Source organism: Rissa tridactyla, chromosome 6, assembly GCF_028500815.1.
Source record: "Rissa tridactyla isolate bRisTri1 chromosome 6, bRisTri1.patW.cur.20221130, whole genome shotgun sequence".
Taxonomy (NCBI): Eukaryota; Metazoa; Chordata; class Aves; order Charadriiformes; family Laridae; genus Rissa; species Rissa tridactyla.
This window is the reverse complement of record NC_071471.1, coordinates 48995550-49197544: the sequence shown is the minus strand read 5'-3', so window position 1 is coordinate 49197544 and position 201995 is coordinate 48995550. Positions and strand designations below refer to the sequence as shown.

Sequence of the window (201995 nt, the reverse complement as noted above, 5' to 3'; positions counted from 1 at the left end):
ACTAAGCCTCAACAGTTCATAAAGCTGTGTTGAAAAAATGTAAGATGCTGCTGAAATCAACTGTTGTTTAAATCCACATGGATCATGTAATGTCCAAAAGCTTCTTTCCCCACAATATGGAGGAGATGAATTTAAAAAACAAACACACACACACCCCGGCAGCTCCCCCAAGATCAACATGCAGTCATTCAACTCAAGCAGTCAGACCTGCCTGCAAAGAACAACACGCTTAATATTGCTAGACTCATGATGGAGATCACAGTGGTGTCAGTTCTCAAATCAAAGAGAAATAAAGGTTCATGTTCCTGTCCCAAGAGAAGGCAATTGGTTTTGAAAGGTTGTCAATCTAGAAATTTCAAATACAAACATGTACATATGCCAGCAAAGTCAGTCTTCTGAATGTATGAATAACGTTTCTCCAGACTGGGTAGTGTAGCCTCTGAAGGGCAGTCTTTGACACAACTGGATGTGGTGATGTTTGTTTGAATCTTTCAGATAAAAAGTATTTCAAAACAGAAATAAATAAGTGGCTACAGGTTACTAAACTGATTACCGGTGAGGAATATGGCAATTGCTTACCCAAGATAACCATTTGCAGTAAATGCTAATAAAGGAGAATAACTGATTTAGGTCTATAATTAGGGTTGCAATGGCTTAAAACTCAGTGAAGAAAGATTTAGACTGAACACCAAGAAAAAACACCTGAAAGCAGCAAGGTGTTTAGTCTATGAAATGCTGAAGAGGTATTGAGGGAACCTCCACTCAGGTCAAGTCAACATAGCTCATTGAGAGAAGTGCACAACTGAGTTACACTTCTATTCTGGACTTTCATTTGCAGGTCATCATTAAGCTCTAATGAACACATTTTAGGGAGCAATCCTGCTGAAAGGAGTTAAATTTGCCAGCTTTTCCTCATCTGGATCTAGGTTTTCTGCTTCCTTTCTATGACCCTATACCTGGAGCATTTAAAGAACTGAATCATCAACCCAAAACAAGTAACTCCTTTCCTCTTACCTTCTCTCAAACAGAAGAAAAAACCCAGAGAAATTACAAAGAGAATTTTAACTAGATAAAATCAAGGAAATTCCCAATTGAAGTAGGCCCTTCTGTTTAAACTGTGGCTAACGCTGTCACTGATTAGAATCACAGTAGTGCCTAGATGCCTTAGCTGAGATTAGGGGGTGGGGGGTTGCTTTCCTTATACTCTAGATTAAAAAGACAGTCAAAGGAGGTATTACTGTCCCTATATGACAGAAGACAAGATGAACCTCTGGGAGGTTAAGTGACTTACTGGTAGGAAGTCTGTAAGAAAGACAGAAAATGAAGCCAGGGCTTCTGAGTTTCAGTTGGTGCTTTATTCCAAAGTCTCTCTCTGTCAGGGCGCTTAGCCAGAGTAGGGCTCCGAGAAGGTTTGGTGTTGCTTGACCAAGACATTGCTGCCTATTGCAAAGTGGGAGCTACAGTGCTCTCATCAGATGGGCTTTGTGGCAGGAATTGGAGCCAGTTAATGTGGCTGGCTGTGGGTTAATTCTTTATGAAATGAGATTGTTGTTCATGTGTGTCATGCAACTGCACTCAAGAGACCCGATTTTGATTGCTTGCATTACCAGCTGGGAAGTCAGAACTTCGTAATTTTAGAAGCAAAAGGAGAAATGTAATTTCCTGGACTATAGATGATTTTTTTTAAAAGCAATTATGCAATGTCTATAGAGTCAACATGTAAACTCAGTGCTAATTCTTTTCTAAGAGGTTAATTGTTATAATAGCAGAAAACCTCATATGCAGCAATTGAAATTGAGTGGGTTCATCACTATATTCAGAACCCCCTCCCAAGCTGAGCATTTTCTCTCTAATAATTCCCAGCATTTATACAGACAGGAGCATTTCTGAGCTCCAAGTCTGCTTCACCAAGAGACAGGTTAATATTTTTCCTATTTAACAAACAAGAAAACTGTAGCAAGGAGCTTTCAGCAAGACTAGAGACAGTACCATGTGTTTAAAACTCAAAAGATCCTGCTGCTCACTATTGTATTTAATCTCTTCAGCCATACTATTTTCCATTAGACTGTTTGTCTCTGATAGCTCTGGATAGCTGTGGATTTGAAGCCAGCGAAATATTCAAAAGGAAAAAGACAAGTGAAACCCTGAAAGAAAGAAAGGACATGTAGGCTGAGTCGGCAAAGGGATGTGAACAGGAATGCTCTACTGGAAGTTTCTGGGTTTTAGGAATATGTTGTTACTGTGTATAATTTCTTAATGAGGATGTCACTGTTATTTTACAGATATTAATGATTTATTTTTACAGATTGCCTCTGAAGAAGGTAAATAAAAATAGCTTATTTTCTGTCTTTCCTGAAATGGCTACATGTAGGCACAGAAATTCAGGGCCTGATTTTCAGAGATGACAAACAAACATACAAAATAAAGTCAAGCTACTTTTCCTGGATCTAATGAAGATGGAATAATTTTTCTTATACTCCTGAATGTTCTCCATTTACAGATAACTATTCAACTATGATTATATTTTAATTTTAACCAAATTATGGTGTTGGATTAAAAAGTCAACATTTGCTAATAAAAACATTGAGTTTATTGTGAATGCTCATTCTTTGAGATGCTGCCTGCATTCATAAACACAGTTTCTGCCTCCACAAGTTTACAATTTAAATGGCATTTCAGATTCTACCATATTCAGTTCTTAGTGTGAGGAAAACTTGTAGTATAAAAGAGAATTTGATAATCTCTAAAAGAAATTAATTAGAAATTAGAAAATGTATATTTCCAATGTAAATAATTTCTCATTTGCCTATTCTGTTTTACTGCTAACTGAATGGTCTCCTATGTGTCTCGGCATTTGCAATGACAGCATTTGTGAGAAAGTTTTTTATTTTTCATTACATTTTTTTTATTACATATTTTATTTTTTTATTACATATTTTATTTTTCATTACATTTTTATGATGTAATGTGGGAATTTATTACATATATTTTGTAGATTCCTTTCCTGTTAGATAATTTGGTGTTTCCTTTCTTTTTGATTCTTTTATGTATCCCTTGCTTCTCAGAAAGAGCACTGAGGCCACAGATGAGCTCTTTATTTAACTTCAAATTATTTTAATTTAGTCCAGAGTTTCCAAAGATTAATTATTTTGTGCACTCTACTTCAGATTTCTTCATTTGCAGGAAATTAATGTTCAGCATTACTTGGAAGTGAAGGAAAACGAACAGATCATTTTTAAAAGTCTGTCATTAATACCATATACTGTATTTTTCTATTCCTAATGACTGTGATTTTAAATCAGCCATACGAAATTAAGCCCAAACACTTAAGGTATGATAGCTCATCAGTCAGTGGAAACCTTCCACTGGTTTTAAAAGATTTTTGATTATTCCCTGAAGCATGTGTATAACTCCATAAATACACGTATGAGTATCTCCCCAAAAGAACTCCAAGACAATACAGGTGCAGTCACCCATCTTGTTCAGACCACAGACAGCAAAGGTCTGTGAGGATTGATTGAGGTTCTTGATACTGCCCACCTTTCCTCCCCAGACTGTCTGTTCAAACTACATCTGTAATCACTCCCTAACGTGATACAGTTTAGCTTATGCACTTTTAATGGCAGGTCATTTCTAGGATGTCTAAAATTTCTCTGCACCTTCTGTGGGACTGCTTGCATGTAAGCCAGGGACAATTCAGGGGATGACTCACTGGATGCAAGTTAAGCACCCAGCTCCTGTTGAAAGACAATAAGAGTTGATTAACTCCCAGCTGAGCTTTTGAAAATATCCAACTTTGCTCTCAGGGCACCTTTCAGCTGAAAATAATGCATAGAGAATGCTACTGGTTGCAGTGGAGCAGAATATTCATCTTAGCGCAGGCAGCATGATATCTCACTTAGCAGCAATAAGCTGTGTTTAAAAAAAAAAAACAAAAATCTGGCAGCCCAGAATTAACAGAGTGGGTGAAATACTGTGAGGAGCAAGAGAGACAGCCGTGGATGTTATGGAAAGACACAGGGTCTGATTATCCAGGCGTTGAGAGGCATGGGGAAAAAAAAAAAGAGGGGATGTTCTGCAGCTTAATTAATGGAAAGAGGCTTGTGCATCTGACAGCAGTCCCTCTGCAAGGTGAATTCTTTCATAAAGAGCCTCATTCATGAGTTGCCAAGACATCCACAACCTATTCTTGAATTCACACAAAAATTAAAAGAAAAACAACTGACTGGCTAATTTAGCGACTTGCAGGATGCAGCTGGTGCTACTGTTTTCACAAAAAAAGGCCTTTTCCCTTCCACCTCCTAACTATTCCAGTCTTCCTCCCCACCCCCAGCTATTTTGTATCCTGCTGCACCAGTGAGGAGTGTGACAACTCCTGACTTAGCTGGCACTGTGGGATATCAAATAACAAAGGGGAATAATATCAGGATAACAGGGGGATTCTGGCCAGTGCTAAGGAAAACAATTCTGACAATCTCACTGCTTGCCCAGGTCCTGCTATTAGCTGAGGGTAGAACTTCACTCTTTTTTTTTTGTCTCCTTTTTTTTTTAAATGAAACAAACAAAAAGCTTCATTATGCTGGATACTGCAACTCCTTCCCTGGCATCTTGATAAATCATCAGCTACCTATCCTATGTACCACTGAGGAGACAGTTTGTGTAGTTCAATGTGTATGAAGAAGATACTTCGTATTTCCAGCACCGATATATTACCTTAGCTCTTCCTAGCTACTACAGCAGTTCACATTCTCATATTACCTGGCACAGAAAAACAAGTCCCTCCTGTCCCCCAAATCCCTTTTCACTCAGATTTTCCTTCCCAAAGGATGTTTAATACAAAATCCTACTGTGCGTGACAATAATGTAACAACCAGAGTTAGTCAGGTTGGGAGCCCTAATGCAAGCAAGCCACTGGCTATTTTTAAAGCAGCATTGAACAAATCTAAAGGTTTCTGAAAGGTATTTGAAATGATGTGGTATATTGCCACCTGACTCTGACAGGCCTCCTAGTCTAGCTAACAGAGGTAGAGTTGCTCTAGTACCAGCAGCTATGGGAAGTGACTGAAATAAATTGTTTGTGCAGTCAGAGCTTTATTTAGCAAGGGAACCTCACAACTAATGCTGCCAACAAAGAAAGTAAAGAAAACATCATATAGACCTAGATAAAATTCCAGCTAGAGATAGCAGTTTAGTCCTTGAGACCAGCCAAACTCCGCTTGGTTCAAGCTGCAAAAGAAAAAGACTAGAGTGGAAGTTGCTCAATTCTCAAACGATACAGAGCAGACCTCAGGTGCTTCTAAGCCTGGGCTCAGCAAATTCAGAGCTGGTTTGTCACACGGGTTATTGCCCAAACTCCCATCCTTTATGAAAAAGTGGGTGTGCCAGGAGATGCTGAGCAGAAGTTGAAAGGGGAAGTGCTCCAACCAGCTCTGCAGTAGGTGAGGGTTTTCACCGTCCACTGAGTCTGAAATGTGGTGGGTGTGCCTTTCAGTCATAGTTCTTATTGCTGTGGCTGCTTGTCTGGTGCTGTTGTACACCAAGGGTTGGGCAGCATGAGAATAGTCTCCAAATTATGTGGTTGGTAACAGCCTCCCCGGTCATTTCAATTTCTTCAGCTTATTAATAGGACTGAAAAAAATATAGTGGAAACCGGATGAGAATAGGATTAACAAAAATATGGTCAAGATCTCTCCTCCCCTTTTTTCTCCATGTTTCTTGGCAATATTTGACCAATAAAAGACTGCCAACAACTCCAAGTCTGGAAATTTTCCCTTGGCTAAAACTGAACTAGAATGCAGTACACCCACATCACAGTTGGAAGTTGTGAGGATTCATTCAGTTACATTAAGGACCATCAGGATCCTTTAGAGGCTCAAAGTAACCTTATTCAGCAAAACTGCCTTTGCAGTCTCTTTCTTTGGCTTCTTACTACTGAGCATGGCCGTCCTTTCATCTGAAGGGCTCAGCAAGCATGATGCCAGGTTTTTTGGAGAGGCTTTTTTTTCCCCCCTCTCTCCTTGTCCAGTTGGATCTAGAGAAAGTTATAAAAGTAATGTTCATTAAAACAGAGAGCGAAGAGTATTCCAGCAGTTTGGAGATCACAAAAAGCTGTTGGGAAGCTGTGAAAAGGATTTTGTGTGAACTCTAAAAAGAATCCCCCCATCTCATAAAATGACAACCCAATATCCCCAAAGGGAACAGCGGGAGGGAAACCTAAACCTGTGGACAAAGTCAACTGATAATGATTGGAGAGTTAATTACTTTAAAGCTCACAAAGACAAGCTGAGGTGTTAAAATGGCTCCTGCAAACACCAGCATCCTCCCCTTTCACCTAGACTAACTAATCGCAGCAGGACGGTAGCAAGGAGGAACTGAGCAGCCCCTGATTATGGCAGCTTTCACTAGCTCTGAGCAAACTGATCTTTATTTATTTTCAATTCCATCCTTCATCTCATTAGCTGCCCTCACAAGGTATTACCGTAAACATGTATAAAAACACAAAGCTGCATCAAGTTCAGTGATGCTGGTTGATATAGAGTCCTGCAATATCCCTGGCCTTCCTCTTGGGATTAGCCCAGAAAACACTACTCTTGCACACAGCAGCAAAATGCTTCCTGTCATATCGGTGCATTTTACATGGCAAAAGGAGAAACTTAAATCCAGTATAGCTATAACTAACAATTTACTGTGGAGCCTAGGTGCTAATCCTTTTTTCTCCAGCAAATTTGTTTTGAGTCACACTTTATATTAAGATTCCATTTGTGAGGTTTAACACAAGATTAGCAGGTGTTTCTCTGTAAAGCGTATAGAGTTTAAATACATCGGTAGGGTGTTTCAGACGATGATGAGCTATTGTTATAAAAAACCCTATTGACCCATTGGACTCATAACAATTGATTACCACTTATTAAAACGTCTATTAATCACTTACTAATCCTTTATCATGTTTGTATAAATAGAACCTCCGTATGCAGCGTTGTGAGATACTATGCGTATGAAAGACACCATCTTATAGGACACTATCATGTAAAAGAGCCACCTGGTTTTTTTTCTGCCTTGCTTTTAGCCTTTTCCTTTGCAGTCCTAAATTCTATTCATCCTCTTGCCTCTTTAACACGTATAATAGTTAATGCAGCAAAAAGACATGCTCCTGCTAAGGTTTCAAATATGCGTTAACAGGCCACCAGTTTCTTCTCCCTGGCTAGCACAGCTTCTCCATAACTGGATCTCTGGTGGCTAGGGCTGGGCCCTTGGAACTCAGGTGGCCAGATTTTTCCTTAAGCTGGCATCCTCTTCTAACTATTTGGCTCTATGCTTTATATCTCTGGTTGGAGAACAGGAAAAATAATATACATTCACCTAACAGAGCTCTTATAGGGACTAATTAATTAAGGATTGTAAAGTACTTTGATATAGTAGTGTGGTATATTTGCCAAAGTAGAATGGAACATGTGGGATTTATTACAAAAAGTCACTGTCTCCATCCCTGTGGGACGACAGCTGATCTACCACAAACACTTATTTCCAAATTACAGTATTATGCCAATTACAGCTCCTGAGTTGAGGCTGTTATAGCATTTACTTTATAATCTGTTAGTTTCAGGAATTAAAAAGCCCCCAAATCAGTAAGATAGCAGTAGGAGACTATTTTATACTATTATTTAACTTTAGTAAATGTAATAGGTGTGACAGCAAATGATCAGAACATATGCCCGCAGGTTATTCACTTTGTGTGTGTCTGTGTGAGTACAAATATATGCACGTATATATTAATATAATCTATATTAGTATTTATTAATAGTGCTTAAATTGGGCAGTGATGCTCTGTTGTGTGCAGCAATGCATAGCCTCATGCATAAACCAAGAAACATTCTGTTTGTATTCAGGGGTGTAGACTTAGTTACACAGATCAATGTTTCAGATTAAATTACAGTATAAAAGGCTGTAAAAAAAGATCTCATAAGTGAAAAAAGAAAAGGCTGTTTTAATCCAGGAGGACTATGCGGTTGAAGGTTAGGGTTACAGGGAAGCTGCTGAACCCATGGCAGGAGAGCTAAGCAGAGGAGGTGGTAGAGGTAAAGAATACCTGCGTTCAGCTCATCAGCAGGAACACGCTCAGGAGGACTGTAGAGACTGGGAAGAAACTCACTGCGCTCTTAGGATGACTTTTCTCCCCAGGGACACTTCTTTTGACAGCGTATGCCACAAGAGGCAATTTCCAGGTGACTGTAGTCATATACGTGGTTATGTATGGTAATAATAGAAGGAGCATCCTGGCTTTGTTGAAGTCATAGGAAGTTTTGCCAGACTTTGATGGGGGTCAAGACTTCACCCTCTAGCAGCTCCGAAGATAAATAGGGATCTGTCACCATACCAACATGGACAACTGTATAATTGTTTCTAAATACGGAACAGCCCCACCAGTTCTAATGGAACTGCACCAGCGATTAAAGCCCTCATAGAGCAATTCTTATTGGCATGTTACATGGCAGTAATTTCATGCACAAGAATTTTCTCACTCATTTCAAATGAGTGTTCAAACTCTAATTTAGCATTCTTTTTTGTATACTGATGAATTTGGTCTGCATATGGCCGGGCTTCATTTAAGCGGTAGTCTCCAGCTTGTCTTACACCACTGCTATACATACAACAGTTTTAAGATTTTTGATTTTTGAGAACTGAATTTAACTCAGACCATGCTCAGCCCTTAACTTTGTGCTTTCACTTGTGATCCAAAAATAGCAACCATACATGCATTTTTAGAATAATCCTAAGGAGTTTTGGAGAGAAGGATGTGCTTACTACATACACTACAATATAGATGTGCAATCAAATACATTTTCCCATAGGGGGAGGGGGGGCGGAAAATGTCCTTTAAATAAGGATATTTAAATTATAATTAAAGTGGGGAAAATAATGGAACAGAGTGAACTGGGCTGTAGTACTTTCTAAAAGCAGATGAGAGAGAGTGGTTTTGATTTTAGATACTTTTTTTTAATATCAGGGACATCTTTTTCTCAGATGGAATGGGTGTATTCAATGTGTAGGTGTCTAGGCACCTGTTGCTGCTCAGGGGCATTAACTGTTGTACTTCACCGGTTTTGTAGTGGCTACGGGAGACTAAATCCCTCAAAGTCTGACAGCAGAAGACATTTTCTTGTTTACACTAACTTCCTTGATGGGCTTATAGCTTTTCCATGGAAATTTTTAATGTAGGTTGGTTTTGGGTTTTTTTCATAAAATAAAACAAAAACATTTCTTATCTAGATCACAAACCAAAATGCACATATCATATTAGACATTCTCAAGTAGATATAAATTGTTTCAGGTACTTATGGCTTATCTGTGTAACATGCACTGTCTCAAACTGAACTGCCCTAAATTCACATGATGCAATTCTTTTGAAGTTATTCTTTTTGGAAATAGTATAATCACAGTGATAGTGGATCTAAGTTTGCCGGAGGATGATTCATGTATAAAGAGGTTCATGTGCTTAACTTCACAATTTACGTAGTGTTAGCTACACCTGTAAATGTCAAGATCCATAGGAATTTCTCCTCAAACAAAAGATTCATGAATATGTTAAAAACTGGAACACAACACCCAATGACATGTTGTCCTATAAAATTTATTTTTAGGAAAATAATTAAATTAAGAAGAAAGAATGAAAGTATTCAAACCAGAGACTCTTATGATTTTAATCTGTGCTATTAATTACGTCTTCAGCACACTGGTAATTTCAAAATGGCCAAACAGATTGTCGAGTTTTCTCCAGTGTTTTGTTTCCTGAACTGGGATGTGCTATGCCAAGTTTCAGTTTCAAGAGATTATTTTTCTCTATTACCACTAACCAAGTTGTAAATTTCCTGGAAAAAAAAAAAACCCAAAACATTTATAATGGAAATGTTGACACAACATTCAGAATAGTATTGGAAATGTGATGCTCTGCTACAAATTGTGCTGTAATGATTTATATTGTTTCCAATAATTTAAAAACAATTTTCAATCACAGCCAAGTCCTGCATAATACATGAACCTTGAAGGATTCTCCAACAAATATTGGGTCACTACACATTTCAATTTCCTGCTCTATGTTTAAAAGGCTGCATCCGGCAGTTAAAAGACTAAAACCTCAGTCAACATGTATGGTATCACAGATACATGCTGGAATATTATTTTCACCCAGTAGCTTTCTGTAAGTAGGTCATTCGATTTTACAGTGCTCTAAAACGTCACCAAAGAGCTTCCTTATACAGTATCTCCAGCAATTGACTGTGAAGAAGTTGTACTAAACCTTAACGCTTAGTATTTTATTGCAGAAACTTTGTTCGCTTGCTGGTCTACTTGCAGTACACGATCTAGGAAAGACCTTCTTAATTCTTTGTAGAAGGTCATTTTCCATCCATTGTAAAAGAAGGGGATTTTTTAATCTTTTCTTCTTCGGGACCAGATATTAATTTCAGAAAACTTTGCAGACAGGCACCTAACGCAACATGTCACCCATAAGACATGGAAAAGAGAATGTCTAGGAGACCTCTGAGATGGGTCACATCTCAAGTGTGGGAAGATGGAGGTGCCTGGTTGGCACTTGCTTGAGTAGATGCTCCAGTAGGCAGATTACCTTTGCCACCCTATGGTCCTGCCATACTTCTGCGAAAAGTGGCGTTTGCCAGCCATAGCTGAGAAAACCATCCTGAGTATTAAAACTTCGACATGGTGAGTAGCCTTTGGCAGCATGGCTCAAGACAGCCTGGAGAAAGCGTTTAAACTAGTTTTAAGTCCACATGTGTTACCACCTTGTCCTTTAAAACACACTCCTCAGGACATCTTGTTACATTTACAAAAACGCTCAATGGGGGGACAACGTCTGTAATTTGTTCACCCTCCTTTCATCCCTCAGACTAATTATGGTTGCCTCAAACACAGCCCTCTTCCTTCGGCCCGAGGAACCGTTCAAGCCCTCGAGGAAGGATTTGACAAAGCCTGCCTGTGGCGCTGCTGCCACCCAGACGTTTGAAATCGCCCCACCTCGGGCGAGAACCCCAAGCCAAGCCAAGCCAAGCCAAGCCAAGCCCCCGGGGGCGGTGTGAGGGCCCCCCGGTGCGGCGGCGGCCGCTTCCCCTCAGGCCGCCTTCCCGCCCAACGCGCCCCGCAACGGCCACCCGCGCGCCTCGTCCCTCAGCCGCGCGCCGCCGTGGGGACGCGCCTCCCCCCAAACTTTATCGCCTTCCCCCCCCTTCCTCTCCCTCTTTTTTTTTTTTTTTTTTTCTTTGAGGGAAAAAAAAAGGTGGGGGGAGCTCAATTTCCCACTTGCCAACAGCAGATAAAAAAAGTGGGGAGGGACCTTTTCTGTCACAGCCTATGTAGATTAACCTTTCAATTAGCTGTTATCAGGTCCTGTGTCTTAGCACCCGTCCTCGCAATCTGCGTCCGCTCGGCACCGGGGAGGCCGGAGGTCTGGGGGTGGGTTTCTGCTTTAATTTCTAAAATTAATGATAATTGCTGGCGCGGCTCCCCTCCCCCGCCGCGGGCTGAAGGCTCGTCTCTGCTCTGCCCGTCTACCTTTTAGTATTTTGGAGTGAGAAGAGGAGCCCCGCGGAGGAGGAGGAGGGGAGACAAGGTATTCTCTCTGCTATTCATCTTCTTTTTCCACCCCCCCACCACCCCCCCCCCCCCCCCCGCGAAGGGGCTTAGCGGAGGTAACTGGTGCAATCAATCCGCTGGCTGGGGATTCCCTCCACCCCCTCCCCGGCTCGTCTGGCTCTCCTGGCTGGGTCTCTTCAGTGTGTATGTGTTTGGGGAAGGGGGTGGGGGGAGGCCGTGTTGTTGTTGTGTTCCTGGCTCTGGTTGCAGCCAGGAGAGAGAGGGAGCGAGCGAGCGAGAGACAGAGCAGGGGGAGAGCGAGCGAGAGAGAGAGAGGAGCCGCGATCGCGTTTCAGGGGCAGCACATTCCGCAGGAACCGCTGCTGCAGACACACACACGGGCAGAGAAAGGAGGTCATTGCAAGCAGAGGGGGGAAACCTGCACCGGAGGTTAGATTCCCAGGAGTTTATGCGGGGGATAATAGGGAGCATGCGATGGGTTTTTGTTTTGCGTTGGGTGACAGGCTGCAATTTGCCATAATAACCCCCTTTGCCTCCCCTCTTTCGGTGCAGGGGGCTTGTCACTAGGCTGGGTACTTCTTTTTTTTTTTTTTCCTTTTGCATTGGCGGCTGATGCACGTGTTTGCAGGCACTTGTGCTTGGTAAATGCATTGCAACGCGCTGCGTTTTGCAGGGCAGGCGGGGGAGCGGCAGGAGGCGATGGCCGGGCTGGATGGGGTGGGGAGCGGGGGGGATGGAGCGGCGGAGGGCGGCAGGGGCTGGCCGAGGGTTTTGTGTTGCATGCTCCCACCCTGCCGTTCTGGGGCGGCGATTGTTCCTTCGCCGGCAGGGTGACAAGAGGAGTCCCTGCGCCTTCGCATGGCGAAACTTGCAGGGACCTTGCATGTGGCTGTGGAGCTGGGAGTCATTGTCGCCGTTCCCCCTCCCGCGGCGGCGCGGGCGGTGCGTGTGCGCGGTCGGCGGCCGCCGGTGCCCGGGGAGGGCTGTGCCGGGAGCACGTCGCTCCATCTCGCCCGCCCGGGCGACCGGCAGGCTCCCAGGCGCGCGCGTGACGCTCAGTGTTTAAGGCCGTCGATTAGTGTGTGTAGCGCGCCCGCCCGCCCCGCCGGGCTGGCTCCGGCGGCCGCCGCCGGTGTCTCTCGCTGGCGATCGCCCTCCCGAACAAACTTCAGGAGCGGGTGGGGCGGTGGCGGGTGGGGGAGGGTGGCAGGGCGGGGCGGGCGGGCCAGACGGACGGCAGTGGTAGCCAACGGGAGGGCGGGCTTGCCAGAGTTCACGCCTCCGGTTGCGGCGGCTGGCCAATCGCTAGTGTGCGAGGCCCAGCAGTGAGGCGGGCCGTGCGGGTGTGTGACGGTGGTGGCGGCCAATGTCAGTCTCCGGCCCCGGCCGTTCCCGCCGGTAGGCGGGGTTGCGCCTTGAGGGAAGGGGCGTTCCCCGTGATTGACACGCCCCGTTTTCCAATGAGAGAGCCGGGCTGGTTGCTGGGCGGAACATGGTCCGTGTGGGCAGTTGATGGACACGGGCCCGCGGCCTGTGAGCGTGGAGCGGCGTGCGCAGGGCGGCCCAATGGCGGGCGCCGGTGGGTGGGGCGCGGGGGTAGGTAAGGTTTTAATGAGACTCCATTGGGCTGTAATCAGTGTCATGTCGGATTCACGTTAAGTACAACAGGGCGAAACAAAATGGCGGCGTAGGTGAGGCGAGCCCGGCCGAGCCCAGCCGCGCCGCGGCGGTAGGGGGAGTCGCGGCGGCCGCCGGCAGGGGGGCAGCGCGGCAGCGGGGGCAGCCGCCTGGGCGCAGCCTGGCAGTGGGAGCAGGGGAAGAGCCGGCAGCAGGGGGAGCCGCTGCGGCGCCTGGAGGAGGCTCCTCCCCCCGCGGCCCCGGTCCCGCCGAGGTGAGTGGTACCGGGGAGGGAGGGGGGGGCCCTCTCGGCCTGCCTCCCGCGGGCGCGGCGGGGGTGGATGGATGGGTGGGGGCGGCGCGGCCGCTGTCCCCCGTGGGGTGGGTGCAGGTGCACGCCCCCGCCCTCCTCCCCCAGTTGGCCTGTCCTGCGGGGTCGCCGTGCCCCGGGGAGCGGAGCCTGCGGGCTTGGGGGGGTTCCGCCTTTGAAATGAAAAATGCCGGAGTAAGGCTTGGAGGGTTCCAAAGCCAGCCCCGGCTCGGCTCCTGTCAAATACAACAATGCCTTCGCGCTAGGCACTAGGCATTGCAAATCTCCATGGTGTGGGTATACTGCAAAAATCTTAAGTAAGTTGGGGAGGGGAATATTCAAGCCTCTGAAGCCACGTTTCGAAAGTGATGTTCACACCGTATTTTCTTTGCCCAGACCTCACCTTTAGCATTCTGTCACTGAGCATTCAAAATAACCTGTTCTGTGAGAAGCAAGCAGATACCCCTTCTGTTGAAAATCACTATCCCAAGAAGAAATGTTTTCATTGAAATCCTTTTCCCAGGTTAACTGCTGGCAGTGAATATTACCTCACCATGCTCCCTGATGTTCTCTAGTACCATATTTTGAAGTGCTTAGAACTAGCATGGAAGAGGGTGGGAAGGGTGAATTTGGGTGATTTTGCTGGTGTCATGTTGTGCTGATGCTGTTTCCTCTGGTGGTGCTTGCTGCTGTCATGTCGTGAACTGCTTTTTAGCATATGATCTTAAACTAGCTTGTGGAGTATCGCACAGTGCAAGTGCTTCATCAGCTTGATTCACATGTACCACTCTTATTCCCCCAACCCCAAGTTTTTTGGTGTAGTTTTGAAGTTACTATAATGTCTCCTTATTTGTCTGTTTCAAGCATGTGTGAGTGTCATTGCTCTTCCTTGTTTAACTGAAAACTGTATGTTATGCATAAGGAAGAATACAATAGCTGACTTCATGATCTTAGTAATTTTAAAAGTGTCATGTGTGCTGGGAGTCCTTGCCAGGATCTGCTCTTGCTCTGCCTCGTCATAGGTGCATGTATTTTGCAATGGGGAAACAAGTATCTTGCCTCTTCTGCATCATTAATTGAGATGGGGGTGGAATATAGAGTTGATTAGCTGCAGAATTCTAAGTAATAGCTTGGAGGAAAGAAAAATGACAAAAAGCTTACTGAACGCAATGGCAGTCTTCTCTTCCTCCTCCTCCTCCTCTGCTGCAATCCTTACCTGACCCTGATGCTGCAGCAGAGAGCTGGCCTGCTGTTGCTTCTCCTGAGTATGTGCAGAGCAGGTAGGAGGGAGTAGAATGAAATTGTGTTTCACAGGTCACCGGCAGGTTGCACAAGTTGCTGTCATCTCTCCTCCCCGCTTCTTCACCCCCCCCTCCCCCCCCCCCTTTTTTTTTTGGGTAGCTGTGTTAATCTCAGTTTTAAAAAATTATCTCCATTTGCATTTAAGACAGCCAAAGTGAATTTTTCATTAATTTCTCCAAAAAAAGACTTCAGATTATATTTTGTGAAATGCTTTTGAGTACTTGTGTAATTACTTTTGTTTCTTGGGGGGGAGGGAAGCATAGCTAACTTTTTTTTTAAATTTTATTTTTTGTCTTTCTGACTAGACAGCTTGTTTTCACAATCTGGATCACTTGGAAATAATTTGAGGTACTAGTTCAGTCTAAAAAAGACCTTATTACAGGATTATAGGATTACTGATGGCACCTAAGATTGACATGTTCAGTCGGTGCATTCTTTAATTAGAATCAGCTGTACAATAGGTATATGCTTTATAAAGGACATATTTACATTCATTTTAAATCGCAGTCTGCAATTTTGCAATTTCTTTGTATTTATCTGATAATTTATGACTTAGGTAAAGGGACAAGCCTTGACTAGAGGTGGCTTTTCATGTTTAAAAGGTAATGCATTGTACTTAACTCTCTGGATACTTATGTTCTGCAGCTCTTCAGTAGCAGACTTGTGAACAGACTTTGCCAGGGATATAGTGCAATAAAACTTTCTCAAATGTTCTTATTTTCAAAATAAGATACCACAGAGTGTAGAAGCTGAAATATGGCATAGAAAAAGCTTTGCCATAAAACTTGGAAGTGGTCCTGTGCATTTAACAGTCTGGAAAATCTAATCTGTGATTGGATGGGTACTGTTGAGGTTTTGATTAAAAGTTATTTAATTACAAGGGGAGGAAAATTAATAAATAGACATGAGTGCCTGCTGCTAATTTATAATCACTCTTAAAAATTGGTATTTCCTTAAGATTTGTTTTGGGTAAGCATCACACTTTCTATATTAAATGATGTATACCTTTTTGTGGTTTTGGCATCATTAAGTTCTAAACTTAGAAACCTGTTGAACTTACGTGCATCCTCTTATGTTGAATTTGGAAAGTTTGTTTTGTCTTTATCCAGTCACTCAGCTTGTATATGTTTATATCTCTGTATTGCTAGTCTTGGATCAATCTGTCTGAACTTGATTTATGAAAGACCTGTTTAACTTACAGCTCCAGGATCACTAAGCTGAATTATATTGCTGGCAAAGATGTTTGTTATTAAGAGGTTATTCTGAATATTACGTATGGTAGAACTTGTCATATCGGTTGTGGAGCTCAGAGTGCTACTTTTCAAGTACCTATGCAGCCAAAGTGGCAGAATAACAGAAAGTCTTAAGTTGTAGTAAAACAATTACAAAATAGGATTGGATGATCTTTGCATGGTTTTCTAAAGTAGAATGAACTTAGATTCTGTCGGAGGTGTGAATTTAAGGTGTCTTAATTTTCCTGTTGATATGTCCTGCCCTGTGTGTTGGAAACTCAATGCTCCTGCTGATACACTCAACTAATGTTGATTTAGTAGGCGCTAGTATGCAGGAGGTTGTATTACACATAGGCAGTTTTAAGTAAATAAGTTAAAATGTAGTTCTGAATGTATGTTGCTGTGAAATTCCTGTACCAAGCAGCAGTTTTTACACGAAGATACAGCTCACCTTTTGCCACAGTCACTGGCCAATAAAAATTCCTGTAACCCACAAGTTACAGCATTTATACTGAAATGTTCATCGGTGTCCAGGTGCTTGGAACAGACCTTGCACTGTGTTCTGGAACGTAATGCAAGTGATGTGGTTGCTCGTATGAAATTTAATGCAACAGTAGTGCAGTAGGTTTAAAAATGAGGCAAGTACATCTGACTCAGCAAATGCAGTGTTCAGCATTTAATTAAGTACTGACTGTCTTCATGAAGGCTCATAGTAGGACAGCCTAACTAAATAACTTTTAAACTTTAAAGGAGCTTTCTAGGAATCTGGGGCTTTATATGAAGCTACAGAGAACTTTCAAATCTATAGGCAGAGTACATAAAATAGTCTCAGTGTGAGTGAGCGTCCACTATATATATATAGAGTTCTGCTTTGTTGTATTATTGTATTTTCAGTGTCAGGAGTTGTGAGAGAATTTGTAGGATTCATAATACCGTGGAAACATTTTTCTTCCCTGTATATGTCTGCATTTTGCAGCTACAGTGTTATTTTGGAATTATCTGAAAACAGTGTATATAAACAATGCTGTTAGGGAAAGAATGGCTTTTGCTAGCTGGATTAAATGAAAATGTCTGTTTACAGGCATTGTTTTCTGTGTATTTCAAGTATTTGTAATAACTGTCATCAAATATAACTTGCATGAGTACAGACTGGAAGCAAGAAACAGGATCCAATCTACGTAGATCAATAGGGTTCAGTATGGGAGCCAATTAAACATTCAGCAGCTGCATTTGAATCAGGAATGTCTTTTCATTCTGGCAGTCAATTGAACTTTGATATTTATAAATTTGAAAATGCTCAAGCTTCAATCAAACCTCAAAAAACTGACAAATTCATAAAATGAATTGATTAATATTTCTGCTATTTGGGTATAGAAGAATTTTATTCACCAATAACCAGATGCTCTTTTTTTACTAATCCTGTTGTGTAGGTGTACTAATGTGTGAAACATGATCTAGAGTTTATATTTAAAGAAATTTTTGAGGGGGTGGAGGGAGGGGGAGGTATGGGACCAAAAGTGGGTTTTGTATTCATTCGCTTTACAGTTGCAGAGGAATCTTTTTAACCAGTTGAAAATAATTTAAATTACCGCACAATTCAGGTTTTTTTCTTATTAATCATGTTTAAAACTTGAGTAAATTATAGAAATGCAAGACGACTTGAATAAATGAATAAAAATGAGGTCCGAGACATGTATAATCATAGATGTTATTGTTACAGGCTGCTTGCCATAGCTTCATAAATGTAGTTTCAGATTAACTCAGTTTTAGATTTTGCTGTGAAACTGGCGATTCTTCAACTCACAAGATGGCCCATTTATTGAGAATCAAGATTTTCCTCTTCTGGTTTTTACTTACTTTTCTCAGATTTGAAGTAATTATACAATTCTGTTAGTGTCTTCAAAAGTTCTCCCTTACATTTAACGGCAGAAAAAACTAATACCTCAAATATATTTATTTATTTATTAGGTGCCTACTGTCTTAGATTAATTTATGTGGCTTTTTAAATATATATATTTTTTCATATATTGTCCTGCAGAATGAATAAACTCCTGATCAAGATGTTCTTTTAGGTTTCTTATATAAGTTTTTGTAGCCACTGAATTTCCTACTGGAGTGATCTGTTCCATAATAAGTAAATAAAATTGTTTATTAAACTGTGAGTCACTGAAACATATTTTGTCAATGTGACCTGCCTATACGTTTTCATGCTGACAGTGTATTTATGTGAAAGTGCCTCCTGTTACTTCATTTTCATTTCTGTTCCTAAGAGTTTGTATCAAAAATGTGTGCCTCCTTACTGCACACCTTAGAACAAGAAGTGCCTTTGTGATTTCTTTCTGTATTGTAGGGTACCTAGGTATTAATGAAAGATGTAATCCTAGTAACTCAGTTCTGATACTTTGTTTTTGATTTTTTGAGTTGTATAATTAACATATGCATATGGCATGGCACTTACAGCATACTGTAATTAAGTAATAATAAATAAAAAATAAATTAATAATTTGACTTTCATCAATTGAGGATTGGTTTTTGTTGTGGGTTTTTTTTTTTTTGTTTGGTGGTGTTTTGTTGTTGGTTTTTTTTGGTTTTTTTTTTTTTTTTTTAAGTGTATGTATAATCCATCCAGGTAGTAATTTTCTTACACCAGTGGATGTAGAAATTATTTATAGGCAGTTTGTTTTGGAGAGTATTTTCAGATCGCTGGCTGAAGGAAAATTACCCAACGAGTCAGTAGCAGGTTAAGTGGTGACAGTATTTAGGAAAACTAAATCCACTAAATATTATGAGAAGTGGAAGGATTTTATGATGACTTATTTGGTTGGGGGTGGGAATTGGTGAACATTTCATATAATCTCACAGAGATTTTTGCATACTGCAGCATCTACAGTGTGAATACATGTCTGAATGCATTCTGTTTCTTTTTACTACTTCAGCATTAACTGTATTCTCTCCCTGCCTCTTCTTTTTTTCTTTTTAAAGGTTGCAGCAAACTTTCTTGTAAGGATGTACCAGTATCATCACGAATTAATCCTTTCTATCTTTCCGTAATGGTAAAGTAATTGGAAGCTTCTGTCAGCAGATATTTCCCTGCCTTTTCCGACTCCTCAGGATGGATATTTTTGAGGTGCATCCAAGCAGTGTGTGGAATCCTTTGATTTGTGTTTGAGGTGTGAACAACCTCTGAAAGATCTTCTGAAAGGATAAGGAGGAACCTCTATGGGTAATCCTTGGCTGGAAACAATTACTGGTCAACCATGGTAAAACTTGCCAACCCTCTTTATACGGAGTGGATTCTTGAAGCTATACAGAAAGTTAAAAAACAAAAGCAAAGGCCTTCTGAAGAGAGAATATGTCACGCTGTTTGTGCTTCCCATGGATTAGATAAGAAGACTGTTTCGGAGCAGTTGGAACTTAGTGTTCAAGATGGTTCTATTCTTAAAGTTACCAATAAAGGCCTTGCATCTTACAAGGACCCAGATAATCCTGGACGGTTTTCATCTGTTAAACCTGGCACTATTCCTAAATCAGTTAAGGGATCTAGAGGAGCTTGTAATGAGCTTCGTAATGTGGATTGGAATAAACTTTTGAGAAGAGCAATTGAAGGGCTTCAGGAACCAAATGGCTCCTCCCTGAAAAACATAGAGAAGTATTTGAGAAGTCAAAATGACCTAGCAAATATTTTCAACAATCCTGCCTTTCAGCAGAGGTTACGTCTGGGGGCCAAACGTGCTGTGAACAATGGGAGATTACTGAAGGATGGCCCTCAGTATAGAGTGAATTATGGCAGTTTGGAAAGCAAAGGAGCTCCAAAATACTCCAGCACTTTCCCCTCTTCTCTTCCACCTGTCAGCCTTCTACCCCATGAAAAAGATCAGGTAAGTCCGAAAAATTAGAGCAAATGTAGTAATGCAAAAATTATTCTTGTTCTTTGTTTATTTACCTCATGCAAAAATAATGATTGTTCTTCTTTATTTACCCGTTTAAATGTGTATAAGTGAGGATGCATGTCAAAGATCCATGCAGAATCAGTTCCGGTGAAGGAAGTTTACTTATCTCCCTATGTCCTGCCATTCTGCATTGGGCAGTTTGCTCTTCGGATTTTCAGTAGATAAACAGAGCAGCAGGGAAAAGTACAGCTGTATGCTCTCTCCTAGGTGTGAGATTGTTCTGCCTTTCCTGGCAGACTGGTGTTGCTGAAATCTGCAATGTGATTTGATTGTGGCCTTTTACATTCATTTTACGCCTGTAAATACTGATTTTTCTTGTAGTCTGAACACCATTTGAAATACTACCAGTAGAACTCTTGATATTTAAGACTGTTAGAATTATTATTTTAAAAGACATTTGTATGTAGATACTTAGCTTTAAAACTACAGTTAATAGGAACTGGAGTTAATGTACATATTCAAGGAATATAAGTGAAGATGTCAGAGTGACAAATTGAGCTGAACTGCAGAATCCTCCTCCTATTTCAGTTTTGTTGGACTTCCTACGTGGGTTTATTTTTGCTTTTACTTGGGCCTTGTTTTCAGGTTAATTATTCACAGGGTTTAAGCCTTGAGGGAGAAGGGGGTGTCAATTAGTGTTTTGTTTATGAAAGGGTAGTGTCAAAGACATGTCTGTAGGCATTCTTTGACCATTGCCCACTAAGTATGGTGAAGTGTGATTTGAATTTTCAGTGTACTTGGGGAAAAAAAAAAAGCTACCTGTTCTACTTGAATTGGGTTACTTAAAATATTTGTAAGTTGGTGGTTTGATGGTTTGTGTTTCTTTTTTTTTCCTTCTTTTTTTTTTCTTTTTTTTCACTTCTCAGTGATAAAGTTTGGTGGCAGTTCTTTTTGGCATGGAATAACCCCGACAACTTCGCCATTGTAGAGGTGCCATTAGTGTCACTTCTAGAAACTGCATGATGGGTTTCATTTGTCTTTTTCCTTCAGCAGATTGCAATGTGCTGGAGGATGCAGAGAAGCAGGTGATTGTGTTAGAAATACTTAGCGAAGTCTACAAGAATAGTTGTTTGTGGAACTGTCAGAGGTGACACTGCAAATGTTGATAGGTTGATTTTTGTGAGCTTCTCTAAATATATGTTAAATATGGTTGCCTTTACGTGTGGATATCTATCTATTTCTGTCAAATTGGACTTCTCAGGTATTTGAAAGATGCATGGAGCTTCACCCCCAATAATTGGAATGGAAATTCATAAGCGTTGCTTGCTGTGTGGTTACTGCTGATTTAATTACTGGTAGTGATAAAGCTGTCTAGATACTTTGAGAGATTCTTCTGGAAATCTGATACTCTAGTGGCATGAAAAATTTGAAGGCTGGAGTACTGAGCAACCAAAATAGTTTAATACTATGATGCTTCATGTGAATTCTGTGGAAACAAAAATCTCCCTTGTTAGGCTACCTACTGGGACTGGCATCCATTGCAAGGAATGTGAGTTGGGTCACAGTGCTGAAAAAGCCGTTACTGCCATACTAAAATACTGGTATAAGGATAAATCTGTCTTTTAGAAGTTAGCCAAACAAATCTGTTCTCTAGCAAGTGCTTTGGCAAGAAGTAAGCTTTCAGTTGGGTGCCTCAAAATTAGCAGTGTGACTTGCGTGTTTAAAAAATGTTCAGCATACACTTTTTCCTGACAAAAATAGTTTTGATGCAAGGTTGGCAAATCAGTAGTTGGATATCAGTGTAGTGCACTGCTTAGTTGTACTAGTTGTGGCACAGGTTACTGGGCAAATATACATAGACTTGGTTTAAATATGGGATATTTGCTGGTCTTCAAGCTGTGTGGCTTTAAGTACACCTAAAGAACAGTTCTGAAAGTAACTGTAAATACGTGTCTGTTATTGGGATGTGACTGCATGTTCATTTGAAATTGATGGTAATTCATGAATAAGCTGAACGACACCGCAGGAAAACTGTTAGGCTATTTTTATTGGAAGTATTTAAGTGGCAGTATGGGGCAATTATTGAATTTTACACAATAAAATGTAGCCAACTGGCGTCTCTCAGGAATGGGTAGTCTTTGAAGAGATTGGTGTATTTCAAAGTTTCTGTTGACTTCCCTTGAGGAGAAGAAAGAAATCTGTTTAGATGACTGTGGAAGTTTGAGTAATTTTGACTTTTTAAATGCATAAGTAACATCTCATCAGGGTGAGACAGTTAAAAGATTTAGTGCATTAGAAGTGCATCAGAACTCTCTTTGACAATCTGCACTTTCACACTCATAGTACCAAATGCAGACTCTGAACCTTTCTTCCTGAGTGAGTAAAAGGTGATCAGAAGAGATACAATACTGCCTGTGTGTGGGTGGTGTGTGTTGGGTTTTGGTTTTTTTGGTGTTTTTTGTTTTGGTGTGGGGTTGGTTTTTTTCGTTGTTGTTGTTTTATTTTTTCCTTCTCCACTCTCCCTTCATTCCCATGCCCCCTCCAAGGGCATCAGAGTATCTAGTGCACTGAGAAGACAGTCTTGAAATGCAGTGCCACTGAAGTTAGTTCTGCAGACCTGGAGCCTTGACTGTGTTACGAGGCTATTGAGTGTTTTGCATTTGATGAAATACTTTTGTGGAACAGGGAGCTGGAGGTGCTAAATTTTCCTGTTGGTGGTGATGATGTGGAGCTGCTTTTCTTGTCTTCGTATTGACTGGGTGATCCAGTCCAACTAGATGTAGTCCTCTTGTTTCATTAGATGTAGAAATAGCTGCAGTTAGAGTGATACAGCTTGTATTACCATGTTTCCTCCTATTATCCATAGGCCTGGAAGGAAGTGTTTGTGTAAAAACTGTATGTTTCCTTCAAGTGTTATCCCGACTCTTCTGGATTTGGGCAAAGGTATGTCAACTCCGAGTTACAGGAAGAGATAATACGCAGTGCAGTGGTTTAAATCTTCTCTTCCTCCACCCCTTTCCATTCCCTAGTGTGCGTGGGAGTTGCTTTTTCACTTGTGTCTGAAGAGATCCAAGTACAAGGCTCATAGGAAGAACAGATTCCACTGCAAGGTCAGTAGCTGTCATCAGCTATGTGGTGTCTAGGCTGCACATTGTATAAAGTGCAATGAGTAGTATAAATTACATTTCAAAAGGACATCCCAGTTATCTAAATGTTCTGGTGGTTACATTAAGGCAGATCCTTGCTTGATCCGGACAGGTAATTCAAATCAAAGCACTTCAAAAGATGGCTGTTTTAAAGTGTTAAGTTAGTGTGTTAAAGGACCAGCCAGCCGCCTTAACAATGAAGGGAAACTGAAAACAGTGGTGCCCTTTAGGATGAAGACTTGTCATATATTTTTTTTTTTTTTTCCTGCAAATAAAAAACAAAAATCACACAGAATGCAGCGGAAAAAGAAGGAAATTTGTTGCTCAGCAGTTTGATCTTGTGCACTTCACTGTATTGCTGTGCATAGTTAGTTTTAACGATTTAACTGCTTTTATGTGTTCTTCCTTATGTTCAGAGTATCTTGCATAGATACCTTTTCTCTTGCGCTTCACACCTTCTCTCACCCAGCATCTTCTGTAAAGGGCTGTATGAGTAAGTTAATCAGAAAATGCAGTGTAAAAACTGATAACTTAGTAGGAAAGGGTGTGAACAGAGAGGAAAATCAACCTGAACATGTTGAGTGATACTTTAGCTTTTCGATAAGCCTTTGATGCATTAAAATACACTTCTGGAAATGCATCGGTGAAGTGGTAATTAAAAATTATGGTTGGTCTTTAAATGGGTGTTTAATTTATCTTTAATGATGTCAGTTGTAGAATGGCAATATTGATGGTGTTTTCTGTGCACATGTGTGTGCTGTGTTGTTCCTTGTTTTCCCTGTGACTTGGACAAGCACTAGGAAGGTTCTGCAGTTTGAGAACTGCATGAAACCTACTAGGTCTTAGGAGCTAGCCATCTCCAGAGCACAAATGCCATGTGACTATATACCTGAAGAAGCAGATGTTTGTGGACTGCAGACAGCTCTCTATTTACTTATTTTTAAACATAATTTAAAATGATAAATCTAGCTTTAAAAGGTGTAGAGGCCAGTGTAACATTTTCAGAGGACTGTCGGAATGCATAGTATATCTCAGTGATTACATCTTTGCTATGTTCAGAATAATTGCTACTTAGAGTATATCTTGATAGATGCAGTGCAAATGGAGATGGCTTGATTCATACTGTGTTTTCTTCGTTCTCCTGAACACTGTCTTGAACAGCTCAGCAACTGTATTAATAGTTGTTTCTATCTGATTCTTGGCATGAAAATTTTTATTAATCCCCCTTTCGGTTTGTCTTTCTAAGCTGACTTTCATGCAAAACCAAACTTGTCTTATTAATTTTTTGTACTTTATGTTTTCACTGGCCTACATACATTTAGATTTTCAAAGTGTGACTTGGCATAGGTTGAATTTCAGTTTTCTGGTATGCAGTTTGTGCCAGTGCAGACACTGGGTGTTCCTCCTTCTGTCTTTTAGGCAAAGGGCCAATCTATAGAGAACTGATTTCTTGGCATCCAGGCTCCTCCCTGCTCAGTTTTTCAGCTTCCTGCGGGTAGGCAACAAGAGACTGTTGTCTGAGACATCTTTGCTTGCTCTACCTTGTTCCCTCTGGACTCTAGACTTTCCACTGAGCAGAAACAGAAGAGTTAGGAAGAAAGGAAGTGCTGCCCAATGTATCTGACCAATTTACACATAAGGAGATATTCATAATGCCTAGCTTTGGAGCTGGTGTTATGTGGAGTCTGTGCTCCTGAGAGTGAGTCTGAGCACCAAAATGCAGTGATAGGTAAGTTTCTGTGAGTCTCTGCAGTGCTACAGTTGGAGAGACTGTAGACAGGGGTATGAAAAAAAGAAAAATGAAATCTAGGCTTGAACTTTGTCAGTCCATGAAATACTATTGTCTTTAGAGACAACCTATGTTTATCCCCTCGTAACATCTTCATAGTTTGTGCTTATCGTTGTCTCAATTCACAGGATACTTTTATTTTTTGGAAGGGTAACCCACACCTGAGTGCATGTAGCTCTTGTCCTTAAAGTGCTGGGATGATTGCTAGGTGCTGCTCCCCTCTCTCATTTCTCTGCTGTCCCTGTAGCTTCTGAAATGCTAAGTACCAACTCATGCATAAGCCAAGTGAACACTTACAAGTGGATCCTATTTGCACGTGAGATACTGGAGCTTACCAGAAATTGAAGAACGACTTACACCATCTTTTGAGCGTTTGAAACTGAAGTGGAGAAGTCTTGTCGTCCCATACCATGGAGAAGCAGCTCATACCACTCATACCACCATCATATATCAAGCTTTTGGGGCTTTTTTGTATTTTGCATTTCAGCATATTTGGATCAAACCAAGAAGCATGCTTGTAGAAGTCTTCTTGAATTGTGTGGTGGGAGGGATATTAAAAACTGCTATTTCCTAAGTTAAATTGCTTTGCTTCTTCATAAGGTGAGTGGGGGTTCCAATTTCTGACGTCAATGACTTCAAACTGGTCATCTGTTTGGAGCTTCCTGTAGAACCATCAGGGAAGACCCTTCTCATCCTTTTTTCCCCCAAGCTGGATATTTTGGAACATAGTTCTGCATGATGTGCTCATGATTCCAAACCTTATACTGCAAGCTGTTTAATCCTAAGGCTTGCTAAAATTTGATTCTTCTGGTAGTTTCTCTTCAAAATTATTTGGTGTTGTGTATTGCGGTGAGTCCTGTATTGAAACTGATAGCAATGAGTTAAAGAAATCCTGTGTAGTTTCAGCAGTTCTTTTCCTGTTTGTTCATCTGTGCTATTTTCTGTGAACTCTTCTGTCTTAACTTGGAGTGACATTTGATTCCGAAACTACGGTTAGAGGTTTTACTTTCTGCATTTTTCCTTCCAAGATTAATTTTTCTTTTCCTACTTGGTAAATGGATATCTCCTTTGTGGAGATTCATTCTAGAATATAGAAATAGCATAAGTCTGCCTTCGATATAAGGACAACTACCTTGCATATTTTCTCAGTGCTGTATCCTTACCTTATCTTAAGTGTATTTCCTCTTCTATGTTCAGTAGAAGTCATAGTCTTTACTGTTTTTTCTGTGACAGCTGAAACCTGATAACAATTCCATGTTGTTTCTTCTTGTTGCAGGAACTTTGTTATAAAACAGGTGATGAAAAACTTTGATAGCTTGCAGTTGAGATTGTCTGCTGTTTTTTGACAGATGATTTTTTTTCTCAAGAAAGATCCCCAGATGTAGATCAACCATAGCTTTCCAATTTGGTGGTTGGAAATGGCAAATGACTGTAACTTTTGAAAGAATTTCAAGCTAGTATTGAGAAAAGAATTACTCAATTGGTATAAAAATCTTCTTTACAATTTTGAATCTGTTTATGGTCCCTATTAGCATCTTCTTTCAAAGGGCAGCTCTCTTATTTGCGTATACAGACAGACCCGTAGTTCCTAACATTGTGAGGGCCAGTTTCAAGTCGGGACACTAGGGCTTTCTGGAACCAAGTGGAGGGAGTTGCTGTTGCATACTGGAACGACACTATTAAGGCTCAGATGGTGTCTGTAGAATTTTGAGGATGACGCTTATCAAATCAGGCACCTCTTAGCTGACAGATCCACTGCTGTCCTTTGTGGTTACCTGCTTAGAGACAAACAAACTTTTAAACTAGTTTTATTTCCTTTGGTTGCAAAATCACTTGTGTGTGGTGGTTGATGTTTTTCCCTGTCTGCTTATATCCGTCCTCATTAAGGGAAATTATAACTGCCAGCACTTTTATTTCTCTGTGGATTTTTTCTTTCTTCTCCAGGTTCTTGCGGAAGAGCTTCAAGTTTCTCATTTGCAGGCACAGGCAGCCTTCTTACAATATGAGTGGTGTGAACTGTTAAAGAGATGTCTGTGTAGGTAACTCCAAGGCTGCAGCATTTAGTTTTAGGTTTGTGTGAATTATTGTGTCTTCAGGTTGCGCTGTAGAGAAGATGTCACATAAGGAAAAAGTCCTTGTGGGGATGGAAACTGCAGACTTACAAATTGTCAACTCTTGTGTCCTGTTTCTGCAGTAATTGATATGCACGTGCAGGAATTCCTGTATTATCAAATGTTTTGGCTCTAGAGGGGCAGTCTCATTTATCTCCCCTAGTGGCTGTGGTGGTACAGCCCATCAGTTACCAATTAATGCAATGCTAGGTGGAGTAGGCTTGGGACTTCTGTTTTTAATTACAAGCAAGATTCTGGCACAGGAGAAAAGCTGTGTATGATCTCAGCAAAGTTGCCTGGGAGGCGTGGCTGATGTTTCCTCATCTAGGAAGAATCCTTATAGAAGCGGGGGCTAGCATTAAGCTGTGGTAAGCTTGCCACACATTTTCCATGTGCTCTCCAGGACTTAATTTCATCACCAGTGGTGTTCTGAAGATCACTTCAATTTCACAGCTCTGTTTTTTCCAAAATGGTGAGAATGACTGACTGTAGTTTTAGGAATTAATTTTTATGTAATGTCCGTGTATCCGTGGCAACGTTAACTAACAGTGTTTGCATTTGGCTCAGTAAGAGGCAAATGTCAGTGGAACCCATGTTTCAGACACTGAGTACACATAGTTCTTAACTAATGAATAAGTAGTTACAAGTAACAGTTGAAAGGAGTATAGTCAAGATCAAATTATCATACATGTGTAGATTTTTTTTTTTTGTCTTTGTAGGACTGTTGTGTTAACGCAGCTCTTTAAGCACTATTGGGTGATTATAGTGAAGGTGGAGACTGCTGTTTCTCATATGGCAAAAGGATGAGAGGTAACTGACGCAAGTTGCAGCAAGGGAAATTCTAGTTAGATGAAGATGAAAAGTCCTTTATAGTGATGTATGGAGAGACATGGAACAGGTGCTCAGAGTGGCTGTGGAATCACCATCCCCAGAAGTGGTCAGAGCTTGACTAGGCAAGGTCCTGAGCAACCCTAGGGAACATTTGAGTCTCATGTTGTTTTGAGCAGTAGCTTGGAGTACATGCTGCAGAGGTCTGTCCTAGCCAAGAGTATTCTGTTTCAACTTCAATTGAAAGTTTGTCTGCTTCTTCTGACTGTTGGTTAAATAAAACAGAAAGTATAGTTTCTTTATGCAGGACTATGATGATGAAGATTTGCAGACAGCTGTATCAAATAGCCGAAGTGTAAGCTAAAGAAATTTCAAGAGGGATGGAAGCTTCACCTGGGAAAACCATTGCTGGAGAATTTGCAGTGTGTTTACTTCTGGTTTTTTGTTGTTAAAGTTTCTTTTATAAGTTCATTTTGTGTGTGTTGCTTTAAGAATAGCAAACATCTGATTTCTGCTTTCTTGAGATCCCTGAAATCTGGAAAAATAAGAACTTCAAGCCGCTGAACTTCTAGCTTTATATACCAGACCCAGGAGGCTGGCTCTGAAGCCTGCTAGGATTCATTTAAGTTCCACAATTACGTTGTGTGGATACCTTATCTGGTGCTGCATGGAGAACAGTTGTCCTTTATATTGAACTGTAAAAACGTGAGTTAGGCCTAACTTGCAAGTACTGTGGAATTCTCTAAAGTGCTTAGAATTAGTGGATAATCAGTAGTTAGCAAAGGGATTATTTAAAATATAGTTAAAGGGTGATGAAAAAAGGCAGTTTCAGCCTAAAATAATTCTCAAGACCAAAGTAATCTCAATTATAATCACAGAGCTTAGTAGTAGTTAGTTAACAAATTTTGTGCTTATAAAGGCTGCTCTGTCCCTCCTTTCTGTACCAAATTTAAAAGATACTCAGCTTTCATTTCCTACTGTTTTTTTCTTTTGTCATCTGATCACTAGTGTATCTGCTGTAGGAGTCAGGTTAATGCAAATATGTTAGTGGTAGAGGAAGAGGACAGCTATGGACTTCTGCAAGCATTTGGTTAGCACTCAGTTTGTAAATATACACATGGAGATTTATGTAGTAAACAGTTGGGTTATACATAAATATGGTATTTTCTGATCTGAATATTCTTGCTCTGCCTTGAGCTGTCCAGCTCTCTTCCCTTCCCTCTTTATCCCGTTGTGAAAACTGACTGTCACTGGAAACTTGTTAATGCTGTTTTACAAATATTAATTCTGCTTTAATATTGAAAAATTGTATAGTAAAACCAATTTCTGTTTATTTTGAGGTGTTTGGCACACATTATGCCGATTTAGCAAAGTAAGCTGTCATTCAGATGTTACAGATGTTTTCTGAAGGTCTAAAAACTACAGATAAATCATTCAAGAAGTGACTAGAGAAAACCACTCACAGGGTAGACTGTTAAGTTAGATAGCAGTATGTTCTATCTGCATGCAGAGTGGTCTGTTACTGTGCTTGTATGTGCATATATTTAACTACATGAAAAGGTATTGGAGCTCACATTGTCTTAGAAACGAGTGACTTGTTCTTCTGTGGTCATTTCAAAGAAATTCTCTTGTTGGGGGGGTCACTTGATGTGCTTGTCTGCCATACTCTTGAGGAAGGAAATTACTGGTACTTATGTCTTAATGGTTCTAAATGTTTTTACAACAAATTTTAAACTACTGCATTTATAAAGGTGACAGCATCCATTGTAGTCAAGCAGTTCCTCCTCTTTAGATCTATGCATTTAAGTCTCTCTCAGAAGAGACTATCAAAAAGTCAAAGATATTTTACCCTGGATAAAACATGAAATGCAGTAGCTGTTTAAAATAATAATAATAGTAATAATAATAATAAATCCTGGCTTTAGCTAGTCCCTCTGCTTTACATTCATTGAAAACTATTTAAGAACTAGGGGCCTGAAAACATGAGTTCAGTTCTGAGCTTTGCCACTTGGAATTTATGTAGTGATGGGCAGTTGTTTCCACTTTATGCATTTGTGCACTGTGTTTAAAAAAGAAAAAAAAAACAAACAAAAAAACCAAACAAAAAACAAACACAAAAAACCCCCAAAAAACCCCCCAAAAAACCCCAAACCCAACAGTGAGTAGCTGCTTATCTTGCAGGCATGTTTTCAGCTTTTCAGTAGAGAGTTTCATAAATCTTTTCAGATCTGAACATCAGATGGATGGTAGGAGTCTTTTATTTTGAATAATAAACCACTGGAGAAATCTTCCCCTGTATTCCCAACTTCCTATACCACTCTGAATTCTAGATAATACCTCAATTCTGCCTGTGAATTTAAGGAAGTAATTGCAGCTGCTGTTCAGCCCAGGATTGACAGATTGTGTTTTATGTCTCCTAGAAGATACTGGTGGTGGGATAGGGATGTACTGGAATTTTGTTTGGTTACCTCTCTTTCTCACTGATATCTCTGCCTTCTTAAGTAACGTTTTCAACGTGTTTATAAGTCACCTTCAGCCTGCTACTGAAAAGGTATTGATAATTTTCAGAGTTAGACTAGAAATAAAATTGATTTATCTGTTTTTATGTTAATAAACGTGCTGGAACTGACTTTATTTGAGAAAGTGACTTTGACAGCTGGCAGCTCCATTCTGCCCAAGCAAAAAAAACCTGGATGTTCAAGCTTCATTGTGTGAATGTGCCATATTTCAAGAGGATCATCTTGAGTGAGCTCTCATGGCAAGTGCAGGGCAGCCAAGGGATCAGGGCCAGCCAGCATGGGTTTAGGAAGGGGAGGACCTGCTTAACCAACCTGATCTCTTTCTATGACCATGTGACCCACCTTCTGGATGCGGGGAAGGCTGTGGACGTTGTCTGTCTGGACTTTGGTAAGGCGTCTGACACCGTCCCCCACAGCATTCCCCTGGAGAAGCTGGCGAATCATGGCATAGACAAGTGTACTCTTCGCTGGCTGGATGGCTGTGCCCAGAGAGTTGTGATTAATGGGGTGAGATCCTCTTGGCGTCCGGTCACCAGTGGTGTCCCTCAGGGCTCAGTTCTGGGGCCAGTTTTGTTTAATATCTTTATCAATGATCTGGATGAGGGGATTGAGTGCACCCTCAGTAAGTTTGCAGAGGACACCAAGCTGGGTGGGATCATTGATCTGCTTGAGGGTAGGAAGGCTCTACAGAGGGACCTGGACAGGCTGGATCGATGGGCCAAGGCCAGCTGTGTGAGGCTTGATAAGGCCAAGTGCTGGGTCCTGCATTTCGGTCACAGCAACCCCAAGCAATGCTACAGGCTTGGGGAAGAGTGGCTGGAAAGCTGTCCGGCAGAAAAGGACCTGGGGGTGCTGGTGGACGGCCAGCTTAACATGAGCCAGCAGTGTGCCCAGGTGGCCAAGAAGGCCAACAGCATCCTGGCTTGTATCAGGAATAGTGTGGCCAGCAGGAGTAGGGAAGTGATTGTGCCTCTGTACTCGGCACTGGTGAGGCCTCACCTCGAGTACTGTGTTCAGTTCTGGGCCCCTCTGTACAAGAGGGACATTGAGGCGCTGGAGCGTGTCCAGAGAAGAGCTACCAGGCTGGTGAGGGGTCTGGAGACCAAGTCATATGAGGAGAGGCTGAGGGAGCTGGGCTTGTTTAGCTTGGGGAAGAGGAGGCTGAGGGGAGACCTCATTGCCCTCTACAGCTACCTGAAAGGAGGCTGGAGAGAGGTGGGTGTTGGCCTCTTCTCCCAGGTGAATAATGACAGGAGCAGAGGAAATGGTCTGAAGTTGGGGCAGGGGAGGTTTAGATTAGATATTAGGAGGAATTACTTTACTGAAAGAGTGGTCAGGCACTGGAACGGCCTGTCCAGGGAGGTGGTTGAGTCACCATCCCTAGAGGTATTTAAGAAACGTGTAAATTTGGCACTTCAGGGCATGCTCTGGTGGCAGATATTGTGGGGAGTTTTTTTTGTGCGTGTATGGTTGGACTCAATGATCTCAAAGGTCCTTTCCAACCATGAAGATTCTATGATTCTATTTAATTTTCTGTATGTAGTTCCAAACAGAACTGCCCATAATCTGTAACACAAAACTGAATCTTAATGATTTAATTATTTCTTTCTTAATACTGTGTTTGGATGTATTTTGAAGAGACTTCTGCAAGACTGGATTTCTAGAGAAGAGCTACTGATGTGGCTGAGGACAAGCTTTTTCCCTTTCCTGATCTCTTTCTAATTTGCTTAATATTTTGCTATTACGAGAGAATCTCAGATTTTCATAGGAGTTTTATATGGAATTTACTTGTAAAGCTTGATGCCTTAAAATTTCATATTTTAACTTGGTTAAGATATTTATAACTTAGTGTTCTTATTTGGAGAAGAGAACAAAATTAACTTTCTCACCCCTGTGTAGCAGGGGAGGGAATCCTAAAATAGTTTTAGTAGCTAAAGTTGTTTTAACTTTAAATCTCTTATTTTGCTTTTCTTCTTAAAAATAGTTCTCTTAGGTTTTAGCAGATATGTGTCTTACCTTTCAGTTTCTGATAATAGCCTTAATAGCAATTTTTTTCCTCTCCCTACAACACATGCATTTTGTTTACTTCACTGTTACTGATACCATTGAGGGCAAGCAGCTTTAAATAAGGGTAGCTTTTTGTCTTTTATGTGCACAGCTATAATGACTCCCATTGTTATTGCTTTCTTAAGCCATGACAACTTGACTTTTTTCTTTCTTTTTTCTTTTTTTTTTTTTTTTTTGTTAAAGTATGAATTTAATAGATTTTACCAATTAGAGTAGACATCTGTTTGGAGATCAGTAGCAATCAAAATCACTTACGAATAAATTGTTGGCTCATGATGCGTCTAAAATATTTCTGGAAGTTCAGCTTCTTTTTAGCTGTTGCTAAGAGATAAATTTTCATTGACATGAGGGATGTGAGGACATGTCAGCATGCTACCAGTTGTTTTATAGGCAGTTAGCTCTGCCGCCTTGCAGATGGTTGGAAAACTCTTGGTAGTGGGTAAATGTGTGCTGATTATCTCATTGAATTAAGGTAACCTTTTGTCATTCATTGAGTTCCGCAGACCAGGCACTGAGCAGCTGCTCTACTGTTGAATTCTGGATTTAGTGAATACAAAGATTATGCTAAAGGATATTTAGTCCTGTTCCAGGTACTGAACATTGGACCACTGTAAGATTATTTTTTTTTTTTTTTATTTAGTACTACCTTCAGTGTGTTAGTAATCAGGGCAATCCAATAAGGCAGTATCTTTAACGTTTTCACTAAACTCTATTGTCCAACTTGGTTGTCATCCCATGCTCATTGGTACTTTAAAACTTTGGAGGTAGGTCAGAAAGAGAGATTGCAAAGAGATGTTCTTTTTTCCTCCCTACTACTTCTCTCCCTTTCTTAAAGTGGTGCAAAGGGAAGTAAGTCTTGTTTCTGCCTGCTTTTTGTATTGCTAGTTTTTGGTTGTGTTTTGTTTTAGTGTGGTTTATTTGGTTTGGTGGGTTTTTTGTTGTGTTTTGGGTTGTTCTTTTTTCTCCCACAACAAGTCTGATACTAGCTTATGTGGCAAATACACTTAAAACTAGTTCATAGTTTATTGACGAGATGTGCCTCAAAACCAGTTTAAGCAATCTGTTGATTATAAAGTTCATAAATACATCTGCTTATTATGGATTACACTTGTGACTGTGCACCTCATCTCTTGGGGGTACATTTAAAGGTGATAGTTCACTGTCACATTAAAGCTTCCTTGTAAACTTGTTTCCCCATCCCTTTGAAAACAAATCAGTAGTCAGAATTAGGTTCTTAATTGTGTTGCTTTTGTTAAAGACTGTTTTCAAGATTTAAATAAAATATTTAGTTTCTAGAACAATTTTGGAAAGGGATTGGGGAAGGAATTGAAGCATTCCCCAGGTAAAGCTTAAATTATTTGGATTGCAGAGAACGAAAACACTTCTGGATTCTTAGTGTTTACAGACTTTCAAAAAACAGTTAAGGTCTTCAGACCAATATAGTTTTGTCCAAGAAAATTCTATTTTGTAAGGATCTGAAAGGTGGGTTGTTTTTTTTGAGAATAATTCTATTGCTTTAGAAATACAATGGATAAAAAGTAACTAGAATAAGGTATTGTTATAGCAACTATATATAAAGGGGTATACTTGTATGCTGTGCTGTATAGAAGGGGGTAATATACTCTCTTCTGTAACATTGTAATTGATTGAGGATTTAAGGGATCTTCTAGAGAGCTGCTTTCTCAAGGCGTTATGGTCCTTTGAGTGAGATTTTAGAAATAGATTAGAAGTAACTGTGTTTGGTATTACAGTTTCTCTTTTCCAGGGTAAGAGGTGAAGAGGAGAGGGCTAAGCGTTTTAAGGGTCACTGTCTAATGCGCCTTATAGGTCGAGGTATTTCTGAGATCCAGTTTACGTTCATCTTCCTTGCCCTGCTTAAGTGTAACTTTGACTTCATTCTTGAAAGTGTGAGGAGCTTATTTTTATCTAGTATATAATATTTTAATGGGTTCTTACGTTTCCTCCCAACCCCCCAATTATATGCACTGACTAGACTTGTGTCAGTAAATAGTTGCCCATCTTCTGTGCAGTTTCAAGAAGTATTGTTGGGCTGTTTCTCTTAAAACTAACAAAATTAGAAGGTCTATTTTGATGTCAGGATTATACTGAAAAAGCTGATTAAAAAAAAAAAATCAGTATTTGAAGTATAGAATTTAGAAATGAACCTATTTTTAGATTGAATGAATTCTATTTGTTAAATAAAACTATAGTAAGATGGGCATATTATATTCTGAAGAAATCTTTGCAGAAAGCCTGGGAGCTGAAATGTTTTCCCTGCTGTAAAAAAACCCAAACAAACAACTACCAGTCAAATGATACATTTTTGAAATTATGCAAAAAGGAAGTAACTTCATATTTGTTTGATTACCCCAATATATTTTTGCCCTAATAATCAAATCGTTTTCCATTTCTGAATGCACTGTTAACACTTAGGTGGAATACATTCCATCATAAATGTTTGAATTAGCTTCTCAGACTGAAGAAATCACTCTTCTACCTAGTGGAATTTTTTATAGATTTCCCCCCCCACCCCCTTGTGGTTTACTGAAATGCTGATATCTAACTCCAGTACGTTTCCAAGAATTCCTTTTCACTTCTGTTAAGTATCTAACAGATTTCTTTTGTTACCTGTTTGAAAGTTTCATGTTTTGAAAGTAAATCATGTTCATAGAGTATAAAAATCTGTGATACCGTCATAGAGAAGTGGCTTTAAAAGATGGTCTGCTTAGCATCTGTACGATTGTCCTGATGTTAAAATTAACTATTGCATAATAGTATATATGAAAATAAAATCTTTCATCTCTTAGCAATCTTTCCTAGAATATATTGTGTGACTAAGGTAAACTGATGATTAATGCTTTCTTCAGGCAAACCAAAATGTAATAGCTCGTCCTGTGGTATCTTTCAGTTGTGAGGGACTGTGACCTCATTGGAGACAAGGATGAAGATATGCAGGCTGGATGATAACTTCAAAAGTACCAGCTTCTAGTATCGGAGTTCAAAATGACAGCTCATGACACAGCCTTAGTTACAGCTTTGTTGGTTCTTGCTAGTGCTATAATGTGGCCAAAAATAGCACAGATGGGCATTGCACATACTTGTTACAACTTGGGACGTTTTACTTGGTTGTGTGGTCTAGCAGTCCCGTTCACCTCAAGTCCTGTAGTAAAGGGTGCTTCTTTTTGTGTAGCTTTTTAATAAAATATTGCAAAATACTACAGTTGGAGAAAAAAACCCCTGACTTCTTAATATTAAATTTAAACAGTTTTCTTGGAAGGAGTTTCACCAGGAGGAGGTACTACAGGCAATATTGTATGTTACCTTCTTCTATCACTCTGTTGAAAACAGGCTGTTAGACTATAAGGCCTGTAAGAGAGGGTAATTAAATTCTTAATTAGGGCTGATATTAGCAGAGGTACAATGACAACTGTTTTGATACAAGCAAAACAGCAACAGGAAAGCATGGCTTTGAACTATTTTTCAAACTAAGATGGCAGCTGTTGCTTTTAAAGAGCTATATGAATGTGCTTTTCTTCTCCTGTAGTCTGTTGATATGTTGACTTATATATAAAAGTGAAAATACCAGTTTTGCCAGGAGTTTTCAAAGTACTTCTACAAGAAAGTAATGTTTATATTTTGTTTGCAGTTTTAACTCATTTGTATTCACAAAACAGTAAATACTTAGTCTACAAAAATATTTTTTTCTTAGTAGGTCTATTAAATTCCATCACAGGTCTATTTGACACAGCTTATACTTGCTGTCAGCACATATTCCCTCTGTGGTTATTACCATAGGAGACAGGTCTGGTATTTAGGCTATATGCCTGGCTTTCTGTTTCCTAGGTTTGGGGTTCCAAGCACTTCTCAGGCTTTGCTAAGAGCAGCATAATCTAGAGCAGATAACCCACTTAGTGAAAGCAATAGCAAAACATAGGGTTTTATTTTTGTTTGTTTGTTTTTTAAACAATACTTTTTATGCTGATTTAGTAGAAATGCGTTGAAGACGTTTTTTGAGATTGGTGTTTGTTGTTTAGCCTCATCAGTGTAAAGCTTGAGGGCAAAAGCTATAGTAAGTACTTAATTAGCGGCTTACGTGGAGGTACTAAGTGTCCTGTTATGGAAGTGGGAGGCAGTAACATATAATCTATGTGAAACCTGTTCACACTAGGTACAATTCAGCTAAATTCTCGGGGTTCTTTTGCCCACATTATCAGTTTGTATTCAGACTCTGTACTTCCAAGATGCGATCAGCATCAATGAAAACCGTATACTATGGGTGTTTTGTTACTTTTGTAGTCTCTTGGAATGCTTCTCCAGAGTGCTAATTAGGAAGTCACTAATACAAATACTACGACTGATAGATGAGGCGCAAATATTGTGTCCAGATGGACAGACTTCATTCTTTCTCTTGTAAATTTGTGGCTACTTCAGAAACTTCAAGCTAAGTAGTGTTCATTGTTTTGTACAGCCGTTCCTAAACTTTTCTCAGGAGGGGACCTTAACTGATAAGATCTTAACATGGGTTTTGTGGTTTCACTGCTTATAATTAGGGGAAGGAAAAAGCAAACTATGATGTGAGTTTACCATTGTGGTATAGGACACAGTAGAGTTCATGCTGTTTCCTCTCGTGTCATAATCTTTATTAGGTTCTTCTGTGGCGTTAAATATTTTAATATTAGCTTAAAATAAATAGGGGAAATGGGAACCATACATAGTAACTGTTGGACTGTTCATCTGCTGAAGGAGGCGCGGGGAAAAAAAATATCTTTCTTTCTCACCTTTCTACTTCACTGGCAGTAGCTTCTCCCACCCACCTACCTGCCTTCCACCATCACTTCACACAGTTTAAAAAATAGCTGGCTTGAGGCCCCGACTACAATATTTGTATTTCTTGACTAGAGTAGAACTGACTAGAAAATGCAGGCTTAAGGCTGTGCTTAAGTTTCCAAAGCCTTGGGAAGGGATTGATGAGTCCTGTATATGGTATGTTGTGCTGCAGGGTCTGCAGTGGTAGTAGCACAGGTGAAGTATTAGAGTTGGGCTATCTCATGTATTAGCTCAAGAGCTCAAGCTTTTATAGCTGGATTAAAATAATCTTTCTTTGATCGTGAGTTATAACACTGGATTAAATTGTGACTAAGTTAAATAGATAATCCATTAGAGTAGAATCAAAAGACCAAATGAGTGCAGTGAAGATAGCTTTTTTTTTTTTTAAGAGCCTAATGCTTAGTTATTCTGACTCAGGAGAAGATTGTGTCTTGAGAGGTCATGCAGATGTTTTATTTGAGGATGGAATGGCTTTTACCTAAATTACAGGAGAGAACTGTTCTGCAAACAAATGAAAAAAAAATAATGGAATTTTGTTAATAGAACATTACTCAGAATTGAGCAGCTTTGTTGCTCTCTGTTGTTTGTTTTTTTTTTTTTGTTGTTTGTTTGTTCCTAGTAATACAAAATAAGATACTTTAAATTATCTGAAATCCCAAGCCATCATGAATATGCCTGATGTGAAAACAGTATTATCATGAATATGCCTGATGTGAAAAGAGTATTATCATAACACTAAAGGTCCATAATAAAAAGCTGTATAAAAAAAGCTGCTATAAAATAAAGGGTAGAATTGGGGGGAGCGGGGAATATTACCTTCCTATGAAAGTTGTCTTCTATGCATATGCACGGCAGTATACAAACTGTTAGATTTTGAAAAGCATGCTCTCCTCATTAGTTTTTGCTTTGTAGGGATAAAGGGTACTGTACAGTACAGCTGTAAGCTGTTGAATACTGTCTTTTCTACTACTCTTTCTCCTTTGATTAACTGAAGACCATTCATGACATCTACTGAGGGCCAGTAAGAAAGGGCTTCTTGGCTTTCAGACTTGCAGACCCTTGATGCTAAACAAGATACAGGTATTTTCTCAGATCTTCTTATTCTTGGAGATAAAGATTTTGCAGAAGTAGATGAAAACATCTTAAGCTTTCTCATGGTTATTTGAAATTAAATACGTACTGAATCATCCATTGCCTTCCATGTCTACACTACAGGGAGTTGCCGTTTCAAGCTGTTTGGCCAGAAGAAATTCTGAGAACATGCATTCTAGGTTTTCCCAGAAGGATTTAGGAGGATTTAGCATGTTGATCACTAAGTGAGATTTCAGTCAGCTAGGACACTTCCTGCTCCTGCTTCCTGTTAGTCCAGGAGGATATCTGTCACCGCTGTACCTGCAGAACTTCTATCTGCATGTCTTATTCACTGCTGTAATCAGTATTGTGATTAATACATAAAATGTATTAATTTCTAGCATCAGAGGTAAATGAATCTAGAGCTGCTTTTCAGTCTCTAAGTAATGAGTCTAATCTATTGCAGTAAAAGCTCTACCAGTCAATGAGCGTGGTACTTTAAGTAATTCTGTGGTTTAAATCTAATTACTGTACAGTGCTTTTTAAATCAAACTTCTGCTGGCTGCAGGGTAAAGCATCTTAAGCCTTGTCAAACTTAAACTGTGCATTATGTGGAATTATTTTAAGAGTGATAACTGTGATCCTGTCTTGTGCAATGTGTCCTGTATTTACAAGAGAAGAATTGCAGCTGTTGAAGTTGGTCAATTATATAGGAAATAATGGAATTGACTGTACTGAGATGCCAGAAAATAATTGAGTGTGTAAATGAGAGCCAGACTCATTAGTCTGTGACATCATACAGTGAATGCAAGTTTTTAATGATAAACTAGGTACTAATTATGAAGCTTTTTCTATGCTACAAATGAGCTAATTTATAAACTGCCAGCACCTGAAGAAGGAAGTCTCTTAGGGCCAGAGGCTTGTGTATTATAACATATTTATTGGTTTGATAAAAGCTGTATTGCATGATCTGTCCAATTTAACCAGGAAGTATTTTTCTTATAATTTAACTGTAAATCTCAAGAGGAGAAAACTGTAGGAGTGTGATTTTTACATTCTAATGCCGCTTAGCAGTAGTGTTTCAGGAATTGATGCAAATAACTGTTTCAAACAGCTTCTAGGGAAGAGAATCTCTTTTCCTTCTGAGAAGTGATTTCTGTGTGCCTTGGGGTACTCTATTTTTACACATATGTTACATTCATACATAAATCTATATTTGTGTATATATATATAAATGTTTTACTTGCATCACCCTCATTTATACCGTGATTATTTACCAACCTTTTTATCTTGTGAAGACTGACAGATTTTGATTTTTAAAAGAGAAAAATAGGGTGCAAGATTAAGTGAGGATGGAGGGGAAAAAACTGCAGGGAATGAAACAAAGGTGAAAGAAGAAAATACTCTGTACTGTCAGCTTCATAATGGTGACACTTATTGTTGAGAGCAACTTCCTTTTTCTGCAGGTACTGGCAGTCATTCAGCAGCACTGATGTTTTTCATTTGTCTTTCCAAGTTAGTTGAGTAACTTGGTGATAGCTGCAGCCAACTGCAGATTCTTGGGCCAAAAGATGCAGGGTTGCTGTAACAAATGGCATGGCACCATGTTCCACTACAGTAAACCAGGCTTTTATTACTGACATGTTGTTTGATACCCTTCTGAAATCACTAGCAAAATTTTCCTGGAACCTGTAGTGTTGGTGTGTTCCTCACCTGTGAGATAATTTAATGAGAAAGTCATGTGAGGTGTGGGAGAAACTCAGTAGGACAGCCATGCAGCTGATTATTGATTCTTCTTTTTATCATAAGAGCTTAAGGAATGGTCTTTGCAGTATCACACTTCCTTAGTGCTCGTTTATGCAATGAGTGGTAGTCACCTGAACATCACTTAAATAGCTCTGTTATGATGGCTATTTTTTGGAGGTGGGCAAGGATTTCTAGGTACTTGAATCTCAATTCAGCACTCAGAGCTACAAAAGTATACCAGACTAAGTCTTATGGAGAGTTAAAGGTTAAGAGGAAGACAAACTAGTTTATGTCCTTTCCTCCTTCTTTTGGTCTAGTATTCATAATTTGTGAAGTTGCCTGTTTACCTGGAACACCTTAAGTATTCTGATGGTTAAAGTGATGGAGAATTAGCTGATGCTCTGTGTGTGCTCTCTGAGAACTTGCAGAGTTGCATAGTCTCGGTGCCTACCTGGGATGCTCAACTGAAATCTTTACTTTGGATAACATGTAATGATCCTAAGTGATGGGCTCTGATCATCATCAGCCTACCAACTGCTGCTTCTTTTTCACGTTCAAATTTATTTTTTGCAATGAAGCTTTGCATTTACTGAGCTTTTCCTATTGAAAAATTAAGCATTGAGAGATTTTTTTTTTTTTTATTTCTTTCAGAGCTGATCCTTGGTTTTCTGGTCCATCTTAAGGACCTTAAATTCCAAACTTAATCTGTACCCAAGAAGACTTTCTTTGGCCATCCTGGCTTGTTGACAGCCAGCTTTCATCACATGTCTTCTGTTTGCCATTTTCATAAGAATCAGAACTCTACATTCCCCATAGGTAGTGCTGTTGCTGCTGACATGCAAATGGCACGGAGGAGCTGATGACCTTCCTGTTCTAGTTAGTCCTGCAAGGGGGGTGGAGTAAGGCTGGAAAGTGGTGTCTGCCTTCAGGCTGTAGAGGAGCAGTTTGCTGTTGTGTAGGCTGCTTTTCAGGCTATTCCTGATGAAGTCTGTGCTATAAAGCTGCAAGGATCATGACGTACTTCAGAGACGATTCTGCCCACTGGCATGGTTTTTAGCACCTCTCACGTGCGGTGTCCTGTATTTTCTCATGCAGAGTAGTTTTATTGCCTGCCTGTAGTAGTAACTGGGATTGCTTTGAAAGTAACATGACTAAATAGCTTTGGATGGTAGTAGTTGTTTGTTTCAGACAGTGGGAAAACCTTTTCATAAGTGCTCAGGGTGAGTGGGGATTTTTGGTTTTTTTAATTGCTAAGAATATTGTTGTATTTCACCCTAGGTTATCCCCTTCTTCTTTCCCAACCCAGTCCAACATGTGACTGCTGTTTACAACTCAGTTGTGGTGTAGGTATTGTACTGTATCTCATAGTAAGGCCTGATAATACACAGGTGCATATTTTCTGTTTCCAAAAGAGAACATGGAGGCATAAACTGTGCGCAGTGAAAGCAGAGGGGATGGGACAGGACACAGCATTGTCTTGGGAAGATAAAAGCTTGACTTTAACTTCTCCACTCTTGAAATCCCATCGAAGATTTATTCTACCTGAACTGGATGATGTATGTGCACTTTGAGATAATATAGATCATCACTAGGTATATCAGTTAACTCATATGCTCATCTAGTATTTTGCTTGAGTGCCTACATGAGAGCAAGCAGTCCCTCTGCATAAAGTGTACTGCCTGTTAAGTCTCTTAAACTAGAACAGAGTAGAAAGGTAAATGTGTGTGGAAGTCATTAACATTATGCTCTCGAGTTACTGCACATGTCTTTAAGCACATTTTTAGTGTAACTGTCTCTGTTTTGCCAGAGGTTTTCATACTGCATTATGCTGGCATCAGGGCTCATGAGATAATACACAGTGACGATCACGCCCTGTCCTGGGACAGAATGGGGTGAAGACTTCAAGCTGGAGACATGCCCAGACTGCTGAACTGTTCTGTGTGACTTGGCAGCTATGTATGGAGCTGTGATTGCTGCCACCTTTTGCAAAGATGCTGCTGCTTTTGAATTTGTGTAGAGAGGAGTCTTGGTATAGTTGTTAGCTGGATCTATCACTTCTATGCGGTCAAGTGACTCTACCTCTACACAAGTTTTCCCAGTCCATGGGTGTGGTGTCTCCCAAACTGACTTTGTACAAGCCACCTCTTGCTGCTCTTCATTTCCAAGCCAACTGAGTCTGGGAGCCACAATGCTAAACCAGATCTGTGTTAGAAGAAATGAACACAGCTCTCAAAACAGGAAGCTGGGAGGTTGTCATAATAGCCTGGTCTTCTAGATGCTTTATTTTGGTGGTCTTCCTGCTATTTGTCAACGTGAGTGTCTGTGGTTAGTAAGAAAAGAGAATCTATGCACCTCAAGAAGGTGTATTGAAAGCAAGTAGATCATTAATGTTGGGTTTTGCTCAGATCAAATATAAATGCCTTTGTTGTATTGCGCATTAATGGCCTTGGTTTGTTTGGGTTACTTTATAATGCACAATTGTTTTAAAGGAAATGAATCTTCTTTGACTTTGTTAAAACACACCAAGCTTAATTGAAAAGCAGTTTGAACTGGATCTGGTTTAATGAGGCCCGCTTCTATCAAATTTACTGCTTTAAACCCAACTACAAATAAAGTGAATTAAAGACCAAATTATTTCAATATAGATGTGCATTGAGCCAGAGTGTTATAATGATTAATTTCCTCAAGTGTTTAATTCCCAGTAGGTTTTTGTGTCAACAGCCAAAGAGGAATTTATTGACTTTACATTAGGCGTAGTTTGGTCTAGTTGATTATATTATTCAAGTGTGAATTAGTGGGTGGTAGAAGACTGTGTTGTATTGGAATTTTATTTTGTCTTAAGCAAATTGTCTCATGCCTTATTAACTACCAGTGCTTAAAATGTTAGTCCTGACTCCTGGAGTAGATGTTAGGGCACTGAGAAGTGTTTTTAGTGGGTTTCTTCTATTCATTATGTAAGAACATCTGTATTCAAGCAGTGTTTTACCCCTACCCTGCCCTAAGAGAGTGCTGTTAAGACTGCATAGGAAGTTTGAATGTTTTCTGGCAATTTCACTAGTTGTTTGGCAATTTCACTAGTTATTTTTTTATTTATTTTAATTTACAAGTGGTAAGATCTTTAAGTTCACTTTCAGTGTATACAAATTTACAGACCATTTTCTCATCTGGGATAAGGATAGTTTAGACACAAAACACCTCCCATTGCTTCCCTTCCAAGTCCTGTCCTGCATCTGGGACGGGAAGATGAAGGGTGATTAAATATTAAAATGGAATCTTTCACAATGAAGGTCTCACAGGTAGGCACTGAGACTATGGCAACTCTGAAAGTTCTCAGAGAGCACGCACAGAGCATCAGCTAATTCTCCATCACTTTAACCATCAGAATACTTAAGGTGTTCCAGGTAAACAGGCAACTTCACGGGAAATGAAGATTACTTTCACTTGTCCCTGTGCATTTTATGGATTGCAGTCAGGAAATATGATTTGACTAATGTCTCCTGTCTCATGCAAAGATAGTGCTAGAGGAGTATCTATTTTTTTTGGTTGCGCTTTAAAGGACAGCAGATACCATGTGGAGTAGTTAATACAGTGTATGTTCCACTGTCAAAAAAGTTGTATCCTCAAATACATTCTCTTCTCCCTTGCCCTAATGTGGCATCAAAGTATCATTAGAAATCGTAGGTGTTGAAATAGATGATCCTGATAGACCTTTCAATGTTTCAATTAAAAATTGTGCTGTGCAAATTATTATTATTTTTTTTTTAAAAAAGGGAAAGGCAGACTTCTAGTTGGACATGACAGCCCTCCAGTTTGAAAAGTAATTACTGTTGGATCAAACTTTCTGTTCCATGTCTGTTATCAAGTTATCTATCAAAGAAAATGAGATGAGTGATTAAAAGGTTCTGATCAAAGGCAACTGATTTAGCTTCACTGGAGGCTCCCATCTTTTAATTTAAAATGTATCTATGTCTAACTGATTACCTCTCACATTTATAAAGAAATATTGACATCCTGCTAAAGCATGCAGTGACCTCACTTCTAGCTGAGTTGTGTAGGTTTCACTGCAGGCACTCTGAAAGCATTGATATTCCTGTAACCTTTTGAGGCAAGATATGTGTTTAGTGTATTAATGAGCTGGTTGAAGTGATGTACAGTAATTTCATCCTTGGGTAAAAACAGATGTGAAAGATTCAGTTTTAATATTTAATCAAGCTCAAAGCCTCTGTTGGCTTGTTTAAGTTGACCTGACAGCATTATACCTGGAAACACTATGAATTAAACCCTGAGTGCTTGACCTTGTTCAAACAGTTGTAATTTAATAAGGCTGCTGTCTTTGTGGAGATAGTGCGGCTAATGGGTAAATCCTTTCTTGGCCAGGATTGCTTTTTATTGCAGTGGAAAAACTTCCTATCTGCTTTTAAAAAGATTTTAATCAGATGAAGCAATAAAAATTAAATAGATGGCAAAAGAAGTTTTGTATGATGGTTGCTAGTCCTAGATTATAGTTAAAGAAGGGATTCCAGAAGATACTTAACTTTCTTCAAATGACAGGACCCTGGCAATCACTATACTGTAGTTCATGTCTTGCCAGAAATTTTCTTAAGGTTAGGAAGCTATTTCTCCAGTGGTATATGTTAGTTTGGCCTCAGTAAAGTCAGTAGAGCTTGCATCAATTTAAGGGAAATGGAATGCTTTATTTTTTTTCCCACTTGTGCCTGCAAAAAATGTTTCTAAACTCTGACATGTTTGCCAAAACAATGGGACCCAGGAAACAAGTGCTTGAATGTTTGTGAACAAGTGTCACTGTATTAGTTAAGCTTTTGTGAAAAGAGGTGGTGATGGGGTAGACGAAAGATAGCCAGTGAGCATCAGAGTAGGTTTTCAGCATGGTATTTGGGATCTAAATGAAGCAACCGATGTAATATTGAGAGACGGATCCTGAGACAGAGTTGTTCAATCTTTGTGCTGCTAAATGTGATTTGAATATACTGAAAACTTGGTAATTTTCTCTGGTCTCATTTTTCCAAAGGAATTGGACCTATATGGCAGTTCAAATTCAAAACATGGAGAAATACTCAGTAGTACGCATGTGCGTGGGTTTCCTCACCCCCTGTTTTTTGCTTTGCTTACACTTCCACAGACTTTTGCTTGTTTATTTTTAAGGTATACCTTATAATAGTATCAAAAAAAAAAACCCCAAAAATCTGTCTATGTGCAGTCTGAGTAAAACTGGAGATAGATTATAGGTATAGGTTGAGCATTACCTAGACACTTAAGGCTTGGATAGAGAAGAAAGAATAGGAGACAAATGACAAGGAACTAGCAGTTAACAAGAAAAACAGCAGAAGCTGAAGTACAGAAATTTAGGTGGTTACATCATCAGGATCCATATCTTTCTAATCGTGTGGGTATATATAAAGGCTTAATAAAACTATGTCAGACTCCTTAAAGATTGACTAGGCAGAACTGTGCTTCTGTTAAAATTTGCCATCAGATCTGCTGTTTGGCAGTGTATTTGACTGTCTTGCTTTCCTAGATTAAGAATGTGTTTTAGTAATTCTTGAGACTACGTAGTTTAAATAACAATAGTAAAGTAAGAATTAATTTGAAATAATTTTCATTGTGAAAAATGGTAGCACTTAATTATGCTACAGTGTTATTACGAAATATCATATGGTTGTTGCTAAAGAGTATTAATATAGTTTGAAAGTATGTACTGGCAAGGACTGCATATAGTCACAGAAAGCTACCATGTGTTGTAACAAATGTGCCTCACAATGCCAAACAAAATAATCATTCATTAAAACCCCTTTTTCTCACTCTAGCAAAACATGACTTTTATTCTCAAGTTCAGTAAGTTAATTCCAGTTTTAACATAATGGAATTTACATTGATATAGGACATACATTACAGCTTTCTTCATATTCCTAGGATGCAGTTGATAAACACGATATGTATGGATGCATGCATTTAACACTTCTGTTCTAGAATCAGGTGGTGGATCAGGGTAAGCTTGACCATGCATTGTAAAGAATTATGCCAATACTGACTGATGCCCCAGAGTGGATCCAGCACATTCTATTTCTTCAATCATCAGTCTCTTCAAAGGCATTAAAAGGAAATAGCTGTTCAGAGTTCTGCTAAACCTCACTGAAGCATAGCTAGTTGTGGGTGGTCTCTGACTTATGTGGGTAAAGAAAGGAAAACAAATGTAAAATAAGTATTCTTTCATCTTACAGTTACTTACTTTATTGACACCTTGTGTTTAGGGATTTTAACTGCTTCTGTGGTTTGAGAGCTTGATAGTGATTTGTCAGTCTTGAGTTTGCTTCTCTGATCTGTCATCGCTGCTGTTTTGTGCAGTAGCCTGCTTCTTCTAAAGCTTGTCTTTCTACTAAAGCTCCAGCATGATCGTAAGGACACCAGTGATAGGAAGTGGCTGTCAACTCTACATTAGTATTGGGATGCTCTGGCAAGACTTCGGCTTCAGTTTCAGTCTGTGTTTATGTGGATCTTCTTCAGATTCTGCTTTGCCTGTTGAAATGTTAGCTGGCAGCATTTTGACACTTGTTTGGGTTTACCCTAGAAGGCTGATGTTGCTTTTCACCTCCAGGTAACTATTTGAAATACAGTTCAGGCCCTTTACTGTGGGAGGTTATCTTGGCTACTTGCAGGCTTATGTAAAAGACAGGGAGTATCAGTCCCATTCTTCATGAACAGATGTCCATTTTAGACTTCATCGGGGTAATTTCATGGGCTTGCAAGTTCCATCAGAGTCTGGGCTATTGATTTCCTGTAGCACAGGAAATTCGTGAAAGTGTTGCCCTTTAATGCAGTCATCCCTGTTTTGATTTTTTTTTTTTAGAATGTGTCTGAAGCCATCTGATGAACACATTGGAGGAAACTTCATGGGCTGTATCTGCTTTGCAGGCTAAAAATATATAGTCCTTTACCCAGGGCTGTTACAGCGTGATACCACAGTAAGCTGGCAGGTTTCCTTAGTTATCTCATTTTCTTGGTAAGACCTTGCAGGTGGCTGCCTTTTAATTGTTGCTTCACTCATGGGGACAAGTGTGGCTGCTGTTTAGACCCAAGATGTAGAGGTAGGATGTGCTTTTGTCGGATGCATTCTGTAGCAATTAATTTTGCTAATAGAAGGAGAGGGGCTGGAGTTTAGGCTTACTTGATTTGGATGTGAGTAAACCACCACCCTGCTTTGCCCAGTCCCAAACCAACAGAAGAGATTAATCTCAAGATCTAATCTATCTTTTTAAAATGAATGTCTTATGAGTTTTCAGATTACTTGTTGTAGTTAGTTTTTGAAAATAATAGGAGGGGGTACACAAGCTTCGTTCTGTCAAAACAGGCTCATAATTCATGAAGGTGCAACACTTTTAAGGTATTAAAGGTTTGCTTGGAAGCTGAGTGTGTGAGCAGATTGGGTTCCTGTGAAACTCTGAGAAACTTCCAGGCCCCGTCTTTACATGCCTTTGTAGTATATGAATGCTGCTATTAGCAAGAATATTTGCTATGTACTTCCTTTATCCTGTGGTTATTAAAAGCTAGATTAACTACATTTAAAAATTGACAGCTTGCTAATTCTGGGCGTAGCTGGGCCTGAGGAGAAAGTGTCACAAGTTTTAACTTCTGTAAGGTTGTTTTAAAATGCAGCCCACTAAAACGAGTCAGGAAAAGAACCAAACCAATTCTAGTGTTGCTGCAGATTGACCGGTTTTGTTTGAATTGGAAGTCTCTAGTTTCTATGCATCTTTCAACAGTGCTAGTTTCTTCTGAAATATATCCATCTGGGATATATACTCCTGGAATCAGTAGAGATGCTTAAGGTGAGGCTGGCCCAATAAACAGGAGAAGAACAAATATTGGAGCTAAAATTTCCATGAGGGGAAAATGGTACATATGACAGGGTTATTACATGCTTCCTAGTTTACTTTCTGCTTTCCTACATTAAAAAAAAAAAAAGTTACAGTTACATCGCAGCTGCAGTCAATGTCAGTCAGATGTATTTTATCCATCTTCCCTCAGTAAAGTTTAACTTAATGGCCAGTTTCCAACAGTTAGCTAGTACTCAACCAAAAATGACAAGTATGTTTATGGAAATTCAGTGGCAAGGAGATGCCTTTGGAAGCATTATTTTTGAAGGAAGAGGAGGCACAGCTCTATCTACATCTTTGTTGGTGATATTTCAGATAATGGTAGAGGGAGTAGTCAGCTAAACAATTCATATATGATGTTGGATTATATGTGGTATATGTCCCCTTTTGGTAAGCTGGAGACCCAGTGAAAACAGAGAGGAGAAGGAGCAATATTGGAGATGTGGTTGTGAGCATGAGTGATATAGTTTGAGAATTTGGAGATGAGGAGGTAGTGAAAGAAATACAAGATGGGTAATTCAGTGAGAAACCAAATTTCGCTAGATGTGATGTTCTGGGAAATGAACTGTTCATAAAGGTCCGAGACTCTAGGTTAAGCTAACTTTGTTATTATGAAACTAAATACTTTCAAAATCTCATGGGTTTAAGGGATATTTCATAGCCTAAAATAAAAAGGGAAAGCTGCAAGTGTTGTTTTTCTTCTTTTATAGCAACAGATGCAGATTTCATCATCTTGTTTAAACAAAGGATCTGCGTATTCTGTCCCTTAGCACAGGCTGTGGAACTAGCCAGCTAGGATAGCCAGACATAGTAAGGAAAAATACTTTAATTTCTTTGGTGTGGTGTCTCTGCCCTTTCTATTCTCTTCTCTCCCATCCTGTTCCCATTACAAAAAATTGATTTCAAGAAGCACATTTTTCCCTTTGTGTACTTTAATGGAAGATGCAACAAAGCTAGGAACTGCTTAATTTTATTTAATAAAATGATCCAGAAGTCAAATGTAAGTCAAATGTGGGGGGGCTTTTTGTTGTTGGTTTTTTTTTTTTTTTTTTTGGTCTACTGACAGACTAAATACAAAATAGGCAGCCCAGTGAGTGGATTTTGCTTTGGTTACGCTGTTTGGCATGTATTCTTAAGAGATTACCCCTGGAATCCCTTGTATATACAACTCCACCATCCTCTTAGAACTTGTGTAATGTAAGTACAAAAAGTGATTCCTGTCTGGAAAGTATACAGTGATATTTGATGTGCAGAGCTCTCCAGAAGTTGGAGAGCTGTAAAAAGAGCAGTATGCTTTCCAGTGATTGGAATGAAAAATTTGAAAACTTACTTAGGTAGTACTGATTAGCGTAAAGCACGTGGTGGTAGGTTTTTTGTGTGTGTGGTTTTTTTTTTTGTTTTGTTTTTGTTGCAAGCTTCTCCATTTGCTTTGCCTTCCTGAAAAATAAATAAATGCGTATGTAATTAAACCAGGAATCATACTAGGTTAGTTTCCTCAGTAGGAGGTACAAATAATTTTACAACTTGTTTGTCATGACTACAGCTTTATTTTCTGAAGGTGCAAGCAATTAGCTGTGTTGATTTAGCTGTATACTTGGTATCAATACTCTTCACTGTGCCTACAGAGTGATCAGTGTCACATTGAGTGCTGCATGGTAGGATCTATCTAACATGGTTCTGTAACACCAGGCCCAGGGGGGACTAGCAGCATGAGCAGCAGTTTGCTTTTGACAGCAGAATGTCCTTGTTGCTATTGATTGGGTTGTTCAGTGAAGTGAAAAAACATTGATCCAGCTTTAAACTGGTAGTTATATGATAATCCTGGAGATGAATGAGTATCAAGTGAAGTATTGCTGGGGGGAGACGGCATGGGGGGGAATCCAGTACTTTTTTGTGTAGCTAATAATAGGCTAATGATACTTTGAAAATAGATGTTTTATTACATAGATCTGAACTAAATTAAATGCAACTAATAAATATGAAACAGATCTTTCTGCACAACAGATGTAAATAGTGGTTAAAGGACATGTGTCTCTGCTCTCTAATCTCCCAAATAGTTGTTCTGTGTGTGTCTTTAGTCTGGGGCACTGTAAGTAATGCTGCTATCTTCACTGGTGATGGAGGGTGAGGAGTTCCTCTTCCAGTATTTTGATGTCTGGTTGGTGGTTATGTTTGGCACTGAGCTGCTCTGAAACGACATATATATGTATATATATGTTTTGAAGCCACTGTCAGTTAATTCAAGTTTAAATCTCATCTCCCTGTCTCCATTTCATCCCCCTGTTACAGCTAAAGCTATCTTTTTCTTTGTAAAGCTTTTTTTTTCCTTCCCTTTCCCCTGTTCCCCTGCTTTCCTCCATTCCCCCCCGAAATGAAGAATCTTCATACATTGGGGAGTAGAATATCAACTTTGAGCTGATTCTTCCTATACTTGATCTCCTGACTCTCAGATATTAGCAGGCTAAGATGGGTGAGTGAGATGGCATTGCTGGTGTTAATGTTTTCTGGGCTTTGAGTCTGCTTTGACTTTTGCACTCTAATCTTTTTCTTTGGGGTGGATGCTTCTTACACAGCTCACTTAAAGAATGGGATAGGCATCTTGAATATGGGATGGGCGGGCCCTCTTCTACAGTCAGTATTTGATAAATGCCGGTTAAGGGGAGGATTAAATGCCACTGTTTCATTGCTTAACCTGTGTTTTGGTGAATGGCTGCACCTTTAAGTTCCTGGCTGCCTGAGCGCTGCTTGTGCTTATTCAGCCTGGGATCCAACGTGATTTAGTTTATGAAGGGTGACAGCATCTCAAAAGGTTGTGCTTGCAACACTATGCTCTTGATTCCTTGTTACCGCTGTAGCTCACCAGTTTATAGGGTTGTGGTACTAGGGGTAGGATTAAGGTGTGGTGTGGGTTTTTTTTTTTTGTTTTGTTTTGTTGCACTGTGTACTTATTTTCTACGTCCATAAAGCTACAGTTGCATGCACTTCTATAAAGACAGCGTGGAAAGATCCGTGTGGAAATCTTCATTTCGTTGTTCAGTGATGTTCTTTATAAGCCTAAGCATTGATGCTGTTACTTCTGCTGTTCTTTTTCTATTCTGCTTGTGAGTGAGTGGATCACATGTTATTTTAAGTTTCTTCACTTTTAAACTGTTACTTAAAGATGCCTCTAAGAGACACATTTTGCCACTTTATTACTGGCTTGTTTTGGGAGAATTGTGTTTGTGTTAATTTTTAGTAGCTTCATACAGAAACTAGTGGTACTGAGCTTTAAAGAGGTGAAAGCAATTTCAGTATTATTGCTGTTCTACAGTGCATTCTCTCACTGTTTTAGCTTGGTGTGTTTCTCTGCTCTTTTGTCTTAATTGTCAGCTCTAACAGTCTTCCAGGAAGGCTAATGTTGACAGGGAAACCACCCCTCCCCACTAGATCACTCCTGCAACATTCATTATCCTCGAATTTGCTACTAAAGCATGATCGTTTACTGATCTTGTCTTATATTTACCCTTCAGTCTTGTTTTATGCGCTTCTTGTGATCAGATGATTATGTACTTATTTGCCACTTCTAGCTTCTCAATTCAGTTCAAGTGCTTGGCTGTAGTTGTTGTCCTCAGCATCAAAATTGTGATGATATTGCAGCAGAACCTGGTTGCATCAGTTGCCTCCCTATATGTCTTACATGCAGAATTTAAGTGTATGAAGCTGTGTACGCATTTTCCCCTCTCCCCCCACCTCCCTCCTAATTTGGATGTAAATCAGTTCTGTTGCCCATGTTGTATATTTCCTGCTCCAACACAATTTGTATGTAGTCAGGGAATTTACAGAGACATTACATTAGATTAATTTGGTATAAATTAAGCCCACACATTCACAGTTCAGCTACTTTATTTCCAGCATCGTGAAGTATTGTAACTTCTGAGTTGTGATTAGATTACTGGGATTAGACAGCAGTTGTAAGAGTTTGCAACTCTGGCCTGCTATTCCTTTTGCAGAGCTACAAGTGAGGGACTGTTGGGAAAGATGTAGGCTTAAAAACGGTTCAGGAGGCAAAACAATGTACACAGGACTTCAGTTCTTTCCTTGAAACTCCTTTTTGTAGTTTTCCTTCTTAGAGGTGATGGGTAGACCATTTAGAAGGAAATCCTGGCGTGCCTAAGTTCTAAACCTATATTATGAATACTTCGTACTGTAAATGTATAGACAAAACCTTTTCTATAATCTGAATTTTGGAGAAGGGCTTTTCACACAGAGAGGGCTGTATGCTGTTTTAAAAAAAATAGTTTCAATGCCAAGTGTATTTTCAAAAACATGTCTAATGGGTTTAAGACTATTGTACATGTTTATTGTTACATGGAAGTGCTTTTTCCAGGATTAGTTACTTTACTTGCTGAAACTAAGCTAAACTTGAGTACTTCTGTCCACATAAATTGTGTATGCTGAGATGATGTGTCACTGTAAGTGACAAATGCTGGATGATTTTTGGGCCCAGGAACGTATTTCTGGGGACGCTTAAAAATTCCCTTTCCCCCTTGCCATGGTAAAAACGGAAATTTTGGATTTCTGGTGGCCCCTCAGCCCCCAAACATATGACCAAATATTTTTATTGATTTTCATTTATGGACTACACAGTCCATACAATTTTTATGTTTACCAAATAGGCATCTATTCTTACAAACAAATGAAAGGGTTTGGTAGTCAGATGATCACTTTTCAAACTGAAATAAAATGAAGGTGTCTCCTTTAATATTCTTCCTGATATATCTGAATAAGTGGAACAGTTAGGTTAAGAAAGGTGTTACATTTTTAGCTGTAACAGTATGAATAACTTACTAGTTCATGGGTATGTTGTCTTAAGAATAGAATTGCTTTAAAATTCTAAAGTGATGTCTAGGGCAAATAGTGAAGTTTCTTCAGAGAAATTATGCTTGCTTTGATTTCTGAGCAGATCAAGTACAGATGAATGCACGTTTCCTAACTCTGCTAAATGAGAGCATTGAAGGAAGACTGACAATTACTTCTAAACTACTTTATATTGCAGGTGGCCCAGAAACTGTTCACCTTGACAGTTATTGCAGAGTCTCCTTGCTTTTGTCTTTTGTGTGCTTGGGACTTTGGGATGGGGAGGAAGTTCCCTCTGTTTCTGTAAACTTACAATCTTGAAGCTAAAACATTCTTGTTATGCTGAGAATGAATTAATATTAATTTCTTATGTTACTTTCTCAGAGCTGACACCTTTTGACTAAAACTGTGCTGTAAGTTTCTCTTCTTCCCACTCCCCCGTCATGTATTGTTTAGGGGATACTGGTCTCTGCCGACCATGGTGCTCATTGACTCTCTGCGTGCAGAACTATAATACAACTGCATATTCAGCCCCAGCTCAAGGGATAAGATCAGAGCTCCTAGGTGCTGGATTCTTTCTGGTGGTATTTAAGTATCGGTAGAAGAGGAAAGAACAGTCCTTAAGTTCTATAAGCAGCACTCTCTTCTAGTCTTTTTTTTTTAAAAAAACAAAACAAAAAAACCCCACAGTGATACTATTATCAGCCTTCTGAAGACAGTGTGAAGGGAGTCAAGTCACAGGTTGAAACCAGAAGCTGATCTTTTCAATGAATTGGTATTCTAGCAGCTCTTTCTAGGATAACTCAGATGCTTTCAATTAAATGGGACTTTGAGAAAGCTGTAAAAATGCCCTAGTACATTGTTCGGTATTGTAGTGGAAATACAGTTAAGTGGGGGTAAATTGATGCGTCTGCATAAGCAGAAGTTGCAACTATAGCTCTGACATCTTATGCAACTCTGTCGGGTGGTACCATTCTAATCCGTTGGTTGGTAGATTATATATGATTCTTATTTCTGTTTGAATTCAGAGATTTCAAGCTTTTAGAAAATGTGTTTATGATAGTAGAAGCATTACGTTCCTGAAAAAGGAGGCTGCCTAGAGAGATTGTCTAACCTCTGTCCTTGGCAGTGTTCAGGACTCAATGATACTGGTTTGACATGTTTTCTTGTTGTCTCACTTGACATCAGTTTGTTTTTTACTGTGAATTTGTGTCTATCTTCTCACTCCATAGAAGTTCATTGTACTTCCTTACAGGAATGATTCAACAGGGGAAAAGACAGGGAATTTAGGAGGTAATGGTTTCAGGAGGCTGTATGGTTTTGTATGGGAAATGCCGTTTACCTAAGCTGTTCTTTCAGTATTCCATTCTACTTCCACTCCACCTCTCCCCTCCAAGCTGTGCAGGTGCTCTAGAGGATACTCTGTCAGCAGATTCTGCAAATTCTGATGAGGAGAGCACATGTCTTAGTGGAAGCCATGATTTTTTCCTAGAAAGCAGGGCTGGACTAGTGACTATACTGTGTGATTAGCTATGATTATGGGCAGGAGAAGAGCGTTTTCTCCCAGGAAACAGAAGTCTTAGAAAGTAGAAAGAGACTCTTGCAGTATCTTTTCTCCTGTAGTTGTAATGGAAGAGATGTCAAGATGCAAAAAAAGTGACAAATACGAATTTGCCAGATGTCCTAACTTTACTACTTCTTCTGTACCTGTGGGTATTATCTGTTGTTGTTGTGAAGGAGTACATGGTGTTTTCTTTATCTGTGGTGGTGGTTGGTTTTTTTTAATTTTATTTTGAAGAGATGCTAATCTCAAAGTAGAAAATTATGCATTTTTAGTTTAAATTTAATTTTTCCAGACCTTAAATGTTTTTGTGTTTAAAACTGAGTATTTAGGAAAACATACCTAGTTGTATCCATTGTTCTTTTTTTTTTCACCCCTTATCATCCATAAGATGACATTTCATATTGTGAATGCATGAAAGATCTCATCATTAGTGTTGATGTTTTGGGAATGTTACACTACAGTTTCTTTCCCTTGAGCTTCTGGGAGAGAGAAGGTGTTAGGAAGCACTTACAGAATCATGCTATTAACAGCAAATTCGGCTTACGGCTTCTGTTTTCTCTACTGGTGGCTTCTGCTATGGAGATGTTTTTTGCCTTATTTTTAATGTGGCAAGGGATATGCGATATATTATGTAACAAATTTTTAAGTTCTCATCAGCCTTCAGCATGCTTTGAACAGTAAACTTAAGTGAATAACTGTCAAGCTTATAATTGTGCTCATATGAACACAGACTCATGAAATTGCAATGGTATAAGATATATAAATCTGCAGGTTGTATGGGCTGTCACTGATACAGCATGTGGAGAGACCTTTTGAGAGCCGCTTTTTCTAACAGTAGGAATTCTTGAATCTTTCAGGCTGAGGTGAGTTTTGCTGGCCTGTGTGGGAGTAAGTTTTCTTGCTCTGCTGTCCCTGGGAAAAAAGGAACTTGTTGCCCCCACTACAAAAGCAGAAGCTAGAGAGACTGTAGTTCTGGTGTTCTTCTTGAATGCATTTTAACTGTTTTATTGATTGATTCACTGATGGACAGGAGGAGAAGGGAAGAGAGAAGAGGAGAGTTGTGTTTAGTAGTCAGTAGCAGCAGAACTACAACCCATGAATTTCCCCAGCAGAAGGAAGGGGGCTGCTGTTGTGAAGAGTTTTAGTATGTAGCAGAGAAATTGCTAAGAAACCTCAGTTACCACAGGCTCATTAATTTTCCCAAACAGCAGCAGTGATAACTATTATCTTAGCGATATGTTACAAGTGCAAATTTGTTTTCTCAAGTATAATGAAACTTTAAAAGCATTTAAAGGGAATAGACTGTATAAGCCAATGTCATAAACCACTCACAGCTTGAGTTGTCTTTCAAGGAAAATCCTCTTCAGAATGCATTACTTTGTTCCTTAGTATGCACTTTGTGGTCTTGCCAAACAAACTCAGTCTAAAACTGAAATCTGTACTGAGTGGCCGGTAACATTTTAAGTGTTCTGTTTGGGGGGAAAAAAAAAAATAGTATTTGTTGTGATGCAAAAATACTTGTCCTTTCTGCCTGCTCTCCACTCACTTGGCGTACAAATTGTGGAACTGCAGTGCATGGGAACCTGGCAGATGTTGTATGCAGCCTTCAAGTCTCACAGCCAGCCCCAAAGAATGGCGCTGTTCTCTCTGCGAAATCAAAGATACTGAATATAGGAGTAGTAGAAATTTAACACCTTCACAGATGTCCTAAATGACTGGAAACATGCCCTCTTCCACCACCCTTCTGTCCCCTTTTTGATGGAAGAAAGCAAACTGGTCACTGTATAAATGCATCTATTAATACCTTGCTGTTTTGTACATTTACATTGTGGGTTTGTTGTGTGTCATAAAGCAGAGTGCCATGTTTGTGTGTCTGTGTTGTCACTTAAGTACTACTAGATCTATCCCAAATGAGAAATAAACCCACTGTTATTAGAAGGAGATTCCTAATCTGAGATAGGTGTTACAGAATAAGTTACGTGATTTAGGTTTCAAACATAATTTCAAGAAATAGTCTGTCATTTTAAAAATAAGAAAGATTAGAATGGAAAGTTGTTTTCAGTTGCTCAGTTCACTTGATTCATGGATTTTGGCTTTTAAACTTCCAGCTTTGCTATGTTTTGAGTTATAAAATTTTACAGGGGTTTTTGTGCGATATTAATACTTTCCCCTTCCTTTCCCCCCTTCTCTTTCTTCCTCTCATCATGTTTTGTCACTGTCATCTCTCTTCAAGTGTAGATTTATTTCTCATACAAATTGTTGTTTTCTTTGGCAGGCGCTACAGCAAGTCTGTGTGAAATTATGTAATGTCTGAAAAGTTATGTTCATGATTAATTAGGCTATCGTGAAACTATTTTGGTGTGTGTGGAATAACTAGATCATACTTTTTATTTATTTGGCAGTGGTAGAAGGCACTCTGGTCAGATCAAGAAACTGTAGTGTGCTTTCTATTAACTATTATATACATTACCTGATTACAGTTGGAATGTGAAATGTAGGTCTTTTTTATCATTCAGTTGATGTGAACCGCGCATTAGGGTTCAAATAAACTTTGGAGGAAACTAGCTTGGCATGCAACTATGTCTTATTTCCCAAATAGTTAAATTTATAGTTGTTTGCTTAAAGCTGAGCACCCTTTAAATGGCATATTCAAATAAAATTTTGCAAGAAGGTAAAAATTGGGGAAATGATACATGATATCCAAACTGCATTGACGTCAGTGGCACAGCTTTCAGATGGCAGTGGAGTCAATATCTCAACCAGAATTCTAAGTCTAGAGAGGGCTTTCTGTGCAATTTATACTGCAAGGTTCTGTTTTGGTTTTGTTTGTTTGTTTGTTTTGGGTTTTTGTGTGTTTGTTTTCAAGAAATCTGTCCAGTACAGTTAAACTATATTGCAAAATCTTCAAGGTGTAGATGGTGCATCTTTGAGACGTTGACTTGGTTAACAAGGCTTCTTGTTAGTAATGAAGGTTTTTAGGTTATATTATAAGCATCAAAGTAGAGGGAGGGAAAGGGCCTTTTCTGAGGGTTGGGTTATATAGAATTATTTATAGGCTGTTATTCAAGTGATCTGTGTTTTAGACAAGTAGTTTTAAAAACCTTTTCTTCGCTCTTCAAAAATTCCAATTTGCATCACTTAATTGATATTTCACAAATGCTTGCTTTTTGCAAAACTGAGGGAGATACTGTGCTCATTCTAAATGTAATTACTCATTTAAATTAGCTTTGCTGTTAGAGAACACCACATGTAATTTTTTTGTTTTCACTAAATTGATGGCATTCTTTCTTATGCTATAAGCATAGATGCTTATTTGTAAGCATTTTAAATACTGGAGGGTTAAGCCACCAAAGGACAACAGCTGTAAATAATACTTCGATTTTGACTGTTAAGAAATAGCAGTATATAGCTAATCTCCTTGCTTGTGCCTTGGGATCCACTGACTACTTGCTACTAGTGACTGGTTAAGGGAGATATTTTTCTCACGCTAGCCTATAATGGAGCTAAAATACATAGAGACTGTAGGGATCAGAATTGCAGGCTTTCTTGCAAGAGATCAAGGTCAGAACTTTGTTATATTTGTCTGCTGGTGCTAAAACAGCTGAACAGTGAGTACATGAAGTGAAAAATTGACCTACTTGTTTACTTGTCCCTTGGCCTTACAGGTTAATGCAGTCCTAGAGACTGTTCAGTGAGTTATACAGGGTAGCTCTTGTCATGCTGCCTCTCTGTTTCCATTGGGATATCACATATTCTCATGGATTTGAAGGAAGAGGCAAGGAAAAAATCTCTGCATGGAAAATTTTCTCATGAAGTTGATTCCTGCAGTGTGTCTTACATGAGTTTATCTGTGTGTCTTGTCCCAACTGTGCTTTGCACTCATTTGGAATTAGATCAAAACCAGTGTTTTTGTGGTTGCACTGCATGGGAAAAATTGCATTGAAAGAGCTTGTGTTACGACAGATAAGATTCCTGTTTTAATGGGCAGGGGCCCTTAATATGGATGATGTTGTAGGTACTGGTTATTTCATTATTTAGTTCTGTTACTGAATGGAAGTGAACAGGAACAGTTTCCTGTTACATTAAATAATCCTCTCAGTGTTGGTGGGAGGTTGACTCTAGAAGACTTCTGTTTCAAACTTGAGCATGGTCCAATAGTATTGTTAGATTGATTTGCTAAGTGATGATTTTTTTTTAATATATTCTTTCCTTCAGTTATGCCTTTTTGTTGAAGTGGAAGTTATTTACCACCTTCTGTAGGCTATCAGCAATAGAGTTGCCGTTTTTTGAGGCAGAGCATAACTACTTTGAAGCACTGTTTAAAAATCCCTCACAATATTACAGTAAGCAAGCTGCTGGCTGAATTAACTTTGCTATGACTGTTCTGCTATCCTTATTTTACTGTTGTATGAATTCTGATGCTAGGACTTGTACACTTTCCCTGAGTAGTATGGCAATTCAATATTATTGGTAGGACAGAGAATGGCCTCTTGGACTTCATGGGGTTTGTTTGATACTACAGACTTCAAAATAATGTAGAAGATGGATTAAAACCAGGATTTGAGAGACCGACCAGGTTTGTTTCCAGAAGCCATACAATACAAATTGCTGCAATATTTTTTTCCAGCTTAAAGTAATCGTTGAAGGCAAATCTCAAGCCTGTTTCCTTCAAGAGACTTTCATTTAACTTTAAAAGGCCTACTTGGAAACCTTTCTAAGAAAAGCTGGTCTTCTGTGAAATATTTACTGTTTTTGTTCTGAGCTGTTTGAGCTCTGGTTTACATAGCGTGGCTAGTTAACAGTGCTTTATTATATTCTGATGGAGATAATTTTACTGTATTTGTAAAATGAACTACAGTGATCTGGGTTTTTAATGATAAAATTACATTTTGATTGGGGGTGTTATTCCTTCACAGTATGTCAATATTGAACATTACCTATACATATAAAGAAGCAGGGACTAACACAGCAAACTGTTTCATTTATTTAAAATGCCAGCCTCTTACGTAACTCCTTGGGGTATAAGGCTGCTTTGCCTATTCACCTTTATTATTCCTCAGCCGTGGGTTTCAGCACTTGATCAAGTGAAAAACTGCTATTCTCCTATGTCTTGTATAAAATACGCTGTATGTACTTTAAGAATCTGGCAGATTTTCAATGGCATTGTGTCTTGAGCGATGGCTTGTAAAAGCAAATGCCTGCAAGTTATTTCAGTGTCTTGGCTGTTGAATAAACTGCTTTTCTTCTCTCAAGAATAAAGTTCAGTTCCTGTTGGGGGGAGGAAATGAAGCTGATAGCATTTAATCGGCTATTTGTCCAGCTTTCTCCCTGTTGAGAAAGGAGACCAGGAATGACTATTTTAAAATGAATAAATAAATGAAAAATAGATTTTTATTACTTGCATTGGTCTGTAGCTCACCTTGTAGAGTATTATCTTAGGGCCAGTGGTTTTACCAAATAAAACCCAGTGACTCAGCAACGGAAAGGTCAGTGGCCTAGCTGCTGTCACTTGTTTAGCCATGTTAGTTCTCTACTACTTAGGCCTCAGTAAGAGAAACAGCTGTGTTATTTACAGTGACATTATTTGTATTACATTTGCTTTTAAAATAATTGTTCAAGCAGAAATGGTGTCATTATGTACATGTGTTAAAACTAAATCCTTTTTTTTTTTTTTAAAAAAAAGCAAACAAACACCAGAAAACCAAACCCCCAACACAACAAAATCAAAACATGGCTCTCTTTATTTAAAGCTTCTGTTTCATAATCACATCAGCGGAAGAAATATAAAGAAATAATTGTGTTGTAATCCTATATCCCAGGTTGTACAATTTGCAGCCTTAATCATTTTGCTTTGGTCCTAATATTTTCCCTTTAGGTATGTGAGGCAACTAGGCAGGATATTTCTTGACTTTGTGCAGAAATACAGCTGCTTCATCTTGAAGTAGAACAGGGCTCTGCTTGTTTTATTTAAAATTGCACTTCAAACACTAGCCCAATCTCGTGAAGCCCTACTTCTGTTCTTCGTATAGTGCTACTCAAATCTAGATAGTGCTGACAGTAAACTTGCCCCAAAGAGTAAACTAAATAAAATATGCATATGATCAATTTAATATGCAATTAAACATTTTCCCTGAGCAATTAGCATCAAGACAACTAATAATTATCCTGTGCCACGCTGCAAACATATTATACACATTTATGTAGGATGACTTTGGTAATAAGTTATGAATAAAAATATGCATATATACAAACATCTGAGTAAACATAATATTATGTCGATGAAGTGTGTGCTTTACATTCTGGAGGTTTTTAAATCTGCTTGAAAGCAATACTTTTCCTCAAAGCATGTAAAAATTGACATGTATGTGGGATAACAGTCTGGGAATTGCACCGCTGCTTACCTGCTTGTGGTTACGTGTGTCACCGGTTTCATCCTAGTTGCACTGCAGTAACAGGTGGAATTTGGAGTTAGGAAATGCAATCCCATTCAAACAACTGTATGTATATGTGACAAAAAACCAGTGGATTCCATGCCCAAAAGTTTGGAAATTTCCTAAACATATGAAGAAATTGAGATGTATGAAGAACAGGTGAAAATAAGAAGAAAGGGATGAGCAGGATGTAGGAAGCTAGATACTTAAGCAGTTAAGTTTACCTCTGCATGAATACCTTGAAGGTGTGATTCTTGGAAAGGTTACCTACTAATGATGTAGATGCTGTGTGTTTTTTAACTACATGTCGAGAAACACAATGGGTGGCATTGGGGTTGATGGTGTAGATGATGGGTAATGATGAGGGGTGATAATGATAGGTTGTTGGTTTAAGGCTTAAGTGAGTAGTTTTTGTGAGAGAGTTCATGGAGAGTAAGGGAAATGTATGATGTTCTCAAGACTTTCTAGATGGATTTAAAGGATTGAGTTTTAAGGGTGGTGTAAAGAGTGAAAACTCTTACTACTTTGGAATAAGAAGAATTTGAGCTATGTAAAAAGCAAAGGTGGAAGATTACCTCATGCTTCAACTGATGATTGCTATGTAAGGAGTAGTGCAACTCTTGGTATAATCTTCTTGGTTGGATCTGCATTAGTGATTTCACTTTGGTCTATGAAAGTCAGTGGACTACTTTGGAGAGGGAATGCAGAAAAGCAAGCCTGTTGGTACACTTGAAGTTGTTCTGTGTGCCAAATTGAAGAGTTTAATTAAAAATAAATAAATACATTAAAAAAAAAAAATCTTTCTTTTAGCCAGAAAGTGGAGTTCAAGGTATGTAGATTTTGAGCTAGTTGCTGGTCTTGTAGTAGACAAGTAAGGGAACAGAAGGGGTGAAGTTTGGAGTTGAAAAAAGAAAAAGTATTGGAGCCCTTCTAATTCTAACTGTTATTGAAATACCCCTTCGAGTGAGTCTGAAGACATCAGTTTTTTACATCTTAAATGTAAAGAGAATGGATCTTTATGTAAAATCTAACTTAAAAATATGTTTTGAAATAATTTCCCAAGGGTACCTTGCAGAAAGTGAAAGAAGGGAGCAAACCCATAGTAGCTGAATGTGGAATTGGGTAACGTCTACATGCAGTACTGATAGTGCGTGGCCCTTTTGGTCTCATCTGTTTCATAGAATCATAGAATCTTCATGGTTGGAAAGGACCTTTTCGATCGAGTCCAACCATACACACACACAAAAAAAACCAAACCCAAACCCCCAGCAACCTACCATCTCTGCCACCACAGCATGCCCTGAAGTGCCAAATTTACATGTTTCTTAAATATCTCTAGGGATGGTGACTCAACCACCTCCCTGGACAGGCCGTTCCAGTGCCTGACCACTCTTTCAGTAAAGTAATTCCTCCTAATATCTAATCTAAACCTCCCCTGCCCCAACTTCAGACCATTTCCTCTGCTCCTGTCATTATTCACCTGGGAGAAGAGGCCAACACCCACCTCTCTCCAGCCTCCTTTCAGGTAGCTGTAGAGGGCAATGAGGTCTCCCCTCAGCCTCCTCTTCTCCAAGCTAAACAAGCCCAGCTCCCTCAGCCTCTCCTCATATGACCTGGTCTCCAGACCCCTCACCAGCCTGGTAGCTCTCCTCTGGACACGCTCCAGCGCCTCAATGTCCCTCTTGTACAGAGGGGCCCAGAACTGAACACAGTACTCGAGGTGAGGCCTCACCAGTGCCGAGTACAGAGGCACCATCACTTCCCTACTCCTGCTGGCCATGCCATTCCTGATACATATATATATACTGTTTGATATATCCTGTTTGATAGAGACAACTTCAAATTTGGATTCCTGAAGAGAATATGTTGCCACAGGTATTGATAGCATAGCTGAAAAGTACTAAACTAACTCCCACTCCCTTGGTCTTTTCACTTCAAAGCCACTGAAGAGAGAGTTTCAAGAAGTCTGAAGATGATGGTCATCAGAATTACGGGAAGATGCAACTAGAAAACCACAGTGTTTATAGGACACATTTACAGCTTGAGCTATTTGTAACAGAAGGGGTACAATTTAAATAAACAAAGTATCTGAGTTCAGTAACTCTTTGAAATTATAGCAGGGCCTACACATATCAGAAGTGTTGATTTTAGGCTGTCTACAATAGTCTTGTATTAAACTTGGATTGTGGTTTGAAAGCCTCCCCTCTGTATGTGGAGGAGCTTTGGATTGATTCTGTTCAAAATGAAAGCTGAGCCCACAGAGGACTGGGAGATTTATCTGTACTTTTTTGCTATTGCTTTGCACCCTTGTCCAGATGTATCCTGTGCTTTGGGTGGTGTTTTTTCAATAAGTGGTGGATTTTTAAAATGTTCAGTGGATATAAACTGTAATGCAGTTTGATGTATGTGAACTTAATTAAGAAGACCGGGGCAAATGAATATAAGCCTTTCTAGAAAAGGTACGTGTGCGTATGTCTGTATTTCTGTGCGGTTTGTGTGGCTTTTTTGATCACAATTGTTTCTTCCTGGCCCATTTAGCAATGTTCACTGTGCAGAGCACTCATCTTAGTTGGTTTCTTGCGTACAGCTGAATCAAGTTCAATAAATTGAAATTAGTTTCATTTTTGTTTCTGATATCTTATACTGTTACATGAACTAACAGAAGTTGATTTGAAATAGAATTTGACTTTTATTGTCTTTTCCGTACTGCAGGGAAAAGAGACTTTGGTGCAGGTTACCTTTTTGTCTGTCCAGTTCCATCAGCTGTAGAGATGCTTGTTGACTGATGAGGTTAATAGTTAAGGCACACAAAGTGAAGTGGGGGAGCTGTATTCAAGTGGGACGGGTGCATTGTGTCCAGGGAGTAGATGATACATTTTCCTGTAAGAGCTAGTTAAAATACTCTGGGAGAGAAATTTCTAAACGTGCAAGTTTGCATTGTAGTCTTGACTGTATTTTTCAGGGTGGGAATGAAGAGGCAAGTTTGGGTTTTTTATTTTACTCTTCATGGTTTTGTTTTGTTGTTTGTTTGGTTTTTTTGTTTTTTTTTTTTTTTTTAAAGGTAGTTTTACGGATATTACAAGGAATTATTAGCTGAAGAACAATGAAAAAACTAGGAATAACTTTCTGTATGTTCTACACACATCATTTCAGGTCAGGTTTGCAAGGGAACTTATGTGCTCAAGTGAATAGAGTTCTTAAGCCTGTTTAAGGAACCATCGTTTTCTTATGGGCTGAGGTGGGAGAGTGCTCCCCCTCCTGCTGTTACCTGTAGAAATATGTCAGTTTGGATGCACTTTCAGAACTTACCCACCTCATCAGTAGTGCAGGATGGAAGTGAGATTTCTGATGTTCAAGACGAAAATTCAAGAACATTATATGAGAGATGATCTTTATATGTGTGCCCTCACAATCTTCTTCACCAGTCATCTGTGATCGCTGTGCATGCACACAAAGGGGAGGTCATGGACCTGCACAAATGCCTTTCGAACTCTGAAACCTAGTATCACTGTTGCAGTTAGATGCTTTTGGCGTCTTTAAATCCAGGAGGACACGAAAGGGTTTCAATTTATCAGTTTTGGATAATTTACGTACCTCTGACAGTTACATTGTATATCTGAATTCCCATATAGACATACCCTTTGAAAGCACAGGAGGGGGATGTGAGCAGAGGAAGCCACTGTGCAGTAAAGAAATCTGAATTTTATAGGGAAAAAGAGAACATGAACCTCTATTCTAGCAGTGAAGATACTCTTTTGGGGGAAGAGGACAAGCTTCAGACTGTAGTTCTTCCTCAACACACACTGTTTATGTAATTTATTGACTTGGAGGTGTCATAAAAAAAATTTGGCACCTTGGACTGTCCTCTTTTCTTGGAACTGCTGTTGTGCTAGCTTTTGTTTTGTGCTCTCTGAATGTGTAGGTGCTACGTTAAGGTTTGTAGTAGGTCTAATGTTTTCACACTTGTGCAGTAATAGTCTGTCAGCATGTTTTTGACATCGTGTGAGTTAGTGTGTACTTTTTACCGTGCGATACCTGTGTGGTACTGTAGAGCTAACATGGGATGTACTGGGCAGTTGTCATTAAGAAGTTGTTTTAAAAAATGAAAGTTTAACTTACCTTATAATAACTAGTTCCTGAAATATGATGGATTTTTTCAGGTGTAGAAAGTAAACTCTGTTTTGTTTTGTTTTGTTTTTTTTTACCCACGAAATGGGTGCAGTAAGGGGATTGCAGCTGAAAGTACTCATATCTGCCTTCCTTGTGACCAAGAGCAACTGCTTCAGTAGCTCACACTAGGAATTAGTACCTGTGGCTCACTCAGTTCTTGTTTTTCAATGTTAATTTTTTAAAAAACAGTATTTAGAGCTGCTACTGGTGGTATTTCATGTTCAAGGACAAGAAATTTTTCATAGTTTTTCATGGTTTTTTTTAAACTATGATGTGATGGTCAAAAAAAGAGAAAAGAAAGAAAGGGAAAAAAAAAAAAAAAAGATGATGCAGATAGCCCATGAGGGTGCTGTGTGAAAATGTAGGTGTTCTGGGAAAGCAAGCTGGATGCTTCTGTCCTTCCTAAGGCTGTAAATAATAAAGTAATTTAAGTAGGGTAAAGATTGGGACTAGAACAGTGGATCCCTAGTGAAGGCTGTGGTGGTTCCAATTTTCAAAAAAATTTGCCTCTTTATCCTGTTAACCCTGAAATTACTTGCATGTTCTTTCTATTCCTAGGACAATAGATACCTAATATTTGTGTATAATGCATAAGAATGTGTCTTCTAGCAGGTTGTCAGATGATGTTGAGGTGTTTCTGAAAAGGCATTGTTGCAAATGTGAACAATTGAGCTTTTTGGTTTACTGTTCAAACTCAAATTTCTTAGCAGTGTCTGTTAAACTTGTCATTTCTTTTAATGTGTGTATAACATTTAATGAGACTAGTACTTAAAACCATAATTGTGTGTACACAGCTAATGCTGAACAGTTTTCAGACAATCTGTTTAAAGCCTCAGAGTACTATAGCAATGCAAATAGTAATCTCATGGCTTTCTCTGTGATTTGTAGTTGTGGGTAACTTTGCATACTCAAAAATACAAATTTTCAGGACTTATATGACTTTTTTGGGGGTGGGATGTTAGAACATGCTAAATGCTTTAAGAATTTCATGGGAATTAAAAATGTAGTTAGATGAGCATGTAAATTCTCAAATTCTCACAAGCACAGAAAGCACAGGGGAAAAAAATTGGTATTTTGGGTCAGAGTTTTGAGACAGAAGGTAATAGAAGTCCAGCTGAATTTTTACCAAGGATTCGTTTTATGCGGTGGCAAAGCCTGTCAGTTTCTCAGAATAGACAGCTATGATTCATTAAAATAAATAAATAAAATTATTTATTGGTTGCAAGTATTTGCTTAAATATGCAAACTGCACTAGTTTAACTAAATACTAGCACTATGTTGTTATTTCTAAATCAGTATGATTTTTGTGTGGACCAATCTCAGAGTTTGCAGTATATATGAAGAATGTGAGAAAGCAGCAAGGATAGGGGGTCCTTAATGTTTCAAAACTTGTACACTATGCTAAATAGCTGAAACTCACATTTCCTTTTTTAAAAAAAAAAAAAAAAAAAGACAAAAGACTTCCTGAAGTCACCAAAACCATTAGTTTTCATTACTTTTAGTCTTTATCTGTAGCACAGACTTAATAAGCACGGGGTTTTCTGTTGTTTTCTGAAGTGAGTAAAATGATGAAGCTATAATCAAAATTTAGTGTACACATATTCACATAATTTTTAACGAAAATGGTCTTAAGTGATAGGGTAATCACAAACAATTATTGTCTAAAATAGGTTTAAAACTATAAATGTTATGAAACTACATTTTGGGGGTGTGCTTATTCTAATAAAGATTGGTGAGTGGGGGAGGAACCTGAACTTCTTAAGGTAAGGTTGCTGTATCATCCAATGCTCCACTGACATCTTTGGCACTATAATTGACTCCTTGCCAGTCTATGGACATGCGGCTAGAATCCTTTTTGAGCCTGAAAACCCCAGAGTATTCCTTGGGTAGCCCATGGGTTTTTTTTATAATTACTGCAGTAACCCAAATCATAGAATCATTTTAGCTGGAAGAGACCTTTAAGATCAATTCCAACCATTAACCTAGTGCTGCCAAGTCCACCACTAAACTATGTCCCTTGACACTACATCTATGCATCTTTTAAACATGTCCAGGGATGGTGACTCAACCACTTCCTGGGCAGCCTGTTACAATGCTTGATAACCCTTTTGGTGAAGAAATTTTTCCTAATATCCGATCTAAACCTCCCCTGGCACAACTTGAGGCCATTTCTTCTTGTCCTGGCACTTAGTGTTGGGAGAAGAGACTGACTCCCAGCTCGCTACAACCTCCTTTCAGGTGGTAGGTTGTCTGGAAATCTGGAAACAGTAATCTCTGCTGTTTAATTCCCTGTTCTTCCTGCTCTGCCACGTGTTAAAGTTGGGTGATATTTTAGATTCTTTATGGTGAATAATGTCACCCATGCATTCTCTGTTTTCCCTTATGTGAGTGGTTGCTTTTCCTTCCTTCTTCTGCCCTGTATCAAATGCATGCAAGAGAGGGGGAGCTGTGATCCTATCATTCTCTATCTTGCCTGCTGCACCAGCTTGCAGTCTCCTGTTGCCCCCCACTCCCTCCCAGTCCCCATGATTTGTTTTGCTGCTCATGCATTCCTGCTTTGCATGATAGGTTAACAGCTCAGAAATCCTCCTTCTCCCATCACTCGGGTTGAGGATATGTAGACACACTGAGGCAAAATCATTAGTGGTTTTGCATTGCCCTCCCAATGACAGGCAGTCGCTTTCAGATTTGACCATCTGATGGTCTTCAATCTTTCTCTCTAGATACTTAATGGCAGGCACTTGAATATGATACTTGTTATGATAGATTTAGTTTGTTCATGGGGCTTTTATGCAGCACAAAAAAAAATAAAATCTGTGTATATGATATACCAAATTTTTTGTTGGGAATAACTAAGCCGCAGACCTTACTTCTTCCTTTATCTTTTTAGAGCCGTTTTTAGGAAGGTGGCGCACTTATGCGATGAGAGCAAGGGTTTATACACTGCCGCAAGCCGAGACACTGACTGGGGCCTGCTAAATAGTCTGTGATACTCTTTTTTAGTAAGCCAGTCTCTTGAAAATGTACCTGCATAACTTTACTGGTTCATGCAGCTTTTATGACAGTGTCCTGATCAGCTGCAGTCAGTGGTTGTTTATAATTTTGCCTCTGCGTTTTTGCTGGAAGGGAATGGAGGATACATTTGAGACTTCATATTGTGAATGTTAAAAATAATACCTGGTTTAACATTTGTATAGGTGTCTCCTACCAAACTCTAATAATTCATTTGTCTGTGTAAAGTAATACAAACTTGCATATACTTGAGAAATTTGTATACTGTGTTTTACAACATAATCCTTTCTCTCCTACTTATTGCCGGAAACTAAGAATGTAATCTGTGGCAGATGATCACAGTGTGTGCATTATGAGCGTCTCTGAGCCAAAAAGTACTGATGACAGTAAAAATATCACGATATGGTACTTGGTTTTAGCACTATTCAGAGGATTAATGAAGTGTGGTGGTTGGATGGAAGATATTTTAAAGGATTGATTGACTATGACAGTTGGATGTATGATGCTTAAATAAGCATTGTTCAGTTTCTAATTGGAAAGTAAAATAAAAACCCCAACCTGTTTACCGGTGCTGAGTTGATGGTCTGTGTTTGCTCTATGGTATATAATATTTTTTTAAAAAGCAGAAAAAAATTCCTGTTGCCTGACTGCTTTTTGTGAAGCTTCAGTTTCTGAACGCAACTGCATGTTGGCATAATGTATGAATTTTCTGCGAATTTGCCCCTACTGCAATTGGAAATAAAGTTATTTAAACAGGGCAGCCTTTTACATTTGGATGTACAGTTTTTAGTGACCTTGAGAACTAAACCCTCTTGAAAGCTGTATTTCACCTTGTTCCTAAAATTAAAGGAATGAAATTTTTTTCTCAGTTTATTAGCTGTGTTGAAGAAATAATAGTAAGCTACTGGATAAACATTATTCAGACCCATCTTCAGGTACAGAGCAGACACCATACTCCTAAAGTTTTTGTAATACATTTATTAATACGATTCTTACATGTTAGTTGAAAAAGTTATTTTCCTTTTAAACTGAGATTGAAGAACAAGAAAAATATTACTGGTTCATCTGGCATAAAATATTGCAGTGTTGAATAACTAGCCATACTAGTTCCTGTAAGAGACAAAATTGAATTAAGCTCAGTGACTGATCATTGTCTTTCAGAAGATAATGATACTAGGTTACTGTATTTTTAGAAGAGAAACTAGTGATTAAGAAAAGAGATACAGGTAGGAGATGCATTTTTCTTTGGATTATATTCTGACCCAGTCAAAAAAACAAACTAAAAAAACCCCAAACAAAAACCCCAACCCAAACCTGGCTTAGTTTATCCTAATGGAGACAGTTGTGGGCCAGAAATAATACTACAGGTATGAATATAGTTTCGCTTTGACTGTGCGAGCTAAAGCAATATGAAATTACATTTTGTTTACTGTGCTGACAATGTGTGTGTTCTTCACTTTCAGTAGCTCAGACATCAGACCCAGTAACACAGTTATTAACGTAAATGTCTTCAAAATATATATTGGAGCCTGTAAGTTTCTTGAAAACTTGTGTGTGAAGTGATAGGATTTGCAAGCTCTCTGTTATTAGGTTTGGTATGGGAACATCAGTCTTCATAGCCCTGAACTGCCAACAACCTTTGTCCTTTATTTTACCTTCAGTTAAAAACAAACAAAAAAAAAATGGTGGTGGTGGGTTTGAAATAGGGAAGTAAATGAATGTTGGCTAATGGCCATGTCTTTTCATAGAGCAAGAAAAAAATCTTGGAAAGATAAATGAGATTGTGGACCTGGATTCTTTTCATTATGTGAATGATATGTGATGTTTTGTAAATTATTTATCAGAGCGAGCCTTTCTGAAATGGCTAAAGCACTGTTATATCAAAGGGAAGGAGAATTGTGTGGTTACCAAGAGGAGACTTTTACTCGATTCCACTAAAGGAATAATCTTTCCTTTAAAATTATCTGTATTAAGCTTTAAGTAGCAGTTAAGAAACATCCACAAGATGCTGCAAGTGAACAGTTGTGTTTGGATAGCTCTGGACCATTTTTCTGCTGCTGATTATTTGGTGTAGTTTATGTATTATTTTTTTTTTGTTAATATCATTTTGCTACAAATACAAGTCTGTTTAAAAATATAACGACAGGACAGATCTGTTGAATTATCTTACTTGCAAGAATAACAACTAGCTCATTTTCTTTTATTTGTATATATGCTGTTTTTAAATGCAAGTGTAAAATTCTGCAGGTAATTGGTATATCCTTTCCCACCTATAGAATTACTGATCTCATTCAATGCCATCCTGCCAAAACTGACAAAGAATATAAATATATTTTTTATTTTTTTTTTTTTGAAGAATGACTGAATTGGAAATCTGCCAGTTTTATAACTTAGGCACTTATTTTTGTTCAGGTAGCAATTTAATATTTCAGCTGTCCATATAATCCATAACGGAGGTGTTGGTAAGACAAAGAACCACAGAGGATGTTTGTTCCTGTTAGTTATAAGAAAGTCATATTGTCGTTCCCTTTTGTAGTTTATAGAAGAGAACACACCTCTCCATACTTAAGAAAAGTCTTTGGGTCCGGTCATCTTTTCTGTATACATTCTTTGGGGTATGTCAATATTCCTGTAATAAGATTGTGAAGAGATGAACAGTGAGGAGACCTTCTGAGGGACTAAGCTTTCAGGAAAAAGTGCTATGCCTCAGGGTATATTTATATGGAAGTGGTTGTAGGGTAAGGGTATGTGTATTCCTCTTGGCTGGGTAGGACAACTTTACCTTGCTGGTATCAGTATTCTTTGGAATTAGATGCTTGATTTAAGATGATCCTAAAGCTCAACAACATAAACCTAGTTTGAGTATTTCTGTATTGTGCTGCATTGAGGTATAAGGGCACATCAACACAGAACTGATGCCTTCTCAAGAATATCCTTAAAAAAACAAGCATTTCCTCCTTCCCAGAACTGTGACGGAATATAGATTTCTAGGTCAAGTGAAGGTAGTCTGTCAGCTAAGTATTGTGGCATAGAGTGGAAATACAAAAGTTGAACATGAAAACAACAAATAATTACTTTGATATAAAACTAACAGCATTGCTTAGATAAATCTGGAAACTAGGAATTTGTGAAAGACATTATTTTATTTTTTGAGTTGTTGTGATACTAGCTGCTAGAAACCGGTCTGGGAAGGCAGTCCTATTTGAGTATCCCACTTGAAGAAGTAGTTGCACATCATTTTATTTGTTACAGATCTGTTTACAGATACTACTATGTAGGCATTTATACATTAATATTTTGGATGATGCAGGTAAGTAGTTTCGTTAAAGCTCTAAAATTTACTGCAGAAACTGTTTTGGTGTATTTAATCACTGATAGTTTGTCACATAGCAAATTAGGAAGATCAAGAAGTAAATTTACATCAGTTCTTAAGTCTTTCTTTGTAAAGTTCTGTGTATTGCTTCCAGATATTGAAAGATTTGCATGTTTGGGTTTTTTTATTCTGATTGTGTACAATTGCTGGTGGAACTCATCAGACTGGAATGGACTGTTGGTCTGTTGAGTCCACGGTTTTTACCCTAAAATGGTGGTTCCAGAGGGAGGTGTGAGTTGTGTTGGATAGAAAAGTAATAAAGGATGTCTTAAATTTCGGAGTTTTTGTAAAAGTTACTGTTTTTTCTTGTGGAAAGGAATTATATTAATCTGTAAAAAAGGCCAGTTTGCATCTTAATCTTTGAGTGCTATTACATCTGAAGAACAAGTGAATGTGTTCTGGAGCTGAGTGTGTGTGTGTTCAAGAATAATTCTAATCTTTCCTCGTTTTTCTTAACGCTTGTAATGGAGAGTTTTACATGGATTAGTACACAAGGTTGCTTATTATGGGCCAACTTAACATTTATGAATTATGTTAAGATAATAAACTTTGTTATTCCAAAGTTAGTGAAATTGATGTTTGCCTTGATAATTAATATGTGTACAACAAAATGTCAGGTAAAAGTGAAAGAAAAGACCGAAAGACCACTGAGAATAGTTTGATTTTGGTTTTTTTGGTGGTTGTTGTTGTTGTTTTGTTGTTTTGTTTGTTTGTTTGTTCCCCCCCCCCCCCCCCAGCTAACTCTGTCTATTTTTAAATCTAGCCACGAGCTGATCCCATCCCGATATGTAGCTTTTGTTTGGGAACGAAAGAATCAAATCGTGAAAAAAAGCCAGAAGAGTTGTTGTCTTGTGCAGACTGTGGCAGCAGTGGTAAGTTGGCTGAATTTACAAATACGAGAAATGTTTGTTTAAGTCTGTTTTTAAGGTGTTAAAAATATTTTAAACTTGTGAATGTCATCCTCTCTTTAGACATAAATTGATAACTGAAACAAAGGGGGGCGAAAGAGACTCTTTTTACTAAAATTTTGTCATCTGGAAAATGACAAATGAGAGGTGTGAATTCATCTTTATGCCAAAAGTATAGATCTGTTGAGTGAATTAATAGGGAAACCCCACTTGTAAAATACAGGAATTCTGTTATTGTATGGGATCTGTGTTTAATCTGAAAACTCAGTTTTGCATTGTGATATCAAATGATGATCAAGAATTTTGCTTGCACAGAATTGCAATGTTTCAGAAGCTGAGGAATAATCATAATAATAAAGACTGCATAGCAGTCTTTGCTGTTCCGTACCTCGTGTTTCCAATTAGTTTTTTTATAAGATTCTTTTGTTACTCAAGTGGGATTTTGAATAATATGTCAAATAACATACTAAAGCTGTTAGGCACCTGTTACATGTCAGGCACAAGATAGTGACTCTCTACTGATTATATGTACCTTGCTGCTGCGTGTTGCAGCAGCTCTTGCACTCTGAATGCAGATGCTTCCCTTAAAGTGAGCAACTAGTTGATTTTGAAAATTAAATACTCTAGCGCAGTGCTTGTACATGGATGATACCAAATGTGTTCTTGGCCTAGGTTATTCCTGATCCACAGAGGAATTTGGCTGAGAAACTTGAGCAAATCTCTTTAGCAACTCTGTGCCATAAAGCTTTTTCTGGCATAACTGTAGTGTTTTGGATGTGAAAATCCTCTTATCAGTGTAGCTATTCTGGAAAAAAATCGCTGGTGGAAAACAGCTTTATGCTGGAAGAGGAGTTATTCGGCCAGTATAGTTTCAGTTGAATGGACTGCTTTTGTTTAGCTGTGCCAGTAAAAAAAGTTTTGTCCCCATAAGCTTACAGCTGCATTGGGAAGTACTTTTGGTAAAGCTTTGCAATGTAGACCATCCTATCCCACCTCAAAGACAAAACAACAGTGCTGCTTAAAGTCACAGGCTGCAACATCCAGTTGCTTGGTGCTACTGATTTGTGGTGGTACCTGGTTGCATATGAACTAGATTGAGGAACAAACGTAGTTGAAAGACAACAAGTTTGATCAGTTCTCCAGTTCCCTGCACAGCCATACCAGCTTCTATGTCAGAATGAAGAAGAGGGAAGTGCTCGGGAGGGAAATGAGTAGAGAAGAAATAGCATCTGCGTAAGTGAGCACTGTTTGTGAGAAGGCTGGAAGTAAAAGTATTGTTTTGGTGTCTTTAAATTCAGAGTCCATGTGTATCACCATTGGGTAGGTGTGCTGAAGACAGCCTGTCTTGGGTACTGTGGTAGCTACATAAGTACTTGAGTAAAAACAGTGTGGATCAAAAATGTATTTTCAGTTAATCAGGATATGCTTTTGATTTTATACTTCTGAATCTGTCACTCCAGACAGATTCTCTGTATTTTAGCCAGTGTATTTTTTATTATAGTGATTAAATTTTAGATTTAGATTTTTTAGCAAGTGATTAAACAGTGAAGTAAGGAAGTAGCTTTTTCACCGCAGTACCCAAAATCAAACACCATAGATTTTCAGTGGTCTTCCTTTAATAGTTTACGGGTGTCCTGTATTTTCAAATCTGTATTCTAATATTTGGAAATTTAATAGGATTTGTGCTTGGTTAGACTCTGGTACACAGAGTTTACATTAATAAGGTGAGCTTAGATACCAGCTACTCTTCTGTTGTGCAATAATCCCCTGGTAGGTCTAAGACACTTCAGAACTGGCAATCTTGACTTTCATGGATCAGCTTCCATTTGAATTAACATTGATACATTCTCTCTGCCTCATTAAGACTAAATTATCTTTAATTAGTTCCTCAGATGTATTGGATATAAAGAATGAAATGTTGAGACTGCCAATCAGATTGCTGGATGGTTAAACTTTAGCTACTGATGCCTAACTAAAATAAAAACCAATCTCAGTTCAATTTATAAATAACAAAACTTCACTCAAGTGGAGGTTTATTGTAATTGGATTTGTAATTTTGCACATTGCAGTGAATCTCAAAGCTGATCTTGCTGTCTAACAAACATAAAAGAAATTGCATATTGCGCACAGCAAGCAAATTGTTCAGTTGATCAGAGATTAAATTGCAGTGCCCACTACTGGCATGTCTACTTCCCTTTGTGTTTTTGTGTCTCTTCAGGTAACACTTCTGCATTCTGAAAGCAGAAACTATCAGGATATCTGCACATTTCATTGATATTATTTTGTGGTGTTTGGGAGGGTGATGTATTTGGGCAGTAGAAACAAAATGCACTGCTATGTCACTTTGCACAGGGCATTTTCTAAATGAGTAAGATGTGGGATGTCAGATGTGAGAAGACAAATACTCTTACGAAAGCAAGCGTTTTTTTCGTCATGCCTCCTGTTTTTTTTCCCTATCTTTTGATTTTGAAAATATCAATGAACTTGAGAACTGGAATGAAGCTCTACTTCAGTTTTCCCAATTGAGAGGTGCAGAAGCAAATAAAGAGCCACTGCTGACAGATTTTAAAAGGGAGGAAAGAGGAGGAAGAAAATGTTGAGTTGTTGGGGAACTCTAATAAATATTTTAAACAAGGGGAAAAAAAATAGATAAAAGTAGAATACCTGTGGGTACTGACTGTCCTTTCAAACAAATAGTATGTTAGGCTGAGAAGGAAAGAGAGTTACCAATCAAAGATGGGTAGGGGAGGTGCGAGAGCAGAACAATGGAAACACCCGAATTGGGTCAAGGGGAGTAAAGACAGAAAATGTTTCGAAAGGACTGTTGTCGCGGGCGGAGTGAATAACTTCAGTTGTAACAGAGAAGTAGTGAAATGTTTATTAACATAAAACAGTGATTTAACCAAGTTAGTCGTGAACGCGACAATGTTTTACGAGATTCGATGCCAGGGTACACTTGATTATTTACTGCATAGAGGCCAGGGTCAGACAGGCTCTCAGGGAGACCCTCCCGTTGAGTCACAAGGTTCAGAAAGGACCCCATTGCTTTCTAAACTCCTTCTCAGAGAGGAGGCTAGGTGTGGCTGGATCCAATCCTAGTCCCAGACTTGGTCAGTGGTTTATGTCTAAAGGATTATATATGCACAATCAATCCTTATATCACTTAGCTAAGATTTCAAAGTTTAGCATGCTATTAGTCACTTACCGAGAATCTGTTGCGACAAGGAATCTCTCAATCTTGAGGAGAAGAACCTTAAGCGAGCGTCCCCACTCAAGGGCAGATCCTGTCGTGCAGCCCGCTGCCGTGCAGGAGAGCTCAAAGGGCTCTTGGGCTGTCCGCTATTTATGGAGTAAGATAATTGACCTATAGTCATATTCTCATGGGAACAAGATACCTAGGTTCCCACTCCAGACAGTGTTTTGGTAATGTTGCCAGCCATCTCCCACAGTTCAAGTGCGACTCATAACAACTCCCGCTGATGGCCATGGCTTGAGCAGGAGCTAGAGGGGGGAAAAGGGGAGAGCACACTGCCACAACTGTGCAGAGATTGCTTTATAAAGGAGATTTAGGGTACGCTTTAAGAATAAGGGACTATGGAAATTGTCTTGATATTACTGTCTGTGAGAGGATGTTGTCTAGTTAGATAAAATAGGAAACCTGAGGGTTGAAAAACCTACTACGTGCCTGAAGATAGGTGCACTGATCTCTGTGCTCGTAGCTAAAAGTCATCCTAAATAATAATGCTTTCTACCTAAAAGGTTATCAAACACAAGGGGGTTTTTTTTTGTGAATTATCTCATACATTAGTTCCCAATATTTGTATCAAACTTAAAAATAACTGGAGATATTAGCATATCTAATATAGCACTGTACATAATTGTTGTCACTGATATAATGCTTGTTCTTTTTTAAAAGACTAGTTGTTTTGTGAAATCCTTTGGAGAATAAACAAGGCCTAAATTCGCAACAAGGAAACAAAATTGGGCACGTTAAAAGAATTGCCTTCGATCACAAAGGAGTGAGACATTCTGGTTTTACTTCTTGATCTCACCTTTTTCTGCCACATCAACGTATCACAAATCTTAACCTTTTCTAACTGGGGGGAGATACAAATGAATTTTAAAGCATCTAATTTTTAATAACTTTAAGCCTATATATGTATTCCTGGTGGAAATTGTCAGCTTTTAAACCACTAAATTTCCAGTAATCTGTTAAACTTGTGTGCTACGTTAAAATATTGATGCTGCTGAGGTTTAAAAGAAAGTCAGGTGATTGAACCGTGAGAAATTACCATCTGAAACACTTCAAACTAGAGATTGATCAAGTGTTGTAAACCTCTTGGCAATATATCTCCTTCTGGATATGGAGAAGATAGTATGTTCTTGATTTCAGTTTAGATCAGTCAGAGCTGAAATACTGTGAATTTTGAAGCCAGAAACACGCTTTCCCTCTTTAACTCTTTCAAATTTAAAGAAACCAGCTGTAAAATCAGTGAAGGTCACAGGGTTTCTGACTGACTATAGAAAATTGTTAAACTATGAAAGTAGTTAAACAGAGTCCCTTTTCAAAGTGAAACCTGTGTTGATAACCACTTCATGTCTGGTAGGCATTACCCTCCACTTGTAATGGTTACATTTGCACTGTGTCAATTTGAAGAGTGTAAATATTATCAACTTTTAACGAACAATACCACATGGTATTTTGAAATTTGAAAATTTCCGCGCTGTCTCTGCTATTCCATTCCTAGGAAAGGCAGTGAAAGAACATGGCAAATGCATAGTGATGATTCCCATTTGCACTCTTCCAGCCTCTAGTTACTTGTGGCTCAAGGATACGGAGTTGCAGGCAGAATCTTCATATATTATACCAATGGATTTTTTTTTCTTGAATTTTTGTCTGATAGTAAAATCTAAAACTTAAGGATAATAAATTTATTATGCGAGCTGTGTAATTGCTTGAATGAGAAATGTTATGTTGGTAGATAACACAGAAATAAAGTAACCCTGTTACACCTAATCTGTGCATAGTTATCAAGCAGTGAGAATGGAATTTTCTTCTGATTACGCTTCTCAGTTATTTACTTAAGGCAAAGTTAAAATCAACAATTTGAACCACAGCTTACTTGCTTGTTGAAGTAAATCACTTCTGTGCAGGGTAGATAACTGGAATTAAATGTACTTATGTGGAGGTAATTGGTTTATGATTACACTTTAATGTGCTAATATAGTTGTTAATTCATGGTTGATGAAATAAATCTTTCTGTGATATTGATTATTAATATTAGCCACTCTAGGGAGCTTTTTTCTTATTTCTTAGCGTATGTTTTTTAAATGAAGCACTTGTTAAGCTTTAGTGAAGGGAACAGTGTAGCATCGAACTCAACTATGCAGTAACAGAGTATATTTACCACTTTCAAGAAAAATAGTCACTTTCATGTGCATACTTGACTTTAACCACAAAATTTTTTTAATGTATCTTAAACTGTTTGCTAAGAATCAAATGGCAATGCTTTTTCAATATCTTTGGTTTTGAAACTACTCTTTGAATTTATTATTGATTGTTCTTTACCAATATATTATATTCCTGCATTTTATTTTGAGGATATTTACACAATTTAAGTTGTCTTTTAAAGTTTAACAAAAAGTGGATTAAGCCTTGGGTACATACAATGAAAGGAAATAAAATCTGAAATTTGCATTTATTAAAGTGGTTTTTGCATTCCATCAGTCATCTTTGCCGTTCATGCCTCAGTCTGTTAGAAGACAAAAATAGCAAATGCTTGTGGATTAGCCTGTATTCTTGTTTGTGGTGATTTAACTCAGTCTTGGACTGAGAAACAGTGGATGGAGAAAGCCTGGATCACAATGACCAGACCATTGCCTGGAAGAAAGCATGTGCCCTGACTCTGATAGTGAGAAGAAAGCATTCTTCATGTGCATCACATCACTGCAGCCATCTATAAGTGCAGCACAGCATCAAGGATTCTTATCTCTCCTCACAACTTGTGGGTTGATGTTCTTGATAATCTGTGAATATAACACTGTCAAAAAGTGTTTTCCTGGGGAGGCTTATCCCTTTCTATTTAGCAGTGCTTTTATCTTTTCTGGATTAAGGGTACACTCAATTGAGGTTATTGAAGACGTAAAATATCATTGCCAGTATTGCCTAAGGTGTTGTATGTGTTCAGTTATCTGATACTTTGTATTAATTGGAAAAGCCAAGTAGGCTATGAAAAGAGGATGGTCCTGCCAAGGAATAAAATACAGTTTCATGGGAGATGGTCGTTTAGCTACTCTTTCTCCCTGCCACTGTTTTAAATCTTCCTTTACAGTAAGCTTTTCTTGTGCCAGTTGCCTGCTTCACTTCTTTTTTTTTTTTTTTTTCTTGCTGCCTTGAAATTGTTCTTTGTATATAACTAAGTTGTAATAAAAAATGCATATAGTTTGACTATTAAGTTTCTCTGGTAGATACTTAGTTTGTTTGGAAAAATAACTAGTACGGTTTTACCTAAAGGTTTCCTCTGTTCATGTTGCACTGCTATGAAAAGGGAGTTGGGGTCAACACTTTTTTCAGAACCAATGGCAGTTTAATATGCTGTGGAAATAAGAGTGAAAATAAAAATTCAATTTTAAGTGCTTGTGTAGACCATTCAAAGGTGTAATTTACGGTAGAAGTCAACTTTCTACCTGTCCTCATAAATGAGTTTTATGGTAGTTATTCAGTATCTTTGTATGAAGTAGATGAGTTAAGTAATGTATTGCAAAGTTCACAGCTGGTGCTTGCAGGGTTCTGGTCGTGCTGACTACATCCTGTTAAATTTAAGAATCAATATTACCAATCTCAAATCTCAAGCTTTAAATATTTTGGTTTTTTTAGGACATCCATCATGTTTGAAATTCTGTCCTGAGTTAACAACAAATGTGAAGGCCTTAAGATGGCAGTGTATTGAATGCAAGACATGCAGTGCATGTAGGATCCAAGGCAAAAATGCAGTAAGTTGGACTGTTGAGTGTTATCTGACTCTTCTTTGTTTACCTTAGCTCTATACTTAGCACATGTGTAAATAGAAATCACTGATGTACAACTTCAAGCAATGCTGTATTAAGTCTTTTTTTCCTCTTCCTCTTCCTTCCCCATCCCCCTCCCCTCACCTCCCCTTCAGGATAACATGCTTTTTTGCGACTCTTGTGATAGAGGGTTCCACATGGAGTGCTGTGACCCACCACTTTCCCGAATGCCAAAAGGTGATAATAAAAATCCTTTCAATGAAAATACTTCCATTCACAGTCTTTTCTTATATTAAGTGACAAAAAGTTCTTGAGCATGCTAATTATGTTTGCCTTGGTAAACAGTATTATTTCAGTCATGTCAAAGCCAATACTTTATTTTTCTTTACTTGAGATTTTTTTCTCAGGAAAATAGTAAGGGTCTGTGGTCAGTTGACTAGAGGAGTTCACTGTGTATTGATTTGTTGGCCAATTTATTGAAGGTGAAGTTTTATGAAGGCTGTTAAAATGTTTGGAGTATGTACACTGACAAAGAAATCCTTAGAGCAAGTGAAAGAGCCCGCTTCTTTGTGCCATTTGTAAGAGTAATTTAGAAAAACAGATGAACAAACAAAACACCTGTATGTCTTCAGGTTCTATAATCTCTAGATTTCTGATATATAGCACCTCTCACTTCTGCTCTTGCATCTTCATGGCTTTCCCTATTTAATCTTTAAGTTACCCTCAAGACTTTTTCCAGCTTTTATTTCCGCTGCGGCCCCCCCCGCCCCGCCCCCACCAAGTCTCCAGCCTTATCTGTGATAAATAAATGTTCAGACATGGTCATCTAACATTAAAAGGATGCCAAATTCAAGTTGTTGCATATTAAAATAAATATAGCTAGGTGTGATATGGTATTTTCTTTAGCGTGCTATAGCTTAGATTGCTTTGTAATACACACGTAACTTTTTCCCCGTCTTTCTTGTGTCTGAAGAAAGATCTAAGTTGTATAAGGAGGGACAAGCTAGAACAGAAATTCTTCTAAGAACCCATTTGCTTATGATCTTTTCTGTGATCCTTGCTGCCTCTTTTTTTTTTTTTTAATCCTTTCCATGAGCACTTTGCTTCCAAAAATTTCCGCGTGTAGATAGAAGTAGATCACTTTTCTCTGTCCACTTCCCCTTCCCTATGTCCTGTTCATAAGACAATCTGTGGACCTTGTGTACTTGGCATGTATCACAGTAGACACCTGCAGTACAGATTAAATAAACTGTGTACAATTAAACTCTTTTTTTCCTTTATGTAGGGATGTGGATTTGCCAGGTCTGTAGACCAAAGAAGAAAGGGAGAAAGCTGCTTCATGAGAAAGCCGCACAAATAAGGCGACGATATGCAAAACCTATTGGACGACCGAAAAATAAATTAAAGCAACGAATGTTGTAGGTTTTGGTTTTTGTTTGTTTGTGGTTTTGGGGTTTTTTTTAATGTTTCTGAGAATGTAGTCAGTTAAGAGTTGATGCAGGTTCAACTACGTTTTTTAAACTCTATTTCAAGTTGGGAAAAGTAGGTGACGAGTATTTTAGTATATGCCTTTCAGCCCAATGGCAAAAACCTTCTTAATTATAATGGGTACTTTTACGTCGTGTGAGAAAGCGATGAAAAACTTGCTGTAACTTAACTTTTCTAGATACCATAATTTTTTAACAAAACTTGTACCCAGAGCAGATGCAAATGAAAGTATGTGTGATAACATTTGTCACAGCTGTCTTCTAAGTGTAACTTCAAATAATTGAAGTACATACAGAACCCATACTATGTGGGTATCTATAATAGTGAGTTATGTTTATCCAACTTCAGGAGACTGTTCTGCTCAAAGACCTGTTCAAAAGTTGTATAAAAATTACTTTACTAGTTAATATCTGCTCACAAAACCCATTCTAAAAAGCAAACTATGCAAGTACTACGGAAGTTCTGGTTTCAGTGGTACTCTGGAAAAAATTATTACTTGAATTCTGCTGTTAAGCTGCCACTGGTTACTAGGGAAAAAGGTTGCAATTCGTCTTGCTTCTCAGGAATGTGTTTATCTAAGACAAGAGAGTGCTGTAATTCTTCTGGCATCTGTCTTTCCAGGGAACACTGTAGTTGGACATCTTAAGGCTTGGTTGGAGGATTGTTTAAGTAGCATCCAAATGCTGAGTTGACATTACACCGAATGTTAAACAGGAACAGATTCTGTGTTAGCTCCAGTAGCGTGTTGCCCTCCATCACATGTTCCTGTGCACATACGTCTTTCTTCTCCTTCTGTTTTAACTATCTGTTTGGCCATGTCAACTTAGCAGCTGAAAAGCTTTCTGGCTCTATCTACTACTCATTCTGTCATGTGGCTGTTACCCAACCATTTTTCTCAATAAACACCTGTCTGGTATTCTTCAGTGTTACACAGTAGCTGCCATAAAACTTTGCATTTTGCTAAATATGGATTTCTGGAGCAAGTGGAGCCAACATGTAAAAACAGGAGGACAAAAAATATATACTTGCAGTACAGTACTAGAGTACGGCCCACTAGTCAAGTTGATGTATTTGGTGCTGTACAACTTGCGATATTCTCTGTCCCCTCTCTCTGCAAGGTTCTTTTGTCCTTGTCCTAAAGTTCAGTGTATGCTGCTCTAGGAAAGTAGTACAGGACAAAGATGAAGTGTGGAACTACATGAAAGTAAAAGATGTAGTTGTAGTGGCTCATGAGAGCATGCTGTTAAAGGAAGAGTGGGTGAAACATTTTTTTACTTCTTCTTTCTCCTCCTGACCACATAACTTAGGAATTTGAAGGTCATTCAAATAACCATACAACTTTCAGTGTTTTAACTGAGATTCCTATATATTATTTTGTGTGCATAATAAAAATATTCCCTATATCTCTAGCTACACCTCTGGCTTTATCCCTTTGAAAACTTGTAAGCCTTCAACTGGATTTCTACTACAGTACTGCCATCTTACTTCTCTAAAAACATGTCCCTGATTTGGATTCTCACAGTGAATTTAGGAGGAATATCTGTCTGATGTAGTAATTTTGCTTCTCTTCCTTCCTCATACATGTAAAAGAAAGGTGGGAAACGTTGTGAGGGTTTTACTGTTGCATCTTGTTAATGGGATTCTGAGCTGCAGCTTTTAAAATAAATGTCATATGAAAGGATGCAGAAGTTCTCTTAGCATTGGATGATGATTATGAATATTTTATGAGGATTTTATTTTCTTTGTAGCACGTGAGCCACATGAACATGTTAGCATAGTATTTGGGGGACGTTCTTTATATAATAAGTATTTGCAATACTGTGGGCACTTTTCTATTACTTGAATGTCTAATATAGATATAAAACAAAGTAATCGTGTTTTGGAAAAATAATGGTTAGGAGGTGAGATGAGAAGAGACTCTTCCTCATAGAATCCCATTTAAAAGTGATGATGGGGTACAGAAGACAACAGTGTGGTTGTCTTCTTCACAACATAAAAGCATGCGGTCACATGAAATAAAGGAATGTTAGCCTATGCCACTTAGTTCTTTTTGTGTAGTACAAAGAAAATCTGCCCAGTAGTACTGGAATAATTTTTTGCCTGTTGACCATCTGTAGGAAGCCCTTCACAGTCAAATTACTGTGTAGGATTAACTAAAACCACGTGTGCGTTGGCCTCTGGCACTGATGGTGATTACTACATCTGGTAGTAAGAATAGATCCTGTGATGGACTTCAGCTTATGGCACCAAAGGATTCAAAAGACTCAGAAGTTTTTGGGTTTGTTGCCTCTTAGGAGCTAACCAAATTTAAGGATGTGCGAATGGAAAGGGGGCTAGTTCTTAAACTGGTGGGCCCTTGGAGTTCAGTAAACCAGATGGTAGCCCCAGGCTGTTCAATCTGTAATTGGAAGTGACCTGTTGGAATTAATTACTTCAGCATCTCAATTAAGAAGGCAAAATCTGTGGAAGAAAAATCTCTGCTGCAAATAAGCTAACTTCAAAGAGCAGGATGGAAAAGGGAATGGAAGCATTTGATGCAACTATGTAGCTTTGTTTGGATTTGCAGTTTGATTGTGCCTTTTGATACCAGTTTCTTTTACTACAAATATTTTTAAATGTTCTGTTTCTATATACTTACAATGTACTACTCTTCAGCATATCTTTCCATGTTGTTCCTCTCTTCAGTCATTAGCGACCAGCTAAACCTGTACTTTTGCTGTCACAAATGTTGGCTTTCAGCATGCCATTTTTCTTTCTAGTATTTAAATAACATTCACCACTCTTCCTTCTTAACACCTTCCATGTTAGACCTGATTGATTTACAGCTTTTCTACAAACACAGCTTGGTCTTATAGTTTTGCTTTTTCGCTTCCTGTGCTATTTTTATATTTGTGATTGTTACAATTTCTAAAGAAAACAGAGTCTGTTTCTTCGGTTTTGTTGTAATGCTTTTCATAAACTACCTCATTTTGCTTTTAGGTCTTGGGCAGTAGTTTTCAGTGCTATTGCTGACATACGTAATCCAATGAGAGTGTGGAAAAAACAGCAGTTTCTTGAAAACTGACTGTATTGCTTTAAAGGACTAGTAAACTTTCTCTATAGTTTAAGCAAATGTAGTCTGAAGTTAAGTGATTTGGTATACAGTAATATATTAACACTGAACATGTGCATCTCCTTCGTGTGTAAAATGAACTCTATGGTGATATAGCAGTTACTGTACTCAGACACAATGCATTGATGTTTTTCTCCAAAGCAGCACACTTTTGCCATGCCTAAAAGTAGATGGGGAGGCTGTATACTGGGATATCTTGTTATCCCAGCTGCTTCTATTTGTATGTACTGTGGACCATCTTTTAAGGAAAAGGGGGTGGGGGACAGAAAGAAAAAAGGGGGGGGGAGGGGAAGTTGGATGTTATGTCATGGTGTGAAATATACTTCCAGAGTGCATATGTCTTTAATTTTCTTGAAAGATTTTTAAGTACAGTGGCATAAGTAACTTGTATACACTGTGATACTATTTGGCAGTAGTTACAGATTTTTAATGCTGATTTTTTCTTTTCCAAATTTTTGCATAGGTCTGTAACCAGTGATGAAGGATCCGTGAATGCATTCACAGGAAGGGGGTCACCTGGTAGGGGTCAAAAGACTAAAGTCTGTACCACACCTTCATCTGGTCATGCTGCATCTGTGAAGGATTCAAGCAGCAGATTGCCTGTTACAGACCCCACTCGGCCTGGTGCCACCACCAAAATCACCACCACCTCCACCTACATATCTGCCTCTACACTTAAAGTTAACAAGAAAACCAAAGGGCTTATTGATGGCCTTACTAAGTTCTTTACACCATCACCTGATGGTCGCAGATCACGAGGTGAAATAATAGACTTTTCAAAGCACTATCGTCCAAGGAAAAAGGTCTCTCAGAAACAGTCATGCACTTCTCTTGTGTTGGCTACAGGTACCACACGAAAGCTAAAACCTCCACCTTCTTCACTTCTACCCCCAACCCCCATCTCTGGTCAGAGCCCCAGTTCGCAAAAATCCAGCACTTCCACTTCTTCTAACTCTCCCCAAAGTTCTTCCAGTCAGTCAAGCGTACCCTCCTTTAGTAGTCTTCCTAGTAATAGTCAGCTAAAGGGACTCTTTGATGGACTCTCTCATATCTATACCACTCAGGGACAGTCCCGAAAAAAGGGACACCCAAGCTATGCGCCACCCAAGCGTTTGCGTTGTAAACCAGAATTATCTTCCACATCAAAATCTAATAGCCATTTCTATGGAAAGAAAGAGGTTAGGAGTAGGTTTATTTCTCATGCCTGTACCTCTGGATGGGGTGTGTCTAGAGGACATGCTTTTAAAGCAATTGCTTGCCTCAAGAGAACAACTTTCCTTAAAAAGCACAGGATTGTAGGCAGATTAAAGTATAAAGTGACCCCTCAGATGGGGACCCCCTCACCAGGGAAGGGGAGCTTGGCAGACGGAAGGATTAAACCTGATCAGGATGATGGTAAGCAAAGGTCAAAGCGCCAACCAAACCTGCGTCCCGTCCAAAACCAAAATTCTTATATTGTCACATAGGTCTTAGCTGTATCTCTTGTTCTTACTTCACTTTCATACAAAAGCAACGAAACTTTGACCTTTTATCTAATGCTGACTAAATCTCCAAAATGTTTTTTCTGACTAATACCACACCACCTTTTTATTATTTTTTGCATATGTAGTGACACTAGGAGCCCCAGATGCCTTCATGATGTTGCTTATGGCTGTGTAGTACCGCATGAGTAGCCACTGTTCATGCTACTTCCTTATTCTTCCCCTGCCCTTTCTTTGGCAGTAGTGCTGTCATCATGATTGTGTGCTGTCAGTGCTCATAATGGTGGGCATTTCAATTCATTTCCGTCTGCTCCATTGCTTTTTCATGAACAATTCCATCCTGCTGCAGTCTCCACAACACTTGATCTGTACTGCTGTGAGCTACCTTTTTTTATAATTACTTTATTTAAGAAAAAATATATAATGTTTGAATGTAGACTTAGTTTAGCATTGGTCTCCAACTTCTAAGGGCAACTTTTTTTTCTCTTATTTTTATTTTTACCTTGTAGAGTATACTGGAATTTATCAAGTGGCATAGTTCTAGTGATAGAATATATTCCATTTCACGAGGTTCAAAACTCATTTAGTAGAACTGGACTGTAAAGGCTTATACAGACAGGCAAGTGAATACCAAAAATAGCTCATGCAACAGCAAACTACAAAACAAGAAGGGGGGCAGGTTTCATTTCTGCTACTTAGTAATCTCAAATGTAGTTAAAATGGGGAGTTATAACAGCCATAGTTGCTACAATCCTATTTAGGAGTACCACTTTGGTAAGGCACATGTAACCTTCATGTCTGAATAAACTTTTTGCTGGTTTTAAATAACAGATACTGAAATCAAACTAAGCATCAAACAAGAAAATACGGATGTATTTCTGGTGGGAAGCAAGGACACTGTTACACAGGAGGATTTGGAAGTATTTAAGCAGGCTCGAGAACTTTCCCTGGAGGTAAGAATCATGTCGCATAAAATGTAGTTATTTCTGTAAATAAAAACTCGGTTCATTTTCATATGTCTGTTCATCTTCATTTTTAATATATTCCATTTGATCCAATGTGTCATGCTTGCTGTGAATTTAATTTGTGAGACACTGTATATGCAGTTAAATTCTCCCAGAGTGGAGACAAGGCATCACACTGGAATGGGTCAGATGATAAGTGACAATTGAGATAGATTTTGAAAGATATACTTGAGTATTTCGGACACAGGACTACCACTGATTAAGCGTAGAGATTAAGCATAGTTGGCATCCTGGTCAGGACTGAGAGGGTGTTCGTTGGTAAGAATGTGCGCGATGATTTTCCTATGTGGATAAAGCAGCCACTGTGAAAACTTAAGTCTGTCCCAGTAAGTACTGTTTTGTAAGAAACTAGGTTTAGTGAGTTTGTAACTTTATTTCACGATTTAACACACTTTGAGTTTAAGTACTGTAGACTTTTTCTAGCAGCGAAAATCTTTGAGTTGAATCTGTCTAGAATTGCTTACACCAGCAGGTGTTAATGCTGCTCTTTAAGGTATATAGTGGTAATCCTAAAGCTTGTGGAGACTGAGCTGCTTTGGTTTTTTGGTTTTGTTTTGTGGTTTTTTGTTTTGTTTTTGTTTTATTGTTTGTTTGGTTTTTTTGCCAAGTAAGCTGGACTTGGCAGCTAAAAATTCCTATAGCAAAACAGACTTTTACTTTTCTGTGTCTATGAAATGAGTAACCAGTGTCTTTGAGAACCTGGGTCAGAAGGGAGGTGCATGTTATGTTTCAACTGCTGCTTTTTATAAAATTACATCATAAATGAGTGTGTCTTGTACTTTTTTCGGTAGGGGAAGTCACTTAATTTTTTTCAGGTTTAGTGTACAAGAATTGCTATTACCTGCTATGGGTCAATGCAGTGACCTTTTTATAGTCTTAATTCAGAGCATGTTAACCAACAAACTCAAACCAAGTTTAAAGATTCAGCTTCATTATTAGTTTGTACTTCCATTTGCTTTGGAAATAGTTCCTACCTCCTCCTTTCTTTGTCTTTCGTATGCAGTCCAAAATGTTAGGTGCTAAGATTTCAAAAATTTATGGCATTGAAATTACCCCCCCGCCTCCTTTTCTTTGTTTGTATTTCACCAGCCCTTTAGAGTCCAGCAATCATTTTCTGATCAGCTCAATTTCAGTGTAATAGTTGAGATTAGTGTGTGTTAGTATATTGTTGACTGTTATGAGGTGAATTCCAAGGACTCTAGAAGGGTTCTGCTGATGCCTTCTCCCTTATTGTTTTGATAAAACGACAGCTTTGAGTTTGAACCAGAACTGTAGAGAAATTCTCGCACTAGATACTGTGGGAGAACTGGGGCAGTTGTCCCTTTTATTTGGCTAGGTTGTGCACCATCTATTTGTATGCACTTACTTGTAAACCCTGCTTGCTTACCTTCATGTTTAGTTGTTTGGCACCTTGAAAGAAATTTTCGCTGCTTATATTTGGGTGTTGGCAAATGCTGTTCTCGCTCCAGGTTGAAAGAACTTAAGCAACTGATTTGAATACTTCAGGTTTCTCACACCTTCATTGGGTGAAACTGATGATATAAAGCTAACTTTCCTTTTACTTTTTCTATAACTAATATATTGCTTTTATTGCACCTGACAGAAAATTGGGTGTAAAAACACTGGTGAAACAAGTGGGCGATACCCTTCAGTGATTGAGTTTGGAAAATACGAGATCCAGACCTGGTACTCTTCACCTTACCCACAGGAATATGCAAGGTAGTGAGTTGTCAAGATTGTGATACATTGTTGGAATTCTTACTAGCGTGATAATTGTAACTTTCTTACTCTTTTATAACTTATAATTTACAACTTTAAAAAGTAAATATACTTTTGTAATTATAAGTGAGAACAAGGATTTTTGTCTTGTCTTTTTTTTTTTTTTGTGAGTTCTAATCAAAGAAACATTAAAAAGACCAATTTTCCTAATCCTGCATAAACATAATCTTGCAGTGTGTATTGGCATGGTTTTGTTTGTTTTATTGGTTTTGGTTTTGTTTGGGTGTCGTTTTTTGTGTTTGGTTTGTGTTTGGTTTGTTTTGTTGGTGGTGGGTTTTTTTGTTTGTTTTGTTTTGATTTTTTTTTTTTTTAAACCATTGCAACCGGGTATGTCCAGCTTCTGGCCATTGAGAGCAATTAATCTTGTTTGTCATCCAGAATTTGTTAACCTCCTTTTTCTAGGGACCTGGGATAAATCTGAACATGCTAGATAAATAAAGTCAAAGTGAGCAAGTTGGGGCAACAGTGTCTCATTTCTGGCCTTCTTTGCCAGGGTGCACCTTGGAGTCAGGCAGAGAGCCCGAACTAGTATGTGTGCTCAGCAGATCTCTGCTGATTTTTTGCATGTGCTGAAAATAATTGTTTTATGAATTGATTTGATCTATGGCACACATGGAGATTTTCAGAACTGTATGTTTGTCAAGCTCTACTGCTATAGCAAGCAACCAAGTTATGTGGCCCGTTCCAAAATATCTTTGCATTGCATTACTGTAAACTGCCTTTTGTCTCCATCCTTCTCATTCCTTGATAACCTAATTTTTGCGTGATGGGAATGAGGGATATATTGTGAATTGGTAATTTGAAAATCATGGGCTAAAAAAAGTGTGGAGAGCGTTTCTGTTTCATCTTACTACCACTGCTTTTGTACTTTTAATATTTTATTGCTGTTACTTTTTTATGCCCTCAATTTATGTCATATTGTGAGAGAGTTACGTGTTCCATCAAGTAAATAAATCCCAGATAGAGGCATAATGATGGATAATTAGTATGAGGCAACATGGGATGGCATCTGTAGGAGGCAGTGTAGTTCTTGGCTCTGAGTGCAGTGGGATTACATCATGGAACAAACAGTTCAAACTGCTTTTTATGTTGTTGATAAACTATCTTAGAATACTGGAATAATGGCTATGATCCCAATGTGATCCTAGGATGTGCCAGTAGCTTCAGAGGAGATAAGGGTTTTCCTCTGCTTTAAAATTTTGTGGACTAATTAATTTCTGCAACAGTCTTCCATTGCTTCAGTAATTTAAAAATGAAAGTAAATAGTCTTCCATTGCTTCAGTAATTTAAAAATGAAAGTAAATAGCCATAAAATACACTGAAAGGAGCAGTTTCTGGTATGTAGAACACTTGTCAGCATTGTCTTACATGGGGCATGTGGGTACTTCATGTAGTCTGAACTGAATCCTTTCCAGATGACTACAGTAATCTACGTTGCCTGTGTCATGGAGATGTATGGAAGGGAGGCTTTTTGCCTAGATGCAAACTGTTTCAGTGGGCTTCTGTGTTCAAGTAAAGTGACAGTGTAGGTGGGGGTACAATCCTACTACAGTTTGCTGTCCCACCCAAGTATTTTGAAGACAGTGGAAAGAAACATTATCTCCTAGCCTTCCCCACATACAAAATAAGGAGAATTAAAGGCAAGGAGGCTCACTATATTCTGCTGCGTGCCTCCTTTTCTTTATTGGAAGAAGGAGGATGAAATTCTGAGGTGTGACTCCAGTGTAGCTACTTCAATTAGACACCACAGCAAAAGCTTAAGTGGAATGTGGGAACGGGGAAGTAACTGGGGTCTGCTGAGGGTGGACCACAAAACAGCTGACCACAGTTCAACTTTATTGAATTAGGTTCATTGTGATTGATTGAAAATGATCTTTTCTTACCTTTCTTTTTTAATGGGTGATATGTATGTTTAATCATTTACTCTAATGTGATGATTTTTTTATTATTTTTTTTTTTAAACTTAAGAAGCATTTACTCGTGGTACCTTATATTTAAATGGGGAGGGCTTTTCACTTTCTGGTAACCTTTTTTGTTTACAGAACTTAACATATTTTTTGTATAAAATATCTTTCTAATTTTCATACAGATTACCAAAGCTTTACCTGTGTGAGTTCTGTCTTAAATACATGAAAAGTAAAAACATTTTGTTAAGGCACTCAAAGAAATGTGGCTGGTTTCATCCTCCAGCCAATGAAATCTACAGAAGAAATGACCTTTCAGTATTTGAGGTGGGTATATCAAAATCTAAGTTTCTGAAAGTAACAGGTTTGTAAACATTACAGATGAGTTGTAGAACTAGTGAAAACTTTATATATTTAAATACTTCCTTGATTGTAATGCAAAACCACGTCCATCTTCCCTGTCCTGTTCTGTCACAATTCTTACTTCCATTACTTGTGCTTCATGCGTTACCCAACCTCTTAAGATATTTGTGTAGCATGCATCTTAGATGGGGACTGCAATAGAAGCTCTTTGACTGGATTGCGTTTCCCCTCTCAGCAAAAGTACCTCTTGCACCCATTCATTTCTGGCTATTTGAATATCTTGGGTGTAGGGAGAATACACTTCATACTGTAGATGCTTCCAATGTGTAAAAGCAAGAAAAGTAGTTTCTTGTGTGTTTTCCTAAAAATACAAATGTAGCTACTAAGTGTTTTTGCTTTCCTTTTTGTTGTCTGAGAAACTTGCCCTGAAACATTCTGGTTGGATGACAGAGGTTTGGTCCAACTTTGGCCAGAACACACTGCCTTTAATGTAGAAAGTCCAGAGTTGAGTTTGTGGATAGGTATTCCTTTATAATCTAAATTATTCTCTTGTGAGGTGACTTCCGTTAAAGTTTGGGGTTTGCAAGGATATCCTGGACGACAGATTTCTGTGTTTCAAATAGCATGCCTGCAGTTACTGAAGCTGTGCATTAACCTTGCCATTCCTGTGTCTCAAGAGTTGTTACAGATTGCATTAACAGAAAAGACTGCTGGGGCTACTAGGACTTTTTTTTGAGGCTGTTTATCAACAGCAGTGTTTAGATGTGTATATTGATACATGCAATTAAGCAGTTATCATAGATTCTACTTGAAACTTGTGTTTTCATGTTGTATCAATGTCTGTCGTGCTTGGTCATGGCCATTATCTCTTCAACCAATGGTAGATGCATTCTTGAAGTCCTTACTTAAATTAGAACAAGATCTTAATATTTGGTTCACTTGGCTGGTTTTGTGCAACGAAAAAAATCAGCGATCTGCATCAAGATTTCTTCCTTCCTGACTTGGGCAGTTTTTATAAAGATTGTAGATCTGCCAGCAAAAGTCTTAAGTTGTAAACAGACTTAACTCTTTTCGTGTCAAGAAACAAAATTGTCCTAGTCAGTCCAAAAGAACTTAGATTTTCTCTATTAGCAGGTATTAAGAGCTGTGCAGCATACAATAGGCGAATTCTGTTTTCCAGTTAATGTTCGTTAGCTACTGCCAATGTGTGAACAAAAACTTCCTAAAAAAAAAAAAAAAAAGTGTGTGTGTGTGGCAGTGAGGGGGGATCCACACAACACGTAGAAGACAAGGTGTATGTGAAAGCAGTGTCCTGACTCTTTCTTGACTGCTTTCATTCCCTTTCTCTTAGGTGCTTCAATAAGTGCTTATGTTAAGACTTACGGAATAAAGTGGTTTTTTTCTAATTCAAAGGTTAATGTCAGTTTTTACTCTGTTAACTGTAGAAACTTACTCATCAGTTGATGTCCTGGGTCACAGATGCTTTCAGGAATTCATTGTACCCATTTTCTGTTTGGCAGAATGAAGGGTTTGTAGTTTTCTTTGTGCTTTCCATTTTCGAGATAAATAGAAATGAGTTTGGCATTTAAGATTTATGTACCTCTGCCCAGAGCATGACTTTGAGAGATTTGAGGGAAGACTTTGACATAGTTTACTACTATGCTGTATGCAAGAAACTTTTCACAGATGCTTGCTTTTGAAGTTGCAGTCCTTCCACCCTCCCACCCCCACATTTAAAACTGATAAATAAGCTGTGTTTGCCTGGAATTCAAGGAGTTCTTTAAATTTCTGTACAAATGTTCTTACTAGAAAAGATAGCTTACATAATTTCGGTTTTCAGGCTTATGGGTTACCCAGTGATGATTTCTACTTGGTTAATGTTTGCATTTAATTTGCACACTTGCTAATAAGTTTGAAAGGAGTGAGTTGTATGACAGCTTAATGTATTTTATAGGTTCTTGAGTACTGTATGAAAGTTTGTTCTGATGTCTTTAGGAGCAGTAGCTGTCCATTAAGTGTTTTTTTTTTTCTTTAATCCAGATAATGCAACTGTACTACTGAAGTCACCTTGAAATCCTTAAATATATCCAAAAGGTTGGGTTTTACTTAGATTTGTAACTAGGATTCTTACTAAAACCAAATTGGAATAGAATATGGCTTCTTTTTTGGCATGGTGTGCATACCATTTGGCTGTCTGTGAATGAAATACAGCTAGTGACTTTATCAAAGTACAAGCAAACCTTTCCATTAAGAAGATTACTTCAAAAATGCTGTTGCCTTTGACAGGGCCTTCCCTTTCAGGGAGTAACTAATTGATCCAGGAAATCTGCATCTCTCTCTGGCTTTTCTGTAGCTGTCTGAGTCACAGCTTGACTCTTTACACTGGTAACATACCTAGACTAATTGTAGTACTTAACCTGAAAATTTACTTCTCTTGCTCAACAGTGTTTTAGTGTACCATAGAAATCTTGTCTTGTCCAATTTATCTGAAACATTGCTGTGATTGCTGTGTAATTGGCAATTCATTCATTGGCCTTACACCTTAAGGATTTAACATAATACACTTAATTGTTTTGGGATATTTTTTTATTGTTGACCACCACTGCCTTCTAGCAAACCACAGTTTAATGTAGTTTTAACTAGTACACTTTTGTCTGCCAGTCATTCATTTTCATTCCAGGTATGAAGTGGGAGAGGTAAGTCTCACTTGAACAATTAAAAGATGAAGTTACTTTGTTTAATAAATCCAGATCCTCGGAGAATACTTACAAATGCAAAGTAATTAGTACTAACTGGAGAATTCTTATTTAACAAGAAGCTGGGGCATTTCTCTTCTGAATCTTAATGTGTTCTTTTTCCTGTAACACCATCTTGTTCATGTTTCCGTCTAGGATATGATTGAATCAAGAAGTTGTTTTGTCCTAACATGTTGGTGGCATTGAAAATAACTGCATCTGTCTTGCTTTCTAGGTTGATGGAAACGTGAGCAAAATTTATTGTCAGAACCTTTGTTTGTTAGCTAAGCTTTTTCTGGACCACAAAACCTTGTATTATGATGTTGAACCATTCCTCTTCTATGTCCTTACAAAAAATGATGAGAAAGGCTGCCATTTAGTTGGATATTTCTCTAAGGTAAAAAAATAGTGGGTTTCTTTTTTTGAACATTTGTAATTTCCCACTTGCCTTGATATTTGTGCCAACAGAAAAGAAAAAACAAACAATGCAGAATCTTGAAATTTTCTCTATAAATCTCAAATATAGTGTGCATTGTCTCAAATACACTCGTACTTTCTTGTCTCAAAGACTGATGCAAATTGAGAAATTGTATGTGCATTCAGCCACATTTATTGGTGGGGTTTTGTTGGCTTGGTTTGGGGGGTTTGGGGGTGGGTTTTTTTGTGTTGTTTCCCCCCTCCGCCAATGTGTTATGGCTTCAGTTGAAAATTAAATCTTTTTCCTCCCCCTACCATTTTTTGCAATAGTATACCAAGTCTAACTTCTAAGAATGCTAGGTATTTGAAATGTTGGTGTGTTTTCGTGGTTTTACTGCTAGCAGTTCAAGCTGGCTATTTAGACATAAATGGCCAGCTGAGTTCATCTCTTATGTACAGTCTGATCTAATGTGGTAACTCATTGCACTTGAGTGTAAGAATGCAGTGCCTAACTTTATGGTGGATGCCTTCTTTAGAGTGGATGTCTTTATTGCTTGTGGTTTTTCTTTGAATTTTAAAGCAATAGACGGCAGCTATAGACAGAAATAATAACTTATGCGGACTGTCTTGAAAAAGATGACCAAAAATAATGGTGAAGTATAATTAGATATGTCTGCAACAGGAAAAGCTTCCATTAGTCAATTTGTCCGTAAGAAATGTGGAGAATTGCTTTTGGCTAGTCTGTTTGTCACATCTGATGATCTCGAATGTTTTAGCTACTGAAATGTAGGAAAAAAACGCTTAATCTCAAATTCCACGGAAGTACTGAAATTATTCACCGAATAATTTTGTCCTGTCCCCTCCCTTTCTTCTCTTTTTAAAAAAAAAAAAAAAAAAAATCCCCAACAACAAAAAACAACACCACAACTGTGTGTGTATGTGTGCTCTTGGTGGCAGAAATGCTCTGGCGTTTCTTCCTTGATTACAAATATATTGCCAAGATGTGAACTTCTTACTGGCAGTCTTGAGAGTTTGAGAAGCCTATATGGAGAAAATACTTCACATTAACATAGAAATGAAGAAACCTTGCGAAATATGGCATGGATGTCTGCTCTCACAGATGAAGAAATGTTGTGAAACCAACATACTGGCATGTGAACCTGTCAGTGTCATCACTGGTCTGGTGTCACATGTGGAGGCTGAAGTGATAGGTGGTGTCTTAAACTATCCCTGTGCTTGCTGCAACTTCTTGTCAGTTATTGCTGATCTGGATTTTTTTGGTTGATTTATTTGGCCTCCCTTAAAACTACTTAGTGCTGATTTTGTGATGTTTTTTTTTCTGTGTCTAATCTTTTAAAGGTAACAAGGCTTCAAGACTCTTCCTTTTGTATCAATAAATCTGAAAGAACCTGTAACCTTACATTGTTAGAACAGCTTCCTAGTTTAGATTGTTCCTTCTGATGTCATAAAACAATATGTAATATTTGCCTCCATTGCCTTTATGTTATATGATTTCATTCTGTCTGAAAGACCTCTGGTTTCTGAGCATTCTGCCTTAATTTGCATTCAGGTGAGAAGCATTCAGCTTTGAAAAAGTTAGTATGCTTCAAGTAAGACTTCTTAGGTCTACGGGTATGGGGTTCCTCCCCTCCACCCTGACCCCATATTCATTCAGAGAGAGAAGACAAAATAAAGATGGAAACCAGCAGGCACTTAGTGTAGCAATTGCAGAAAATACAACTTCACTATATGTATAGATATTATTTTCCACTTTTATATCCTTGACTGAATGCTCAGTGAAACACAAAAATATTTTCTTCTTCTTCTTGTTGTCCTCCTTCACAGCACTTAAACTTCATTATGCTGTTTAGACAATATATTTAATTTTTAAGATGTTGAGTAGTTAACTAATAAATATTTTGAAGGGTATGTTTGATACTTCCTTTTAATAATTAACTATTACTGTGGAATTATTTGACTTTGGTACTGACCCCATGCATCTGTTCACCTTACTGGGATATTTTACAAGGACAGTGGCAGGTGCAGGCAATTGCCCACTTCAGCAGTGCTTTGACATACTTGATCTGTTTCTCCTTCCCACAGGAAAAGCTTTGCCAGCAGAAGTACAATGTCTCCTGCATAATGATCATGCCCCAATACCAAAGGCAAGGATTTGGAAGGTTTCTTATTGATTTCAGTAAGTGAAGTGTTTTATTTACACTTGTCATCCAGTAAGCTGATGGCTTTTATAAGAAATTGTAACATATGAAACTTTATTTAACTTGCTTTGTTGTTTTTATCAATAGATAATGGGATTTCTGTTTATATTTACATAGGATAGAAAAGCTCCCTGAAGTGAAAAACTTACTGCTGCTCTGTTATTGTACTCGAGGAAATTGAGAATGAATCTCTCAGCAGTAATATTAGCTCACAAAGCTATTATTCTGAATGAATTGTCTAAATTACTTTTCATTTTGCCTTGCTAGTTAGTATAAGAAGAGGCAATTATTTGTGATTAAAGCTAAGAAGGTGTTAGTCCAAGGCATTCTCTACATTCTAATATTTCTAACTTAGGTCATCTTTTAGCTAAAGAACTGTTTTAGCTGAAGAATTGCTGCGTAGAAGGAATGTATTTTGGTTTTTGTCTTTAAGTTCATCACTTCGTTGGTGAAAGTGTTACCAAAAAAAGCGTAGGTGCTCATGGCAGTGTATGTACTTGCTGCTTTATTTTGCTGAGTTGTCTGACCTGTTAGAAAGCTTCAGGCACAACTTGTTTAAATATAGATCTGTTATCCCCCAAATCTTTAAGCTGCAATGAAACTCCAAACAAAATCATCTTAAGAAACTTCTCAGCTAAGTGTCCACAGTACTGCTGAATCCAACTTTCTCCTGTAATTTAGAGGGAGGATGATAAAGGAATTAGTGTATGTTGTATGTGGCTAGTTTTCACTATTACTCTTTTTTTTTTAAAGCACTGTAGAATTACACGACAATAGAGATAGTTAAGATAATAGGATTCCTTCCCTGAAGGTGTATACAAGAACATTAACACACACATAAAAATATATTGCAGTATAACAGCCGGACAAAGACAGTAATTTGCAACTGTAGAGTTTTCAAGTTCTGTGTCTTGTAGTGTTCTACCCAGCATGACTACACTAGAGTTTATAAAGATACTTAGTATGTCTCATCATTGCATGGCTTTATAAACAGTCTTCACTATACCCCTGTGATTTAAGTAAGGATGGTTCTGGACCACTTAATCCACCATTGAAATGTAGCCATCACTGGAGCGGAACACAACAGCTGTTCCGTTGTGTGCCTTCTGCAACCTTTTAGGAAAGGCAGTGAGAAGTACTGCATATTTCAGGAACTGCAGAGTGGACTTTAAGTTTACTTAGGTAGAACTTGCCCCTGGTTTAGGATTAGGATCTCTTCTTGCAGAAGGAGATCGGGAACTCTTAGTGGGCACAACTGGTAAGTACTTCTAGGCTTTTTCTTTGGTTTTTATTCTGTGGTGTCTTTCAAAAAAAGCACTCTCAACAAATGGTATTCTGGTTGAATTTGCAATAGTTATGGTTGCAAAACTGATGGCACAGTTATGAAATCTGTGGATTCCACAGAAGGTCTGGATACGGATACACTGTGTGTCTCTGGATCTGTGGTCTGTCTGTTACTGTGCCATGTGCTACTTGATCTGGAAGAATTGGTAGGGTATTCTGTCCCTCCACTTTCTGGAAAAATCTGTGAGTACATCATGTTGTTTGAATCATTAGGATTTTTGTGATAACTTGCATCATGACCTAATGGTATCCTTAACTTCAAGCTTATCTGGTGCTATTCTTGTGCCTTTCCTCTTTGCAGACATGTTCATATCACAGGTGTAGGCTGCAGCTGTATACATGCTGGGCATAGTCCAGAGACCAGCTTTAGCTTCTGCTGTAGCTAGAGCTAACAGACTGCCTGATTTGGGAGCACACAGTCCCTCAGTACATTTACACAGTGTTTTGCCTTTGCTTTCTGGACAGAGGTTCCCTTAACTAACTGGGAATCAGACTGTCTCAGTTTCCAACAGAATGAAGAACCAAGAGGTGACTGAGAAAGTCTGGCTCTGTAGTGAGAGTGAGGTGCAAACTAAATTAAAGGTAGTGAGAGAACTGCTTGTGGCTGTTTTTCCCTAGGGGTAGAAAGGAAGGTAAAACTCCAAGGCTTGTTTTCCTAGGTTGTATCTATGTCCTTTTGCAGGATGGAGGCTGAATGCCATTAAATGGGGCAGCCATAGCCTTATCCAGACGAGTGAGTCCAAAATCTGTCTTCATACAAAAAAAAATCCTTCAAATCAATTGTTTACTTTTTTCCTTGGAATTCTATGTGTTTCTACCTCCTATATTGTAATTGACTGACTACCATCTTCTTTGTACTTCACCCTTCCTGTTGACTTGTGGTCTCTGAGAATAAGTTGCTCTAACTGGCCTGAGAAGATGGCCTAACAAAACCCCAGTTATTACTCTAAACTTGAACAGAGAAAGTTTATCATAGTTTAAAACATTTTTTGCCATAACATTATCTAGATTGTTATGCTCTCATAAAGTTATTGGGAGATAAATTTTATGCTCTGAATGTTAAGTCTTGATTTGTCATGCAGGTAGTGCGTCTAAACCGCTCTATTTTGAATTCTGTGAAGTAGTCAGTTGTACTTATCTCTTTTGTAGCGGTAACCAGAACAGGTTTTAGACTAAAATAATAAAAATGTAACTGTGCAAGTAATTTTCAGAAAATGATAGTTACAAATCACAGAAGGGAAGGTCTCATGAACTGTTTGCAAGTAGCTGACTGCTCACATTACTTTGTGTATATCTAGACACTTGACAGTTAGAAAGGCTGGAAAGAACGCAGCCTTAAGCCGTTACAAACTTCTGCTTTGTCAGCAGACTGGTGAAAATGTAGTTTGTGGTACAGAATTTGCTTCTTTTTCCGTAAGTGAAATGCATTTGTTTGTTCAGATTGTGATGCATTCTTTTGTCTTGGACTAATTTGATGTTTACAGATGAGTCTATGTGGTCATCCTATAAGTTGCAAGGGAAAATAAATTATTTTATTCTGCTAAAAGAAAATTAAGTATTTGTTTTCTGACCATTGTTTTTGTTTTAATTTTTTTTCAACTTAATTTTTTACTAACTACATGTGACTTATCAGATTCTATATGAAATATAGGTAATGCTGTAATTTCTTACTCTGTAGACACCAACATAAAGCTTTGTTTAAGGTCTGTCTCTTCAGGAATCTGTAATATCACATGTGGAAAATAGATTCGTAGGAAGGGTACTTCAGTTTTCGTGAGAAGAAAGTGTGCTGTAAAATCCCTGAGTTCTGTAGCCTGATCATCTTCAGCAAAAATTTCCTGTGCAGTTTTCTGTAAGTCATTGGTCATTTAAGTAGAAATGTTTTTTTTTAAAAAAATACATTGTATGTGTCTGTATCTGTTCTGTCTTAAAGTCGGGTAAGTTTTTTTTTTTGGGGGTGGGGGATGGTGGTGGTGTTTGGTAGAGAAGTTATGGGTTTTGACTTCTATAGAGACTTGTGCTGTTAGAAATGGAAAAAAGTTTAGTTCTAAATATTTATCAAACAGTGAAACTGTTGATATGTAAAATTGCAGACTTGGTACTGCTTCATTTTGCAGTAAGATAAAATCAGTTTAACCTGTTTTATTTTTGAGAAGCGTGTCATACTGAAGACAAAATGGTTTACGTGAAGTCTTAATTTTGTTTACACTAAGTATGCTTTATTAAATATTATTTTATAACAGTCTTGATTTTTCTTAGAGGGAACCTAGTTTTTACTTGGAGTGTGTTTAAATGTACAAAAGCAGTTCCTGAAAATGAATAAAGGTATTAATTTGCTTGTTGTATTTATACCTTCCTGCCTTTTACAGGATAGTTCTTGCCAAACTTCTTGAGTTTGGGCCTTTTGTTTCCATTTCCTTGGTCTTCTTGTATTCTGTGAAGTTGACTGGATTGTGATTGCAGGGTTGTACCTGAGAGAGAATTAATTGACTTCTGCATGCATCTTCTGTGTTTGCTGTAAATTAAACTTTGGGCAAGTAAACTCCAGCTTAAGTTGATCCAGAAATGAAACAGAGAGCAGGCTTCTGTTGTGTAAGATCCCATTCTGGGTTTCTTTCACTTTGAATATGAGTCCAGTTGCAGTGATACACAGCTATCATTCCTGTCACAAGGATTATATATACTTGCATTTGGGTGAGTCTTTATATGTCCTCTGTTAGCCTGCATTGCTGCTGTGGTTTTGACAACGCAAGCACTAAACTACAGTGTTGTAGCTACTCCTGTATGTGCAATCCAATTTCTTTTATAAACTTGAGCAGCCTCTACATGCAAGAAGTTTTTTCTTTACTTTCTTGATTTGAGCTCTCACAAAGCCTAGAATCGTCATATGCTTTCTGTTTCTACTCGTTGGGCAGCAGTGACAAAAAATACTAGTATTTCTTTATTTGGCATATCTAACACAGAGTTCAGTATTACTAGAATGAAATACTGCAGTATTTCGTATTTGTTTTCTGTAAGTTTAAGCAATCTTTTGATTTGAACTTCCTCACAAAACTCATCACAGTCCCATATTTCTTCTTATTGGATTGCAAATTCCATGCTGGAGGCCTAGCAGCAGTTGGAGGGAAAAAAAAATGCATGTGACAATACTAGGATAAACCTTTCTAACTGTGCTGGCTAGTATGTTGATGGTTCATTTGCATCACAGTAATAACTGGGTTCAATGCTGAGGAGCAAAGACCTTGATAGCCTTTTGTTATTTATCTTGAGGGCGTTTCTGGTCCAATTAATTGTAGGGTTCTTCTTCCCCTTCAGAATTCCCTCTTCTCATTCTTTCCCATTTTATCTGTTCATTGTGAAACGATTATTCTTGATGAGAGTGGAAACCTGGTTTAATGATGCTGGGATTCAGTTTGGGTTATATATGTTCTTTGTTTTGTTTTGGGGGTATGGAGGGGGATTGTTTCACTTGTCTGTATGTTTGGGGAAAGCTGGTACTGACTTTTTGACCTCTTGTATCATTTCTTGAGTGCAACTTTTAATGGCTTTTTTTTTTTCCCATTAGCTTGAACTAACCCCTGATTCCCTTCTGGGATGTGTAGCTCAGGTTTTTTGTGAGCAGACTATGACAGGGAAAGACGACTCAAGTCTGGCAGTGGAAGAAAGAAACAGAATTTATAATACCTGGGGAGCTGTATTCTAGCATAGGAAGAGTGTCTCTGTTTAATGTTGTTTTTTGCTTGTTTCTCCAAATCTGGTATCTGTTTCTTAGTCAAGTGTTTTATTTTACCTGTTCCATTTAAACAGGTGAGTAAATCTTGAAGTCTTGATTTGCAGAAGCAGCAGAGTACCAGCAGTAGCAGCACTTGTGCAACAGCTAATGTATAACACCAGGGAACGCAAGTTTCCAAGGGATGAGAGGAACAAAAAATTGGCTCTACAAGTAAAGGGAAAATAAACTGTTAATGGAAAGTTACGTCTTTCCTCCTAAATGCTTTTCATGAATAAGCATGAGAGCAATTGATAGAGGAGGTCAGAACCATTACTGATTTTATAAATTGGTAATTGAGAGAGAGATCCACTTTTTTGCTCAATTAGGCTGGGGGCAACATGCATTAGCCCACATTGCTTCTCAATAGGAAATGGCTCAGCAAAGGCTTGTGAACAAGATTTGGCGTGGTGAAGTGTTCATTTGCCATTTACAGCTTTGAAGAACTGGTCTGAAGATCTGGAACTACTGCCTGTTTCTTTGATCTCAGTTTAGTCCTGTCTTCTCCGCTGCAAATTCCTAAAATCGCTTGTCCACATGCAATTGTTTAGGGGCTTTTGTGCCCAAAAGTTGAATCAGTGAAATATTCTGGGCTAAAAGTGGGTGGGGAGTAAGGACAGATGTCCTTGAAGGTGTGTGTTAAACCCAGATCACATAGTGATCCTGCATGCACTTTAATTCAAAAATAAGGGATGGTGGAGGGTGCAGTGAATAGGCACAAAAAGAATGGATACCTTTGTAAAGTGCATTCTTGAAATCTTTCTGGTTTGCGCTTGTTTTAGAAGATCTGCATCTGTCTGTAGAAATGTGGAAGATCTTCATTGCTTAGGGCTCAGCTTTGCAGAAGTGGAAGGATTGTGGATTGAGTCCAGATAATTACGTTAGGTACAAAAGCTGTTCCACAAGCATCGACAGGTAGCATAAACCTGCATTGATGAGAATGGAGGCAATGGGTTTATTTCTTACTGCCCACAGTTTTGAGACAGTTTTGAAACAAGCTAAAAAAAACTGCCCTGCGTGAAACTGGGTAGTCTTTGGGCACAGTTTAGGGAGGCTGTGAAGAATATGAGATTTTTCTTCTGGTCTCTAGTGTGATTTGGTTCTCCCTGTAAGTTTGGTAAAGAGCTGATCCAGCCTGTAAAATTAGTTTTTCTGTGAAAGGCAAGAAGTTTGGTTTCTGCTAAGCTTGAAGAAAAACATGAATATCGTTCAAAAATAAAACTGCTTATTTTTGAATATGCTCAATTCAAACAGCATTTTCTCTTCCAGGATAAACTAGTTATTTCAAACTTCTTCATGGCTCCAATACTTCAAAAGCTCTGTTGTCTGATACAGACAAAAGGTTATATTTGATTGAAAATAAAAGTTTCTTTTAGATAGTTTTGGGCCTAGTTTTCTCACTGATGTCCATTGCTATGTCTTAATTTTTTTTGCAGTGTCTTCAGAAGGAGTGAGCTTTCCATGGCTAGTTGCAGTTTGGACAGTGAGCTGTTCTTCTAGTTTCTTCTTCCACGCTGGCTTTGTGGTGCTTTGGTATATTGAGAAGGTTTGGAAGTTTTGCTGTGCCAAAAGGTTGATTTGGTAACTCTGTTGTCTCTGGTTCCTGCTGTAGTGTTTCTAGGCTTTCTGCTTTGACAGCAAATTAGGTTACTCCTCTGTGGAAACTTGAAAAGCAATGACTTTGTGAAGCACCATGTTTGTGCAGTCATCCAAAAAAACTGAGTTGAACAAAACTTGAAATAAGTAATGGACTAACATGTGGCCTGTCATTTAGGGCAACATATGGCTGATAAATTATATTAGCATTTGAGAAAATGTCATCCCTGTTTTGAAGATGAATAACTTTTTAAAAATGCAATAAATGCGTTGGAATTAAGTGGTGGAATAGAGTGAAAATGCTGCCTGAGGTTTTTACAGTGGCTCTGAGATAGTATTATATCAGTAAAGGAAGAGCAGATGATAGATGACAAATTTTCTGTACTGAAGGGCTTTTATTTTTTGGTAGGAAGCTGGAATGAGGCAAATGAACAAAGCCATTACAGTATGGAAATGGTGGTGTTCCTTCTTTTAAGAGTATTTGAACACAGAAACAAAGACAGACTATAAAAGAAGCACCAAAAGGGCAAAAGAGGGCAGAAGTAATGAAAAGACATACGGTTTTCTTCCTCATTAAAATGAATTCATAGAATTTCTTTGCTGTGTAGTCTTAGCTTGTGTTGTTTTAAGTAGCTGTGTAGACTTGCCATGTAGTAACAGGTTGCAGGGAGGTGGGGGTGTAACTGATTTAAAAGTCTGTGCTCAGCTGGAAGCAAGACACAGACCTTGAACTGAGAAAACCCATGTTCTTTATACTAATTCATAAATTAACTTCTGGAAAACAAAGCAGACTGGGGGAAAAAAAAGGTAAAGATGGATGCTGTAATAGAGCAAATCTATGTGGAGAGATCAAAGGAGGTGTGTTCACATGTATGGCATATAAGTTCTAGTATGCTTATGGAACTGCTGGGAACCACTTCTGGTATCTGCCTGCTGCTTAGAGCTAGACCCAAGTTGCAGTGGGCTGTAAGTGGTTGGATCTACTTCTTTGGTATGTGTTTATATAGAATTGATAGGCTAAATCCCTTAATCTGGTCATGGAAAATAACGTGTTGGCCAGAAGGTAATATTTTGGAAAAACTACTTTAAGTACTTTAAGAAAATCAGAAGGAATTTTTTAAAATGTACAAATACTTTAATCAAATATGGATATGAAGTAGAAATAACATTTGAAAAATGAGGGTGTCCGTGGAATGATGAACTCTTTCTGTAAACACCCGTTACACCATTCTTTTCCAAAGTCTAGTGTTCAGATGTTTTACAGTTTGCTGTAACAAATATTGAAATATACCAGAAATACAACGTAGGAATAAGCACACTTTAAAAAAAAAAAAAAGTTGCTTACAGTTATACTTTGCTATGCTCTATAAACAGAATTGAGATGGGGGTGAAGTGGGACCATATTTTTTTTTAAGATAAAGTTTATTTTAATCAAGAGCATTTCAGCATTCCCTTTCACAGAATCACAGAATCTTAGTGGTTGGAAGGGACCTCCAAGATCATCGAGTCCAACCACAAAAAAAAAAAAAAAAAAAAAGGCACCCACCTACTACACTCCACACCCACAACCCCACACACAACACCCCACCACAAACAATAATCTTGGGCACTAGAGCATGCCCTGAAGAGCCATGTCTACACGTTTCTTAAATACCTCCAGGGATGGTGACTCCACCACCTCCCTGGGCAGGCTGTTCCAGTGCCTGACCACTCTTTCAGTAAAGTAATTCTTCCTAATATCTAATCTAAATCTCCCTTGCCGCAGCTTCATACCATTTCCTCTGGTCCTGTCGTTATCCTTGGGAGAAGAGGCCAACCCCTGCCTCTCTCCAGCCTCCTTTCAGGTAGTTGTAGAGGGCAATGAGGTCTCCCCTCAGCCTCCTCTTCTCCAAACTAAACATGCCCAGCTCCCTCAGCCTCTCCTCATAGGACTTGTTCTCCAGACCCCTCACCAGCTTGGTGGCTCTCCTCTGGACATGCTCCAGCACTTCAATGTCTTTCCTGTAGTGAGGGGCCCAAAACTGAACACAGTACTCGAGGTGAGGCCTCACCAGTGCCGAGTACAGAGGTGTCTCACATTACAATCCTGAAAGAAATGTTTTGTTATTGCTGAGGGTGTGGTAAACAATGGAGGGTGAGAATGAGAAGCTGAGGGTGGAAAGGAATAGGATTTTTTTTAATAGTCTTTATTGGAAAAATATATTCTCAAACTACACTTATGAAGTCAACACCACAAATTTAAGGATCTGTATAAAACAGGCCTGTGTCATTTATTACCTGTGGTGGCCCATATTGAATCATTCTGTTTGGGTTTTTTACTGCTGACTGACTTACTTGTGTACCCCAATACAGAACACTCTGTCAATCTTCTGGTTATTTTTGTTGGTGTGTTTACAGAGGTATTGTGTCAAAATGAAAGGTTGAATTACCTGCCCTTTTCTTTTTTTTTCTTCTTTAAGAGGGAGTTGAAAGTGGCTGTTTGTGGGAGCTGTGAATTTGTGAGAGAGCCTGAATGCTGCTGCTTATTTTATGTTCTTTTCTTGATGATGGATTATGTTGCTGACCTGAAGGCATGAGTTTGGCCTCTCCTAAATAACTAATAAGGAACATTCTGTCAAGCTGAGATTTAGATGAGGGAGGAATAAAGATGGATTTTGAATCAAGCTTTGTTGACTTAAGATTATTCCAAGAAAATCAGCCTCTTGGGATTTCTTGGCATTGCTTATATATAGCTTCAAGACACCGTGCATTTATCAGAACTGCAAAAGAAATCGGGCATGTCACTTCAGATACAGAAGCTAAGACTGTTTTAACTGAAGAGCATCTTTATTTCAGATAGCATTGAAAACAGCTAAAAGGCAAGGCCAAACACGGTAACAATGAAAACAAATGTTTGCTGGACAAAGCTGACTTTATAGGGCATTAGTGAACAGGAGAAACCATCTGCTGAAGACTAATGGCTGAAAACAGATTTTAATTAAGTAGTGCATCTTTAATGATCAGGAATCTCTACTTTTGACTGCAGTGTAGTTCTGTTGCAGCAAGTCGGTGGACAAAATGGGTGTTTTGTGGCCTGTCATTGTTCAGGCACAGTGAGACATCTCACCTCAATGAGACAACCATCCTTAAAGGATGTCTTTCTTTTCCAGTGCCATCACTTTTATCAGGCAGTTCTACCTTGTAAAGAAACTTTTTTTTTTGCTTGTTTACTTCTGTTTAGAGTAACAGTAGATATTTATCAGATTGCCATGTCTTGGGCCTAGCTGTTTGAGGTGCACTGTAATAGATGGATTTTTGTGTTCAGTGTTTGGTAGATAATATGTGCTTTTTTTTCTTTCATCATGCAGTTTCTGTATCTGCTGGCTAACCAGGTATCACCATGAGCTTCCCCAATAACCTCTTTCATCTGTTCTTTCTTCTGAATCTTACTTGGTTGGTTACTTGTTCTACAGCATGCTTTAGTAGAGCAAATGAATAGCAATGATGTTTTGCTGCTCATGTAAAACAAGCGCAATTTGCATCTTCTGCTGTGTCTTATGGAGTTAGTGTGTCATGACCACTTACCTGAGCAAGCATAGTATTAGCAGATGTGCATTTTGACTTCTCCGTACTGATTCCCCATTTCGCTTTTGTTCATGTTCTTTAGTACTACTAGGCTGTCTTTTATATGTATGAATAAAACAATGATAAGAAAAGCTCTTGCGCTCTGGAACTTGGTTATATGCTCTAAAGCTGTTAAAACCATCCCTGATAAAGTTTTGGTCCAGGGCATCTGTCACTTTCCAAGTTTGATAATTTTCCTGAGCCACAAATCCGGGACAGTTATGTTAACAGCCTGGTTAACATTCTAGCTCAGAGTCCAAGCTTAACGGTACAGATGCCATCTGGTTGGCCACAGTGCCGTGTAAAGGTTCTGGGCCTTCAGTTACGTGTTATATTCGGCATAGCCTCCTAAGTTCATACTCCTGTCTTGTCAATTGAGTTTTGTAGGAGTACATAGAGCCTACAAGGCACAAACAGGTAGTATTTTCTAATGAGCATGCTTGATACATTTTTAACAATGGTATTCATGTGCTGTCAACATTTAACACCAGAAGGTAATGGCAGTTCTTAAAGGAAATTCATTCAACAGTTAACAGTTGTATAAACAATTTACTGTTCAGTGTCATCTATTTAATAATTCAAAAATGTAAATCTAAATAATAACTTAAAACACTGCCTGTAAAATCAAGTACAATCCATCCTTGTTAATGATCTTCTGAACTACTTAACCTACTGACGAATTTATTCATCCAATTGGTAGTCAGGGCTGATGACCTCTGTGCATGCCAAGTCTTGCTTTTAAGGGTACTTCAGTTCCTTTTCTTTGCTTGTGCTTTTCGCTCTGCTTGTAAGTAGTCCACTTTGTACACAGAACCTCCACTCAAGGGGTTTACTGGCAACTGGCACAGGTAAAATAAGTGTTAACCAATTAATTCACTCAAAGGGTGCCTTTTGTTGGTCTGGCTGTAATGCGGTCATCTTTACCTTTCCTTCCCTTCATGAAGGGCATTTGTTTAGCCCTAACCTCTTCTGTGAAGCTTTCTATAAAGGAACTAAAGGTTTTGGGCCCCCTGGGTTGAGTTTACTTGAGGATGTGGAGAGGAATAAGAGCTGGCATTATTTCTTGTAACAATAATGAGAGAATCTTTGGCTTACTGTGTTCATCACGAAGAAAGCTTTTCTTTAACCAGACAAAGAAGAGGAGAGAATGTAGCAGGTTGTTCACTGATCTAGGCATCTCAAGTTACAGCTAGTCTTTCTCTCTCTCTTTTTTTTTTTTTATAGTGTTTGTGTGGATCTTGGCATTGGGGTCCTTTGAAGCTGCCTCAAAAGTGCTTTCAAAGAGGGTACTAACACCTATTTAAGGTCGTCTATCTTTGACCTTCCTCCCGTTGACATAGATAAGAACAGTTCAGAGGCACACAGAATAGTTATGGAAAAAAACGGTAACATGAATCACAGTTTTAGAAATCTTAAGTCTTAATAAGCTCACACTTTCACCTTACCTATTTCTGCTTTCCACTCATGGTCATACCTCTGAACTTGAAATGCTGAGCTGACCTAAGTGCGTTGAGCTGTCCTGCCTGAATGCTCAGCTGTTTTGATTTTTCTGACTACTCTTTTGAACCTGTGTCTTCACAACTCGTTCATGTAATTTCTAAACAAGGTATTTGATGTTTTATAAGACAAAAGGAGGTCTCTTAGGATAAACTGAAATGCTGGTTTGAGGGAAATCTTCACTTTAGATACTAGTGTATTGTAAAAACAGTTACTAGCACTTACTGTTCTTTCAGATCTCTGGTTTGATACAGAACATTGCATGAAAACTTAGTTGTTCCTTTCCATATTAAGGGACTTATTTTACTTGGTTATGTTTCAAACAAAACAAAAGTTTAATGGAAAAATGCTTGATTCCATCTGTCTGAGTCTGGCAATTCATTTGTGGGGGCTGGTCTTTAAAGAGACTGAGAAGAACTCAGAACGTGCAAGGGCAAATAGTTCACTGGTTGCTTCTTTTATTCTGGATAGATTCTCATGAATATGTTTTCTTCTGACACAAATATTAACAAAATATAAATAGGAGTGGAACAGTGCTGATTACATAAGGGCAAGTTTTGAGCACAAACTATTGCTTACGATTTTCAGAAAGGCTCCATTTTATGACTAGGGGCCTCTGAGAAGTAGATCTCAAGCTGTTTCCAACTTCTGGCAGTAGTTTGATTTTGTTGCGGCTCTCTTGCCTGCTCAGGGTTTTCAGCAGTGCATTGGCATCTTTAAAGTGTGTATCTGGAAAGCTTTCATAAGTAACTTGATTCTGTCTTCTGCATCGGAGTTACTTCAGTGGTGGTGGGGTAGCTTTGCTGTGTGTGGAAGCATATGTAAATGTTTATATGTCTGATTGTGATGTGCATGCATAACTGTAAACCTGAGATTGACAGGTTTAAGTTATACAATGCATGAGGAAAAGCTATTATCCTTATAAATCAGATTGAAGTCTGAAATGCTAGCACAGCATTAATTTCTCATTTTGCTGATGTAGTGTGTATATGTCTAAATGGACTTCTGCTGTGAAGGCTGCATGCAGTCTAAAATTGGGGAAAGATCAGTAGACTAAAATCTGTTCTTATGATCCAAGCAGCCCGCTTGTATTTGACTCCCATTTTCATGACATCAGTACACAGTTCTTATCCCTCTGCTATCCTCCAGCAGCTCTGGGCAGTGGTGATGTTTTTGTTCTCACTTCACCGGCAGATAGACTAGATCAGTGGAATTCATTGCTGACTGCTTAAGTGCATAACATGAGGATGTGAATAACAAACAAGTGGATAGCACCAATGACCAAGACGTGCAAACCCGGCAGTTTAATGGAACAGTTGGTCTAGAATGGTGTGTCCTGAGGGTCCAGAGAGCTGTTTGGAGTTGACACAACCATGATGGTGATATGTCACAGTCAGCAGTTGGAATGACCACACTGGCACATCAGAAACTAACTTGGACAGAACTTCTAGGGGAATAAGCGGCCATCTAGATCTTGGGCTTCTTGGAGAGTTGGATTTGCAAGATACAATGTGATGAATAGGGTGGGTAGGGGAAGGGGGCCCTCTCTCACTGCGTTTGAGAACCCATTATTCTAATTTCTCAAGTCCTGAAAACAAAAAGGAGGAATTGGAGGACTGTGCTCTGTCATAGAGTCGTAACCTCAGTGGGATTACAGAGATGCAATGGGGTAGCTCAGAAGACTGGACTGCTGCGATAGATGGATAACAGTCTCTTCAGGAAGGGAAGCCAAGGAGGGGAGGTTGTGCTCTACACAAAGGAATGAGTTGGATGCATGGAGCTCTGCTATGGGATGGGTGATAGGCCTGTCAAGTCTGTATGCTTCAGAATCAGAGGATAGGGCAGCAATCATGAATACTGTGGTGGGTATTTGTTACAGACAGCCTGTGCAAAAAGGGAAGAGGATGAACCTTCCAAGCAACTGGATGGCATCTGCTAGTGGAAAGCCCTTGTTCTCAAGGACTACTTGAAACACTGTGCTGGAAGGGCAGCACAGCGGGATACAAGTAATCAAGCAGATTTCTTCAGGGTGTTTGGGAGAAAATTTTGACACAGGTTTTGGAAGGACTGGCTAGGGCAAATGCTTTGCTGGATGTGCTACTTGCAAATAAAGAGGAATTAATCAGGGAAGCAATAGTCAGTGGTAGTGGCCATGAGATAGTAGGGTTTCAGATCCTGATGGAAGTGAGGAGGGTGACTACCAGAGTAAGGCCCAGAATTTTACATTGTTTAGAGAATTGGTAAGTGGTTTCCTGTAAGAAGCTGCTGTGAAGGGCAAAGGAGTGCGAAACACATTGATCTCCAGGGACGATTTCCTCAAACGGCAAAAATGACTCATTTTAGTGTTCATGAAAATAGCAGGTGTGACAGTAAGCCTGCTAGGCTGCAGGGAGAGCTCCCGACTTGAGCAAAAACAAAATCTACAAAAAGTACTGGTATTGGTTACAGGTGCAGGAATGGAATTAAGCTAAAGCTTGGTTGGAGTTGAAACTGAGGGATGTGGAGAGCAACAGGAGACCTCTTACAAGTATGTGGACAGACAAAGGCAGAGTAAGCAGAACATAGCCCTGCTGCTGAATGGAGTAGGCATCGTGTGCAGTGGGGGTCTCGGAAGGGATCTCAGGTACTCAGTACTTTCTTTGCCTTGGCTTTCACTGATAGGGCCAGTTCACAGGTGTGGCAGAATTTAAGAAGCAGAGATGCTGTCCATGGTAGAGGAAGATCAAGTTACAGAGAATTTAAGTAAATTGGATGTATACAGACTCATAAGACCAGGTGGGATTCACGCAAGGGAACTGGCTGACATGATTGCAAGATATCTTCCCATGATCTTTGAGAAGCCATGGCAAATGGGGAACATCTTCAGTAACTGAAAGGTGGCAAATGTTACATGCATCTTCAAAACAGACAAGGAAGGGTGAACAACTACGGCAACGAGTGAAATAAATGGATTTGTATCATCATGATAGTACAAAGATTATAGAGCATTTGACTTGGTATAAGTCATGTAAAAAATGCTAAGGTGCTTCTGGATCTGTATAAATTCTGCCTACACGTGTTTCTACATATGCCATCTTGTGAAATATCTGCTGTTAGCATTAGTTTAGCTTATGGTAGGAGAACTTACTTTGGAAGTAAACTTTAAGAAGTTTAGAAGTGCTGCCAGCAGACTGTCAATTAAGCACTGTGTTGCATAGGTGCATTTTGAGCTGGACTTGGTGATGTGGTACTCAACACTGGCAGCTTTTTTCAAGCCTATTTATAGGATCAGTGATGTATTACTATTGTTAGTACAGCTGAACAGGTTCAGAAAGACAAAACGGAGTTTAGTTGTGCATTAACAGTGATCAGTGATTCTGTGTAGCTGTTCACATTAACTTGATTGTGGTGGCCTTAGTGCACAGCTGGAGAGCAGTCATGTCCCTTAGAATGGCAACAGTGCTTCTTTCTTTGTTGGCTGTCTTGTCCTTTATTCACAAGCAGTTAAGCCATTTACAACTCAGCTGCTGAATACCAGTATATACAGATGACATGTCTCGTAGGGAAACTGAAGCTGGTGACAGTTTACCTTATTATGACATGCTGTATGTTGTAGCAGCTCAGTAGCTGTTTCATGACTCTTGAGAGCTGACAACCTGACAGTTGTTCTAAGCTATGTCATTCCTGTTTGTGAGTTGAAATCTGTTTTTAAATTGGGCTTTCTATGCAGGCAAGGCTTGAGCAAGTTTGGAACTGTTTTAAGTTTGCTTTTATGTTTTGCTGTGATGCAAATTACAGTGTCAAAAGAGACTTAAGTTTGGAAGCCAAGGTTAATAGATCTGAATTTGGTTCTTCATATGGTTTATTCCCCACTCTGATTCTCAGTCATTACCTATTACAAGAATACCATCTGACTTTCTGGGTTTAAAAATGATTGGAAGATGATTCAGATGTGATAATATAGTGTTGTCTATTTTGTGGGTATTTTGATACATAAGCAATAAAATAATGCTTTTGCAGTGGTACTTCTCTTAAATTTTCATCCTTTATACTTCAAAAGGTGGAGAGTCTTTTTCTTCTATGTAAATGAAGTAAAGATTCATAATAGAAATTTTCCTCTTTGAAGCAAGGTACCATGATGATAATCAAGCACTTTTACTAGGAAGCATGGAAGCTGATAGCCTAAAAAGCATGAGAGGAAGCTGTCTTGATGAAATCCTGATGAATAGAACAAAGATTTCCTATTTGCCGAGTCTACTGTTGTTCGAAGTCCAGTAGGTAATGGTGGCAGGGTTACTGCTGAAAGACTCTTAGGAGTTATTCTAAACTACAGACCTCTGCTACGTTGCATTTTCTGTTCTGTTCTTGTGCTCTGTAAGAGTTTCTCCTGTTTGAGAGCTTTGCGTGTTAAGAGCAGAGCTCTGCTTCTTTTCTTGCATTAAACTGCCACCAGTGGGGTTCTGTTTTTGAAAGAAACACTGCATTTGACTCCAGCTTTGCTTCAAGGTAGAAGCTAATCTAATCTGCAGGTGATCAAAAAAAAAAAAAGGTAAGATCTAAGTTCGAATTACAAAATTTGAGTGAAGAGTTGTGTTCTCTGGAACACCTAGGGTGACCCAACATGAGGACTCTGGAATACTCTGGTAGTACACATCCTAATTTTAAGATATTTGGCTCTGGTTTTTACAAAGCTACAAGAACATAACAGACTTTCTTCACTAGTATTTGTAACTTTCTTATTCAGACAGAATAATAATATTGATTTCCTAGAACGTGATATTGAACATGACTTCTTAAATAAGATCAGAACTATGTTTTGTCTCCAGTGTGTTATGTGCTTGATACATAAAACCGTTTCCTAGATCACAGACTTGCAGATAAATGTCTTTTTAAATTTTTCAGTGTAAACTACTATTTCCAGCATTTTGCAGCAAACAAAAAATCTATCATAGCTGAAATGTTGGACTTGTGACTCCTGACCCTCAGGGTCAACTTTGAAGACTCTGTGTGTTTTAATTTTTAACCTGCATAAGTGAAAAACAAATAGTAGATTTGTTACTAGTAGCACAGGAGAAAGGAACTGCAATTTGTACATACTTGTCCAGGTACAGAATGAGATTCAGTACTCTGTCATTCAGGCACATTTTTGCTGATTTTGCTGATTCTGTCAGTTTCTGCCGAAGACAATGCAATGTGATATAATGAGGTAAAAGATATTTTCAGAACAATAGTTAAACATCATATATGATGTCCTCACATGAGTGAAGTGCCCCTCTCTCTGTGGCACTGTTTTCAAAGAACATGGCTACACGTAAGCAGTGAACTTCAAGCAGTGGAGGGATTATGTTAGATCAGCACAGTGTCTGTTGCATGCGATGAGTTTGATCTGTCAGGTGCTGTGTTAAGGGGGCACGTGGGTAATAGACAAGAGGAAATGGTACTAGAGATGCAGCTGATGGCATCTTCTGGAGTAGCTTGCATTGAAACTGCCTCAGGATGCTCTGGGTGGATTGTGTTCTGGCTATGTTGAATTTTCAATAAAATGTGCAGTTGTATTGCCCATTCGAGATTGGAAGAGATGTTATGATACTTTCATAAAAAGGGGACTAATATACTTACTTTACAATCCAAATATAGCCCTCTATTTTCCCTTCTTAGAGCCTACTCTGCTACGATCTTTATTTTCGAAAGCGTGGATGTTAACCAACTGACCATTGCTTACTTTTAAGCTAAACAAAGTAACCTTTGTATTTAATATAAAATACAGCATTTCTAGGAATGTTCCAGGATATAAAGTTTTTTAAAAACAGAAATAGTAAATATAATTATATCAAAAATACTTGTTCAAAACCTTCATATTAGCTAAGTTCTCTTCCTTCTCAGGTGAATAGGAAACCACTAATGAAGTTCATTCAGTCCTGTGCAGTATGCATACCACAGTTTTAACTACTTCTGTGTGTAACTGAGCCACAGTGTGGCCATGCTGTCTTGCATGCAAATAAACAAGTGTAATTCAAACACCTACATCGAGGTCGCAAATAGGCTGGAGGGAAGGGAGGACAGGACTGGGGTTTTTGTTTTTGTGGTTTACTTGAATCAAGTCAAATTGCTTAGCTTACTTGAAAACCTAATGGCTTTATAAGGATTGTGGTCAGTTTTAAACACACTCCAAGAAACTGAACTTTTTTAAGCTAGATCTCTTTTCCTTGACCATTCATCAGAAATTAAATGATAGATTGATTTGTTCATTGCTATAGAATGTAAAGCATGTATAAAGAACACACAGATTGCAGGAGAGTCCTTAAAGAATATCTTCAAACTTCATTTGACTTCCTTCTGTCAATTTCAGTTTGTTCACTTGGCCTTTCTCTGTATACCAGTTCAATTGCTTAATGTCTGTGTTTGCTGCTTCTTCCTATGCCACTGGCCTCTATGTAATCTGCATCTCTGTCTTCTTCCACCTTTGAGGGCTAGCCTGCCTTTGCTACCATGTTAAAGGCAAAGGGACAAGGCTGTATTTCTTCAATAGATAATAAAATTAACTTCAGCTGTCTCGAGCTAAATCATACCTGCCTTATTTAAAACTGTGGAGTGATTTATGCTTAATATTAGAAAGCTAAGGTAGTGAAGTTTGGAAGTGTGTATGGCAGGGAAAGAAGGATGTCTTGGGGATTTGGAGATAACAATGACTTAGTAATGAAATAGCTACTTATGGCAGTTTGTAACTGAAGTACGCATAAAACTGCTTTCATGTCATAGAACTGAAAGGGGGCTGATACGGTCCTGATTTTTTAGATTTTCAGGAGAGAGCTCGGGAGATCCAAGTTAGTACACCTCATGTCTGTACCAGGCATATTAATGGACATGACAATAAAGGCTTGTTCTAGTGAAGACACAAATAAATGCACTGAATGTAGGAGGAAGATGGACTCTGTGCTCCTTGAAAAAGACAGTGACACTTAACAAATCTTACCAAGTTCTTAGAAAATGATGAAAAGTGTGGGCATGATACCCATCTGGTGGGTTCCATTTGTTTGGACAGACTCAGACTAATTCTGTTTCCATGCCAGTTTCACAAGATGGTTTCCTGTTGTAGTCTGTCCCTTGGATTTTTTTTTTCAGTTGGTCACTGTCAGAAGAGGCTGCTATCAAGCTGGACCTCTGATCTCACACTTTTTAATTTAAGAGACAGAACTGAGCATAACAAAGTCAGGAGTTAACTAACTGAAAGTTTCTGGAGACTGACACAGATGTATTGAAGTTACTGTTTTCACGTGTGTTGTGGACTCTGCTGTAGCTGTTTCAGGGACATTACGTACTATGAATTCTGTAGATTGAAATTACAAGATCCTGCTCAAGTTAATTTCTTTAAATGTACGTTTTTATGTCTGTTTATCTCCTAAATTTGTGTTGAAGGCATAAAATATGTGTCTTATACTAACTTTCCCTTTCTCAGATTGAATTTCTTCTGATTGTTTTAAATCTTGAATAAAATAAAACCTTAATGGTTCTGGGGAGTTTTACATGACAAAAATCAAAGGCTGTAAATCACATGCGGCATGTTGCTTCACTATGAAGGCTGGAGATAAGGCAAGAAACAAAAATCGTTAATGATATTTTTGCTGTTTAATTTTCTGATACTATCACTCACATGCCCAGAAGATACGCTAGACAGCTCTTTGTTTTTCTAGATTAGTTCTTATATTTTGTTGTGGGTTTTTTGTGTAACGTACAGTCTGACTTGTTTACTCTTGGGGGGTGGGTGGGGAGGAGCTGTATTTTTCCTCCGAATGTTGTTGTTGTTTGTAGTCTCATATCAGGGGCTATAATTTAAGAAAGTTCTTTCAGGTTTCCACTTTGAGGCTATCCGTTTTAAGATTAGGTAGACACAATGACACTGGAGCTATCTGTTTAACAGGGGCATATTGTACTCATTTCAGATGCTTCAGGATAGATACACGAGCTACCAAGATCAGTGTTTTTTATTTACCTGCAACTTAGATCAATTATTTGGCGTCTCTTTGGTAAGTTTAATTTAATAGATGTAATTCAAATCACAGAATCTGTTAAGAGAAACTTTCCATTCAGTGCTCACTACGTGTAACTGAGACTGTTACCTCTGATTTATATTTTTGATCCTATAGAATGTGAGTATCTTGGATAAGCAAGGTTATATAGTAGAATGGTAGGAGAGGAATACCAACAGATGTTACTGCTGTGCAGATGACGTTTCACTGCTTTATTGTAGAGTAAAAATATGTGAAAATGACCACTAAGAACTAGTCTCATAGTCCCTAGCAATTGGAAGGATCCAATGAGCAACGATGTAATAGTAAACTCGAAAGGTACTTGTGGTTGCCTAACTAATGATTCCAAACTCTTGATACTGGTTTCTTATTAAGCCTCATAAGATGCTTACTAAGAAAGTATAGTTACAGCTCTGTTATGTGTGAGGAAAATGGAAGTGGAGGAAGAAAGTTCTTGTCAAAGTAATTTCAAATTATAGTGAAATACAAGAATGAAATACAGGTCTTGCAAACGGCCTACAAACGCTTTCAGTTAGCACCCAGTGTTCTTGAATATAAGTTGATAGGTTATACTGTAAAGTTACTTGAAGCAACTGTAAGTTCTCCTTATGGATTTATTTTAAAAATCTAGGTTATTCTCCCTCTCTCTTCCTGTGCTGAGGCTTTTCTCACTACTTGTACTGCTACAGTTTTGCATGTTTTCTATAGGCAGTGATGTCTTAGTATAAAACTTGTCTTTATATGTTACAAACAAGCTGATCCAAAATACTTTCTTGGTACAAGTGAAGCGTTGTCTAAAACTATGCAGAATAGGCTATATGTTATAGATCTCCTTTTGTGCAGTTGGAGGTAAACCAACAATTTTTTATGTTCAGACTGGTCAGAATGCAGTGTGGTTTTGAATGTGAAGTTTGGCTTTTCCTGTCAACAGCAGTTACAAGTAGTACTAAGATGTATCATCTAGTTATAAAAAAAAAAAAAAATATGCTGCAACTTCAAATATTAAAACACCTTCCTTAGGTTTTAAGTTAGTGGTTTTTCATCTGTAAAACAATAAATTTCCTTGCTCAGTTTCTAGATGTAGGCAGGCTTGATGTAGGCGTCTGTGCTATGTAGAAGTAGGCAGATGTGGGATGGTATTCCTCTTGAAGTTGTGGCATTTTATCATAAATCATGCTAATAGATATGAAGGGTACACTACTTATTTCAGTATCTATGTTGTTACTGATCGCTTGGAATGTAGTAAGATGTCTGCTTTTCTGTGTAAACATTTTTATGCAAAGTGGACGTTACAGTATGATGACCAGTGCATATGTATCTTCCAAATTCTGTTGTGATCTTTTGTATTGCCCCTAAAAAAGGGAAGACCATTGTTTCAGGCTGAGCAAATATACATGTATGTATGTGTGCCATTTCATATTTTTATGTATATATTAAAAAATAGATGTGTGTGTACAGTTTGTATATGGTAGAGCATACAGCAAAATAAGGAAACGGGCACTGCTTCACTCAAAGCTGGATGTTAATCGTATTTTTTTAATTCATATCTAACTTGATTAGGAGAAACTTCATGAAGAAGTCAGGAGGATTTGTTTAGCAAATGTGACATGGCTGTACTACATATGTTTTAAAGCAATCTTTGAAAAATAAAAGGAGGGATTCCAACTTAAAAAAAAAACAAAAAAACTTAAGAATATTGGAAAGCAAAAGAAGCGTATACCTTGGTGGATTCCAAATGACTTTGAGTAATGTAATTCCATAAGCATGATGGCCATGCTTATGGTGGAAAAAGCATTTTGTAAGCCTGGTGTTTAAGGCCCGTGTTTTGGTAGTTTTTGTAAAGACACGGTGCAGAACATGTATCATGGAGGGATGAATTACTGTGAAAGGACACATCTTATTAATTGTTATTTTTTTCTTTCTCCTGAATTAGTTTTAATGGTGGCAAATACCAGACTTCTTCTGTTATCTCCAAGCATGTGTGTTCTACTTTAAATTGTAAAAGCTTGTTAAAGCTGAAGAGAGTTAAAAAGGACTTACACCACCTTCATTTTATAGTCTATGTATGTTCTGTTGTATAATAGCTGATCGGTTACTGTCTTGAAGACTACAAACTGGAATGATGTGAATGTTCTTAAATGTGAATTAAGGGAGATTATTTTTTAATTATTTCTCCTAAGTAATTCTCCTAGTAATTCAACTTGTGAATTATATGTCACCTCTAAAATACAACAACTAACTGTTTAATCAAAAACTGATGTCACCTGGGGCTTCTTGAAGAAAACTGACTTAACGGATATTACCCATGACACTTCCTCTTGAGATTCTTCTGAAAATTCTTGGCTTTAGTGATGTAACTCAGGTGTAAAAGTTTCTCAAAAGGCCAGACAATTGTAGTTCTAAATGAGACCATGTATGATGAGACCTGTTCTGAAACATGTAGCTTTTTCTTTCTTCCTTGCCTTATGATTAGAAGGGGGATTTTGCGTTAATGTTTCTTTCTCATAAGATCTGAGTCTCTTACAAGGATTTAGTCTTTTTCTATGTCACTATAATGATGAAAACCAATCCCTTTTGTGGGTAGGATTTCTTTTAATTGCAAGAGTTACCAATAATGTAATCAGTCATGCTGATCTTTCTATTAATACCAGCTTTCTTAAGGGGTAGTTAAAATTCTTTAGTATTGTTATCTCAATAAGGTTTTCCGTTTCTTTTCCTTCTAGGCTATTTACTTTCTAGAAGAGAGGGTCAAGCAGGATCCCCTGAAAAGCCATTGTCTGATCTGGGTCGTCTCTCATACTTGGCTTACTGGAAAAGTGTCATATTAGAATACCTTAACTGCCACCATGAAAAACAAATCAGCATCAAAGGAATGAGTCGAGCTACTGGAATGTGTCCACATGATATTGCTACAACCCTGCAGCAACATAGCATGATAGATAAAAGAGAAGATAGGTCAGTGAATCTTGTAAAAAAAAAAAAAAAAAAAAATACTGAGACAAAACATTGACTTGTCTCTACTTAGAAAACAGTTGATGTGAAAAATGTCTATGTAAAATTCTGACTTGACAATGAATGATAACCATCTTACCAAGGAATTCAGTGCAGCCGGGTCTTGTTAATGGGGTCTTGCGTAGAGAATTTTTCTCCCTAAACAAATGGTGGGTTTTTGGATCCTCTTTCATGCCAATGGTTATTAGAAGGGTGCAGCCAGCCTGAAACATTTTCAGTGAAGAATTCTGTTTCATTCAGTATCATCTTCTGTAAGTAGAGTTCCTGACTCTCGCTTTGCAAATATCTTGCTCTGAATACCAGTGAGGGAAAGATTCGGGTTTGTGGGTGGCAGTCTCTCCTCCACACCCCCTTTTTCAATCACTACTGAATTCATACAAACCCTGGGATCAGATCAGCTCTACATGAAGTCCTCCTGCCCACGGTACTGGGAGTGCAAATGATTTTTTAAAGTTTCTATTTTATGTTACGATCAATGTTGAAAGTTAGTGCACTGGGAAGGTGAGTTCCTATTTTGTGAATATCTTCTTTCTCAATGATCTTGATTGACATTTTGGATTTTAAGTGGGTTATTTCTGTTGCTTGGACTCTTTTTTTCATAAAATGCTTTAAATGACTGTCAATGGTATTTGTGTTTCTGAAGAACTTCTTAATTCTTTCTGGATATTCCAATCATAGAAACTTTTATAATTAAGCAAAACTGCCTTACAAACAGTGGATTGCCAAAAAAATAAAATTAAGATCAGGACTGCTCAGCCTCAGTAACTTTTATGTGCACCAGCACTAGTACTCAAAACTAGTAAGTTTTGAACTAGTAAGAATGCCAGTCTTCAAAAAGGAGATTGGCTTGCAGGATGGTGTTGTGAGAGCAGTAAGGAGTGCTGTCATTGCATGAAAACCGTAGCTTTCTGGGGTGCATATTTATGGACAACCTGATGGGAAAATGCATTTTAAGGGAGAATCAAATGTATATTCATTACTTATATGCAGCTTCTGCCCTGTCACAAATTATTAAAGGCCTTGAATAATGTCACACAGATAATAACGTTTTTTCATCTATAGAATTCAGAATACTTCATGAGCAAGGTCAGTTAGTCTTTTTTCACAGGTGGTAAAGCTTAGACAGGGACATGAACTGACCTGGCTGAAGGTACCGAGAAGGTCAGTGGCTGAGCCAGGAAAAGAAATCACATCTTTGAAATTCCTGCCAGACACTTTGGGTATGGCTTCTTATGATTTCCTGCATTTTGTTAATTTTTCTTACATGTAACAAAGTCACAATTCTGTGAAAAGGGTTCCCCTGGATCTGGTGGTTCTTGTCGCGTTTTGGTTGTTTGGCTTTTTGGTTTTTTTGTAAAGCATTCTCTCAATGAAAAGCAATGTTGTCACTTAACCTGCCTGATTTTTACAGCATTTGAAATCCTTGCTAAAAAAAACCAACGTGGCTTTTTTTGTTTGTTTGTTTCAAATTGTATAATTCTTTGTAACAGGGGACTTTAGTGGGATATGTGCTAGTGTATTAGCATACTGTGTGCTATTATGTTAGTCTTTACCTGCTTTTGATACGCTGCTTCATGTCATAATAATTAGAAAGTTGTTTTCTTCTACATCATCATAGGACTAATGTACATTTTCATGCTTCTTTAGAAAACCTATGTTTCTAACTTAGTTTCTTGTCCACTTAGCTGCCATCTTCAGTGGTAATGTTAGCGACTTTTAGCACTCTCTGCTTGATGATCCACAGTGTTTTCTATTTATGCTTTTGTATGTCATATTAAAATTGGAAGTTGTTCTGGCAGTGACTAAAGTGCCATCGCTCAACCTGTTGCATGGATTAGAGTAGTCAACTATAAAACCGTTACTTTCTTCTCTTTGCCCTAGTGATGTTTGATATTGAGCTTTCACTTCATAAACTGTTGTTTCCTCACTTCCTTTTAGTAAACAGTCAGTGGTGTAAGCATATTATCTGTGTGTCAGCTGATATTTTTAGTTTGATGTATCCATTTATTTACTCATCTATTTTCACAGGCTATAGTCCAAGAGGATTTAAACTGTAGGAAGACTGTTTTAGGTGATCACTTTCTAAAATTATTGTTTATTGGATTGTAGATTTGTGATTATTAGAAGGGAAAAGCTGATTTCAAGTCACATGGAGAAACTGAAAGCAAATCCACGTATCAATGAAGTAGATCCTGAAAGCTTGAGATGGACTCCTTTGTTAGTTTCTAATGCTGCAGTTTCTGAAGAAGAGAGAGAAGCAGAAAAGGAGGTAATAGAAGAAACTTCTTATTCTGAATTTCCCTTCCTTTGGATTTTGTCACTCTGGAATATTCAACATTAGGCTATCTTAAATAGAGCAGTTTTATCTTTGACCACCGCTTAATGATAGAGGGTGCTGATATCATTGTAATGCACGATTTTTGGAAGCTGTGCAGCAAGACATGGTAATTTTGGGGGTATTAATATGAAAACTTAAAACATGAATCACTTGTCATGGAACTGTATTTATTACTCTTGAGGTAGTCGAAGAGCATGTAATCAGATCAAATTTGGTGCAGAGCTCAGGGGCTACAGTGTCAATCGATTCTTTGTGTTATGAACTTGCTCAAAGTGATCCATGTCAGTGGGCATGTAATGTAGTGCTAAAGGACTTAAATCAATTCGCTGCATCATTAATAGTGCTAAATATCCCATGAAATGCAATCTTCTTTGGTTTGTTATCCTAACTGTTGTAAAGGAGCTACTAGATGATTCAGCTGAAATGTTGTTGCTAGGTTAGCCGGCAGTGCTAATCAGGGTTGACTTATTGTAACTCTTTAGCTGAACGTAAAGGATATGGCTAAGTAAATGCTATTTCAGTGACCCGTTATTTTAACCTCAACCCTTCAGGCTGAGCGTCTGATGGAACAAGCTAGCTGCTGGGAAAAGGAAGAGCAAGAAATATTCTCCACGAGAACTAATAGTAGGCAATCACCTGCAAAAGTACAATCTAAAAATAAATATTTGCGATCTCCAGAAAGTGTGGCAGTGGTGGGGGAGCGAGGGCAATGCACAGAGCAATCTAAGGAAAGCAGCGAGGAGGATGGCGGGGATGAGAATCAGCAGAGTTCACCTCCCCGGCTGACCAAGCCACAGTCGCTGGCCATAAAAAGAAAGGTGCGTTACTTCAGTGGTTTGGTTTAAAGTCATTCATCTCTGATTTCAATCAAATTGTTATCATTGAAGTAAAAATCTAGATTTGTTGTGAACTATTTATTAGACTGTTTTAATTCTTTCTGTATTGTTTAGACACTGAACAACTCCTGTCTTCCGTTTTTCCCCTCCACCCAATTTTTCATCTTTTGGATTGTTCACAGAACTGTAAAATACTAGTGACATACAAAATCAGAATTCCCTGTTAATTCTTAAACTAGTGATTGCCCTCTGCTGTTTGGCATTGGTATTGGTTCAATATTTTAATGGTTCTTCCTTTTTTAATTTTAAGATGGAGCCCAGCTTGTGGTGTTTGAATCTTTCTTGATTTTAATATAGGAACTCCTTAAAGGGGAATACTGTTTTTCAAAAGCAAATGCTGTTAAAGGGATTTTTTTTTTACCCATATTCTTCTAATTTCCAAGAGATTCAAATGTTAAATTCTGGTTAACTGCAGTGCTTATGTATTTCTTAATTTCATTGAAAAATCAGCTATTTGAATGGTTTAAATTAGTAAACTAAGCATCCAAAATTCTAAAGCGCTCACCCTAGCATGTGTATTTAGGTGTCTCTGGTGAGAATTAGGGAATCAGCATGTCCCTTTGTTTGTATTTCAGATGAGCAAACTTAAAAGTAACTATAAATTTGTAGGAATGCATAATAATAGAAATATAAACTGTTGAACAGTTTTTTCTTTATAGCAGCCAACTGTAAGATTCTTTTAGTGCGTAGCGCTTGAGGTGCGCTTTGCTGTTACGTATTTTTCTATATACACACATTATTTCTAAAATAGCAGAAACCAGAAATGGGGAAGAATAGACTTTGATACTTGTGAAGGTTGTTGGGGAATTATAAATCTACAGAGGAAAAATGTGTAAGTACAATTTATGTAATATTCTATGAACATTTTTTGACAGAAGGTAAAAGTTACTACAATATGAAGAAAATTCTAGTCTTAATTTTCACCTACAGAAAGGTTTGTGTGCATGTATAAATACATACCTGTTCACACTGTTTAGACATTTTACTTTTAGATCCTGTCTACATTTCAATTTGATGCAATGTAAGGTATTTTTTTGAATGAGTAAATAGATGTCTGTAAACGTACTTTCCAAAAATTTATTTATATTCAGAGTCAACTAGCAAACAGGAATGCAGGAAGAGTTATATTTGTGGAATTATTTTTCAGAGACCTTTCATACTGAAAAAGAAAAGGGGCCGTAAACGCAGAAGGATTAATAGCAGTGTTACAACAGAGACAATTTCTGAAACAACAGAGGTATTGAATGAGCCATTTGATAACTCAGATGAAGAGCGTCCCATGCCACAGCTGGAACCTACCTGCGAGATGGATGGGGAAGATGATGACTTAAAGCCTGTGATTAGAAAAGCTTTTGAGTATCAACCTGGGCAGCAGAAACAGGAGAAGGAGGAGGAGGAAGAACAGAACAAGGAGGAGAAAGATATTCGATGTTACAGAAGTGATGACAATTGTACAAGTAAGTTGAAAATATTCGTGTATCTTCAAAAAATTAACTTGTCAGGAGGCATTCAAAGGAAGTGTTTATTTTTGTTATAAATCTGGAAATTTTTACTGAGATCTATTTAGCCATTTTGGTCTTAATCTTACAATCTTAATAATGCTTTCGGCTTAGAGGTGCTACTGGAGCCATTGATTTCACGTAGTTTATTAGAATTCAGTGGTGGCTTCAGACTTCTTTTTTGTTTATGTTGTGTTTACCTTTCTTGTTACTCCTGACCCATTAATATTATAATCTGGTTTTTGTGTTCAGAAAACAAATGTTTTCCAGTCTGAAGCACTGCACTCCTTGTCATGTTGCCAAAAACAACTTTTATGTCCCTACAACACGACATTTTGTACTCAACAGGGCAGGGGTATCACTGGAATATTGTCTAATACTGTTTTGGTATGCTTGGTAAAGGGTACAAGCAAAAAGTATGATTTGATTTACACAAATACCTTTCTATTCATCATTGTTGGTAATTCAATAATTGTTTTTTGTTTCTGGGGCACAATATGTCCTCAGCACTAGGGTCCCTATTTTTTTCCCTACAAAAGAGAGGTATAGTTTTAACTGTGTTCTTTCAAAGCTCCTTACCCAGTTTGATTTCTAGATTACTTTTTTTTCCTGGCAGAAAAGCTAATAGATGTGTGGTGAAACTACTGATGAGCGTATGCTCATCCCTTGAGCACCTGGCTTTCAAATTATGCTTATAAGTTTCAATTCCAGAATGAATGACTGCATTCCCAGGTCTATGTAATTTCTCTAAGAAGCCAGCAAGTACTACTTTGGTGTTTTCGTAATTGCATGGGAAGTTTAATCTTTGTGACCCCCAGTTGAGGAATCATGCACTGATTTCTATTTTAAACAGCTTTTGTGCGACTAGAGCAACCATGTTACAAACCAGTGCACAGTTCCATTAGAGTGTTACCACTTTGTCCTGCTTCTCAACAGAACTGGATTAAACTAATAGTAGCAAATTCAGAGTGTTCCAGCTATGTCCCAGTGGTCAGGTTTGCACTGCTTTAACTAGACTGCTACTGTGTATTTGTCCATGGACCATGTCATCACATTAATTGACTGTAGGAGTGTTCTAACACTACAGGGAGAGGCAGAACTTGGCAAAGGAGTTTAGCTGAAGCCATTACACTCCCAAGTGCAGCATGTTACATACTGGGAATTCTCCCTTTTTCGGATGTATATGTAAGTGGTATCTGGGGAGAGAGGAGAGGAGTGGGTTTGGGTAGATTTTCTAGTCAATGGATTAATTTAGTGCTCTGACGCACTCTGTGTTTAATTTCAGTTATCTTTGTGCTTTTGTCATGTATTATGAGCTGTGTCATGATATGCTGCCCATGAGAAGATACTAGAATGAACCACCTTTTTTTCAGTGTTGGTGCTAAAGCATGATTATATGCTTACTATGGCTTGTCCTTGAAAATGGTCAAACAGGAATTTCTAGACTGTCGTGTTATTACTGTCAAAAAAGATGAACATACATTAGACCAGTGTCTATATAAAGTGATGGCATACCTCTGTTCTAAAAACACAGGTTATATTTGGACAATATTTTTGCTTTAGTTTACATGTCTTCTGATTTAAATCTCTGGGATTTTTCTGGTGTATAAATGGTGGGTTCTGATGGTCGCTGTTAAAAGGCCACCAAACAAGAATAACTTACATATCTGTGTAAGTGTGTTGGAGCTGTAGATATGTCATACTATTGTCATCTGAGACCTGTTTCTACCTCTTGTTGCAGAGTTTCTTAATACACTTTGAATTGATAAATTACTTTTGGGTTTATGTTTAAAAATATTGATTTGTTTGTGGAAGCTAAGACTTTTCTTTTGTCTCTATTTATTGCCTTCCAAAGATAATACAGAGGATGTAGCTGTATTGGAAGAAAGCACTAAAGACAATCTTGAACCTTTAAAGAGTAAGCAGGGCTGGCCCAAAGGAGTTAAGCGCGGTCCATCTAAATGGAGGCAAAGCAAAGAAAGAAAACCTGGCTTTAAGCTTAATTTATACACTCCACCCGAGACTCCTATGGAGCCTGACTATCAGGTGCTGGTGGAGGAACAAAAGGAAGTAGCTGAAGACAAGCCCTGCTCAGTTCCTGCTGTTACGGAGGAAGCAATTAAAGAGCCTGCTGAAGTATTACCACCACCAGATGATGAGGTAAAAGAGGTAGAACCTGAACCTCTGCATCCACTCATTGAATCCTTTGAAAAGCAAGAAAATGATATGATGAAAGCTGGGGAAGAAGAAAGGAGTGTAGAAGAAGGTGGAATCAATTCAAAAGATCAAGAAAAAGACACAGCAGAAGAGGCATTTCTGGAAAAAGAGGAGTCCGTGCATTTGGATGATCAGGAGGACGATGATGATGATGATGAAGAACCTTCTCACAATGAGGATCATGATGCAGATGATGAAGACGATAGCCACATGGGTTCAACAGAAGTGGAGAAAGAGGAATTGCCTGGTGAAGCTTTCAAAGAAATGATGGAAACACAGCAGTCTTTTTTAGACGTAAATGTTCAAACTGGTAATTCAAATCAAGAGGATTTAATGGATTGTGGTGTTGACCTTGCAGCTGATGAGTGTGAAAGTGACCAGAAAGAACTTGCTACAGATTCAGACCCGGTGCCTGAATCTGATGATGATCATACAGACAACAAACAGGACCAAAAAGCTGGTGAAGAGTTACATTCCGATTTCAAGGGGGAGAGTACTGAGAGCATGGAGATTGACTCAGAGACGGTTCAAGCAGTACAATCTCTAACCCAAGAAGCAAGTGAACATGAAGATACATTTCAGGACTGTGCAGAGACTCAAGAGGCCTGTAGAAGTTTGCAAAACTATGCCCGTAATGACCAAAGTCCCCAAATGACCACACTGGATGATTGTCAGCAGTCTGATCACAGTAGCCCGGTTTCGTCTGTGCACTCTCATCCCAGCCAGTCAGTTCGTTCTGTTAATAGTCCAAATGTTGCTCCTTTAGAGAACAGCTACACTCAGATCAGCCCAGATCAAAGTGCCATTTCTGTGCCGTCTCTACAGAACATGGAGACCAGCCCAATGATGGATGTTCCCTCAGTTTCTGATCATTCGCAGCAAGTTGTGGATAGTGGGTTTAGTGACTTAGGGAGCATTGAGAGCACAACAGAAAACTATGAAAACCCAAGCAGTTACGATTCTACAATGGGTAGTAGTATCTGTGGAAACAACTCTTCTCAAAACAGTTGCTCGTACAGCAGCCTTACGTCTAGTAACCTAACACAGAGTAGCTGTGCAGTGACACAGCAGATGTCTAACATCAATGGCAGCTGCAGTATGATGCAACAAACAAACATCAGTTCTCCTCCCACTTGTAATGTAAAATCTCCCCAAGGTTGTGTTGTTGAAAGGCCTCCAAGCAGCAACCAACAGTTGTCCCAGTGCAGCATGGCCGCTAATTTCACACCACCTATGCAGTTAACTGAAATCCCTGAGACTGGCAATGCCAATATTGGATTATATGAAAGAATGGGGCAGAGTGAATTTGGAGCGGGGCATTACTCACAGCCATCTGCCACCTTCAGCCTTGCCAAACTGCAACAGTTAACTAACACGCTTATGGATCATTCTTTGCCTTACAGCCATTCAGCTGCTGTAACTTCCTATGCAAACAGTGCCTCTTTGTCCACCCCCTTAAGTAATACAGGGCTTGTTCAGCTTTCTCAGTCTCCACATGCTGTTCCTGGAGGACCCCAAGCACAGGCTACCATGACCCCTCCCCCCAACCTTACTCCTCCTCCCATGAATTTGCCACCTCCCCTTTTGCAGCGTAATATGACTTCATCGAATATTGGAATATCCCACACCCAAAGACTGCAGACTCAGATGGCCAGCAAAGGTCATGTTTCTGTAAGAACCAAATCCACGCCTCTGCCACCTGCTGCTGCAGCCCATCAGCCACAAATTTATGGGCGTGCTTCACAGACTGTGGCCATGCAAGGGCCCGCGCGGACCTTAACAATGCAGCGTGGTATGAACATGAGTGTAAACTTGATGCCAGCCCCAGCTTATAATGTCAATTCAGTGAACATGAATATGAATACCCTTAATGCTATGAATGGTTATAGTATGTCCCAGCCGATGATGAATAGCGGATATCACAGTAATCATGGGTATATGAATCAAACGCCCCAGTACCCTATGCAGATGCAGATGGGGATGATGGGCACTCAGCCATATGCACAGCAACCAATGCAGACAGCACCCCACAGTAACATGATGTACACTCCTCCAGGGCATCATGGCTACATGAATACAGGCATGTCTAAACAGTCTCTTAATGGATCCTACATGAGAAGGTAGGCCCTTTGGAGAGACGGACTACCCAACTGGCATATTGGATTGATCTGCACAAATATCTTTTGGAGAGTACGATTTCAAAACCAGCAATTGGTGTGAATGCAAAAACATTTGTTGGCACCATTTAAAAGCTGTATGCAGCAGAAAGCCTTATACGAGTTTTTCTTTTTTTTTCTTTATTTCTTGTTTTGGTTTTTGTTTCATTTTGTTTTGGGTTTTTTTTTTTAATTTTGTGGGATTGAACTTTTCTTCTCTTTTCTTTGGGGGGAATTAGGTGGTTTTCCATTTTTTGTTTATTTCAATGAGCTTGAAGTTCTCTGGAAAGGAAGAACTCTTTCTATGAACTGCAATTACACAGCAGCTGATGGTTCAGAGCCATTTTATGTGCCTGCTCCCATTAAAAATGTGGATAAATAGACTCCAAAACTATCAGACAGTACTGGATCGTGAGCTTTTTCTCTCTCCTTTCCCCACATGTAAATGCCTTTTAGCAGTTCTTTTATTGTATTATTTTGTTTCTGAAGGTGACACTTCCGCATGCCGCTAATGTCTTTGTTAGTGACAGTGCATTTTGTAGTACTGTACAAGTGTTGTGCTTAACAGTAAGCCATTTCTTAATTTTTTTGCCTTGATTAGGTTACCCTAGTTTGAGGGGTAAAAAAAACAGAACTATATTTTTGTTAATTATAAAACTTGTAAAAAATAATAAAAAAGCTGCAAAAGCTATTCACATTTTGGTTAGTTCAAAGGATTTTATTGCTGTATGTTTAGTGTAAAGTTGAGACTCTTTTCCATTTTTGTGACCAGTTTCTTTGGGGCTGGGGTAGGAAAAAAGGCAGCTTTCTGTTTTATAAATACTGTTATGTTTTTTTGTTAATTGAAACATCTCAGTGTTTATTTGTCAAGTTTTGAAACATTTTCGTATATGTCCAAATACTTGGCAGGATTTAAAAAAAAAGTAGTGAATTTGGTGTAAAGTTGCTATTTTATGGAAATGCCTCTAACTTTACATTTTCATTCCATCTGTAGATTTTTCTATCTTTATAAAATATTGGAGTTATTTTTTAAGGGAAAAAATAGAGCAGTAGCGTGTGAATAGCTCAAACTAAGCTTACAGATCGCATGTAAAAAGGCAAAAGTTATTTGTGTCTGTTTATATTGCTTCCTTTTTTGTAGCCTTTGTACCTGTACAGAGTGACTGTAAGGGCCGAACAGAAGAGGCTTGATACATGTAAAAATAGGACCCAGTGACACTCTTGTATTTATCTGTTATCTTTTTAGTCAGTCACTTAAAAAAAAAAAAAAAGAAAAAAAACCCACACACACAAAAAAACACCCAAGAAACAAAAACTGCAAAAAACAACACACCCCTCCCCCTCAAGCTGTACATTTTAACATAAAATAAATTATGATGAGCCATTTTTAGCCTCTTGTGTCTTGTCATAGTTTGATGTTGCATGGGAATTACCTCCTGAAACAGTGTTTGTTACAGTGCTCTCAGATGCTTGATCTAAAGCCCATTAAAGTTGATGGGGTTTGGATTAGGCTGTTAGAGCCTACTTGTAGGTTACTCATCATAATTGCATACACCTTGTGAAAATAAAGAGTATCTAAGATTATTTTTTTTAATAATCTTAATAAAATATTGAATAAATATGTATTTAATACATTACAAGGTTGTCAATATTTAATGTATGAAACTTCTTTCCTATAGAAAATGTTAATATATATGTAAAAAGGTATATTACAGTAACAAACATGATATTTGAACTGTATCTTAATGATAGAATTGTAATCTCTTCCTTTGTCATTATTGCTGGGTTACAAGATGATGCAAATCTTGTGTTGAACTGAATTCTGTGCATATGCATGTATATGTGTGCACGCAAACACATACACTTTATATATGAACAGTTCTAATCTAGCAATAGAAAGTCTATAAAAATCAAGAAGGCTGTCTATGCGTGGAGCTTGTGAGTGGACCAAGTTTAAATTGGGTGAGTGTGAATCTGCACCAGGAAAAATCCTTGTAAGAATTTTTCATAAATGGCTTCTAATGTGAATGTTGCCACTGAATTCCCCCACTTGCCCACTGACACTGCAGGAAGGTTGTTAGCTAGGGTGGAAGGACTGGTCGTCTTGACTGAAAACTCTTACAGTCCCATTCCAGTATATAAAGCAGCTTTATAGGTGGTATTTCATATGTTCAAAAGTCACAGAAACATGTATTTCTGTAAGTAAAACCTTTAAAGTGCATGATGTTGCCAAAGCAAGAAATTGTCAGTAAGTATTCATGCCCATAACCTGTTCGATTGTAATATGATGGGGCAGCAATCTAAAATAGTGGGTCTGAATGGGAGCGAAAATTGCTGGTCAGATGGTAATTTGGAGTAACTTGTGTTTTAGGAGTTCAGAATGCTTGATAAGGAGAGCACAATACAACAAAGATCTCTGATTGTGCACTAACACTGTCAAATTTGCTTATTGAAGACAAAGAGTATTCATAGCACATAAACTGTATGTGTGTTTGTCTTCACAAAGTCACATTTTTTTATGCTTGGGAAAAGGGAAGGTGAACTCAGCACTGTTACTGTGCAGCCTTCGAGTGTGTATAACTAAGACCTTGTATCTTGAATAATTTTATCTTAAAGTAGCACTATGTTTTGTGATTTATTTTTTTTTTATTTATATGTTTTTGTGGTGAGTGAAAAAGGCACCTGGGTCTTTATCCACTTCTGTTTAGTTTCAGATTTCCAAGCCCATAACATGCAGGCAAATCAGACCTTCTTGCCGTTTTAGTACATCCTAACCTGAAACAGAGCATCCTGACTCCAGCATACTGCTAAAATTCTGCATTTGCAATATATGGATTAAAATTTGGGTAGAGAGGGATGTATGGTGTGTGCACAACAGGCAAGCTTCCAATATTTCATTTTTTTTATTTCAGAACTGAATTCCTTTCAGGAGGACAAATGGTTTTCCTGTGTCTTTTCCCATAGTGACTATTCAGCTCTGAATTGCATTACCACACTAAAGTTTCTGTTTTATAAGAATGCTGTCTTTTCTGTGACAGATCTACCTGTTCTATATATTGTGTGCCCATTGCAATGTCAGTTTTGACTGTGCTCTAGCACCATCCCAGCTGAGAATGTGATCTTTCTTTTCGTGTCTCGAAAGAATTCTTCACAGAATTACAACAGATGATTCTTGTGAATGCAGGAGGCTTCACTGCCCATGCAATCTTAGTCTTTGGTTTGACAAATAGGATACTTCATACCACTGGTGATTTGCAAAAAGGAAATAAACTTGCCTCATTCTGCATGCACGTTTCTTGCAAACCTGGCTTATAGGTGAAGTCACTGCTGCTAACACTTGTTAGTTAGCTAGTTAGCAATTTGCAAGGGTTGCCTACTTTGTGGAAGCTACGTGTTCCAGAGCTTGTACATTTTCTGATTTAGTCGACTTGATTCTGGGAGAATGGTAGGGGAAAAAGCTGGGAAGTAAATAAGAAGTATGCGTACTTGAGAATTACTTAATTGGCATAGCTTGTAGTAGCAGGGTACTTCAGGCAAGACCTGGTTCTAGGGAAGATACTTGTCTTTGGGCCAGAACCTACTTCATCAGGAAGCTGCCAAATCACAGTACTCCTGAAAACTACACTCTAGCCCTTTAGCACAGAGAGGGATGGTAAGTGTTGTCACACTCTGGCTGCATGATCTCCTAGCAGTGGACAAAATATAACCAATTTTTTACTAACTTTGTAAGAAACTGTGTGATATAAGCAGCAACAAAGCTTCTAAACATACAAAACTTTCATGTTAGATCACTGTCTCTGTGTTTTAGTTTTATAAGCTGTTTAATTTGTCCATCAGGCAGGCTAGTTCGTGGAAACAAACTCCATTTATATGCAGTGTGGTAAATAGAAAGAATGGGCCTGGTGATTATCTGTGGTGCTGAGGGTGATCCTAATACATCTTGTCCTGTAGAGACTGACACCTTTAGCAGCAGGCAAACTGACCGATGTAGTAAAGACCTGTGGCTCTCTTTCTTCACTTCCCTTTAGTTTTTAGTACTTCTCTCTATTAGAACTATGTATTTCCTGTATTGTTTATGACCAGTATAGTCATATAGGTCACCTCTCCCATAGTGAAGCTCTGGGGTATGCATTGATTAAAAGCTGTTGTGTTGAGCTTTGTGGAGTAGGGACAGAGTTTGTAAGAACATACAAAGTAGGATTACAGGTTTGGATTTATCATAAATTTACTTGAGTAATTTAAATTCCTGGTAGTTTTTTTCTTCATCTACTAAATAAGAATAAATAACCTTAATTAAGCCATGTTTAAGACCGTCAAGTATGGAATATGGGTTTCTGTTGATCGACTTCTTGAGAAATTAGTTTTGTGCTATTTTTCATCTCCATGCAAGAATAGCGGCTCCTAGTTTGAGTAGCTTGGGATCCTGTCCTTTGGAAATTGTCAGTACGTTCTTCTGTTGCTATGTCAGTGTTGCTATGTGCCAATTTCCTAATCTGCTACGCAGGACAAAATGAGTGGGAGCTACTTAAGAGTTCTAGTATTTTGCTTTCTATCAGTAGTTGAGAGGCTGTCGTTTGAAAGCTCTGTCGGTCTCCACCAAAAGCAGCTGGGCCTCAGGACAATAAATTTTTTCCCGTGTATTTGCACAAGTCTCAGACTGCAAAAGAAATACCCATCTCCAGGCCCCAGAAAATCTTGTTTGAATACAATTCTGCATATAAATCAGCTATAAATCCTCTTCCAGTTGCAGCAGTCATCAAACTATCATTCAGGATACAAAAAAGAAAAAATAATCTGTAACTTGACTGAGGGAACTCCTGGTAGGTATTTGTTGTATTTTGGTATATCATTTGATAGAGAATTCCTATCTGTAAGGCTAATGCTAAGAAACACTATTGCTATAGAGGTGAGATAGTTCAGCTTTCTTCATCAGGGTAAATGAAGGAGTAGGGCCATGTGTCTGAAAGGCAGGTTTGTCAGACACAAGATTGGGAGAGCTCTTGATGAATGGGTTGTGAAGTAAATTGCAGTAGACAGTAAGATGCTCTGAAAAAGGTGCATTTGAAGGTCCATGGAAGTAAATGGAAAGAGTTGAAGGACCTTGTCCAAGAATTTTTTGACTCTTCAAACCCACATTGTGACTGCTCATGCATTTTTTGAAGTGTCAAATGGCTTCTTTTGAGTTTGCTTTTATTTCTGTTTTTTTCAGTTGGGTTTTTTTTTTGCCCCGCTAATCTAGGTGTAGGGATAACTTAATTGGCTGTAAGTCCCAAAGTTTGTGTATCTCTGTCATGAATATTGTTCACATTGTGGTTTCTAATTTCTTTTTTAACAGTAGTCTATAGTTGTGTTTGTGTTCTGCTGTGTCTGAGAATTTGAAGATAAGGTATTTATGATACAGATAAATACAAATGCTAAGTCAAAAGTGTTGCATTATGGATGCCTGCAGCCTTGGCTACAGTTACTGTTTGGAGATGAAGGATTTACTGGGTTTTGGGCCCCAAAAGGAAGTGAAGAAATAGAAAGCCTTCACACTAGAGATGCTAAACCTGTAAAGAGCTTTTAACATCTACAAAAAATGGTTTAAAGTTGTGCTCAACTCTGTTTGGTTTGTAGCATATACTTGCAGTTCTGAGTGGCACATTTCTGACCTGTGTTCTTTTTTTGCCTTTTTAAAGTATCCAAGACTTCTACAGTTCATACTGCACCAAAGTCACAAAGTCTTTGTCAGCTAGTAAAGACCAAGAGAACTCTCCTGTGCTCTTGGTGGCGAGGTCATTACTCTCAGGCGCTGAGGAGGTAAATAGCTCTTACCCGATGCATGGAATTAGGCAAAATTCCAGTAGGAAGGATGATTACTTGACCTTCTTGCAGATGCAAAAAAGGTAAACATGGCTTAATTGTGATTCTCCTTTACAGTATATTTTAAGACTGTCAAATACTGCTGAGGTGGCGAAACTCTAATTATGTTAAAACACAGTTACTGATAATTTGTATTAAATAGAGTAAATTGAACAAGTTTATGTAGAAAAGTAGATCCAGCGTTGTCATTTGTGTATTTGGACTACTATGGTCAACAAGTGCAGTTACTAGCAACTGTATTGGAGCACAATAATGTATTAAGGTGACTAAAGCTGATATAGCAGGAAACATTTAGTAGTGGTAAATATAAATGGTGTCTGGAAGCACAACAGCAGCTTTCTGCTGTTTATTCAGGTTACTGTGAGATATTTTTTAAAAGTTCCACCTGTGTCTCTTGCCTTTTTAATCAAAACTAAAATCTCATTAAAACTAGTTATAATCCATGATTATTTAGGGGATTTTTAGGGCTGCACAAGTTGGGTGTTGAACTTCCTTGTAGAAATATTTTTCTTGTTTATTGTTCTAGCTATTAATTTTTCCAAGTGCCAGAAAAAAGTCACAACACACAATTTTCCCAGTTTTTTTTTTTTTTTTGTAGACTAGTAAATTGACTTGGATACTGAATGTATAGGACCTTTTAAAACTCAGGTAGTTGAAGCATTTAGGAAAAACAAGTTAAAACTGAAACTGCTAAAATGCCTTTTGTATGTATCTCCTTGGATTGTTGTATCTGCTTAAGCATCTGACCTTCCCAAGGGTCTTGCTTTGTTTCTAGCTTGCATGGTGTGGTTCAAAGTCCATTGTGAAGATTGGGTAGTTGATCCTCATCCGGGGGCTCTCTAAAAGCTGTGCTGCCCTAGATTATTACTGTGAAAGAAGAAATGGAGATACCAGGAAACAGCACAAAAGGGCAAACTCCTGCAAAAAAACTCCTGCAAAATTCTTCAGGGCTCTGGGACTAAACTTAAGAATTCATCTGTGCTGCTGCCATCTCGGTCTCTTCCCTGCAAAATTTTTCCAGCAATGCCCAGCTCCACTTTTTTTAAAGGCCATGTGCTTAGCTTAGAATCAGAATTTTCAGGGTATTCAGCTAGAAGAGGGTTTGCTTTAAGTTGTGCCTGCTTTTGGGCCATAAAAGCTTTACAGAGGGTAAAATTTATTTGTTCGTGTCACAAAGAATAACGCTAAGGCTGGAACATTCTAAAAAGATAAGTTTTAAATTTGGCTTCTCTTCCTTCTCATCTTGACAGCGTTTGAAATGACTTTGGTTTTCCTTCCAAATAACAAACTATCCTTGTGACTGTGTAATTAACTACACCTTCCCCTCCCCTCCTTTTATGGAATTTCTTTTCCAGTAGCACCATCCTGCCAGGAACAATACTAGATTGTGGTGCTGTTCTCGTCATCATCAGATGGTAGGCTGTTCTTGGTGTTCCTCTTCTGCAGTGCCAATGCAATGTCCAGTTCTCTCAGCTGCTTCAAGAAGCCCCGGTTTGGCAAGATGCATCGGTGTCTTGATACTTGCTCAATGGCATCCACCACTGTCATGTTCTTGTAAATCATCAGGTAAGCCAAGACCAATGTTGCTGACCGGCTGCGGCCCATAGCACAGTGAACCAGAACCTTGTCTGCAGAAACAAAGAGAGATGATGCAAAGATTACACTGGGGGGTAATTTCTTTTTTTTTTTTTTGATAGCAAAGGTTTCTGTAGTGCCCCTGCTCTGTTTGGTGGCTTGACTACCCTTACCAGCACTTCTGTAAGACCCGTCTTTTTACAGCTGGGGAAACTGACGTTGTAAATCTTACTGTAGTAACTGAATGCCATCTACATTGGAGATTACCCATTTAATCTTAAACCAGATATCTTTGAATTTATGTGTGACCAAAGGTTGCAGAGAAGGCCTGAGGGCTGCATCCTTGCATTAAGTAGCATGGCAAGCCCCGCTGCAGCCTAATCTTGCATGCCTTACAAGCAGCTTGTATGTAATTCTGTGTTTGGGCATAATGACCAAAGCGTAAGGATGTGGGAGGGTTTGGTGTGCTATCAAACCATCCCTCCATGAGGATAAATGGGATGCACAGAAGAGCATTTCTGTTCTACCAACAAAACACAAAAGTTAACCGAATTTGATTATTTTTTGTTTTTCTGATGATAATGTCCTTTAAGATCTAGATTACATTGCTTCATACCTCATTACTTTGTTTGTAAAACATGGCAAACCAAGGATTTTTTTTTTTGAAAGTTCTGGTATACATTTAAGGGCAGAGGATAAGAAGGGCCGTAGAAGTTAATAGGTGTATAACCAGGGGGATAGAAAAGCTTCTTTAGAAATCTCTGGTTAGTCACCCTTACCCTATTATGCTGCATTAAAGTAACATTTCCCCCCCCACACCACTTCTCTGGATTACGTGATCAGCTCCTTGCAGTAGTGGCCTGACTTGTATACTGTGAATCCAGAGTCTCTGTTAACAGTTTTCATCTCTGAATAAGTGTGACTCAAGATGTAGGTTTGTGACGTTGCTTGGTTTAACTTTGAACTTCCAGAGGCAGAAAGTCCTTGGCTTCAGGTACTAGCAAGGACGTAAGCCAAAGTGGAACCTTCCCCATTTGCTGTGTCTGGGGGAGGTGGAGGAAGAGGACAGTAAGTAGGTTCAGGTCTGATTGACAGGTTTTGAAACACTTCAAAAGATTTCCAAAAATGATTCAAAGCCCTTGAGGGGGTCTCACAAAGGGTTGAACTGCTGAAGGAAGTAGATTTGGAGCACTCTCTCTAACACCCTGCTAAGCTGAATTGCCACAGGAAAAAAAAAATCCTATCAGGGCCAATAATAGTTTATCTCCGTTAGCTATGCCTAGTGAGAAGTGTTGGGTGCAAAGCTGTGACTCCTGCTGATTAACTCCTTTGCTTCCAGGCACAAGAGTATGCCTTGGCACAAGTAGCATTGCTGTGTAATGGATGCATCAAGAGCTGCCAACACTAGAGGATTAATGGTTACAGTCCGCATCCTAATCCCAGCAGATAGTCTTAGAGGCATCTTGGCAAAATTCCAGTTGCTCTGATAACTAAAAGTGCCTCTTCCTCTCCTGGAAAATGATAATCCCTTCTATTATTACTGCAAATATTTGAAACGGATGAAAACTCTCATTTGTTCAGCCCTTCATGCCTCTCTTTAGAGCTTCCCACCTTGTAAATGGGTTGCTGTTGAGGTGATAAAATACGTGATAGGACAAGGAAGGCTTTGCTTTGTGTGGGTGGCAAATGCAGGGGATCTAGGAGAGAATGCACAATTTTATATTGTGATAACAAAGGCAAAAAATGGCTGTACAGTTTTCTGAAATGCCTCCTGGTTGTAGGAAAGTAAGGTCTAGCCTTTTCTGTATGTGAATATTCAAGATCTGACTGCCTGTTACAGCAAAACGCAGGGCCATGTGTTTTCTGTACTATTTTGTACTGTCCAGTTCCAATGTAAGGACCAATCTGAACCTCTTTCCCCAAGAGGGAGTGTGCTCTTGCAGTCTTTGATCCTGACCATTTACATCCTTTGGGGCTGAATATAAAATACCAGTGCATGGAGCCGGAGGTCTGCTGAGTGGTGACAGGTCCCTGGGCTATTTTGGTCACTGGACTTGGGCTTGTGTTTCTTGGAAGTCTGTCTAGATGCAGCACTCCCTTTCCAGAGTCGGATGGAGCGATGAATGTTGAGGTGTCTTTGGTCAAATGCCTTGGGTCTTTGCGTCTGTCTCTCATGTTTTTTCTCACATTGCTTTTATCTTCTCAGTCTTTAGTGTATTTTTTTCCCCGTGACGTCTTCACATGAGAAGAAAATGCTCTTCCCCTCTACATCTTGTGGAACTAAGACACAAAGGGACCTAAATCTGTAGCATAGAAGGGAACTTAAAAACATCTTAAAATAACGTGTTCCTTTCAGATTAATCAGGCCTCACTGGTATAAATTTTAAGCTGTCCTGTGGTCCGAATTACATGTTCATATCTTTATACAGAGCTGAATGATAGCATGCATAATTGTGAACAGTTCAAGTTTGCCTCTAAAACTGTTATAACTGAGATAACTTCAGCGTTAAGTCCATTTTCCCGTGTTTAAAGTCTCCAAATACTGTTCTGATCAGGGAGCTTCTTCACCATCACAAAGATTTTGAAGGTTACATCGGAATTAATGCATTCGGACTGTGTTTTGACAGCAACCAAATTGCCAAGCTTTCTGGCCTGTTGCAGAAAGAGACTTCTTCATTTGTCTGACAACTTGTTTCAATAACATTGTCTATTGAGCATCTTCCCAGTAAAATGCATTGTATGAAGACATCTATTCAATGAATTTGATCACTTGGCTGGCTGAGGGTCACACCTCAAACAGTGTGGTATAACCGGAGCAAATTCATTAATACCTACATTCTAGTTACAAAAGGCTAAAGTTTTCACCTTTTCCCTCTCTTTGCATTTACTCAATTCTAATGCAAAGTAGCAAATGAGTGTAATGGTGTTACTGATCAGAAGTATTTAGTGCATATACTGAAGTCCCACTTCAGTATATTACCACTGGAGATAGGTACTTGGTTACTTACTATAAAATCCTGTTTAGGAATCTGGAAGCTGTTTGTCAGTCAGGAAGACGCACACAAATGCTCCTTTCATTAGGCACTTAAAATGCATAGCACCTTTCTTCACTAGATGTGCATTCACAAATAATGCATTTATGTTGTTGGAGGAGAGCGCTAGTTACTTGCCTTTAGTCTTTTCTCCTGTAAGTGTAAGAGACATCAGTCTACTCTTTAGTCTAGCTTCTGGAGTCATTCTGTTCTGTAAATGTGTGTTGGAAAGCTGTTGTCATGCATTCAGTCTCGGCCTCTTCGTGGGCCATGCATATGTGCCTTTATGCATATCCTTGTCTGGGATAGGAGATGTACATTTAGTATATTTTTCCTCATGAGAAAGTTAAGAGCTTGCTCTTTTTCTTCCTGGGTGTTACAGTAATTTATTTTATCGGTCTCCATCAGAGAACATCCTAGCTATCTTATTTAAAAATCATGTGAGCGTGGCAGGCAGTGCACAGCTATAGAAATGATTGCAGTTGGTAATATCTACTTAAGTGCAGATTTTTTATTTTTTTTTTTTCACTTTTTTTGTAGAAGTTCATCCAGTTACTCTTTGATTGGTCTTGTGTTTTCAGTGCTGGACTGGTGCTTGATACTGTTTCAGAACTTCCTGGACTTTGATGTGGTTTTGAAACAAAAAGGCTGATTCTCCTCCCCACCTTCATCCTTCCCTGCCTCTGTATTTATTGGGGTGTAAGTTTTTTATTCAACCTTTGCTGCTTCCTTTGTGCTTGTTTCTTTACTTGCATGTAGCAGACAAAGGTGTTACAGGAACCAGGAGAGTGATGGAAGTGAGGAAGTCTGCATTTCTTATTTCAGCTACTCCAGTCTGATGCTGACCTCTGGCCTCCAGCCATGGCTAGACAGAGGTGTGTGTTAGTTATCCGCTCCTTCCCAAAGACAGTGCTTCAGATTTGCTTTTTGAAATGCCAGGTACCTTTCTTCACAAGCAAGTAAGCTCCGAAGCAATTTCGCCTGCTATTAGGACTTTGATTTTTAAAACTGAACTGCTTTCAAGACTTTCTCCTGAACAAGGGAAGGGACTCTTGCTGTAGACTGTACTTGCTGAAAGGGTAGAATTTAAAACCTGGCTGGCTACTGGGGGCAAGCCAAGGTAGTAGCTGTCTACAGCTGAGCTAAACAGCCAAGAACAGAAGCTGACAGGAGGCTTGAAACTTGATATGTGATCCTCTGATTTTAAGATCTTTGTAGGTCAGCAGGAAAGTCTTAAGTTTCTCAGCTGGGTTCTGGTAAAATATCCTGTGGAGATTTAAAAAAAAAAAAAAAAAAAAAAAAAGACATCGTTTGGGGGTAAGGAGTATGAGTAATAAGGAGTAATATTGAAAGCCAGTGTGAGGCCTAGGCTGTAGCACTTCACATCAGTGTAAAGCTTTCTGATAGAACACTGCTGGAGGTCAGCAAATAATGAATTGTAGTAATCAAGCTGAGAAATTACAAAGGCTTTAATGAAATGTTTCTAGATGTCTGCTGTCAGAGTTGTTTCAGTCCCCTGCTGCTTGGAAGATGGCAGAGAGATAAATCTGTTATAGCTTGGGGTAGATCTGATGGCCAGGTAGGAAGGTGGTTTTTATATTTGTAAAGTGAATCTAATGCTGCAGAGCGTGAGGCTGTGCAGTGACAGCCTGGAATCTCTGCAGAGCGCTCATGTTCCAGTCCCACCACTATGCAACCAATATTCATTAAACGTTTCTTAATAGGGACTAATCTGAGGAAAGGACAGCTAGTTCATGGAACCCATGCAATGTCCGATTGTCTCTGATGTGTTTACAAAGGAGGCAAAACAACAACAAAAAACCTCTATCAGACAGGAGACCTTAATGTAAGCTGTGATACAGACTTTGATAAAAGTGCTTGGTCAGGGGCACTTGGGCTGGTACTAGCTCTGCAGTGAGAAAGGGCCTAGTTACATCACTACCTTCTCTTAAACTAGTTCCCTGCTACTAGTTTTAATTCTCTGTTAAACTGTATTGACTTATTTCATTCCCATAAGGTTGAATGCTGTGGAACTATGCTTGTAATTAGATGGAGTAAATCCTGTACTGTTTTTAACCATTTTCAGCACCCTCCTTACTTCTTTCGTCCTGAAGCGCATTGTCAATGAATTTAGAAGCTGAATAAAAGAACTGACTGAGCTTGAAAGTGGGGAGATCATCTGCTTCCACTCCATGGTACTCCACATTCATGTCGTGGTAATAATCTGGTCCTGTGTCCACGTTCCGCTGACCGTGGGCCGCATTGAGGATGTGGGTGAAGCCTGCCTTCTGAAGGCTGTAGCGATCTAATGCAGTTTTCCTGTTAAAACAAGAGCTGTCATGTAAGTGAGGAAGCTTCTTGCTTACGCAGCAAGCCAGAAAAAAAATAAATCTCTGATTAGGTATGTTCTAAATGCTTAAAAAAAATGCATCATTTGCCATTGTAGAGATTTTCAGATACTGTCATTCAGAGTGAATGATCCTTCTGGAGTTCATAACTATCACTCCCAGGTCCTTGGAGCACCTTAAAAATGAACGTATTTTCCTGGCGCCTTTGTAATGTAGGCAATACTGGTTTCTATCCATCATGTACAACGTGTACAACAAGAAACTTGAGATACAGAAAGAAATAGAATGAATTATCTAAAGTCATAAAAGCAAATCAGTGGCAGAACTTGAAATAGGGCCCATGAATGCTGCTTTCCCCTTCTGTCCCATCAATTGATATTGCAGAACTAATAAAAGAGTCAGTACTAGGAGAGTAGTAAGATCATCTGGGATTCAAAAAGAAGCTCTTTATCCCTGAAAGAAGTTACAGAGTTTTTTCTCCATTTCTATTTAAAAAAAAATATTTTTAAAAAAAATCATCCTTCTGTGGTCACAACTCCCTATCAGGTTTCCTTTTACTGAATGTTTGATTAAACCAGAGGTCTAAAGCAGAAAGAACTAGATATGGAAATTGGGTAGTAGCCTTCAGTGGAAGCTGAAAGTCATATATTTAGCCCAATATTCTAATCTGTTCTTGTCCTTTCTTCACTTAGACAAGGGAAGTCAGAGAGGGGAGGAAATCCTAGATTTTCGTGTGCCCAATACCCACTCTTAAGTGCTTGCCAGCAGTCTGAAATTCCTCAAAAAGTGTAGTGTGTGGACAGATACGTAAAAACTCTTTTGTTCCATTACAGAAAGCTTTTAATTTTGAAAAGTTTTATTCTGGAAAAACTGTCAAGTTTTCATTAGTGCCTAGGAAGATGACTGAGCTTTTTGCAAAGAATTGCATAGGCTTTATTCTGTTAATGTATTTTCACACACTGCTGCCATAAATGAATTAGCGCATGAAGTGAAACAGCTTTTTTCAACCAAAAGTACCTCTCTCCATGAATGTTTCCTGAACATTTCAATGTGTAAATGCAGCTGCTGTCACACAGGACGTTGTGGTGGGCTACTTGTTGTGTTTCATAATTCTAGTGGTGACAGCTCAGAATAGCTTGAAGTTGACTCCACCTTCCCAGCCTCTTGTCAAAGTCAGAATCCCCCTTTGAGCAGTCAAGAACCTAGTCATTAGAGCATTTAACTGGGATATGGATACTGAAGGTCTCACCTATGCTCTTTCTGATTTAAATTAAGCTTGTGGTAATTGGCTGTTCTGAGTAGGCCATTCTTCCTGCAGAAATTCCTTTCTGGTCAGGAATGGTAATGTCTTGACCCTACTGGCATTTTTGCTATGAAATAATGTCATAAGTCACCTATGTGATGATTTAAAAAATAAATAAAACCTCCAGTTAGTGGGGTGATGCCTGCCTAGACTCAGGAGACTCTGGAGGACAGAGAAGCAGCCAGCATCATCTTGCTGCTAGTGCTGTGACTTGCCACCTTCACCTTGGGTTAAATAATGCCAGGGTTAAATACAAGTTCCTTTTGTATTTTTGTGGCAGCGATTGACCTAGAAGGATGTTTGTTTTTCTCCCTCTTTTTGGAAAACTTGTCCCTTAGGATTCTGTTCAGGTGGATATGCTCTGTACACTTTGCTAGCAAAGGCACTTCAGTTCTGGACTATAAGGATGGCCAGTACTTAAAAAGCAGATTAAATGTCCTGGCCAAAGAGTAAAGGTGCAGAGAATAACTACTTCTTTTGGTTTTGATGTGCTTGAGGTGAACTACAGATTCTGTTTTCAAATTAAGGCTTATTTTGTTTGCCTCCCTGATACTGGGATAGAGAAAATAAGTTTTCCATTCACCAGGCTTGGCCCAAAGCATGTATCCAACAAACCATGAAAGACTGATGGTTTCAGGTCAGAGATCTGTGCTCAACTAAACTCCTGCAAGTGGAGACCTACATGTGGAATAGCGTAACTACAACTGCAATGTAGTTAGGGTCAGAAGAAAAACAAGGTTTTTGATGGACGGTAGATACTGACAAACTTTGGGTTCTGCAAGCACTGCTCAGACTAATAAATAGCATGTGAATTAAATGATGAAGTTGTTCCGAGCAAGGACAGTGTCAAACAATAGGTCACATTGCAGTCACTAACATTTGACACTTACTTACATTCATCTGAAATCTAGTTTTCCTGTTTCTTTGATTAGATTCTCAGGAGATTGCCTTTTGACGCAGCGGGTGCATCGAATGCTTTTGTTTCTGATGGTCACACAGTTTTGTTCTATGTCTTAGGATCTCGTTTTTAAGTGCTCAGTGGCCCCAGTGTTTCAGTAGGTATTCAGAAAGAAGGAATACTGTCTTTCACTGACTGCATAAGCAGTCAGCTCAGTCTGGCCAAGCTCTTTGAGCTTCCACCTCCACCTCCCAATCTTCCCTGTAGCTGCATACTGTGAATTCGGGGCCCAGGATGGAATTAATCCTTCTCCTTCTTATTTAATCAATTAAAGGCAATGCAGTTAGGTGTTCATTTTGCATCACGATTTGCATTAGTGTTGTCTGGCCCTTGGCCTGTTGGAGTGTGAGAACGTGTGTGTTTTTACTCTGTTAGCTTATTGTGTTCCCCATGGCTTGGGCTGGAAAGGGAAAGAGAAGCAGCAATGGATCAACCTTGAATGCTGTTGCAAAAAGCCCATCGTAAATGCTCAGATGTAACTAATTCATCTTCTGTGAATATCTTACTTATAAAGTAAATTGTTAAATGTACCAAGGAAGTGCTTAGAGGGTTATCTGCTCCACTGGTTTTGGCACTGAAGAATTTGTACTGTTTTCCTCAATGCTTGGAATAGGCTGATTTTAAAATGTTATCTGATTTTTAATTACACTTGATGAGTAGACTGATTCAGCAGTTTTGGACTGTCCCTTGTGGACTGAATGTAACCTTGCCCAATATAATATTTTTCTTTATAATACGGATGCACATTTTAATCTTTCTACTGATGTTGCTAATCTGGAAAACTTCCATTAAATGAATGCTCAGTGTTGAGCACTCAGTTCTGTTAAGATCTCCACATTTTCACTGGAACAGATGCTCAGACTCTGCTGTGTGTAGGTGTTGTAGAACCTTTCAGGTGAACCGAGACCTAAAACATTTGCCCTGGCTAAGTGAAGCATGGTCAACGTAGGTCCTGTGGGTATGCGGCTGGTGCATCTGCAGGCTGAGCTATTGTGTGTAATCTGTAAAGAGGATGTTGGGTACCTTTCTTCCAGCAGATAACGTGGGCAGCATTATCTATGGAAAGCTTTTCATAAGGCTTCTAATACATAATATTTTGTAGAGATCTGAGGAAACAGTTATTGTGCAATACAAAATAGAGTTCACTGGACTGCAGGAGGTGCCTGCCTTGGGCTTTAAAATCTGCATCTTTTGAAGAAAGATGAAGTGACGATTACTCTTTTTCAAGAGAAGGAGTGCTTGGTTTCAAAATTGGTAAGGAGATAAGGAAGCACTTATGTGTTGTCTCCTTTCTTTCCATCCCCCCAGTCTTGCACTTGATAATTACGTTTTCATGAAAGATATGTCTGCTATTCTTTCAAAAACTTTCCGCGGTTTTTTTTCTTGTAAAACCTTTCCCCAAAAGCTAGGCAGACAGCCCAGGTGGACCACCAGCCCAGTTGTCGTACTGACCCGGGTTTGTCTGCTTTTTCACTCCAGTCAGCTGTCTTTTTACCTTGCCCGTTGATCATAAATACTATTGGACAGGGATGCCCTGTGCTGAGACTCTGACGCTGCTATAATATAGGCAGTTAAGCTTGAGGTCATGCTGGGTCTGCAGCACGTTGATTGCCCGTTGACAGAGAGCGGGAAACAGGCTGTTAACCCTCATATAGGGAGACCCATGTGCCTGTAAATGGAAATGTTACAGTGCCTCTTGATGTGGTTGCTTGGACTGGCTTTAGCCATCAGTGAACTCTGGCTTTGTGTGATGGACTGGCTTGCTTTCCAGCCTCAACTGAATCTGTAGTGTGGATGCTGTTGTGGAAGCATCCCTCATTATCTGTTTACTTTAATCAGAGCCTATTTTTTTTTTTTTGGTGTTTCATCATTCATGGTACTCCTGGTTATGTCCCAAGGGGGAATGCTTTTGGTCTTCCTTGAAGTTTTTACCATGCCTGAGGTATCAGTATTGTAGGTGAAAGGAAGGAATAAATCAAGCATAAATATCTGCAAATATCTGATCGGTTGAGGTGACTAATAGCATAGGATCATTCAGCGGTATATGAATCATATACCTTATTGGGGGATTTATAAGTCTATTTCTAATTCCGTTTCAGCTAGAAATGGCACAGATTTTTTTCCCTTGCAATTGGCTCACTACCAGAGTTTAATAGTTCCTGTTTCCCTCTTTGGGTGCTGCTCTTTCCTAATAAATTGCAACTAGTATTTCCATTTTTGTGATTATGGTTGAATTTTAAGTCACCATTGTAAAGAAGAGTTTGCTAAAAATGTCAGTGTAGGTGAAGCCATAAGCATTTCACTGCTCTTGCAATTGTTTTCATTTTGTATATCTCCACCATCTGTGCTATTAGCACTTGATTTCCTTTTACATAGTGCAACTGTGGTCTCCAGTGTCTGTCTTGAATGTGTTCCTATGCAGAGAAGGTGAAGTATGGCACTGGAAGATAACAGTGAAAATTTTGGTATAATTCAGTTTAGTAAGAGATGAACAGGGCAGATTGGTCCCACATAAAAACTCATCAGCTCTTCAGTTCAGAGCGCATAAACATATGCTAAAAGTTAAGCATACCCAGAAGTCCTTCCCTCTGTAGCAAAGCGTGTTAAGCAAAAGCTCAGCGCTTTGCTGAATCAGACCCTGCATTTACTGTAGGACAGATGGACTCATAAACATGTTTTTAAAGTTCTGAGGCAAGGGGGAGTACTTTGATATGGGAATGCCACCTAAATGGTGAAAATACAACATAAAATCACTTTCGCATAGGGATATATTGATAATAACAGACTACCACCAAGAAGAACTGACCCAAACAAAATTGTCTTCCATTTTCAGATGCTTCCCAAAAGATTATTTATGTCTCTTAGGTTGTGCAAGGGCAAGTAAAAGGCTTGTCCAAGACTATGCCTGCTGTCAATTTTAAAGCTGAGATTCGTAGGACTAAAAGCAAGTGCTGCAGCAAACTCTGCCTTCTGGAAGCAACGATGTAAGTAGTTACAACGTGAAAGAAAATCCTTCCTTTCAAGTTGCCATCTCCAGTGTACCAAATCCCTTCTCTCTCTTTTCAAAAATACTGTCATAACAAGCTTTAGTCCCAGCTGCTTTCATCAGGAAGATGCCCAAACCAATGGAGTTGCAAGAGAGGGGAAAAACAACCTGGAGGCACTGCAGCCTGCATCTCCACATCAAGTATATAAAAAGCAGCTAACAAAGGGAAGAGAAGGCGGCTCATGAAAACCCAAGCGCATCTAAAGGAGAAGTGAAGCAATGTTCTGAAACACCTTGTGGGAGTGTGGGCAGAGCAGCTCCTGCCACAGGTAAGTCAGCACCTTATAGCTGGTACTGGTCAACCAGAAGACTGGTGTGCTTATAAGCTCTAAGTAGAGCCAAGTCTCTTAAGCTTCATGTGAAGGTTGAGCAATGCAAACATCTTTCGGTATAGACTATTAAAGCCCACAGCTCGATGTGACCCAGATTGACAAAACACAAGGAAATCTGAGGCAACATGTTACTAGAAGAGGAATCATCTCAAACTTTTCCATTTTCTTAAATGCTGAAGGAAAGCTTGATGCAGGATGATAATTTACCAGATGGTCAGTGTCAGAAAGAAGCTTCCTGAATATAGGCAATACTGACACTTTCTTAAGAAAATCTGGCAGTTCTCCATCCTGAGGAGAGATGTTGAGAATTTCCAATAATATTGACCCAATTTCCTTTGGTAACTCCAGCACTGGGGGAATCTAAAGATAGTGTTGCATTGTATCCCCTTTTCCTTCTGAGGTGCTGCTCCATTTCTGTGGATACCTTCTGCTCAGTGTGAATTAGAAGAATTTTTAGGTACCACTGAAAATACTGAACAGGATCTTCATAATATGTGGTAGAAATAGATTTAATGGTCCATTATTTTTTTTCCAGACCAAAATGGTGACTGTTGTTTTGTAAGTGATCCAACCTAGATACAGGAAATACCTCTCTGCTTTCTATACAGCAAAGGCATTAAACACGTGATGTAGTCTCTCAGTTCCTGGTTTTTACTTCAGTCACTCACCAAGTGTTAGAAATCACCTATAGTCAGAGGTGTTGTGTGGGGAAGCGTTACTTGTCTTAGAAACCATTGCTGCTTTGAGGTTTATGGTCCAGTGTTACAGATCTGATTTTCTGGATTGTTAAACTGCTGTTACAATTGGCAGATTCTCATACTCACAGAGTTGAAACTATATCCTCAAGAGTGTTGTTATAATCTAAATCTGCATACACTCCTATTTTTGTATGATTAATACTGATGTAGATCCTAGGAGTTCATAAAGCTAAACAGTGGGAGGTAAGTATTTGCTACCCTGAGTGAGTCCCATCTCTTTTCTTCCAGATCAGTGTAAATTGTCTCTGTACTTGGAAAAAGCTGTACTGTAATGTTTTTCTGCAGAAAGGGGAGAGAATGAATTTTAGTTAAGCATATATTTAAAGTTTAGTTATGTGTTTTAATTATCATACACTCCAATCTGTAGGTTTGAGTTACTCGTGTGTCTTCTTGAAGCTTACCTGTGTTAGTTCTCGAGACCATGAGCCCTGTGGCTCTACTGGGACAAACACAGACCATAGCTTTCTTGAAGTGCAAGCTCAGTTCAGCTGCATATCCACAAAATTTTTCTTTTTAATCTGTAAGGAATTAGACTCCAGAATACTTCTTTTCCTCTGGGAGTAGTCTGAGAACACAGAAACACCTGAAATTGTGATCAGGCCTTAAATCCTAATGAGAGCTAGAGGACAGTTAAGAGGAAAACAAAATCTCGGGAGGCCTTTGTCTTCAGCTAAAATATTCTTTGAGATTCAGAAATGTGCAACCATGAACATCATTTCAGGTAATCAGGTGGTCGCTGAAGAGCTAGAAGAAGAAAACTACAAGCTGCATAACTGGCAGAGGTTTTCCATGTGACTGCACTGAACCAAGCAGGCTTGGGATTAGCCAGTAAGACTGCCCGTGCAAGTAACCTGGTGACCCGCGAAAAAAAGGAGCAAGACAAAGCTGCTTTCTGTCCCTTTAGAAGGCTTCTGGATGTGAGGAGGATACATGCAGGCCCTAATCCTGGTAGCAGATGCATCAAAATCTTGGCAAAGCATGTTTTATTCCTATCACTGGTCTGTCTCCTGCAAGTTCCAGTGTCTGGTCTTTAAAAGTCCTTGGAACTTGCTGGAGGAAAATTTCAATTGGAGCTGAACACAGCATGTTATATTTTGAGGCTTTGATTATTCTGGGCCTGACAGGCTCATGGAGATTTCATTGCCTCTGGGCAACATCTGCAGCAAAGCCTTGTAACAAAAGGATTGAGTGGCCTCACAGGGCTCCTTGATAGCCTGTATTGCATTAGAAGGAAGATGTGGTTACGTAGTCAGGGTAATTAATTAGCATTTCCATAAGCAGTCACAAGTCCTGTTAACCTTGTAAATGCAGGAGGCAGGAATGAAGCACAGATGTGAAGGCTCTGAAGATAAACTCTGCATGTGTGTGTTCACTTGATTTTGTTGATGAGCTCCACTAAATTCTTTCAAGATCAACCTTAATTTAGCATGGCTAAGGATGCAAATACACCCAACATCTGTTCATGTCTCCATGGCAGCTCTTTGGCGACCAGTGCTACAGCAAGATCTTAAAATAAAACAATACAAAACCCCCTGCCACACTGAAGGGGGAAACTGTTGGTCAGAAGTAAGATGTGGAGTTGGCCGAGGAAAAATATAGAGGTCCCTGGACTTTGCCTGCTTCAAATCAAGTTTTAGTTCTGGTGATGAAAGCTGCATCTTGACTGCAGGCTGGTTCTCATCTCAGATTTTCTGCTACTGGGTGTCAAGTTTGCCCTTACCTGGCTGACAGCAGTCGTCGTCTTTCAGGGAGCCCCATTTTCTGGAGAAGTTTTACTTTTGTTCACCCCCACCTAGTACTCACTTATTTTTCCTTCTCTATTGGCTTTCTGATTCTTTTGTCCCAGTGCTGTGCAGGACTTGTTTCTCCTTGAAGCACTGTTCCCTTTCTTCCTGACTTAAGACTGATCTCCTGCAGAAATATATTGCCCAGTGTAAGTGGGTGTAGCTCCAAGTACCTCTCAAGAAGCTGCTTTTTCTGTTCCTCTGGTTAGTTTGTGCTAAGTGCAGGAGTGAATTGTGTTCAGAGTCATGCCTCCTCACAATTATTAAATTACAAGGTGTAACAATCCACTGCTTCAGGAATGATTACAGGAAAGAGCCAGTGGCTGGTGTCCTGGGCTTAGAGGCTGACTCTCCAAAGACCTACTGTCTTATCAGGTCCCTTTACTCAGAGGGCAGCTTTATCACAGAGATAAGAGGGAAATTATTCTCATGGCTTTGTTCAGAATAATTCTGCTGGTGTTTTTGAACAAGGATGTAGGAAAAAAATGCCAGAAGAGGCTGTTCCTTACCCTGAACTTTGAGTTGAAAATAGCTAAGAAGAGGGGCAGGGTAGGATGGGAAGAGGACAACTCAACTCCCTTTTCCTTTGTTCCTGAGTCAGTTGGCCAGGCTCTTCCCGTGGCTTAAAATATTATATTTTTTTTTTCCTGTCTCTAAAATTGGGAGCCTCAGTTTGGTTAAAGCCCAGAGCTCTTGTGTGTCTTTCTGTTGCCTCTGGCGCCAGAGAAGTGATTGGTCGATGATATTAGGAGTCTTGTAACTTTGAAAGCTGTATATCTTTCCTCTTTTATAAGCTGGCAACAGATGAATTTTAGGACCTTTTAAAAAAATTATTGAGAACTTTGGAGCCAGTGGGGCTCCTGCTTGTGCCTTACAGTGATCATGTAAAATAAATGTCATGTTAGCACAGGGTGTAGAGGAAAATGGGAAAGGGACCAATAATGCCTAAGGGGTAAGAAAAGCTCTCTTGCTCTGCTCATGGGTTGGGCTGGGGGATTTTCTGATGGCACGTCTCCCTGCTGCAGCAGTCATCTCTGCTTGTCAGAATATGCTGTTTCTAGCTTAGTCCTGTGCTCAGCAGAGCTAAGTCTGTTTTGTGGGTTTGGTTTTTTTCCAAATCACACTTGGTCTGATCAGTGAGACACATCTCTGCAGCTTTGCCTTCCACAGGGTTCTGTTTGTTTTAATCTCTTGAGCAATTTGGAAATGCGGAATACGTGTACACAAGCACAGGCTTGGAAATGCAGAAATACCACTGCGGGTTGAGCTGTCTCTTCAGTCACTTTTCAAGAATTACATTTTAGGCTTGAACCAACCTAAGCTGTGGTCCAACACATCTAGGCGATGCCCTTCTGTCAGTGTAACCGTGGCAGGACTGTCACTCAGAGATAAATGACAAATTACTCCTTGAAATAAGACATTTAAAAATAGATCGTGACTAGCTTCAACCTCCGCAGCCTGCACTGGTGCCACAACTGCTCCTGTTACTCAGTCTTTAACAGTAGACTCCGCCACACAGCAACCAACGCTGTGTGCCCGTATCTGTAAGGGCCATGCCAGACTCCGATTGCTCTGTGGAACTCTGGCATCTGTCAGTAGCTCATCAAATCACAGCATCATCGCTAAATACTAATGAACGGGTAGGAGGAGGAAAGAAACACCTTGCTCTGATGGTGAGCTGTACTTAGTACAGCTTAGTCATCTCCTGTGTAGAAGAGATGTACTATGTGCACTTACAGATCTGCTATGTGGAGAGGTACTACGTAGACTTACTCATCTCCGATGTAGAGGTTGGGCCAGACTTCGTTGACATGAGTGTACTTCGGGCATCCTTTCCAGAAGAGTCGCTCCAATTCAAATGCACCTGGGGTGCAGTATTCCTCATCAGGATCTACTTTGATTGCTGTGTATGCATTTTTCTTCCCAGTGTTCAAACCTGCTGATGACATCTTGTCCATGGAGTAGCGTGCTCAGGATGTGCCAGCAACTGGAATGCAACCCAAACAGAACGTTAAGAACAAAGCAAGCGAGTTCTGCTCTGTTTGTGGGACGCTGGGAGCAGCACTGGCCACCTGTGGTTGGGCTGGGCATGGTTCAAGATGGATGTACCTGCTTGGTGTCTTGAACAGACTTGCACCTGGATTTCTGCCTCCCCTGAGCTAGGCAGGGGATACTTGGTTGGACAAGCTCACCAGCAATGGGAGCAAAAGCCAAAGGTTTGTGATCATTGAAGTTCACTGAGAATTTGTTTCCTGGAAAATCCACTGGGAATCCACCAAACAGGTCTAGCAGCCAGATCCAAGGGATCTAGAACAGCTAGGGCAACTGAGGGAGGAAGTTTAAGATGTTTCTTTATCGTTAATTGTGAGTCTCCTAAAGGCTTCTCCTTTACATGATTTTCAGCAATGCAGGGGGATTAAATGTGTCTATGAAGGTGAATCGTAGGTGTACATGTTACACTTTTTCAAGACCTTAATGCAGACCTGCACAGTGAACCTGTAGGCTTTTTGCAGGAATGAGAGTTTGCCTTTTTGCAGCACCACTGACTGATTGACAAAGTATTTTTCAGCCAGGATGGGCTCAAGGACTTCCTCCTAGACGCATACATGCCAAGTGGGTAGGAAGAAGCACTAATGAACATATAGAAGGGAGTAATGGAGTGATGTTATCCTGTAGCTAAAATCAGAGTATTGTTAATGTTGCCAAAACCAACACCCTTTGCCTGGCTGTGCTGTCAAAGCTGTGTTGCTCAGAACTGACAACCTTGATGTCTCATGTGTTTGAGCTATCGGCTAGTATTGAATCCTTTGGCGTCAGCTTTACACTTCTCTTGAAGCTCCAGATTCTCTCCTGCTTGCTGTGATTTCCTCAGCTGCTATCCTGATTTAGACTCTCCCCTGTGTAGTTTGCCTCCTTCGGCTGTGGAGCAACAGTGGGAGCTCAGAGGGCAGCCTGGAGTTTTTGCAAAGCTGGTGAGTGAAGTTAAAGGCCAGAGACTAACTTGAGTCTTGACACCTCCCCTATCCATGCTTTTACGAAGTCACTGCCTTAGTACACGGCAGGTAACTATCGGTTTGCAAGAATATCCTTGTCTGTTGGACAGGTGGGTTTTTTGTATCCATGTTTAGCTTTCCTAATCCCCTGCAGCTGAAGTATCTCGGGTATAAGCCCAGTGAAATACGTGTCATACAGAAACCTTTGCACTAGCAGCAAACCTACCAGCAGCTCCAGGTGCAGTAGAGCTGCAAGAGGGCAATGCTGTGCTCCTTAGCTCAGGTGTGGCACTGCATTATCCTGCGGTATCCTCACACATACAGAGTTGGGTGTGTTTAGGTCAAGGGTTTTTCAGGTTTGTTTTTTTTATTTTGTTTTTTTGATTACTTGAAAATTTTGCAGGGGGAGAGTTAAGGTATAGTACATCCATGTATTCTCAGTAAAGGAGAAGAAGAAGAAACAAGGGAAGTGATTGACAAGTGATACAGGTGTACATGAGGTGAGAGCTTTTCAGTCCAAATTAACAGTGCTGGAAACTTTGCTGACTACCAGAGAAATACTCATGTCAAAGATCCAGGGCACAATGTCAGAGAAAAATTATTGTGAGGGACATGGGTGTCGTAAAGTCTCCTTTGGTTTTCTTCTATGGATTTGCACATTTCTGAAGGCAAAGCGCATTTTGTTCTGCAGGTTGTCAGCAGGAAGTTAAACTGCTCCTGCAGCTGATCTTTATGCTACAGCAAACCTCTAGGAACTAGAATTTGGAGCTGGCTACATGCCTGACCTCCTGTTTACCCTGTTGCCAGTTGTCTTAACCATCTTCTTCTCTTGTCCTCTGAAACAAGTTTCATTTTTTCCATGTTGCCAGCTGTGTGCTGCAGACTTCCTTGTCTGTTCCATCTCCCTGTTGGGTCTGTCTTGTTTCTCCTGCTGGACTGCCTGATGTTGCAGGGCAGCGGTTGCTCCTGTCTCTTGTCCCCTTGAAGGGAGAAGTTGAACCTTGCAGTTTTGTAGGAGGCTCATAACAAGAGGAGGTGGAGTTGGGCTTAATCTTATGAACTGTGCGAGTACAGCCTGCCAAAAATCCACCTTTCTTTCAGGCAACAAATCCTGTAGTGGCTCCCCCAAATTTTTTTCTGTTGGCCGCTGGTGACGTTTGTGTCCTTTTAATTACAGAAATCTGGCTAGTGCCTTCGTGCAGCTGTTGTTGAGCTCTCCTGCAAGCAGGATGGCCATTTTTCACTGACATCCCGTGTACCCATGGGGTTTTTTCCCTCAGTTTGGGCTCTTTTGTGCCTGTCATGTTCTGTTTCTCCATAAAACTTGAAAAAGCAAAATGATTCCTGTTTACCTACTCCAAAGCGAGGCAAGATTATGGAGTTGTTTTTTGTTTGGCATGCGTACACCTTTGTTCAAGAATTGGCTTGCTTTCACTGGCAAGGGGATCTATCTTTCAGCCAAGCTTCCTAAAACATGATGATGATGTTTAGCTAAGTGGTCCTCTGCTGAGGTTTGTGAAGGGCTCTGAGAATTCCAGCTTCTAGCAAATTTACCTTGTTGCTCGGTCTTGCGTGCCTCTGAGTAGCACCAACTCCCATCTCTGTGCCCCCAGTAGCCGTTCCCCGGGAGACCCTTTTTCCTTCCCATGCTAGAATTATGCTAATTCTACATGCAGACTCAACACTGTAGATAATGTTAGACTGTCAGAGATACAAATCTAACACAGTCTGACTTTGGGAGAGAATAGACTGTTATCTAGAACTTGGTAAGAACTGCTGTTTGTCTAGTAAGGAATTAACTGAACCGAGAGCCCGTTGCCTTGATGCTGAAGGACTGACTGTGCTTTTATTAACAGCTCCATAACATGGGAGGGAAGGAAATGAGGGGGAGAAGAGAAAGCAATGTAATCAGTAATCGTGCTCAGTGGCCACAGCTCATTGATTTGTTACACCAATAGTCCTGCTTGTAGACTGCAGACCTCAAAACAGGGCAATTACATCTGCAAATGATCGTTTGTGGTACTGTAACACCGTCTCAGTTTGAAGCTTGGTTAGCACTCTGAAAGTTAGACCTCTGCTGAGAAATACTTGTTTTTGTCTGTCCTGGGAAGCCATATGCTCCCCGAACTTTCAAGTAAGCTGTTCTTTTATGCCTTGCCAATGTTATCTGCTGCAGGGATTTTTTTAAATTGAATTAGAGCACAGGAAAGCATCAGTTGAAATTCTTCTAATAAAATATGTATTTCAGATTTGACTCTAGACTAAGTAAGAAGTAACAGAGTTTAACTAGGAGGAGGGGGAAGCAGGGGGAAAGAGCTGGTTTGCTACTTGAGCTCTGGAATCAATTGCCATGAAGCATTTGGTTGAGGGGAAAAGGACGGAAAGGCTTGTGTCTTTCCAGGAACCAAAGATGTCTAACATCATCTTGTACTGACTGCTCTGCATACACTAAACGGAGCTGAGGGAAGACTGTTCCCTACGCCTGCCCTCTTAAATTAAAAGAAGAGTGGACTGGAATATATTCTTTTGGGGTGGTTGTTCTTAACGCTGTTGTGGATATAAAGGATGACTGTTTGTCTATATAAGGATGACTGTCTAGCACAAGCCCAAGCAGGGAAAGCTCAGATTTCTTTTGCAGACCTCTGGGGAGGGGAGACCGTCCCTTGCAGGGTGTTCACCCGGTGCAGTTGGATGGCAGGCAGATTGCAGGGATACCCCTGCACGGGCTCATCGGAGCAGTCTCCCACCCCTTGCGGAGCTTCGTTTGGGCTAAAATGCTTTGTCTTATAAACTAAGAAGTGCAGGCTGAATAACGTACCAGCGGAGCTTTCCTGTACCAGCTCGGCAGTCACTTCATGGCACTGCACTGTGCTGGGAACACACAATCTTGGATGTAAAAGCTCCCTGGAGTAGGCACGATCCTCATGCCCTTTGCATAAGGGACTCCGCACCCTGCTTGCTCCTGGAAGTGCTGCTCCAGCACAGGACAGCCTTTCTAATCCATGGGGGAGGGATGGGAGGAGAGTCAGATGGGGAAACTGTCCCAGAGAGGTTCTCCTTGGCAGGAAGGTTTGAGCCCTGCACTGGGGCCAGCAGTTCCCTTCCAGCGAGGCAGGGCGATCTGCGGCTTGTCCCACCCTTCCCCTGTGCCCAAGCCTTGGCTCCTTCTGCTCCCTGCTGCGCTGTGCCGAGGCCGGGGCTGGTCGGCAGCCCAGCGCCGGGTCCAGCTCAGTGGGACTGGGGTGCGATGCTCGAGCCTGTGCGATTTCATCTGCCGAGCCTGACATCCTGCGGGTTCTGCTTCTCAATCCAGCCTGTGACTATAACGCTGAGCTGCCAGTGCTCACCAATTATGCTGTCATGGACTTAAGTGTATTATCGGAACAAGGATGATAAAAATTCAGTCATCTGCATTTTTATACCCTAATCTTTCTCTTAATAAATAAGACCAAAGTGCATGTTATCTAATGAATTTTATTTGTTAATCACTTGGATGGCTGGAGTATTTCTCCCCCTTGGGTTATATGTATATAAATGAAAATATTGTTAGTGATTTCACAAAATGGTAATTCAGAATAATGGAGAGTTAATCCTCTTTTCATTAGCGAGCCACTTCAGGACATACACTGTGGCAAATTACACTGCATTTTAAGTCGTTCTCAAGTGCTGTGCGCTAGAAAAAAAAAACATTAAACTACTTTTGCATTGATAGAAGTAATTGTGTGGCTAATTTGGATAAGCAGCATGCATTAGGCAGAGCAAAGGAATCTCTTCTTTATGTTCACTATCCACTCTACAGCTGCCAAATGGAATTGCTTATAGAGCTCTTTAGCTTTTTTATTTTATTTTTAACAAAACGGGGAGAAAGAAAGTGCAAGGGGAAAAAAAAAAAAAAGGGAAATCTGCCAGTCTGTCTGCTTTTAATTCAGAGAGGGAACACAGTCTAGTGGCTGTAGCAGTAATATGGCAGTGAAAGATTTCCTTTCTACACCTTGTTCTGAGTCCCTTGAACTACTCAAATTAAGCCAAAACTTCCAGGAAAGCTCTGGGAAGTCACAGATCATAGTGGCCTATTTTTCAAATTTGTTCAACTGGAGGGATGTGCCTCCTCTGCCCCAAAATTTGTAGGGGGTTAGCTAATGCTTTTGGAAACATCAGTCATGAGCTGTACAGTTTGGTAATCTCACAGATAGGGGGAAAAAACTGAAGTTCGTATCTAGAGGTGAATGTCAGAGCTTTGGTAGTGGACATTTCTAATGCTGGTTTTCCAGATGTGGTGGAAGTTTCTGAGTACTTTGAGACTGAAAGCTATAAGTCATTATCTACATAACAAAATACCATGCTGCATAATATTTTTGGCTGAATGTGCTGTGCAAGCCTTAGTGCTGTGTATAAAAAGGCAAACAATTTGGCAAGATTTATGCCTGGGAGTTAAGATCCAAGTCAGCTGTAGAGATTTTGGTGGGTTTTTTTTAAAAAAAAAAAAAAAAAAAAGAAATGGCAAGCAGACATGCAAAGACAAGGATTGCATTTGCCTTTGTCCTTCGTGAGGGCCTGTGTACCCTCTCCCCTTCTTTTCTGTCCCCCTCACTGACCCAGGGGGTTCCTCTATCACCGCTGTTGTCACAAGCGTGTGTACTCTGCCTGCCAATTTGTAGCTGGTTTTGTGTGCCTGGAGCTACAAATCCCCAGTAAGGTCAGAGCCCAGTGGTGTTGATACAAACAAGCAATGAGAGAGCCTAAACAAATAAAAGGTGGGATGAAAAATGGAGACAGAAGACAACTTTCCTCGCTTTTTCCTTCAGAAGGAATGCTGTAATCCTGTTAGCTGTTCTGTCCTGCCTGACATAGGGCACAGTGCTTCCTTGCCTTAATGCCCACTTCAGTCCATATTTATATAGCAGAATAGTTGAAATTCTTTACCACCCATGTTTCCTGCTCTTGGGAGCTCTCCCAGCCCATATGACATAAATCACCTGTGCTACTGGGGCTGTTGATGCTGGCTTTATTAAATTTAATTTGGTGTGCACAAGCGGACCAGCCTCTGGTTTGTACTCCGAGTTGTCTAAAAGCTATTTCTCCCTGAAAATACCAAGCAATCACAAATTCTTCTGGTTTAGCTGGGAATTGAAGGCTTTCAGCATCCAGCAAACACTTAAGTATATAAACTATTTGTAAATGCGGAGGCAGATTTTAATCTTATTCCTGTTTTGATGCTTTCAGAGTTTGCTTCCTCTTTCCTCGTGACAGCTCTGAGAAGGGAGTGGAGGTGTGATATCTTAAGGTTTTGGGTTGGTTTTTTTTTTTTCCAAGATGCCAATGCGGGGGAAGAAAATAACCAAGGCAGGCTATCTATCTGTCAGCTCTGGGCTGGGCCTTCATGAGAAGTCTACAGAAGTAGTGATGTTCCCAGTAGACCTTATGCCCACACCAGTGCAGTAGGAGATAACCACGGTGCCCTTGAAATTAGTCAGTGGTTTGACCCTCAAGCCTGGGGACTGAATTTATCTACTGCCATGAACACTAAATTTGAAAGAACAATAATGAAGGGGGGAAAAAAACCCCTGTAATTATGATTAAGAAATCATTTTTGTTCATGAAATGCCTGCTATTGAGAAATTATTCCCATTTTCTTTTCTGATGCTGTATGGAGAGCTGACTTATTTGAATGTTTTTATTTATTGGGTAGAATTAAACACCACTGAAATCAGAGCACATCTTCCAGGAGGTCCAAACCTGAGACCTCCTTGGCTTCCAGACATCTGCAAAAATAATGCTTTTATTTTTATTTACTTACTTCTTTCAGTTTAATAACTACCGTAGATCAGACCTTCGTGGAGAAACAGTATCTGTAACGAGGGTTTACAAGAGGGAAGTACCTGAGAGAAGGAAAGGATGGAGAATACCAGTTCTCCCACGCTTCCAAAAAAAATGCGCAAGAGGCTTGAATCCAGTTTACTAACCTGTTGCCGGGGAAGCACTCTCTCTCGGTGCTGAAGGCAGACAAAAATCGGCTCTAATGACTGAGCAAGTTGAGCAAGTCCCTGAATTCTTAAGAAATGTTTTGTTCTTCTATTTACAGCCAGCATGCCAGGTACATACCTGCCTTCGGGGTGAAAAAGTACTTACCCTTTTTGAGTATGACTAAGCGGAGGGCTGATTTTATAAACTGGAAAGTTCTCCTTGCAGAAGCCAATGCACATGCTGTCTGGAGTGCAGTGTTTGCACTTGGGAGGAGGGTAAACAGTGCTTTGGTTTCTAAGCCTTTCATGACTCGCAGTACATCAGTTGAGCCTGGGAGCTGGTTAGCTGCAGTAACGAAAGCTTGCTTTGTCGGGTGATTTAACCAAATTAATTCAAAATGGTGTTCCCTGATATGCCATCCCTGTGACACTTTGCTCAGACTCCAAACGCTGGCAATAGCCATGAAGACCCGTATGCCTCCTTCTGTAACCTGGCGCTTGCTGCGCCCCAGGGTGCTGCAAAGGCTCCTTGGGTGGTTTTGTTCCCTAACACTAGACCAGAAAAATTAATTTTGTGCAAATACTTCTTGGGAGGGAGGAGGAGTAAGTCCTTCAAAAAAATCTTTCTTTAAAAGACCCATAAAAGAATTAAGTAAAGTGTTGTACACCCAAAACTGGAGATCCCTGGTCTACCTGCAGTACACTTAAGTGAAGAATAACACCACCCTGAGTTCCTTATTCCTGTCCTAGTCTTCACCAAAAACTGTCATTTACTTCTGTTCCTTTATTTTACCTCTGCATTCTCATGCTTGAAACATTCAGGGACTGTGAAATAGTTCATCCAATACATTTGCCTTTAAACAGTTTAAAACCAGAAGAATCATAGCCTCCGTGCAATTATTTCCCAGACCCTCCTGCTGTGAATATTCAAAACTAACCAGCTATTTCAATGAATTTCTAAGCCACTGATGACTTTTTAAAAACTTATTTTTGCCCTCATTCTTTATTGTTGACTGAACTGGTAAATTTAAAACAGACTAAGCTGAGATTTCATTAAATATTATGAGAGTGCCCAAAGAAACTTAAAAGACAGCGTCATCTGAGGGAATTGTAATTCAATTGGAAAAGTTAGATTTGACTGGAGGGTGGAGCAATTATTGAAGAATAAGCAAAATATTCTGGGACAGATGTCACAAAAGGTTGAAAAAATAAATTTTTTTTCCCTAAATTTCAATTTTAAAATTACCTCTAAGATAAATACAGTTTTGGCACCTAACTTCCTATTTTATAAAGTAATTTCTGTAGTATGACCAATTTAAAAAAAAATAATTATAAATTATACTTTCAAAACATCTTTGACTCTGCAATAGTTTTACGCTTTTTTTTTTTCTTTTCTCTGCAACAGGTTTATGAAATTATCAGTTACCTTAGAAAGTTTATCAGCTCTCCCTGGTTTACTAAACTGGGTTATAAAATGAAGCAAAGGAGCACAAGAAGTACAGCAGAAAATGTATATTGCTTAGTCTTACCTGTAAGCTTAGGTGCTGCTCTAGGTAGCTGGGTCCTGTGAAGTGAGGCAGAACCGACAAAAGAAATCTTACCAACTTCGCAACTAGAGTCTATTTTTAGAGGAAGATTTGCTGACTCTGACCTTGAGTGCTACCCACTCCAAAGGACGATCTTTACATCTGCTGGTAAAACTATTCCCTGATGTGACCTGAAACATTAAACCTGGCAATTTAGCTACCTAGCCTTGGTATGACTAAGATAATGTGATGCCTGCATGTCGACTATAATAAAACAAAACTCATCTTTTATCTTCTTATCCCCCTGTCAAGCCCGATGCTATGTGGGTTAGCAGCATTGCACTGCTGTTTTCTGTTGTGCCATGCACCAGCGATTTGGCACTGGCACAAGGGGCAGTGGGTGGGGTGGCATCCTGACAAGATCCTCATCTCTTGCTTGTGCACCACCAGAAAGCTGCCTTCCCCTACCTACTGGCTTGGTTTTCTCCAGTGCTGCCACTCTCAGTACCCATCTGACTTCTGAAATGCCTTTCTCTGATGAGAAAGTGATGTGATGCTCAGCCCTGCGTAGCTCTGGTGACGTGGGCACAGCTCACCAAGAAGAGGCGGAGGTACACTCTCCAACCTTTGAAAAACTCCCTACTTTCCTAAAAGTTTTCCTGAAAAGCTCTGTGCCTTCCTAGTGCAGAAAGTCTAAAACTTTCTGTCATAAGCCATGCCCAGAGTCACCAAGGATCGAATCTGGGTTCCTGGTGTCAGAGCCACACTGCTTCGGTCCACCACTCCCATCCCCTGTGAGAGTGGTGACCTTCATGGCCTGTGGCTGTATGCTAGAGGGATCGGTGATCACGTGCGAGGAGCTGGTACACAATACTCTCTCCCCAAGCGCTGATTCTGCAGCAAACCATGCCTCAGTGTTGCCAACTCAGACAACTTCGTTAGGAGTAATGGGATTTTGGTGCTGCTGGGGCCAGGCTTGCAATGACTTAAGAAGCTGCAGCTGTCACGTGAGTAATGGTATTTCTCAGGGGAAATTCTTCAGATTCATTGCCTTCTGCCTGGGAGTGAGGGAAGGAGGCAAAGAGACCGGTCAGGACAAACGTGTGATGCTGGGAAGTAGCCCATTGGTCTCTGCACCTGCTTTTTGGGGCCTCGTGGCCCCTTCTGTTGAGAAAACCATCTTGGAAATGATCTCTCCGAGCAGACCTGCGTGTGCTGCTTGCCTGTCTTTCTGGCTCACAGTGCTCCCTGCTCTCACCCCAGTGCGTGCAAAAAATAGCCAGTTGATGTAAGCCCACTGTGGAACTTTTTTCATCTCTTGCAAGAACAGAAACAGTCTTCCGTGAACACAAATGCCTGTGCTTGACCAAAGTTTCACGTTGTCCAAGTTTTTTTTCCAAAGTATCCAAGTCCCATGGTAGGTGCCGTTAATTTTCAGTGGGACACAAGTTCCTGAGATGTCAATTATTTCTAATGGTACTTCAAATCCTTCCAACCATCTCTGTCGTCCCCTGTCTGTCTAAAAGACAAAAGTTCGTCCCAGAAGGACCAGGACCAGACCTGGTCATGGCCCGTGGCTAATACTGCAGTACAGATGTGAAGTAATAACAAATAGTTTCAGTTCAAGTTCTGGGCACCGGTTCTGCTGCTGTTCCATGCTAACAGCATCGCTCTAGCCAAGTTTCTATATTACAGAGCAGCCAAGCTCCTCCCTGCCAATTATTCAGATAGTCGCTCTTAAAATGAGAAAGAGCTTAGATGTTAGAACCCTGCTGTGCCTTCTAAGTTACCTTGGAAGGTTGTTGTGCAAATTAATTCTATACTGATAACAGAGAAACTTTGCGGAGGAGGAGATACAGACCCCATATAACAGAAACTAGCAGCGATTGTTTTATTTTTATCCCTGCAGGCGACCCGGTGTGGGGGAACATGGGTAAGATGATACAGCAGACGGGCAGTGCTGGCGCGGAGGCCGCTCTGCAAGGTGTGCGGTGGAAGGTCTGTGGGCCCCGGGCGGCACAGCACGGGGACGGGCAGTGGTCTGTTGCTTCTGTTGGGCTGTCACTCCCCGAGGTTTGTCTTTCTGATGTCAGACTGATGGCATGACAATGTTTTGTGGTATTGTTTTTTCAGGCTGGCATTTTGAGTTCCGGGAATATTTAAGCTGAAACAGAAGTATTTGTTTGTCTGCCTGGCTGTCAAAACAATACGAGCCCTTGTGCCCTGCTCTCTGTAGGGTCCCAAGAACGTGTAGGGGAGGGATAGATCACCTCCTGGAAAAATGTTCTATTTTCGGGACCGGTTGTGTGTGTTTCCATTAGTTTTGCTTTTGTTAAGTAAAAAATACTAGCTGCTGAGATGTTTTGAGAGTGGCCAATGACTGAGAGTGCTTTGGAGCCTGGACACATGGGGAACACAGCAGGAAGGCTGTTATTTTGGAAGAGGTGAGCACCTGCCCTCTGGAAAATTGAATAGTTGCCTTGGCCTCCTGGAAGCCGATGTTTGCCATGTTCTTGGTCATTTCAGAAAATCTTGGCTAAGCTGATGATGGTGTTTTGAACATGCAGATCACTCCCCCTTCCTGGAACCTTGCATGTGTCCAGCCCGCTCTTGTTCAGCGGGCAGGTCCCTTGTTCTTGCCACCAGTCACCTGCTGGCCCCACATGCCTGTCGTAGCAAAGCAACTGTGCCAGCTCCAAAACGTGACCCGTGGCAAAATTAATTATCTCTTTATTTTTCATGTGTATTCTGAAAGTGTCGAAGGGCCAACCACGAAAAGCACCAGGCACTGTTCACATACAAGGCAATTTCTAGCCTGGAGAGCTGATATTCTAGCCAGAAGAGACAAAGGCTTAGGTGGGGAAAAGGATGACACCCAAGCAGAAGGACTAAGACTGTGGCTGAAAAAATGCCTCTGGCCAGCTTCAAAGGTGTCAGTTTCTGTGGCATAGAGTATGGAGCTGTGGGAAGGATGAGAGCTAAAAGGAAGGGGGGGAAAAAAAAGTTTTTTTTCTTTAAAAAAAAAAATGTTCTTAGAAGGACTGAATTTCTTCCACAAACACTGGGTAAAGAAAAGAATAAGGGAGAGAAATGATAGATTTCTGGCCAGACCACACTAGAGGTACAGTTGGAAAAATCTGACACTCTGTTTTCTAAGGTTTGAAATTTTTATGTTAGTTTAAAATAAAAGCTTTGGGTAAAGTTCTGCTTTAGAAAACTTCCCTCCCCCATTCCAACCTGGTGGACTGGAAGATTTCCTCTTTCCTACAAAATGTGCTATTATTTGGAAAAGCTGGGTTTTTAACAATTGCATGGGAAGAATAAGTATATAATTATATAAGATTGTCCTAATGGACATTTGCAGCTGTACTGAGATGCTAACAGCATGCAGAAACCATTATGTTTCCAGTTGTTTGGCAAAAGTTAAGAAACCTTATATATATATATATATATATGTATTTTAAAGTTAACCGTAAAGTAAATCCAGATGGTTCTCTCTTGCACAGACAAGCAGTCTTCAAACTAGACGTATAGCTGTAGCCTGGCTATAACTTGTTTTGATTACCGCAGATAGAGAGAAATGTTTTAAATGACTGTGCACCCTCCTCACAAAATGCTGCATGCCCTTGATTCTTCCTGAAGTCGACTGGCATTTGAGCAGCACTACGTAAAACTTGTTTGACAGTACCTTGTGTGCACGAGTATCTAGCTGGGCGTTACTTGTTTAATTTCTCTTTATGCTGACGTTTTGCTTAATGGCTCCCATCAGGGTTTGGGGCTCTGTGGAGGCAGGCGTTGCAGACCCATAAAACAAAAAGGACAGTTACTGCCCAGTGTAGCCTACCATTTGAGCTTGAGCTTGTTCTCCTCTCTTCATCTCCTAGTTAAGGGTTACCAGAAAGTATTGGTGGTGTGCTTATTTTTGATTGATGTATTCAGAGCTTTATTTGATTCTTTAATAAGCATTGTCTGTTGTGTTCATTACTTCATTTCAGCTGGACGTCGATTGCGCTGTCTTCTGTCAGCAGGGGAACCAGAATTATGTTGACTTGTGAGACTATTGTGCAAATCAAATCAAAGGGGCAGCTTTGCTTAACAGGGCAAAGATTTCAGTGTCTGAAGGTTTTAAGTCAACACATTAGGAGCATTTCTGAAATTCTGAAAATAGGGGGAACTGAAAGGTCCATCAGAAATTATAGACTCATGGTATGTTACTTTTTATGTTGTTTTTTTTAGGCAGTAAGCAAGTGTTCTTGTAGATAAGAGTTGATTTTTTTTTTTTTTTTTTTTGGTGTGTGTCCAGGTAGTATAACAGGTAGAAATACTGTTTTATGAGCTTCTTAGGCAGTATTGTCAGGAGGGTAACTTGGATTTGACCTGGTAGGAGTCAAATTTACTGGCTTGTGCATCTCTTGCTACATCTCTGATGGGGCTAATCGCCCAGCAGTAGTGTCTGTGTTTATAAGACAGTATTTGAGGCTGGGGATGAAGCTCCCTGGGGGCTATGGAGGAAGGACCCCAGTCCTGAAGGAGGTTCCCTGTGCTTGTAAAGGGAGGCTGGGGCCAGGGCTCTGAAAGGCGTTTTGTTCACTGTTCTGCTTTTTCTCTCACTGTCAGCAGAAAAAATCTCCCAGTTCTGGGAGATTTGTGTTGAAATGGAGTATAGATCCCAAGGCACAATAATGTGGAAAATAAGGGATGAGGGCTTCCTTGTAACCTCCCTTTACTGAATAATGCTGGGAACAGAAGAGTTTGGGGGCCCAAACTGCTCACCCCTGTGTTTCTCAGTGCTAAGAGGAAGCCCTGCGAGAAGAGCACTTACCAGCGAGATCCTACACAGAGAGACTATTAACCAGTGAGTATGTTGTTCAGTGCTATGCAGGGCATCCTGATGTGCTCCTGAGGTCCAAAAATCAGGCACCTCCAATTGGTCGTAGCATTTAAACTGCCCTACAAAGAAAATGGCATTGCCAAAATTTAAGGTGGCTTTGTCCCTGATACACCACAGTATTACACACAGGATTGCACTTAAGTTCTCTTGATGACACAATGGGAAACTGACAGTCTGTTTCTACTCTTATTGTCCATTGGGATAAAAAAGGGTTTTTCTTCTGCTTCTCTATATCCTTAATATTACTGCAGAGGTTCCATAAATGTGTGGTTCAATGTATTCCCTAAGCATAGCATGTTTTAAAAAAATAAACAAAAATAATAGATACTTGGGATGTAACACTGATCAAAAAGTTTTGTCCAGACATGCTGAGAGTAGGTTTCAGGTCAGAGTAATCTCATGGTATACTGAGTGCCAAGTCTAGACTTAAATAGAGCTGAGAGCCAGAAATTGGATTGATGTTTGCTGTCCTCTTGGGTACAGGCTTCTGGCTTGCTGGCAGCACGGACAGAGAAACAGCAGAGTTGCCACGGTGGTGCCATTAGTCCGCTGTCTGTACTGCTGACCGTGGTCAGTAACAAATGCCTTAAAGGAAAGTACATGAAATCTGTGCTCCACACTTATGGGATAAATTTTCTGCCCCACAGAAAATCTGCTTAATCTCCCTACTCCACCTCCTTAGATAAAGCTTGGCTGGAAGCCTGAAGCATGAAGGTTTACAGCTTTTCCAAAACTATTTCTTTTCTTCCAATGTAAATTTTCTCTGGTGGTGGTTTTTCTTATTTATGTGACTGTCCGATATTCTCTTTAACTCTTCTGTGCTCTTTGCCTCCAAATGTTCTGATAATGAGTTCAACAGACTAAATAATGATGATAACTATAATTTATAACATTAACTAGATGGAAATACATTTCCTTTTTGTTTTTCCTATGCAAGCTTGGGGGAAGTTTGCCTGACCACTGCTCAGGTGCAGCTGTTCTGCTGTACTCGGAACATCTGGTCCTATGGTACCATATGGCTACGACCTACCATCCGCCTAGAAGCAATCAAGTACACTTCATGTCATAAAACCCCACAACAGCAAAACAATGCCTTGTAATCCACCAGGAATGCCCCACACCACCTCAGGGCAAATGCCTTTTAATGGCTCTTTGCTCTGAGTTTGATCAGGTTCCAGACTCTTTTAAGCTGAGAACACTATAAATGCTGGAAATGAGGTACTCCATTTCAGGAAAAATACAAAAGCCAGACCGAGTAGTTTTGTGAAGTAGAAATAGAGTTGTTACACTATGAGAGATAGCAAGACTGCCTTAATAGATGGCATTCAAGTGCAGCTGTTTATGGGTCTTAACTGGTGTTGGCCCATGAAATGCATACTTAGAAAGGAAATCAGGGAAAGCTAACACATGCCTGGGGGCTTTGAAGTTGTTATTATCATCCACATGCATAAGAACGGGAGATCCTCTCTAGTCCAGCAAGTACTGAGAAATGAATGAGTTTGGCTGGCGCGTACATCAAAGGTCTTCACTTGTAATTTGCTTAAGAGATTAAAAATGAAATATGAGGGAATTACTGAGAAAGAGCAAGCTGCTGTTTTTTTTCCCCCCTTGCAGCAGGAAAGAAGAACAATTGAACATCTATTCTGGCTGACAGTGATTACTGAAAAGCTTTCTGACAACCTTGAGCAAAACAGCAGTTGCATCTTAGTTTCACTGACATCAAATAGGCATTTGATTTACTGAGACCCAATTGGACCTGTCCAGTGCCAAGGAGCGTCTTTGAGAAGCAAACAAACTTGATAAAGCTCTTTGTTTACAGAACCTCAATCTCTAAAGCAGTGCATTGTCAGACCATGAAATGCGCTCTGCGTTTTAGCTACCAGAAATGTTTTACTTCAGAAATAAACTAACAGAACCTAGTGACAAACACTCGAAGCTTGCTGCTCTTCCCTTTCCTGTCAAATGTGATATTTACTGAGGTTGTTCAGGAGACTGTGTTGTGAAGTCACTAAGCCACGTTTGGGCTGGGAGATATGAAGGCTTGATAACAACTGTGATCATCTGGGACAAAACTGACTAGGAATGGTTTTGAGGTGGAAGGAGGAGAGAAGTGGCTTCCTGAAGTGGTTTCCAGTAGAATTGCAGTGTGGGAAACCCTTATTTTTAGGGTTTTGAGGAAAAATTGTGATGAATTTTTGAAAAGGATCCAGAGATGTTGGCAGAGGTCTAGATCATGTAAGTCTCCCCATCCCATGTTCCTTGCTGTTGCCAAGTCAGAGATTCGTGGAATGACTTGGAGCTTCTGAATCAAGATCAGATACCTCAAAAAAGAGCCTGGCCTTTTTTGGAGCTGACACAGGAATTGATGGACGTCATTCTACAACCCGTATGACCCAAAATGGAAGATGCTGACTGCAGATAATTTCCATGTTCACTTTGATAGTTTCATTGATAACGCAAAATTGGTAACATTTGCTGACTGTATATCCAGCATGTGCATTATCACCTTTTCTCCCCTTCACCACACAAACTCTTACTGAGTGTTCTTGGTCCACATCATCTCATTTGGGTTGGGATTTTACCTGCCTGTTCATGTTCCAAAATGGGTAGTCCTAAAAAAATTCTGTCTGTAACTTCATTGTACGTAGATCATCAGCCCATCTCACTTACTGTTTTGTGTCGCAGAGGCACAAGGCAGGAGGGTAAAAAATGAGTGCATGTTTCCCAGTCAGAATTAATCAACTGCGTTTATGAGCATGGCTTCTCTTAATTTTTATGCAATGTTAAAATAGTAGCTTTTTGTGAAACCAGCCAATTTCTCACCTTTTAACCCATCCATATAAACATAGTAGCACTGAGGATTTTAAGGTAAGCTTTTAGTTTGACCCATTGCTTTTCCTTTAAGACTCCAAAGCAGCTGCATTTCTCCAAGAATCCGTTCAACACACTTTGTTCGAGCTGTTACAGATGCTAACTTCAGTATGAATTATGGATTAAATCCCCTGCATTTTCCTAATTTACAAACAGTGACGTGACAGCCAATTGTTTTAAAAGAACGTTCACGTAGAGGATTTTCATGTGAATGGAAATGAACTCGGAGTCACCACCGGCCTGAGAAAACTGCCCTGTGCCAAAGAGGATCGTGCAGAGCGGTGTCAGGGGAAGCCCTGCCACCAGAAAGGGAGTGCCAGGGGACAGGACCGGCCCTCAGGAGCCCCAGCTTGGGAACTAAAACCATGGGAAAGCTGGATGTGGGTGGTCAATGAAAGGATTTTAAAAAAATGTTTCCAGGATTTGAGAGGACTTGGGCCTGAGATGCAGAACTGAAGTTTTTGAGAAAATTGAGCTATCAACAGGAGTTGCTGCCTATTGCAATTATAGCTCATTTACTATCAGAAAAGTAACATGTATAAACAGTGCATAAAATTACTGCTAAGCATATATTTGAAATGTCTTGAATTTTTTAGTGATATGAATAAGCCTGGTTTTAGAGAAAGAGAACTGTGCTGCATGCCAGAGATAAGTACATACAGGTTTTACCTATTGACTTATCCCTTTAAAAAGGGAGGGAGAGAGCAGGGGGGAAAAAAACCTAAAGGAAGAAAAACTTGAAAGTAGAATACATCAAATATTGTTTCCTTGGAAACAAAAAAGGAAGATTACATCACAGGGTTCAAGCCTATAAATAGAAGCCCAGCAGTGCAGATGCAGAAGAAACTCTTGTTCCTAGAGGGAAAATTTAGAAATGAAGATGACCTCCCTTTAGACACTGCTGTCACAATGCAGTCAGCGCAACCTGATCTTGAGGACCAGTAGTAAATTTAGCTGATGGTGCATGACAGTCTTCTCTCAATTAGCTGTAGCATTCAGCTCAGGGAACTGGTTCAGTTGGTGAGAAGAGGTGCAATTTTCAGGCTGCTATAAATACCGTCGGTGTCTCCAGAGCCCTGCTGTGCTGCTGTGGCAGAAATTACTAAAAGTCTTCAGCCTGAACTCTATATCTTTCGGGCAGCCATGACAGAACAGTGAAAGCCTCTAGCCCGTGTTAATGTTTGTGAGAAACAAGCTGTGCGGAGCATCACCATGCTCTGGTGGGAGTTCAGGCCTTTGGACAAGATAAGCTTCAGCTCATGGGAGCCACTCAGGGTGCCTGTCCTCCCGCGGTCTCCGCTATGTCCTGCCCCCTTCTCCTCTCCCTGTTTAGCCACCTGTGGTCATGCAGCAGTTGTGCCCAGGGCCAAAGCGTCCGTCTGTCCCTGGGGGGGTGAGCAGCAGCATCTGAGGAAGGTCTAAAGGCAAGCAGAGAGGGATGGTGGCTTGGCACACAGCAGGCTGCCGGCCACTCCAGCCTGCTGCAAGCTCCTGCTCCCAGCTGCGTCGTGGGACCTGTCTCTTGCATCCTGCTCATGTTCAGTGTGGATTGCAAGTGTTTTCTCTTTCCAAGTTATGTCTCTTGACGTTGTGGAATATTTATACCATCAGTTACAACAACAAATAACGATGTTTTCCATTGTTACAAATGGGTTCCTTTGCACTATGCAGTGGTTCATGTTATAACCTTTACTTTTTAGTGACATGCAACTTTCTCCCTGCTTTTGCAGCCAAACTGAGTATGTGTGTACAACACTGCTAAAAGGATAGCTTCAAAATTGGGCAATCCATGCATCTTATGGGCTAATGTAGCTAAATCTTCCTTCGAAGGACTAAAGCCTTGTATAAATCCTATTATTATATGAGCTTTCCAGATGTTAAAATAAATAAATAAATAAATCGATTGGTTATGGCTCTGTTACAAAACAATCTCTTTCAAACTGAGAAACAGATTTATTCCATCCGTTTCTATGTGATAACACAGGGCCTGGTCAAATTTCCACTTTCTGGTGGGAATCATCTCAGTTTGAGTAGTGATCTTAGCGTGACTGACGGCTCACAGGAGGCTGCTCCTTCCCAAAGCTGACAGAGCAGAGCTTGGAGCCGCTGGTAAGCGGTTTGTTAAATGTCCCAATGTCATGGATGTTGATGATGCCGTAATATACATATATATATATATATATATATATATGTATACATCCTTCTCTGGCACTGCTCATTTTAAGGCATAGCCGAGTAAATGAAACAGCATGTGCTCCCAGCTGCTTTAGCCCTAGGCCATGGCTGCGGCGTACCAGGTGGCAGTACTCTAGCTCTCGTAGCTTTTTCCATGTCTCAAAACATGGTACGCACTCCTAAATCTACCAGAGAATCTCAGCTTTCCTTGGCAGGGAAAAGGAGGAGGAGGAATATAAGTTTATTGCCCTTGTCAAGAAAATGATGAAAACAATGAACCTTAAGACAAATAATAATAATAATAAAATCCTATGCTTTATAAAGACATTCTCACAATGCGAAAGGGGGATGGGGTGATACAGGTGTTCTGAACATCTGGGGCTGGCAGAAATACAGTTCTTGCTTAGGTAGATACTGGGGTGATTTGTATGCGTGTCTGAGTCTAGCTGTGATTCTGGATCCAAGGTTACTATTACCATAATAAACTTTAAGATCCTAGGTCTGTAAGTGTCTAGTGCTAAGGGAAATCTGGATAAGATTTGAACCTTGTAGTTTGTGTCAATCTTCAGTTTAATCTTATGTTTTAATTTGAGAGAATTATAAAGGATTTGGCATACTTATTTTCATCGGAAAAGTGGTTGGGGTGGGGAGGAGTTCTTGATATGATCGTGCTTTCTTGGACTTGCTTGAGTTTGCTGCTGTAATCTGTTATCTCCCTAAGTCATTGTGCCTGTACAGTTTGCTTCTTTTTTTCAAAATGTCTGTTCCACATTGTGAGCTGATATTCTGTGGTGTGATATTCTGCCAGTACAATCACAGCACTCCAGAAGTGCTCTTGCAGTACGTTGCATAGGATAACTACTAGAATATACAAAATTTTTAGCCTCCCAGGATTTTTTTCCCAAGTAGCCCAAAACTTATTTCTTTATTTTTTAGCAAGGTGGCACCTTTATTGACAGGCAGGTGTTTCTGAGCCTTGGGATGATTGTCGCCAATATGGCTAGCCTGAAAAAGATATATTTGTATTCACCTGTTGGAATGATTTTGGATGGCTGGCCAGATGGACTGCTACGGCACCGATACTTGACATCTGACCAAAAGGATCTGGGATAGCAGAGGTGCAGGTAAGTTGACCTATGTCTGGTGCGAAGCAGGATGGGTTAGAAACGGGAGGACTTGATGGAGGGTTATAGTGATGGTAAAATCAGGGTGTAACCACATGGAGGTGTAACTGAGTTTAAACTAAGATTACCTTTTTTTTCTTCCATGAAAATTGATAGTAGGAAAAGACAAGAGGTGAATCGAAGAGTTGTGTGAATTGATGGAAAGCAACTTTGCTTGTAAAAATGTAAATACTCCTTTCTGTTACTGCCTTCTCCCGAGCACTCCCTACCTCCCTGAAAAGCAACATGCAGCTATTCTGCCTGATCAGATGAGCTGTTTAAATTAAAGCCACTCTGTAAGAGGAACGTGCATGCCAGGAACTGTTTTCCTTGGTACAGTTTTCATTTCTTGTTATATGATGTCTCCTTTGATTAATTCAAATACGTAAGAAATTAAAAAGATGGCCAGTCTGATTTTTAATCAGTTGTGTGTTCCAGTCGGGTCTCGGGTCTCAGCTAATTACATACAGACAATTAACAGTTGCATCTGAGGAATGTGTTGCTTAGCCTTCAAATGTACAGAGCGTGCAAGGCTGAAATTTCCTCAGGAGAGCTGAGGAGGAGGAGAACAATCTCCCCTGGCCTGTGGCAGTATTTGGTCCCACCAGCCAGGAGCTGCTGCACAACCTCTCCCAGCAGCCAAACGCCGCCTGGCAAAGTGTGTGTGTGGAGGGGCACTTCTTCACAAGTGGAGGTTTTTCTTCTGCAAAAGTCTTGGCCGGGCAACATCTTCTGGTTATTATTTCTTCAAATCATCTTGTTGTCGGCCACTATAGACCGAACCCTTCAGAAATGTTCCCTGCATGGGTGTCCTGGCCAAATCACGGGTACTGGTACCTCCAGGCACGGTCATAGCTACAAAGATTGTGCATCTGATTGATAGTTATACGTGCAGGCGCAGAGGATTAGAAATGCAAGTCAATGAATAGAACAGAGAGTAAAAAGTAAATTCAATTTTCCAAATACCCTAAGTTTGAATAGTCTGATAAAATGCTGTTTTCCTTTTGTGAGAATGGCAAAGAAAAGTGTCTTTGAGTCCAGCCCTGGGATCCTGCTGTGTCTCTCTTGTGAATGAGTAATGAAAAGTGGCCATTCATTGCTGAATGATTATTTTTCCCCTTCAATGGAGTGGCGAGGGGAAACCCTCCAAAATCCAAGTCTTCTATGAGTCCAGCAGACCAAAAGCATCAGGAAACCTCTGGAGGGAAGTAAAAAGTTATGAATGGAGAATAAAATATTGGTGTGCTGCAAAAGGGCTGTTGTGTATAAAGAGCAGATGGGAAAATGTTGAGTTTGAAGTTTAAAAGACAAGGATCTGAATCTCATTCAGCTGAGCAGGGGGAAGTGGTTTGGGTTTCCTTTCCTTGGAGGTTGGCTCCATTTGATGAATTGTCGAGATGTGCTATAAATGTTTAAGATTTATAGGAGAGGCTCCAAGTAATACTAATGAGCAGCTAAAAATAGATATGATAGGAAAATATAAACTGACAAACAGATCATCCAGCATAACAATAACTTCATAATCACGCAACTGTTGCCAACTGAAGATGGGAGACATGGCATGAAAATGAGCTTTTGTTTTCCACATCTGAAAGTTAAAGGAGTCAGAGTGGAAACAGATGTTCTCCGAAACAATGTGTCAGAATAACTCTACTAACAGCCAATTGTCACCAGAGCTGAGCAAATAATTCCTTGCCCGCTCTTCGCTGGCTGGTGGTTTTACAGTGATGGGTGGGGTTTTTGCAAAGAACAGATTTATTTATTTATCTATCTATTTATTTATTTATTTATTTATTTATTGTAAGCAACCTAAATGGTTTTGGTGTAAAAATTATCACTGTCTCACTTCTCGCAGTTCTGTGCCTTTCATGTTTTGATAATTTTTGCCTAAGAACTGTTTCCTCTAAAAGAAATCTTAAGGGCTTTGACGAATGATTTTGGTTGTAAATTTTTGTGAATGTTTCCTTGTTGATATTTAATATCAGATGAATTGTAATTATTATAGAATTAGGAGGAATTAGATGAATTAGATGTTTTGTTTTCACAGAAAGGGGTTTGTAGAGCAGCAACTGCCTTTCGAAAGAGTTTTGCCCAGGGAATAGCCACAGGGGTAGATCTTGTCTACTGCAACAGCAGACTTGTTGAGATTTCATTTTTAGGGTCTGTCTGGTGAGCACCTACAGACAAGAAACATTCAAGTCAATTGGTGATATGTGGACAGGCTGAAGGATCAGAGACCCCTTGCACTGCTGTGAATCTCGGTCTGTGCTGGGTGCCTACTGAATATGCTGGAAGACCTTTGTGGTCATGAGGATGACTGGCAACAAGCAAGATCAGACTGCAGCAACTGGAAGACTCTGTCTCTTGACAAGTGGCATTTTGTGTGAGGGGCGGCTCTGCCCACATCTTGGGCAACAGACAGGTCAGAAATATGAGCTGAATCCCAGACCTGCTTTTGAGTTTTACCTGAAGTTTAATAACTGATGTTTTTGTCAGCTGGCTGGATTTTTGCTGTGCAGATTTTCTGTTTGTACTACTGTGAAAATATTTTTATTTGCAATGGCATTTCCATTGGGAGATGCTTTGTCTCCAGGGTAGCTTCCCTGAGAGCGATTTCAAAAGTTAGTCTGTGGATTTGTTTTGTTTTGCAGTCTTCAAATGCCCCTTTATAAAGTAAAATAAAAGATGTTATTCTTTTTCTAGTATGGTTTTTTCCCTGACTTGCCACCTTCTTATTGTCTGAAAAGTGGACAGACCCATGTAGGTGTACTCAAGGATTTGATAAAGACGATGTGAGCTTCACTGTAATTTAGCGATTGAGTGAGAAAACACTAAGATGGGACATTGCATGGCAGCATCATGGAAGGTGCCCTGTGACAGGGTGGAGAATGGCTACTGGCAGAGGAAGAAGGAAAAAGCAATTTTTTAGGGGGTGAGACAGGAATGAGCTTGCTTGAACAGCTGGGGTTTTTTGAACATGAAGATGATGGAAGGATGTTATGGAGGCAGAAGCAGGAAGAGGAGAGACAGAGCCAGATCCTCAGCTAACATTGCTGGGTATTTTTAGGAGTGTTTCCTGAGAGTGCTTTCTGTATATAAACAGACGAGGTTCCAGGAGGCAGCGGTGAGGGGGAGCGGTATAACTCGATGATACTTGTACCACAAATAGTACATTGCAAAGAGCAAATTGTTTGACTTTATTAAACTGCAGCCTCCTGCAACAGATCAAGGGTCTAGTTTCTAAGCAAAATAATTGTAGCCTAAAGAAAACTTAACCGTTGAAAGCCTCGCGGGCCCCAGATTCCTGTTTGACTTGGCTTCAGGAGCTGCATATACTCTTTGAACCTCAGACTATGAAGCAAACTTACAAAGCACAAGCTGTCTTGAAGTCCCTCTCCACAGTAACACATAGCTCAGCCTTGTTATCAGGAAAACACAAGATGTGAAAAATAATGGGAGGAGGATAACATCTGGCAAGTGGACCTGACAGTGCTTTGCAATTCTGGAGGGGCTGGCAGGAGCTGGGCAGATCTGGGGTAGACATCAGGGTTGTGCAGAAGAAAGTCACCTAGTCTTGGTGGGCAGTGCTGAAGTCAAAGCAGAAGTGGGAGCCACTGGCTGAAGCGGAACAGGCCGGTGTAATGCACAGAACCAGGGGACCTGCCTGTGAGACTGCCTGGCTCCATCCTTGCCTCTAGGTGCTGCGTGTTACTTAGGGCCCCGTGTCCAAAGAGCGGTCATGTGTACGCTGAAGGCCATGAAGAAAATGGTTACCCTGGGATGTGGTCAACTTAGGCTTATACCAGTGGCTTGTTATTCAGTCCTGACAAGTTACTCTTGGTCACACTTAGTTCTTTAGCTTTGCGGCCTATTCTGGTCCCAGTTCAGTTTTTGTTTGGTTGGTTGTTTGTTTTTTGGTTGTTTGGTTTTTTTTTAAGAAAATATGGGCAAAAAGCTATGACTTAAGAAAGTCCCATAGGAGGGCCATCCTTGCTGCAGCAACCCCAAAGCTACCTGTGCAAGAATTAATGCACCTGCAAGAAAACGGCTGACACTCTTAGCTGTCACCACTACGTGTGGTATGTACCTGGGCAATATCCTGGCTGGCATTTCTTTCCATGAGAAACCTGTCTTTGGCAGCATCTTCTTCCGTGCAACTTGTTGAAAATTTCTATCCTCTCTTCCCTTGGCTCTTTGCAGAGCAGATTTATGGTCCCACTTTCCTTTTACAAATAAAACCCTAAGTGTAAATCCAAAGGATAAATAACACAGTACTACAGACATGCCTGCAGCAATATTCTCTGTATTTATCATTGCTGAAAGTCTGGGAGGAAAAGCTGGTGAAGGCAAGATATCTTATGTGAGAAAACCATTCTCATGCTTTTGTGCTGGTTCTGGAGGCTGGAGAGCAATTGTGTTGTGTTTTTCCCCAAACATCCTGCTGCAGTGCAGGCAGCCTCCAGGTGCCTTGACTGCGAAGAGGGGCGAAGACGCCCATCCTCCCTCACAGGCTTGCTGTGTGGGAAGTACCCCAGTTCCACCGCAGTGCCGGAGGTTGCTCCTTCATAAGCACGCAGAATGGATATGTGTTTGTAAATAAACCTCAGCATTTGCTCTGCTCTGGATAAGAAGTAGGCATGGAAAAGATGATAGCATAAACGCTCAGTCAATATGTCTGATTCTGCCGTTCTGATCACTTCCACCCTGCCTGCAGTCTCAACTGATGGTGCTTTTGGCATGTAATATTTAGCGGCTGTCCCCATGCCGGGCGGTGAGTGGAGCTTCTGCTGCCCAACTCGGCAGCAGCACACCAGGACCAAACGCCGTGTCATTAGCAAGGGGGGCTCTGGTGGAAAGAAACTAAAGAAACTATTCCCTGTTGCTTGGGCTGAGCTGGTGGCTTGCAAAGAGCCAGAAACTCCGGATCTGAGAATTGTGGCACAAGATATACCTCGAACCACCTCCATTATTGTTTTCATCTTTTTGGTCTTGGTTCCAGCTGTAATTTTAAGAGACTTTTGCTTAACTAAGCACGAGGGCAATAACCCATCTCAGCGTGAAACACGTGTGGGTCAGAGATTAGGACTGTTTAATTGTCATCAACTACTGAGCCTGCACCCATGCCCCTGCCAGGCCACCTCCATGGTGCTGCAGCCCTCACGTAGGGGGAAGGTAAAGGTGGGCTCAGGTACTGTTGTCTGCTGGAGGCTGTAGAAACTTCAAGGAGATGGGGGGACCTGCCTCCCACTGTATGACCGTCCCTGCAATGGTAAGCGCTGGAACCAGCCAAGGCTCTTCTACAACGGAACTTTTAAGTCCTGGGGTTGGATAGCTACTTCATTGTCTTTGGGTCGGTGTTTTGACCTCTTCCTCTTTGTTGTTTTGTTGGTTGGGTTTTGGGGTTTTTTTTTGTTTGTTTTTGTTTTTTTTTTTCCACAGGAAGCCTCCACTATGCACCTGTAACAGTGACATTCAGCCAGTAGTCCTGCTTTGCCAGTGCCCTGGCGTTCCCGGTGGGCTGCAGCTCCAGCCGAACTTACTGCTCCCAGCTGCAAGTCACGTGTGGCAGGGGAACCTATGGCTGTCCCTGGCCAGCTGAAATAGTCCCACAATGGCTATCGGGCCTCAGATGGGGTAAATTTAGACTCAGTCACTCTGAGAAAAGTTGTTCACTTTCAATTGCGCCCTGTAACCACAGATGTTTCCAGACATGCAGCTTGCTGGGAATTATGACCTGTCCTGACGGTCTCAATGCACGGAGATTTTGGATCGTTGTGTTTCATATATAACTTTGTGCTTTAATATAGTGCCATTTGGCTTGGCATAGGCTGAGTTACAGAGAGCTGAAGGGAGCGGTTAGTGAGGCGACTGAAAAGGCTACTCACAAAACAGCTTCAGCATGGTCTGCAATAAAAAATGATCCCCAGACAGACCGGGATGGAGGAGACCCAAGTGCCAGGAGTGGTTCAACCACCGTGCTCTCTGAAATCTAATCTCCTTGCTGTGGCAGCCAGTAAGAGGCCTGTGAAAGCTATAACTTCACTGATTTTTCCATCATTAGCTACGAGCTCCCTTCTGGCCGCTTACTCCAGTCTCAAAGGATGGGACCCTTTCTGGAGGCAAGCCCCATCTCTCTGTTCCCTGAGAGGAAATTAGACCGTAGCGTTGCTTGTGTTTTACTTACTATGTTTATGAATGTGGAAACACCACCTGAATTTCTCTATAGGCTCTGCAGGGAAATCATGTTTCCATATTGCATTATGAGAAATGCAGTGGAAGTGTGCTATGCTAAGTTAATTTTTTTTAATGTATGGAGGCAAAAGAAACTTCAGTTCAGAACGAGTATGCACTTTTGTCTTTCTATTCAACATCCACAGTGCTATAAATACAAACTGCAGGGTACTTTCAGAACTGCAAGCCTTTAAGACCTCTCAAGGGAAAACATCACACCAAATTAATCTGCCGTCAAGTGGAAATTCTATATTGTTTGCATTTGCCAATGTTCTGTATGTGGCTGTAATTGCACTGAAGCAAATATCTGCTTCGAGTTCTTCACAAGATTAAATGTGGCCAATTGGGCGTAAAAGAGTAATCGAAATGCAGAGCTGCTGCTTTGGATTTGTTAAAGGCATTGCTCATTTTTGCTCTGACATGATGACACTAGGTTTTGGCTTTCCGTTAAAACAGGGAAATTTGGGGAATGTGATTTGGAGTGCTGGGTTGCAAGCCAAAAGAAGGACGTTTTTGTCTGTGACCAGTGTCCCCTGAGCGTGCCCCAGGCTTCACGCGTGCAAGGGGACACCTTCCTTCCCTCTGGCCAGCCATCAGGCTGCCATAGCCGTGCCCCAGGCTGCAGCGTCTGGCTGGGACCTCCAGTACCGGCTCCTGAGGATTTCGTGGTCTTTTTAAGTTCTGAGTATTTGGCCTAGATTTGAAGCTAAAAGGTCTTGTGAAGGTCCCAGCAAGAGCCTCTGTGGCTTGTAATAGAGAGATCCCAAGGTCTGAGTTGGATCCTGAGTGGTGTCACCATGTCAGACTAAAGGAGCACGTCAGCTTGCAAAACCTGAACCCTCGCCCTATGCCAGCTGGATACGAAATGTTAAAATTTGCTTAAAACCCCCATGTTTTCTTTTTCTTTTTACTAGTTTAGCCATTTTCCCTCTTGCCTTATAAATGCAACTATAAGCAAGTAGAAAGTCTTTTTTTCAAGTTGACTGTGCTGCCTTTTAATTCCGCATGAAAACCCAACTGCTCCCTATGCCCTGCCCAACAGGTAGTTAAAACAACAAGCCCAGGTGGGCAAAGCTGACAGCTTGAATCCTTCTTTATTTAATTTTCTTTCCAATTAGTGGGCTTATCCAAAAAATACATACCAGACTCCTACCACCTTGCTTGTGCTCAGCCATTTCCCAAGGAGTTTCTCAGTGCAGCTGCGGAGCAGTCCTGACAGCATCCTTACGCTGTCTTCAGTGAGGGCGGCATCTCTCGGTCCAGTGCCCGGACACATGTCCCCCTGGCACTAACAGGTCTCTGTTTCTCTGCCTTTCCCCCTTTGTAACTGGAGATCCAGCTCCCGAAGCTGCCTGAGGAAGCCGGAGTTGGGGCAGATCCCTCTGTGCGAGCACACCGTCTGAATTGCGTCAGCGAGGGACATGTCTTCGCAGATCATTAAGAAAGCAAGGACAAGAGTTGCAGATCGACTGATTCCCATTGCACAGTGAACTAGTACTTTGCCTGGAAAAAGGAGAGAGAGCTGCAATTATGCCAGGAGGCCAAGCTGGCGGGGTTTACGGTGCTGGAGCAGAGATGGAAGTGGTGCTGATACCGGGGCTGAGCGAGCAGGTGTGCTCAGCCCTGCAGAGCAGACCTGGTGCAGTGCTGGTTGAAGGAACAGGGTGGGTTTTAATGGCTGGGGACAGAAAATTAATAATTGTATTCCAGGACCCAAGATTGCTTGTTTGGGCTTAGCTGTCAGCCTGATGGCATGCCCTTAGCCCTCCTGTCCAGCCTGCCATCCGTGGTGTCCCTGCTGGCTCACCTGTGTTTTTGGGAGTGATGTACTGGCTGGCAAAGCTTTGAGCCTTCCTACTTGAGGGCCGTCCTATGAGAAGCAGCCTTGGCAGGTCGCTTGCTATTAGAGGGCCTGGAAACTTGGGGGTTGAAATGCTTAACGCTCAGGAGTGCTCGCTGCTATTGCAGAAACACCCCTGTTTTTCCGCAAGCTCTATTTTCCTCTTTGCTTAGGGCAGTAATGCTTTCTGAGGGTGCTGACTGATGCCCAGACCTTTTTGGAAGTGTGTGAGAAAATGGGTGTTACCCTTAAGAACAGCTCCTGTTTGTGTATGCCATTTGCACCATTTTCGTATGGTTTTGTGGTTTGGTTTTTTGGTTTTTTTTTGTTTTTTATTTTTTTTATTTCTATAGCCTACCCTGTGCATCTATAGGCACTATCCTTCCCTAATGCCTTTATCTTCCCTTCTGTATTAGGTGATCACCAGAAAAACAATTTATGAAATGTTTTGAGTTCTCCAGAGATTTCAATGCGAGGAGTGCATCTTCATTAAGAGTTCATTACAAGTAATATCATGAGTCCTTCCACGTTGCTGTAAGCGTGCCTCAGGGAAGACCTTCCAGGGATCCAGAAGTGTAGCTCCCTCCTTCCCTCTGCTCTGCTTTTGGGTTTTCTGCTGTGATTGCTAACGGAAGCAGCCGGAGAAATGCAATTCTGTATCATGCCTATTTCCCGGGTTTCTAATGTGTGTCTTTGACCCATGCTGGAAGGAGATACCTTTTTTTTTTTTTTTTTTTTTTTTTTTTAAATGGTCTTATGTGAAATTAAAGGAAACTTTGTCAAAAGGATCTCTTTCAGATGGAAAAATTCAGGTTTATTGTCCTTTCCCTCTGGATGTGAACAAAGAGCTCCTTCAGGAACCTGAAAACCTGCATCTTGCAAATAGTGTAAAATGCTTCAACTTTAACAAAAATGGTATGATTCAATGAGAGATTTTTTAATTGGAAAAAAAATGTGCTGTTGTTCTACTCAATTATAGCCACGCCTGAAAATTTTCACACTCTTGTCCTTTTTTTCATATCCAGAAAAAGGTGAAAATCAGTAAAAACAATCTCATGTTGCTTTTTTTCCTTTAGAGATGGAATAAAGTCCCTCAGATGCTGCTTTTTGATAAAATGTAAGGAGGGATAGAAAGAACGGACAGCTTTTCAGGACTATGTCCTTGTTTTGTTTGTGCTTACAGCATCTTAATTTCTCTATTACCAAGGAGCGAGACAAAAATATCCTTGTTGGATGATGAGCCTAGATCCAGCCAAAAACCTCAGACGGATTGCCCCCATCTCCGCAGGTGTTAATTCTGGGTACTTTGTGCACAGCTTTTCATCTTAAATGCCTTTTTGTTTGTGACAGAAGTATGTATTTAGCAACCGTTCCAGTTCTGACTAATGATGATGGCATAGCCACATGCTCAGAGAGTGCGAGCATGTGTTGTAAAAACCTGCTCTGGCCAGCAGGTTGAGAGAAGTGTTGAATTCCACAACGTATGTGACACAGCCACCTTTCATTATCCTGGCATGAGAAATCTGAGCTCAGCCCTAAAGATAGGCATGTCTTCAGCAGAAATAAAGGGACAAATATAGTCTCCAAGGAAGCGGTAAAAACAGCTCTGGTGACAGCAGACTTGGACTGAGCATCAAAACCTTTCGGGGAAGGAAGAGGTTTTTCCAACATCGTGTCAGTTTTGCAGAATTAGAAGATCAAGTGATTTCTATTTGTGTTTTCCCATTCAGATACACCTTCACAGAATTTACTGGGATACTGATGCTGTTATTCAAGTTAAATTACATCTATCTGTCAATTCCATTAACTCCATGGGGATTCTTGGAAGTGAAGTCTTATTTTTGGGGGGGAATATGGAGAAATGCTTTGCACCCCTGCTAAAAGATAACGATAATTTGAATTTTCACTAGACTTTTTTTGTTTTTTAATGTGCTGCACTATCATTAGCCTTCTCACCAACCTTGTGGGATACGTATGCTGTATTATCTTCCCCAGAGGAGTCATTTCAGACCCAAATAACCCAGGTCTGAGATTTTTCACAGGAATGTAAAGGCGTCAGGAGAACAGTCTCTCTTTGAAAAATACTGCAAACAGGGCTAAGTCCAAAAGGTCTTTGGAAAACCCATGCTTTAGTAGTTTGCAGTCAGCCTAACTGCAACGTAGTGGCAGGGGCTGGGGAAATCCAGACACTCACCTTAATGCACACCCCAGATAAGAAAAGCCAAGCAACAGCATGTCCTGAAAAGCTTTCTCAGAACCAGAATCACTTTCTTGTTTTTTGTCTGAAAACTTCTAAGCTACTAGAACTCTACAACTAAAAGAAAAAGAAATTATATTTAAAGTTTGAACTGCACCAAGGTGGGGGGGAGAATAACCAAAAAACAACCAAAAAGAGATGGCCTTGATGTTGGATTTGATTTTTGAATTGCCAAATATTTTGAAATTCGATCTAAATTTGGACAGAAATTGAATGGGGGACAGGAAACTTGCTGTTCTGAACCTAATTTCTGTAAAATTGTTCTTGTGTCCATTTTTTTTTTTCCACACAGATGGAGCCTTCTGCCTTGGAAAATGCTTAGCCCCACCTGCAGTCTGGAACGGAAGATGGAGCTGAGCGCAGGTATGGATGCTGCCATTAAATATGGCCTGATGTGTTTTTTGTTGGGGGCACAGAAAGCAGAACAAATTCCAGGCTCCTGCTTGTACAGGCCGTCTCTCCACCGTTTTATATCTAACTCTGTGTCTGAGAAGAGGAGGTGTCGGGTAAGAACACACTGAATTTTCTTCCCTGCTTCTCTGGTTTATCTGCACTTCAAAAGAGTCCTCCTAGATCAGCAACTAGCTTTAGAAGGTGCCTCAGCAAAAACCTGGACAAGCCCCAGCTGTTGACCTTGGACCTAATCTGCATGCCGCTCTAATACACTTGTTCCCATGAGGGTGCAAGGATATTATCTCTTTTACGTGTGCAGTATCTATTCCACATTGTTAGCCTTTGTTTCGCCATGCACAGAGGTTATGATAAATGCTGGTACACTGACAATAAAATGGCTGTTTGTTGCAGATAAATCAGTCGTGTGAAATGATTTAATTAACGTAAAATTGCTCTAATGAAAGCAGATTTGAATTTACTATGTGATTGTTTGTAGCAAACAAATTGAATGTTAAACTTGAGTCAGGAAACAAAAGCTGCGTTGCTATTTGGTTCTGTTTACAGGCTCGGACCCTTGTCTCTCAGCAGTAGCTGTAGATGGGTTAAGTGACACTCTGAACCCACCGTGATATACTGCATGTGACTTGTGCCCAGAGCACGTCCGCGCCACGCGGGCTGCCTGCAGCGGGCTTGATAACGGCGCCTTGCATCAGCCTCTGGTGGGAGGCAGCCGAGACGCGCCCTCCCGGCACCGAGGCTCCCATTCCCGAGGCTCGGATTCCTGGCTGGCTGCTGGACCACAGCCTGGGAAAGCAGCGTTGACAGAAGCAGTCGCGGTGTGTGCCCCCGTCATGGGGTGGGCAAGGAGGTTATACCCAGATCTGTACCGCAGAATCCGTGCTGCAAAGCCGGCATCCTCCAGCGCTGCCTTCCCCACGCCCATTTGTTTTAACATACGGTGTGAAGAGAAGTTGGACTGATCCCGCGTTGCAGGGCCATTTCGCAACCTTCTCTCTGAGCGTGTAACAGGATCCCTTAGGAATAATGGGATTAACTGAGGAGAAATGGGGGCACTTAGCTTCTGGCGTTATTAAATCTTGCAATCCTTATTTGAAATGTTGCACCGCACATCTCAAGCTACTTTTTGCAGAGGCAGACAATAACTGTCATCTGGCTGGGATTTGTGCAGAACAATAACACTTGGTTTTTAACAACGGATTATGGATATTATATCCAGCTCATGCCTGCTGTAACTCTACTGACATCAAAGGGTTTGCACTAGGGATAAAGTTTGCACATTCAACTTTGTCGGCCAAATTCAAGTTGGGAAATTCAATGTTGTTGAACAAATTAGTCATTAAAAGACATAATATCTTATTGTCCTTTTGCTACTCATCATTAACTGAGCTAAATGTCCTGAACTAGCCCTTGCTTTCTTGCAGGATGGATTCAATTTGGCTTAAGACCAGGCTCCAGACCGTCACCCAGAGTGAACGCCCCAGCTGCCTTCTCTCCATTGAATCCAGCAGAACGATGCTGCTCACCAGGAGGAGAGCTCAGCTGGGCTAGTGGGCCCCAGGGGCTCTTCCCACTCCACCACGGTTCTCTCATCTCCTGTTACATTTTAGCCACCGTCCCGTAGCCAGGTGCAGAATCAAGTGTCTATTTCTTGATTAATCAAATGTGTATTTTTTCACAGCTGAAAATAGCAAGAAGCCTACGGAGAGCTTTAAATGGTCCCACGCCTCCTGGAACAGGTAAGGGCTGTCATCTGCTGGAGACTGGCAAGTTAAACTAATGTATACAATACACTGATGGCAGAGTCAAGAGAGTGGACCCTTTTCTCCTGAGTTAAGCCTCTTTCATAACCACCACCCCTAAGAAGGCGGCAGGAGAAGGGAGCCTAGCTTTTCCGTTGCTCCAGTGAAGTGGAAGAAGGGAAATGCCTTAGAGAGGGCTTTCAATTTCAGGAAGTTAATGGGTGATTTTAACCTGCCTGTTTTAAACATGTTCGGAGGTCAATAAAAGGAGAAGCTCTCTACTTGGGAATCTTTCTCTCTGCACAGCATTAGTTTAATAGTTTTCATGGCATGCTTTCATCTGTGCTCTTAAGCTCTCTTTCCCTCCCTCTTCTGCTAGACTGTACCAAACCCTGCTGATTTACGCCTATGTTTAGCTGCACTCCAGGAAAATGCTAATTGTACAGATGGCCATGCAAAGGGGCAAGACTGATATTGCCCTCTTCCCGAGGTGAAGGGGGAGCATGAGGGAGCAGGCCAGTATTTCCACGACACCCTGTTTTTCCATACAGGGAAGGCGGCACACTGTGCATCTGCTGGCTCTTGGCTGAGCCTTCCCAAACAGCTCTGTTACGTGGGCAAAGGAACAGCAGGGCTCTACTGAAGGAAAGGCAGCCAAGGAAGCAGGGTTCATAAAATACTACTTATAGGGTATGGCTGCAATAGTAGTGCACGTATTTCTTAATCTGTATGACAAAGCTGATGAAAGAAGTCATTCAGGGCGTGCTGCAGCCATCAACCGCTGTGACAACAATAGCAATAGTGGGCAGAAGGAGAAGGGCAACCTTCCTAAAAGACTATAGCTCCCAATTAGGAGCATGTGAGTGCATGTTCCCCGGCTTCCTTTTGCTCATGCTCTGGCATCCGGGTTTGAAGAAATTGCCTTAAAAATAAATTTCTTACATCACCAAAGACATATTCTGTTCAGCTAAGGTAGAAATCTGGAATAAATCTGCCCATGCTGTTTTCTGGACTTGTAGTGTAAAGCATCGGAATTTTTCTTCAAGCATCATAGGAACAACAGTTCTTACTTAATTCTAAGGAGTATTTCATTCATAGTTTTAAATACGTTTGTGCCTTATATGGTCTTAACTTTGACTTATCATCCCAGGTGGAAAAGATAATTTAATTCCATTAAAAAAAAAAGATGTCGAATTTGCTTGTAATAGTTAAGCGGCAGTCTTAAATGACTTCTCAATCAAATGGAAGTACCTTGTTACATCCTGAATTTAATATGAACAGGCCTCTTGTCACCTGGTATAATTTTTTGTTCAGCATCACTGCTTATAAAAAGTGCCATTTTTTCTGTTCTTCTAAATGATGTGAGTAACAATCCCCTCCCTGTCTCGTCCCTGCAGAGGTCATGGGTATTTAGCTGCTAAATTTCTGTACCTCAGGAAATCGTGCTTCCAGAACATCTTGTTTATATATTTTCTAAACTGTTGCACTTTCCTTAAAATGATGAATGTCAGCAACAGCTGGACTGTATATGATTGAATTTCACCTTGTCTCCATTCCCAGAACCCTGCTTCCATATGGAGCTCAGTAAAGCAATATATAAAAGCATGGGAGTAGGGATAAATATGCACTCGAGACATGATGAGTTCATTGTGTTTGCCTTGAGCCCTAACTTCTTCTACATTCATAACTTTCTGTATTTGGGCATGCATCTTGCAAAGCACTGGTTTTGTTTGCTTTTGTGGCCAGCGTGATTCATCTGTTGTCTTCTGTCTTTTGTCAATTGATTTGGAACTTTTTTTTACACACACATGAAAAGATGTTTGGATCTTACCTTTCTCTGGAGCACCACCAATAATGACTTCAATTGCAAATAGCATATGCTGTAATAGAAATGGGTGCAGATCCAAATTCGCCAAATATGTTAGTGGTTTTGAAATCCAAAATGCAGCCCTCGGTTTAACAAAGGCAAATACTTTCTAATAGGATGGATCAAGCCCTCCAAACGACAGTAAACTCTGAGGTATCTAGCATGGATGTGCACTGTTTTTGGTTTCTGTGTCTCCCTTTCCTAGCTTGTATGGGGTAGGCCTCTAGACGTGTAGATCAGATACTAGCTGCATATGGTTAAGCTGGGTAGTTAATATTTTAGGATGCTTTTGGGTATTAAAGCTCACCATGATGCAAGCAGAACAGTTTGCTGAGTGTATAACTGTTCTCTTAACAAATTGCTTTTGAGTGGGCATCTGTACAGTTTTGTGGCATAGTGGAGACTTGCTTTTGTGAAGGTTTGTCCTTAATAGTCATGATCCCCCTCTAACCCCAGGCCTCTGGCATTGTACCTGGCCTACGTTTAGTGAGTCCAAGGATTTTGCAGGTTATCTTCCTATTTCAAAGTTATACTCTTTCTAGCAGCAGCATGACATTATCTCCTGGCTGGTGGTGTTGCTTAGGTTCTCTTCTACGGAATTGCTTCCCAGAGAATTCTTCCCTATCCTGTTTGTAGGACTTGTACGGCTTGTAGCATTATAGTTGAATCTTCTTACTCAAATATAATGCTTGCCCCTGTCTTTTTACCCCATCCCAGATAAGATCAAGTGTATGTGCCTCCTCCCAGGTCCATGTGTCCATATTGGTAATAAAAGATACTTGCTGTTTTGTCTTTTGCTAATAGAGATGTTGAATAGCACTAGGCATAGGGAAAACTCCTTTGAAAGCCTGTTCAGTGCGTCCTTCCCTGTTTCAGGGGAACTCCCACTTGCTGTGGGAGTTCAGGAGGCAGGCATGACGCTACTTGGTTTGGGTAACTCTGTTCTTACCCACATTGGCAGCTGGTTGGTTTTTGCTGAATACTATTTGATAACTTGCCCTATTTGGCTCCTATGCAGAAGGTATGTAACATGCACAGATGGTCTAGTTACCTCTTGGGGAATTCAGAGCTGCTCTTATGTATCGAGCGACTGGGTAGAAGTAAATGCTGAGGTCAAAGTTTGGGTTGTCCTCTGCTTCTACTCCATAGTAATCCACCAGCAGATCTTTGTAGAACTTGGGTCCAGTGTCGATGCGAAATCGCCCAGCGGCAGCATCCACAACGTGGGAGATACCCATTCGGCTCAGCTGCTCTTTGTCACGAGCAACATACCTGGAAGAAGGACAGTGGGTTAGAACATGCTGCTGATCGTGCAGTTTGTTAAAGCTACATGAAGTTATAGTGGCTATTTTCTGACAGGTTGTTCAGGTCCAAAGTGTCCACCAAAATGCTTCAAGACACAAGTGTCTTGTTAAGAAAGTGACTTTTACATTTCCTGCCTTTTTCTCCCAAACATCGGTATAGGTTCTTCTTCTCAACTGACAAAAAATAAAAAGCTGCTGCTGGTGGTGATGTTTCTGCACAAGCCAAGAGTTTTCTGGTTTGCTTTCTCATCAAGTCACCTCTGCTGAGCATCCATCAGTTCAGGGGACTGATGCCATCTGACAATGTGAGGAAAAAACAAGGTTGATCCTGTTTTTACCAAGCTCTGGCATGACTGCCTGCAGTAACGATGCCACGGCCCCACCAGGCTGTTGCAGTGCAGGGCTCCTCTACTAATGCAGGAGGAGAAATCAGGAGGAAGAATCGGTCACTTAGGATGCCTTCTCTCTATCCTACAGCATCCTACGCACCGTTCAGACTTACTCAACACTTAGACTTACTATGAGGGGTCCCCAAATTCATGCCTAGCTCTCTTTTTAAATAAGGAGTGGAAGATTTTGGAGGAAATAAGGTGGGCGCTAAGAGTTGCATTAAACCCTTCAACACTTCCCTCTCTCTTACAGGTCTCCCACGTAAAGGTTTGGCCAGACTTCGTCCACGTGCCCCGTGGGGTGTTTGCGTGTCCAGAGCAGGCGCCGCAGCTCCTCCAGGGATGGTGTTTCAGCACGGCTCTGGCTGCCAGGCGTCCGGCTTGAGGCACTTCGTATCTTGGGGCGCAGTAAGTCCCTGCTGCACAGGGAGTCCCAGGCCATCCTGAAAGGTGGAGGGCAGACATTCACCACCAGCCAGAGACATTTCTGAGGTTACCCTCTCTTACCCCCTCACAAAGCTTGCCCACAGTTGCAGTAGTAAGGTTTTGGGGGCAGATACTGTCTTTTTCTCGTGTGTTCATATGCTTATCACAGCAGAAGCAGAAACCATGACTGGACTTGGGAATACTGTCGCAATCAAAACAAGAGTCCAGTGGCTCACGTAGTCCCATGTTGTGGTTCGGACGATGATTTTGAAGCCTGTGCTTCTTAACTAAAGTTTCATATTATTATGTCAAATTGGAAGCTAAAGCTTTTTCAAACTACTAGCCTCAGGACATCAGTAGGCTTATTTTGACCCAACTGCTCAACCCTCCTTTCTAGGTGTGTCAAACAGTCGATTAACACTTCATGATTGTTTTTTTAAAGGTTCTTTTTTCATATTAGTATGAAGTTTCCCACTTCCTATTTGGAATTCTAGACACTATTACCGCTGCAGTGAAACAGCCCAGTCCTCGATACACCAGCACAAGAGTTCTGCTCTTGAATGGAAAGAGGTAATGCTATGGAAAATGTATTGTGTATATGTAGCTACGTGGTGGGTATAGAAATAAGTTACTATATGGGTATGCTGAGCTTTTCCTTTAATCACATAACTAGGACTTGCTTGTATATGTTTTATCTGATTTGTCCTTTATAATTTGCTCAATGAGCTGAGATGAATAGAACTGGTCACGCAAAATCTTATTCACTGGTTAGCTCTTAACTGTCAGCTTCAACAGGAGAATTTTGGTTCTTTCCAGTGGTCGTTGCCAGCCATACTTGTCCTGATGACATATGTTCATGGTAGAAAGAACCTGCATGAGTAAGTTATAGTGATTTGAGCTGCCATTTATATGAGCGTTAATATATTTTTTTATACATTGTTTCATTTGCATTTCTCTCTTCTCTGCCCCCTCCAAGAACTATCGCATTTCTAATCTTGAAATAAGTACTTTTATTACAAGGAGAAACACTCTGTTTAGGCTTCAGTTTATCTCTGGAATTACTCTTTTCCCATGTGGTACATTTCTTTTGAAATAGTGGTTCCTTGTGTTAGCTGTAGATTTTAACTGTTGGGAGGATTTTTGAAGAGGGCAATAAAGACTCTATTTTTAACAGAGTTATGTTCTAAGAAATTATTAAAAATGTGTATATTTTTCTATGTTGTAGGATTTAGTCAAGTGCCTGCATTATAGAGATAGTAGGAACTCTGTCAACTCAGGCAGCTCTAGAACAGAAGCCTCTGTCTATGACGGGGTGAAGTTGTAGTCAATGAGTCAAAGTCTTGCTCTGCCACTGGCTGCTGAATGTCTTTTGCATAAATGACTAGGGGGGTGGTTTGGGGTGGAACAGTCCAAGACAGCAAACTTGAAATCTTCTATCTTTCTGCTGAACAGCTCTGTCATTTACAAAAAGGTTGTATTCATGTTCAAGCACCTCCACTGACAGTTTCTTTCCAACCACTAACTGTGGTTAAAGGTTTTCCGAATTTGCCATCGTGGTACTTTCACTAGCCCCAAGTTCACATTTTGGTGTAATTTTGTTTAAAAATATTTGTCTTTGCATGCACAAAGACAGAGAGAGAGTCTGAAGACGAGCCTGCTTTGGGAGCTCGTTGCACCTCTACATCAATCCATTGTTTTGCTGATGGAGAAATGGAGCAACTAAGTCCCTGAAACGTCCACAGAAATGAAGAAGGGAAGCGGTGACTGTTGTGTCGCTGTTAGGCCACTGAACGTTGACTAGAAGCCCACCCTTCTGCCGTGCACTTGGGCGATTTGCCTTGCCACCCGGCTGCCAAGAGGGGCTCTCTCTTCTGTCAGTGCACCTTCTTCTGCCACCTTCACAGGCAGCCTTGTCCTCTTGAATACAGTAAGTTTTCACCAAATAATGATGTTCCCAGGATGGTCTCGTATTGTTTGTATTACAAAGAGCTCCACTGTGGAATGCGCTCTCTTCCCAAATGTGCATATCTCCTCCAGTGTCAGCTTTTACTGTGAAAACAAAAGCAGATGTTCTTGCCCATTTTGGATGGCTTTATGCAAGAGGAGGCATGGAGGAATTTCCATACTGGAACGGACATCCCCCATGGATTTTGATAGCTTCTTTGACACTGGCCACCCAGTGCCTACTGTGCCAGGTCTGCTCGTCTCCTGCTGGTGATCTCAGTCACCAGCTTGACTTTTCTCATCCCACGCAGGAGGTCTGCAGCAGAAATGGGACTTCCATTTCCTGTGTCCTGACCACAGGGCCATCTGCCAGTTCATTAAATACTTTCAAGAATAACAGCCTCCTCCAATCCTTCCCACCTCATAATATCTGCAGCAAATGTTCCCCTTTTTTGATGTATCTAATTCCTTGCAGTGTGGCTAATGACTACTCTAGGGCACTTCTCACTCCCTATAAAGTTGCTTTCAACTGTTTTGGGTTTTTTTTCTTGTTTACTACTGCCTGTTACTCCTTCCTCTTGCTCTCTCCACTGTATGGATACTTTGATTTTCATATTACCTAGCCTCAGAAGACTGAAGGCTGTTGTCAGCCTTGCTTTCCTAAGCCTCACGGGGCACTGCCCAAAAGTCCTGGTAACGTTGTGTAGTTCAGGCTGTCATTAAGGTTGGAAGGGACAGGCAGCAACTCACTCACATGGCTCTTCTGGGAGCTGTGCTTTCCAGGTCCATAACTCCATCCCTGTACAGCTGGGTGGACAACTCTGAAGTATAGCACACCTTAGGAAAAGTGCTCCTTCAGAGATTTCTTTTTTTTTTTAATTGTATTGCTAGAAGGGAACATAACTGCATAAGCTTGGCAAAAGAAAGTAGCGTGTGCTACACGGGTATTGAAAGTTGTAGAATATGTGTTTATAAGATGGGTGTCCTCCTTCAGAATTATCCTAAGATGACTTTCAGCTTGTGCTCACATTGATCTTGTATTATAGCTAAGGAATTTGCTCCTGTTGAAACACAGACATGAGCTGCTGACGCTGGGTACAAAACTTATTCCATCTGCATTCTGGTCACATTTGTACAACTGGAGAACAGCATCACTTCATGTAAAGTCTACGTCCAATAAAAACGAAGGAGTGGGGTTCAAATTTCAAATGTGAAATAATTGGAACTAACAGGCTGTGAATGATTCAAAAGCAGAGAAGTCTCTGTAGGACTATTCAATTAATAGGTTGAATAATGAATATACTGGGGAAAAAAAATAGCTTTCCATAAAAAATTTACAGACAGAAAAACAGGGCAATTTTTTTTCTGAATAAATGACTGCTCAGTTCTAGCGTCAGTCTAACATTTTAACTCACTAAATTTATACATGCAAGTGTCATTTACTGAAATGCACATATTTAAAGAAAACAATGCTACGATTAAAATTTTGTGTAATGTTTTATAAGGAACATGAATAGATTAAAACAAATTAGTGTGAAAGGAAAATGATTATATGTAATAATGTGGTTCTTCATTTTAAAAATATGTTTTTAATGATTCTCAGCTCAATTCCTCTATATTCACTTTTTGTAGTGGATCTCTTTCTGTGATGTGTGTCGTATGAATGAGCAATACAATTTTAAAATGCCAGTTTCTGAATGATACTCATACGAAATGTTCCTGATCTTTGCCCTACTGGAGTTGTATTGCAGTAATTATTCAATCACGTAGGAGAAATTTTACCATTATATTTAGATTAATTTTGAATTGGTTTGTACTACAACAATAATTGTACCTGAACTGTGTAATAGAATTTCCTTAATGATGACTAGCAGGAGAATTGTAATCAAAGAGGCCTATCGCAGAGCAGGTCATTTTGATCATCTAGAGTGACCTAGAATATGACACAGGCCGTACGTGTCACCATGCTGTGCCTGCACCTGTAGCCCCCTTGTGCAAACCCATCAGTGCCTTTGCTGCAGGCGGGCTACGAGAGTGGCCAGGTCAACGGTTCCGTATATATGGAATATCCTGGGAAGAAAGGAAAGTGGTCCTGTGAGAGCTCACAGAGAGTATCTCCTTCATGAGTGTTTAGGCTTCCTCTCTTCCCATCAGTGAATGCCTGTGTGCACTGCAAGTACTGTGGATGCTTTGGTCATTTTTCAGTTAATTCAGTGGCTACAGCTTTATCCATAACACAATTAGTGCTGTTCAGTGCCGTGCTGAGAAGAGGGCCTTTAGAGACAGGTGTCTCGGTCCTTGGAAACATGTGCTACCTTTTGTCCAATTTCTCCCACACCATAGTATTTCATTAAATAAGAACAAACTCAAAAGTCAGTGTAAACTGGCAATTTAACATTACATTGGGATGAGATCAAGCTGAGAAGATGGTGTGAAGGTTGAGATGGAGTGATACAAAAACTTGCAGCATGATGCTGTGGAAAGTCAGGAGAAAAAAAAACCCAACTCTTGTGTCTAGGATATTTAGTAGAAAGCCCTTATATCCTCTGCTTTTCCTTGCATTTTCCAATGCCAAGATAAAGGAGGGATTTGAGTATAGTATAACGATGTCAATGCTCTCATTTCAATGATGTAATGAATATTTTAATCATCCCAGGCACTGTATTGGCTTTTGTGTATGGATAGAACATAACCATTTTCCTCTGGCCTTAGTAAAAATATTTCTGAACTTTTAAATCCTGAGAACAAAGTGCTCCACATCCTGTTTTTTTCTCAAGCTAGTGTGTGCTGTAACCTTGTCATCTCAGTGAAGGTATCAGTCTGACTGCACTGTTTGATTTGTGGTGGTGAAAGACCAGGCTGAACCCCAGGGCCTTGGCCAAAGTAGGTCGTGTCAAGTTCATACCTATCGTGTATTCAAAAGTCATAAATGTTTCTCAGAAAGCCTATCCCTTGGAAAGATTCCTCCAAGATAACATATGTTTGAGAGAGGGTTTTGTGTTGCTACATCTCCACACAAATGACAAGTATTACTGTCATCATTCTTTCTTCCTTGGTGTTTAACCCGATGGTCTTGCTGGAGCTGTAATTTATCAATTGCTAGAAGCACTACAGGATATAGACGGTATGAATCAAATACAGCGATGACTGAGGTAGGGCTGGCTGGACTTGAAAGATGAGATAGAGGCGGTTTCCAGGGAGGCATGAGGTATTTGAGTAGCCAACTGTTTGTAAGAAAATCTCACCAGCAGCTGGAGGATGTAATCTGAACAGTACTTCCAAATTTAGTAGAGGCTTCCAGACCCACAACTTTAACCCAGCTATACATTTAGGGTAAGGCACCCACTTGATATGACTTGGCAAAATCCATTTAGATGGCCTTGCTCTCAACGGACCACGCAGAGCTTATGTTGAGGAGCAGACTAGCTAGATCAATCTCTCTATTGGACAGCTTTGAGCAGCACAAGGAAGAGCAAAACATCTGATTGTTTTTTTTCCCCTCAGTATTTCATTGGTACCAAATTTTCTGTCCTAACTGGAACGGGATTGTGACACCTCTCCTTTGTCCAAGTAGAACTTTCCTCCTTGTGACATCCAAGGAAATCAGCAGTGACATTTCTGCTGCAAAGCACTACTCAAATATAAGGAAGAAATTAATCAACCCATCCTGGTTCTCAAATATGCTGAATTTACCACAGCTTCCAGTGATGTTATGGGTTGCCAGGCCTCAGAAGCCTCAAAAATGTCTGACTTTTTCATAGCAAGTCTGTGGACCAGCCAGCAGGGCTCAGACCTGATGATCTTGACTCTTTCAGGATGTATATCAGCATGCAGGCCCCGAGGCAGGGTGGCCTCCTTTTTTTCTGTAACTCTAGTATGAAATACTCTCTTGTCATCAGCTGGTTAGTGCACTTGTATTTACCAACCACATGTATGGTTCCTGATGGTGGCTAGACAGAAGCAGCCATCCTTTCATGTGCAGCAATGTTGTACCAAATGTGCAAAACCTGGACACCTTCTCATTTTGCTAATTTTTCTGGGTCTTGCATGTATATTTATTTTATTCTTTAGCCATGGGAAGTCATCTCTGTAGAGATGTTGCCCACACTGCAGCTTTGACTGGATAAAAGAGAAACGAAAAATATGGGCAGCTGAATGGATTTTCCCTGACCCACCCCTTCCCCACAGAACGCAAAACCAAGGGCTTTCTGGACACAGTTGCATTTTTGTTATATAAATGGGATCCTAACCATGTTTCTGAGTCAGGACAGAGGCAGGGGCAGAGTCTGCACCAGGCAGGGGTGGGCACAAGGACTATGCTTTACAATAACCATGGCCGATAGGTAGCACCACCAGAAGGGTTGCAGAGATAAGAGGAGATAGCTCATCCATCCCAAGCTTTTGCATGGCTTCTTCAGCACTGAAGTTTGGGTATATTTTCTTGCTGAATTGGACCTTTTATTTACTAGTTACAAATTTTACATGCCATTTTAATAGTGTGCATTGTAACTACTTAAAGCTGTGCATTAAACAGGCCCAGACAATGTTAACAATCTGCATGTTACAATATATTTTTTTTGTAACTGCTTGTTATAGCATCAGCTATTAAGAATTTATTGCTAGTGCATTTTAGGTGGTGCTTTACAGTCATTTAATTACAGCCATCTAGCAATCATTACATAAATATGCATCGAGAGCAAGAACCCCAATGTAAGGTGACCCGAAAGGCTTTTACCTGCCAAGCCCAGAGTTCAGGCCCTCAGGTGGCAATGATGTCATCGCCATATGCAGGGAAACACAAACATTTAAAGCTGTGCAGGGAGCTGTGTTCCTCCCGACGCTAGGTGTTCATGAAGTCATCAGCTGGAGCAAGAACACTGTAGAGCTCTAAGGACCTGAACTTGGCTCTTGGCAAGCAAGCAAAGGAAAGTCGGTTCCCCTCCAGCCCTAGTCCCAGCAAAGATGCTGGGCTTTTGGTTGTGAGCACAGAAGTTCAGCTGCAAAATTGGGCCCTCTGGAGCCCCTCGGTACTCCTGTGCTCTCAGCTGCCAAGTGCATCCTTATACCCATTAACCCAACCTGATCTGGTAGAGAATCAGACACGCTGCATGTCACCCAAAGACAGTAGCTGGTCCAAAATGCATCTACCACATCTCCATGCTATTTGTCACTGCAACAGCATGTCCATGTTTGAGTCTCTTTAGCTCACTGCCAGGCTACCACTCCTAGATCAAATGTCATTGCTAGTTTCTTCTGCAATGGACATGAGCCATCAGACTTGACCAATGATTGGTTCTGACAGTCTGTAACCCCTTCCTCCATTCAGTACTGATGTTTTTCACTCCCTCTTGAGAACTTGATGACAAACTTGCCTAAAATTCAGTTCTTCCTGTGTAAGGCTGGCTCTTCTCCTATGCACCAAGGTTGTTACATCACTTTATCTCTATTGCCTCCAGCAATGACTTGTCCGAGGTGAAAGATGGTACACTCTGAATGTGTAAACTCTTTTTCTTCTGGAAGCACGCTCAGAAGATTACTGAAAAACTCAAAGGATTAAATGCTTCTGAACAACAGGCTGGCAAGATGATGCAGGTTGCTGTAAATCAGGAGTGGTGTGTGCCACTTTGACTTCCTCTTGGAGCTGCCAGTAACCAGCTGGGTTGTCTGGCCGACACTGGTGTTTTGGTACAACCACTCCAAAGCCTTCACCCTCTCTGAACAATGCAAGTCCTAGTCACTTTTTTCATTACTTTTAGTAATGCTCTACCAATATTTGCAGCCTGCAGTTGCAGAGAGCGTGTGGAGCTCTCATTACTGAATGATGTTACTGCAGCATGACCCTGCAGAGAGGCACAAGCTTAGGTTTATTCACAGCTTGCCTGAAATGTGCCGAGACTGTTTCTCTGAAGCAGATCCAGTGGACTGGAGGCTCGCATTTGCGGTGGTGCATTTCAACCTCAGCAGTGTCGCTGTGTGGGATGCGCTGTTAGTGCTCTACACTGCAGGGTACATTCTCTGCTCCCTCTCTGTGGCCGATTGGGGTGAAACTGTGACTGTCAAGCAGCCTGACTGCTACACTCTTGTGTACTGTCTACTTTGTAAGGGACATCAATCTGGACATCTCACACTTCCAACTGAACACAACACGAGAAAGCCACGGCTGGGTTGCTGAGCACACTGCATCTAGCTTAATGACAAAGTGTCACTTGGGTGTTGTTTCCAGTCTCTCAGCCATGGTTTTACTCTTCAGGCTTACTCCTTGTTGCATACTCTTAATCTAGCCTGATCTAATTTTCCCAGGTCACCTCCAAAATTATTTGAGGCAGAAGTTTATTTCTTGCTTCAGCAATAACTGTTCAGAGGCCAGGGATGTCCCGCTCTGTGCCTTGCACAGAACTCCAGATGTGATGCAGTCCCTTAGGTCGGTGTCCTTTGTCCCCACCAGATTTTAGCAGGCCACATCTGAAGGTGAATGAGGCTACTTTAACAATAACTAATATAGCAGTGTCCTCCAGCCCAGCGCTGGAAACATCAGGCTTCAGAATTCAAAGAATCCCATTACAAATGAATGGTTTCTGCCCCAAGGATTTAACCAAAAGGATGGCACAATGCAAAGCCTTTCTCCCCTGTGACTAGCTCTGTTATGTTCTTCTATCTTAAAAACAATATATTGCTCTTTTTTGGGTCTGTTCTGTTTGGGCTTATTGACAGCTTCACTGCTCTTTGTTCTTGCCCTGTGGTCTCTACCAGCACTATGAAGATAGCTCTGTGCTACCCAACCTACAGGAGAGAGCAGTCACCTATCCCTATGCTGGCGTGGCAGGAGGGCTGAGCAACCTGCTGGGAAGGAAGATGGGAAACAGCAGGAGGCAGGCAAGACGGTTCCCTGGTGTTTCTTGATCACTGGAAAGGATTTTATAGTTGTTATCGCAGTGAGCCTGTGAGGAAGACACTGCTGTTCCTACTGCACAGGTGGAGATGGTAAAGTTAAGTTGGATGATTTTTCTGTGTCTCTCCACAAGTCTGAGCTGGGAGGCAACCCAGGGGCAGAGTGCTGCCAAACACTTGTAGTGATAACTGAAACAGGGTAGAGTGTCATCCTTGGGTTTAATTTGGGTCAAAAGTTGTGCCCACCTCTAGTAAGTCAGAAGCAGCTTGCATTATAAGCGGAAAGTCATGGTCAAGTTTGAACTTCCAAGCTGGGAGACGAGGTTTCCTAGCAATGCTTCAGCAGAATAGAACTCAAAATAGAATTCAGAGCATGCAAAATCAAACCAAGGACACAGAAACCCATTATCACCATGCTGTGCTCCTGATACCCTTTTTTCTGTGCTTGCAAAGTCCTTCTTTAGAGATACCCCAAAAAAATAGCATGGCTACAAAGAAGATGGAGACTCCCTTTTTACAAGGAGTCACATGGAAAAGACAAGGGATAATGGGTACAAGTTATGCCAGGGGATATTCCAATTGGACACAAGAGGAAAATTTTTCACAGGGAGAAAAATCAGCCATTGTAATAATTTCCCCAGGGAAGTGGTGGATTCCCCAACATTGGACACTTTTAAGATTCAACTGGACAGGGTGCTGGGCCATCTTGTCTAGACCATGCTTTGCCAAGAAAGGTTGGACCAGGTGATCCTGGAGGTCCCTTCCAACCTGGTATTCTATGATTCCTTATTAAACACCGTGACACTATGGCTTAAGAACAACTGCATTGTCTTTCTAAGTGTTTCGTCATCTTTCTTTCTCTCACTCCAGCCTCTCTGATCTGAGACTTTCTAGTAACGTGATAGCCGTGGCAGGATTCAGAGAGGTTTGGAAGGCTAGTTCCAGTAGCCTGTATTTCTCACCAGTATCTTCTGGCAGAAAGATAAACCATAGAGCTGATAGCAAGTTCCTGTTGCCCAGGTTTCTGGCTACAGAACTGGGAAGGATAAACACCTCCTTAAGCTCTGCAAGATAGGAATAGAACAAGAGAAAGGAATGGAAATCCTCTCATAATGCAATAGCTAGAAGCAATCCAGCTGTTTTGTTTTATTCCCACCATGAGAACTACGGACAGTCCCAGTGCAAGCTTGGCCACCTGTCAAATCAGGTTTGGGAACTAAAGCTTATTGGAATTTGACACGCTTTTGTCTTGGAGCACACTGGTGTGGATCGATATAGTCTCCTCCTATAGCAGTGGCACAACATGTATGCTACCCATGCAGTCCCAGATGCCCCTCATAAATCATTAAAATACTGACCAGTTCTAATCAGACCCCTTGGGGTATAACGTAATATACTATTTGAGAACTAAAAACAATAAATCAAGTTAGTACAGAGGTCAGACTGAGACTGAACAGAGCTGAGACTTGCTTGCTGATGTGTGCGTAGTCTAAGAGATGCAATGGAAGGAGATGAAATCCCAAGTCAGCTAAGCAAATTGCTTTCTTCTCATTGTAAAATCTCCCTACTAAGTCTGCTGAAGGGGAAAAAAATAGGAACTCATCGTATTCTGTAGCACAGCTAATTTGAGGTCTAGAATTTCCCAGCATTTGTGTTAGCTCTTGGGATTACAGGTATTTCTAATATTTTTTCCTTTAGGTTAACTCCTACCATATTTCTAAAACAAACGAGCAGTTCAAAATGTGTGCCCCCAGATGTCACAGATCACCTGGTACAAAACCAACAGAACTCGTTTTCTTTTAGAGATGGAAACCAATTAACCACTAGCAAAAACCAGTTCAGATCCCACCAGAAGGCAGCTGCTGTGGTTGCACTCCTCTGTCTTGCCTGGGACGCAGCGGGCAGCGTTGTCAAGGGGAGGCTGCCGTGCAGTGCCCAAGTGCTGGGAACCACTAATAGCCTGTGTGCTGAGGTGCTGCTGTGTAAAACCAAATAATCGATGCCTTCTCCTTGATACAGAAAAGGTTGAGTCCCATCCGTGTTGTCTGACTCTGAGGACACCATGGTGTGGGGTATGGCCAGTCTCCATGGGCAATGCTTAGTTTGGCCGCCATAAATGTTATCTAGCAAAGAATGGTACTAAAGGCTAACTCCCTCAATCATGGTGTATCTGCATGTACCTTTTGTTTCCACGTTGTATTCAGAGGAGAAAGAGCTAATAATTGTTTCTTGTCTTACCTTAAGGCAATAACAGTCCGTGGCAGATCTTGCTCTGTGTGTACACTGCAGATGCTGAAGCTGTATAACTCTCAGGACTGATGATTAATGCCCCCTGCTTTCCTTGCACTTCTTCCTCAAACCTTTCTCTGTTTAGTCAAAATTGGGCAGAGTGTTTTTAAAGCCCACAGAGCAGAGTAGCTTGGCACCTGAGTTTTACCTCTGCAGCTGTATTTCTAGTCGTGGCCGGTGGGGAAGGCTGCCAGAGGCTCCAGTCGTGGTAGCCTCCCTTCAGTCATGAATATCAGAAAAGGGCTTTGCTCTAATCATGTGAAAGCTGCTGTTACACCGAGCACGGGCTTTGCTGTGGGGAGGTGGGAGCTGTATGAACGCTTGGGGTTCACGCTGGTGGCTTTGGAGCTGAAAGGTCTGGAGAGCAGTGCCAGGAACTGATCTCAGTCCTTGTGTTTGGTAATGCAAACCACTAATCCAGAAAGTCACCGTAAAACAGTGAACAAAGTCTCTGGCAGTAAATAAAAGAGCTAGCGAAAACCAGGGCAGTAAATAACTGGTGGTGAACAGAATGGAACCTGGCCTGTTTGAATGATGCACCAGCACCTCCAAACTAGGTGCGTGCGTGGGACAAGGTGGATTAATATTGTGTTTTATTTCTAATTAGACCTAAAGCAAGTTTGAATTTGCTTTAAGCCTGGTGGAGAAATAGTCGAAACGCAGATGGAGACACAATAATCAGTTTCATCAGAGGTGCAGCACAGCTTGGTGTGGGAACTTAATGAAGATTTGTTGGTCAACAACAATCTCCCAACCCGCTTAACGTGCTCTCCATTTCATTTGCTCTGCTATTGTAGTAAATTTGAAGCCCCCAGGTCAGACTCGGCTTTTGTGGCTCTTGCAGTCTCTGCAGTGTCAGCAGGAAGCACGAACTGAAGACTTAGAGCCTGGACTTGAGCAACGTGTGTTTCTCCTAATGAAACCCAAAGCCAGGTGAAATTTTTGGGAGAGAGGAAACAGGATATGGTGTCCCTTTGGAGGATGGGGGGTGTTCATAACACTCAGAAACTTGGCCCACATTTCTGGTCTCCTCCCTTTCTACTCCACAAAGGGCTTGTAGCATTTTTAGACAAACTTGGATCCATCATATGTTGTGAGAGAACCTGCTGGGAAATTTGGTGATTCCTGCACTCCAGGGCAGAGGAAACGTGTGTTTCTGCTTTGTGTTTTCAGGAAAGTAGGAAGATGAAATTCAAAATAAAACACAGCAGATGGGAATCTCAGAGAGACAGACACTGGGAAATGTTTAGACAAGCTTTGTCCCCAGTCCTTGAGCTCAGGATTTAGCAACTAAACCATAGAGAGACTTCAGAAAGACAATGAAATGCATTTTGGCTTCAAATACAGTTTCTCCAGAATCCAATGAGAGTTGTGCACGTGAATCTGAAGGCAGAATACAGCCAGCAGCATGGGGAATAGATGTAATGTGAGAAACTCTCATGCTATATTATTATAGTCTGAATTGTTTCCATCATTTTGGGTTAAGTAATTCCCCACTATCCATCTCTAAAGTGCAAACAGTACAGCCTTGATGTGCCCCAGGGAAAGGAAGCAAACCAGCCTTTGAATCTTTACCCAACCTTACTGCTCATATTTTGCTTTCAGTGAATAACTGTTCAAATCCTTTAATATTTCATTCCCATAAAAATATATTTACCAGGGGTTTTTGTGGCAGCAGTGAGGCTGTGTTTATTATTTTAGGAACACCACACGACTGGCTTTAGAGAAAAGACAAGGCAGGAGCGCAGAGTGCTGCAAATCTATCAGCGAACAGCATGTTTTCCCACCTGTTGAGGCAGCAACCGCAATAACAGATGCACATAATAATTACCTGTACCTCAAAGGCAGCACCAAGTCCTGCACCTTCTGGTCCCTACCTAGCAGACAGCTTGATAATGGAATTACGGAAGAGGCGCTCCGAGAGAGTAGAGTAGGTAGTGCTTTGTGAAGAACGAAAGAGCAGCTCTTACTAAGAGAAACTGGAAAGTGGAAGATGAGAAGGAAAGATCTGAGGCACCATGATGCTAAAATAAGGGTGGGGCTAAGGAACTCCAGGAGTCTGCCTTATTTTTAGAGTCGTGGTCAGGTTTTTGCTAATACCTTTTCCAAGGCTGCTTTCATTTGTCCTCTTAAGATCAGAGATAATTTCTACTGATAATAGGTGCCCCACACACCGACTGGAGCCCACTCCTCCTCAGAGATGGATCTCCCTGCAGGGGCAAGGGTGGCACATGCCCCTGTAGGGTAAGGGACTCATCTCAGTAAGTGACACCAGGAGTGACCATGACTGTGTGCCAGGACCCTGTTCCTCTTCTCGTCCCTGCCGCCTGGCACTGTGATCACGCTGGAGCTACACTACCCTTTTGTTTGCATGTGCCCCAGAGCATCTGGTGTAAGGAGGGCCGGGGACAGAATGGGGAGCAGGGGTGGAGAGCAGGTGGTGAAATACCTCTGGTCTTTCCTGCTGAAGTGCTGAGGCTTACGAGGATCTTTCTCTCCCCTTCCTCTGACTACCAAGAGGAACGAGGTGACATTTGGCTGGGTGAGGACCGGACCATATGAGCTCTGGAGTGTGTTGTACCATGGTAGTCCCTTACTTGCAGGAACAGATCCTTCCTAGCAGGGATTTGCAGGGAAAGGGAATGATCTCAGCCCCGATTTAATCTTGACAGAAGCAGATGATGAGAAGACTGTGTGCTGAGTTGGAGTTTTCCTTTGAATTCCTACGGTGTTGAAGGCAGTGCTATAAATAGACACAGTATCCTTTTTACCCTGGTACAGTTCTGTCTCCAGCTCCCCATATAGACAGCAAGTCTGCTGGTAAGCATTTAGCAGGAATTAATTTAACCCAGTCTTCTCTTTCTGTACTCTTTTACTCCAAGCATCCCAATGGCTTCCACAGTCATACAAACATATTTCCTCAATAAAAATGTTCTGAGGAAGGCTGTTGATATTAAAAATCCCATTTCTGTCTGAAAATTCTATCCTAGTTATAAATAATCCATAGAAGTCCCAAACTATATAGAGTTAGTATTAAAAAAAAGGGGGGGGGGGGACAAAAAAGAATAAATGCCCTCAACTTCCCCCTCTCAAACTTCTTAATCTTTCCTTCCCCCCGCCCCCCCCAGGTTTTGTTTTTGAACTGCACAGCATTTTATTAATAGTCTGTTTCACATTTTCTCCAGTGTAACTGGCTGGCCAGTTTCTCCTTTCCCAGGAAAGACTCTTGTGAACATCAGATGAGAAGAAAACCCAGATACAGTGTTTCATGGCTATTATCTTAAAGATAGATCTGTAAGAAATTTAAATACAAGCCGGACTGGCATTTAAAAAACCAAACCCCTTGAATTTAAGCATCTTTTTTCAGTGAGAGATCCTCAGCCTGGGAATCCAGCTGGAAAGCAAACTAGAATTTCGCAAATATTAGAGTTTCTGAGTACAAGAACAGAGACGATAATCTGGCCTAGCTCTGCAGTTGTCTCACTGCTTGCGGAGCTGGCTGTGGTTAAATTCATGCTGCTCAGTGCGTGTATGGAGTTCACTGGGGGTTGGTTTGTAAACAAGCTTAAAAGTACTTGCCTGGTAGTCGAAGCTCCCGCGCTGTGGTGTCTTGGATTACCTTTGTTTGAATAATACCACTTAGTTTCCTCCTAACATGCCAGTTGCACAAGAGATTTCTAGCCTCTCTGTGTTCAGCTTATTCAAAGTCTATTTTTAATTGTGTTAATTATAAACCATAATCCCTTACCCTCTTTGGACCTGCAACCATCAGCCAGAGCAAGGCAAGTGGACGACAGCAGCAGCAGGAGGCTGAGCTTTGAAAGCGGCCGATTGTCAGGTGGTGTCATCAGATGTGACCCGGCCAGCCCTGCTGGGGCTGTGCTGGTTGACACTGGGCTGGCCAGTGCCGGTGGTGATTTTGGGATTTGCACCAGAGATGCGCATGGTGCTGGGCTGGTTGCGTTTACTCCAGATACCTTGTGTTTCACCACATGTGCTTGTTGGAGGGGCAGTTGTGGTTTACCTTAGATGTGCACAACTGGGGGGTGGCTGGGCTTGCCCCCGGCCCACCCATGTTGGTGGGCAGTTGGGATTCATCCTGGAACCTGGAACAGGCT

At 40.1% G+C, this 201995-nt stretch overlaps 3 protein-coding genes across 10 annotated transcripts; 1 reads left to right on the top strand and 2 right to left on the bottom strand.

Annotated features, from left to right (window-relative positions):
- Positions 1–11453: 11453 nt before the first annotated feature.
- KAT6B (lysine acetyltransferase 6B) lies at positions 11454–139516 on the top strand. 6 transcript variants are annotated; one of them, XM_054204523.1, is made up of 17 exons: positions 11454–11620; positions 19048–19943; positions 72101–72209; positions 79123–79238; positions 79409–79490; positions 80539–80671; positions 84317–85248; positions 86166–86287; positions 87963–88078; positions 90228–90369; positions 93376–93537; positions 95661–95754; positions 118315–118546; positions 120713–120872; positions 121493–121759; positions 122985–123294; positions 125192–139516. In XM_054204523.1, the coding sequence occupies exons 2-17, from the start codon at positions 19323–19325 to the stop codon at positions 127675–127677; spliced, it is 6084 nt and encodes a 2027-aa protein (XP_054060498.1). In that variant the 5' UTR covers positions 11454–11620; positions 19048–19322; the 3' UTR covers positions 127678–139516. The 6 variants fall into 6 exon arrangements, with proteins under 6 accessions (XP_054060498.1, XP_054060497.1, XP_054060502.1 ...); XM_054204522.1 differs by lacking the exon at positions 11454–11620 and adding an exon at positions 11916–12033; XM_054204521.1 differs by lacking the exon at positions 11454–11620 and adding an exon at positions 12870–13495.
- On the bottom strand, positions 134711–159318 carry DUSP29 (dual specificity phosphatase 29). Of its 2 annotated transcripts, none has more exons than XM_054204529.1 (4): positions 159193–159318; positions 150481–150694; positions 140277–140497; positions 134711–135199 (listed from the first exon to the last, which is right to left on the bottom strand). In XM_054204529.1, exons 2-4 carry the CDS (start codon positions 150663–150665, stop codon positions 134952–134954), a joined length of 654 nt encoding a protein of 217 aa, XP_054060504.1. In that variant the 5' UTR covers positions 150666–150694; positions 159193–159318; the 3' UTR covers positions 134711–134951. The 2 variants fall into 2 exon arrangements, with proteins under 2 accessions (XP_054060504.1, XP_054060505.1); XM_054204530.1 differs by having other exon boundaries at positions 140334–140497.
- An 18277-nt stretch (positions 159319–177595) lies between these two features.
- On the bottom strand, positions 177596–201753 carry LOC128910796 (dual specificity protein phosphatase 13-like). 2 transcript variants are annotated; one of them, XM_054204532.1, is made up of 4 exons: positions 201626–201753; positions 186582–186773; positions 185689–185909; positions 177596–178023 (listed from the first exon to the last, which is right to left on the bottom strand). In XM_054204532.1, the coding sequence occupies exons 2-4, from the start codon at positions 186770–186772 to the stop codon at positions 177809–177811; spliced, it is 627 nt and encodes a 208-aa protein (XP_054060507.1). In that variant the 5' UTR covers position 186773; positions 201626–201753; the 3' UTR covers positions 177596–177808. The 2 variants fall into 2 exon arrangements, with proteins under 2 accessions (XP_054060507.1, XP_054060506.1); XM_054204531.1 differs by lacking the exon at positions 201626–201753 and adding an exon at positions 201457–201595.
- Positions 201754–201995: the final 242 nt, after the last annotated feature.

Coding starts and splice junctions, on each gene's coding strand:
- KAT6B (XM_054204523.1), top strand. CDS start 19,323: ATGGTAAAACTTGCCAACCCTCTTTATACGGAGTGGATTCTTGAAGCT. Junction 79,239..79,408: donor GGATCCAAGGCAAAAATGCA/GTAAGTTGGACT, acceptor CCTCCCCTTCAG/GATAACATGCTTTTTTGCGA. Junction 118,547..120,712: donor ATAGATAAAAGAGAAGATAG/GTCAGTGAATCT, acceptor ATTGGATTGTAG/ATTTGTGATTATTAGAAGGG.
- DUSP29 (XM_054204529.1), bottom strand. CDS start 150,665: ATGGACAAGATGTCATCAGCAGGTTTGAACACTGGGAAGAAAAATGCA. Junction 140,498..150,480: donor AACCTCTACATCGGAGATGA/GTAAGTCTACGT, acceptor TTGTTTTAACAG/GAAAACTGCATTAGATCGCT. Junction 135,200..140,276: donor TGCGCTTCAGGACGAAAGAA/GTAAGGAGGGTG, acceptor TTGTTTCTGCAG/ACAAGGTTCTGGTTCACTGT.
- LOC128910796 (XM_054204532.1), bottom strand. CDS start 186,772: ATGGCCTGGGACTCCCTGTGCAGCAGGGACTTACTGCGCCCCAAGATA. Junction 185,910..186,581: donor AACCTTTACGTGGGAGACCT/GTAAGAGAGAGG, acceptor TCCTTCTTCCAG/GTATGTTGCTCGTGACAAAG. Junction 178,024..185,688: donor AGCTCTGAATTCCCCAAGAG/GTAACTAGACCA, acceptor TCCTTTTTCCAG/GCAAAGTACTAGTTCACTGT.